Source organism: Columba livia, chromosome 4, assembly GCF_036013475.1.
Source record: "Columba livia isolate bColLiv1 breed racing homer chromosome 4, bColLiv1.pat.W.v2, whole genome shotgun sequence".
In the NCBI taxonomy this organism is placed as follows: Eukaryota; Metazoa; Chordata; class Aves; order Columbiformes; family Columbidae; genus Columba; species Columba livia.
The window spans coordinates 14,403,217-14,626,976 of NC_088605.1; the positions used below are offsets into that span (position 1 = coordinate 14,403,217).

The 223,760-nt window shown below is 41.1% G+C and overlaps 2 protein-coding genes and 1 long non-coding RNA gene across 12 annotated transcripts; all 3 read right to left on the reverse strand.

Moving 5' to 3' along the window:
• Positions 1-236: 236 nt before the first annotated feature.
• On the reverse strand, positions 237-123,489 carry SLC2A9 (solute carrier family 2 member 9). Of its 10 annotated transcripts, XM_065060530.1 has the most exons (16): positions 118,570-118,745; positions 116,369-116,442; positions 111,223-111,294; positions 104,364-104,426; positions 99,606-99,691; positions 93,179-93,277; positions 87,753-87,913; positions 85,252-85,376; positions 83,414-83,559; positions 69,985-70,117; positions 58,529-58,716; positions 52,742-52,852; positions 41,310-41,411; positions 39,385-39,460; positions 22,708-22,835; positions 237-3,594 (listed from the first exon to the last, which is right to left on the reverse strand). In XM_065060530.1, the coding sequence occupies exons 5-16, from the start codon at positions 99,666-99,668 to the stop codon at positions 3,337-3,339; spliced, it is 1,590 nt and encodes a 529-aa protein (XP_064916602.1). In that variant the 5' UTR covers positions 99,669-99,691; positions 104,364-104,426; positions 111,223-111,294; positions 116,369-116,442; positions 118,570-118,745; the 3' UTR covers positions 237-3,336. The 10 variants fall into 10 exon arrangements, with proteins under 10 accessions (XP_064916602.1, XP_064916600.1, XP_064916601.1 ...); XM_065060528.1 differs by lacking the exon at positions 111,223-111,294; XM_065060529.1 differs by lacking the exons at positions 111,223-111,294; positions 116,369-116,442; positions 118,570-118,745 and adding an exon at positions 123,410-123,489.
• Positions 123,490-144,559: 21,070 nt separating this feature from the next.
• Positions 144,560-147,290, reverse strand: LOC110357981 (uncharacterized). The gene is made up of 2 exons (XR_002412010.2): positions 147,190-147,290; positions 144,560-146,141 (listed from the first exon to the last, which is right to left on the reverse strand). It is a non-coding gene; the product is annotated as an uncharacterized LOC110357981 (long non-coding RNA).
• A 12,772-nt stretch (positions 147,291-160,062) lies between these two features.
• WDR1 (WD repeat domain 1) lies at positions 160,063-180,191 on the reverse strand. Its single transcript, XM_065060537.1, has 15 exons — positions 179,954-180,191; positions 179,604-179,725; positions 175,607-175,697; positions 172,476-172,623; positions 170,864-171,044; positions 168,405-168,482; positions 167,582-167,662; positions 167,231-167,464; positions 166,304-166,393; positions 165,280-165,434; positions 164,524-164,611; positions 163,318-163,428; positions 162,670-162,843; positions 161,751-161,895; positions 160,063-161,445 (listed from the first exon to the last, which is right to left on the reverse strand). The coding sequence occupies exons 1-15, from the start codon at positions 179,967-179,969 to the stop codon at positions 161,336-161,338; spliced, it is 1,824 nt and encodes a 607-aa protein (XP_064916609.1). The 5' UTR covers positions 179,970-180,191; the 3' UTR covers positions 160,063-161,335.
• Between the last annotated feature and the right edge of the window lie 43,569 nt (positions 180,192-223,760).

Here is a 223,760-nt window from a genome sequence, read left to right on the forward strand (position 1 = left end):
GATTTGAGAAGCAAAATGTAAACAATGCTCAAAAAAATATAGAGTTTCAGGGATTATTTTTTCCCCATAACTCTCAACCACCCAACTGCAGAGTCTAAAATGACTCAGATCATCCAGACATGGGACTGCACTTGTATTTGCATCTTGTACTGAGACATACGAAACCCCAGGGAATTGTACAATGAAACTTGCGCAGATATAGAGATTCAGATTTACCCAGAACAAAACCTACATAATTTTAGTTTAATTCCAAAGGTTTATTTTGCCACTGTGCACAGACATAATTTATCACACACACACAACCCACTTGCAGTACTCGTACAAACACTGTCTAGCACTATCTCATCCCCATGTCACAGACAGGTGAAGAGAATGTGGTACCACACAATACTCACTGACAAACACATGGGCTGCAGACAATTTGATACATTCAACATGAAAAAAACCACAAATGATAAACTGCTGATATTTTCACTTTTGTCCTCTCATTGCTGGAGAAGCTATAGCAGCATAACAATGGAAAAAAAAATACAGAACAACATCAAGAATAATGCAAAACTCTCATTAGGGTCAGAGATGAGAAAGCCAATGCAGTACTGGCACACGTGAAGTTTCCTCAAAAACTTCCACGACCCAAAGCAGAGGAGGCTGCAGCCACCTTCCCTGGCCAGCGAGCAGAGCACCTGCACACACACACATCTGGAGACTGGAACTGCCTTTCACCCGAACCATGAGCTGCAGCAAACTGCTGGTGGGACGTGCAGCCCCTGTCCCCTGGTGTACCTGCTCTGCAGCAGCACTTCGCAGCCGCACTGAGAGCGCGTATGTGGAGTGTGCCCGGCTCAGGTAGGGCACGGATGGGCAAAGGGGACAGTGGAAGAGAACATCACAACCCCCTGCTGTTAAATCTGTACAAGCCCCTGAGCTGTGACAGGAAACTCCATTGAACCATCTCTTTACCAACACGTGCAGAGCTGGGCTCCAAGTGCAACTGCAAGTAACTAAGATGATTTTTATCTTGTTGCACAATACAACTGCCGTGTATGCCCAACATGATGTTTTATTGAAGTTACCCAATGGCAACATTATCAACTTGTAATGCCTGTAATGTACATTAATGAACAGCACTAAGTGCTAAATAATAATAATAGTAATAATAATAATAACGGATTACAATCTTGCCACCTTGACTCAAATCGGATCATACCGTACCATGTTAGTAGCCCTAACTGCAAAGTAAAGTAATTCTCGAGGGAGTCTGAACTTGCCAGTCCTGGCCTGCAGGCAGAATAGGAAGAATTTATTCCTGAAATTGCCTGGAGGGGTGCCATTCAAGATAATTTTTTACATAGCCATTCACTTAGCAAGCCTAATGGAACACATGGAATAGGCAACTAAAGCCACTGAAAGATGACATGTTCATTTGCTATATTTATAATTTTATAAGCGGTTATTAGAAAACATTTTTCGGTTTGCTCTGTAGTATTTGATTGACTTCTATATACAATTATTAGTTGGTATAATCCTGATTCACTCTACGTTAGCACCAATATTGTAAATCTGATTGTGCATTCTTAATTTTCTTGTTCGAATTTATTTTCATTTCCTTACTTGCTGCTGTACCTCTATCCCAGTAAAATAGCATAAATTCTGGCATAAAGGCTCAGATTAAGATTTATTCTATTATCCAGTAGTGAAATTGCCCTGTTAAGTCAGCTTAAAATGTGTGCAGTAAATAGGCCACATATAAATAAATCACAGTATAAAACCATATAAATCATTTAGTAGTACTATTTGAACATTAGGATTTCTGACTTTAATCTACAGTGTAAAACAAAACAATAAATATAGCTTGTCACTTGGGGGAAGCTGGAAAAAAACCCCAAGTATTGGAAAGCAATTTTCCATTGTGTATATAGATATACATATTCATATATATGTCTATATTTGGAATATATATATATATATTTTTTTTTTTCCAAAATAGCCCCAAATTTTTGAAACTCTGGATTAGTAAATATAACTTGTGGAAGCAGCTGACTCTACCTAAATGCTTCACTTGCTTCTTGTGCCTTCCTCCTAACTGAGAGTAGCTCTAAGACTCAAGTGACTTTTCAAGTAAAACAGCTGACAATTGAATTTAAAAGTGCTCATTAGCCCTCCAGCATCCAGGTAATTAGAAGAGTCAAGACGACCTACTATCAAAATTACAAACTAGAAAGATGATATTTTAAAAAAAATCCCAAATGGAAGGGAATGGATCATCTAACCCCCGACAGCCTGCTGAGTCTTGCCATCACAAAAATAAGTGGACTCTGAAGACAGTTCTACAAAGCATCAAATAGCTTAGAAACTTACTAATGTGACCTAGGTCTGGAGCTTCAGAATCTAATGCCCAAATGAAAATTAGTGTTTAAATAAGAAGTAGGCACCCAAATTCCTTTGGAGAGAGCCGAGCATTAAGAAATGGCATTTACTGGCTCTCAAGGAAATTTTGACACCTAAGACTTGTTTTCAAAGGAGCTTGAAAAGAAAAAAACAAAACACCAAAACCAAGAAAACCCCCTCCAAAATCCCAACCCTTGGGAAATTTGGTGCTTGATTATTTTTTTTAATGCTACATCCTGCACATACCATCAGAATTCTTTCACTTCACCACGATGTTTAGTTTCCTCTTCATATTAAAGCTTCTATAGCCATTTTTTTAAAAAGATAAAATTAAACAAAAAATTTATATCCACAAAAATGCACTGCCTGCAAATGCAGAAACTAGAGGCAACTCTATTACTAGTTGGTCAGGATTTGCAAGAGAGACGGGGAAACCCATCAGGACCCAGAGCTCCCCATTTGTGGGAAGGTGGGAGATGTTCAGACAAAGCAACTGAAAGTCAAAATAGCAGGAAAATGAATGGGAGGCCAGGGGAGTGTGACAGGTCTCCTTTCAAGTCCTCAATTCTCACATGCAACTGGAATGACACATTGGGAAATGTGGAGAGCCATGAGCCGGTATAATTTCAGGTTCACCTACATCAGTTCTTAGTAGACCAGGATCTCTTCCTTTTCCCTGCCACCACCTCTTCTTCTTCTTCCTCTTCCTCACACCTATTTCACAGGTGCTGAAGAAAATTCTGGCTCTTACTAATTTAATCAGCTGCCGCTACTCATTTCCTCAACCATCACCCCAGCTGCTAACAAATTCACCTGTACTCACTTAAAACATATTTAAGGGGGAGGCAGTTCATGCTGTCACATAAAAAATACAACTTGCGCATTACTATAAACATACCAAATGAAAAGAGCATGTGTTTCCCCGCCCCTCAGAAGAGCATCCTGCGTTTACACAATCCCTTTTTTGGTTTCCCCGTTGTCCACTGAAGAAGTGAAGTTTGATTCTTGTTCTGCACTCGACTTCCTCTCCCCTGGGTAGTGGTTCATTTCTTGCATATCTAAAGATACTTTATTCCTTTTGGCAAATGCCTGGCTGATCTCGTTAAATGTCTTATTTTTTGTTTCAGGCAGGACAAAAAACAGGTAGGTAGCTCCTGCAAAGCAGATGGCAGCAAACACTAGGAAGCAGTAGGTCTGTAAACCACCCTGCGAACAGAAAACAAGGGAGGAGGTCATTATAAAAGGGACAAAAGTCAGAAGGAAAGCAACATCAGGAATGATTTGAAAGAAAAAATGGTTTGAAAGAAATGGAACATTTTTTAACTAAGTACAGTAAAGTACACATTGCTTAGAAGTTCATAAAAATGCATGGATCTTTAGTTCTTTCAGCACTGCCTGTGGTCCTCCGATGGAAGAGCAGGTTACTGGCTGAGACGCGCAGATCTGCAATCCGGGCGATGCTGGGAGACACCAGGCTGAGTCCAGGCACCGCGGGTGTGAGGAGCAGGCGGCTCCTGCTACGTTTCTGGAGATGAGGCAGGTGTTTCTCTGGGTCGTTCTGCACACTGCCTCCTAACTTCTAGGTACAAAACATGAGGCACACTTTTGCAGTGCTGTGCATCTGTACACAACACATGGGAAACCTGCCATAGCCAGGGGGATCTGCATCATGGGAGATGCAAGCCTTGAGATTTGCAAAGTAAACAAGGAAAAAAAAACCCAAATGGCAGACATATCATTTCTAAGGTTATGGGAGCTTTCAGCAGGAAAAGAATCCATAAAGTACACTGCTTACATGCTAGAGGCTAGTGTTGACTGAAAATGAAGTACAGGCCACAGTTGAATGTTTTGGATTTTGCTTTGCTGCAAAAATATAGACACTAATTGAAGCTAAATTAACCCAAAAGTGGCATCTCCAGCTTCAAAAATAAGGCAATGTTGCTGTGGTGCCTTGTGTGAGGTCATGAGCAGCAAATATGAGGAGAACCAGACCTCTTGCACATCACCCCAGGTGTTGCTATATACAGAGGTTACCCCAGGGAAAAAAATCACTCAGGACAAAAGCAGCAGATGTGGCTTCCTGTATATATATATTACAATTGCCATTAAATTTATGTATCTGAAACAATTAAGACAGGACTAGACAATGGTGTAACCATGACTTTCCACATTTTTCTAAGACCCTCCCATCGTTGTTAGTTAGAACAGTCTGACACTGCAGGCTGCTAAGCTCCCTTCTTTGGGGTCGCAGGGTGTACACAATTCCTAGGATTATTTTTGTTTCACTTGCTCAGGATACATCATGTATGTCACAAAAGAAGAACATAAACTCATGCGTGGAACAAGAAAAAAAAAAAAAAAGGAAAAAACCCTCTTTTTTTTTCTGCAGCTGTTTTTTAATACCATGTCTGGTTGCCAGCCTGCCTAGTCACAATGTTTTCTGTGGATAACTCATTACCTAGTTCAGCCCTTCAACTCCTGTCTGTAACAGGAAAAGCCAGAAAGTGCATCCTCTGAAATACTGACCATGGACTCTTGAGATCACCAGTTCATTTTTTTTTTCTTTAATAAATCCCAGAAACATGAACTCCTGAGCAACCTGACAATCACAACCAAAAAGCACAAGTGATGAGGGGGAAAAATATTCCGGCAGGGAAACAGATATGACTTTCAAGCTTAAACAGAGGCAGAAGCAAATGGATTTAGTAGAAGGGAAAAATAACTTCACGGTACTTCATAAATCATCCTGTCATGTTAAGAATTCAAATTTTCAATCTGGATCTTCTACGTTTGAAATTTTTTCAGCTGAATGGTAAAGCTCCAATCTGGAAAAATTTTTTCCCCTTTTCAAAATCTTCATTTAACTAAATCTTCTCTGTGATGAAAATAAACCATTAATGCCTAGTAGGAATAAGCCTGGCAATCAAATGCCTCAAGTTACCTGTGTCTCATGTGGTGCGGCCACAAGTTTGTCCCACCTTTCTCATTCCTGCTTATTTCTTTGTTGTCCATGACCTAAATTAGTGTTTACTATCTTCTTTGATTGTCTCCTTAAACCTTGTGTCATTAAACTGAACACTCTCATGAGTGCATATTTTATTTGCAATTATTTTACTTAATATATTTACATTTCTTGGTAATAAACTTGCTCTCCTTAATTTCTGCAGATCCCTTTAGAGGTGGCCCCCAAGGAACTCCAACTGAAGTTCCACAGAGAATAAGCTAAAAATTAAATTTTGTTATAAATCTTACAAATGAGGTCTGTGGGAAGAGATCAAGACTTCGCATTCCTTGTGTTCAGCAGGATTGGCACAACAGGGCCCTAATTCCCCTACAGCAATGCTGCAGGGCGATCACAAAATGCCCTTTCCTCAGCAGCTACTCTCCAGTCATAACATTTCTTTAAAGCTGGTTATTATTTTACACACACAGGAAAAACAAACACTCATATCCATAAGTTTTTGTAACTCATTCAGAGTCCAACTCATATCACCCAAACCTGGTTTTGGCATCATGTGTGAATTGATTTACTTGCTACAAGCATGAAACCTTCTACCTCCACCACACATGGATAAAAGATTTAGGACAGTAGTACGGGATAAAGCAGAAGGAAAATGTTAAATCCCAAATCCTAACTCAACAGAAACCTTTAGTGGGACACGGGTGAGATACAGTCCAGCATAGATTTTAAATTCATTTTTATCATTTTCTGATGTATTCTGAACTGCCTGGTGACAGAGGGAAGATGTGAGGGGTGGAACAATTAATAGATTGACCACAGCATATCTGATCAAGGGATTCAGAAGGTAGGATAACATGCTGGGAAAAGGGTAAATGCTGACTTACAGAATGATGACTACTACAGAAAAGGGATTGACAAACAGATCTGACAGGAAAATGGATCTGTTTCTTCGTTCCATGAAATTATTATACTTTCTTTCATTTATACTATACTATATTATATATTATTTATATTATGCCCATGAATCCTGTTATCACTCATTTACTCCATGACATCTTCAAATCCATAGTCTCTCTGTTGTTTTTCCAACTTGCTAGAGGCAAGACATCTATAGAGACTGTGCAGTTGCCACTCTAGAACTAAAATTACCAAAGTTTTGCTTATCTTGGGCTGTGGTGGGAGTAAAAAACTGAGGAGGAACTTAAAGTCTTTGGTGGCAAAACATAGAAAATATGCAACTCTGTGTATTTAGTCCAATGGACATGGTCTCAAGATCTTTTACTTACATGTGCATCCTCAATGATATAAGAATAATGACAACATACATGATAAAAATTGAAAAGGTAAATATTTTTCTATACTTTGTGACATTATTTCACTAAATACATGGGATAGAAGCCTCAGCGTTCAAAAACTGAATACTTGTACCCACCTGAAGAGTAGTTTGACTCAATAAAAAATACCATATCCAAACAGCTGGAGGAGAGAGTTAAAAGAGGAGAGGAAAGGCGAGGGAAGAAGAAAAAGTGAGCCAATTCTGTATTGAAATTCTAACTAAATACAGAATAAATGCAAGGAAAGTATGCAGTTTCTGTTACTTCTCATCTTTCCCACGTAAGAACAGGTTACTTCCTCACACTCAGCTCATAGCAGCAGCAGCAACTCTAGTCATGCAGGTGGCACCAACCCAGCCCCATCCATATACTCCTGCTATATCCATATCCCCCTGCCACATCCATACTGCCCTGCCACATCCATACTCCTGCTCCACATCCATACCGCCCTGCCACATCCACTCAGGCAAGTCTCTTCAGATCATCTCCATGTATTCTTTGGGTTCAGAACAAGCTGCCACCTTCACCAAGGTGCTTCTTCTTCTCTAACACTAGACGGGCTTGCCAGAGCTAGGAACGCTTTTCTTCAGCAATACTCGAAGCTAGGCTTTTACATACAAGGTTAGAAACCAAAAGGTTAGAATGAAGACAGAACAAAGCACTTCCCCTCACTTTTCTTCTGTGCGCTCTCCTGCCTGCACATCCAAGTTTCAAAGTTGCCCAAAGTTTCAGGTGGTTTCCTCTGTCTCTTAATAGGCTCATAAATATTAATTCAGAGTCTAGGTCAGATACACACTGTGATGCAATCTCCCAAGGAAAGCACCTTGGATATTGTGTCCAGCTGGGCCCCTCAGTTCCAGAAGGACAGGGAACTGCTGGAGAGAGTCCAGTGCAGGGCAACAAAGATGATCAAGGGAGTGGAGCATCTCCCTTATGAGGAAAGGCTGAGGGAGCTGGGGCTCTTTAGTTTGGAGGAGACTGAGGGGTGACCTTATTAATGTTTACAAATATATAAAGGGTGAGTGTCATGAGGATGGAGCCAGGCTCTTCTCGGTGACAACCAAGGGTAGGACAAAGGGTAATGGGTCCAAACTGGAACACAGGAGGTTCCATTTAAACTTGAGAAGAAACTTCTTCTCAGTGAGGGTGACAGACACTGAACAGGCTGCCCAGGGGGGTTGTGGAGTCTCCTGCTCTGGAGACATTCAAAACCCGCCTGGACACCTTCCTGTGTAACCTCATCTGGGTGTTCCTGCTCCAGCAGGGGGATTGGACTGGATGATCTTTCGAGGTCCCTTCCAATCCCTGACATTCCGTGATTCTGTGATACCTAGAACCTATTCCTAGTTAGTCAGCAGGCTAATAAAGCCTCTCCAAAGCAGGATTCACACTGGACTTTTCAAGGCTAGTAAGGGCTATTGCTGTACAAGACATTTAGAAGTATAAACTTTTGAACTCATCACCTTCTGTTTTCATACCAGCTTTCTAAGGAGGCTATTTAAAACACAGCATTTCTGAAAATGTCCTGACAACTGATTCTTGAATTACTCATTTTTATGTTATCTTCATTTTTCTGCAGCTGATCAAGGCTCTTTATTTGTTAAAGGAAAAAGAGAACCAGGAAATTAATCACCTAAGCCACACACACAGTTATCACAAAAAATAAAAAATCAAAGTTGAAGGATTCAGGCAGTTCCCCCAAATCAGATCCCAGGTGTGGCAAGCAATCAAACCTGACTTTGATGATGAGATGTAGCTGCATAAGTGAGGTGTATGAATAACTATGTGCAGCCCAGACCTATTTTCTTCAGCATAGAGGCTAACAAACACATTCCCAGCTTGTGTAGGGCTGCTATATTCATAAGAATGTACAAGCATTTCCTCCATCTACCTTTAAATAAGATGTTAAAGAATATTTAATTTTTACCATTATGAACAGACTTAAATTTCTCAGAATTAATGAGCAAAATAGCTCATTTTTACCAGGCTGAAAGATAAACTGAAACAAATAAAAACCCTGGAACTGAAATGATCAGATCTCTGGGTTTGACTAATAAAAAAATTAACAATTTGCCACTTCCAAAGTCTGCTAGCTCAGAACAGTCTTCCTGCTAATAGCTTACATGCTGTGAACACTGAAGTCTGGAAAAATATAAAAGCACTTGAGTAAAACATCATCATGTGCTATTTATTGATGGCTGCTTACTGACTTAACTCATTCTGTAGCAAGGTTAAATTCTAAGCAGAACTGTGATACTGAAAACAGGAAAATAGACATTCTAGGGTAGATACAGCAAAAATAAATGAGCAAATGAACAAATTCTGAAACTGATTTAACAAGCTTAACAAATTAGTATTTTTTAAAAAGAACTTTTATCTCTTCCCAGAAAATGATGAAATGTGACTGTGAATTCTCAACTTGCAATGTCACAGCCCCTTCGGCACTGGCAATGGGGTGCTTGGATTTGGAAGCTGCCATAAAGATTAGAGTTGTGAGATGGAGGTCAAACTGGATTTTGAAGTGACGAGGTCAAATGATAATGGTTAGATGTCTTACTAAAAGGATTTTAATAAGTTTTTCATGTAGACATTTGACTTTATTTACTTTGCTTCAAATTAATATAACCCACTGAAACAAATGGATGAAAGAGTTTGTGTCCTTTACCCCTTGTCCTTCAATTTCAGACATAATTTAAGGTTCTACTGAATGTGCAGGACAATGAAGAAGGACAGAGCACTAAAATACAATGTATGAAACATATTTCTTAAGTAAAAAAGAGAGATATTTTCAGACATGAACAGCAATTTCAACCTCAACCCTCACACATTCACTACCTCCTCATAAAAAAAGTTAACAGATCCTTGTATTCCATACTTGAAGTGGGTTGCTTCTAACTGAGAGCATTTTTTTCGTATCTAACCTTCTGATAGCCTACATTTCATTTTCTCATCTTCAAGGGGAACTTCAACCATTTCCCTTAATATAGGTGCATTGTGGTTACCTTAAGTATCGGATGTGTTTGCAACAGCTTAAAATAGCTTGGCTGAGGGAATCTATGTATAGGCTTCTGTGCACACCTCTGCTATTGAAATTTTTGTACTGCATAATAGAAAAAAGCCAAGGGGCATTATTACACTGTAAGGAAAAACGAAAGACAATCTTGTTCAGTAAATGAATCCTGATGCATGAGACGGAAAATCTTGAGTGTAAAAATAAGGAAGGAACAGGGCAGAAATGCAGCAGAACCTCCAGTAACAAGTATAATGGCTCAAACACATTACTTCACAGGCAGAAATAATTAGTTTCTGAACGAGAGAAAATAAACACACATCTAGGTCTTGCATCGTACTAGTAAGCAACCTGAACTAAGACTACAGGCCTTGTAGCACCTGTATCCCATGTGATACAGAGCTCCATCCGGATCACAGATCCAAGCACGTTCTTTTTCAAGACATTTTACTCTAAAAATAAAAGAAAACCAAAGTTTACCCAATTTCTAGCTAATAACAATTCGTACTTTACTTCTTTCAGATGCCTTCTACCCTAATGTAAGTAAAACACTTATATGAAGAAGACACGTGAAAATTCAAAGAGTACCGTCTTTGAGTTCCTCACTTCAAAAGCCAGCTACTAAAAACACTCACTATTTGGGGGACACAATGTCCACCCAACTATTTGTTCTCCTTTCCTGTCATCTCAGCATTTGCCTCTGCCTCTCAGCATCAGTGAGAATTAGACCTTCACCCACCAGCTCAGAAACTGGGCATGAGCTACGATGGGCTGCAATGAGCTGAACATCCACAGCTGTGTCCTCATTTTATTGCCCTTATGCAGAAAGGTTAGGCAAACATCAACACTCAACACCAAGGTTCTATTCACTGAAAAGGTGTTTCCCAGCCACAATTACAGAGGATGTAGGGAGCTCTTCATAATAAATATTTAGAAGTGATCTTTTATCATACATTTTCTATTTACGATATAATCTCCTTCACAACCTGCTTTGTTCATGCTCTTACACTGTTAATGGTTTTAATTTTCTGAGAACAAAGATATTAAATGTATTTTTTAGTTATTAAAGGTTTTCCTAATGTCTGCTATGGCTCATAATACACTCTCACACCGTTGGCTGAACCTTCCTGTGAAAACACACACTGTTATGGGAGAGACATTGACAGGGTGCGACAGCACAGCCCCAAAACCTTCCATCAATTTCTCAGGTATTATTGAAGCCTGCCCCAAATCTAATGACTTGTTCATTGATCGTGAAAAGCACATAATTTTCCATTGCCAGAGGTCATTTCTGTGAGTCACCAGGTTCCCCAGCCTGAAGAGCCAGGTACCTATGTGGTACCTATCAATAACGTACGTTTTTTACACAAGTCCTCACTAAGGTCTGAGTGTTCATTTCTGGAACTTATAGCACAATATACATACCTGCTTTATCAACATGCTCCAATTGCATTTGTAACAATGAAAAAGAAATAGATGATGGAGGAATAGATTTAAGTATTAAGACTTCGTAAAAATCAATCCTCTTTTTTTTTTTTTTTTTTACAACTGGACAAAACATTCAGACTGCACAGGGACATTTATTAGCCCTTGCAAAAATGAGATATTCCATGTTATTGCTCTGCCAGAGAGCTGCAAAACATCTTGCAGTTTATTAATATCTTTGCCTCAGTCTTGCTGCAAAAATGCTGTGAGAAAATGATGTCTTTGTATCCCATTTTGGGATAAGAAAAGTTTTTCCTGTGGCAGAAGTAAAAGATGGGAAATATCCCTGCAGCCCTCAGAGACTGTATGTAGGACTGGCAAGATGAAAAAGAGGTTCCTCTCATTTCTAAATGAACCTCATTTAAGTCCTTTCTTTTTCCTAGCAAACCATAGCAGCAAGTCAGTCCTCTGTCATTTCGATAGGGAGCTACATCATTTTGTAGTACAGTCATGCGGAGAGATCTGAAGACCTCCATCAATCATTTCCCCAACACTTCTAATGATTTCAAAACTTTCTCTTTCCCATGGTGCCAAAGGTAAAAGTCAAACCCCAGCCGGGAATAAACTGAGCTTTCCACTTAGTGGACCTGTAATCATAACTGGGTATTCTTTGCGATCCCTGGTTATTGGAAACATTTGTATTAGGAGGAGAGCCCAAACATGACTTGTTCTGGAAAATTACTGCTGGGATAGAGAGGAAACCAGAGGAGCAGTAAAGATGCAGCTGGTCTCTGAAGAAGGAGGGCTCTGGGCAGTCAGTTTTGGTTGCTGAGATGGAGCAGCCAGGCAGAGGTCTCCCCTGCAAAAGCACCCTCACCAGACTGAAGGCCAGTTGGATGAGGGTGGCACAGGAGGTAGCAGAGAAGGGTACAAACCAGAAGCAGACACAAGATCAGCTGCCATCACCATAACCCAGGGAGAGGCGGGATGCATGAGGGGCAATGCAGAAGATGTTCACAGAACCAGGGATGAATCCTTGAGAATATTCATGACAGGAAAAAAATTACTAACTTCCTTATGTCCTTCCTGGGTTATATCTGCTTCCAGTTCGCTACTGGGAAAGTGCATTATTCTACAATGTAGTTTAGTATATCCATGCCAAGATTCCAATTTCAATAAAATGCAGAGTAATTCAAGCATTTATTTAATATGCACTGAATATATACTGTGATTTTGACACCAAAAAAATACTCTGCAATCTTCTAGAAAAAGAAATTATTGTGACAGAAAACTTCTGGAGAAATCTGCTACATTGTCCTGCAGTATAATACTAATTTACTACATAGTCTGTAAGTGCCTCGTAACAACCTAGGGAAATAAAGGGAAACATGAAATAAGAATGCATCAGCATGTAATGAAAATAATGCCACAAAATTAATTGCTAGTTATTAATGCTTAGTAATATTTTGTATTTAGAGAATGCATTACAAAAAATAAACAGTACATTTTTTCTAGATAACACCTAATTTAAGGTCCTGCTACACCATCAGATTACAGAAGCCTGTCCCTGCAGACTTGCTGTTACTGAAGAGTAACAGCTTAACACATGCCTATTCTATTGCACCAAAGCTTTTCAAGCCTTTTAGATTGTGCTTTTCTTCTCCTCTAAGTTTGTCGTCCCCTCTGCTTGTTTCAGCCTGTTGCACCTATTTCCACATATACATACACACTAATTTCTGATTTAGCAAGTTTCCCTGTTCTCCACACTCCAGCATACCAATTTCTACCAGCTATCACTCACTCTCTATAACAGAGTTTTGAACAGCAAGCTCCAGCAAAGTCAGGCAAAGCCTCAGATTTTGTTTCCAGCAACATAAAACAGAAAATCATGGGAGGTGATGCCAAACAATATCGGCAAGTAACAATTTTGAGTCTGGCTAAATTAACAAGGGTGTGCCTGTACTTTATATGTTATTTAGCCATCCATTATCCTTCTGTTTAAGAAGTTCTTCATTTAATCAAGGACTGGAATAAATGGCCTGTGGGATAATGAACTCCTTATGGTTTGTGAGCGACTTCCAGAAACTCCACTGCTTGAAATACATCCACATGAACTCTTCAGCCAACAATTAAAAACATATCAACCCCCCCAGTCTGTTCTGTTCAACAGAAGATGAAATAAATAAAACTTGCAAGAAATAAAGTATCTGGTGGCTGAAGGGTGAAGTTAAATTCCAAGATACAATTTAGAATTAATCACTGAATACCCTACTGAGAAGTATGAAATACACCGGAAACTTTCAGTGGTAACTGAGAACTGTACATTGAGACACGTTCTAGTGCAATTAGAAAACACTAATGCAGAATTAAGTTATATTTGATGGCTTGTACCTTAAACTAGACAAAAATACATAGGTTCTTCTAGTCTTTTTTTTTTTTGGTAATGAGTCACTACCGCCAAAGGGAAAATGATCTGCTTCCTCTTATTATCCATAAAAGAAAGAATATATGAAATAGTAATAAGCTTACAGAAGGATGACTAATATAACCTTGAAGGCCTTCAGGTTACAGATTCCTCAAATTTCCATGGATGCTTGATTCTTGCCCAAGTTGTTCTGGAATTCACAAGGTTTTCTCTGATGTGTCAGAGAAGTTTAACACTTTCTGATCCTTTTGAACAGAAGAAAACAAATGATCTTTTCTCCCTCCCCAGTTGTTCAGTTAGCCTTTCTTTCCTCTAATCTTTTCACCAGATGGAGCATTTTTAGGTTTGCCTTCTTTCACACCAAGTTCATTGCAATTTTTGACATTTCTTCTTAATTTTTCTGCATTTGCCAATAATATTTAGCCCAAATCATCATTGCAGTATTCCTATTAAGCCATCATCACTTCCAAGGAGAGGAGTAATTGCAGTTGTCTTACAGTTTTTGTTCTGTTTGGATTCTCCTGCCACCGCAGCCTGCAGCAGCCCTTCTTGCAGTGGCACTGATATATCACAGTAACGCCACATGCTGTGTGTACACTTAATGAGACACTCCCTGCTCTGAAGGCTTCAAAATGTCAATAAACTCATAGAAAACCAGAAACACAGATACCAGCCAGTCCATTCCCATTACTAAGGCAGTTTCAGCTCTTGACAAACATCCGTCTGCCTGTCTTCTATAGATCTCCAGTAATGGACAAGCTATGACTTCTCCACACATCATTACACAGTTAGACTATTCTCATGAGTAAAAGGTTTCCTAGTTTCCTTCTTGATGCAGTTATCTGAAAATATAACACACATTCTCTCTGCTTCATCACCCTCATTGCTGGTGAAATCACTGAACACGACAGGCCTGGACCCAAGATAAATAGAGAACAGAGAAGGAAGTGCAAGTGGGTCTGGCATGCCTGGGAACTGTCTAAACTAAGTTGGGTACCAAAGCACCTCCCTGACAAACCTGTTGGCTGAAATAACTCCTTTGCGATATTCAGTTAGTGCAGAGGATCTTGTACTGGATCTCATTAAATGCAAACTTCACCGTAGTAATCAACAAAAGCATCAGTTATTTCAAACGGAATTTGATAAAAAGTTTTTATTATGCTTCATAAGGGTTGCAGAAGCCTGAAAAGCAAGGCTCTGCTCATCTGAGAGGCAGCAAAGCCACCTGGGACAAGGACACATGCAGCTGAGGCGCTGGAACCTCTGACTGCTGCCACCATTCAGCCCTGACCAAGCAGGCAGGCTGCTGGACATGGTGCAGAGAGCAAGAAAAGAGCATTCCCTTTTTAAAAAATACATATTGCCATCTCTTAAGGGCTTTACTCTTTCCGTATAACCACAACTAAAAGGAGTATCCCACCACTACTGCCATCACCTGAGTTTTTGAACGTGGTGGTCTACTTACCACTGAACAATTTGTGCTCGATCTTGCAGATTAAGGCATGACCTCAGCATCTGGCACCTCTGCCCTTGTTTACATTAACAGGATTCCTAAGGACATGCTACTGAACCAGTACACACTACTACCTGTGAAGCTGGTTCCAAGTGCCCTATTGGAAGTAAAACACGCTGTTTCCAGTTGAGCAGAGATGCAAATCCAAGTGTCTCACATTTCAAGACCCTCTTCAGAGAAGAGGTTTAGGTGCAAATGCAACCCCATTCTGGTTTGGGATGTGGGTAAGTAGGGAGAGATAAAGCATAACTGCTGGAGATTGTTCAGTGCAAATATAAAAAGGGAACAACAGGCACTAATATTGTTCCTAATGTACCCATATTTATTAATCAAGCAGCTCTGTGCATGAAAATAGCTCTGCATATTTTCCAGACAACACCCTTCCCACTGACAGTGATGAAGATGCTCTTACCTGACTTTGACCTTGAAATATACTTATGTCTACTATGCTAACATTCACACTTTCATAGCGTGGAGTCACTTTCCAGGAAATAATGTTAAGATTGGATATCTGACAGGCTCTACCTGTTGGAGCAACAGTCAGCAAACTTAAAACCACATAATCAATTACCTTGGGAAAAACAGAAGCCACATAACCACATCTTTGATTAGTCTAATTTTAAAAGGTCTCCAAGTGCAAGTCTAGATTAAAAACACATTGCTAGGAAGAAAGCACACAGAACACAAAAAAGAGACCTTCAAAATTCTCCTTTATGCTGCCTACAAACAAGTATGCTTTTGCTGCCTCTGTAAAAAGCTCACTTCTTTTTTTAAATCTCTTCGTGAATTCTAGTCAAAGACTAATTAATGTGTATTAAGCTTCTTAGCAACATGGAGGGTTTATAAAATACCTACAATGTAATTATTGAAAAGAATGCTTCAGTCTAACCACACAGATGAATGTGTTACACTTATTAAAATACCTGGAATTACTCACTAAAACTTACACTCTTATCAAAACAACAAAAATTTAAAAATATATATGTTCTTCTTCCCTCTAGAAGTTCCATTGGCTAAAATAAATTATGGAACTAAGTACTAATTATTCTGCCAGTGCTATCAATTCTAGTCAGTAGATTTAACCTGAAAATCAGACATACTCAGGTTTGTTGTCCAGATCTGTGATTTAGTTATATATCACTGTTCATGACATTAGAACAGAGGCATTTAAAGATGAAACCCCCAGGGATGTGAAGGATCTCCACATAAAGTACATTGTGGTGAAGGTGGGCTTCGTGCCCGCCTATTTGGGGACAGAGCTAGTTTTACCCACAGCATGAAAAGACCTTCACAATGGCTTACTCCTACGGGACAGAACAGTAGCGTCATTAACACCTGTGTTCTTATAAAAAAGAGCACTATTATTTTCCTCAAGAAGAAACTAAAGAAACTGGTTGCTTCACTTTCATTTCTGCAGACCAGGAATTTCACTGATCCGTAAAGAGTAAGGTGAGAAATGTCCCACATACACCTGCAGATCTGTGTATCATGAAAAGCCATTGGGTTACTGCTCAGTTGTACTGAAACGTTAGAGAGCTGGAAGGCAAACTTCTCTCCTTCACTGTCACAAATCTTTTACACTCTATCTCACATGTGCACAAAGTTCACAAAATTCACATGATACAGGAACTGAAAATGGTCCTATTTTGAGTTTGTCTTTCTTCTAAAGACAAAAATCTGTATCTCCCTTTTCTCTCAAGATAAACAGATACCCTCTGTCCCACAGACTCTTTCTGATTCTACAAATACAGTTTCACAAAGGGAGAATAGGCACATCGAGAAAGCATCAATTTATTAAGACAGGATGAAACATTTGTCATAATTTACCCTAAAAATACACTGAGGAGCAGCAGGAACTCTCAATGTCTATTCCAGAATTTTTAGTGGGTTTTATTTCAACTCAGGGCTGATAGTGAATAATATTCAATTCTTAAAACTGAGATTAAAATTATTCTCAGAAATGGCAAAACTCTGGCTGCATTTTAGCTACCATCAGTTTTGATTCCTGAGTCCTCTGAATTTATAAGCTAGTTAACATAGAAGTACCAAATCTTGGTCATTTTAAGACACAACTGGACAAGGTCCTACCAAACTTGGTCTGATTTCAAAGCTGATTTTCTCTGAGAAGGAGCCTGGACCAGAGACCCCCTGGTGTCCCTTCCAGCTGGAATGATTCTATAATTACAGCCACAATTGCTTCCACTCCAAAAAACTTTGTTGGTTTGTTATGTCTGCTCATTTGAGACATAAAATATCATCCCCATTCCCAAGGGATAATATGAATAAATGATGGACTTATTTGTTGTGGATAACCAGAGAAGCTCATTTTCAATACGCTTTCTGCACACAAAAAAAAATAAAGCCAAGTACTCACAGGTTTCCATACTGAGCATAAACTCTTAAAGTATGATTAAATAGTTGCAGTCTGTTTTATGACACTCAATTTGCTCCAGGTGTTACAACTAGCCTAGAATTTACTCAGAAATAAACTATAAAGAGAATCTGTGTCTTATATTCTCGTAAGCTAAACCACTAGGAAACAGAAGCTATACCATGAACACATGAAGGAGATGACTAATCCTCTGTGCTCGCCATGTGACATTCACACATTGAGATACTCTGTTGATATCATAAAGCAACCAGAAGCCCATTTCCATCCATGAGTAAATGAGTAAATGAATTTTCATAATAGGGACAACGCCTAGGACTCTTGGTCAAGAAGACAGACAACTAATTGTCTATGATGGAGCTTCAAACCAAATTCATGCTCCCACTGCGGAGCTCAACTGTGACACGGCTGATGGGCCACATGAGGATTAAATGCTGGGGTGATCTGTACACAAGATGTCCATGATGGAAGTGCTTATTTTGGATCTCTTAACGATTTGGAGGTATCAGGAGAACTGCTAGCAATGGAACATTTAGTTTAATCTCCTTTTCATTTTCTAAAACCATTCCATATATTCAAGAGTTATATTTTCAAAGACTGATTTGTTATGAGCACATCAAAAATGCAATATAGGGCTGAAGCAAGAATCGATATTATTTATTAGGATTGCGAGACAAGCCCTGCTGCTGCCCTGGATTATCTATAGCAACTGAGTTATCAAAAAGAGCAAACAAGGGAGAAAGCTTCGGTGTTTGAGGGGGTTTAGCTGAGCCAGGTCTTCACCCAGCCAGCTATTAAATGCTTTCTGTGAGATGCTGACCCCAGAACACTTCTGCTGAAATGCCAGCGATACAGCTGAAAATCAGATAGATTTACTAATTTGGATTAAGAAGTTACAAGAATTTATCTTTAAGAATTTTGGCCACATAGTGTGTTGTCTAGTACAGCAATTTCATTTGTGTGGAAGAACAGATGGCACAACTGCATATCTTTTTTTCTTTTCTTCTTTCTTTTTAAAAAAATCTTAGTCATTTACATATATATTTATATATTTATAAAAAAGGTTTCTAAAACTTTCCTAAAAGTGAAAAAACTAGACATGCCTAAGGAAAAATGGTATTATTTTCACCTCTACATATTGAACCAATGAAAAATATAACAAACAATGGAAAACAGACATTAATTGAATAATCGATACAGGATATTTTAGATTTAGATCTTTCAAAGACATATGAATGCATATCAATGGTTCCGTGAATGCAAGCCACCTTTAAATCAAATGCTGGAATTAAGTGTTTGCATAAGTCCCTAAGAACAAGGACACAACATACTTATTTAGATACGACAATATATTCAATAAGTTTTTCACCAGCTCACACAAATGTTGAACCTTTTTAAACGCCTATTTTGGGTAGCTCACAAAAATTTGAGATTCAGATCCAATTACAACACATTAGAAGCATAAAAGGATAGTATATAAGGTAAAGGCAAAATGAAAAGCATTGAAAGTTGTAATTATTTCAGATAAAGCACTTTAATTCCTTCAAGCTTACACAAGCATTCTTATATAATAACTTCAAGTATTCTTCCCCAAGTGGCCAAATAACTTTTTAAATACTACAAATATTCACTGGAGCTAATTTTGCAAGAATGAAAATTTGGAGATTTGGCATCTAAATAACTGAGCCTTATGACCCAGTTCTAGCACCTGTATGAGCACCGAAATGCTTTGAAAAGAGGGGTCACCATATCGTTATGAACCATTTCATGCGACTCTGGTCTACTGGCTGACCAAAGCTGTCTTTGCCTCTTCACAGCTCACTCTTCAGGAAAGCCTCATGCCTTTGTTCTGCAGTGACAGCAATGGGAAAGATTCTGCTGAGTGTCTATCAAGGTGACTTGTTTGACATTTCACAAGGTCAAGCTCTATGTTAAACACAAGTCTGAAATGCCTTCAGACCTAAAACCAGATCTTCTACAATTTCTCTGTGTATTCCAAGAACCCATGCAGTAATGCTTCTTCAATTGTTCTATTTTTGCAGTAAAAGATTTTTTAAAATGCACATTTTTGACACCTATCATATACCTCCTAGTAATCACAAAATATCAAATGTACTTGTGGATTCAATATAGTATCAGTTGTCATTTTAACCTCAGTTCTGATCCTTCACACAAACGAATTTCTCAAATACACAATGGAGAGGGCTGGACGAGTAGCTACAGTTTAATTGTTTTTACATTTGTCACAAACTGATTTGTGTACTAGCTTTTCAACCTTGTCCATACATTTTAACGTATGACTCAAGCCAGTGTTTTATTCTATTATATGTATCTACAGATGGTTGAGGGGAGAAAATCTAGGCATTCAAGCTAGTTAATTGGTGACATTTGGAGAACTAACTACGGCTTCATTTTTTGAGTAACTCTAAAGTTAACATATTTGTTTCCTGAACATTTGGGATAATTTTGTAGAAGTGCACCCCAACAATCAAAAAAGTAACTGTTGTTTCTCAAAAAATCAGGTCGGTATTTAAATACACAGAAGGGATTATGTATTTGTTGTGTGAAGGCATATTAAAGATTTTTTTTCCTGTTTTAGACTACAAAAATGAGCTAAGAAGAGGCTATTGCCTTTTGGTAAAGTGACTCACAAGCTGAATGTTGAGAATAAGGTTGACAGAAATAGGAAAGAAATGAAAGTCAGAGAATGAGGAGACACTATCGTTTGATCTTGTGAAAAACCTTTAAAAATCAAAGTCTGAGTAACACTGTTTTCATCCTTAGGTGCAAACTCTAAGCTTTTTTTCTATATTACTTTTTAAAGAAGAGAAAACTGAAAACCTTGCAAGCTGGAAATATGATTTATCTCTGTTTAAACTGGTAATTTTGTAATCACACAATGGGAAATTTTTATGACATAAAATGATAAATTCCCCAAAGCTACAACAAACTTCATATGGATGCATACTAAATCACTCAAAAGGCTTTAGTATGCATAGGAAAAGTTAGAGCATGTAGTTTACCTTTTATTTGAATTTACTGAGGGCCTTTTTTAACCATTCCCACCAGGTGATCTGTCAAGGTGGGATTAGGAGGACACAGAGGGAGAGCCCTGACTTGCATTAATTCAGATGTGACTGACAGCCAGAGCTCACATAACTGCTCGGTTTTATGCAGGAGGCAAAAACTGCAATTTTGGAGAAGTGTGATTATTCCTTAAACATCTCTGGATAGTTTAAAAACATGACAAATTAAAGTATTCTGACTATACGCCCCTAGATGCGAGACCTCTTTCACTGCCACCTGCCTGGCCACCATGGAGAAGGTGACAGGGCCACCAGGACAGGGCATGCCAGGATGGAAGGTGATCCCCAGCACTGCTTAAGTTTCATCAGTCCCTGTCTGCCTGCAGAAACTGCTGATAAACCACACAGAAGCATCCACTTGGCTGGATGAGCTGCCTGCTGGATCACACTGATGCTGATGGCCAAGGTCAGGTTTTCAAAAACATAAGGGAACTGACTAATTCTTTCTCTGCTGTGTTTGGTAGATTTTCTCATGACCTCAGTGAGAAAATAATTATGTCTCCAGCTGCTTTTGAAAATCTGACCTTAAATGTCTAAGATGGCAAGTCTTATTCTGTGCTGTGAAACTGATGAAAAACACTCATTGATTGCAGCAAGCATTAAAACAAGCTCTTAAGACTTACAGTTCTGAGCAGTCTAATTGAAGTCAATGTTAGTAGGAACTCAGCCTTTATACTCATGCTGACTTTTGAAGGTGATCCAGGTAATTAAAACACCTGGAGAACTTCCCTTTTACAAAGAATTTTAAATTAAGTGTCAAACTTAGATCAAGGGTCAGACTTCGTAAGACTTCTAAGTTCTCCCATAAATTCATGCAGATAATTTTAAACAGTACTACTTAGTAAAAGCAGTTTTACTTGTCAAATGAAAATGAATTATAGTCTTACATTGTGAGATAATTTCACAGTATCTGCAAATACTGTTACATAGTATTTGCATACATACATATTATAAAGTATCATATAATTTTCAGTTTTAAGAAGGCACAAACACCAGTAACACCTCCTTGCCTGTTATTCAACTCTCTTACTCAGAGATGATTCAAAGGGTAATCCGAAATCTCTCTCCTAAATGTGCGGACCTGCAAGTAGCCTGCAGGGCTTGCCCCTCTCTGTACCCTTCTCCTGCCCCTATTACCTTCCTCTGTGCATTACAAAAAAAAAAAAAAAATCAACTAGGACTTGTTGTAAGCTTCACTTTTATACTGTTATCTGTGGAGCAGGATGGCTCTTTAAAAGAGTTTGGACATGGTTGGTCAGGGGACTGATCACCTGTCCTTCAGCTCCTGAGACAGAGAATCAGCTCCCTTGTGAGCTCCAGAGCCTGTGGATGGTCACTGGGAAAGGTTCATGGTTGGCGAACTGCTCCCAGTGTAGTTTTGAATGAGAAGCTGCTTGAAGCCTCCTTTTCCAGACAATGACACATCAACAATGATGAAGTGTCCTTAGGAATCAGAGGGGAAAAATATCATTTTATGTTCAACCTCGAATTTTATTTTTTCATTAAAAAAAAAAAAACAGAAAATAAAGTTATCCTGTTAGAATACAAACATCAGTTGTCAGATAGCTCTAGATGACTGGCCTCTGTCCTCCATGCAACTAGTCCAGCCAATGAAATAAAGGAGTTAACTAAAAGTGAAGCTTATGCGAGCCTGGGGAAGCTGGGACAGGAACAAATTCATTCATACAGCAACTAGGCTATGGCAAGAAGGAACCAGCTAATGAAGATAAAAGCCTGACAGAAAAGATTTAAAAATACCGAGAGCTTAAATGGAGAGGAGATTCCTTAATGAGACTAAAAAGGATTCTCAAAGCCTAGGGTAAACCAGAAGATGGGTGGCCTAAAGGATGAAGAAAAAGACAGTGAAAATCACCATCAGTGATCGTGAACTCTTGACATAGCCATCGGACTGCTTTGGTAAAGAACTTCTGTGGCAATCTGTCATAAAGGGTTGCACATGGTTACAAAATTTTTCTTTTGCAGGACAATTTTCTCCACAACATTCAAACGAGGATGTGCAGGTAGCACAACTGAACTGTATCAGAAACATTGTGGCAATTTCATCCACCTCAATAAAAAGACATTTATTATTACCTGAAAATTACTATTCAAACATCATATGCTACACTACACCAGCTGTGTCATAGTATATGAGATATCAAGGCTGCTGAGTACCTGAATGAAAGGGAAGAGCAGTCCGACTGCGAAGTTGGAGAGCCAGTTGACTGTCCCAGCTATCATGAATGCGGCCGGCCTCTGTGACTGCTGGAAAAACTCTCCGGTGAGGACAAATGGAATCCCACCTGAAACAGGGTCCAAGTCAATGGTTTTAGTAAACTTCCTCTGCCAACAGCTGTTTCACTTAGAGAGATGAACACGTTCATGTCAGACTCCCCAGTGACCAGCACTGCTCCACAGTGCTATGCTCAGGTGTACACAGGGGCTGCTGAGCCAGTAAAATGGGATTTGTCAAAATCGCACTTTAGAGAATTGTGACACTTCCTTCTTTCACACCACTGCATCTCCTGTTCTACATTCTTCCCATGATAGCAAGCACTGAATCCACACATCAGCTTCCTGAGTACCGTGTGACAAGCCATTTACTAAACACAAGAATGATTGTTTCTACTAAAATGCTTGTAGACCTTAACAGTTGGAAAGATGGCTCCAAAGAGATTAAACAGGAGTTTTGGATAATTATTATCCACTTAATTTTAGCAATAAATAAGGCAAAACATCTACAAGCATACTGTTCTCTGATGCTTATTTAATACATTTCCTTACTAGATATACTGTTGGCACTTTTGGCACTTCTGGCAAGGTCTATTAATCCCATCAGTCAAGGACTCTGACCTCTGTAATAACAAGTTTAGTTGAATACCACATTTGTCACTCGTGTTTCCTTCTACTTACACAGTGGACTATTTTGTACAGCACTGGCATATTGCTGGCCTGACAATACCCTTGGGGAAGAGCTGTCTAGTAGCTGAAAGTCTCAATTTATGATCTTCAGCTTCTTTCATTCCAATAGGATATTTCAATAGAAGTATTTCTATTTTTATAGAATAGAACATGGATTGCATTTGCTGATGGGCTACATACTTCAGTTAAAGTTGCACATTAGACATGCATCTACTTGCAGAATTATTTCACTATAGCCTGGATAACAGTAAACCTAGTAATACCAGACAGGTTTTCAGTATTGTGGTACTATCAATTTCTATTTCTAGGTCCTCATGTCTTGCCAGTATTATCTGCCTCATCACTTAGCTTTGCAGGTTAGATGCATGTACACACATACTATGTAAGTCCTTTCTCTTTTAAGCATTTTGAGAAGTTACTGTAGACAATCAAAAACACATTAATAGACACACTCCCTCTCAAAAACCTCTATAACAATCCCAACTTCCAAGATATATACACATTAACATTAAAACAAAACAAAACAAAAATTTATCCATCCACTGGATCTTCTCCTTGCATGTTTTTCCTTGATCTACGTGCTTATCTTTTGCACTATCCTTACTGTTGGACAGTTGTGAAAAAATCTCCAAGTCCTTTATAGCAATGCATTGTCATGTAGCACTTAGTACTCAATGGCACTGCACTTAAACACAAGCCCCAGAAGCTGTCCTGTGATCAGTATGAGATAGGAACTTGTAAATGCCTAATGGGACATGCAGATGATACATGGCATCTGATATTCCTTCACTCCAGAGCTTTCAGATACAGAGATGATGAATATATGCAACAGAGAAAGGCAACATGATGCAGCAAAAGGCTACACACATTAGCAGACATCACCCTCTGTCATCAGCTGATGTGGCTTTCTGGGAGAACCTATCTGTAAAGGCTTCAACTGAACTTTCGGTCCCCCAGACTGCCAGTGTAAAATACAGACACTAGAGCACAGAGCAAATACATTTATTTACTCCTACTTTATATATAGGAAACTGAGATAAGGAGACTTCAGGTGATCCAAGCCCTAGTTTAGTGTTAATCTACAACTCATATGTAGCTTCTGAATTCTGTGACTAAAAGAAAAGTGATCTCTCAAAAGGGCACTTTGAACATGTAGAATAAGCAGCTGAACTGGCATAATTTATTGAAATTGAAGCAACATGTGGTCTATCAATCCTTAGTGGATTAGTGGTTATCACACACTTGGGATTTGGGTTCAAATCCTAAAATGGCAGGCAAAACAACAATCACATCTGTTCTGTCAGCGTATGTTTTAGGTCTCAAATGCCATGCAAGGCAGTGGTTTGCTAGGGCACTTGCCACTTGGAGAGAGGAACTGAAAGACTGGAAACACAGAAATCATGTAACATCATCTATTTATTATCATTTATTCTGTCATGCCTTTGCTGTAGGACAATCTACTGAGGTGTTGCTGTTCTTGTCAGTATAATGAAAAATGCTGTTCGAGACCCATTTGGGAAAATACACATTGTACAAAGAAGAAAAAAGCCAGAGGCAAAAAAGGACAAAAAAAAGTACAAAAGGACAGAAATGTATCAGAAAGCATAAATGTTACAGAAATAAAAATGCATCGACACTATCTCAGAAAAAGGTTCCTTGAAATTCAAATGTACTTTCTACATACATATTAATCATCACTAAAACTTATGATTAGTCACACTTGCATAAAACTCTTCAATGTAATTTGAAAATTAATCAATTAATCTAGTGATGGTAAAAATAGCATTTTGCAAGGTCTGGAAAAAAATAAAAGAAATTAGCAGCTGCTCTGAGTTCTTTCAAATGTTCTTTAGATGAATGGGAAAGGTGGCACAGACAGACCTCCAGACTTTCTTGAGGCATAGACAAGCATCTCCATAGCACAACAAAACAGAGAAAGTAATTTCTGTAGAGGCGTGACTTAAGACAAATTATATGGAGGAGCCACGGAGCCTAAAAATCAATTTACATGAAAGGCGAGGTCTAGAAACATGAGAAACTGAACGAAGGTAGGTCACTGCTATATATCACTATGTGACTGCAAGAGCAGAGACACATCTCACTAGGAAGCAGAGCAGGGGATGCAAATGCCTGCCGAGCGCCACACCACTGTGAAGAACACACTCCCCAACTACGTGAAGTCAAAAAGAGATTAGGGCAACCTGAAGGAAAAATGTAAAGCCTTAAGACATCAACAGTGAGGATACCTGAGATCAGCTGAACTGAAAAGTCCAGAACTCTATCCCCAGCCATTTCAAAGTGTCAGAGGGGTGTTCAAGGACTCCTTTTCTCCTGTAATTTAATTTGAGAAAGAAATCTGGGTGCATGAGACTGAAGGAAGCTGTAGCGTGCTTTGACTAGACCAGTTTGGATCCAGGCCGCAGTGTGCCACTACCCAGTCTGTGCATGCAGCCTTGCCCTCTTTACAAAATCCCAGGATTTTCCACTTTACTTTTGCAATAGTTGAGCCATGACAACAATACAGCACCTCACCAGCCATTCCTTACAGAGTCAGTCTCATTGCAAGGTTATCTACATCATCACTGGGCTAGATGGGCCCATACTGGCCTGTGTTGAAATACAGACACTTGGAAAGCACAGCCAGAGGCAATCCAACCAAGCCACTGTAATTTTTGAAACAGTCTTTTTGTCATGGGTTTTGCAACTTCAATATGTATTTGAACGTGGGTGAAATTTCACAAAAAAGCTAACTTATGTTCTTTCTTATGGAGGATGAACCTGGCATTAGCATTTCCCCTGGAAGGCTTTCCACACAGTTTTCAGTGAAACAGCATTATTTTAGCTCTGATAATAAAACCAAAAATATATATTAGGATTTCCTGTAGGAGTTTTTCAGCAAGGTAGCTTTTGAACATGAATTTAAAGAAGTAATGCATTGACCACAATAATTATAGTTATTCATTTCTGATACATCATTCTTTTCAGCATTGCAGTGAAACTAATGGAAGAAACTCTTCACCTATTGTAGTACAGTTAAAGAAAGATTGTTATACCTGTTAGCATGCTACATCTACTGGAAATTACAAATTTCCTATTGCAAGACTTGCATAACAATGAGCTGTTTAAAGAAACTAGATTAAGCTCACCTGAAACAATTAGACATGCAACAATACTTCTACATCTGTGTATTTTATTCATTTCACAGAATCACAGAATGTTAGCGATTGGAAGGGACCTCAAAAGATCATCTAGTCCAATCCCCCTGCTGGAGCAGGAACACCTAGATGAGGTTACACAGGAAGGTGTCCAGGCGGGTTTTGAATGTCTCCAGAGATAGAGACTCTACAACCTCCCTGGGAAGCCTGTTCCAGTGTCTGTCACCCTCACCGTGAAGAAGTTTCTTTTCATATTTAAGTGGAACCTCCTGTGTTCCAGTTTGAACCCACTGCCCCTTGCCCTATCATTGGTTGTCACTGAGAAGAGCCTGGCTCCATCCTCGTGACACTTACCCTTTACATATTTATCAACATTAGTGAGGCCACCCCTCAGTCTCCTCCAAGTTAAAGAGACCCAGCTCCCTCAGCCTTTCCTCATAAGGGACATGCTCCACTCCCTTAATCATCTTTGTTGCCCTGCGCTGGACTCTCTCCAGCAGTTCCCTGTCCTTCTTGAACTGAGGGGCCCAGAACTGGACACAATATTCCAGATGCCTCCCTACATCCTCTGACAACAGCCTTATATTCTTCCCAAGTGGCAAGCCCCTGCTTCCATGATCTGTAGACTCTCCTATTCGATTTAGTTTGCCCAGCAGTTCTCTGCTTAACCAAGCAGGTCTCCTGACTTCCCTCCTCGATTTCCTATGTGTTGGGATGCTCTGATCCTGAGCTTGAAAGAAGCAATCCCTGAATGCTAACCACTTATCTTGGGCCCTTTACCTTCAAGTACCCTGTCCCATGGGATTTCCCCTAGCAATTGCTTGAAAAGGCTGAAGTTGGCCTTACTGAAGTCCAGCGTTGCGATTCGGCTTGGTATTCCATTCCTGTCACATAAGATCCTGAACTCAGTAATTTCCCTCAGTAATTAGTCCAGTTACACTTTGAATCAATGTCATTTGCTGGTAAACATCCAGAATCAAAACCCAGTAGTCCTTTATGCATGAACAGAAACAATACTCTTTGTATACATGCTACAGATTTTCAAATATATATTTCAATTTGCACAACTATCAACATGTTTTCTTATGAAAAATTAAGTACACAAACTTATTGTTCTGTTCAGTGAGCACTTATAAATAAACATTGCTTAGCAGATGTTACTCAATTCAGTGCAAAAATCTGAATACAGAAAACATGAAAGAGTAAGGAAAATACTTAGATCCTCACTCTGTTTTTATCCAGTACCTAATTGGGAGTTGAAGTCATGGCTATATAAATCATTTATGAAATGTAACTGCTAAAAGAACAAATGCCTAACACAAATCGGGGATTTATTACACAGGGAAATCACCTCTGAAGGCGATGGAAACCTTGTGCCCTAAAAACCAGCAAAGAGAAAGGAACTCCCTGGGACAGCAGTTCACCTTTCAATGGACACTCAAGACAAAACTGTGTTGAGGCCATGGCTCCAGGGCCAGCTGTGGGGTTTCCAGCCCGCCCAGGAGGACCATCCGTGGCCATGCAGCCTAGTGGCCTCCTGCTCGACTCAGCACTCCAAATTCTGCCCGTAGGGGAGGGAGTCTGGAAATCCTGAGAGCCTGGATTAGGACAGGAGCTCCCAGACTTCCCAACCCCACACACTGAGAGATGAAGTCTCCCAAGCGAGACTTTTCGAGAAAACTGGCAAGTACTCTGCAACAATGTTCTGTTTTGGGAAAAAACAACAACAACAACAACAATAACAAGCTATTTCCTTGAAGCCTGAGTAATATCTTCAATTTTTACTAGCTTTTCCTTTTTGCCCCACTTTGGTTTTTTTTTTGGCAATAAAAACCAGCAGTCCAGACACAGGCCATTCTGCCAACTTCTATACAAATCCAGCACATCTTTTTTGGTGGTTTGTGACACTTTCAATCTGGCGGGGTATTTTTTTTCCTGGTTATTGTTGCTTGATTATTACATAGTTGTTTTTGTTTTGTAAACACTGAAACATCAAGATTCAATTTCTACTGTGGTACTTAGCAATATTTCTTTTCACTTCACCATTATAATTCTACATCTCTACTGAAGAATAAAATACATTCAACTTTTAACTACACACAGTGTTTTAACCATTTCTGCTATATTTTCAGACTCACTTTATCATATCAGAACCATAATTATAGCCTGAATTCCTGTTCTTCTACTTGAATGTTAAAAAAAATTCTTCACTGAGCTATGACTGAGTCTTTATGATATAATTAATTGTATAATTATTCTCAGCAACAATGATGATCACACACTGATTAACATCACTTCTCTTAATATTACGCAATTAAAAACTATGATCACAATTACAAGATCAATGATGAGAGAGTTTTTACTGTAATAAAAGCACACAAGTGTCCTTTACATTTTCATCCACTATACAGATGGCAGTATTGTGGAAATACCTGAATTAAAGGCTCACAAGGATCATCAGTCCTAGGTAAGTGAAATATTCATACAGTCCTATCACTATGACAGGATGAAAACAGAAAAAAACCAAGCCCTATCTCATATAGGCTTATTGCTTCTACAATAATCTACTGAAAGAAATATAAAGTCATCGGACATGATTTCCTCATCAGGAATTCAGGTTGACAACCCATTAGCACAAAATGCTGCTGGTTGTGAACCTGTGCAAGCTGAAACAGTCTTGAAAACTCAGTGTCAGGCTTTCCTCATGAAATATTTTAACAAATTAATCATAGTAGCAGTGCACAGCCATGTCATTCTATAGCTGCATTCATCCTGAAGGACCCAAAGAGTACAAACAGTGGACCAAATTTTCAGAGAAGCTGGGACAGAAGAGCCTCTCCCTGTTCTCCTCCTGTTTAAGATGGGTTAACAGACCATCTGTTTATTTCTGGAAACCGTTGAAATCTTTAAGACATGGGCCTCAAATGACAGTGATCAAAGAATATGGCTGCAGCTCCAGGATGGTAGGCAGGGTGAAGAGAGCAGTGGCTGTAGGACTAATGAATGTAGGACAACAAAAATATTTTATTTTCCTTACTATGGCCGATAACCAAAACAGATATAGGAAACAGCAATACCTGTTTGCTAGCAAACAGAAAAGAGAGCCAGAAGGTGCCCTTTGACTACAAGTACCGGCCTGAAGAAAGACAGTCTTGCTGTGATGAAAGATATAAACCTTCTTTCTGATGAAATTTAGAAAGAAGTTGCCAAAGGCATATAACTGAGTGTTCCCAAAATGTAAGGTTTCTGGAGTAGGACAGCATTTGGAGATTCAAAGGAAACTGCTTACTTGGTCAAACTGACACCATGAGACTACCCATGTTCATGCAATTGTCCTTCTGACCTGTTTTTCCCCCGAGAGTATTTTATTGCTGTTTATTTAGCTTTCTACATGGTAGGCTGGCTATCAAGAAACGCTGTCTAGACTCTAAAGCAACTTCCATTGCAACATAAAACTAGTAAACATTTGCATTACATGCTAGCCATGGAGCTTAGCACGAAATACATGGGATGAACTTAGAACTTTGCTGTGCATTGTGCCTGGAAACGAGGAAAATAAAGTACTTTTTCGTCTTACATTCATTAATTCTACATCTACTGTTCTATATATTTATTAGTTTGCACTTTTGTAAGTTTAAATATTTCACATTCATTCACTGACTAAACAGTATTTTTTTTACTAGGCTTTCTATGTTCAGTTCACATTACCCTGAGTAATGCACTTACACAACCTTTGAATAAATAAATTTTTCACAGTTACACAAAGCTCTAAAACACAGGGGTGCATTGTTCCAGCAGTAAATTTCTTAAGTGTTGGAGTTGTGAGCCATCAGCAAGTCATTAAGGATCATTCAGGAAAACATGTTAGTTCAGGTGAGAGGAGTGCTCTCAAGTGTCAAAACATTCACATTTTGAAAGCTTCAATTAAGATAATTTTAAAATCTATTGTTAAAGGGATAAAGTTCATAAGTTTTCCTGCTGCTAAGAACTCCATGTGTCATCTCTAGCAATGTCTTTATCCAACAGAGTCACCTTTAAAACACCAGGGCTTCATTTTTCAGTAGAACTTCCACTAATTGTAATGAATTGAAATCACTTCTGTAACAGAACTGTTAAAAGCTACACATTTACTCTATGCTGTTCTTTAAAGAGAGAAGTATTCAAACAAAACATAAACCAGGTATTAATCCCAAGATATATGTTGTATTCAATATATTCAAGGGGCATGTTATCATCCCCACAAAAAACAAACAAACAAACAAACAAACAAATCAACGAACATGTGGCCCAATTGTAATCAATTCTATTTCTTAACAGCCCCAAACCTCAGTTTGTCCACTGAAAAGTAACAAAAAGATAAATTCTCATGTGAAGCCCTTAAACTTCCCATACAGTCATCTCCTTGCCTCAGCAGAAGTAGCTGAAAGTGGTCCTGTCCCCAAGAGTGGGCAGAAGATTCTCCCACTGCCAGAGCAAACCAGGGGAGGAAGGGTGTTATAAATCACATTTCCTGCTGCTGTGCTTCACAGCCCACAGAAATTAAAGCAATGGCACTACCATGGCAGGTGGTGATGGGTTGCAGCTGGAGGCTGAAATGCCAACCCCAAAGCTCCTCATGTTGGATGGATGGGTGGCAGCGGCGTCTGCAGCAGTGCAGTGGCACAAAGGGGCAGGGGATGGGGCCAGAGACCCCTCAGCAAATCTTCAACTGAGACTGGTACCTATCGCACAATAACAATACATCTCCACATTATTACAAGTTCCTGAACAGAACTGCAACTCATGTCTGCAATATGCAACTGCTTTTAGTGAAGCACATTTTAAATCTACTGTTGTGCCCACAAAAGCCTTACAACTATAAACAAACCAAATGTTTTCTTATATAAATAAATATTTCTGCACAAATATCTTTCTTAGCTGATGTGGGAACTATTTGACATTATCAAAGGATGCTTATGTGCTAGAAAGACTGTAAAAGCTTCTAGTTTACGGAATAAAAGACTTTTTGAAAATTAACCTAAATGTTCAAATCCACCAATTTTAATTAAATATATAGCAACCTGGGTTTATTTGCTTGTTTTTAACATGGTACACTTTTCTAGTACAAAGAGAAGTTTTTTCCACTCAAGCAAGCTCCAAACTCTTTCTTGAAGTGAACTAAAAAGAAAGCGTATGAAAAGAATACCTCTGTGGGAGGCCACAAGCATTAGACATTCTTACATCCCACTCTAAGTGGGGAAGCTAACACATCACACAAAGCTTCTGTAAATGCCTATTTCAGGCAATCATACTGATGCTGCCTTTCATTTCAGTACTTTAATGTCTACGTGTGTCCTATCACACCTTTCTTTGTATTTCACAACCAAGACAGATTTTTCTTCTTCCCTGATGACATTTCAGATTGAACAAACCTCATGACTTTCAAAGTGACCCTTTTATCACAACTGCTCCGCTGTCAATACAGCTGCACATTGGCATTCAGAGTAACAGCATAGGCTGATGTAAGCTTTAAATATCAAAATATCTTTGATACACCTCAGGGCACAGCAATGATTTCCTTTGAGTTTTCTTTTGTTTACTTCATAATGTCAATTCAACACATGCTAAATATACCATTATCATGTTTCTATTGTGCCTGTATTCAGCTGTACTAGGAAAGACTTCACTCACACTCCATAAACCATGACAAGTATTATAAAACTCAATTATAAGACAAAACTCTCAAAAAAGAGACAAAAAGTGAAACATTTTTCTGAAATGATCTGGTTTGCTAAGATTTCTTAGCTGCATCTGAAAATGCAATTGCTATAAAAAGCAACATTCAGAAAATGAAGATCTCACTACCATAAAATAACTATTTTTTCAAATTCCATTATAGTGAGTTTTATTGACTTCATTTTTCTGTGATCAGAGTTTGACTGGAAACATATCACTGATCTGATTTTGTCATCCCTACTCATACTGAATAGGAACTTATTCTAAAAGTAGGAGTTGAAGCAAAATCACACTGGTTCACATTTGATCCTATTCACAATAAATGCAACCTTATGCAAACTCTACTGAAGTCAGCTGGACTTCTGAAGGGAAGCGCCACTCATCCATAGAAATACCTACAGCATTTAGGACCAGAGTAACTACCATCTAAGAGGTTACACAGCATAGGACAGTAAAGTCAGATTCCCTGTTGACACCGTCTAAGGATTAACCAGAGATTCCTGCTTTTTTCTCACTGAAGCGCCGCTGATTTAAAAATAGCAGCTATTGATGTACATTAAAGTCATGGGCTACATGCTCTATGTAATGACCAGTTAGAAAACCCTCTCTGCGAACATGCTCATCTTCACAGACACATGGGCTTTCTGACAAATGGAAAACAAAAAAAAAAGAAATACTTTATAACGAGGATCAAATATCTCACTTAGAGATAAAGCAAGAGCAAAGGACTTGGAGATAAAGGAATCAAGGATCAGATTGGATCATCTGGTTCAATTTCAATCCTCAGCCGTTTCAGGAAGAATTTCATACAGTCTTTTTAGAAATGTAAAACACTCATGTTTAGTTTCTCCCTTTGCTGTTGTTTCCATTGAGAAGTTAATAGAGAACTCTGCTCCTGCAGTGGCTATGAGTTTTCTTCCAGTTTCTATTCTAAATTTATTCATAGCTAAACACCACCTAGGTTTGGGTTTTTGTTGTGATTTTCTGCAGCAACATTAACCTTGAGCTTATTCTCTCTTCTCAGTGTTATTCTCCCTTCTGTCCATGTATGTGGAAACAGAAATTCTATTTGCAGTATTTTGTTAGGTACTACGAAGTTATTCTGTATCTTTTAATATAAATATCTATCTTCTTCACCTTCGCAGTAGCCCTTCTTTGCCACTTTCCTGGCAAACTGCTACATGAACAGTTTTGTGCTCCAAGTCTTCATCTCAGAAATGATGACATGACACATGACAACACAACAAGCATTTTTCACATTACAATACAGAGAGACGATGCACGACAATATGATGCATTAGGTCTCGAAGAAAATATGTAAAAGAATATGCATGTAGACTGTCAATGTAAAACAAACTTTCAAATGACTTGCATAAAATATAAACATCTATGGGGAAGTTTTCCACGTGATACTGACAGATATCATTCTTATATTCTCCCTTAGGTAACTGGCATATTCAGACATGCTTAAATCCTCTGTTACTAGAAATGGGTTAAACTGTGAAGGATGAAGTGAGATTTCAAATGAATCACTAATCTCAAATTTGGAAGTCACATGAATTTCCGGCAGAAAGATGGCTTGATTTATGTTAATCAAGCAATGGATATAAAAGCAACTCCTCAGATTTCTGGAACTTCCCCTGGTATTACTGCTTGTTGTAATAAAAGCTGATTTTTTTTCCTTCCAGAGGACTCCAAGGAACTCCCGGGGAATGTTCCCTGGAGGAGAGAAGGTTACTGCACGCCTGCCTGGGCACACGTGTGACTGACCTCTCACCCAGCTACAGCGGCCCAACGAAGGGCAACACAAACACCCTTTTCAGGTCTTACTGCAAAAACAGGGTCTTGCGTTATTTTCCCAATGATAAAATCAAGTCCAGTGCTCCAGTTCACTGCTTTTCCAGAGCCACCAAATATGCAAAAGTTTGATTCAAAAGAGACTTTTTCAATTTCTGAAAGAAGGTGATGAAGGAAGGATTACTTCAAAGCAGGTATATTATTAAAACAGTCTACCTCCTCCCACTCTTTCATTTAGTTAAAAGACAGGCATCATACCTAACCTCCCCCACCATGGTTTCCTTTCCCATCTCTGCAGCATTGCCTCCTCCATTTATCAACACTGGATAGAAGGACGTTAAACAGAGTATTCTTCTAAGGAAGCCACATTATTAAAATCTCTTCATACAAAGACAATGCATGGAAATGCTTTATGCAAGTTTCCAAAGTTCTCAAGGTCTCACTGTGTCTATGTCATGCTTATTTCTATTGGGAAGCCCATGCCAACATTGCTGTAATCCTCAATTAATCAGTTGCTTGATTTTTTTCCCCCATATGTTCTACCATGCGGGGTGAATCTCTTGACACATGGCAGAAGAGACATTCTCTGGTTCAGAGAATGGACATTTAGTTGTTATACACAAATTGGAACAGCATCAAACCCAAACACTGAAAGACCCTCATCCTAGAACACATGACAGCCTCCCTGGCAGGTGGGGTCACAATCCTGGTGATGAAGTACCAAATCACGTGCATGTCTGAACGTACCTGTTGGCATTACTGTTTCAGTCCCTAGCAATATGCCTGAAAAACATCTGCAAGCTGAAAAGCCAAGTTCAGAAAAATGAAACAAGTAAAAAAACCCCACAATTTATAGTAGCAGCTGATCCTAGCTGTAAAGGAGCATATGGGACTCATCCATATGCTATCAGAGAGTGGGAGACCACACAACATCTAAGCTATCAAGAAAGTATCAGATGTTCTAACACGAGAGAAAACACTGTGTTTTTAAAGGTAATTTTATGCTCTAGAAGGCTATGGCAGTATTTTTATATGCTCGATTCCTTATGTTATTTACTGTTTTCAGATGGGATAATTTTTTCCAAGTACCAATAGCTCAGTGCATGTAAACTGAATTAATCTTAGATGAAAATCTGTATCGCCAGAATCATTACAAACTATGTAGGAATCACTCTGAAGAATGCTGAAATACTCTAAATAGCTAAAGAAGGAATTAAATAAGACAATAAGTGTTAGTAATACCATAACAATAATACCTTTTTAACCAATACAAACAAATGATACTCAGCCTTCTACAAAAGGCTACAAACATTAACAATCTGCAACTTAATAAAAATAAAGAGCATACATTCATTTTCTTGGGGAAAACCTTTAACTGACCAGAAAGGTGGGAAAGCTATTCCTAAACTTCAACCCTGTCTTGTTAAACTACCAGACTGCTGCAAAAGAATACTAGATATTGGAGTGTGAAATTTTACTGCTAAAGGCTGTAATAAAATATCACTGACAAGAAAGCAATAAGAAATAGGCATTCAGTCTGGAGAAATCTGAGGTGATAAGGTAAAAGTCTACAAGGTCACAAGAAACTTGAAGAGGGAAGAAGGGGATCAATTGTTCTGCTTCTTCCAATGCAAGACATAAAGGGCATCACACCAAGCAAAACAAAGGATGTCTTCATGCACATGAAAGGTGGTAGACTTGTAGATTTCTTTGCTTAAAGAAGCTAAAATTTCACACAGTTTCAGACAGGGAACGAACAAATTCATGGAAGACTACAAAAATCTTGGAAATGCTGTCTCAGTAAGACCCTAAGCTGAAAAATATGTATGAGATACATATATGGATATGCTGTATCAGTCACATATCTTAGTATTAACTGTCACAGTGTAGTTTTCAACAAAACCCAGCCAATTTTAAATCAGTTGGTAACTGCTAGTCAGTAGCACTTACCTTCCCTATCCAGGAAGATCCAGAAACACAGATTTCCCAATGGACTACAGAGTTTTGAAATAAAAAAGCAGTACAAACCATTCAGTTTTGATCTTTGTGTAGTGATTAAGGACTCAAAATCCTTGGTAACCTGCTCTACTCTCTATAAGCTAAAACCTTTTCCTTACAGTAACAGTCCATCTTGATTCAACTTATGCCTTCTGTCTCTGAAGCGTTCCCAGGACACAAGAGGAGCCTGGCTCTGTCATCACAACACCCTCCTCAGAGGTACAGGGGCTGCTCTTTGGTGCCCCCAAAGCCACCTCCTCTCCAGGCTGAACATGTCCAGCTCACCCAGCCCCGTCCCTGACTTGGTGACTCCCCAGCGAACTTGCTGCAGTTGATTGATGTCTTTTCTGGACTGGGAGGTAAGGGCAAAACTTGTCACACCAACTGCACTCTAATATTGAAGTTATGCCTTGTGATACAAAACCCAGTGATATCTCACTTTTTAGCAATATGTTATTTGTTCAGAAAAAAATATATATGCTCTCTTCTCACATATCCATCTTAAAACATGGCTAATAATGGAAGTTGCTTTCATATTCTGAAAGATAACTGCCCCCAGCTAAGACATAACCAAGTAATTTAGATCTTCTAAGCCCCACTAAACAGAACAGAAAAGTTTCACTGAAGATAAATCTGGTCCCACTCAAGTCAGCTAAAATATTGCTATTGTTTTACAGAGGAACCAGAATATGATTCTTTGCAACTTCTTCTCAACAGCTAAAGTGTGAATCAACAAAATTTTAGTAAAACCCAAAGCACTGTTTACTGCTACCAAGATATTCACACTATTATCAAGTATTACAAATGTCTGAACATACACAGGAAACGTGGAGAGGCCAACTAGGTAGCTACTGGTACAGTATTAACGTTCTTTGGCTTTAAAAGCAATGAGCACAACAAAAAAACCCCACAGAAGATATAATTTTAAAGAATTTCTGTAGAAAGCAAGTAATATCAAACAAAAGCTGTTTGTCTTACATATATCTGCAGGCCCTGCTTCAAAGACAGTGCAAAGCACAACAGAAAATCCTGACTAGCGCTGGTAAGAGGAAAGAAGCTAAGTTAAGAAAAACAGAATCCATTCTGAAGAATGGTGAAGTGAAAGAGAAATGTAGAGGGTTACTCTTAATACACTAAAAATACAACATGTAAGAACATATTGATCTGCAAGTCATAAAGATCAGTGGAACATCTCTGTAAAATGGAAAAAAAATTACAATTTGTTTCAACAGATTTTTAGAAAAAACATTGGTAGATGTTGCAAGCAGCTGCACTTAAATTGTTTGAGCTATTTAAAACAGTGCAAAGGAAGTTTTCAAGAAGTTTTGAGCCAACATTTGATTTTACTTAGGTATCCAAGATGCAAAAGCAGCTCTATTCCACCAAATTATTCTTTTTAAAAAAATGTCTCAATCTAAGAAACATACGTCCGCAATACTAGGGACTTAGCTGAACCTAGATTTGTTATTAGAGAAGGACAAAGGGATTGCAAGATCGTTTGCACTATTTGCCTTGTAAGAAGTGCTAGAGGTGAAGAACAACAATCTTCATAGGCCATCTACAGTCCAACACTGGGTGTGTTAATGACCCTACCCAAGCCCACCCTCCAGTCAGCTCCCATATGTAAAGGAATAAGCACAGAGATTAGTGGCACACTATCTTCCCAGAAGCAAGGGGAAAAGGAATATTGTGGTCTCCCCATTTTCCTCAGCTTTTCCAAAAGAGGATCCCCAGCATTACAGCCGTGTTTCATTAGAATCACAGAAAACATCAGCAACTCTTTCCGTCCCCAAATGAACCACAATCAATTAATTAGATCACTTCAGTGGTGAAGATGTATAAACAGCTGATTAATGTTTAATGTCAAGATCTTCATAAAGAAAATGAGGTAATAAATGGTGCATGAAAAAAACTGAGAACTCAGTGGAACAGAAGTCTCGCTTTCAGGTTCACAGCAGAACATCTGTGAAAAACTCCTAAAAAGCAGCTAATTTTTCCCATTTTTGTGCAGAACAGTTTGTAAGAGAATCTCTGAAAATTTAAGCACTGTTTTGACATCTTATTCTGTACATGTATTGAATTTGGATTAAATTTCTCTTTATCTGTCTGCAGATAATTTTTGTTAACATTTCTTTATTTGAAAACTGCAGGATCCAATTCTGATCGAGTATCCGAAGGCTAGAACAACACTGCTTATACTACACTGAATTAAGTATTTGTGTATTATGCCTACCTACTAAAATGCATTTTCCAAAGACACGATGCAATTAGAATCACAGGATAAATTAGGTTTGAAGGGACTTCTGGAGTTCAGCCTCTGGTCAAAGCAGGGCCGGTTGTTCATGAACTCGTCCAGCTGAGCTTTGAATAGCTCCAAGGTTGGACACTTCATGGCCCCTGTGAGCCATGTCTTCCAGTACTTAACCGCTCTCGGTGTAACATTTTTTCTCTTTATCCAGTCACAATTGCCCTTGTTGACACTTGACTGTTGCTCTTGTCTCTTCATTCTACACTTCTGATAAAGGTCTGGCTTTATTACATTTTTATCCTTAAACATGTTATTTGTGAAAGCAAAAAAAAATTAAAAAATTACAGCTGGATTTTCTATGAAGTTGTATCCAACTCTAAGTAATCAAAACTCGGCTGGTGAAACAGATTTGATAAACTCATTACAAATCTACAGAAACAGTTACCCTGAGGGCATCAGATTTGAAATGTGTACAGTCAGCAGAGAACTGCCAGACCAGAAGCAGCTCCACCATCAGGACATCCACCTTTTCCATCATCTTCCTAAAGAGAGCATGTGGAAACACTCCTGCACAGCACTTCTCTGTCTTTGGAAAGGAAGAAAAGAACCACACACAACTGTCCCCTTCCACCACCAGTGTCCAATTTGCATCCTACCAGCACTGAAATGCTAAGACAAGCATTGATAAATAAAACACTCAGCTTCCAGTTTGAGTTTTTTTATAGAGTTACAAAATCATAGTAACCCCACAGTAATAGCCAACATTTTAATTTGGTACTGATTGCAATTTAGGCACTAGTTTTCAATCATGCTGACAGCTAAGTGGGAATGCGTGTGTACATGGGGTTTTATTGACAATACTATCATTTTGTGTTGCTATCACTTTTCAGTGTCTTAGATCCCTTGTGGTCATCAGACAAGGGTAAAGTGAAGTTCCCAACAATTTGTTAACATAATCCCAGTGCAAAAATACCTGGGCTTTGATGTACAAAAAACCATGAAAAAATATAGACATACCTGGTCCAATGCAGAATGATGCAATGATTGCAAGGATGCAAAATATGCTGAGGTAAGGAAGCCACTGCACAGTTTTCTGGGTAGATAAAAGACATTCACGGTAAGTGTGTTGTATATACCAATATTAAAAAAAATCACATATAGAGAATATTTTCCACAATTCTTTCTCCATTTCAGAATTTAGTCTAGAATTATTTTCGAAAATCATAGTATTTCTGTAGGAATTTATTAGATGATTTGTAGTAAAGGTCTTGGTCTCTGCAGAATCCCTGCAGAGAAACATTAGACAGGCTCTTGCACCACAGAAGTCACAACTCTGAGAGTTTACAACTTCTTGTGCTGAAGTTCAAGCCATCCTGGAAAAAACTTTTACTTTCCATTGAACAGACTCAGCACCTCCATCTTCCTCAGGTATTTCAGCCATGTTTAAAACGAGCAACTATGGTGGCCCAACAGAGCTTCAAAGTTCGCCATTTAAAGGCTGGGCATTGGCCTGTCTGGATGTGACAGGGTTCCTTTCAGTGAGACAGCTGTACCTGAACCTTAGCAAAGAACGTGAAAGCCACAGTTCAGGGATTTTAGCCATAATCTGATTTTGCAGACAAGGAGGGCCATGTGTGTGTGTCACGGTTTAAGGTACATGGAAAGAGAACAAACTATAAACAGTTCTTCAATGGAATTGTAAATAGAATAATTCTGGAGTTCTCGTGTGAGCTCAGATCCAAGGTCTCTAAGAGCACCGAAAGAGAGAAGGTGCAAAACCAGAGTAGCTACAAATTGCCCTGACATCAAGCCTATTTATTTGTTCCCCAGGTCCTTTGTTCAAAGCAATACCTAATCGCTCATACTTAACAGAATGAAACACTTGTGAAAGGAACTAAAACTGGAAGACACTCCAACTTCAGATATTTACAACAGTCGAAGGTCCTCACAGATCAGACTAGGTTTCAAAAGATTTTGAAGAGAATTTTTTTATTGTTCACTTCCAATAACATCTCTCTTCTGGAAAGCTCTCTTATAGTTGTCATGATGGGTATGTGAAATAAAGTTTTATTGTGCTGTAAGTACAGGTAAGTCAAATAAAACTTTGCAATGGTGTGGCACACATTTGATAGTCAAACTGTCTTACTCACTCTCTTCAACCAAGAAACAAGATTTGAAAGTCAAAAGAACAGCAAGACACAGGAATAAAAACCAGGGGAAAAATGACTTCATGAAAGACCACCCAAACCCACGCCCTTGCAGACTGTCAGTCTTACTTCCCAAAAGCTCTGCGGAACGGAAAGAAATGGCATCATTATGAAAATGGAAGCCAAGCAAGGAAAAGTGACTCAGGGTCAGTATCTAAATTTGTTTACTAGTCCTCCCCTGACTGTTTGAAATTTTTGGGGAACTGACTGCTAATAACATCTGAGAACTTAAGTGCAGATGTTCTGTAAAGGCTAAATCTTTATATTTTCAATACGAATATGAGAAATGCAACTTGAAAGAAGCAGCAAATATGGAAATTGTCCACTACTGGAAAAAAAAAACCAAACATCCAAGTCTAAGAATGACATACAAAGTAGGAAAGAAATCTCAAAAAGACTGCATTACAAATAAAGATAAAAACATATAATATAGGTAAACTATTTACCCAACTATGGGTTAAATTGTCTTCATAATAGTTCATGAATGCATGAATCCTTGAGTTAAGGAGATTGAATGTGACAAAGCCCATATGGCTTTTTAATGCAAAAGCTGCTATGGCTAACCATAGTACATTGAAACCAACAGATTCACAAAGAAACGTAAAAGGCCTTCAAATCCTTATGCCAAACTAATTAAAAGGACTGGCTTATATAGGAATGCCAAGGTAAACAGGTATCGAGCACCTGTTTTTTAAAACAGGCAAGAGTAAAAATATGTAGTGGCTGTAGTATTACCTGTAAAGTCAGAGAGACGGTCAGCACTGCGAAGAAGACAACCATCAACCCAAAGCCCCCGATAAGCAGAGGTCTGCGCCCAAGCCGCTCAATAACTAAGCCCTGGAAAACAAAAAGTGGCATTTGACTTTCTTGATAAAGCACTGAAGAACTCAGATAATGAATTACATTCTCCTTGCAAATATGAACACCAAAAACAAAACCAAGAGATCTGATTTTATACTATTTATCAGCTTTTATACTATTTATCAGCTATGATATGTTCATAACTGTGTTCACAATTATGTTTACATAATTCGACCTCTTTGAAAAAAACAGCCAGCACAGCATCCTTATTTAAAACACCTGAAAAAATGGGAAACGGTCAAAACCAGTATTTGGTAGTAGTCTTATGCTTGGATTTCCCCCTAAGGAACAAATATGACCATCTTGCTAAGAAGAATGTACAACTGGTAAATTCAACTTTAATACTGTTAGCATGGTAGGTTTCAAAGCTACTTCTACATTAAACTTCTTCCATAACAATTTAATAGTAAAACACGGACTGTACATCAGCTATATTAAAATAATCAATATAATGATAACTACAAGAGGTTTGGCTGGGGCTTTTTCGTTGTTGTTATTTATGGGTTTGTGGGTTTTTCAGGGGAGAAATAACTCTACACTGGTTGAACTGCTTACAGATTCACACCAAATCAGTATAAAGGTGTTCTCAAAATATGTAATTTTTAAATGTGAGAAGTTCGAACATTTTCCACATTTCTTAATTTCAAGTTCTTCCTGAATTTAAGCTTAAAAGGCTTAAAATTTAAGCATTAAAACTTTTTAGCACAGATTAAATATATTTTTATTAATCTGAAATTTATTTTATTTTTTGTCCAAACACAGAAAAAACATTTACTCATGATATAGGATGGTTAATGTAACTGGAATAGCAAGATAAAACAAATCCACCTATCAGAAAACTTTGCTCAGACAGGGGTTTGTAACACTGATACTTGCGCACTCACGCACATTTTGAATCTATATGTAACACCTGAAGATAAATCAACTTCCTTAAATGTAATCACAAAATCTGAATACTTATCTGCTAGAGAAGAACACAAAAGATTCTTAAAAAGATGTAACATGGAACTGTCTTGTCTTTGCTAGTGTGACTCACTAAAATGGGTTCATACATACATACATCAGGTCATAATATTTAGTAGTACTGTTCCTGTTGGTAACTACTGGAACTGCTAATTACAATTGGCTTGCTTATGAGAAAGATAAAACAATTTCATGAAGCCTGAAATGTATCAAATAACAAATAACCTGAAATCAGAATCACACAACTGTTTGCCACATCATTATTTACACGAGACTGAAGTCCTGCTTTCACACCTCCCTTGAGGAAAAGATAAAACGAGTAACTAAGATTAAATCCTGAGCAATACCCTTAATTCTGGGAGAGGATGCACACCGTTCCACTGTAAGCATCTAGAAGAGACGTGTAAAAGGAAAGTCACCCACAGAAGAAACGCCTGGTGTGGCAAGAGCTTCTCCTACACCATCAGGGTCACTGGCAGATTTTAGGACAGGCTGCAAATCCCGCCAACCCCACACCCCACTGAGCTGGACTTCCACACCAGAGATACGCACCGTGACACTGCAGAACTCGGAAAGCAGCTCTGGAGCAAGCTTTAGCGTTATTTCTTTAAATTAAGAAATATACTCATTTTGACAGCTTCCACAGCTTCCATAATAGAATTGATTTCAGACCCATGTTTAAAATAGACTCGCACTGATGTTATTAACATTTCACATTGTGCTCACGGGGTCCAAATGTTCCAAAATTACAAGTGCTGCACTGTCAAAACCTCTATAAGATGCCAAGTGTTTTCCAGGATGATTAATGAATCCATCTTGCAAACACATGCGGCCACACATACACTTAACCAAGAGACATTTTTTATGGCTATGAGTGATAAAAAGTTATCTGCAGTAGATGCTGCACATGTAATTTGACATACCAGGTAATTTCCCTTAGTTTTTTCAATTCTGGATTGGTGGCCATGATTAAACAATCTTGATGTTACACCAGCTGGCAGGTTTTGTATTAAAACAGGGTAAGGGATGCATCTTTCTTGTATGAGATGGCTCTCATACAAAGCAAAACATGGGGGAAAAAAGTCCTAGAGGAGTGTATGCACTTGTGCTTACATGCATTGAGAATAAGTAGTCTGGACATATTTGGGCAAAACTATGTGGGCTGGTAAGGAACTCCCAGTTTTAACTGAGAGCAGCCACATACAATACAGTTACAGCAGATCTGTGGGGTCCATATTCTTTTTACAGAAAAGAATAATAATTTCTAATACATTTGAATTATTTTTTATTCAGAGAAAATTCAAGATGAAATAAAGCAAATCCATGTGCAGTCATTCTTTTCCCTGAGCTGATGCCAGATTTCCCAAGCATTCATCATTGCTATTTATTTAATACAGTAGCAATGAGGAACTCAAATGCTTCAGCTTCTGGGCATTCTCTGCAGTTTCTGCCACAAAGAATTTACAATTACAATTACAATTCTTGTGATTTATGGAATGGACCAACTTTGTTCACTGGAAAAAATAAGCAGCGATTTTGTCCTTATTCACAGGGATACCATGATGCACCAGAATTGCTGGGAATTCTATAATCATTTTCAAATTTGATACAAAGCTAAGTACACTGACAACACTAACAAATCTAGGAAATACAGACTCAGAAGGTTTCTCAATTAGACATCATTAACTTGTACAGTTATGGGGAGAGAAATGCCCACTTCCATTTTAAAGCTAAGGACACCTCTAATTTGTTCAAATGTGTGACCTACCTCTCGGCCCACCAGTCCCTGCTGAAATAGGATACTACGCAGAATCAAGCTCAGGAAAAGCCAGGTGCAAGAGTCAAAAACATGGTCCCTACCTGACAATAAATTACAAAGCTGTGGTCTCATGAAAGGCAGCATTTGTGTTTGGAAAGACATGGGTCTGTGGCTTTGCTGGGCAGGAAGTAATGAAGAAACATCCCAGCACCCATTAGCAGATCCCACAAATAGAAAAGCCTCTCAGGAAGCACCATCTTTCATCAAGGCCAAAAAGGTTTTTTGAATCATTTAAGTCTACAGTATTTCTAACTAAAAATTATTTTATTTTTGAGGATTTCTTAAGAAAATTTATGATAATAAATCAGTACCTCAAACTTCTCTGAATTGTTCGTTCTTTTCTTGATGGGAATAAAAGCTCAGAAAAACTCTGAAGTTTCAGTAAATACTTGAAAAGAAAGGTCTAACGTCTTATGTAACAGCAAGTTTCCCTGGTGAAAAAATGCTGGTTTTGATGCTATAAACAGACAACAACTTCATTTTTAGTTATGATTATAAAGACCCAAAACTTGTTAACTTGAGAAATCACTAAGACGCTTATGACTCATAAGAAGTGGAAGATGATTCACCAATTTTTCAGGTATTTATAGTTCTGAATGCTTCACTGCTATGCACTGATAACTGTTACCTATTGAAGACCTAAAGTCAAAACACACTATATGGTAGAGTAAATGAAATAACAAGAAATCAGTATATGCACAAGTAGAGTCAAAAAAATAATCTTACAACTGTTTTCTGTTGCTGAGTTATTTGCCAAATTGTGTAGGCTAATACTTGTTTATGTGTGATCATAAACATACATTCATAGAAGCCTATACTCAGTCATGGTAATTAACACAGCTAAAATTACTGAAGATGCGTAAAAAACTATTGCAACCAAAATTCAACACAAGCGTTTGGTGATAACAAGGCAACTGATACACAAATTCAGTTAATAGTTCACACAACTTACTTTTGTCTTGCAGGAAACACTTGTGAATAAAGTTAAAAAGGCAAATGTCAACCTTTTCACTTGAGTCAGCTGCAGTTACCGAGGTTGACATAGTGAAAGCAGAGCGCATTAAAAAAGATCAGACCAGCTTTTCTGGATAAAATGAATTTGTGAGTTCCACAGCCCAGATGGGAGGTCACTGAATGCTATTCCCTGCTTATTTGCTGGCCCTAAATTATGCTAAGAAAACCTTATCAGATCTTTTTGACGTCTCAGATCTGTGAAGAAGCTTGATCTGTATGCTAACGTCAAGACTAGCCACACTTTTTTTCTCCTGTGTTTTGGATATACGTCTGAGTAACACCGTACATCTAGATTCAGGCTTAGTGTAACAAGCTTACTCTACGTTATTTCCATTTTAAATAGCAGGATTAAAATGGATAATCACATTTATATCACTGTCATATCTATTTATGACACAATGTGTAGTATCTTGCATCCAGGAAAAGAAGAGGAAAGGAACACCGAGGGTTATAGATAGGGTTTTTGATTCATATTGTTAAATATGAATTTGTTAAATATTTGTTAAATATGAATTTGTCTACTGTATGAATTATACTGTTGTAAAACAAATAAAGAAGTTATTTTATTTAAGTACCTAAACTGGAATTTAGAGGCCTAGCGCCAAGTTTGACCACATAAGCATAAACCTTAAATAACTCTCTGGCTACCCTGGCTCTCACATCAGTTTGCCTGTATCTGTGTTAAAGTCACAACAGCGTGAGATCCTACAAATTTTCTGTAAGTACCAGGCTAGAGATTACTATCAGCAAAGGGTGGAATTGATTGTTAAATTTCTAAGCTCAATCTGAACTATTTTACAGTAAAGCATCCTTAATCAGCTTCACTTGGCAGTAAAATTTTCCATTCATGACAAAGGGTCTCCACACTCAATGCCTGCCAGACCAGCATGACGAAGACGCAGCCCAGTTTCCAGGAGGATCTCTGCCATGATCTTGCTGGGCACAGAGGTGAGACTGACTGGCCCATAGTTCCCCAGGTCTTCCTTTTTTTGAAAGTGGAGGTTATATTTTCCCTTTTCCAGTCAGTGTGAACTTCACTAGACTGCCACAACTTCTCAAATATGATGGATAGTGGCTTGACAACTTCATCCACCCTCAGGACCCACGGATGCATCACATTAGGTCCCATGGACTTGTGCACCTTCAGGTGCCTTAGATGGTCTCAAACCTGATCTTCTCTTACAGTGGATGGTTCTCCATAGTCCCAGTCCCTGCCTTTGCCTTCTACAACTTGGGCAGTGTGGCTAGAGCACTTGCTGGTGAAGAATGAGGCAAAAAAAGAAATTGAGTACCTCAGCCTTCTCCATATCTTGAGTAACTAGGTCTCCCATTTCCTCCTGGAGAGGGCCAACATTTTCCCTAGTCTTCCTTTTTTCACCAGCATACCTCTAGAAGTTTTTCTTGTTGCCATTGATGTCCCTGGCCAGGTTTAATTTTATCAGGGCTTTAGCTTTCCTAAATCCCTGGCTGCTCACACAATATCTCTGTATTCCTCCCATGCTACTTGTCCTTGCTTCCACCCTCTGTAGGCTTTTTTTTTCTGTTTGGGTTTGTCCAGGACCTTCTTGTTCACCCATGCAGGCCTCCTGGCCTTTTTGCCTGACTTCCTTCTTGTTGGAATGCATCACTCCTGAGCTTGGATGAGGTGATCCCTGAATATTAACCAGCTCTCTTGGACCCCTCTTCCCCCCATGGGCTTTATCCCATGTTACTTTACCAAGCAGACCCCTGACGTGGCCGAAGTCTGCTCTCTTGAAATCCAGGGTAGTGAGCTTGCTGTGCACCCTCCTCCCTGCTATAAGGATCTTGAACTACATCATTTCATGGTCACTGCAGCCAAGGCTGCCCTTGAGCTCTACATTGTCCACCAGCCTCTCCTTGGTAGTGAGAACAAGGTCCAGCATAGCACCCCTCCTCGTTGGTTCCTCTATCATTTGAAGAAAGAAGTTATCATCAACACATTCCAGGAACCTCTTGGATTGCTTCTGCCTTTAATAGCACAGCCTGGGAAGCTGCTTGGTCAGTATCACCTTTTTGTACTGGTGATTCTTTCTGTTCACATTTTGCCCAGTACAGTGACGTAAATCTGAGTATTTTTCCACTCACAAATTTGCTCCACAAAGATTGCACACACATTTGAGATATGAAATGAGTATGAATTTGGGACTAGGGAGTAATGAGTGACATGCTGTATCTAAAAGAATTCAGTATCTTATATTCCAAATGAATCACCAAGTATTTTTTTTTTTATTCCAATTATTATACACACTTGGCAGTGCTTTAGTAATACTGAGCAAAGTGTACGTAAATCATCTAAAAATTCACGCAAGTGAAAATTTTGTATCGGCAAAACAAATCATTGTGGCAGGCAATTTTGGAAGCCAACTGTTTGCTCATGTAGGCAACTATTTATGGCCTCTTAAAATTAAAAATTATGAACTGCATAAATACTTCTCTTGGATAAAATTAATGGTCTTCGGTGCCAGGTAACTTTTTCCCCAAAATCAATATGCAGTAGCATATTCACTAAGGACTGTTTTTTCATCTCGCAATTTATTAGTTAAAATGAGACTTTCATTTAATGAAAATCCCATAAATCTTCTGAGTAGATGGCAATGTCTGAGAGTACTGGAGCTGTGCAGGTGGAGCACTTGCCTTCTGTTATGCAGGGAGAAGGAAAACAGGGTCTGGATTTCATTCACCCCAAAATACTAGGACAAATTATTAACTGATCAAACAGTGTGACAGCAGCTAGAGGAGACTAAGGTGATAAGAACAGTCAAAACAGATCTGCTCCATGCAGACTGGTGCAACTTCTTTCACTGTCAGGAAGGAAGCTGAGTTGATAGAAAGAAAATTAAAAACAAGATAGATTTTGACTTCATTAAGCCTTTTGTCACAGTTCCACACGACATTTTGTATTTGTGCATATGATTTTTTCCTTCCCAAAGTGCAGTACTGGGTACCTTTCCTTACTGAATTTCATCTTACTGATTTCAGACCACCTGTCCAATTTCTTACGATCTTCCATAGTTCTTGCAAATATTTTTGAGTTTCTCCCTTTGCATAGTTCAGACGATACAGTTAATTATGAAAGGCTCTTTGTTACCTCTCCCGTATTATTAATGGATATTTTTATGATTAATTGACCCATGGCAAACCATCACAGAATCTGACTTGATATTTCTTTGTACAACAGTGAAGGATTGATTGCTGCTTTCCAATTATAGTTTTACAGTTAGCTGAGCATCTACACTGTTAGCATTTCATCCAGCCCACACCTACTATATCTTTTTCATATAATGTGTAGTTAAACTGTGAAATTCACTGCTTTAGGATGCTGTGCATTCTGAAAACATACAGGAGTTGAAAAGTAACTAGACAAATTCAAAGAAAATATCATATATACTGAAGACCAAGATATTACTTTCTAATTCATGTATTCCTTCATCAACAGCTTGTCAGGATGAAGGGAGCAAAAGGGGAAAATGCCATGTTTGCTCCCCTCTTCACACTCCTCTACTTACAGCCTAATGTGGATTATGGGTGGGTGAAGGCTGATTCTGACCTAATGTGAACAAAGTCACATGGGACTGTACTAAAAGTCTTACTAAAAATCTTATAGCAAAACCTCTTATGAACCCTCAAGATTAAAGTATTCATCACCCCATTTTTTCCATGTGCTATGATTGGGTGTCACTGGAATGTATTTCTTCTTATTCTGACCCCAGTGTAGCCTCAGAGTTTCAACGAAGATATCTTGGATTATGCTTTGGGTACCATGGAGGAAATGTGTTAGGGATGAGAACACCTGTTGAAGTGTCTGGAGTCCCCTTAAGATGTGCCATGCCCTAAGCAAGGAATCCCTTCTTGTATGTTAAGATCCATTAACTGACATTAAAAGAAACACAGAACAAGTCTCAGAGCCCTTTCTCGTGACATCCCAAACCGGAATCATCTCACCTAAGAAAGTTGGCTTCCTTGACTTCTGTGTGATACTGCAAAAGATTTTCTACAGTCTTTTGTGGTCTACTACTGAATTGTGTTTTAACTCATTGTCACAGGCTTTGGAAGGCACATTAGTAACACACTGATGCATCACCTTTTGGGAAATGCTTAAGGCATAATCTTCTCAATATAGTCATAGCTAGTCTCCTGTGAACATTATATAAAGACCAAATGTGGTGCCACAGATGGCAAAATTGGATGTGGGATGTTTAATTTGAATAACATTCAATTTTATTCTATGCTAGTTTCATTGGGGCGGGGGGTTGGGGGGGAAACTTTTCACACATTTACTTTTGTCTCCCTTTCCATTCAGCCTGTTGCCTTGTCAAAGAAATGCACTGGCAAATTGTTCTTTCTGTCCACTAAGAGTAACACAACAATTAAATTAACCTCAATTACTACAAATTACAGAAAAGCCACAGTAACCAGTCTTACTAATGAAAAACTAAGTTTGTGGAGTCCTCTTACTGTAAAATTTAAAGAATAGACTTCTAATAAACACATATTTGCCAGGGAATTATTTAGGTATATTCCATCCTTATTCAAAGCACAGCATCAGGTTAGATGACTTACTGCTGCAACATGCCTATGAATAGGAAATCTATGCAGTATTTCATTCCAGAGGATACCAAACTTCTTTGAGAGCAAACTGAGATTGATGGTTCTCTCATTAAAAAGCAACTTGTCTAGCCAGTCCTCTGAACAGAACCTGTGTTCAGTACAGTGGGTGGAGAAGTCTACAAGTGACCCCAAACCATACAGAACATGTATATTGTCACCCCAGGGAGAAGCCAGGGCACCAAGTATGCAATGCTACAACACAGGTATTCCATGAAGTAAATTAGGAAGTGATTGTGTAAGCAGGAGTTGCAGCCAAATTATATAGATGACAGGAAAATGATGATGCACATTTCATTTTTCAATGTCTTGTTTACGCAGCTTTCGCTCAAGAGGATGAGGGATGGAGCTGTAGGCAAAGCAGGCTACTAGCAGGCATATCAAGTGATCTGAGAAAATGCACAGCTATAAAAGGGATAGGATGTTGTTTGCCTTTCCTCAAGGACCACATCAACATTATTACTGTTACGCTGCTACTCCCAGAAGACGTGTTAAAGGTTCACTTTCAATTTTTTTCCACACTTTGAATGGTATTTTATCTCCTAAATACTATTTTCCTTCTCTGTGAACTATATCCATTTCAATCGTTTCCTTTAGCATTCATATGGGGCTCATCAGTGGATGAACCCCCAAGTATTCTCACTGAGGCACAAAGTTTCATGATCACCTAACATATGCGTAATGATCGGAGATGGAACATGATTTTATTGTGGACTCTCCAATAGCTGTTTCATTTAGTATACAAGAAAAAAACCTCTACTTCTATTGCTGATAGGAGTATCTACTAAAATCCTGGCATATATTGCTAGTAAAATCTGGTTTCTGCTAGCAAGTACAATATATAAAAAAGTACCAGGAAATTTAAGTTCTCCTCTCACTTTCTCCTGCTTCTTCCATTCTTCCCTCTAAGTAGTAGGTAAGACATGCACTTGAGTTAATATTTAATGCTGTCAAATACATTAAAAAAGGGGGGCAAAAAGAGCAGCTGAGAGGCTGGGAGTGGGAGGAACTCCCCCTCCTTAGTTCTAGGCATGAAAAAAATTCAGAGGTATTTACTTGTAAAAATGAGAAGCCACAAAACTTCAATTGAAAAAAACAAATTCGTATTGTTATTCTTTTAAACAGCAGCAATGAAGATCACTGAAATAAAATTAAGGCTACAAAGCAGCATTTGTCTTGAATGGGAAGAGCAAGTCTGAAGGGAGCAAAGATATCAATACATGAGCGTTACCAGAGGAACAGCAAGTGGCTTAAAGAGAAAAAGTATTAAAAACTCTCCTCTTGGGCATAAAAAAGTTACCACACATGCCAGGAACCAAAGCAGACACATGCACCTCGTTATGTATGAACACTGTGCTCTGAATAAGCCCCACGATCTGAGAGCAGAGAAGGAACTGAAAAGATGACAGACCCTATTTAGAGAATGGCTTTAATATTATAGAATCATCTCCATATAATTTTCATCTTTTTCCACAAAAAAAGAGGTGTATTCTTCACCTAAATAACTTGCAGAATTATCACCATTATTTTTAGATATATCTTGAACAAAGAAGCATTCCTGCAGTATCACGAAGAAGAAATTGTAAAAGGTAGAGATTTCCATACTTTACTGTTTCCACCTATTAAAAGAATGTCCCTTCAATTAAAGAACAAAAATAAGATGGTTTACCCAAAAATAGATTTGTGGAAATTTACAAAGATCAGAAGAAGAACTTTATGACCTACGAGAGCCCTTATGTCCTAGACTATAAGAAAATATACTTGATAGCTGGATTTAGTTTAACATTTCATAGGTCACAAGCAGTTCCTCTGCCACTGGAAAGGATTTTTTTGCCAAAACGATTCTTCTGACATTTAAAAATGCTTGTCTGGTGTGTATTGTGCAAATACAGTTGGTATAGAATATTATGAAGATAAGGAAAAATTCTAACAAAGAAAGAAGAGAGTGTTTGCTTATTTGCAACCTTCCATTCCAAAGACCTCTATCATTATTTCTTATTTATTGCAGTGCAAAAAAAAAGAAAATATTTCCTTTAGCAATTCATTGTATATTAACCTAATAAAACTCTCAGGTTTAGTTTGCTTATTTAGGGTATATATTTTACTAGTCAGCTTTTCCATTTTGAAATAGGAAAGAAAAAAAATGTGGATGGATCATTTTTTCTATTAACATCTTCCTCTACATTTAGAGTACATTTAGTACACAGCAAAGATACACGACCTACTCAGGAGCTCTCGTGTTACAAAGGGATGCCCATGTGCCCTCAGTGAATGAGACAGCAGAATTTAACACAACATGGGAGAATCTTGTTCTAGCGAGCTGCCTTACTTCTCCAGCAAGCTGGGTTACAAACATTTACTCCCATATTTTTAAATGGCTGAAGAACTTTCTGTTCATAAGCTGCTATAGAAAATGTGTTATTAAACCATACCATTAAGACATATGGCTAGTTCTGTGACCCACACTGAACACACCCAGCTGTGTGATGTCTGAGCCTTCTCCAGCAACACTGCCTGCTGAGATGTGAATAAACTGCTACCAGGTAAAGTCACTCTACCAGGTGAAATCATTTATGAGTTATCACTCAGTATACCTTGGGCCTTGCTGTTCCTGCCTTCTTCCTCTTCACTCATAGAAAGCACCTCAGGATGTATCAACTTTTTATGCTTCTTTCATAAAACTAAAACTAGACAGCATCTTAAAAAAAACCCCCAAGCTACAAAACTGTTTTAGGATTAAACATAGAAATGTTTGCAATTGCTTTAGCAATCATTACACTGAATCATCAATATATTATTCTGTTGATATTTTAATCTGTATAAGGAAATAAAATCAGTAATTAATACACCAAGCATGTTAATGAATTTTTATAACCATACTTACAGAAAAAACAGCAGCCAGAGTCTCAACAGCACCAGTACTTAGAGTAACATAGGGGATTGTTTCATGATTGATCCCAGCTTCACTGAAAATGTTGTTTGTGTAGTACCAGATCTGTATCAGAGAGAAGAAAACAAGCCATTAATCATTATGGCTTGAACTACAATATATCAGTATTCAGTTCAAACATCTGATCTGCCAGAGACCAGACTTGTTAAAACACTGAGCACTCCTGAATGACCGAGAGCTGGGCAGGACAACAAATGAAGGGAAGGTGCGAATTTCATGTGGATTAGTTACACAGCCCCGCTATACTTCTGCTTGCAGACCCAGGCAGAATTACAAGCAGCTTTAACTCAATTTAGCTTAATTCACTTTAGGAGTAAATCAAAGAAACTCACTTTAAGCTTGAACAAGAGGATACAAATAGGTTTCATGTGGCTGAGCCACACTGCTAGAAAAGCAGGTTTGGGTGGCTTTACGGAATACTTCAGTGGCATGTGACAACAGGAGAGAACAGGAAAGAGATGCTGAGAGGCACTGCAGAAACTGGTTCTCTTGGGACAGAACGTGTGAGACTTATCTCACTTGAACTGCACTGCAGTGTGGACATCTGCAGTCAAGCCATCACCCTCATCTCTCTATAATCAACAGAAAGAAAAGATGCTTTTAGAGTGAGAGTTGCTTGGTGAAAAGTGAAAAGCTGCTTTTAGGATGAAATTAATTATAGGCTATAAGGAGCTGTCATTAACGGACAGAAAGCCAAGGTGCACAGGGTTACTAGCTTAGAAAAAGTCATTCATGTTTGGTCAGCAAAACCATATCCAGTGGTGGCAACATCCAGACAGAGAATATGTATCAGTAATACTCTAAAATAGCAAGTCTGGTAAGTATCAGAGCACCATGCACATCATAAATAAAGTTTGAAAAATCACATAAACTTTATGTTGGACTCAGGTGACAGCAAAGAACTAGCCAAATATTTTGGTTGCCAAAAGCATACAAGGAGAGACTACCTTGGAGAGAGAAAAGATAACTGATTTACTAGAGAAGGGAAAAATAATAGAACCAACTGATTATCAGAAGACAAAAAAGAGTTCTGAATGATAGCTGATCAGCTGGGATGACAAAACTGAAAGCCATAAATAATGATGGCACCAAACAAAAAAGCAGCAATGATATTTTTTTTCCCATATGCTGTCCATGTCACAAGCCCTAACAGGGCAAGCACTGCTAAAGACAAGGCTTGTCTGATGAATGGAAGTGTTTGATAGCGTGAGGAAAGCCCTGCTGCCCGTCAGCATGCTGTGCACATGCTGCATCTGTTCATCAAGCTACTAACCCAGGAGCTTTGTAAAAACAAAAAAGTAATTCTAAATTCCCAACTAGCCCTTCAGCAAAGCTGCTTGTCCCAGACCAAAGAAGAAAATCCAGCTCATCTCAAATAAAGTACCAAGGACTAAAACGTCATCTATATCGCCTTACAGATAAACAGAAGCTGACTGAAGGCTTTTATGCCTACTGCTGGCACATCAGCTCTCACCAGAATAGATGCAGTGACAATAAGGGATAGCAGCAAACTTCTCTATACGAAGCCATCTGCCTTGATGTGGCGTGCACTGGTGTTAACCGTGCATTTCATTGGCCTCCTGATACAGAGCACACACTGAAACAAAACCAAGGATCAGCTCCCAATTCCCTTTGAAATGTCTATGCCCACTCATAAATATTTTGGGACCCAGTACCCTGACAACCTATTCACCTCCCATACCCCTGGCACAGTATGTAAGGAAAACAAGGTAGCACAAAACTGTGACAAAAGTAATTTTTTTCTCCATATTATAGGTTACAAGATTGAAAAATTCAATGTAATAATGCAGGTATGTAGGCCTTTAAAGAGAAGAAAGAGGTCAAAGATTCACTTAAGCAGGCAACTGCTGAATGCAATTTGCCAAAATGTAACAACTAGAACACAAGATGCGTTTTTACAGAGGAGCATGACCGACCATTGATGGTGAGAGTGGTAGTAACTCAGCTAGATTAGTGGTAGTAACATAGCTAGATTAAAAACTGGTAGAGCAAAGACAGGATGAGGTTCACTGACTTATTAGTCTCTGTAGCAGCACAAATATATACTAGGGTAAAAATTAACATGATATACACATTTCAAAACAATAGAAGTGCATATTTTCCGGCCTGTGTATCATTAAACAAGGAAATATATTGCTCTAGGATATTACTAGGACAAACTTACTAGGCTAATGATGACTACTTAAGTTATTTTTATAACATGGGTTTTGTTAGCTAGTGATTTCTGTAGCTAACAAAATTAGCTGATGATTGGGCTAAAAGTTTTGGAATGTGAGAGCTGTGGAAAAAGGGTCAGAAGGTCCAAAACCCCAAAACCAACTGCTGTCAGGTCCAAATCAACACATGGACACCTGACTTCCAACGTCCATGGCGGCTTGCTGTTGCTTCACAGATTGAAGTAAAACTTCCCCACTTCGGTCCCTTTGTTTAACTCTATCTCTGCAGTCCGATCTCTGCGAGTTTGGAGGCAACACTTTAGCATTTTTGTCTGTAGATTACAGTCAGCTTCATGAAAGTTGTTTACTTATCCTAAGTGTTTACTCCTACAAGGTCTTGGCTTAAAGTGGCATGCAGTGTATGTTATCACTGGTGTTCCCAAACCTACTCATGCCATTGACCCTTCTAAAACTGACTCAATTTTCCAGTTCTTTTATTTCTCAGCCAGCTCCCTACATGCATGTCTTCCCAAGAAATTTAACTCTTCAACAGCAAAAGCAAGCAACAAAAACAATGATGGGCAACAACGCGGACATATAGTGTCTTGCACATAGCGTACTCATTCACCCCTTTCTACACTGCCTGATGCCAGGTCTTCTCCATAACAAGTGTGAAAAGCAAAGTATGTTTTTTTGCACACTGAAAACATACATTGCTGCATGGACTCCCCATCCCCAGCACGATTCCTTGGCATTTCTTTGCCATTTGAAATACAGCCTTCTGCCTTAACGACAGACCCCACAGAAGCCAAGGGATCCCACTTTGGGAACGACCTTCTTAAAGCAGTATGCAGTATAGTATATTTCCTGACATAAAAAAGCATAAAGTTCATCAATGAGAACTTCACTGTAGTGTCATCTCTTCTTTAGAACTGAGATACAATGGTGGCAGGTAAAGAAATTTATTATGGATGATATGTATCATGGATAAATTTTATCAGATGAAAAGATACTAATATATTTCCATTTATTTATGTCAATTTAGGTCAGACTGTCTGGTATTTTATTATAATTGAATACATTAATATTATCAGGGTTTCACCATGATTTCTGTTCTATGTGGAAACCAACAAATGTACTGCTTTTAAGCAAAATAGGGGGTTTTTGTGTGAAGCAAGAGCCTTAAAAGGAAGCAAGCGTTCTTAGATACCAGCAGAATGATTACAGAAGTCTGCCAGTTGGTAATTTCCCCAGAGAGCGACCTGAGACTTTCAGCTGAAAGAAGTCCAGCTTTCCCATATGCCCTGCCCAGATGGTAATTGTGGAAAAGACCACACCAACTAATAGGGCGCTACAGACAAAGCAAATGACGGGAGCTGTGAGTTAAAAGGAAGCGTCTGCAGCCAGTCAACCCTTGCTGATGCAGGCCCACACCCAGCAGGGTGGACCAGATACAGCCAGGCAAAACAAGACCTGCGTTCAGCAGTATCTGTCACACCTGTACCCATCTTCTAATCTCTGAGCTTCAGGTGACTTGGGCAAGATCAGCCAGGAAAGCCACACAAGAGACAAGGAATTGAAACCTGGTCTCTTAATCAAGTGGTCCATCTGTTTCCCTTGACCTCTCTTACAATTTGCTTATTTTTACTATTAACTATTGATATTAACTATTTAAGTAATCAACTTCAGAATGCAAATTTTGTGGGAATTTTTTTTTTCATGTTTAGTGGCCTTGCATTGGAGGAGAAACAAAGTAATAGCAAAAAAAAAAGCTAAGGCCGGAAACAGCCAACCTGACACACAGGTTTCCTGACAAAGACAGTTTTTCTGAGGCATATTTTCAGAAAGTGCCCCCCCAGTGGCACTTTAAAACAACTCTAGCATCCATTTTGGACTGGACATCTCTCACTTTCCCCCACTGCCCCCACTCAAGCTATGTGTGGTTTTGCTCTCCCAGAGAATACTAAACAATTTCTGTCATTTTAATAAATATCCTCAAAGCCACAAAACTCTCCTCTTTCCCTTGAAAATTTAGCTGTGACCTTTTTCTTTCTTTAGGTGTTGTGCTTCATTATTTGAGCAGTCTGTTTCTTACTATAAGTGTCATGTTATTTCACTTAAGACATTGATAAATCTTAGAAAGACAGGATGACAAGATAATTCCATTTCTTTTCTTAAAAAAGTATCCACAGCGAGGAACAAAATAGCCTGTCATTAGCACTGAAATCCTACAATTAGAAGAAAATACCACCTATACAAATGTTTTTATAGTTTACCCCACAGTACGAAAAATATTCCAGCTCCCTCCTAGTTTTTTGTTAAAAACTTTACAATATCAGAGTTATAATCACATTGATCTTTCAAGTGGTCTTGGACAAATTACTTTGTATTAGGAGTTTTAAAGCTATAGAGATACCTGGAATAAGTCTGAACTAGTTAGCTGTCACTGATTAGACCTCTGGGGAAAAAACTACCTGAAGTATTCTGTAATGCAAAAGGCTGCAGTGAGAAGCTGCATTTGTTGAGCTCCTTTCAGCAGTGATAATATTGCCTTTCATATGTATAAGCAATTAACATCTTTGAACTATAATGAAAACCCCTTTCACTTTGAGGCACTTCATGAAACATTTGTGTTGTCAACATAAAGCATCTAACCCAGATGTCATAAGCTGCAGCAAGGAAAGTTCTGGATGCATATATAGAAAAGACTTTTCACAGTGTAAGTAGTGAGAACACCTGGCACAGGCTGCTCAGGGAGGATGCAGATTCTTCAGCCTTGGAGATACTTAAAACTCAAGTGCACAAAGCTCTGAGTAGCCTGAGTCATCCCTGAAGTCAGTCGTGCTCTGGCCAGGGTGTTGCACCCGATGACCTCCAAAGATCCCTTCCAATCTAAATTGACCTGTGACCTTCTCCTTGCTGATGCAATAGGCTCAGACAGATAGAAAAGGAGACTTCAATATCCATTAGCCTCAGATACATTAATGGTCAACAGGACCCCTCGCTATTGACTGTTTAGTGTCCTTTTTCCTATTTTGCTCCACTTTCCAAGAAAGGTATATTGAAGCACAGCTTATTCTTCAAATTGTATGAAACAACAGCAAAAATTCAAACATCCAGTGCAATCTCTTAAAATCGCTTACAGGAACTTTTGCTGACTTGAATTAATCCAAGCAGAAATGTCAAGAGACCAAGTTTACCCAACATGAACAAATATGGGGCACATAAGATCAGATCTTAACTGACCAGAAACAGAGAATGAGTATCAGCAACTGCACACTCTTTTTTTGCTGATCTGTGCTACCGTTTCATGTATTCCTTCAAAACATAACAAGGCTTCCCTCTCTTTTCTGTTTAAAAAAACCCAACGGATACAGCTCTTCATGGACCTCGCCACATGCTGGCATAACTAAATCATTACTAAAAAGAAACAGTCAAAAACAGAAAGTCACAGAGGTTGCTGAAGGGTATAGTAGAAGCCTTGTGTTACAAACAAAGAAAGGAGGAGACCAGGAGACGCCATGGCCTGAAGAAGGACACTTACAGCATTCAGCCCACAGAGCTGGTAGCAGCCCATGGTGACAACCACAGTAATGACCTGCCATCGCACAGCGCGGGTTCTCAGGAGCTGAAGTATCGACACTAACTTGGTGTTTCTTTGGACTCGGGACTCTGCCAAAACTTCTTCTACTTCACGAGACACATCATCTTTCCCAAGGAAGGTCTGAAATGCTATAAAGAGAGGAGATGTACTTTAGGTCAGACACTTGGCACTATGTGCATTTATAACAGACTTTGATAGAAATGGAAATGTGTGATACAAACAGGGGACACACATGGGCTACAACTTCAATTATTCTTCTGCCAACAATATCATTCTGCGCTGGGTATGATCTGGCTCATCCCTGCAACTGGTCTCAGAAACTGCAACAAGAATATAAATTATCTGGAACCCCACCAGATCTCTCCTTATATTATTTCACATACACTCCAGCCTAAGGTCCAGTACAGAGTCAAAACCCTGTGCAATCTGAAAAAAAAAAAAAGTTTAATAGCAAAGCAGCTCTGAACATTATTTGACCTGCCTACTTTTGTACCTAACAATACAGCAGACTTCATTGCCGGAGATAAACTGGATAAGAGAAGTAATAGCATTTAAGAATGTACATAAGTCTGGTAAACCAAGAAAAGGCAGACATTTAAAAGGAATAGCTATTACTGTTTGTATCACCTCTTGTTTTTACTAGCAAATAGACAAGAATTCACTTTGTCAAGATTATTAATATTAGCAAGAATTACCCAGAGCAGTTCAAGACTTTCTATTTGTCAATGCTGGAGACATGGGAGTAAATTTACCTGGCAAATATAAACAAACAACCTTGTGGCCCTAGAAAAACATACGATTTAGTATTATATTATTGGACATGAATGACTTACTGAGACATCCTTTTATTGTGAATAATAAAAACTTTCCATCTCACAGCTCCTCCAAGAGGTACTACAAACAAATATCTCCTAATGGAGGTGGTGTATCTCCACCAACGTTGTTCTACAGATAACGTATATGCTGATGATACTTTCCTCACAATCCCATACCCCAGGGGCTGGCTTTTTGAGAGGTGTTTAAAATGCTCATAATCTTGGAATGACTGCAGAGGAACAATTACATTACACATACCCATGCATCAAGGCTTTACAACTCAGTGGGATGCTAACTCTAAAAACAAACCTTCACACAGTAGGTCACTTAAAATTGCTATTTTTACTAAGTGAGTAAGTTGATTTAGTTCTCCTATGAGCCAAATCCATTTTTCTTTTATCCACAGCTTTGCACAGTACTGCCTATAAATAAATGACCTTCACATTTTTCAGTAAGTATATGTTCTTTTGAATCATGGAAAGTACTTGGATAGTTAAGAAAGCCAGAGACACTGACTAGTCATGACTAGAACACCTGGATTGCATTTAGGTTTTGAAGTTATAAAATTTAATATTACCGAGGCGGTGAAAAGGCTGAGTAGCACCATTTCAGTGTTGTGAGGGGCAGGTCACACCAATGAACCAGTGGCCTCCCAGGGACATCCTTGTCCATCCCTTTGGCAAGTGCACAACACCGTGCACTCTGCCTGGCTCCCAGTCTGGCGGAACTGTGAACTAACTTGAGCTCTGGGCCAGGATTTTCAGATGCAGTTAGCACTTCCATTGCATTTTAATGGGCTCTACGTGACTCTGCTCAACATGAAGGATGATTTTTTTAAGGGTGAACACTGACCACCTCTGGGTGTTGAGTCAATTTGTAACATTAATTTATTCTGATATCCAGTTTCTCCCTTGGGAGAAGAGAGGTCAGAATTGTTAAAGCCTTCAGAAACAGCATGAGATTTATCTTTTCACACAGGCCTTACAATCAGAAATGAGTTAACAAATTTGGACCTCAAACCCCATAATTTAGGCTGCTGAGTTCTGCCCTTGTGCCACTGCCCACTTGTTATTAAATGACATGCTAAATGCTTGTTAAAATGAGTGTGTTGTATTTAAAGGCTACGATAGGAAACATAAAATTAGAACAACGTGTGCCTATGGCATGTCACAGCCAATGTCTCGTTTAAATTATACTTTCTCCTGTATTATTAGAGCACTGATAAAGAAAAATTCAGATAAAGATGAGAATAACCAGATAAATATCACTGTACTCTTCCTTGAAGAGATTCTCTCAGATTTTTAAGCATCTGGTTTATCAGTGTGAATTAGGTCAGTGCACAATTTTATTTATTTTTCCTGTCCTTAGAATCCTCAGCATTCCTGTAGGGCACGCAAGTCAAAAATACAGGTGCAGTCAAATAAAAAGAAAGCAATCTGTCTTTTCTGCATAAGGGAGCTTGCTATATTTCTAGAGGCACCAGGAAGTGAAAAACTGCAATTACCAAAATTACCGAGTACAAGGCAAGAAAAATATATAGACACCTGCCTTCTCTTTCTTCGCTCCTTGGTATTAGGACCAGAGATTTAGATGCCACTAGGAAACTTTGACAGATACTTAAAATTACCAACAAGTCAAGAAATGCTAGGAAAATGCCATGCTACATATGCATAGTTTTCAGTAGACAACACTCGGTCTTCTTGTAAAAACACATTTTTCCTGCTACTCAACACATCCTCAATTTTCTTCCATTAACAGTTTGTCAGTACTGTAAGAGCCACAATTTTATACATAATTAATGTGGAAATAAATTCTGCATTAGCAGGGAGATGGGAAAACTCAAAGGTCTTTCAACATGTGATGCTCAATTCTATCCATTTTATATTTTAAACCCCTGCATTATTGGCACTGAGAAGCACAGCAGTCGTTCCTCTCCCTGCTGCAATGACTCATTTCCCTCCGTGACTGGCTGCTTCTCTCTATAGGGAAGTTTTATTTCCATGTCACGCTTAAAAACACCTAAGGAGTCACAGTTCCAGCAACTTTTAGATTTTTCTTTTTAATTCCTTTCGATCTGAAGGTCCTAGAGGCTCAGCTTTCAAAAGCTGTTGCACTGCCCTTATAAAAGGCAAAAGAAGTGGATGGTTCCATCCAAGGGGCACAGAGATAGGAAATCCTTCCATTCACACCAGCAGCTTTTATTCTTCTTAACTAAGCGAAGGTGAAATATTTAAAAGTGGTTCAAATGTCTCGAAGAAATCAAGTTGGTACTGTCTTTAAAGCCAATTAGGCCTTTAAAGTAACTGAAGATGGGGATTCAAGAATCCAGCTACACAGGGAATTACTAATTCTTCCTCCACTGTAGTACTTCCACGACTGTGCAAAGAAATCAGCTCTTATTGTAAAGACTGAATTAGCATATAAATTTTGTGAAGACTTTTAAAAGGATCAAAATGCTATTGTGTGGTTTATAGAACAGAACCAGCCCTGGGCAAGAAGAGGCAGGAAGAGACAAGTGGTCACAGGTAGTAGATTGGGCAATAGGACCTATGCCTTTAAAAAAGAAAAAAAATTAAGATGCGTGAGTATTATCGTCATCTGTTTCCCACAGAGACATTCACTTTCATTCCACTGATGTTAAAGTATATTAAATACAGTGTCTTTAACACAAAGATTTGTGTAAGCTCTGCTTCAACAGCATCTCCTTTGGCTACTGTGGGAGGTAGAAAACTGGGCTGTACAGATGCAGTCAAGCATCTCCTGTTAATGCTGGCTGCTGTTCCAGATGGCAGCAGACATACGGGGTGCTTCACTGTTTGCATCTGCACTTGCAAAAAGTTCACCCAACTTCAATGCTTTTGAATGGGATCTGTAATAATTTCCCTGTAGTAACTTCACACCAATAAAAAAATATTTCACAAAATGAAAAAAGTTATTTTTATATACCACTAATTCTATTAGAGTACTGAATAGCCCAAAGAATAATTTAAATCTACCTTGCCATTAATAGAAGAGATTTAAATAGCTATTTAAATCTAGCAAAATGTTAATTAACTACTAGCATGTGGCATAGCAGAGTTTAAGATTAAATCTCAAATTTGCAATTCCAATTCAGTAAATATAATGGCAAGCAAAAGGCTTTAGGCTTTTCTCATGTGTCACCTCATTCTTCTAAGGAAAGGAACATGCAGATCTTCTGTGAGTTATCACCTTCTATGAGTTTGGGATTACATCTTTAGCAGTTCTTATGTCTGGTTTCACAGATATTAAATACAAAATAGGCCTGTTCAGGTTCATTTGAAGCTAGTCAAGAGATAGAGACAAAACAAAATATCCACATGCCAGCCTAAAATAACACAAGAATTGGTAAACTGAGTTGTATCAAAGGTTCAGTGAACAAAGTATCATTTGTAAAAGATGAGAGGTTTAAGAAAAGCTCAAAAATAAAACAGAAACATCACAATCACTCCAGCTTTTGGCAGTCAGCAACTATCTGAGATGGAGCCTCTATCATAAGCTGGAAGAACAGTAGTCACGGCTGTCTCTTTCTTTCCCATAAGCACAGCTTATAATGCTTAGACACATAAAAGCAGAGATAAGCAAAAATAAATCATGTATGTTCTTGTTGTCAGTCATAAAAACTTCATTTAAATCACTGGATTTGCAGCAATTTGTTCCTGCTATGACTTCGGCTTTAATCTGTCTCCTTTTCATGTGGATCCCAGAAGGGGCTTCATAAAAAATTAGCTACCTGCTTTCTGAAAATCAGGAACAGCCTTGCTCTTTTACCACATCAAAAGGTATCCACTCTGATCCATTTTCCTAAGTACTTAAATCTACACTTCTTGTCATACCTGGCGCAGTGCTTCTTTCATAACCATGGGAGTTTTAATGTATGACTGAACATACTAGATGAACAGATTTTGTTCGTCACCAACAGATGTTACTGTGACATTATATCTAAGTTATTTGACCTTTAAGACATAACAATATTCTTGTTCTCTGGCAAGCTGGGATGCCAGCTGAATTCCAGTATTGATTTACATGACAAACTACTACAGCTGCATTGAAAATTCAGGTGTCCTCCTTGTAACAGCATTCTTCAAGAGAGACCCCTCAACTCTCCATCTGAGAGTGTTTATAACCCACGTAGTTAGTCAAAAAAATGGTCTGGTTTATTACACCACTACTGTTTTTATTTATATTGTATCACAGCCACAGACATAGATCAGTGGTCCACTCAGCATGCAACTATTTGACAATTAATGTAAAATTCCTGCCTTATCATTCTAGAACTTGGATGGTAAATCAGCTGACGTACTTATAGCAGCAAGTTTTTCTTCCTGTTTCTGTTCTTGTTACTCTTCACTCTCACTGCTCTCTAGTAACCGAATAACAATCTCCTTCCAAAGTTCCTTTCCTCAGCCACTTGAATACCCATTTCTCCTCTACTGTCTGGTGAGCTTTATGAAGAAGGATTATACCAGTAAAATGCCAGGCATTTTTCTCCCTTATTTTCTTACCAAAAAAGAATAATATTAGTTATAGGACCTGTGAGAGGAGCTGGGATGGTTCCTCCAGACTTTTAGCATCTGAGCAGAGCAGGTTTACAGACTATGCTGCTGATCCAGTCCATCGTTCTCCCCTCACAACACATAAATCAGTTCTCCCATATTCAGCAGCAAGACGGGAATATGGGAGATAGTTCAGCTCAGGAAGTCACAGTATCACAGTATGTTTGGGATTGGAAGGGACCTCAAAAGATCATCTAGTCCAATCCCCCTGCTAGAGCAGGAACACCTAGGTGAGGTCGCACAGGAACATGTCCAGGCGGGTTTTGAATGTCTCCAGGGAAGGAGACTCCACAACCTCCCTGGGCAGCCTGTTCCAGTGTCTGTCACTCTCACTGAGAAGAAGTTTTTTCTCAAATTTAAGCGGAACCTCTTGTGTTCCAGTTTGATCCCATTACCCCTTGTCCTATCATTGTTGGCCACCGAGAAGAGCCTGGCTCCATCCTCATGGCACTCACCCTTTACATATATATAAACATTAACGAGGTCCCCCCTTAGTCTCCTCTTCTCCAAACTAAAGAGACCCAGCTCCCTCAGCCTTTCTTCATAAGGGAGGTGCTCCACTCCCTTAATCATCTTCGCTGCCCTACGCTGGACCCTCTCCAGCAGTTCCCTGTCCTTCTTGAACTGAGGGGCCCAGAACTGGACACGATATTCCAGATGTGGTCTCATCAGGGCGGAGTAGAGGGGAAGGAGGACCTTTCTCGATCTACTAGCCACCCCCCTTCTAATACACCCCAGGATGCCATTGGCCTTCCTGGCCACAAGGGCACAGTGCTGGCTCATGGTCATCCTGTTGTCCACCAGGACCCCCAGGTCCCTTTCCCCTACACTGCTCTCTAATATGTAATTTCCCAACCTATACTGGAACCTGGGGTTGTTCCTGCCCAGATGCAGGACTCTACACTTTCCCTTGCTAAATTTCATTAGGTTATTCCCCGCCCAACTCTCCAGCCTGTCCAGGTCCCGCTGGATGGCAGCACAGCCTTCTGGTGTGTCAGCCATTCCTCCCAGCTTGGTGTCATCAGCAAACTTGCTGATAGTACACTCTATTCCCTCGTCTAAATCGTTAATGAATATATTGAATAATATTGGCCCCAGTACTGACCCCTGAGGCACTCCACTAGATACTGGCCTCCAACTAGACTCCGCACCATTGACTACCACTCTCTGGCTTCTCTCCTTAAGCCAGTTTGCAACCCACCTCACTACTCTATTGTCTAGACCACACCTCCTCAACTTAGCTGTGAGGATGCTGTGGGAGACTGTGTCAAAGGCTTTACTGAAGTCAAGGTAGACCACATCCACCGCTCTGCCATCATCCATCCACCTTGTTACATTCTCATAAAAGGCTATGAGGTTGATCAAGCACAACTTACCCTTGGTAAAGCCATGCTGACTGCCCCTAATAACCCTCTTATCCTTGATATGCCTTGAGATGGCACCAAGGATAAGCTGTTCCATTACTTTCCCAGGGACAGAGGTGAGGCTGACCGGTCTATAATTACCCGGGTCCTCCTTCTTGCCCTTTTTGAAGACTGGAGTGACATTTGCTTTCCTCCAATCCTCGGGCACCTCCCCCGTTTCCCAAGACTTGGCAAAGATGATGGAGAGCGGTCCAGAAATGACTTCAGCCAGCTCCCTCAGCACCCGCGGATGCATCCCATCTGGACCCATGGATTTATGGATGTCCAGACTATTTAATTGCTCCCTAACCCAGTCCTCATCGACTAAAGCAAACTCCTCCATTGACCTGGCTTCATCCGGGGTCTCAGGGGTACAGGGCTCCCCAGGACAGCCTCCAGCAGAGTAGACAGAGACAAAGAACGCATTCAGTAATTCTGCCTTCTCTGTATCTTCTGCCACCAGGGCACCCACCCCGTTCATCAGTGGGCCTGCATTGCCTCTGGTATTAGTTTTATCTGCTATGTATTTGAAAAAGTTCTTTTTGCTGTCCTTGACCCCTCTCACCAGCTGTAATTCTAAGGAGGCCTTGGCTATCCTAGCTGCCTTCCTACATCCTCTAACAGCAGCCTTATATTCTTCCCAAGTGGCCAGCCCCTGCTTCCACGACCTGTAAACTCTCCTTTTCTGCTTGAGCATACCCAACAGATCCCTATTCAACCACGCAGGCCTCCTGGCTCCCTTCCTTGACTTTCTTCGTGTGGGGATGCTCTGATCCTGAGCGTGGAAGAAGCAATCTCTGAATGCAATCCAGCTATCTTGGGCCCCTTTTCCTTCAAGCAGTCTTGCCCATGGGATTTCCCCCAGCAATTGCTTGAAAAGGCCAAAGTTAGCCCTGCTAAAGTCCAGGGTTGCAATTCTACTTGCTATTCTGTTCCTGCCACCCAAGATGCTGAACTCAACCATCTCGTGGTCACTGCAACCCAGGCAGCCCTCAACCCTTACTGCTTCGACCAGACCCTCCTTGTTAGTGAGGATGAGATCCAGCAGTCAGACACAGGATGGTGATCTCCAGGAGGACAAGCAGAGCTTGGCTGCTAGACTTGCTTTTGGCAGCAGACACACGGCACATCAGCCATGGTGTCCCAATGGCTAATCAGCCACACATCGGTGCACCAGCGTGCACCATTTGCACTGTGAGAAAGGGGAAAGCAGGGAACCGGGTAGAACCTGGTTAGTGGAGCTCAGGAGACATCACTCATCTGAGGCCTCGCTATTCCTGTGCTCATGGAGTAGCTGCTCTTGCGGTGGTGTGGCTTACGTTTGCACGTGAGGCCCGCCTGCTCTAAAATCATAGCTTCTCTTTTCTCCATCACTTACACATTTTGGTCCTTCTCCCTCTTTCAGTCTCTTATTTGACATTTAATGCATTATGCTGTTTTACACCTCTGCCAAAAAGAGAATGGGGCCGCTAGTATTTCAGTAGTTAGAGTCTGGTTTTCTCCTGAGGACAGAAGAAAAGGAAGGGATGAAAGCAGAAGCAGAACTCTGTGGAAACTCAATGACCTACATTATCCCACCAGATTTTTATTGCTCTAAAACAATTAAGAAGATTAATGTTGTCATCTCCATTTTAGAAGCTTTGACATGCACGTACATTTTAGAGTATTTTATAAAGACTAATGTAGTCATCTGCTTTAAATACAGCAGACCTTTTACAAATAACAGTTTTATATTTCTCCAACAAGATATAATCCACCGTGAAATGTATATTTGCATGAATAGCCTTGATCCATTGGGGGAAAGAAAAAGGATTTAGTCAGAAGACAGACTTCGACATTTCTGATATTAATATGCAGATTTAACCTAGGAGGCAAATAATTCAAAAGCATTATCATTAAAATGGAGAATACCACTTCGTCATTATACGGCTCACAAGCAGTACGTTTTTTTAATAACCCACAAACTCATCTGGTCTCCCAGAGAAGGTCTCTCAGACTCTCCCTCCTCCATTTTTGTAGATAATGCTAACATCCAGATGATTTTTTATGATTATTGATTCACAGTTATTCACCCTCTTATTTTTGTGAATTCCCCTCTACTCGCATTCATTATTCCACTGCATTACTCCAGATATCCGAGGCTTGGCTCATGCCTAACCTGGATTTCTCCAAGTGCTCTGGAGCAGGGCAAAGGGTTCCAAACCCCTGCACTTGGCTAACATCACTGGTGTCCTCTGCCCAGTCCTTGCATGGATCAGCCAAATTCCTTCCCCACCTGTACCCATGCTGAACAGAGATCCAAAGATACTAACACTTGCAAATCTACATTAGAAGAGGGGGGATTACAAAGCATGTGCAATGGTAAGAAATTTTCTTGTGTTCCTAACATGCTTCGTAATAAGGCATGTAGATACTTTACAGCACAGAAGTACAAGATGATGTGATATGCTGCCCCACAGGTAGATTTTATGGATCATTAAAAATGATGTTTAAAAACCATCCCTACCTATTTTGCAGCTGATACGCTACAGGCTACTTTGTTTGTGCAACAGGGTGGCCAGTTCTGGAAGCAGGGGTGCTTGATAGGCAAGGGCTGAGAGGGAAATTCAGGGGATGTTTACACCTCACTGCCCTACAGTCCTTTGCAAATCTCAGTCTACAAACAGCAGTCCCTGTTTTGAAAGCTCTGTTGACTACACTCAAAATTAGTTTCCCTCCGTACTACAACGTATATCAGTATTAATTTTTTATTTTAGAAGTGATCAAGTCCAAAAGGTTCTATCGACAAGCAGTTACTTTGAGAAGTTTTTTATTTCGGTCTCTTGTTTTTTTCTCAGAGTGCCTGAATTAATAGTCTTTAGGGCGGTTCCTGAAAGCTACTTTCTTGTAATCAGCAAGCCAGTTGCTACAGCTCATTTCCATTCAATTACCAAATAAGGTGTAACTTTGCTCTCCTGATGTCTTCTACTGCAAAATCCAACTCTAATGCTTCTAGATCAGCTTTCATATATTTCAGAACATGTACACTAAAGCATCCCAGACTTCAGCTGGCCCACCACCAGCAACAGTAAATGGTGTGAATTTCAAGGCAGGTGGTGTTATTTTACTGCCAATTTTTTACAATTTTTAAATTCTACTTATGTGAGGCCCAGCTTCACTGTCAGTGGGGAAGTTTCCAGGTTCTGTGGCAGTATTTCCAAGAGGTCCCTACAACAAGTGTGCCGTTACACAACAGCATTGCAGATACAGACTTTTTGCCAGCCATAGCTCCGGAAATACATTTATAATTTTCTCAGGTAAAAATGAGCCAGTTTAAACCTGGCACCCAAAGGTGTTTCTTCCCAGCCCAGCTGTGTTGCTGCAGAAGTTCCTACCTAAGGGCCAGCCCCAAGGTGCTTGGACCACAGCTGGCAAGCAAGCCCCTTCCTTTGCCACCCCTGGAAAAGCTGTTCTCTATCTCACCAAATCTCTGCTGATTCTGTAAAGCTAAAGTACTCTCCCCAAAGCCTATTTCTGTTTGCTCTCTCTCTTTTTTTTTAAACACTCTACTGGAGCTTTAAACACTTGACTCCAACATTAAACTGAGACAACATGAGAGTCTCTTCATTAGCGTGCCATTTCTATTTCAGGGTACTGATCAGAATAAAAAAGGACAGTTTTTCATTTCACAGTAGAAGAAACAGGATAGACTAAGTTGCATTAATTTAATGCTAAAAGATTATTAAATTTAAGTTTGACAATTTGCAGGTAATTTTGTAAGCAACTAGTTAGTGACTAAAAACATTAAGGGTTATATTCAAATAAAGTTTTCAGGAATAATTTTTAAAGCAGTTATGTTCTGAAAACAGTTTGGTATTATAATCAGGCTCTTTCCATCTTTGTACACCTCTATTTTCAGCATGTCCCTATAATTAGTAAAATCAAATTTTCAACATTCTCTCAGCCTTAACATTATGATATATTGGAACTTACAACTGACCATAGCAATATTACTGGGGCAGAGTATACAGCAGCTATCATCACACAAGCAAATTATTTTATACATACAACCTAAAGTAAGAACAAATTATTCTGGTCTGTGTCTGTGAAACTGCAGCAAGCAATATGGGAAGCACTGAAAATTTTCAGTTAAATAAGTGTATGGTGCTTTTATTGGATATACAAAGCTTATTGAGTTACAGAAACACATGGTCAAATGCAGAGACTACTGAACAAAACCCAGCAACAGAATCAGTGTTTTTACTAATCAGACTGCAAAGACTGTCGATAAGGGAGAGTCATGAAGATTGAAACCACCTTTCCCTCTCAAATGAACCCTGCGGATAGTGGCTGATGCACAACAGCAGAATGATTTGGTCAGATTTGTATTACCATGCACAATGCTATATAGGTTTGTTAGTTGGAGAATTTAATTTATTAAAAAAAAAAAAAAAATCTAAGCAAGAGTTACATTTAGACACACACAGACAAAAATATGAAAGAAAAATAATTGCAAAGAGAATCTTGCCGACTGGAATATTCTGGTTTCACTGATACCACAATTACTTCCAGCCTGCATCCCTACAATACACATCCTTTGTTGCAAGAAAGTAACACACCATACCTTTTTCTGCCTTGCTCTTGTTATGTTTTTCAAGTAGGAGGTAACGAGGACTTTCAGGAAGAAAAGGCAGAATCACGACTTGTATCAATGAAGGAACAATGATCGCTCCAAACAAGTAAGGCCATCGAGACTCCTGCAAAGTAATGCAAACATAAGTCAGTAATATTCTCTCATAGATACCTGGAAGAAAAATAGCTTTGATGGGAATTGCTGTAACTTTTCATTGTTCAACGTGTTGTGTCAGTGAGCAGAGTGATGTCTTCTGCCTGAGTTTAGTACGCAGTCTGAATACTTCCCTCTCCGATCACCTTACTCAATGGCCCAGGAAGACAACACAAGCCATCAGCTGACTGAGCATGGAAAGAGAGAGGCAGGAAAGCTGGAAAACAGCAATATATAGCATGTTTTTCCTCTCCTTCAGTGTCAACAACTATGCATGTAAAAATGTTATATATACTCAAATATATATTCTACAAGTCATCCCCACTCACGATAGTATCACTCATTAGTTTTAAACAGTACAACACTATTTTCATATAGTTACCTATACCAGCATGTTGTCTCTTAGTCTAATCTAACTGATCTCAAAAGAACAAGAACAAAAAACCCCATTTGGCTCAAGCCTCTAATCGTCATAGTATGGGTAAAATCCTGATAACTGTTCAGCTAATCCAGAGTTCAGCACAGTTTTGTGGTTCTTGGGGAAATGCAGACAGTGACCATTCAGCATTTCACAGCTGCTGGGAATGAACCAGCTCGGGCTGAGGTCTCACCAAAAGCCTCTTCTACTTGGAAAAACACAGTATTTGCCTTACAGGTACAAGTAACACACAGTCATGCAGTTTTCATTTCCATTGAGAACAGAGGACATATACAGTTCAACACAATTTAAGACAGTGATATAATTTAACAACATACAAGATACCTGGCTAACCAGAGGGAGGTTATCTTTATGAACATTTTCTCTTGCAACCATTGATTTCACCACTTAATCTGGTTTCCATGCTAATTTAAGTATAAAAAAGGTGTTTCACCTGTCCTCTTGCCCAAAATTATAGAATATCTCAAATCAGAAGGGACCCATAAGGATCATCAAGCCCAACTCCCTGCTCCTCGTAGGACTACCTGAAACTAAACCATATGAGTAAGAGCATTGTCCAGATGCTCCTTGAGCTCTGACAGGCTTGGTGCTGTGACCACTGGGGAAAATGTTCCAGTGACCAATCACCCTATCAGTGAATCACAGGACCTTAAAGACATCCTTTGGTTCTATGGTAGCATAACTAAGAATTATACATTACACTGTTTCCCACTCTGAATTAGCTAACCAAGCTCAGATGTTCAAATGGAACACTGATTGTCTTGTTCCCAAGTCCATGAAACAGAAAATACATTTTCTATTGCATTGCAAGTAATCTGCTGGAAGTCTCCAGCAAGCACCTGAAACACAAGAGCCATCTGCAGTATCTCCGCCAATGCAAAGCACGGATGGCTCCTCTCTGGTAAGTCCCCTATACGGAAGCCAGGCAGTTTTAACCTGCCAGAGCCCAGTTGTGGCACAGGTGAAGAGCACAAGGTGCTGCACTATCCAACACAATTTATAGGAATCTCTTCAACTACTAACAGGTTTCAACTTGACTTTGACAAGATACAACCTGACTTTGATAATTTTCTTTAAAATCAACTGAAACTAAGTTGTCAACATCCTCAAACATTCATTATTTAAAACCAGCTACAGAGGGTGACCTGAGCAAAGGTCTTTCAGGATAAGGCTTGGAAAGGCAGTATGGAGAGTTCTTGCCCTCTGGGCTTACTCTATGTACAGGACACTTTCAAGTAGCTGAGGGAGAAAGGTGTTGGCAGTATTATTTTCCCCTGCAAAATGGCCCTCACTCTGTTCCTGTTCTTAAGATGCCTTCTGTTCCAACTGAATGCCAAGATGAAATTTTTAGTAGTTTTCTCCAAGTTCAGCATTCATCTATTTAATTCAATGTTTTCTAATTTGAGATTTGGTTCTTAATTGAAAAGCCTGCTAAGACTTCAGTAGGCCTGCTGTTCAGGCATCATGTCTAGCACATTTTCAAAAGCTTGGCTAGATCAAAGACAGGTTGTGCTGCATCTGGCTGACTGAGCTCCAAGAGAAACTGGGGGGTTGGATCCTGTCCCTTCATCAGAATGAATCCACCCATTCAGAGCTCACATTTCGCTAAACGGAGCTGGATAAATTTCATTTCAACATCATTTTACACAGTAAAATCAAAGGTCAAAAGCACCCAAACTACTTCCTGCTGATAGTTTGTATTTCACATTCTCCCACTTCAGCAATGCCATTGCTAAAGCACAATGTACTGCACAGTACATGATGTAATCCAAGCCCGGAACCCAAACTGGAGCCTGAGATAACTCAGTAACTCTCAGGCATGTGCCCTTTAAGTGACAGGGGTTTTTGTTTGGTTGGCTGTTGTTGTTTGTGTTTTATTTGGTTGCTTTTGTTTGTTTGTTCTTTTCTAAATCTCCTGGGATGGGAAAACAACTTGAAAAAGGGGTTTTTCAACCAATTCAAAAACTCAAGGTTATGAGTCTTACTTATGAGTCTTACTAAGAGCCTCAATTACCATGGGGACTTCTAGATCCTATTTCTTAATTTCATTTTTTTTTAAATGGAGTAGAGTGGAGAACTTTACGTATCATAGGAGAATCGAGAGCAGTTAACAATCTGCAAAAAAATTAGCTTCAGTCTTATTTTAAAAATTAGAAAATTAAACATAGATTAAGACTTTTAGAAAAATTAATAAATCACATGAACAAAATAGGTACCTGCTTTTAAAGAATAACTTAAGAAAACAGGTGGTATAGCTGATCAGTTTTATCCTACGGAAGCAGACATTTCTTTCACACAAAGTCATCAAAAAATCCATTGTCTTATTTAACCTCTATCATTATATCCCATAATATAAATACACTTGCTGTGTACCATATAAAAAGGTTTATAGGACGTTAGGATGTTAGAACTTTTCACAACACTTCTAGATAAAAATCTTACACTCTTGATCAGCACATTGTATTTCCTGTAGGTATTTTCCACAATGCCAAAAACACCTTTTCAAGGAAAAAAAAAAAAGCCACTTCTCTATATTGTTGTTATTAACGTTCTGCCAATCCATGGAGAAATACTTGGAATAAGCTTCCACCCCTTTTAAAGCCTCGCATAGCATATCGTTTTTCAGTCGGTCACATTTCTCTCAAATAACTCTTCTGAAGGTGTTATTTTGAAACAGCTATGAACCAGACTGAACTTCTGAACTTATTCTTCATGATAAAAAACAGACCTTGACAGTATAATAAAAAGCCCTCTATTTTCACTGCATAAGACACCGAGCTTCCTCTATGAAAAATTCTGGTTTACTTTTTATTACACTAACTTTTAAAACTTCAAGGTAAAAAAATAATAAATATGTTCCAACTTGCTATTTCTGGCATGAGTGGATCAGTAAGTCATTGAAATCAAAGGCAACATCTCCATTCATTTCAAAAGGTTTCAGATGATCTCTATTCAATGCTATAGAACAAGTGTTCTATTTGCTTTTCTCTTCATTTACATTATCCATGTTCAAATTCTTCATCCCACTACAGAAAAGAAACAGGAGGACTAGAATTAGTTTAAAAGGTCCATTAAAAGAAAAGAAAAGAAAAAGCTACATTTGTTGGTCTGAAAGTATAAAATACAAATTGCTGAAAATCAAGTTGAATTAGACCCTACGAAGAGAAGGAAAGGATACAGAGAAAAGAGGGGTTCCTCAACTTCTTTAGGAGGACATAGGACAGGATACAAACTTGGACTATGCTCAGAAGCCATAACAAGGTAAAGGCAGAAGACAGCGTAGGCTTGACTTAGAAGACACATCAGCATTTTACCTCAGCTGTCATCAGTAAGGAGAAGCACACAGGCGCTACTGAGAGAATGAAAGCAGCCACATCCCATTTTATCTAAGGAAAAACTTAAAAGAGCATTAAATATTTTAATTACAGGGGACTTGACTCATCACCTGCTCAGAATCACTACAAATAACATGTCAAGATGGTAAGATTTTAATTTTGAACTGTCACATTATGGATATTTGCTTAGGCTGGAGCATGAAAAACCCAACCTTGATCTATTTACAAAAGACAGTTAAACAGTAGAGTGATTTTGACAGCTACAGACTCATTCAAAGGTTGATGTAATAAAGTGCAAAGCTGCAAAAATACAAGGCGGGGGGTGCAAGAAATGTATAAAGCATGACATGGATTTACCAACTCTAAATTAGACAAGATCAAGTTCTGCTGGAATACAGTAAAGCAAAGGTTACCATGTCAGCGAATAATCAGCTAAAATGCAGAAAATTGAACTTACTTTAACAATTAAAAGGTGGAAAAGAAACTGGCATGGGCAAATGTCAACAGGCACTGCTGAGAGCTGAACTACACGTCCGTATTAAGTCCAGTGACTTCTTTAAGCATGGTTACATGTAATATTTTCACTAATTAGGAAGATTTTGGTAAAATTTGAAAACACTTTCAACACAGAAAAGGCTAAGACTATGCATATATATATATATATATAAATTAAAAAGGGAGAACTGAATCCTCGACGGTATGATACAGAGATGTAGGAAGAAGTGCTGTACTGCCCTATACATAGGCACTCTTTTTTGGAAAGATCTACTGAGAACCATTAACTATTTCAGTACGAGATGAATAACAGCATCAAAAAGATCAAGTAAGGAAATACATGGCTTCCATGAGCTCTACTCTCTCTCTAAGTAATTTTATTTATTTACAAAGCATAACCTGGAGATGCATCCCAGTGTCCCATTCCCAACTGAGTATCAACCAGTACACCACAGTCAGGCTCCTTGTTTGTTCTCTGCCCTGAGTTTGCTTTTCTCTGCTGTGGAGACCCCCATGTTCCGCTGAGCATCCCTGACCCCAGCTGCCCCAGGGCATGTTTCCCACATCTCTGCCTCCTGCCTCTTCCAGAGCCACAGGGGAAATTCCTGCACCCAAACACCTCCTGGGAAGCCGCCTGCACACGGGGTGACACAGGGCACTGCCCAGAGGATAAAAATACTCTCCCTTTTTCTCATTCAGTGCACAGGATAAACTGTGATCTCTCAGTGACTGTTTTATTTTACCTGTCACTATCACAAACTCCTTTAAATATGAAATCTGGAATTAATTCCTTAGGGGTGTGGAGTTATGATATGTTTACTACAGCACGGAACGCCTTACAAACAGTAATTAGGTTTTTTGTATAGAGCCCTTCTCATGTAGAGCACCATATTTTACCCCTTTTATATGTGGTGAACAAAGAGACAAAGGCCTATTGCACCCAATGCAAGACACTAAAGAAGTCCAGGAACTGGTGATTTGGCAGTCTCTTCAAGTTCCTATAAAGAAGCAAGAACACATTTAAAACTTTAGTCTGGCAAAAAAGCGCACAGCCAAAAAGAATTACACCTAGTATAATTGCTAAATGTCCTGAAGTATCTTGCCTTGCCTCCAACTGCAGGCCCAGGAGTATATGGGTCTCTGGGGCTTTCTGTGTCTCATCTGTCAGTCCCACAGAGATAACCAAGGTACCCTAGAGCATCAAAATGATACTATATACTTCTGTTCAAGTAATTGTATCTTATCCTCTTTAGTAGAGGTTTGACACAAAAATTTCATATCAGAAATATTCCATTTGCCCCACAAAATAATCAAATCCCTGCTCAAAACAGACTGAGTAGGCTCACGTGGGTGTGTGAAGATGAGAAGACTGCAGAAGTCAAGCATTTCTCTCTTAATCTGTTACTGTGTCACAGAAAACACTCCTAAATGTAAAGAACAACCTCACAGGCTTGGGGCCAATGACGGAAAAAGCATTGAGATAGAACTGATTTATTTGCATTATTGCATTCTCTTTTTCTTCCTTGAGGCAAGGGTAGGCCACAGTGGAGATGATCATGAGGCAGCTGAGAAATTAGTATTTCTCCTGTATCTCAGGCTTCATACCAGCTACTCACCTAAAGTACAGACAGTTACCTTCCTCTTACCTTCCTCATGCCCCATCAAACCCCGCTCTGCCACCTCCTCTGCTGCAGAGCAGGACACTAACCTCCCTGTCTAACAGCTGCATCTCTTTTGGATACGATTTTCTCATTACATGACCATTCCTGCAACCCACTTCTGTCAAAATATATTTTAATAACAGAGTTATGAATTGCTTGCCTTCTTATTTAAAACAAAGGCAACCCAGATAGTACATATATTTCAACTCTGTTCTGTACCCACATGGGTATTTATTTGTATAGGTCACTACTGCAGACACAGCTCTGACAACAAGATTACTCAAGTCTCAGTGTCTTCCCAGGTATTAAACAGTACCTGAAGTTACCAGACTTAAGGCTGTACAATCCTAATCTAAAATTCACAGAAGTGACTGGAAGATTTTTGTTACTGAGTAAACCACCTTTAGATCAGGACTTAAAACAGCCTTGAAAGTGGTTGGTGTCCAAATCCCATGACATTCTGCCCATTGAATTGCACGTTAGATCATGTTGTACATATTGAGAGGGAGAATTAAAGTGTCTTTTAGAAGTTCCCAAGATGCCTTTTGGTCCAACATTTTACTGGAGTAGTAACTAGCTTTTTACTGAATACCTGAATGGCATAATTTGTCTTCATTGCTTATTCACTTCTGAGAAATGTAAACACTTCTGTGAAAATCAACATGAAATGGTGAGCTTTCAAATGGGATTATTATTAGCAGCCACCATATATACTTGAGCTTCTTTAGAAATATCAGAGGTATACTGGAGCTATGCAAAATTTCTGACAAAACTTCCTTTCAGCTATGCATGTAGACTCAGGTTAATTTCCACAAACAATAAAATACAAAACAGTACACTAAAATAATTGAAGTGGATAAGATTCAGTTCCTCAAACACAGGCATATAGTATTGTTCTGATGCCCTAGAGTACCTCAGATGTCCCTGTGGGACTGGGAGATGTGACACACACAACTCCAGAGACCTGCATCCTCCTGGGGCTGCAGTGGAAGGTGAAGCATGAAAATGTTTTGAATCATCACAAACAGGACACTTTGAGAATTAGAGTGATTCTGGAAAACACTAAACTAGTGGATGCTTTTGTCCTACTCTAACAGAAGCTGCAAACACTTTTTTGTATTCTGTAAAGAGCACGCACCCATGAGGCACAAGCTGCTTTCATTTCCAAGATGCTTCATGCAGTGACAAGAGTTCACCTGTGTTAAGTTCTCCCTTGTCTCTTATTGCCACAAGAGCTCTTGGTTCTATATTCTGAAATAAATTCTCAGTCGTATGTTGCAACATGAATATATTTAACTATAGTCACTATCATGGCTCAAGGGGAAGATAAACATATAGAACAAAAGAGCCCACAGAAAAATATGAGGAAACGGGTTGATTCACACTTTGTGTTACCATGCCGATGTGTAAGATTCAAGAGCATCTCCAACGGATCATTTTGTCTTTGGTGTCCACCTGCAGGCTGCAGGTCCCCAGAACAATTCTGAATTGATTTATTTTCTCATCTATAATTTACTGACAGCTTTTAAGGAATCCTTGAATCTCAGTCAAGAGTCTTAGGAAGAAGGATCAGTAAAAAAAAAAGATAGAGAGAAACAAGGGAAAAAAGACAATAAAAAAATGAAGATTTGACAAGTAAAATCAAAGCTTAGTTTTCAGAACAGCCTTCAGCTGCACAAGCTGTACAACTACCTGTTCCATCACTGTCTATTTCAGTGCAAGTGAGAGAGTCCTTCTAAAAAGAAGTTGGTAAAGTAAAATGAAAAATTCCTGTATAAACTTTCCTAAATGCACAACTATCTATCACTTCAAGTATATGATTTTAAGAGGTCTTCCAAAAAAATATTAGAATTTGATGTTGCATCTACAGAAGTTCTTAGTTTGATTTAAAGTAAAAATAAAAATTAAAAAAATAATCACAACTATTCCTTAGCAAGGTCCACTTGGATAAAGAAGAGCTAACTTGAAAGGGACTCATCACATCAATTTTGTACCTTACTGGAGATATAGTACAGCATCTATGAAGTTCATTAGTCCTTTCCCAAATTTAGTTCATTTTGCTGTAGAAATTGGTATTTGTATCAACAGCAGAATAGCTTTGCTAAAATAATCAGTTCTAGGAGAAGGACAGCTTGGCCAGTATCAACATGTGTCACAGACTTCTTTTGCAGCTAACTAGTTTTTTTTAAACAGGTAATATCCAGCCAGATATACATTAAAACTTCTCAAATTCCTCAAAAAAGTGGAATGTAAAAGTGGAATGTAATTCATGTTGCTTCAATGACAAAGACAACACCCAATAAATAAATTTTGTAACCATAACCACTTACACAACAGTTCTGCAACGGGGCAGATTCCAAAGGTGTTTACCAAAAAAAAAGGAAAAAAAGGAAATCTAGACAATGTGTATCATTTAAAAGATAAATTCTGAGTCCTCTCTGGTGTACTTTGTTTTGTATTACTTTAAGTATTAACCCAGCACAGGGTTGTCCATAAGAGCTGCTGAGCCTTAACTCAGCCTCCTCTCCTCAAGAAGCCACTTCCTATCTCTGATCATTGATGTTTCCTCCTGTATCTTGTATTGCTCGATTACACGCTTTTTAAAGCAGGATGACCAAAACCACCTGCAACCCTCGAGAGATGGACACATCAGGAATTTTACAGTTTTTCTGTTTCCTCTACTGTTGTTTGTTTTTTGGTTTGGTTTGTTTTTTTTGGGGGGGAGGTGTTTGTTTTGTTTGCTCATTTCTTGTTTGTTTGTTTTGTTTTCTAAAAACACCTACAGCAGCAATAGGGATTATTCAGAAAGTGTGGCACTAAGAAGTCTTAGGACACAAGTATAGCAAGGGGTTTAGGATGACGTACTATCCACTATGGAATAGTGCAATATAGTTAGATCAGCTTGTGGGCAACATGACATAGAAACACTTGAAATGGATAAATAGCAGTTTTCAAAGTAAACAAAATCTATTTATCCACTGGCCTACCTATGGTAAACAGCCGTTCTGGTCAGAGAAGCAGCTGGAGCAGCTACTGGGGCCAACTCTGGGTGCATCAACTACAGCTTGACAAAACCTGACACACCATGGGAAAAGGGGCTCAAAGCACAAGTCTGATGAAAAAATGGCAAAAGGCACCAATTCCAGTTTTATGTGTGCTGAATACACATGCATGCTGTGAAACTTTTTTTTCTCCCCTTTCTCATATCTGTACACATACAAAGAAGATACTGAGGCTCAATGTATAAAAAAAAAGTGATTAATTTAATAACTGTGGCAAATGTATTCATAAACTAAATCCTCTGTCATTTAAGGAAAGAATAAGTCCCTCTTCAGTACACAAGCTGAAGCAATAGAAGAGATGGCCCTGTGGTCTACAACACTTACAAGTTACTACTCTAAGTAGTAACAGAGGACAGGACATTACAAAGTAGTACCTAAAGTAGTAACCTAAAGTGGTAACATGGAGCAGGACACCACATGCAGGAGGAACTGGGTGAGTCAGAGAGATACCTCAGATACAAGGAATATGCCAGAATCAGGCCAGACAATATTCCCCTAAGAGAGTAAGCGTAAATTTGAACTTTCAAAACTGAAGTTGACAATGCCTTTGCTTTGCAGGGTGCAACCTGTCAGGAAAATGGGCTGGGTGATTAAATTGCAGAATCACAGAAACAGAGAGAAAGGAAACACCTGAAGGGCTGTGTCTGAAGAAGTAGCAGGTCTGAAACAGTTCTTCCTTATGTTAATATCGGGATTTTTCCTTCAGTCAGATGTATGGAAAGCTGCACATGCTATACAATCAAAAACACCCTAAATTAAATAATCTTATAGGCAGTAGCAATGACTCGGTGCCCACATTACGGCAGATAACATGACTGCACTCCTGTGGGCCAGCACTAAGTTGTCATCTACAGTTGCCATGGCTTCCCGAAGGATTCAGGGCTCTGGCTTATAGAAGGCTAAAACAAGACATCAGTACATGGAGACAAGCACAAATCTCTCAGCAGTCAGGGTGGTGGAGAGGAGGACACCAGCACATAAAGTGGTCTTCATAAATAAAAGATCACTGAAAAATCACTTTGGGGCTGCTTAACCTGCTTGACACAAAAAGCAGGACTTTCTGAATTGCCTCAAGTAACATTCAGTGCTTCAGAGGCATTTCTATCACACATCCACATTCAAAGGAACACTGTTGTGTTCCATAACAGAGGACACTATCAATTAGGTTGTTAATAAAGGCTTGTAATGCTATGTCCAACAGCCTACAGAAATACCTTCCTTTCCCGTGGAAAGATGTCTACCGAACCACTGAAAGCAACAACCTCATATAATCCAGATAAAGGCATCGAGCTCCAATTTAAATTTTCTGCTCACGCTACTTCAGCTGGGAATCTGTTTGAAAAATCACTATGCTGAATTTCAGCATGCAATTACTCATGGAGGATTTATAAAAAGTTATTCTTGTTGTAATATTGTCCTAGAGATTAAGCCACTCTGCCCCCTCTGTAGTAGTTTGATCTCATGTTAACACAGTTTCGTCAGTTCCTCTCCTTTCCCTTTATTTACCTGGCCACACGAGCAATGGTGCTGTCATCTGCACTTAAAAGACAGACCCTTGGCCATGCCTGCAGCCCTCCCCATGTCCACTCCTGTTCCAGTCTCCTCCAGCGAGATGCCCACCTCAATCTTTGTCCGTCCGTTCTTCAAAACCATCACTGCTTAGATACTACGGTTAATAACGTCTTTGATATTTGCTCAATTTACAAGTTACAGAAACATGACAGAGCTCTGGGGGAAATTGTTATGAAACCATAACAGATGTATTTGTAACTAGTATTATTTACAACCAATTCTGATAGAAACAAGCGACCAACCACAGAGCAACAAAAAAAATACACCCACAAGGTTTTAAGGCACAATCATTAAAAAGCTGGACATAGTTAGACAGACCCCACAAAGGTGTTTGTCTATATGCCATTGCAAGCAGTTGCACAGAATGGTGACTGCTGGCGACAAGCTCCTACTGATCAAAACTTTCCTGTCTATTTGCTTTAAACAATTTATGAATTTTACAAAGGTAGAATTATACTACAAATTGGCATATTACAGAATGGCTGAAGTGTAACACAAATGACCTCAGCCTTCTGAGGAAAGCAAGGGTTTGCTTTCCAGTTACAGATGAAATCAATGAGACACCATGAATGCACAGCTGTCTCCAAAACAGGGTAGCTGTGAATCTGGAATACTGGCCGCACTTCAAATGCAAACCAGCTTTCTCCAACAGAATAAAAGGGACCAAAAAAAATAATATGGGAATTATTTGATAAGCAGCTCCTACATCATTAATGAACATGACATAGAGAGAAGCCCACAACGAGAAAATAGACTGCAAATGTCTTGAACCTACGTTTTAACTTGATCAAACAAAGTGAGATAAATTTGAGCAACGTGTTCGCTGGGGAGAGGAGAGAGGAAAGTGTTGCAAGCACTAAAGAACTCAGGATAAGGACACCATGTTTGCTGCCTCCCAGCTTCAACAGGAGTGACCTCATCACATGTACCTGCTGCAGAAATGTCCTCTGGCAGCGACTGCTGTTCTCCGCAAAAGTCCCACTGATTTCAATGGGAACCACAGGAAGCTAGGGAAGAAAACCCTGGCCTGACTGAAGCCAACAGAAATTTTGATAAAGCCTTCGAAGAAAGATAAGGCTGCACTAGGGAATCATATTTCAAACAGCCTGAGGTTTCCCCTCAGTGCTAAATTTTATTAATATATTAAACAGAAAATACACCCATGTATTTGATCGGAAAATACAAGCGGGCTCCAATACCTCTACTAGAAATATGCTAATTCACACCAGCCAAAACTTTGCTACTTCTACATGCTGATGTTACCCCTCTTGAAAATAACTAATGCTACAGATAAAGCATATTTCTTCTTACATAAATTAATGGCTATCTTTAATAGTGTAATATTAATTAACCACATACTAAAGTAGGTTGTAAAAGCAGAAACGCAACCTCCATAATTTGGAGTGACAACACTTGGGAAGGAGGGAAGGGAAGAAGAAAAAAAGGAGCAAGAATGTGTTGAAACCAAGGAAAAAGTATTTCCTATTCAAAATATCTGAAAGACTTAACAGGGAAATAATAATTTTCAAGACACCTCACCTTCAAAATATACATGTTTCAAAAAAAACAAACACCCCTACTACATAATGGCTGACATATATTCTAAGCAGTTGAATGAGCCTCTTGACATTTAACACACTCGTTTGTAACAGACCAACTTTCAAAGCAAGAGAAGAGATATCTGTAGAAGCCACAATGACAGTCAGTGAAAGCCATTTTAAGCTTTTGCCTAAAATCTGTTGCTTGTGGGGGCAGGCATAGTATTGTGTCCTTCAATAAAGGATAAGTTTAATCAAACCATTGCCTTTAGGAGAGCTGGACAGGGTAAGTGAGCCCAAGGATAAAAGGACAGAATAGGAGAGCTGGTCAGACAAAAATAAAAAGTGTCAGGGAGGATGGTACCATATATTTACAAAGTACTTGAATTTGGATAGACACAGGGGGACAAGCTCTCCTCACTTATCAACTGTTTACTACTTTTGCTTGGCTGTCAGAAGGGATTCTTAGTTCAGGTTTCACTGTGAGAGGATTGCCACAGATTATTCCTCCACACTGCTTTTAAGATTCATCTCCAGACAAAAAGTATTTCCAAGTGCCAGCCTGAATAAACCTAGACTTCATTTATTCAGAGTAATGCCGACATCCAGTGGCCACCAAGTTAATCTCAGTCTACGACAGCAAGATAACCTTTTTTATGGGAACAAATAATCTCTTTCCATAAAGGTATAAATTAACTCTGTTATTTCACCTCCTAGTCTAAAAGTAGGATTGCATTACAAGCAGCATTAAAAATACTGGACAACATTCTTTGTATTCAGGTTCTCAAACAAACTCTAACTTCTATCTCACTTTGAAAAATTATAAATGAAATATGCATAAACTCTTAAGCACTTCCATGATACTCAAGGAAACTGGAAACCAGCAAAAGTAAATGTACATCAAGAAAGGGAGGGCGTGGGAAAACCTGCATATGCACACACACAAACTGCTCAAGCTGTTAAAGCTGCTTGCCACGTCTACCAAACTCAGTCACACATACACGCTTTTAAAAGATATGGAAGAAACCACTTTTCAAAGTGCTTCAAAACAAAAAAAGGAATGTTTCGCTTTTCCACTTTTGTAAGGAACTCAGTCAAAACATGAAAACAGCCATTTTTAAGCATGCTTGTGTTCTTTCACAGAAAACATCTGTTAAATACTTACTTGCCCAAATATTTCTGGCAGCCCCAAAACTTGACCAGTAAAAACACCAACACAGATGAAAATTGCTGTGACCTGACCCAATGAACCACGGATTTCCTTAGGAGATATTTCACTTAAATACATGGGAAGGGCACTCAGAGAAATGCCTGTGAAGGAAGGAAAACGTCACAGGTTAAGTCAGATCGCCTTTTCATTATATCAGGTATGAAACAAATACCTATTGAAAGGAGTCTGAGTGCTAATCTGCTCACAAGATCAGCATAAAAACAAGCAGAGAACAGATCTGTATCTATCCACAGATAATATGAGTTATGTTCTCTGTATGTCTAATTACTCTTGCACCATTTAATAACCATGGGACTGATTATCTGTTACAGATCTACAGTGATGTGTGTAGGCTGCTATTTGATGGAAGCACAAAGGTTACTCAAAGATGAGAATCATCAGGAGGATGGATTTTATGATCTATATTTGCACATCCCAAAGCAAGCACAGTGTTAGCACTGGGCCAGGTAAGGAAAAACAAAATAACCATGTGTCAGGCAGAGAAAGCAGACACTGTCAGATGAAATATTTTTACTGTAAATGGTATTAGCAGATGCTCCTCTCAATACAGGCTTATAGCTGCAAAGAACACTTAAAAGCAGGCATAAAATAAGGGTGAGAATGCTGCTCAAAGCCAGGAGAAAACAAATGCTTGACCCTGGTTACTATATTGACAATATTTACACAGCTCAAGAAGTTGGGTCATTGAGTGGTAATCTGAGACCAAAATTAGCAGTCAGCACCAAAACTACCCATGAACTTTACATCGCAAGTGACAGACACAACCACTGTCAAACAACCAAAATTTATGCTTACTAACAACACCACCAAAGCTTGCCAGAAAGGGAGCATGGTGACTGGAAAAGTCAAAGCACTTTCCATTGTTCAGTGACATAATTACACTCAGAGTGTAAACCCATCTTAATTCATCAAGTCTGTCTCCACAATAGGTAAGTATTTATCACCATCTAGTGATCTGTAAAGTTGTTTAGAGCCTCACTGCTAGGTGCAAGACTAGGGAAGGGACTGAAGGGAAGTTCTAGCCAGGTGGGGATTGGTCTCTTCTCCCAGGCAGTCAGCAATAGGACAAGGGGGCATGGGCTTAAACTCTGCCAGGGGAAATTTAGGCTGGATATTAGAAAGAAATTCTTTGCAGAGGGAGTGGTCAGGCATTGGAATGGCTGCCCAGGGAGGCGATGGACTCGCCGTCCCTGGAGGTTTTTAAACTGAGATTGGACATGGCACTTAGGGCCATGATCTAGTAAACGGGCTAGAGTTGGACCAAGGGTTGGACTCGATGATCTCTGAGGTCTTTTCCAACCCAGTCGATTCTGTGATTCTGGTGCAGCAGCTCCTCTCTGATTTACTTTTAAACCATGAAGACTATGTTGCTAGAAGCAAATGGTGATGTACCAAAACTTCCACTTCATCCTACTGGTATTAGCATGGGATCCAACAACTTCTAAACACACAGCAGCAAGCAGCTGAAATAAATAGACTACACCCTCCTAGCCAAAGGATCTTCATGGCACGAAGACAGATATGTTCTATCAGGGCTGGAGTAGGAAAGGAGGAGGAACAACCAGAGTGGACAGCAGCGGCTAGCGTCCATTCCAGTGTTGTCTCCAAATATCACATCTCCCAATGCTTATTCTGCTGTTTTGTCCCAGCAAAATCAGTGTGGCTAGTCCTTGAAATGCCTCTTTAATGTAAAGAGTGATGTAATTGGGGCAGAGGAGAAAGATTATGCATGGCACAAGCATTTCAGAAACGTATGGCATGATAAAGCTTACCTGCATCAACACCCATTATCACACGGCCCAGTATGAGCATTTCAAATGACCCCGCCAGCAAGGAGAGGGACATCAACAAAGCAGCTGTCACTGCAAACACGTTATTGAGCAGCAATGTACATTTCCTAAAAGGAAAATATATTTTTTGTACATACCAGCAACACAACAGTTAAATCTAGTCATTTTCAAAGCACACTAGGCTATTATTCTTAAATATCCATAAATAAAACCAAAAAGTGCCTAGCAAACTCTGCCTCTTATGCGTTGTGCAGAGTTCCAAAATACAATACTATACCCAAATGGACACAGTTCCAAATCTATACCACAGCTTTAAAATAAAACATATCACAGTTAACTAAAGAGTTGTACTTCAAAGGCACAGCATTTAGCCATCCTGAACATCCTAAGAACCCAAGTTCCCTGCCAGAGACTCTGTATATGAATATAAACAAGCATACTCTGGGTAAATGTATGTATGTAGGAACCAGAGAATATATTTCAAATAGCAATAAGCTGATATAACTACAGGCATTTTTATGCTACATGCAGTTTTGGCCATTTTGAGAACTTCCCAGCACTGACATATTTATGTCATTGTAATTCATCCTTAAACACATGATATTAAAAACATGCATTGAGGAAAATTACTTACTACTTGTAGAGCTAGAAAAAACACTTGAGCTCACTGGCAGGATAAAAATCTACCCTTTTCCAAAAATTATTAAAATTAATCAAAATACAGATTTACATTTTTTCTCCAATTTTTAAATTATTTCATTCTATAGCAGTCAAATACAACGTGAAAAAATACTTCTTTCAAAAAAAAATATATTATTTATGGAAAATTATTACTTCATTAAATAAACATAAATAAAATAACAAAAATGTATTTTAAAATTTAAAAAAATCTCAATTTCTCATTTGCACTATAATAACAGCTGTATTTCTTATAGTTTTCATCTTTCAGAACTTTCTGCTCACGTTTGAGGGACTCATTTATTCAAAAGTGAGTCGTAAGTCTCATAACTTCTACAGAAGGAAACACTTTACAAAAGAAATTATATGTAGGATTTCACGGGCCTTTGACAGTCAGATTCAAACACTGACATACAAGGTCTCATTTCCTGAACACATGGAAGAAGAGTGTTTAAAGATATAAGATCAATAGCTCTGCTGCAATGGTTCTTGTTGAAAGATGAAGGTCTTGTCCCTCTCCTGCAAATGCCCCGTGGCAGTGGCCTAAGCAATCCCCTGAGCACAACGCTCTGGGTGTTCAAGTTACTCAACAGCACCGGCTCTTTGGTAGAAGAGAATTTAAATTATGAAGTGTCAAAGCCACATCTGAACATGGGATTTGTGTGGATGAAGGTTCTCTTTGAAAAAATTACATCTCTCAAAGTAAGTAGGATCTAGGACTCTAGTAATTTGGAAGTTATATTATTAACCTTGCAGCAACATGATTCAAGACTGCTCTTTTTAAGTCATACATTATTTCTGCCTAATGCTTTTGATCCCCCTTAGCTCATTATTTTGCATCACTGTAAATGGAGCTCCACTTCATCATGCACACATCTCTTCAACCTACCCTTGAACAATTTAACAGCAAAGTATTTTATTGTTCTGCTCCTCAATTACAGTACCGATATATCAGTCTGGCGGCCCAGACAAGTAAGAACAGTTGAGTTGGATGGTTACATACTCATGCTTCTGTTATTACCTTCTCCAGTGACTCAATTGAGCAAAAAATATCAAATTATATAGAATTTATAATTAAGGAAAAGCCAAATGAGCAGTTAAGATGAATTTCATAATGACTTTTTTTCCATGCCTTTCTAAACAGAGGTAAATTACAAATCACTTTTAAAATTCTCTTTGGAAGACTGTATGAAACAAAAGTTTGGCAGAAATATCTAGTTAGCACCTGCAGCAAAAATGCAAATACACACTAGCATGAACATTCCTAAAATACCCACGTTCCCTATGGTGAAGACTTGGTCAGATACTGCATTGCATAGAGCAGGGAAGGCATCCCCAAGCTTAGGGAAGACCAAACACAAACTTCACCCTAGTTTAGTTCTTCAAACTGTATTTTAAGTTGACACAAGGAAGGTATGCCAACAAATGCTGTTGAGAAGCAAATGAGATGTGGATAGCTTTATTTGTAAAATACTCATCAGACTCTTGAAACAAGTCTACTGATCCTTTGTGAAATCTTTCCTTTTATATGGTATTTTCCTGTTGCATTCTTGACTATTCAGCCTCTTTGACATCTCAACCCATTGCCCATTCAGAACAAATGGCTTCTATGACTCAAATGATGCACATTAAGGCCAGAGAGAACGGTACTAGTTTTACTCTTGGAAATTCGGAACTCTTAGAATTGAGCTTTCATAATTTGAAGATGTTTAAATTTGCATTCTGGTGAAGAGGTGTTGTTGTTTCTCTTTCTAGAGAGACAAAGTGAGAAACTGATTTAGAAACTAGTCTTTCAATACACTTACCGTCCGAAGAACTTCACAATTGGGGTAACAATAATGGCACCCACAAGGCCACCAATGGCAAAAATAGAAACAGTTATAGACCAGAGAAGAGTCAGCGTGCTTTCATCCACTGAGAAGCCATATCTTCTTTCCCAAGTTTCATTGTAAAACTTCTTGATAAACTGAAATAATAATAATAATAATAATAATAATAATAATAATAATGTAGAATTACTCTTCAAGAACACAACTGACAGAATAATGATTAAAAAAACCACCACCAAAACAAAACAGCAGCTCATTTGCAGGAATCACCCTTGTTCTTCTATCTTCCTTCTCCAAAAAATGAGGTCTCACTCGCTTCTAGATGAAACTACAATACAGACTAACTGAACCAGTCAAAGCACACATACATTTAACTACATGCCAGTCAAAAACAGGTGGGGAAAAAAAAATCAGGCAGACATGGGTGTAGAAGAGGCTTATAAAAGAGAAACTCCTACAAAGCACGGATGTTACCATTTTAGTTATCAGTACAACATTAACAACAGTTTGCATTAGCCTCACTGTGTACACATACATAACATTTCAGCCCAAAGTGCTGTTAAGGGCTCAGACACAGAATCACAGAGTGGTTGAGGTTGGAAGGGACCTCTGAAGGCCAATCTTGTCCAACCCCACTGCTCAAATAGGGTCACATACTGTCGAGTGCCCAGAGCTTTTTTAATACCTCTAAAGAGGGAGACTCCACAAATCACATCACCTGAGCTTGGAAAGTTACTGCACATCAGCTGAGTTCCGCTCACTGCTCACATACATACACCTTCAATGTGCCAGAGATTATTTTTCTGCTTTCCTCACATGAGCCCAACTGCAAGTTTTTGAAGAATGCCTTCTAACAACTTCCCTTCCCTGATGTCTAATTACACCAAAGTTTCTTCATCTTTCTAAAAGGTAAAGTTGTCGTCGCTCCAGGATGACATTTTTTAAGTCTCTGTATCACCTGCAGAGACATCACCTATTTACCTTCTCTTTCGTCAGGCATCCTCATTTTTATGCCTTTCCCACTTTGAACTCAAGCAAAGCTCTGATGCCACCATGGTGTCTGATGCTCTGGCCAGGATACAGTACAGGTCACTGCTGCAGAAGGGCACAGCACACTTGTGTAACGCTCTCATGTGTTCTGTGTCACTGCTGCCTGACAAGCTCTACTGTATCACAAAGCTTCATCTTGGCAGTTTTCCCCAGTTCCTTCTCAGATTTCCTCCAGCATGTCATAGGTACTAAATTATCCTGGAGCAGGACTCAGCAGGATAAACCTAACACCACGCTTTCCCTGCTCAAAGTAGGAATTTCAGACTTGGGTATTCCAGCCTTTGATACATGGACTATTCAATTTGAGGACTTCATTTAGTTTGAAACTCTACCTCTCCACCTGCAAAGTACCTAAAAAAGGTGGAGGTAGTATTTAAGGAGGATAGGGATATTTATCCTTCCTGTCTTACATGTTACTATATAAACAGACAGAAGAAAAAAAAAAAAAAAAAGGAAGAAAAAAAGAAAAAAAAAAGTAAATTGGGTGCTTGGTCCATTTAGAAGAATCTCACAGTAAACTTCCAAATGAATCTCCATTAAATCAAGCAAGACATCTTATCTCTTTAACACCAATACTCAGATTATATTTAGAATCAGATATCTTGTTTATTTGAAGTTCATTTCTGACAGTAATGAATACTGAAAGAAAACATTTTTGGAACACTATTAGCATTTCTTGCTAATGATAATGGCTAAAAATAGTATGCAAATTATCTCCCCTTGTATTATGACTGATATTCTCAGCATAGCTTTGTTATTACCAAGGAGATGTCAAATAACTGCAAACATTCAAGAACAGAAAGTACAAACTGCAACACTCAAAAGTAACAGACAAATGGGCTGGTATGTACATCACCTGTGTCTGGATTCCTGTTGGCAGTAAATGACATGCTAATAACACATACAGGTTTTGAGGAGCTGCACATGAAAATGAAAACTCAAAGAACAAAGCAAATCTGATCCAACAAATTCACTGGATTTGAATCCACTGAATTCGGTGGAAATGCTCCTTTGGGATTTTACACAGTTGTCTCAACAACGCTAATGGTGAAAACCTGTATACAAAATTTTTAGCCCCTACCCAAAGCCTACAAGGAATGGCAACTGACTGATATCAGTATCTCACATTCTGCTGCCTCAGTTCATTAATGCAGTAGTTCTAGGATGGGAAATATCAGGGAAATACAAGTGATATATATTTTTTTGTATCTCTAAATACAAGGAATATATTTTACCTTCTCTCTAGCTGTAAGTAACTTTTATCAAGGGAAGAGATGAGCTGATCTTTAGAGAAGAAAAATGACCTCACCCATCATTACAAGGGTCACTCACACCCAGTGACAACTATTGAACTGGCTGACACAGCACACTACACGTTTCTGCAATAGTCTCACTTTTCCCATATCAGCTCCAGAAGGAATGCAGGGCTGCAGCCGCCCGCGGGAAGGGGCAAGAGCTGCATGGCAGTACACAGAGAGACTTTGCTTCCCGCACAGAGCACAAAGCACATCATTGTTCTACAGACCATGCCCACAACCAATCCACAAAAAGAACTGTAGAAATTCAGCTAACAAACAGACAGCTTTGACTTGCATTCAGTTAAAGCATTTGTCTCCTGATTGGCAAATGCTTCCATACATTTTTAATAAATTCTGGTAACTCTTTGAACAAGCCCTTGGAGACTTCTATTAATAATTCTGGGTTTCTTGTGTGGTCAAGTGCTATGTGCAGGGGGAAGAGACCCGCAATGGGCCACTGCTCTTTCCCACAGAGAAGTGAGGGACTAAGTGGGAAGTGACCTCTGCTCTGAGCAGAGCTGGTGCTATTACCCCCTTGCAACAAAAATGAAGTTGGACTGACACTACCTTACGAGATTACCCATAGTAAAGTTCACTGGTGAGAAGTGCAGGGCTATTTCCTCGAGCCTTGATAAGCTGGTGTAACTTTCAGCATTGAAAGGACACGTATACAAGAACTTATGAACAGTTCAATACTTAAATGAACCTTCCCCCCAGCTCAGTCATCGTACTGATGTGTTCAGTTTCAGGATCCCAGAAACATCCCATGTTTTAGTCAACAGTCATTATCAAACATTTTTTCATACAGTCCCTTTCTAAAGTTGGAGGACTTTAGGCATCAAAAGGAATTGTACTGAAGTCAGCAGAGGCAGAAGATACCCACAGAGAGATGCTCATACAATGCAGACTGTAAGCTGCACATCACCAGAACAATTTATTTGTCCTACCAAGTTTGTAAATTAAACTTGGCTTACAACATTTAGGAACTACTGCACTCCCAATACAACCTTTTACAAGACTGCTGTTTATCTACAGCTAAAAGCTGTTCCCCTCCAGTTTTCCTCAGTCACCTCACAGCTGTATTCCAAAGGGTCACCTTGAAGCAGACTGATTTGGTAACACATGGGGGAAAACAGATGTGGCAAAGGTTCCTTTTCTTGTGAAGAACCACAGGTTTGGTGTGGCTCACTCCTCCCTACAAGCAGAGCCCAGACTCTTCCCTTCAACCTGGTCACTGCAGCTCCAGGGACAGGAAGGTGGCCTGTCCTAGGTAAATGGACAACACATTAATCCTGGGGCTAGAGAGAACCAGAGGCCACACTAGTATTTTATTCTTGAACTACACCATTATGCATTCCTTGTCCATAGGACTACTCCTTAGCCCTAGCTAATGTATGGCTTAACATGAATAAGAAAGACACAAAGTTCTCAATCAAACACTGAAACACCATGCTAGAAAAAGGGAAACTTCATGCATACCTATCAACAAGATGACCAAAGCAATCAGCCAGGCATCCAGTTTCAGTCCAAAAACAACCATACAGATTTCAAACAAAAATGGACAATCCTGCAAGTGCTACTAACCATGACATCTGGAATTTAGCATCCGTCACAGTACAGCTGCACCTTCAGCCTCCCCACTCATAGTCTGGTCACCACTATAATCTAACACCTCATTCAAACCTAAGTGTCTAAGTGTTGCCACAGAGCACATCCTGTCATCCTTTCTTTCCTTTACACCTGCACAAAGCGACAGAAGAGCTCTGATTACCACGACAGCCCATTTTTTAAATGGTGCTTAAAAGTTCAGAAATCAGATCACTCTCACTGCTCTGCTGACAGTACCAAGGCAGCACAGGATGTCTACCATCAGGAAAATCAATACCATCGCTCACAGAATTTCAGCTTCATGCTGATTTCTTCTAAGCCATGTTTATCTTCTGATGACTGCAAGGTGAAGTGATGCCTAGACATGTCATCCTAGAATAAACATCCAATCTGTCTCACCCTGTGTTACTGGTACAAAAAGTACCAGGAACTTGAAGAAAATTCCCAGAAGTTACAAAGGTAGCAATTAAAACTTCCCATAGGATAAGTCTCTTCCTAGCCCTTTGGGCTGTCAGTTTACCAAATAAAATACACATGTGAAACATAAATTTAAAAAAAAATATTCTACCATTATTTGCATAAATACTGTATTCATCTTTAATGTCACCAGCCTGTTTAGGTGGAAAGCTAGCCACACATTGTAATAAGAGATTTGTATAGAAGAAGGAGCTTAGCTTTGGAAAGGAACTATTTTGAAATGGAATTTCCACAGTTCCCAAAGTTACTTTTTCAAAATGGTGTTGCCTGCAACTCCACTAAGTTGCTTACTGCTGTGCTTGACTGAATTAAGAGGATTTCTAGACAGCCAGCATAAAAACAAAATGTTCAGATTTTCATTTGTGATAACTGGTATTTTAATGAAATCACCCCCCAAATATTGTACACTGATTCCACAGTACTCTATTCATCAAATCTATTCCATATGTTGCAGCCAACAGATGGTCAGCACAGCAGTTTTGAGTTCAGAAACAAACATAGCATCGCCATGAAATGCAGAAGAAGAGGCCCATTATTTAGGAGGGAGCCAGAGGCATTATTTATAATATCAGTACTGTGGGAATGAAATGTTGTGCAACCCTCTAAAACTGACTGATATGAAGAGAAGCTGCTGAACATGTGCATACAGCTACCAATACTCGGACTATTAAAAATACCTTATCATGCAAAAGTGAGCAAGAAGATTTAGTATTATCCTGGGCTTGGGGAGAATGAGAAACAAACCACGTGCACCCACCCACCTCAACAGCGATGTTTAGTTTCCTGACAGCTACTGAATTTATGCGAAAACCACACGGACAGCATAAAGAAACTTTCAGGCAAAGTTACCATATGAGATTTTATCTACTACCTCAGGAGGAGTATAAAAGCAGGATGTTGGGCAGCACACACTAAATGGACAAGGCTGCCCTCTACTGATACTCAGTTCCAGTTTTGTCAGTCACTTACCACGGCAGGAGCGTTCACCACTGAGAGATTGTAACCATAAAGAAAAGACGACCCAAAAGCACCAGTTAAAGAGGCTACAATTAGACTCCCAGACCAGCTCTGAAAAACAAAGAAAAGATGCGGCCTTTGTTAGTATACCTTAAATTAACGTACCTCATGTTTTAAACTCTCCTTACACTATCTTGCATAACTTCTGCAGGTGGATCTCCCTGCTGTAGAATAATGGCCTGAAACACTTTCCCTTACTGCAATTTGAGGCACAGTAAATTTGAAGTGGTAGTATCTCAGTTACCAAAGCATAAGTAACCATCTGAACTTCTACCATCCTCACAGATTTTTGCTGTACGTATCCCATCAGCAACCCCACCAAAAAGTAAAACACTGGAGAAGTACATTCTCAGCAAGGGAAACTGTTGGCAACATACCATTAATGCAACAACGCAAGTAGAAGTGTGTATTTGATGATCCCAACCTAGGTGAAAGTCTGTGAGATCGTGTGCCCCCCATTTCCATGCATATAAGGATTAGTGAAACTGTGACCAAACAAATAAAAATGATGCTTACAAACTAGGTTTTGTAGTCCACATGCAAGTCTCCAACAGTAATTTGATGACACACACACTCCAGTGGAGACACCATTTGCCCTTTTTCCCCAGTGACACACCTGTACCTCTCCCTTTTCAGCTCTCTTCCTTCCCTCCCTCCCTCTCAGCCTGTTTTTAGCTCACCTCTACTAACAATTTCTTCTTCCACATCAGCTGTTGAATAAAAGGTAGGACTGCTTAGATACTGGAGTTTCAGACAGTTGATTTAAGAGATTCTGCATTTTAGGGTTGTTTCTACCTTCCCCAGTATTACGCTCTGCTACTCAGTTCTGCAGCATTACAGAGAGCGGCAGAAGTGACCACTGCCATTCCCAAGAGGTGTTATAGTTAGTGTTTTGGTGGCTTGTTGGTTGTGAACACTGTTTTGTAGATCACGGAAGACAGCTCACCTTTCTTGACCTCTGAGTACGTTAGAGTAGGCAGCTTTTTAACGTGTCTTGAATTGAAAACAAAACCACAATCAAACAAAACCAAACAAACCCCAAATGAACAACAACAAAAAAAACAAAAAAAAAAAAAAAACCCAACACAAAAAAAAAACCCAACCCTCTGCTAAGAATCCAGAATTTCGGGCACAGCTCACTGTCGTTTTATGTCCAGCCTCATCACTCATTGAAGCCTCAATCCTTTCAAAGGGAAAAAGATGTGCTTAAGGCAGCCTAATAAACCCAGCTTCAGTTATATCCCTTACAGCAAACAGAACAGGTTAATGAGTCAGCACATTCTGTTAACTGCACAAAGCTGTATGTTTGCCTTGGAAAATGAAGATTTGGAGCACGAACTAGGTTTGCGCAGCTAGCACAGGGCATAGCCACAGCAACAATGCAGCAGAGCGAGCTCCAGCAGCCTCAGGTCAAGCACAGCAGGGCAAGTAAACGCACCGTGGCTGTTAATGCATGTCAGAGCCCACGTTTCACCACTGTCATTGCGGACTCGCTATGGTCCACGAAGAAGGGATGAGACACTCAGGTGCCAGGGCAAGGGACTGCAGCGCACAGCCCAGCATGTGTGGGGTCTGCCATGCTCTGCAGTGCCACTCCTGAGGGCTCAAAACGCCCTGTGGGACAGCTGAGCGTTTCTGACTTCTTCCACAAGATGTGGGAACTTCTAAGAGATTACACAGTTCATTAACCACCCTGTTTTCAGTCAGGTCAGAAGGAAGAGTACAGGAGGAAAAAAGCCTCATGTAACAAATACACCTCATTGAGTTAATTACATAAGCCAAATACAACTTCTTATTATTAGCCAGCTTCTTAAAATGAACCTGCCACACACATAAACAAGCTTTGCACCATTACCTCAGTAGCAAAAAGTAGAAATTCACATAATTTCTTTCACAGAATTGTTGGGGTGGGAAGGGACCACTGAAGATCATCTAGTTCAACCCACCTGCTAAAGCAGTTACACTCAAAGTAGACTGCACAGGAACGTGTCCAGGTGGGTCTTGAACGTCTCCAGAGAAGGAGACTCCAAAACCTCTCTGGGCAGCCTGTTCCAGGGCTCTGGCACCCTGAAAGCAAAGAAGTTTCTCCTCATATTCAGATGGAACCTCCTCTGTTTCAGTCTATGCCCATTGCCCCTCATCCTATCGCTGGGCACCACTGAAAGGAGTCTGGTCCCATCCTATTGACATCCACTCTTGAGATATTTATAAACATTGATGAGATCCCCTCTCAGCCTTCTCTTCTCCAGGCTGAACAAACCCAGCTCTCTCAGTCTCTCCTCATAAGAAAGGTGCTCTAGGACCCTAATCATCTTCATAGCCCACTGCTGGACTCCCTCCAGTAATTCCTTGTCCTTCTTAAACTGGGGAGCCCAGAACTGGACACAGTGCTCCAGATGCAGCCTCACCAGGGCAGAGTAGAGGGGGAGAAGAACCTCCCTTGACTTGCTGGTCACACTCAATGCACCCAGCATACTGTTGCCTTCTTGGCCACAAGGGCACATTGTTGACTCATGGTCAACCACTTCTCTACTACACACAAGTGTTCCTACAATTAGGAGGAACTTCTGCTCTCAACTGAAGACGCCAAGGACAATATTCCTGGATGTCTAACAGATTGTTCCCAATGGGCTCACAAATTACAAATGCAAGTTCACAAGTGCTATGCGGTAATCTTGATGCAATATTGCTAAAGGGCTCTGCTCCAACAATGTTAGATCAATCAGAAAAATCCTGCAAACAAAATTATTTGGATCATATAACCTAGTGCTATTAAAAACTCCAGCAAAAGCTTAAACCTTTCAGCACAGGCAAATTATATGCACAGGAGGCTAAGTGAAAGATAATGCAGGACAACTCACAGAAGTGCTGCCAAATTAGAAAAGCCCACATCCACTTCATTTTCAAGTGTTGCAAATAGGTGTGTTTATAGCCCACTTCAATATCAAGAATTTTTCAAGTATACAGCCTGCTGCAGAAAGCCTCAGACTTACTCAATTCAGAGTTTTACAGTTCTTGGAATATGAATGTTAACTTCTCTATAACCTGCCTCCTCACACGCTATTATAAATATTTGCTCAGGCTTCAGCCATGCCAGATAAAAGACGGTAGCACAATGAAGCAAGAACATATATATATATATATATATATATATATTTAAAACCAACCTGTTGCTCAGAAAAATATTAACCCTGTGACAACACTAAGAGAGAGAAAGGGAAAAAAATAGTGTGTTTTACAGTGAACAGTTAACAAGGAGGCAACCACACCTCCCTCACAGGTGTTCCTTTACCTCACTGCCAACCGTCTGCTCATGCGTTGCTGCCACCAGCACAAGGGCAGGTAGGTGTGACCATCACCCCAGCAATCAGCGCGCAGTCAGGGAAGTTGCATGTCAGCTCACAGCAAAGACCTCCAGATACCTGAGTACTGTTTACTTGTGAAAGTCCACATTTTTAGTCTTACCACAGATCCCAGGGCATCATGCTCTCAAAGCTGCTTTGGCCAACTCCCATCCTTGTTCAGTACCGCATTTGTGTCAGCTACGAGCCCTAAATTACCTTTTTTTAAATGCACACCAGTTTGCATTTTGGTTTTCAAAACACACTTTAGAATACTGCATTTTGGTCAGTTGTAATACCCTTTGCAGATTAAAAGACACTTGTTAGTCTACATAATGAAGTTTAAATAAAGTGATACCACTAAGACTTTTTATTGATATTGGGAACTTGGGTTGTGGAGCACCCTACCCGATACCCTGAGCGAGATCCAGTTTTAGTAGAGCACCAAGCACCCTGGAGCTCAGAGCAGGGCTGTGCCCGCTGGGCTCCGCCGCAGGCCGGGCGCTGCCGGCAGGTGCGCCCGCTCACACCCTGGTCCGCAGGTCGCTCACGGAGGGACACCTCCAGCCCTCTCCCCCCGAGCTTTCCCTTGCCCTGAGGACTTCCCGGTACGGGCGGTGTCGGGAAGAAGCGGTAAAGCACCGTGCGCCCTCGCCTTGTTGTGTTCCCACTGCCAGCGGCTCCAACCGCGGGGCGGCTGCTCTCCCCGTGCGGGCGCTCGGCGGCTGCCGGCGCTGCCCTCCGCCCGTCCTCTGGGTCCCGGCTCGGCTGCCGCGGTATTTTTAGCTCTGCCCGCCGCCGGCCTCTTGCACCGGCACCAACAACTTTCCGAGCGGGGAAGGACTCGGCGCCGCCGCTGTGCAGCCCGAGCTCCGCCTCACTCCGGAGGAGCAGCGGGGAGTTACTCCGGCTCCCACAGCCACCGTGCACCAGTCTCGCTTTTCCTCCCTCCCCACCACGCCGGGAAAGAACAGAAATCCCCCCCTCTCCGGTTAATCGCCCTCGAGGAGCGGGCAGCGCAGGCCGGGCTCCCCGCCCGCGCCGCCGGGCTCGCTCCCGCCCCGCCGATTACCCACAGCGATCGCCACAAAACAACCCTCGGGGAGACACCGCGCCGCTGCGCGCTACTTACGCTCCTGCCCGCGCGGCGGCGGCCGCTCCCCGCTTCCCGCGCCACCAGCGTGGCCGCCTCGGGCCCCGCCGCACGGTCCATGCCGCTGCCGCACGGGCGCAGCGGCCGCACATCTCCGCCGGGCAGCGCGGGGCGCCGCGGGGGCGCGGCCGCGGGAGGAGGTGGCGGCCGCGCAGGGGGGGGCGCGTCTGGCGCTCGGGGGTGCCCGGGCGGGCGGCGGCGGAGGACGCGGCTCCCGGGAGCGGGGACAGTGGGTGCCTGGCGCAGGGCGGGCTCAAGGCATGGAACGGCCCTGGGTCGTTTATCTGCGTACTTGGACAGAACTGAAGCAAACGTGCGTTGCGTTCCCGGCGCTTTGCGTGTGGGTTCGCGGCAAGCCTGTTCCCTCGGTGGGGATTTACCCAGCCATGCAGCGAAATGTCACGACGGGGTGTTCATCACGGCACCCCGCCGAGTGGCGCAGGGGCTGGGGGACCGCGGGTGCTGTGTAGAAGCCCGGGCTGCCCTTCTGTGAGGCAGAGGCTAGAGGAGGGAGGGGGAGACTTTTCCCGTGTTGCCGAAGCTGGAAAGTGAAAACACCACAAGACTTGTAGCCAATTAAGATGTTAACCACGCGGCATGTGGATATTTCCACTGCCTTAGAAGGTTTAGATCAGATATGCAGCCATACTGCTGTATAGCAGATGGTGATTAGACATGCTACCTGAGCAGAAAAAAAGCTTTCAGCTATTATTTTTGAGGGTACCTATTTGCAAACACAGGGATTTTTGAACTGCTTAGAGTTAACTACCCCTTCTAGTTGGCAATGGATGAGTATTAAGTGCATCTGGGAACTATTCCCAGATGACTGCAGTTCATATTAGTCTAAATCTGTGCTGTTCTGACATGATACATACCTCACAACTAGTATAGAGCTCTCCAAGACACAGTAATAATGCCATGAAGCATGGCAGATTTGAAAGTAGTTTATGACACAGCAACTTTGAAGTGTCTTTGGCTCAGATCAAGCTAAGCAGTGTTTGAATAGAAAGCCAGATGCTACTCATTAACATGTAAAATTATCATACATGTTGAGAAACACCAGCATAGACAGATCATCCAGACATTTATAATCTCATCGAATGTCCACATAAGCAGTAAAAATATCAAGTTTGGAGAATCGAGCCTCTAAAAATACATGGAGTGTATTTGAGATTTATCAGACAATCGTGTTTTATTTACTTTCAAATTGCATAGTGCAAGTAGTTCTGTTCATACTCATATACTAATAATACAGCTGCATGTGATTAATGTGTACGTAATTTCTCACCTTAACACACATTTTTTACCTTTTACAATCACCATTAGTAAGTTACAGAAACTAAACACAACTCTCTATACCCCTCAAACTGCCATCCTGGCAGCTTCCCCTTGATCAAACCTCTGTGTTCCCCTGGAAAGAAGCATCATTTTGTGTTTCTCCTACATGTCAGAGAAGAAGTGGAAAAAGGGTAAGAATATCCCACAAAGCTGTGTAAGAAAGGCATAGAGACAAAATTTTATTTCAAAGGCACATAAACTCCAAAATATTACCACTGTCCCCAATGACACAGTCATTCCCATAAAAGACAGGTTTTAATCTTGCCTAAACTCAAGTGATCCCAGAATGGTTTGCCTAAACAGCTTTTTGGCTTGTTCAAATCCAGCATATGTATACAGAGAAACACAGGAAAAAATGAGGCCCCCAATGCAGTCTCTCAGTAAGCCCATTAGCAGTCCAGGTACCAAAGGCAGAAAGGAAATAGAAACATTCCTGTGTTTAGGACACTGAGCCTGTATTCATGTAGGTTCCAATTAGTTATTTTCTGCCTCCGGTCTCCACATAGCAAACAAATGTGTTAACAGAAGATTTGGGGAATTCACTCACCACTTTTTTCTTCACCACCTTGCTTTCTTTCATCTCACCATTGCTTTGCTGTTTGTTCTCCATTCTGTTACCTTGTTAGGTAATAACTGAGGAAGAAAAGAAGGAAAGTTGTGGTACCATTCAGCTGAGGCAAGGTTTTTTTGTTTGTTTGTCTGGGGTTTGTTTGTTTGTATTATGGGGTTTTGTTGGTTTTTTTTTTTTTTTTTTTTTTGTTGTTGTTGTTGTTGTTTTATATTTGTTTGTTTTAATGAAATCATAAATCTGATCCAGGAAGGACTTGAAAAACCCAATAAGCAGTCTAACTATTCCCTTCAAAAGTCAGATCTTCGTTCAAGAAGGCATGGGAGCACCAAACTGAATGCAGTTAAAAGCAACCGAAACATACTTGCTAACTGTGTTTAAGTGGTCTACTCAGAAGGTGGCATGTTCCTTGGAGAAGGCATAGTAGTTCTTAGCACAACTGAAGTGTGAAGGGGAAAACAATAGAGCATCGGGCCCTTCAGCAGATTCTCTGTCTCTACTAGAATAGGAACATCAGACCCACTGCAACTACAAAAGCAGTTTAGACAGGTGGAACTGCACTACTATGGCTGGGTTGCAGCCAGGACATTTGGATTAATTGGTGGTGTGATTCTAATGATTATTAGACCTTATATTAGCAAGGGCATTGCCTGAATGCATTTGCAAAGGAGAGGTCAATTTATTTACCTCTCTGTCAAGAAAGCTCTTTCCTGAACATCACCATATGTGCTTTAATAATGTTACAGGACACTTTAGTCATAATTTATTAAGAAACTAAGCTTATTTCTGGCGTTCCAGAGTGGATGGATTATCTGTTATTTACACTGTGCTTCATTGCATGATCTTGAGCAGTCAGTCTTTTTAGTTAATTTAGAATATGGATTACTGGGCCTTTCCACCTCAACATCTTGAGATGACAGCACATTTCAAGATCTTTGATTACCTGGTCATTATGGTAATGATAGATCCAGTCTTGAATGCAAGTTGTCTTGTAGACAGGAGTCTACAAGATAATGAACTATGATACATAGGGAGTAACAGTCATTTTAGTGAAACAGCACATTGGAGCGGAAATTGTGTTGAGGCTATCACACATACAAGAGGTTTTCTAAGAAGTCCTGTGTGACAGAAGTACTGCCATTGGCAGTGCTGATGCCATTATATCAAATGATTCCAAGAAATCAAACAGCTTTTCAGTAAGAGAAGCTAGAGAGATGACAGCATCCTATAAGCTCTAAACCCAGAAAAATTACTTTCTTCCCTCTCTACCTCCCTCTCTACCTTCCCTCTCTACCAAGAACCTGCAAACAATTCGCTTCTGTATGCTGCAATGGGCCTTGTTCAACTCCTGCTAAGTTACTCTTCAAAAAGGGCTTTCAAGGCAAAGGTAGTTCACTTGATAAGAGATGCTTAGTCTCAAACAGCTCACCTGTCTATGCCACATTTAACAAGCATACCAAAAATAATGTCAGCCTTGCTCACTGCAGCACCCACATGCCATACAGTATTTGATATATAGATAATATAGATAATTAAATTAATGAGTGTTCTGACAAAGCACAAACAAAGCATCATCAAGCTGGAATTTAAGAGCTTACAATACAAAGAGTATATGGGGCATAGCACTGAAACAGGGATAATCAGAAACTGTCTGCTAAGCATCTAAATAGACATAACCTCACAGCTAAACCACTAGCAAGGGTAACTTGTGTCTGTCTTTCCTCACCACAGTTTGTTTTTTTTTTTTATATGGCAGAATATTCTTTTTCTTTAAGCAGTCTTTAAATGCTTTTATGATATGTCTGTTGTGTCTGGAAAGTGTAATTGCTAGCGGCGCACCATCTGAGGGAGTGTTAGAACTGAACTGTCCCTCCTATATTTCAGGTAACCCTGGTCTCACAACTTTTTAAGCATATCCACTTGACTGTGGAAAAAGAAACAATACCATACCCAGGACAGATATCCAGTGTGATTAAAAAAAAAAAAAAAAAAAAAAAAAAAAAAATTTGGACTAGGGAAGGAGCAGAAATCACTGAAGCCCTGCATGGATTTTTCAGCATTACTTTTGCAGCCTTATTGACTTGTGTGCAGACAGAGTAATGATTACAACAAGCAGAAACCCAAGTGGCATTCCACTCAGGGAACTGAAAGTGTGAGATTGGCGCTGCTGCTGCTGGCCATTCACTGAAAAGTTTAGCAGGCAAGGTGGAAAAGCGCATTCCTCCCCCCTGAAGTTTGTGTTGGTAGTACTAGGTAAGTGCATAAGTTGTGAACTCAGAAATATTCACTCATTATTCATTTTTTATCAAGGAAGATTAGATCTGTCTACTCCTTAGCTTGTACAGTTTGTCAGGAGGTGACCCACAAATCAGGAAAGACCCATTTGTGTTAGGCCAGGGTCCACCTTGCATTTCAGTGTTGCAATCAGAGCTACAGTTTGCTTACCTACTTATCCAGCAGTTTATTTAGCTATGTATATGTTGAGTTCGTTAGACAGACATGCCATCCAACTGACTCCTACACATTGTTAGCCTTGGCAATGGTGTCTCAGCATTATGACTGGCCCAGCAAACTGACTTGAAAGGTATCCATAAACCTGCTGTAATCTAGTTTTGGGTTTGAACTTCTATTGAACACTCAAGCATTCATTAACTGACTGCAAGTTAGGAAAAACAAAAGCTATCAGAAAGCTGTTGTGTTCACAAAAAATAAAGGCAAAAGGACCAGTTCCAGATAAACTCAGATTTTAAATAGCCGTGTTTGTTATGTTAAGTGACAAAAATCACCAAGGAGATGACCACATCAGAAAAGCTGAGTTATAAGACAGTTATTAAGAAGAAACCTGAACTAAGTGTAAGACCTGAAAGAGATCAATTGTTGTTGTCCAGTTGGTGTTGTTTGGGCCTGTACCCACTCAGGGCCTGTTTGCCATGTTGTTCAGATGGGCCTCAAATTACAACACACCACTGGTCACTCCACCCAAGGTACAATACAAGAAAACTTTATAAAGTTTATTTACCGTATAAAAGGTTTCGCTGACACAAATTCTTCCTAATGAGCGTACATGGCTTCCATGTCCGTTTCCAAAGTGCAAAATATGTTACCTCTATAGAAAGATTGTGTCAACAGTGCACTACTATGGACAGGGACAATGTGCAAGTCAGAAAAGCAGCCTCCAGCTGACGAAATTCACTTTAATTACAAACCCGCACAGCCTCTTAGGGATGAAAAGGGCTTGTTTTGCACTCTTCAGAATAAATGTCTTTCAGGTGTAGCACAGAATGGTTTGCTTTCTTTTAAAAATAGGAAGAAAGAAGCACTAAGAGAGATAACACTGCAGTAGGGTGTGAATCACAAAGCTTTGGAAAACATGTTGATGTAAAAATAACCTAAACAAACTCATTAAGTCTTATTGGGCCATGGTAGACTGACACCTAATAATTTTTGCTTTTGGGAAGGCAAAATTGTCCAACTTGAGTACTTTGGTTTGCTGTGCATTGTGCTGGTAATAGGTAGGTACTTCAGAAGATTTTGTTTTTCATTATTCAACACCAGAACTTCAGTAAAAGAGGATGGATAAGTCTTAAATCTCACTCCTATCCTGTAGCTTGTGAGCTACTACCTTTTTTTTCCATTCAACTACAGCTGAAATTCTCTATGGCTGAGCACTTGTGCCTCCCAAAAAAAGGAACCATCCTTGCAATGAAGCAGACTTAAACTGAGGACATCCCTGTGCTTCAAGTAGATACGTCTGTCACTATTCTGTGGTGTGCACTTCAAAGAATGTGCTCCTATCCCTGGTACTGTAAGTCACACCTATACACTCACACAAAAGAAATCCACTATCAATTAGTGAAAAGATTTAGTTAGTTTAATTAGAGCATCCAATGTGAAAAACATGTTTCAAGTTTCTATGTCCCCCAAATCAGGAACAATTTATGTATTAGATCCTGATGAGTGACATGATGACCTGGTTAAAATAGGTTTTCTAGAACTCCATTAAAAACTGAAGGGATTATTATCTTCTTAGGTAGGCCTTTTTTTTTTTTTTTTTCTTTTTAAGCTAAGTCTACTCTAGTGCAAGTGAGACTGTACAAGTCCATGCTTCTTATACTGTTAATGGAAAAAGTCAAACAGTCCCAATACTAAAATAACATTGCTGAAGTCAGGTGTGGCATTACTTTAATTTGGCACAGGGCATTCCTATGGTACTGAACCATTTGGCAAGAGTTAATCTCAAATACTGTAGACATCCCCAGTTTCCAGAAATATCTGTTCTCTTAAGTAATCAGTTGACAGTGTTAAAACTGTCTGTCTTTGTACCTGTATTTGTAGTACCACTCCTAAAATGTCTTTGCAAGATAACAAATTATTGTATCTGGATTTCAATATCTCATTCATACAAGTCACAATCTGATCTCTTATATTGAGAAGGGGAAATAATTAATTTCTATTACAAAATTGTTTTCTTTTTAATATGTAAATTGTTGTGAAAATTAAAGCTATTTTTCATAGAAGTCTGTTAACCAGGAGAGGAAGACAGATTTCAGAGTTAATGACTGCTTATGCAGAAGCTCAGCGCTTGACTAATACTGGGAATTATTTATTTACAAACTTCACAAAATTGGTTTATATGAAGATAAATCTATTCCTCCCTCCTGGAGTCAAACCCTTGAGAACAATGCCAAATATGAGAAGCTGCTCCAAAGTAAAGTCTATCTCCTAGGTACTACTCACCACTTATCCAAAGTGTTCTTCACTTCCAGTGATTTCAGTGCAGTTCAGAAGCAGTCCTCTACTCTGAAACAGGGACAGTTAAAACACTGAATTAAATTCAGAGCCAGCTTTAACTCTTTTATACCTTTTCAGAAGTTATAAATATGTAACAGTAAAACCAAAGAACAGTATGACGCTTCAGCTGGAATTCATGCAATAAATCTTTCCTGCCCAATAGAAAGCCAACTGCCTTGTATGACTGCAATACCATACAAGAGTTCTTTGTTTCAGCTGTCACACAACATGAAAAAGCTTTGCTTTCAACATTTAAACCAAAAGACATTTGAAGTGCAAGCGCCTAAGGCTAGGACTCACATTCATATACTCTTACCTGATTAAAAGTGACCAGGTGAAGGAACACCCACAGCATTCCATGTGCTGTAAATGGCTTTTCACAGTGATGTGTTGGGCCGGTACTCGCATGTGATACTGTGTGGCACTTGTCAGAAGTCACCCCTTTACAAGGTTTTAAAAGGCTGGGACAAACATACTGTACAGTCACAGAAACCACAGTAATTTGTAAAAATATTTAACTTGTCTGCCACTCTGGCTCTGTGCCATGGAGAGGAACTCCATATCAGTGTTAGTTTACATGCCAAACAAAACACAACTAAGACAAGGGTGTAGCAGTTCTGACTTTGCTTTTTCTATCAGTTCCTTATATCCCAAAGCCAAGCAGAGATAAGAATACTCTTTAGTGTGAAAACATGCTCTCTGTTTTGGGTTTTCCCTGCTGATACACATAATGCTTTCTCTGAAAATCCATTGTATGTTAGATTAGGCTCATCAGCATTTTCTCAAATACTTTAATAGTTAATTTAGTTGGATTATCTGTAAACTTGCAGATGCTAAGGTATCCAAGGTGTGTTATGTAGGGAGGCAGCTGTACAGAGTTGGCTGAAACTGTAAATCCTGGCCAGGATTTAAGTAGCCTTGTTCTTATAAGGAAGGTGGTATTATTGAGCATGTGGTGCTTGGTTTGTGTTTCAGGCTATGATTGTTCTGGCAGCTCCTACAGATCACTTTTGACCCAGTTACATAAACCTCAGTGAAGTTCTCAAAATAAATTACCATCAAATTTGCTTCTGCTAAACATAGGCCTCTTTCTATGGCTACAAGATGCTAATCAATGAAAACACCACTTTAGGGGACAGGAAAGAAGTTCTCCATAAGATTCCCTAGCATATTTCATCTTAAACTTGGCACATAATATCTTAAAATTAACAGGAAAAATGTATTGTACTTTAGTCCTTTGTAATACAGGTGTTAGAGTGGTTATAAGGAAATAGGAGATTCTCTCCTCACTCTCTGGGGTACAAACATCTTAGATGCAAGTGACAGATTATACCTTCCAGACCTATATACATTTATTTTACATAATCTACATTTTAACTGAATCTTCAAAATTTAAATTAATCCAAAGTGATTAGGTTTGTGACATCTAAAAGCAAGATGTACTACTTTTTAGTAGCCTCCATTTGTGGAAAGGATTCATTGCTCAGCATGTCCCATGATTACCACAAGGACAAGAAAATAAGCCAAGAAAAGGCTGTAAAGCTAGCACTGCTACATTATAAAACCAGTTATATGTTATTAGGTTAGCTTTGGGAAGACAAGCCTGTTCAAAAAGCATGAATTCAATGATTACTGAAGAGCAGCACACCCTGTGCTAGAACTAATCCTTTCAGACTAAACAAAGCTACCTCTTTGATCCAAGTTTTCAGTTCAAGTTTATAAATTTGGCCGGTATCAACTGGACCAAGAATACAAAGAAACCATCTCAAGGGCAACTTACACAGTCATGACCAAGAAAAAGGGCAGACAGGAATTGCTTTGTTAGATACCACACAAGAAAGAAACAAAGATTTTATTTTTTTATTATTATTTTAATTTAAACACAAACATAATGGGCAGGGGGGTGGAAGAGAATCATTACAAGGAAGCCTAAGTTGAAATCTCACCAACTGAATATTCAGACAGAAGTCTGAACTTTTAATTTCTGGTTCAAGATTAATTTCGTCAGTGTTAGGAAGTTAGAAACAGAAATGCAGAAGTACATGTGATAATTAGAGAGTGCACAGTGTTCACACATAAAGAGGTACCTGGTTTCTATGAAGATTTTCCTTCGGAAATTCAGTTTCAAATTGATAAGCCAAACTGATCCTTCCATTTTAGTTCTAAATGCCCTGAAATGGCTAAGCAGTAGTATACAATTTATTTTTAAACATGATTTCATAGGAAAATAAAGCATACACATACACTTCACTAGTGAAAGTGAGAAGATCCAGCTTCTTACTTGGTCAACCCCACCAAACTGGAATTTGGTGTCTTTCATGGCTGCATGTCCTTGACAGAAATGTATTGTGTTCCTGCACTGCAAAAAACATGGTTTTGAGAGAAAATCCAGAACACTGGCCACTTTTTTAGTAGCCTTTTCAGCTTAGAAACAAAGTTCCCAATACATAGGCATCAGTACAAGAAGATGTAACAAACTGGGAGCAAAACCAGAACAATAATGTTGAATATCTGAGAATACTTTTGGCTGATTATTACATAACAGTGCCTTGGATCAGCTACAGCAGAGTATTTCCCAGTTCTTTGGAAGAAAAAGTGGTTAATAATTACCCCTTTGTTTTGTTGGCCATTAGTGTTGTTTTAACCACTTTCTCTCATCTACACATGCAAGTCAGGTATGCCATCATTTAGGACAAAATCTTACGAGCTATGACTTCAATGTTGTCATTATGTTAGGGTTATTTCCAACATTACCTTCCATGTAGATTAAAGCTCATTAAATCTTTGCCAAGCTATTTCCAGGGAAGTCAGTCTAGCATCCACCTACTATTTAGTAAATGTTGAATTAAATATTGACAAGTAAAAGCTTTTATGTTGTAAGGTCATGCCCTGAGTTAAGACCAGAGCTGCTCCTGGGTACAGGTTCATTCCAGGTGGAAAGGAAACACGCTCAGAATAACTCTTGTTATAAAGAAGGATTATGACCCAAAATGAAGGCCTTCTGCAGTGGGAATTATGGGCTCAATCCTGAAGAAGGCAGAGTACCCAGTATCTAAGGGGTTTTTGGTAGAACATTAGATAAAACTTTCAAAATGCCCGAGACAGATATGTTTGAGCAGCTTCTGTTGTCTTTATTAATGCTGTGAGCAAGGAAACTTCTTCTCACCAGGGTACTAAAAGCTGGAGCCTTCCTCTCTTCATGTTTCAGAAAAAAACTGCTTCCAGAAGGTAGATATACCCTGACAGGTGAATTCTTTACACATCTTTCCTTAAAATCTCGCTATAGACATCAAGAACAGACAGGCAATTTCTACAGAAACGGTTTTTCCAAGCAGCGGTCCTATTACACTTAGGAATTGTTTACTACTCCTTGTGAAATCTTCAGAGTAGAACCAGTGATCTTTTTGAAAGATCACTCTGACACATCAGGCTCTAACATAAGGTCCCCCCAAGATGAAGCTCCATGTTCTGACTCAGTGTCATCCTTGAGCATATAATTACTCCTCCTAGGCCTAGACATCATTCTTGACCTCTGTGGAGGGGGAAAATTAATCAAAATGCCCTTGCATGTGTAGCACTCCCAGCCAGCCTCCAGCTTACTCAAAACTTGAGTTTCAGGCCTTGAGCTCCAGCCCGCTGGGAGCAGCAAGTGCTGCTTGAGCCTGGAGTCCACACATTCCTCACAATGCTGAATGTGCCTAAAAAGGAGGCAGAGCAAGCTTAGAGTAGATATATATACTCATGTTGCTTTCTTGTGAAAGTTGGTCCTGGAAAACAAGCTAGGAAAATAAACTTGGCCAAACTTTGCCCTATCCACCCCCCCCCAGTTATTTTAAGTAGCCCAAATCTCAGCTTCACTTAAGCTGCCAGACCCTTTTAGCTTGTCTAACTGTAGTTTTAGGTCTGATATCTCATTCTTCTTGATCTAGAGACTAAAAATAATGCAGAGATATTTGAGTAACAAATTATTCTTTCCACAGATTCATGAAACAAGCAAACAGCAGCTCACCATTTATTCTCTTGAAGGCTAAGAAAAGTTACCAAAATATTACCCTCTAAAAGTAGGGAAAGATAATGTAATATAAGAATTGGCTTTAAAGTATCACTACATTCATTTGTGTAAGTAAAGCTTCCTGTGTAAATATGGTAAAGTTCAGTGTGTTGCCAACATAGGCATCTTTTTCATGCTTTGAGGAACTGGAGAATGGAAAACAACCTAGTAAGATAGATACTCCCGCCGTCTCCCAACTTTAGCTGTGATTTCCAGGGGCATTTAAATGTCTTTTGTTTTAGCTTTGAAAACATTTCTGTAATGTTTCGTCACACTCAGTAGGTTTCAATTACACAAACGTAAAGATGCAAAACTCCCTTACGTTTCCACAGGTTAGGAAATACTGGGAGAGCTGATAGCTGTCGTGCCTGCTTTGCATTTCAAAAGCTGTTGAGGTCAAAGTCTGTTAGTTATTACCATTTCCAGCAGTCCTTGGTGTCAGGGCCCTGAGCACATAGCCCGTCCTGGGCTCAGGGCCAGCTTAGAGGATGGGTGAAGGCACCTGGCCATGAGGAGAGCCTCTAACAGCAGGGACTCCCTTCCACCTTTGCTCAGGAGAGCATGGTTAGGGGATGGTCTGAGCCATTGTCCTCAGCCCAGGTTAAGCTGATCCAGACCTTTACCCTGACCAGAAAGCCTGTCTTTGTAGCTCAAACTCAGACCTGCGTCATCACCATGGATGTGCCTGTCAACCAAACAAGGCTGCGCCCCATCCTGCATGCTGGGGTCATGGGTTTAGTGTAGTATCGTTATTTGTCAAAAGCTGAACTCATTTGGCTGGTTAACACTATTAACAGCAAACGGAATTGTCCATGAAAGAAAGATTGTATTTGCTTCAGTTGTAGTCAAATTGTAAAACAATTTTTCTGCAATAAACTTAATTGTCAGTCTTGGCTCATGGTGGTAATACTTCTTAACCACCTAATTATTTGTAATAGGTGGTCTAATAATTTAATTAGAAATTATTACATAAGCAGAACAGCATATTCCAGGAAGACATTAGAAATGAAATTAACTTCACCAATCCCAAGTGAATAAGGTATCTTTGTTTATGGACTAAAAGGGCATTGACAGAAATCCATTATTTTGCATCCAAACTTTTCCTTTGGAGAAAAGGAATAACTTGATACAGGTGAACTGATATTGCTCCTCTTCACACAAGGTTTACTACCTTTAAAGCCCATTTCTACAAGGAGCTGAGCATGTCTCCTGCAGTGCGACTGAAGGCTGAGAATGACATTTTCAAGAATAACTGCTCAAAATTCTACATCATCTTATAAAGTAGCTCTATGGAACTTATTTCTTAAGCTCTCCCTGTGGTGTTGATTGTAATGTAATGGGCAGAACACAACTTTGTAATAAAGGGCACGGGGTAAGAGCGGCCTACCCAAGGACCATTGAAGTGTTTCCCGCTGCACAGTTCCAGGCACTGATTACTGATGTTGAAGAACATAACCTGAGCCTTCAAAGAAGTCTAAACCTCACAGGAAGGTACTATGTATTTAGTGAAGGGCTCTTAGTGAGACTGCTCTTCCAGAGAGAAGAAGGCCTACCTGGTAACTGCACAAGCTTCCAGACAGATGTCTGAACAGCCTCTCAGGTAACATAAGAGCACCAAGTCATAGATCTGTATAACACCTTCTGATAGCCCCATATCCTCTGTTTAGATTGCTACTGTATAAGGCTTCTTTCCACCTTTGCCACTTCACTCATACTCAAGCATTTCCCATTGTAGCAACCTTTTGGTCTGTTGAGTCTTAAGTATGGACTTTTAAGTTCAGTCCAAGCTGACCTCTGCCCTCTCTTGCTGCTCAAGGTTTGCAAGTTGAGCAAGCTACTGTAATTTAATGGTCAGAGCTAGCACATGAAGGAAACACTGATATGAGGCAAGTAACTAACAGTAAAATTGTCACTAGATTATCAGAACTACTTAGGACGTTGCACGAGACTCAAGTTTTATTGCCAATTATGCCAACAGGATGTGATACTTACTGAATTATATGCAAGTGCATGACTCATGCCACATATTTTGAAAAATCCTGGAACACCACAATGTTACTGCATTCCACTTTGCTTTTGGTTCAAGGTACATTACTTTCATGTTAAGACTTATGTTGTTAGTTAATGAAACATTAACCTGAGAACAGAAACAGGAATCTATAGGTAGTACACACTAAGACATCAGGAAGAATATGCGAATTCATGAGCTTATTCCCCAAGTAAATATTGAAATAATTGGCAATTGCATAGCAGTGGTTTGGATCTAGATCACTTTACCTCCCATTTATGGTTGTAATAATTTTTTTTTTTTAAAATGGTTTTATGTACTTTGCATAACTTGATCTGTGAAAGGCAATTCATTACTCCAGACCAGCATAGGATGCAAGAACATGCTATCTAAGCACACAAGCAAGTTATGGAAGCACTAAAACACCATGCTAAACTGGATACTGGTCATAATGCTGAATTTAACTACTTCTGCATAAAATTAATTAAATCAAATTTTAGAGTAATGTACAGTATGACCATCATCTGGGGATCGTATTACTCAACCCGTCACTGAATTGTTTTGAAAAGGAGGCCAGATACGAGAATGTTTGTGCAACACTGTACTGGGGACAGTCAAATCTAAAGCTGATTGCCAACTGTTGTAGAAAGTAACTCTGTTTTAAGTGCCAGATAAAACTAATCACTCATACATACATATCAATCAATGTAGCAAAAGCCTTAATACACACAAGGTAATGGACTCACAGGTAACTATTTTAATTTGGGGAGATCTTGAAACCACTGTGGAGAGTCCTATGAAGCTGTCAGTTCAGTTCACTGAGGAAGACAGAAGAAAAATATTAAAGTCTTAATAAAAGAGTCCTTATGTTGCTACCAATCCAAACCTCAGATAGCAGTGCATTTTGTGAGAGGAAAGGTTCATAACAGAAGACACAGAGAGGAGCAGATATGATGAATGCTGCTGTATGAGACTAAGTATATTAAGGACTCCTTAGCTTAGGAAGGAGATATGCCCTTCCCCTTGAGTTGTCCTTTCCTTGTAGAACCTTTGCAAGTTACAAATAGCTACACAGTCTCGTTTTAATAAAACTAGCCAGTGCTGTATTTGGTCTTATAATGGCCAGTAGTAGATATTCAAGGATGCAATAAGAAACAAAGCAAGTATAGAAAAAGCCTTCCCCAGTTCACCTATGCAGCTTCTGGTTATTGGTTTCTTAGGAACTTCCTAACATTGAGTGTTTGGATCCACTTTCCATGTTCCTGTTTCATTATTCCAATTTATATATTTTCTTCTAACATCCTATGGCAATGAGTACCACAGGATCAACACATGAGGTTGTCAATTTTAGCTTATTTTCTGATGACTTTTTTGGAAGCTCTTTAATTCTTGTGAGGCTCATCAGCTATACCCTTCTTAAGCTAAGTCATGCTGGTTAATATGCACATTTGTGCATCAACTGTTTGGTTCTCTGGGCACGCTCCTGTTGTGCCACATTAAGCAATTATGTCTCACAGACTGTATCTAAATTAGTCACTAAAACAGTTTTTGTTTTCCTAAACTTGACAAGACATCCAGTTCACACGGTCCAAAATTTCTCTGCCTCACAAGCCAAAACATGTCTTGATTTATCGCGACTGAAACAAAAACACTGTGGTTGCACCATAACCTGCCCAGTGTGCCCTAGGAATCTCCACTCATCTAAAGCTGTAACAAGCAGCCTCAGCCTTAGGTTTCTCCTCTACCAATGGTGGTTTGGTGTGTTTATTTTAAAGAGGAATTGCTCTGCACAGAAAATGTGTGATTTGGTTAACTTCACTTTTCCCAAGGTGCTGCAGTACTGCCAGGAACTGGTGCAAGACATCACTCCGCAAAACCAAGCTGGAGCCGGACTCTCCAGGGCAGAGAGAAGCCGGGCACCACAGCCATCACTGCTTGCTGGGGAAGCCAGGAAAGGGGAGTTCTCAACAAAATGGGGCAGTACAGCCTACAGAAGCAGCCTGTTGCTAGAATAGTCCTACTGTTTAAATAGCCTTTGTTAGATCAAGAGGCTGACAGTGGGAAGCAAAGAGCAGAGAAGTTGATCCCATCCTGAGGAATACTAGACTACTATCAGACTATTCCAAGTTATTAGTTTGGCTTCAGGGCAATAGTTAATTCATGTATTTTTTTTTCCTTCATTTTCTCCATCCTCTCAAGCTTCCTACAATAAATTCCCCTGTTCATTTGTTTACTTCCATTTCAGAATATGTTTTAAGTTCTCTCCTCTTCACTCCCATCTTATTTGATCATTGCTAGCATTGTTTCTACCTCGGTTGTGGGACAGCAGATTTTTAGTGTCTCTGGGGAAAAGGAGTCTGACAGCTCCTGACCCTCTACACCTAAAGATCTAGAACAAGAAATATTGTTATTTTGTAAAAATCTAGAGATTCTTGTGCTTGCCTTCCTCTTGTGGCTAGGAATACAACCCATCAGAATGCTAAATATCAAAGTGTCTGTCATACCTGCTCCCCTTTCCTCCCCAGCCCAACCCCTCTGATGCACATCAGGCTGTCAGAGTGTTTGTTGTCCATGGACATTGCACAACAGAAGGTCGTACACATCAGATGTGTAGGGTGTGCTCCTGAACCCCAGAAACTGCTGCAATCCCATTACTCTCAAGTCTCACTCTGGAGAGACACAGGGAAAAACAGGCCTATTAGCAAACCCATTAACTTTTTTCCATTCATTTATTTCACAAAATAGAGTGAAATCTGTATTAGTGAGACTGGGTCTGGTCTACAAATCAGGGCTCAGCCAGGCAGGTAACTGTAGTAGCAGAAACAGATGTCTTATAGGAAATTCTGAGGGCTTTTAGCAATATATACTGTAAAATACTTCTATGCACATTGTCTCCTCTCCACCTCCCTGATAATTAAATTCTGAACGTAAAACTCACAAGTCTGATATACAAGATTAAGAGGTCTGCTCAACTGATGGTTAAGTCTGAAACTGCTCATTGATCTTCCATAACATATCATGTGTCAATTATTAAGATGAAAACAACTTAGTAACCCTGTACCTGAAAGAAACTTTTGTGTGATGTTTAAGCTTCAGAGTAATCAGTGTGAAAAGCATCACATGGCCTTCTGAAGAAACACTGACAAGAAGTATCCACCCTGCAGTTTGATAACTGATTATCAACAAATAGTATATTAATAGAATGAAATACTCTTATCAGCTGCACCAGAACAAGCTGATAATCTGCAAACAAACATGATAATAATGCCACTGCAGTTATTTCAACTTTGTACTCAAGATCTTAACTGACGTAGAGAGAAGATCCATCAAGATTTTAATTGACACAGAGAGAAGAGACATTAAGATCCTAACTGACATAGAGAAAAGAGATACCACAGAAGAGGGAAACACCATTAATTTGTCTAAACTGAAATTCATGACGTTTCGCTGATTAGTACAGACTTTGCTGTTCCCCCTTCTTCCCTAACAGGGAACAGATAAATATTCAAGCTCTTAATAACACCTGGAAACTTGCTAGCTTGTTTCCTTAGGCTGCAAAAGCATAACCCAAGGAAGCAGGAACAGTAAATAACTTGTGTAATTACTGTTGCAAAAGGGGTATGCACCTTCTAGCCAGCATGTAAAAAACAGCTATCTAATGTGCCAGAAAAAAGACAAACTTCTAATGTGGCCACTGTTACTCCTGTATGAATTCCTACTGTCTCAAAGGAAGCAGAATGATGACATACTGTACAGACATTACCTCTCTCTCTACAGCACCTGCCATCATAACTGCATTGGGTGGGCACGTAAGCCCACAATATAGACATTTTCCTGGAATACCCCGAATATGTAACTCCTTGAAACAGTTCTATGCTGGTGCCAACTCTAGTTTGATACCCTCTCAACAATGCTCAAAGCATCAAGGTAGCATAAATGCTATATTCTGCAGACCTGAAAGAATTTGTATTTCTCTCGAAAGAGAAATTTGGAAAATTTCCTCCATTCTGTCTCCTACGGCTTGAAAAAAAAAAAAAAAACAAAAAAACAAAAAAACAAAAAAAAACAACAAAAACAAAACAAAAAACACAAACAAAATCAACCACAAGCCTATGATTTCCCATTCTGCTTCTCACAGAATTTGATCAAGGCACAAAACTCATTCCGGAAGCTCCTTAAGCTGCTGTCACAGTCTTGCTTTTCCTTTATTTCTGCAAGACCAGACCATGATGTTATCCAAGGCTCAGTTCTGCCCCATGCCCAACATCCTCATGGCTTGGTTTTTCACTTAATCATTTTGATTATTTGTTTCCCTCTAGGTGCAAAGCACTACCACAGCATCCTGCTGTCTGCAATTATCCCAGCCTCAATTTTGCCTGAAACCCTAGCTTTAACTCTTCATCTCCTTTTTCTGTGTTTAAGTAATCTAGACCTAATTCCAGTTGGAATGAATACATTATGTGCTGCTCGTTATCTGTTTCTGGGGACATTACTTTATGCTCATATTTCACCCCCAAGTCCACAAGAGTAGATATCAATGCCAAAGATTGTTTACCACACCAGACCCTATGCCATTCATACCTCATTAAGTGACCTCTGTCCTGACCTACATCTGTTGATTAAAGCCTGTTATCCTTCGTGGGATAGGATATACCAGGGACAAGATAATCTCTCAAATCAAAGGTTAGGTTGCAGCATATTTACATGCACATCTTTGCTGTGACTCATGCCCATACACATAGTTCCACCGAAGCCACAGCCCTCTCTGGCCAAATCAAGACTTGTTAGTGTTATGCAAGTCTCTGACTGACCGCAGATTTGAGACAGCAGATTACAGATGAAGTTTTTCCTCAGATTTATGCTTCTCTGTTGTGGTGGGCTGTATGTGAAAACGAATATGGAGAAGAGTCCAACTGCATTTGGACACCGACCATATGAACCTGTCCTAATTCAGCCCCCTCTAACCTGAAGTGGTCTTAACTACTGAAATGGATTGTTGTTCTACACAGGTTGCTTGGAGATCAAAGCAAGGGAACTTGCAGATATGAGTAGGGAAAGGGATAATGTGACAGCTTCAAATAACTGCAGAGATTGAGAACAAGAACTCACGACTTTTGATCATGTTCTGGTTAACTTTTTTTCCAAAACCCAGGGTGGGAGGAATCTGGCTGTGACTTTCTTTTAAGCTGCCCTCTTCTCTACAACATGTTCTTTCATGTTTGCAGGAGTTGCCTTGAAATACTGACAGCTCGGCAGACAAAACATTTTTTTAACTATAGTTGCTCCTCCTCAAAGTTACTGTTAGATGTTTTTGCATAAAATGGAACTACTCAGTTTCTGTAGCAGTGTAGGACAAATCCAAACCCTTTGTTCAAGTGTGAGAGTTAATACCACTCTCTTCAAAGCGTTCTGGCAATACACATTCTGTGTTATGATCTCATTCTATCTGCTTCACTTGCTCAAGAGCTTCAATAGTTATTTTTTAATCCTTTTGCAAAACAGTTTGGAATCTAAAAAATGTGTACTGGAATAGCTTCCTATTATGGAAACTGAAGGGTTTTTTTTTCAGCTGGAAATCCAGGTATCTTTCAATATTACCTATTTCAAATTTAAATTAAAAATGTATAGTTATCGTATTACCACAAAACCCCTTGCCAATTTGTAAACCAAGAAGCAGTAATAAAGTGATAGAAGAATAATAAACATTTCTTTCCCAAACTCTGTGGCGCAACTCAAAATCCTTCTGCAATTATAGCATGCTGATTTGACAACTCCCTAGTTAAACAAGCCTCTACTATTTTTCCTTCAACTGTCTGATGTTTGTTCGTAAAATTTCTTCCTGGTAAGTGTCTAAGATGAGTCAAAAGCTTTATTACCCCCTTCGTATAATACCTGGGTTAGGAATGAGGAACAACTTCTGGCTGCTAAGACAGTTATCCTTGTTAAGATTCTTCTGTTTCAGTGCACTGTGGAAGAAAAAGAAAATCCCTTGCTCCGTTACTTGTCCGTTTTCATCTTTCTTACTCATGGACTAGTTTTGTCTGACTTGAAAGGCAGAAGTAGAGGTAAACTCTTTTCAAGCACTTTGGGTTATAGCCTAGCACCAGAAATGAGGAGTTCACTTCTATTTCTTATCTGCTGCTGTTTTGACTACAAAGGAGGAATGAAGATTAATCCTCAGCGATTTGCTGTACATTTTTAGAACCTATAATTTACCATTCTCTACTGTAACATGAGACCACTCCGTACTTCAGCACAGTGCTAATTGAAAGGTTTTGTTTCGGAAAACAAACCCCAAAACAAACAAACAAACAAAAAGCACCAAAAACCAAAACCCACACAGATTACCAGAACTGAGAAGTGGATTTTTTGCATCCTTTGATTTTCTCCCTATAGCCACCTTCTTCCTCCTCTTCTCCCCTTGCGCTCTCATGAGCTGTGGCTGAACAGCAACATTTTCAGGCTGAGGACCAGAAGTGTTCCGCAGTGTGAGGAGGAAAGGAAGCGGTGAATGGTGAACATTAAGTTGACAAGATGAGGACAGGAGCTCATAGGGAGAGAGCCAATGCTGTCTGGACCAGGAGCCTGGGAGGTGTCAGGTCTTGTTCCTTAAGGAGCAAACAGGGCTGCCTGCAGACACGAGTATCAGCTGCCTCTCCTGCTCCCTGCCAGTGGTACCAACTGAGGCGGGTCAGCCATTGCAGGCATCTGAGACTAATGGAATCGTTTAGATTTTATACACATTCTGACTCATCCTCTTATATTACAGTTAAATACATTCACTATGATTGTCTACCAATACAAGAGAGAAGTGCTTACTGCCAAACTACAGCTCTCAGCCAGACCAACTTCCAGCTTTGCTGCCTTACAGCTTTGAAATCTATCACTTAGTGCAAGTGGACTTTTTTTTGCTCTTCCACATAAATTATTTTGGGGATCAAGCAGTTGTGTGGCACTCCAAAACATGGGCATCAACTGATGAGATTATTTCTGAACAAATACAGAGAAATAAGGTTCAAAGTAAGTCAGTAAGCAAGCCTGCAGACTCCTCCTGCCTCTGAGGACAGATGCCCCAAAAAGCACTTGCAGGAGGAAGGTATTTTATAGGCCTCGGATATTGTTCCTCTTAAAAATCTTGAAGTAAAAGTTTACTCCAAAGCAATTAACACCAAAGGTTATTAAAAAGAGATGGGTTTGTTTTTCTGACATACTTGACAGACTACAAGTAGTCTGGTCTTTTCTTGCCTTTCACACTGTGTGTGTTTAAACAAAGGGAACTTTGTGGTTTGCTTTCTTCTTTCTTAGGACTCAAAGATGATGGAGAAAGATATACAAGATCAGAACCTCAACTTAAACCTACAGTACTTTACAGTGTTTTTTGGGAGAACAGCTTAAATCTTTCTTTCCTGAATTGCCTCACCATAAATAACATACGTAAAATAGAATCAGGACCCTTGACTAAGCAATGTCTTTATTAAGAAGGAAATGGTGCAAGGATTTCCCCACCCCATTTTCCTGCTTTCCACTTAAGAAAATATCCTTCAGTTTTAAAAATGTATTTAGACGTAAACCAGATCCCATAAGATCAAATGGAGAAATTCCCATTAACTTACATAAATATTTGATCAGCCCTATTAAATACAAACAAGCAAGGATACAAGAGCCTCCATCTATCTGTTAGAAGTTTCTACATACATTACTACACTTTAAAAAAGCACCATATCTCTCCCCTTTTTTTTTTTTCCCCCCGCAATATTACTGTTGTAAGAAAATTTCCTCATGTATTGGTTAGGACACTTATGCTAGACCCCAAGTTTACAACTCAGAATTTGTGCCAAGGAGCTGAAGCTTCCCATTTTTATTTTTAAATAAGCATTATACTGTGCTTGAAGACAGAAGCAATTTGCAATAAAGCCACTTGCCAAGTTAGCATATGATCAATCTATACTTACATCAATTAAAGAAAGCATTAGAGAATTTGTTGCCTCCTAGGAACACCATGGTTACAGAGTAGTGCCTTCAGAAGATAAAAGCTGTTGCATTACATGCACAGACTTCTCTCAGAATCAGAAGCTTTCCCTTAAAAAACAAACCTTTTGTGAATCAGTAAACAGATGAGTGATTGCTGGGGATCCTTGGCCGTGCTGGCACTCCAGAGAAATGGGAAGCTGGAGAGCCTCTTCCTTCCCTCCCAGGGCTCCAGACAGCATTAGGAAAGACAGCCAAGCCCTGTGTTTTCAGGCAACGCAGGGCTGATGGAGGGGGAGGTGTGCCTGCCCTCCCAACCAGCCAGAAACTGCTGTGGTCTCACTCCGTCCCTCTTCAGTACAGTAACCAAATACATTCCAAAACCTACCTCTCCAAGAAAACTCTTTGCATGTCCTGAACATTCATTCCCTGCATTGGGATGAGAGGTACTTAGCCTTAGGCTCCTCAGGAGGGAAGAAGCTGAATGGTGTGTAAGGAACAAAGTCAGCTGGCAGGTGAAGAAATGCACAGCAACTAAGCTTATCCGACTTAATATTAAGCAATTAAGTGCAATAGAATAAAGACAAAAGAGCAAAGATCAGTGTAATAGGTCTTCAGATAAGGCATGCATTTATTTTCTTTATTTATTTTGTTAGTTTTCCTGTTAGTCAATCTGTTTTACTGCAACAAAACATTTAAAGGACAGTAACATACAGAATTAGTATTAATGGAAATATCCAATTCTCTGCTTGCTATTTTTTGTCTGATCTTACCTTACAGGGAGTTCTGAGGAACACACAAGCCGAGTATTTAAGAATAGGCACACATCAGAAATCCTGCATTTCATAGCTTCAACCATGTGGATGCTAATAAATTAACTGAATTTGAAGTTGACTCAGGAATCTAGTTGGTTCTTTCAGAATAATTTTCAAATCAGTATCTTCCCCTTCCTGAGCTTTACTGGAACTCAGCCTTGGGCTCACAACTATCACAGAGATTAGCAGCTTCCACAGACTCAGCACTATTCAGCCGAGGTGAATAGGCACTGACAGAGAACAAACTGTTGTATTTCTGTTAGTCCCTCACTTAAGGGTCTAAGTGTCCCTGCTCTAACATCTGCCAGATCTTCTGGCTTGGATCCAGGAGACTGTAATAGCCGTGCCAGTAACACTTATTGGTGATAAACCCTTTTTCCCAAAGAGCCATTATCACTGATATTAAATATTTACACAGTAGTGACTAGAAGACCCTGGGTTAGCCTTCTGCTTCACTATGCAATAGGAAGTTTCTTGGGAATGAACAGCACTTTGGATTAAGAAATAAGATGAGAACAACAAACAAAAGAAAGGACAAGTCCCAGTTAGTCATGCAAGACACTTGCATCTCATCCTGCTGGAAATTCCTGACCACCACAGAACAGAATTATTCTGAAACTTCAGTGAGGTTTCTCAGGAAGTACTGACCAGTTTTCAAGACTAAGGCTGAGTTTGTGTCTCAGGACTGTGTAAAGACTTAAAAAAAAAAAAAAAAAAAAAAAGCATATGCTGTGGACAGCAAGTCAGAACGTGCTGCTGAGTTTGTCTCTTATAATCATAGAATGGTTGGGGTGGGAAGGGACCTCTGGAGATCATCTAGTCCAGCCCACCTGCTAAAGCAGGTTCACCAGAGCAGATCACACAGGAATGTGTCCAGTTGGGTCTTGAACATCTCCAGAGAAGGAGACTCCAAAACCTCTCTGGGTCGCCTGTTCCAGGGCTCTGGCACCCTGAAAGCAAAGAAGTTTCTCCTCATATTCAGATAGAACCTCCTGTGCTTCATTCTGTGTCTATTGCGCCTCTTCCTGTGATTGGGCACCACTGAAAGGAGTCTGGTCCCATCCTCTTGATGTCCACCCTGGAGATACTTATAGTCTTTTATGAGATCCCCTCTCAGCTTCCCTTCTCCAGGCTGAACAGACCCAGCTCTCTCAGTCCCTCTTCATAAGAAAGGTGTTCTAGCTCCCTAATCATCTTCGTAGCCAGAAACCTGCTGTGAGGACAATGCCAGCAGCCATCCTTTGTGAGAACAGACTAACACCCACTCTGTTTTTCTCCTGAAAACCCAGGGCACTTACGATTCCACTACCACCACCCATAACAGCCTAGGAAGTAGGAAACTTGGCTGTAGTCTCTTCCACAGCGTAACAAAATTTGTCCCTGTTCCTCTAGCTCCTGCATAGGCTCAGACTATGGCAGACTTAGAAAGGTGATGCTCCAACCCATCCTGATGAAGAGGCAGCCAGTGTGCAGCAAGGAAGATGAGATTCACTAGGGGGAAAAAAACATAGCCAAGGGAAAGCTGGAGGCTGGACATAAGTGTGTATGGCACTCCAGTACAGAGCCAGGTTCACAGCCCAGAAGACACTCTTACCAAACAGGCACAAGTAGTAGTGTTGTTGGTGTGATATTTTGCAGTTACACAGTCCTAATCCCTTCAGCTACTCAGGAACAGCCAACAGCCTGTGACTTGGGTGAGCAAGCCTTTGAAAGTCACTGGAATGAAGAGGGAATCAAAGCTGCTCCTCCAACGATATATCTATGGATGCCTCTTTCTGTCGGGTCTGGTCCTAACTGCTGCATCAGGGCATGCAGTAAGTGCCCCTGCTCAGAGAGCTTCTCAGCATGCTCAAAGGAGGCTCCTGGTTGAGACCATTTATCTCACTTTAGCCCAAACTGAGCACTAGGGCTACTGCCAAAGCAGCAGATGCCTAAATAGTTACCTACTCTGCTTAGGACTATCAGCTTCACACAACTGAGTTTAAAATGAAAGTCGGCTGGGCTTTTGTAAGGTCAGATTTGAATGTTCCAACTCCATCTAAATCCTGTGTTGAACTAAACCTAATAGGCCAAATAAACCCCCATATAATCCTGTTAATCTGCAGTCACTAACTGATCATCATTCCAGCCTGGAGCTGGATTTACAGGAGATTAGGATGGAGATGATCCAAGATGGCTTAGAGACAAGAACCAGTGTGAGGCACAGCAGCCCACAGCAGCCCAGAGCTGCACGCTGGGAAGGGAACAGCACAGAACCAGAACCCAAGACATCACCTTTCATGCCAGGCTGAAGGGTTGTACCAGCTCCCTGTGCCACTGTGGGAGTCTCAGCACTGTGCTCCTATAGTCACTGTAGAAGGAGCTTCGGATGGGGGAAAACAGACTCTGTACAGACCAAAATAAAACCGGTCTTCAGGAGTTTTCCTGCAAGCTCAGATACATTAACAAGACAAGATGCTGAAAATGTTGAACTAGCAGGGTAAGTATCAAAGGCTCTTAACTCTGCATTGGTCAAGTTAAACTGAGCTTAGGTACATTGTGGAAGGACACAAGCCACAGCTGAAAACAATATACAAGTAGTCAACTCAGTGATTAATCTCTGATCTCAACAGACAGCATGATGGTGTTTCCTGTACCAGAATGGCTTCTCTGTGGAGCTGCATGAGAATTTAATCCAGAGACAAAAACTTTGACAAAATAATGGAAAAAAACCTGTTCAAATAATGGAAGAAATTTCATGCATTTCAGTATTCACTTGATTATATAGTCAGTCCAGCCATATTTCCTTGTTTTCCACAGAGAGTCTTTTTCTATATGCATCTAACCTTATGCTGAACCAGGACAAGCCATGTTTAATCTTAGAACACGGAACGAGCAGTACAATTTACAGAACTGTGTGGATTAATTCATGTAAGGCTTTGTGTGAGCACAGTACCAGGAAAACAAACAAATACACAAAAACCCCAAAATCCTGTATCTATTTAGAAAGTAATTCTTCATGCATACAAATAAATAGAAATCGTAAAAGTAAAAACTCAAACTTGGTTTCAGTGTATAACATTTGTGTTTTAAACAATTGAATACCTGGCCTTTACAATTAACCTCTTTTAATAAGTTAGCCATACAGAAATGTTTTCTTGAATTTGTAAAAAACACAAGCTATGTTTATTATTTCATAGCACAATGTTTATGTAACAGGTATTTCTGCTCCATTCTACTAGTATTTGCATTGATTGTCACTTAATTCTACTTCTGTGTCTAAAAAGAGTTTAGTCTTGCTTGAGAACTTACTGTTCTGACACCCCTCTCTGATCCTACTAAATACATGTGAGAAGTGGCATTACTAGACTAGATTACACTAATAAATACGCTCCATTATGGATAATGTGATGAACTAAGACTTCGGTGGAATAAAAATATGCTTTTGGGATTTTCTGACAAACACTAAGTTTTATTAAAGAATAAAATGTGGTTAATTGTGTGCCTCAAAGGATGGGACTTCTGGGGTTCTTATTGCTAATGCAAACAACCACAGTGTCAGTTATTTAGTAGCAACTAGAAAGTTATTCAAAGGAAAAGACCTGTCCTGGAAGTTATGTAAATGCTGTAGGCAGGTCAGGAATATAAATAGTTTGTAGTTTTAATATCTGTTATAAATTAATTTTTTTATAAAGTTGCTTAGCAATGTTTCATTTTTGACCTAAAATCCATATCCCAAGTAACTGAAACAGAATAACAGATATGAGATGTACAAATGGAAGAAAAAAATGGAATCTGAAGTGTGCCAAGACAATTGTAGTAGATATGTTTAAAAAAAATATGTGCACATTCCGTAAATTGCACCCTTGCCTGATGTACAAGACAAAAAAAAAATATGGAAATATAAGTGATCATAAGAAGACAGCATCAGTCAGCATGTAAAAGTCTGGTCATACATGCTTTAAACAGAACACAACCTATATCAGCATGCTATATTTATATACAGTTGAAATGGGCACAAAGTAAACCCCCATCTCCCCCTCCACATACCCACTCTTCTCTTAACATGCCAGCTCAGTATGCCCCAATCCAACATCCCTGCTTGTAAGGAACTACATAAATATATGGGGAAAAAACCCACCCATTTTACTAGATATAGCCTTTTACTTACTATGTCCTTAATTCAGGCTGAAATTCATTCTCTCACACATTCTTCCAACAAGCCTTCAGTTTTTCCTCTTCAGCACTGCCAACCCTTTTTATACTGCTTGTCGCAGGAGTGTGAGTCCATCCTTCATTCAGATAAACTAACTAATTAGGCAAAGCAGTTCATCTGCATTCCCTTTGCTCAGGTGTTCCTGGAAGGGGAGGAACTCTTAACTCCACTTAGAGAGGAAGTTTCATATGTAGTAACTGTTGAGAAAAATGGACCAATTTCCTTGAGCGTTTTTCTATGGAGATTACTCTTGAAAGAAAAAAATTAGAATATAACATGAATTATATTCTATTCAAAGCAAGATCAACAGATAAATTTGCTGTTCAGTCAGTATTTTCAGAAGTTATCTGATTTCAAACAAAGCAAATTAGGCAAAAGTAAACATTAAAAAAATGGTTGATGATTTCTGTAGAAACATGATAAATTAATCTTGAATTCTTTCATAATTTTTACTTCTTATATTTAATCATTAGTCTGTGGTAGGAATTCAACTACCCTGAGATACAAATACACATCTTTAAACTCACACAACCTAGAGAAATTCACAAAGCAGGTTCTCAAAGAGAAATAATAGCTCTGAGGTATTTTCAGTAATTTGTTAGTTTATTTCTTTAATATTCTAAGATATATCTATATGAGTAAGCAATGGTCTTAAAATGAGATTACAGCAGGAAGACTAATGGCACCCTAGGCTGTAAGTCAAGGAAAGTGATAATGGATGATGACTTGGCATTAGCAATGCTGCCTCTGCAATACCCTGTCCAGCCCTGGGTCCCTGAGGACAGGAGAGATGTGCGGACGGGTGGGAGCTCAGCTGAGGGCTACAGAGCTGCTCAGGGGTTTGGAGCATCCAACACAGAGGCAGAGGCTGAGTGAGCTCCAGGCTGGTTCAGTCTGGAGAAGAGGAGGCTTAGGGGTGAATTTAATTGCTGTTTTCCACTTCCTGAGGCAGGGGGAGCTGAGAGAGGACATAGCCAAACTGTTCTCAGAGGCAATGATCACCAGGTGCAGAAAGGGAAGTTTTGGTTGTATATGCAAAAAGATGATGTTCACATTTGTTGGCAATGCACTGGGAGGGGTACCCAGAGAACTGCTGCCTTCTGAGCAGCCTGATTTAGTGTTGAAGGTAGCCCCACACCGCCAGTCCAGGACGCTGGCCTAGGTGAAGTCCAGAGGTCCCTTCCAACCTAAATTATTTCATGACTGTATGACAAAAAGAAAAATAATAGACATAGCTTTTTGACAACATAAATTATGCAAATTCCCTTAAGGAAACAAGTTATACTCCACTAAACTTTAAACTACTGGACTTTTAACTAATACCAACAAAAAAAGCTCATTGTAATAAATATTTCTCATGTTTACAGGAAATGGTTAGTTTGTTGTCTGTCCACATATTTCACTCTTCCCCAAAATATTCCCCCATTATACTTTGTGGTTTTGTTTCTGTTATACATGATATGCCTAAAACAAATGGCCTGCCACTCATGTTTTCTTTACATCTTGAAGTTTGCCAAGGGCAAGTGAAAATTTGAGAACTCTTTTTAGCAGCTCCATAACCACGGGCAAGTTAGTAGTCCGAGATGTTAGTTCCAGGAAATTCACAAAATCATCGTAGAATAAATTGATTCATTGCTAGATTTAAAATAGGAATCTCTTTAAAACATGGGAGCTGAAGAATCAGAATCTATATCCTCAGTTATTACTTACGTTACTTTGTACATCTTTTACTTATTTAAAAAACAGAAATATCTGTTCACCAGGCAAACCTCAAAAATGTAATTCCCTGTCAATAGATTTCACCTCAATTAGGTTTCGGCAAAAGAAGGTTGAAGAGTAAACAGCTCATATAGATTTTACCGTGCTTGAGGTCTCTGTGCCAAATTATAAATGTGACGTGGATTCCATGACCTTAAGTAATGTTTTGTTTCTACTTTGTTTCGTAGCCTGGCTGCACTGCAGATAAAGCCAGTTATTGGTATAGTCTGTAAACATGGCCTGTAATAAGGGTTTAGAAATGATCTGAATGTTGGAGTTGGACAATAATTATGAATTGCTTTCATCTCAGAGGTTATTTTGGCTACATAGCTGATGAGCTGGAGCAGTTCACAGAAAGTAAGTCAAGATCTGTTCCCACCCTAACATTAACCTATTTCTGTTTTACCAGCTTATGATTATATAGCTTACTCCATTAGATAATTATTTGTCATTATCTCTTCCTTCTTGCTATTTGTGGTTTTAGTCTTCTCTCTTTCTAGTGTACATTTAACACTGCTTTCATATCCTCTTCCCCATCTTTTCCTGGAGCTGGGCACCAACATGTTACACATGAGCAGGAAGAGCCCTTGTCCACTCAAATTGGGACCTTTCTCACACAATGTTGCCCAGCTGCTCCTGGCCCTGTTGATCTTGAGGCTCTTGTCCAATCTAAATGATACTATGATAGGCAAGAAGCTGGGATGATGGTCTCTTGGCCACCCAATGAGAGACTTCTGGCTCCCTAATCTTTCCTAACTGGTTCTTAATTACCCATCTCCTCTTTCCTTCTCTTTTTTGGCCCTCTGGGAGTTTTGTTCTGCCCATTGGCAGCTTGCTGGCCTTCAGAGATTCAGTCCCTTCTATTGCCATCCCTGATCTGTGCTGGCAGGCAAATGCTCATTTCTACCCTACACTCAATAGGAGGTGTCTACATTCCAGCATTATGCTTTTCAGCCAGCAGTTTGCCAGCAGGAATATTTTGGTTTTGTGTATAACAGTGTAGAATTGAGGGGTCACTTCGCCCTCTGATAGAAATGAACCAATGGTGAATCTTCAAGTACCTTTTAAATTCAATAAATCTTCAGGTTGAGAGATTATACATGTATTAGATGCTTGATTTACACATCATTTAAGTACATGAATAACTTAACCTTTATCATCAACCCTTGTTTAGAGATGAGGAAATGGAGGTACAGGGATAGTAGAGTCCACAATTCTGATATTCACTGTCACGCCATACTACATAAAGACCTAACTAGAGGTCTTAAGGCTGTGACCTCTCCCACCTGACTAGCTTAAAGTGTCTCTTGTGGGCACAAAGAGAAAACAGATTTAAGTCCAAACTCAAAATCAGAATGTCTCAAATTAAAAAATGTAAAACATAATATGGGGAAAGAAAAGCAAAATGGAAACTAAGTGTGGAAATATGACCCTCAGATGAAGAAATAGCTTATTGCTTAATTTGGAAGCCTAGGCCAGAATAAACCCCTACTATTTATTAAAGACCACCTCAACACCTCCCTCATGGGAAGACAGTCACCTGGCACTGCAACAGCACAGCACGAGCTCTTAAAATGTCACTGAATAAACAACAGAGATTCTGAGTCCACATCTGGGGTCCTTTCAAGTCCTGCTCCTCTGGTTTGTGTATATTGGATTTCTCCTGGTTCATCTGAAAATGATAGCTTGGGAGGTTCACTTGAAGGTTTGAAGCCTTGGTGTCTGCACAAACCAGGGCTTCTAGAGAAATCCTTGGCATTCTTTCTCAGGCTCTTGTGAACCTACTTTGTTTTGCTGTAGTGCTGTCAGTGCCCATATGCCAATTTCTTCCTTTATTTTCCTCTCCAAATGGGATGTCTTTTACTCATGAAGGACTGTTTTCTGCACCAGGGAGGGATTTCCCAGGATACTGTCCCTTCTTACAGCGCGTGCAGAGTAACCCAGCATGTCTGTTTTTTCCCTTAAGGATAGAGGAGGAGTAGGAAAACTTTGGAAGGTGATCTCAGGAAATATCTGCTAGACTCCAACAATGCCTTCACTTCTGTTTTCAGGCTATGCAGGTGGCTTCCATCTGAGAAACTCATAGTCATCCTTCCATTTATCTCAGCTTCCTGCTTTGTGTATGGAGTTTGTTCATTCTTTAACTGTACTTCTCATCCATACCATCCACGTGGTCTGTCTTTTTTACTTAACAGCCCCGACTGAGAAGTGATTATTTCCTCTGCTTTATCTGTAAACGTGACTCATTGGGAATTAGGGCACTTCCAAGCACATCGTTCATGATATCCACTTCCCACTGGCACTTGAACTGGTTAGTCACACTTGGCATTTGTAAAGACATAAGGAAACATTTACTAGAAATGTAACTGTTCTTAATTGTCAGTGATTGTATTGTGGATAATTGCACATCATTCTCAGATTTGGCTGAGCAAATGTTAGCACAAGGTAATGTGGTTATCAGGCTGGGAACACCTGCGGTTCCGTAAAACCAATATGTTATTGCTATGGGCTGATTGGGCTACTTGCTTGACTGAACTCAGAGCTGGCAGTATTAGTGGTGTACTCCCTGGCTTTAGTGTCCAAAAACCACCGAAGGACAAGGACCCAACGACCCCTCTGTCTCTTTTCCCTTCACTATAAGGTAAATGTGAGGATTTGGAAGAAATTCCCCATAATGAAGAGCCTTTGTTGTGCAAGAGTAAGGAATGACCACCCACTCCCTCACCTTACCTGTACCTTATGGTTGCAAGGTGAAATACCCAGCTACTCAGACGCGGAAGTTAGTGCTGAATGTTCCACTTACATTCTTGAGGGTGTATTTTTGTATATGTACTACTGTATAGTCTCTAACTATAAAATTATATACTCTTTTACAATTCTACAACACAGACACTCAGCCCTCCCATCACCACCACCAGTCTCGACCTTCTCTTAGTGGTCTTAATATGTCTTAATTCACAGTGCCTTATCAATTCCTATTCTATTTAACATGCTACATATAATGAATGACAAATTTGAAAATAAAAACACCTGTAGACATGTATCATTCTGTCCTATTGCCCAGGAACTTCCAAACATATTTAAAAGTGAAATTTGTGAACACTAGGAGATTTTTTTTAAAGGTCATTTTTGGGAATCATAGAACATCCCAGGTTAGAAGGGACCTCAGAGGACCATCTGGTACAACCTTTCACAGGAAGGGAACCCAGATGAGATTATCTAGCATCCTGTCCAGTTGCACCTTGAAAACCCCCAGTGATGGAGACTCTGCCACATCCCTGCTGAGGTTGTTCCAGTGATTGATCTTGCTGTGAAGAATGTCCTTCTTACATAAAAATGAAACCTCCCTGGTGCAACCGGTACCCATCGCCCCTTGTCTTCTCCATGTGGCTCCTTGTGAAGAGAGAGATTTTGCTCTCTTTGTAGTTGCCCTTTAAATACTGGAATACTGTGGTGAGGTCCCTCCTGAGTCTTTTCTAAGGAGAAAAGAATAAACTCCTTCAGTCTTTCCTCGTAGGGTAGTATCTCCAGATACTCTCAGATATATCACTTCAGAATTACAGCCACCATGCAAAAGAAACACAACCCATTTTGACCCAATGCTGTCTTTGCATAATAAGAAATAGACATAGCCATTTTGTATAAAGCTGGACTCTTATTCTATCCATTGTTTTCTAGCACACTGGTAACAGCTTTCCAAACACGGCTATTGTGTATAGATGGAAAATCTAGATTACAGGTTAAGATACGAGGTGTATGGCAAATTGTTGCATGTTGTGGGATCAACAGATATTGCCAAAGACTTTGCCATAACATAAAAATACTTTATGTTGGCTATTGCCTGATAAAACATTCATGTAACAGAGCTCACAGAGAGAAAAGAAAAAGGACAACATTTACACAATTGAAACACATACAAAAAGAGGGTTTTTTTAATAGCTAGGCCACAGTTTATAGGCAATAAACACATAAACTTTGCTCTCATTGTCATGACTTTCTTTTATGTGCACTTTTTCCCTTTGACATCAACAACCACACACTCAAATTACACACGAGCTTCTACTTTATAAAAAGTGGTTACTCATTTGTACTTAACCATGAGCGTAACAGATGTAGATTGTAGCTGACCTCCATCTCTTATTTCTAGGCTAAAAAGTAAGTATTTCCCTTCAGCTTTAGTGGAATATATGAGGACTTCTGCTGAGAGTGTTTTGAGACTGGAAGTTCATGGAGAATGGAAAGATGATCTGCCTGTAAGGACAGAAACTCCCAGGACTCGGGTCTTTGGCTTGTCCTGTATGAAGTCTCACAGTGTCCCTGTTTTCACACTACAATGGTGCAATCTGAGCAGCTTCCAGCCCTACTCTGGCTGGTTTTAGGCCACAGTTATTGTCAAGGTCATGTTAAATACTGGATAGTAGACTTTCCATCTAGGTTCTCGAAAATATGGATTAATAAAGCATTAATTCTCATTGAGTTCTTCTCAATCAAGGTCTGAAAAGATTACCTTGTGGAATAGCCTGTAGTATAGGGAAGTCGGGTACAGCACTTAGCATGTCAGTCTTTAGCCTCATAATTTCCTATGGCTTACTACACAATTATGTTTTGTACATGACAATAAATTATATCCATTATATATTTTAATATATAATTGCAACCATGTATTGGAAGTCCAATTGATATTAAAGTATATCAGTCACCTCTATATTACATTACATGATGAATTTTATATATTGCATTATATAAATCTTATCATTTATTCCAGGAATTTTAACTTCTGTTTACATCTGCAGAACTCAAACTATTGGTTGAGTCCTACAATTTCCTGCCTGTTACCTCAAGTCCGTTCTGTTCCAAGAAGATCAAGACAGAAATGAAAAGGATTTAGCAACAAAGTTAACTATACTTTTCAGCATTTCTCTGACTCATCAAAAACAATACAAGGAGATTAGTGCTGTGTTGGATCTCCAGGTTACCATTTCAGTTTTCTGTATGAGCTCCCCTGCTGAATACTCCTCAAGAAGATACTTCCACCAACACCTCTTCTTCATCGGGCTGCTGTAGGCAACACTTAGTTCCTCTGCTGAACTTTTGTCTGGCTGAGGACCAAGCCCTCTTTGTTATTTTATTCTCTCTCCTGCCAAAGTTTTCCCGTGCAAGATGTACTCCTTTCTCTCTAACATTTAGTTTCTTTGTTCAGATCCTGATAATGTTGTATTGCTTCAAGACCCCTTCCAAGGGGAAAAATAGTTTATTTTGTGGTTTATGCCAACTCCTGACAGTTCGGATACTTTGCTGATACTTTGCTGGTCACAGTGCAATTGTTAATAAATCTTTTATTTTCTTTTCCTGCATGAGGAGTACTGCCCCATCATGACTGAGGTAGCATCCCTGAATGGGGCTGTTACACGGTTTGTAACTGAAGAAGAACCTAAGGAGCAGGACAAAAATAAAAAAGTAAACAGATATTGCTGTAAATCAAATGGCAACAGTAGACTGCTTTAAGGACCAATACAACAGTAGTGTGTGGGATTCTTGCCTGGCTCTATATTCTGGCTTCTGTTTAGGAATTTCCTTCCTGAGAGCTCCTGTTCTTTTTCCCCAACTCCAGCTTCTGGGCAAAGGAAAGGAAAAATGCTTTGCTGGTACAGTCAGTTCTCAGCTAGTGGAAAGGGCCATGGGAGTAATCAAGGACCAGCAAGAACTGGAGTAGCCATTTCTATCACTTTTAACTGGATTCAGATCCATGGATTCTTGGGTAAGAGCTGCCATCAACTCAGAACACAGACTTTTAAAAGCAGATTTAGAAATGCGATACTTCAACACTATGCAAAGAATATAATTTGGTGTAGACTCTCACAGTCCATCATAAAAAATGTATATGTGTAAAATTAAAGACTTCTTAGTTGTAGAACAACCCCTTGTAAATGACAGGACTTGGCCATAATTTCTAGGGCAAAAGCTACACTATAAATGGTGAGGAAACCACTCACATTGCTACTTGTTGAGCTTTTAATAGGTTTCGATGTTCAAATGAGAACAGTATATTCTTGAAGATATGTAGCAATAAACTACCAAATTAATGATTGAGAAAGAAAGAACACTTCCTTTTGCTCTCTGTCTGCATTTAAAATGCACTTTGAGAAACACTGCAGTCAGCAAAAGGCCCGTGCACACCTGATAGAGAACAGAATATGATCAAGGCGTGAAAGTCTGTCTACAGAAATAACAAAATTCTTCACCCTCTATTTCAGCTTTTGAGTCTATTACTTAGAATAATAATGTCAAGAATTCTTTACTGCAACATTTATGGAAGAAAGCCCAGGTTAAGATATTAGAGCATTGTATAAGCCTTAGCCATAGGATTTCTCCCTGAAATGAAATTTTCTCCATTAATATGCCTTCCTGTTTTTCCTATACTAACAAGAAACCACTTAAGTGGTTTCCCACATCCTGGAGAGCGCCCCAGTCACCGTGCTGCAGTCTGTCTTCTGGAAGCAAGGAAAAGAGAGTTACCATCATCATTCTCTCCTGATTCTCAACAAAAGTTCAGTCCAAATGAACATACTTTCTGAAATTTTCAGTTGAAAGACAAAGTATCAGAGTGTTCCTAATGAATCCTGCTAAGCAGATGAAATAATCTGGAAAGTTAAAACATGTCACATTTTAAGATAAATATGACATTTTGGTGCTAATAAAAGAGACCTATGGTGAGAAAGCAGAGCATGACTCATGTCTATACCCATCTCTGCTGCTTTCCTAAGGGCTTTTCTACCACAGTACATCTTGAATTTCCTTCCTTTTACACAGAGTAAATGACACAAAGAGCAAACACAAACATCAAAGAGACAAAAAGAAACCACTCCTTTTTTCCAGGATTAGTGTAAAGACTGCTTATTAGTTGCAGGAAACAACTGCCTGGGGAAAAGTTTTCTACCTCGCACAACCCTGAACCTCCTGCAACCATAGATCAATGACGCCAAAACCCTCTGACTCGCTTTGACCTATGAATCCTAATCCTACCAGCAAGCAGATCACATTTTGTTTCTCTTCCTTTTCTTCCAGGATATTGTTAATTAGTTAATAGTTCCTGGATTGTTAGTAATATATACTTATCCCTGTTTGTAGACATTTGCTTCAAAAGATAAACTGTGAGGCAGGAAATGTAAAGTCCCTCTGGGAGAAGAAATGGGGAGAAGAATAAGCAAGGGTGAGAACAAGAAACAGGACAGTCTATACAGAACGTATTAAGTAGAGATGGTTTGAAACAGCTTCTCTCCTGGTTCATTTTAACTGTCTCTTTTTGAACACCAAATTAGTTGTTGCTTTAGTGACATCTTTCCATACATGGACCTAAGTTGTTGCAAATGAGATGGATATCAATTGCATTTTAACTGCTGTAACAGTGTGAGGTCTTTTAAATTCGGTAAGAGGTGTTCTAATGTGTTTTCTTTATCATTAGCTCCTGAATGTGATAGCAGATGTGAAAACGACCTGCTGAAACCAGGAATGATTAAGTTGTGAATCTTTTTGTTAATTATTAAACTTTTAGCTTGAAGATCTCAGCGTCTTTTTCCTTCTGGGACAGACATAAGTGTGAATGAACAACCATACTTGAAGAACTCCTTCATAACTGGCTCAGAAGTATCAGAAGACATTGCAAGGAACTTTTCTTTCCAGAAGCAGAAAAAACAAAGAAAATGTTCAAAAGTTTTCTGTAAAAGCCAGAGACAATGAACAATCAGAGTCTGTAAGCAATCAGGCCAGTGGTCACCTCTATATTGATTCATGTCTGAAGTGATTGATCTCTCTGATATATAAAAAGGATTTCAGCAATGGGAAGGAGAAATTTGCTGATGCCAAATGGCTGTGACAGTCGAGTGTACGTTTCACAGCTTTCCAGAGGCAGAGGTGGCAAGTGACTTCCTGCCTAATATATTTTTGTCTGTTTGTTGGCTCAGTTATATGTGACACACACAGGCTTCTTAGCGATCTGACACATCTCCTGCCAACCTAACGGAGTTTGCATCGTCTTAAACTTTCAGTATGGACTCCCTTCCTTTTTAACACCAGAATATCGCAAAACTTCAAGAAAATGCAGGAGAACATTGGAAACAAAATAAATTAGTGATATTCGCTTAATTTAGTCTGAATCAGGTGGTCAGCTAATTTGCATATATCAAAGTTAAAATCCACTACAAGCTCTTGTGTAAGGATAAACATTTTGAATTAAAGAGAACACAGAATTAAAATAAAAAGACAAGACCACATAAAATTAGTTTCTTCTGTGAAGATGAAGTACAAATCCGTGGTGCTCAAATGGTGCTGCTTAACAAGGAAAAATTTCCATGAGTTCACTTTTAGTTGAAGCTTGCATGCTTCACTAGGTTCTCATCTGTATTAAATCAAAATTGTACTTTAAATATTAAAAGCCATATTAAAAGAGGACAAACATTAACATATTAACATGTTAGTATAGGGCTGTCCATATTCTGTGTCGGATGCAGAATATTTTCTCTCTAACTGTACCAGACCGCTGTTCTGACCGGCAACACATGGAAGAGGCTGAGCAATAAACACAAGTAGGCAATTTCCATAGTATCAGCGGGTCAAATTTAATCACAAGACTTCAAAATGGAGTGCTGTTGGCCAGGAAGCATGGATAGTGAAGCTGGGAATATGTTAATGCAATGTATTATATATGTACAGTCTTCTAGTGAAACCTCTCTTGACTCATTAGTGAAGATTAAATTACCCTCACATCAAATACTGCATGACAGCACTTCCTTAATGCACGAAGGCTCAGCTCTACAAGGAAATGTCCTTGCCACAGCTTTCAGAACTTCAAAGGCTGAGTTTGGCCTTATATCTATTGTCATTAATTTGAACAGTTGTCTAGAAAATGAAGGCCTTTGTCTTGTTTTAAATTTCAAATTTACCTCTTAGAACAGGCCTTCTGTGGAGTATCGTGATGCAGCTTTCCTTCTATGAGAGAGAACATGGCCAGACAAGATGGTTGCACACCCTGTGGCACTGATGTCCCCTGGGGACAGGGTGCAGGAGGCCTGTCCACCTGCTTCTCCACCTCAGGGGAGCCAACATGGCCCTTCTCTCTGCACCTGGGGCAGCTCAGTCCTCTCTATTTGGCGCTGCAGCGCTCTGGGCAGATCCACAGCAAGACTCGTGGAATACAGCACTTTTCTTCTGTTACACACAGATGCCAAAATAATTTGAACTGGACCCCAGTTTTCACCTCAAATGTACATGTGGAGCTTGTTAAATACAATGTGAGCTTCCTAACAGCCAAGAATTTACCTGGGTGTAAACACGGGCCCGGCTGTCTCTTACAGCTCCGAGTCATGCAAGGTGGTGTTCTCTTCTAAGGAGATTCATAACTTACACATAATTATAAAGTGCACTTGTGGAGAGAGAAGGACAGAAAGTTAAGAGATCTTTTGCATTTGTACAGCTTCTAAAGCATCAGGAACTTGGGTTTATGATTCCATGATTTGCAATGGAAAATGAAATACAAATGAATGAAAATCAGATTACTTCATGTGAAACCTGAACCCATTTAAATCAGTGGACATTTTGTTCCTGGCATCAATACATAAAGAATTCTGCATCTTTTGTTACATTTCAGATAAAATGCAGTCTTTCAGCTCCAATAGAAAACTAGCGGGAAAGAAACACAACCAACTGTAAGTTTGGAGTTTTCTTTATCTGCTTCTTTGTTAAACTCAGTTAATTGAAACCTTTAAAATTCAGGATGAAAATGTAATAAAATCATGAGCCCATTTGAGCTTAACAATTAGTTGGATACAAATTATTGAGTTTTACATCTGCCTAGCTATCATAAAAGCATATACATTTACGTGTTTCTTAATGCTGCGGAATACAGGTTTATTTCTACAGACACCTGGCTTTCTCCGTGAGCTTCCAGAAACACCTCCTCTCCCTCCCTAAAGAGTTCACCAGCTCAGATAGAAGGGGAGAAGGTAGGTTTCAGAATTATTCCACCACCACCAATTTTTCATTTATTAAAAAAACCAAAACAAAACAAAGCAAAAAAAAAACCCAACATCCAACCCCTATTCAAAGAAAATCCATCTTTAGCCAACAAAAAACTTGGAAATGTCTTCCAAGAAGGTGTGCAACTTCTTTATGGGTTCGTGAGTCCAGAGTGATAAAACATGCCAAATCTTACTGTGTTCAGGACTCCAGGTCCCATTCATATACTGGTTCTTAACCTCAGCTGAAGTCACCTTCTCCCTAAATCAGAGCTGCCACTTGACACAGTTACAGGCCATGGGTGTGCTGCTAAATAACAGGGAGAGGCAGCAACCTAAACTATGTCGTGACTGTCAGTATGTGACATGGTTTTGGTCTGTCCCAGTTAGCCCACTATGAGATGATAACTGGCCCCAGTCTGGGAGACAGTAGGCTGCAAAGATCATTCCGAACAAGCATTATGGACAGAACTGTGCCAGGTTTGGCTCCTCCACCCCACGCAAATCCTCCAATATTTTCCCAGCAGACTTCGTACCCTCAGGTGGCTCCTGGCGGCACGACACACACCCAGGTCATGTCACGTTATTAAACTGTGCCCCTGATGGGTTGCAACACAGCATTTCTATTATTTCAGGCACGTTCAACTAAAAACCATGTCTTAGGAGCCCAGAAACTGTAGTGCTCAGGAGAGGTGCAAATCCAAGCACTACGTGGTGTGGAAATGAATAATCTATTCTATTTTGACCCTGCTTTCTCTTGCAGTTCGTAGCTGGCTCTGCTTTATTCTGCAGTACGTATGCAGCCATAGGGTCTCTGACCTCCAGACTTCTTGTGCCTGGTGAGAGCAAGAACTACACTTTCTGCTGGAGGTAGAAGGAGAGGACAATCTACTTAAGCACCAGACAATAGTGTAGAATTATCACTGGAAAACTTAATATGTAACAATTCAGACATTCCTGAGTGAAATTTAGATGCCTTTGATACGCATCAGGCCAAATTCGATGATCTAATAGTTCCTTCTGACCTCAGCTTTGCTGAGATATGCTATGCAGGGAGCTGCCTCACCGGGGGCCACTGGGAAGCAAACTACAGCCCACACAAGAATGGCCTGAATTGTTTCCTTCAGCAATTTTTTTAGCATGACACGTTACCGTCATCTCAGGTAATAAATGACAGGGGAAGTCTTTTCTTACCTAAGAAATGAGACAATTTATGACCAAAAAAAAGTATTAAGACATACTCTGTTAAATAAGGTAACAGCAATGTAACATCAAGTACAATTCTCCCATAAAAGCTACTGGTGTGTAGCAATGTTTGTAATGTGGGTGTTATCTTAGGTGTATCATAATGGTACAGTTCGTAAAAGAGATGTGGAAACTGTGTGATCATGATGAGTAGCAAACAGGAAACTGTTCCACTTAAAGCACGCAAAGAAAAAACTCTTATCTATGGTCAAATAAACCTGTTTAACTCATCAGAATATAATAAATTTCTCTTGACAAATAGCCACTTATACTGTGCAGAACACAATTTTGGCACAGTGTCGTGCTGGCACGGGACCAGTCCTGCCACGCTCGTGAGACAGGCATGTGTGACTCAGCAGGGACAGACACGGTGCTGGGTGACTCCAGGCTCCTCTTCTACCAAAACCACGTGAAGTGAGACCTTCCACGCTGCGAACGGAGACAGGCACGCTGCCAGCACATCTCCAAAGGGCAATGCCCCCCCAAATACTCGTGATGTGGTTGCTGGAGGACATTTGGGCTCTTTCTGTATTGAAAGGGCGAGTACTAAAAACGAACCAGACAGACAACAGTGCAAAACAGTGAGTTAGATAAATAGTGCAAACCAGTTCTGCATATTTTCAATAATATGTGCTGCACTAGCATCCTGCTGCTGGGCATGGGAACACATCACCTATGTATTTGATACGTCATGCATTAGCCAATAACGGACAAACCCACATAAAACCAAGATTTTTAGATATAGAATTTCCATTCTAGAGACGTCCTCTTGCTGTACACGTACCAGTAAGTATGTTGTTGTTACAGGGCTTGCCTAGGTCATGGTAAAGAGGAAGGATTTTACAGCTGAAGAATCTTAAGCTATTGACTTGCAAGCCAGAAAAAAGAAAAAAAAAGCCAAAATGCAACTTGGTTTATCTCTTTAAGAGACTATTTCTCTAAGATCCTAGTTTATATGGGGAAGTCAAACCATTGTGAGTTGAATTAGGACAATTATGATTTATCTATTAGTCTCTCTTAGAAGTTTAGCATTTTTATGCTGCCATCATAACCTAATAATCTGAAGTTTAATTTTTTTTGTGAACTTCACAACCAAATGCCAAAACAAACAGACATATTTATATTAAAAAATAGCATCTCTCTTATTTATCAGAATCTGGCATCATGTAGAAAAACACTCCTAGGAGATATTATCTTTTACACTAAGGTTCCTGTTATCCAAACTTGTTTTTCTTCTCCTTGAAAATATCCAGAAAGTTAAAAATAATTGGCAGACCTTAATTTTGGTAATTGGCACATTATATCCTAGAACTCAATATGGCAGAATTGCTATTTAATGTATAATGCAGGTGTCCCAGAGGTTAATACTTCTATGAGTTTAATGCCAAGGTGATACAGTGGCTTCAAAACAACAATACCAAGGAAAGCAAACTCACTGATTGCTCAAAGCCAGTCTTACATTTCCGCATATCAGGCAGAAAGAAAAGATGTCAAATAAAGGATTAGCCCATAAATGTGATATCTGTAAACTGTCCAGCAGTGCCAGGAGGGTGCTGCACTCCACTAAACTCTCCTTGCATCTTGGATTTACTGCCGTAGTTAGGAAACAGCAGACCTGCTTCTGAGTGCATAAACCCTCCTTCAGGTTCCTGCAAATGTTCTCACTCAGAGACTGGCATTTTTAAAAATAGTATGTTTTTCCCAATGATGTCTCCTGACCTAGTAAAATATATTGCCTTTCCCCACAGCCCATGCCTTGTTTATAGCAATAACTTGGCTCAACCGTGGCTGAGCCGCAGCCGGGCAGGCATCGCAACTCTGGAAACTCTGCATCCTTCAGAAATTGCTCTCAAATAGCCCTGCACAAAGAGCTTCCGAAACTGGACAGAACGTGACAGCGGCACAAGGACCACAGATGCCAGGTACACGGCCAGTGCTCGTGTTTCAGCAATTGCCGTGTAAGTTTGTGAATACTGAGCGTGCGTTGCCACGAGCCTGTAACCAACCTCTTGACCTGATCCAAACCTGCCTTTTTTCACCAGCTTTCCACAGGGCCCTCAGCTAATTAGACTGAGGCAATATAGCATTTTTCTTTAAGTGGCACCATACAACTGGGCTTACCTGTGTAATTATGGGGATATCCCCTCACAGGCTCACAGGAAAACGGACATCACATCAGTGGCTTTGTTTGGTTTTTTTTACCTTTTTGTTAGTAAGCTTATTTGTTTTTTAAACTGCTTCTCTGTATAGCTAACCTATGGTGCTTATAAAGTATGAATAAATCTACCCCGCTTCTTCTTCACATGAGATGACAATTTTGCTTTACAAGTGATTTAATCTGCTATAAAAAAGTTCAACCACCTTCTGTACAGCAAAGGATAAAAGTATGGATTTTTTTTTTCAATCTAAATCATCCAAATAACTATAAATACATGAGCAGTAGGTTCCTTCAAATATTCACTGTGAAGTTAGTTCCTGGCATGATCATTACGTTATTATCTTTCTAACTATATTACAGGAGAAATAGAAAGCACACCTCATTTTGCCATCAATGTGTAGTGCAATGCTCACACGATATACATGTGGTGAGCTCAGGTAGAAGGCCCACATAACAGAATACTGGGCTGCCTCTGCAGAGCCAAAATAAAAGTCCTTTTCAAACAATCCAATTTCTAAAAGCTACCAATAAAGCAGAAAAAAACGATGAGTGAACGTGTATAATGACACAATTAGATGGCTCTTCAGTTTCACATGCACTTTTCCTACAACAAAGCATCCAATGGAGCAGATATCCTAGATAGCAAACAGGTTATGCAGCAAGTGTGGCTCTTGTTTAAGTGCAACATTAGATTCATCCGCTGTGGCAGTGAATGTCAGGCCTTAATACACACAGTACACTGGGAAGGAATTAATCAGAGTAAAATACTCAAGGATAAGGACATGGCAGATTTGATTTAATCTTTATTAAGAAGTACACATGGTTGTTGCCTTTTTTCCAGTTTAGCTAGAACAAGCTTCAATACCTCTATTAATTCTATTAACGCAATAAGAATCAAGGGGGTAGAAGCTTTATTTTGATAATGTGAAATACAGCCTAAAACATAATTTGGAAAAGAGACAAAGTGGCACATTTAACCCAATCTTCCTGGCCAGAGGAGAATTCACCATCCCTGCATGAGACATCATCACCCACCTTGTTTACTGCAAGGATTTACATATCTTTAGGTTAGCAATTGCCAACAGGACTCATAAGTGGTAATGACTACAATTCCCCACTTTAGGACTTCTTTTTATACATACATATATCAAATAAGTCCCACCTTTTCTAAACTCATTTAGTGACTGCAACATCAGACTTCACACATTACAACATAACATACAACAATTGCTAATACAATAAACTTCTTAATCCACATGTGTAAATCAGGAATCTAGGACATCAATCATGTCCAAACTTCTTGAAATCCACAAGGGATATTGTTTTTCTATACTTCACATAAGCCTGCAGTTATGCTTCCAAATCTCCTCTAATTCAATCATGATTCTTTTAGATTGATCAACATTCAAATGAAGTGTTTTCCCAAAAGTGATCCCAAAATATACTAATAGGAAGGGGTATTCCCAATACCTTTAATTGAATTTTCTGGGAAATGCATGCATACCCAGCAATCGGTCATGTTAGCTATCTGCACTGTCTTCTGGATTATCATAAATGGTACATTTTGGGTCCATGGATTTTCCTGATTTAACAGTCTGTGAACTTACTATATGATATAAGAGGCAAATACTTATGTTCAATGTAATGCATGTTTAAACAGGTATCTACAGAGCAAACAGGCTATTATTAATGCTACAATCAATACTAATAAACCTCCTCAATACAATCCAATTCTCTGTTTCAGTCCAGGTGCAGTCCACTAAATTTTCTTGAACGTTAAGGGAGTGATCGCTTCTGATTTCTACCCAGTCTCCATACTTTTCTTTATTCTAGTGCAGTGAATCCAGAGACTGAGGTTTCACAGCTGTGTTCTTTCTAACAATACCATACAGTCCCTTCCACCACTCTTTCAAAAGTTTGTCCTTCCAGGTCCAAAGATAGACTTGATCTACAGGTCAGAAGGGAGGTATGGGCACCTCCAATGGCACAGGTGCTTTCTGCTGGATAGAACTACGTAATGATGCAGAAGTTTTTCCCCAAAACAATGTGTATTCAGTGAGTATTTGGTTTCCGGAAATACACATTTTATCAGCTTTTCCTATCTGTATTACTTCTGCTATAAAATGTGGGTCTCTATCTGATGAGATCCCACCTGGAACCCCAAACCCTGGTATGATTTCATTCAATAATTTCTTTGCTACTTCCCTAGCTTTGTTAGTCCAACATGGGAAAGCTTCAGGTCATCCAGAAAAGGCATCTACTAGTAGCAAAAGATACCTATAATTATTACACTTTGGTAATTCAGAAAAATCAATTTGACATTATTATCCTGGAAAATTCCCTCTTTTTACCTCTCTGGGTGGAGGCTTTAACACTATCTTAGGATTATTTTTACAATATATCACACATTGTTTCACTATTTGATTAGCACAACTTTGCATTTTAAGTCCAATTGCATATCTTTTAACATCTGCTATCATAGCATATGCTCTCATACGGGTTTTGTGGAATCAGGGTGCCCATTATCGCTCCACTGGCCACTTTCTTTGTGTTTTTTGTCAGCTTTACAATTACCTCGTATAATCACAGAATCACAATTTCAGATCGTCCAAATTGGTGAGCCTTACAGTGCCTTACTGACACCTCTTCAGGTTTTAGAACAGCTTCAATTTTTCAGGGTGCCCCCCTACCCCATCCTCTTCCTACTTACTGGGAGCCCCTCTCAACCCACCACTGCACTCCCCTCCACTGTCCTCTTCCTACTTTTTCAGGGTATGTCCCCCCCTGATTCTGACTTTTTTGGTGTGCTTCCCCTGCTCTACTTTTTCAGGGTGCTCCCCCCTCTTCTTACTTTTTTGGGGTGCCTCTTGACCCACTGGTGTGCTCCACTCCACCATCGTCTTTCTTTCTCAGCACTCTCCATCCTGCCAACCTCTTCCTACCTTTTCAGGGCATCTCCCCTTGCTGCCCTCTTCTCCCTTTTTTGGGGCGCTCCCTCCCACCATCCTCTTGTTGCTTTTTCAAGGCACCTCTTGACCCGCTGGTGTGCTCCCCCCACCATCCCCTTCCTACATTTTCAGTGTACCTCTTAGCATGCCAGTGCACTCCCCCCACCATCCTCTTCTCACTTTTTCTGAGACTCCTCTTGACCCACTGGTGCGCTCCGCCCCCCCCAACCTGCTCCCTATATCTCCTATATCTCCTCTTTTCACTTTCTCAGAGCAGTCCCCACCACCGTCCTCTTCCTACTTTTTGAAGGGGTCTCTTGACCTTCCAGTGCACTCCCTCCTGCTGTCCTCTTCCAACTTTTTTTGGCTATCCGCCCCCCCCCCCCCGCTCTCATTAGACTTTTTTGGGGTGCTCCCCCCCCACCATCCTCTTCTTTTCTGGGGTGACTCTTGACCTGCTGCTGTGCTCCCCTCCACCACCACCTTCTTTCTTTTTCAGGGCTCTCCCCCACACCATCATCTTCCTACTTCAGGGTGCTGCTTGACAGGCTGGTGCACTCCCTCCCCCCCCCTCCCCCTTCCTATTCTCCCTTTTTAAAGCACTCCCGCCTGCTATCTTCTCCCTTTTTCTGGGTGCTTCCCTGCACTGTCCTTTTTACTTTTTCAGGGCATGCCTGTTGACCTGCTGTTGTGCTGCCCCCTTCTTTTTTGAGGTGCTCCCCCCCACTGTCCTCCCTTTTTTGGGGTGTTCACCTCCCTGCCAACCCCCCTTCCCTTCCCCCTGTCATCCTTCTCCTTTTTCAGCACACTCCCCTCCCGCCATCCTCTTCTCACATTCTCTAGATGCTCTCCCCCTGCTGTCCTCTTCCTAATTTTTCAGGGTATTCCCCCCACTCTCCTCTTCATGCTTTTCTGGGAAGCTCCCCCACATTGTCCTCTTCTCTCAAGGCACTCTACACCACTATCCTCTTCTTACTTTTTTGGGGCACCTCTAGACCCACTGGTGTTCTCCCACCCACAGTCCTCTTACTTTTTCTGGTTGCACCTGCTGGCCATCCTCTTCACGCTTTTTCAGGGCACTCCCCCTGCTGTCCTCTGCTCACATTTTTGTGGTTTTTCGGGCCACTCCCCCTCACAGTCATCATCTTGTTTTTTTAGAGCACCTCTTGACCTCATGTGCTCCCCCAAGCATCCTTTCTTTCTTCAGGCACACCCTTTGCCATCATCATCTCCCTTTTACAGGGCACTCTCCCCCACCATCCTCTTATCACATTTTCAAGGCACTCCTTGCCCCCCATCCGTTTCTCTCTTTTCCGCTGTGCTCCCCCCAACATCCTCTTCTCGCTTTCTTGGAGCACTACTCTCCATCATCTTCTTTTTCAGGCCATCCCCTCCCATGGTCCTCTTCTCCCTTTTTCAGGGCTCATCTTGACCTGTCCGATTTTCTGGGGTGCTCCTCCTGCCATCTTCTTACTTTTTCAAGGTGCTCCCCTGCCATGGTCCTCTTCTTACTTTTTTTCAGGGTGCCTCTTGATCTGCCACTGCACTCCCCCCTGCCATCCTCTTCTTACTTGTTAATGTCATTCCTACCTGCTGTCCTTTTTTGGGGCACTCCTCCCACCATCCTCTTCTCCGTTTTGGGCTGCTCCCTCCCACCATCCTTTTCTCCCTTCTTAGGGGTGCCTCTTGACCCAGCAGTGCACTCCCCACACCATGCTCTTCTTGTTTTTCCTGGGTGCTCCCCCTGCTGTCCTCTTCTTACTTTTTTGGTGTGCTCCCCACTGCCATCCTCTTCTCACTTTTTTGAGGTGCTGCCCCCTGTGGTCCTCTTCTTACTTTTATCAGGGTGCCTCTTGATCTGCAGCTGCACCCCCTCCGCCATCCTCTTCCTACTTGTTCATGTCATTCGTCCCTGCTGTCCTTTTCTTTTTCAGAGCATTTCCCCCCACTGTCCTGTTCTTACTATTTTTGGAGTGCATCTTGATCCACTGGTGCACTTTCCCACATCAACTTCTTCTTGCTTTTTCTGGGTGCTTCCCTCCACCATCCTGTTCTTATATTTTCATGGCGCTCCCCCTTCCACCCTCTTCTCACATTTTCAGGGTGCTTCTCCCCCACCAGCCTCTTCTTACTTTTTCAGAGTGCCTCTTGACCCACCAGGGCTCTCCTCCCTGCCATCCTATTCTTTTGGGAGCACCTCTTGGACTATCACATTGCTCTCCTATCTTTTTTCAGGTGCTTATTGACTTGCCTGGGATTCCACACCCTCCTCTCCACAGTCCTGATTTCTGTTTTCCCAGCAGCTCCACTGCCATCCTTTTTAATTGCTCTTCACTAGCATGCCCTCCATCATAGTCTTCTTTCTTGATTAGTCTTGCCTCACCACTTCACTCTTTTTTTTTTTTTGCTTTCTGATTTGCAAGCTGCTCAACCCCGACCAAGACACATAAGGATAAAACTACTCCAGCCCCAGGTCTGTACAGCCACATGGGGGCAGAGTCCAGCTGCTGACACATCCCCACACCCCACAGCAAGGCCACCTTGACTTGGCTCCTGCCCCAGCACAAGCCTTTCTCCCAGGCAGCCCCCCAACAGCAGCAGAGCTTCCCTGCATGCCCCCCACAAAGACTTTGTTTACCAGTCACCTCAGCACTTACAGTGACACACCACATGATCAAGACCCCTGTGGGACCAGCCACTGGCCAGGCTCTCACCCAGATGAGATCCTCTTTCCCCATCTTTCCAAGGGCTAAGAGAGATGGACAACTCCCAAAAGATGACCACTCCCCTCCCTCAACCACTCTGGAGCCCAAAATCCCAGCCCCCCTGCTCACCTACCCCACCTCCCAAAATCCCAGCCAACAGCCCAACCCCAGCTTGACAGCAGCTGATGCTGAAGTCCCAACTTGGGCTGTCAAACTCAGTGTTTCTCCTCACTCTTGACTCACAGGTCCATCACCTTCCTTCTCTTCTCTCTTGATCCCTCTTGACTTGCAGGTGCACTCCAATCCTCTTTCTTGATCGCTCTTACTTGTAGGTTCACCATCTTCCTCTTCTTTCTTGCTTTCTCCTTTGCAAGCTGCTCTACCCCAGGGGAGACCCACGATGCACTGAGCTACACCAACCTGAGGCCCATACAGTCATATAGGGGCTCAGTCCAGGAGCTGACACCTCCCCACACCCCACAGCAAGGCCACCTTGCTTTGGCCCTTGCCTCCCACACAGGCCTTCCCCAAAACTCAGCCCCTCCACAGCAGCAGAGCTTCCCCGCATGTCCCTCACGAAGACTTTGTTTGCCAGTCACCCCTGGCACTTGCTGAAACACACCACATCAAGACTCCTGTGAGACCAGCATTAGCCAGGCACTCACTCAGGCAGGATCTTCTTTCCCTTCATCCTTCCATGTGCCTAGGGTGACATTCCCCTCCTCCCCAGCTTGGGATGCCTGTCTTCCTCCTTACTCTTGACTTGCAGGCCCTTTACTTCCCTCTTCTTTCTTGTTTTCTCCTTTGCGAGATATTCTACTGCAAGAGACACACAGAGGACTGAACTACACCAACCCCAAGACCCTGCATTCAGATGGGGGCTGAGCCTGGGGGCTGAGCCTGGGGGCTGAGCCTGGGGGCTGAGCCTGGGGGCTGACACTTGCCCACACCAAGGGCACCTTGCCTTGGGTCTGCCCATCTGCTGGAGTAGTTTCCCCACCTGCCATTCTCAGGCTGAACCCCAATTTAATGTTATAGATGTCATAACTGAATACAAATTTCCATGGTCCTTAACTGTTGTTTTTTACAGAGGTTCAAGCTTGCCCTGCCTCACTGCACTAGCCATGCATGGCCCTCCCAGCCCTGCCAGGCAGGGAGAAATGTCGAGAGCTGCCAGATGAATCTTCAGGTTTTGGGGTCACTTGCAGAAGCCCATTTCTCATCAGCTTTCCACACCCATCCAATTGCACCACCCAGGCCAACTTCACCTTCTACCCTACACTTATCGTGTAAACCTCCAACTCTTAAGCTGACAACCATCCAAAACCTACCTACAAACTGCCCAAATCTCCAGTCCTTCCTCTCTAAACTGCTCTCTTTACTGCATCTCATAGACAAACCTCACAAATCCACTCATTCTGCAATAATACTCCAACACCAAAAACCTCCATGAAATCTTCCACAACAACACATCACCATCAACGACTTCTAGAATGGAAAACTGCATTTTCTCCTGAAGATTCCACCCTGCACTAACTGCTGACAAACACACGCTGTCCTCACCAAAGCCAAACACACACTGCAACAGACAGTGCAAGTCAAAGTTGCATGTGCAGCACAATATTGCAGGGGTGAGCTAACACAGAACTGGGCTTGAAAGCTGCAGAGTGTACGTACAGCCTGTGGTTTGATCTGGCATTTTACTGGCAACCTGTGTTTCCCCTGGAAAAAGTGTATAGGCAGAGGCTGCTTAAAGGCAGGGCTGAAATGGTTCTCCAGGTCTCTGAAGCTGAGAGTAATAAATATTATCTGTGTTGTGGCACAGGAACTTCTTGTCCACTTGCTTCTCCATTCAATTGGGTGCTGCAAGAGAGAGAGAGAGAAATAAATATTCAGGACAGCATTAAGAACCTGAACACCCCTGTCCCCAAGCCTGAAGAAATTCTAGGAGGCCTGATCTAAGTTTTGCCATTCTCCCCCACCTTACTGAGATGCATCACTGCAGAAATTTCTGTCATAAACACATACCCGACCCACCTGATGTGCTTCGAGGTTCCGACCCCAGCATCTCTTTCCCAAGGTACCTTAGAACTTCCCTTTGGAGCCACACCTCATGGCCATCCACTCCTGAAGTACCTCAGCATTTACCATTGAAACCTTTCTTGATGACACCCTCTCCTTGAGGTTCCTCAGTGTGTCCTGCTGAAGCCCCCAATGTCACCCCTGCCGTGAGGTACCTCAGCCCTTCCCGCCGAAGTCCATTCGGGGCCATCCCTGCCCCAAGGCACTGCAGTATTTCCCGCCAAAACTCCTTCGGCATCGCCCCCTCCCCGTGGTACCTCAGCCCTTCCCGCCCAAGGGCCCCCGCCTGGCGCCGCTCCCTCCCCTGAGGTAGCTCAGCCTCTCCTGCCGAAGCTACTTATGCGCCACCACCGCCCCCCCGCGGTAGCTCAGCGTTTCCCGCTGAACCCCCGCCCGGTGCCGTCCCCTCCCTCCCTGAGGAACCGCAGCCCCTCGCCTCGCGCGCTGTAACGCCCCCACGGCGGCTCCGTCCTCGCCCTGCGCCGCTCCAGCGCTCCCCTTCCCGGCCCGGCGCCGTCCTTACACACCCGCTTTCCTCCCTGTGCCCTGGAGTCACTGCGGGCTTCACCCTCAGCAGCACTGCCCGCACCTGAGCCCGCCCAGAGCTCAGCCCGGGGCTCACGTCCCTCAGAGCCACCCGCGTGTTTCCCGCCCCGCGCCGCTCTCTCCCCCGCCCGGGGTCTCGACATCTCCTCGTGCCGCCCGGGGGCTGGCTGCACCTCACCCTCCTCCTTCCCAAACCACATCGTCCTTCTCCCTCCAGCCTCCCCCACAACAGCCGGTGTCAGGGTGGCCCCATCAGGGTGGTCACCGCCAGCCCCTCGCTCACCGTTTGTCGCTCCGCACTTCACACCGGCAGCTCCCACGTGGCGCCGCCGCCTCACCCGAGAGCACGCGCTACCAAACGCGCGCAGCGCGCACCGGAGGCGTTTACGTGCCCGCCCATCCCGCGTACGAGCCAATCCCGTCCGAGCCCGGCAGCAGGCCCCGCCTCCCCCCTCCCGCCACGGGACGGCTGCAGGGCGGGCCAATCCCGACCGGAGCACGTCCGGGCTGACCCCGGCGGGACAGTGACCCGGCTGGGCAGCGACACAGCTGGACACCAACACGGCTGGACAGTGACCCCGCGGGACAGTGACCCGGCTGGACAGTGACCCGGCTGGGCAGCGACACAGCTGGACACCAACACGGCTGGACAGTGACCCCGCGGGACAGTGACCCGGCTGGGCAGCGACACAGCTGGACACCAACACGGCTGGACAGTGACCCCGCGGGACAGTGACCCGGCTGGACAGCGACACAGCTGGACACCAACACGGCTGGACAGTGACCCCGCGGGACAGTGACCCGGCTGGACAGTGACTCGGCTGGACAGTGACTCGGCTGGACAGTGACTCGGCTGGACAGCGACTCGACTGGACAGCGACACGGCTGGACAGCGACATGGCTGGGCACGGACACACGGTCCGGGCCGCCTCGGGTTGGCGCCTGCCCGGGGACAGCCTGAGCTTGGAGGCTCCACCGTCAGCATCACTGTGGGAGGGAAGGGGTCGCGGGACAACACGGGACAGCAGGTTTTGTGTCATTTCCACTTCCCAAGTTACAGGGCTGCATGTTTTATTTTAGTGTAGCTCAAGTACCTTTCGACTCCTAATTGCATAGCAGTTAACACTTGCAAAGAATCCCTTCCGATGAGCTTTCCGCATCAATCCAATTGCACTACACAAAGTCAGCGTTCACCTCTGTGGTGTCCCTAATAGGTACCTACAAACTGTTACAGACTAGGTCTCTGCACTGAGCAGGACTGGAAGTTCAGCGCTGAATGTTCTCACTTCCCTATCAAGATAAATCTATCAGAGGAGGAGGAGAAGTTGAAGAAGAAGTGCATCCTAGACAGGTCGGATTGAAACTGAGCTTGTTAGGAGAAACTTGTTACTGTGTTGTAGAACTTAACAATAAGTATCCATAAGCATTTGTAAGTGTATAAATACATATTTCCTAACACGCTGGAAAGCTCTCTTGTATTCATGTACCTGTGCAGTGGCCCTCAGTGAGGATTTCACTGGCTCACTGAGTGGCATGTGCAACTCCAGATGAGCAGAAAGAAGCAGGTGTAGGAGAACCTTACGAGGCCCTTTACAAGACAATGGTCATTTTCCCTCTTTTCAATAACTAAATATTCTTGATCTGTTAGTCTTACTTTGATGATGAATAACCTTTGCTATTGCTCTGCAGGGTGCTGTTTTCTTAAACCTCCATTGCAATACATGCAGATGTGCGCGTGTGTGTGGGTGCATATTCACCCACACATCTGCTACAGAATTTTCTGTTGTGTTCCACATCAGCTATAAAGCATTAAATCCCACACTTCCAGTCACCATTCCCTATCTTACCTTGAGGGCCTGCAGGCGTCTTTCCCCTTGGTGTTACCCAGGATGTTCAGCATGGCGATCTCAGCTTGCTGAATAAAATGGGGTCTAGGATGGGACCCCCGCATGCCCCATGGCTCCAACTGGCTGCTCAGGGTCTTAAGCACTTCTGCACCAATGACTTTCCAGCAACCATACAGCTCTTGTAGCCCCAATTCCAGTAGGGTGGGCACAGCCTTGGTGAATCCTGATGTGACACAATGGCAGTGAAAGAACAACCAAAAGCTGGCTAATAGATCTGAGACAGCATCTCTGCAGCAAGCATGTGCTCTCAGGAGCTGTCTGAGCCAAACTTGTACTGGCAGGAAAAGGAAAGTCCATCTTTAAATCGCCATGGGTGGGAATGAACACCCAGGTGGGCATCACACCTGAAAAAGCACAAGTGCTCTAAGGGCCTATCTTGAAACCAAAAGGTGCTTTCTCCCTTGCAACGCAACTGGCTCTGGGGTGACAACCAACTAGCAGTTCACTCCCAGAGGTGACCCAAGCTTAGGGAGTCAAGCAGCTTCCTTCAAGGTGCTCAAAGAGCAGCTTCCCATAAGCTGAGCTGCGGTCTGTGCCCTTGTCAAGGTGTTTGATTGCAGGCTGTTCCTTTGACCCAGGTTTTGCACAGCCAGCAGACAGGACACACATAACCTGTGTTCTGTGGCATATCACAAGCGGACACCTGCCAGCATCACTGCAAAGATAAAGCAGGACTCAGAGATCAAAGATTTATTCTCCAACCCAGCTATCTGCCAGATGCAGGTGGGTCCCTGCATAATACCCCTGAGAATACAGCAGGCTGCAAGCTCATGTTGAATAAGTGTGGTGAGAGGAAGGAATGCTGAGCACTCTTCTTTGGTTTGCTCTTGAGAGGGTATAGGCTGGTTTTTAAATGCCTGTTTGGAAGGCCTGTTCCCTTGAACCCTTCACCCTGGCCACTGACTATTCAGATAGATTGCTTGCTGCTTTTCCTCAGTATCTCTGTGCACAATGAGAAGAACCAGCCAGCACATGGTGTGTTACACAACTAAAGAAAGTAATTACACCATAAAGGCCTTTCCAGTAATCAGGAATTCCTAGCCTCTGCATAGCCCATTGCCTTACAGGACTCACAGGTTACTTGAAGTGAAAAGAAAATAAAAGCAGACACAGAGGTGAAGAAACTGGCTGAACCTTTATTGGAGGCAAAGAGCTGAGGAAGGAAGAACTCCAGACTCCCACCCCACCAAGTTCCTGACAGACACAGCCCACGTTTCTATAGCTCAGCCCCAACAGGGACACATTCACATCCAAGACTTCAATACATTGTCTGTTTAGTCCCAAAAAGGCCTTCCCTAATAGCACACACTATGCTTCTTTGATAAGGTAGCATAAGGAGCAGCTTAAATCTACAGAAGCAGGAAAAGCAGGTTGAAGAGGAGAAGAGGAGACTGAGGGGTGACCTTATTGATGTTTACAAATATATAAAGGGTGAGTGTCACAAGGATTGAGCCAGGCTCTTCTCGGTGACAACCAATGACAAGACAAAGGGTAATGGGTTCAAACTGGAACACAGGAGGTTCCACTTAAATTTGAGAAGAAACTTCTTCACAGTGAGGGTGACAGACACTGGAACAGGCTGCCCAGGGGGGTTGTGGAGTCTCCTTCTCTGGAGACATTCAAACCCACCTGGATGCCTTCCTGTGTAACCTCATCTGGGTGTTCCTGCTCCAGGAGGGGGATTGGACTGAATGATCTTTCGAGGTCCCTTCCAATCCCTGACATTCTGTGATTCTGTGAGAAGCTTACAAGACAGTACAGACCTAAACTGGTGAAAGCTGCACTACAGTGTAGGCCAATGCATAGGAAATATAACAGGAAGCATTACAAGTGAGAGAAGAGATGGGACTTCCCATCAGCTTTGTTACCAGAAGCAAGTATGATAGAAAACACCACTATGTCCACCTTCCTGATGGAGCACCATAATGCATATAATGGGAGACCAGTAAAAGAAGGTGTCTATTGGGAAGTTGTTTCCCTCTTACTGAAGTTACGTTCCTGCTGGTGTTCCCACCTTCAGAGGCATCAGAAATTTTAAAGCATTTAGTCTCTGAAGCATCAGTAAGGTCTATGCTCTTTTCAGTTTGTTCACACTAAATCCTGCAACAAAATATTGTGTTTTCTTTAGTTATTACTTGTACTTCACTGCTTTTCATCTACTCACTGATTACAGGCTTATGAGTTTAGTAAAGCTCTGAAACTCACTGTTGTGACCACTTAGTTCTGCTGCGCAGCTCCTGGGTATTTTATAGCACGTGGCTCTTGGCTACAAACTGCCACAGGGCTGCCCCGTTTGGGAGAGCTCACTGGGAGCACCACTGACTTTTTCTGACTTTCTGGATGCATCCCATAAGGATGGTGTTCAAATCTCTCAGCAATCTGTGTCCAGCCTAGCTCAGACACTTGCCCTCCCGACTGGAGTGCAATTCAGCAGCTGAGATCTGTGGGGTGCTTGGAGGGTTGCAGTCCTTGCAGTCCTATACATCCAGTTTTTGCTGGACTTGGGCAACCCTGCAGATGTCAAGGGACCAGATCTGTCTCTCAACTTTTCCTCTTCGGGGGTAAACAGCCAAAATGTAGAATTCTCTATGAACACGTGAACTGTGGCTGTGTGGCAGCCCCGGCCCGCACTGAACAGGAAAGCGGCAGCGTGACAGGCAGGACGAGGGCAGAGCACCAGCGGAGCCCGCGCCACCGCGCCAGGCGGCAGCGGGTCCTCCCCTCTCCCACCCCCGCTCCCGCTCCCCTGCCGGTCACCGCCGGGAGAGCCGGTGGCCCCGCTGGGCGGGCGGGTGGGCTCGCACCTTCCCGGGCTCTCTGCCCCGGCTCCTCCGCGGTGCCCCCGGCCCGGCCACCGGGCGGCAGCAGCGCTCCGTCCTCCATCCTCCCGCCGCCCTGCAGAGCCCCCCCAGCCCCGCACCGCGGAGACCTGGCTGGGCGCAGTGCCCCCAGGAGAGTCCACCTGCGCTGCCGTGTGCTCTTCACCCCGGCTGGGTAACGCCATTTTCCCAACGAGACCACCTCTTCGGATGATCCGCAGGAGCAGAGGTGGCCCAGACCTCTGATGCCCATGCAGCAAAACCCGTGTGTGAGGACAAGCCTTTACTGCTGTCCCCAAGAGTCCCCCCGTAACATGGCTTTGGGGCTGCTGCCTTTTCCACAAGGGTTCCCCTGGTACCAGGCAGGTTATGGGTGCAGAGAGAGATGGCACTTCTGCGTGACAGCAAACCATCATCTCATCTGCTGACTTCCCCAGACATCTGCCCACGTCAGGCCAGAGGACAGCAGGAGGGGGGCACGGGCCAGACCACTGTCCCAGCAGGCTAACCGCAATTTGTGAGTCAGAGTTAGGCCTGATATAAAACTCATTTACTGCAATATAACCCCTTTACCTCTTGTTGAGTGCAGATAGGAAGCAGATAATTGCCTCCTTCTAGCCTTGTCCTTGACTCCCTTCGTTTCTCCTATGGCCACCACCTACCAGCTCTTTCAGGCTGAGCACACACCTTGTATTCCTTCCTCTTTTCCTCACTCCCTTCTGCATTGTCTCCAAATTTGCTCCCTCTCTGAGGGCACAGTTCTGAGTGCTACGCACGTTTCTCCACCTGGTGGCTTTCTGGTGCCGAGGTGACATCACATAGTGACATCTGCTGCTTCTGCTGCCACGGCCTAGGTTTTGTCAGCTTATTTAGCAAACCTCTGGCACTGCTGACTTGGGTTCAGCTGCAGCTGCACAGGGACTCCTGGGCCAGGTAGCACAGGATGGCTACCTGGGCACTTGCTGCCTTGTCCCCTTTATGCTGCCTCATGGCCTCCTCCTCCATTGGCTCCTGCTGCCTGGGACCACATCCTCCAGCAGCCACGAGCACTGGGAACCCCAGTCCCACCAGCACTCACCTCCCACAGCAGACTGGTGTTGTCTTCTGCCAAACTCAATTACTGGCTACTTGGTCACCCTGGTTAAATAAAGACAACATGGACAGAGCCGGCACAGCCCCAACTAAACCCATCCTGTCACTGGTAGGACAGACTGCATTGGAACAAGCTGCCCAGGGGAGTGGTTGAATTACCATCCCTAGAGGTGTTTAAAAGACACGTAGATGGGGTTCTTAGGGACATTGTTTAGTGGCAGTGTTATGTTAACTGTTGGACTTGATGATCTTGAGGGTTTCTTCCAACTAAAATTATTCTATGATTTGGCAACTGTTGTGCTTCTGATTTTTTCAGGCATACCTGCATAATGAAGAAACGTGGAGACAACTGTGCTACCAAGAGAGACCTAGGTCAGTTCAAGTGCTGTCTCCTGGGCTAGGTGCTATCCCTGTGTCTCTCATCTGCTGATGGCACAACCCTCACTGCTCTGGAGGCCCTGCCTGCATTGCCACCGCAGGACTGGCTCTGCAGCGTGACCAAACCAGTCAGCAAAACCAAGTAGCACTCATCTGACAAGAGCTGTAATCTAACCACCTTGAAAGACCTTTCCTTCATATCAGTTCTTTGTTGGCTCAGCTGGTCGTTGACTCTTGCACAGTCCAGCTGTGACGTTCTCTGCGCATTCATGGTTATCATGGTAGGGTCAGCAACTCTCTCCAGTTCCAGCTCTTTGTACAATTTATTTTGCTGCCTTGTTATACACTGCAGGTTTTACTTCTGCTCTCACCGACTCTGTTAACCTAAATATTTATAAATCAAGTTATGCTGACCATAATAAAGGAGAATTGGTTTAACTTGTTTTGTTGGTTAAGTCATATATGATCTGGTCCTGGGAACAAATAAAGGCTCATTTGTTCATATTGTGTGTTAGTATCAAAGCCACTGTACAAACCTCCACTGTTTTCAGCTTTAGTATTTCTTAACTGATGAGCCCCTCATTGATTCTCTTAGCACTTTTCAACCCCTTCAGTGATCACAGATGCCAAAGCTCCAGTGCACGCATCTTCTCCCATCTGCTCCTCTCTCCTGCCTTGCAAACTGCAGACTCATCATCTTGTTTTTGATTCAAGTTTCATGAGGCATCACATTCTCTGCTCTTATAAGAAAAGCTTTTTACACACTTGCTATTAAACACAGGCATATAAATATAGTAAAAATGTATGACTGCATATTTCTGACTACCTTTTAATATCTGTTTCTTAGTGGCCCTGTTATTTTCTATATAGCACATAACAGAAAGAACTGGCGATATGCTGATCTAACATGACGTACTGCCTATCAACTCCTTGTCAAACAGTCTTCTTCCCCATTAGACACACTGCCTTGTTCTGTGGGACCTCGCTCACCTGCAGCGCTGAGTAAATGAACAGCACCAGAAGAGCTGGGTAGCACATATGGACCTGAGACATGAGCTGTGTTTGACCCAGGCTTTAAACTATGCTTGTGACTGTGTGTGCTGCAGGTTGCAATCAGACATGGGCACAGGGAAATCATTTATGAAACAGAAATAATTTTGAAGTGTCAGCCGGGATGGAACAATCAGCTGAGAATAGTGGGAAGAGCAGAGGTGGGAGACGCAATGGGCAGTGCTGCTCTGCCACCTGGTGCTGGAGCCCCAGCCTGACAGGTCACCACGGCCACCAGCCATCCCAGTGTGTCCCGTATCCCTGGGTCAAACCTGGCACTGAGCGCCTCTCATCCAGCAATCTAAGATTACTACATGTAACTATAAAAATGTTCTTTAACCCTTTGTCACTTCTGATACTAATAAATATCATTCTCTTTTGTACAGGGCAATGCTGGTGACTAAATCTTGTCCCAGAACATGGTGACTACTGGTTGCAAGGTGCAACTACTAGTCAGCCATTTTTTGCCATTTATAGGTATTATTTTCATCCTTACTGTCAAGGCCTAAAAAGTGTCAAATATGTACATGTATGATATGTTTAGGTGTGTTCTTAACCCCCTCCTTACCTTGATGTTTCTATTTATATTTTTATATGTTGCCGGTGTTTCTGTAGTTGTAAACCGAGCCATGGTTTAGTCTGCTGCATGCACTAAAGATTTGGGTTTTTTAACTGTTTGGCAGTGGATTCTCTATGAAGATTATCAAAAATACTCAGTACAAGGGAACCTTTTCCACCTCCAAATAGATACTGTTGAGAAATCTGTAGAAAGACTTTGTCTAAGCACCTTACGCTTTAAGTTATTAGGTCACAGCTACTTCCCTGCACAATTTCCCCACCCCAAAACCACCACTCCTGCCTTGTGGGGTCATACCTGGGTGCAGACGTCACCTCTGGAGTCTCTACAATAGAGATGCTGAGACCCCAGCGGAGCAGCACCAAGCCACTGCTGCCCTCTGCGGGTCAGTGGACATAAAATGGACAGAAAATATACACAGCAAGCCACTAAATTGCAGTATGGACCATGCACAGGTTGCGTTCTGAGTATAGACAACAGAGTACATGAAACAAAGATTAACTATGCCAACCCAGAAATCTGGCCTGTCTTCAGGGCATGTGAATCACAGCATAAAAACCTATTAATATTTTTTTTAGCCTAAATATTCACACCTGGCTACCCTGAGAAGACTCACCACTTCCCATTTCAATGCTACCCGAGCTTTACAGAGTAAAGCGAATCAACAGGTGGGAACTGAGACCTGGCTGACACACGAAGCAACTCTCAGATAGTCAGATCCTCTGACAACCCAGCCTGAATAATGTTGATAAGCCATGATTTCAGGGGTTGCTAAATACGGATGACTCATTTGTTCATGTGGAATAGACTTGCTGCAATCATGCAGACCAGGCAATCGGGAATGACAAGCATTTCTGGGTAACCAAGAAGAAATCCCTTTTGGTGTCGCAGATAAACTGCACTTCAAACTTTTATCTTTCTCCAAGGGGAATCGGAACCAACCGGTCTAACTCACAGACAAATAAGGGCTGACTGCCCACAGCACAGGCTGGCTGGTCTGACCAACAGTAAATAACCCCACTGCAGATGCTGACAGCTCCATATGCAGAATACTTGGCTCCCAGCAAACATATAGAACAGGAAAAGAAAACAGCTGAGCCTGGCTTGTGTTTAGTGTGCATGTCTTTCAGTTTGGCTTATGGAGAGTTAGTGTGAACCATGAACTGTAGAACTTCATGAAGCTACAGCCATCTGCAAATCTCCTCTCATTGGGATGTAAATGCTATTACAGCTACGTAGTTGAATATTTCAGAAATAAAGACCATCATTTCAGAACGTGTTTGAAAGTGAGGAATATTCTTTAAACTCAATATACTCCCTGTAAGTCCCAGACAACTAGGCCATAAAAATAAACTTTCTTCTACTGTCCTTGATTTAGGAGAGAAACATGGCAGTGGTTCAGATACTTAGTGCACATTACAGCTGTACCTCATGATTTTTTAAAGGAAAAATTGGGGCCTGTTGTTAAATGGGGGAAATAACTTGGCACCAGATGACAGAAAAACTCAAGTACTCAACACTTCTGACCTAGCTCTTCAGAGACAGGCTCGCTCCCAGAGCTCTGTGTGTGTCAGTGTGCTGTGGAGGGGGCAGTCGTCAGGAGGAAGCAATTTTAGGGACTACCTAAAAACTGGATGCATTGGAGTCCATAGGGCTGTTTGCGATGGGACCCACCCAGAGCTGGTGAAATAGTTGGCCAGTGTGATTATGAGATTGTTATCTATCATCCATGAAAAAATCACATCTAACATCAGAGGGCCCTGCTGGCTGGAAAAAGGCTGATGTATGCTACTCACTGCTGCAGCTTTGAATAAAAGGAAGACCCGGGCATGGGGGCTAGTTCACTTCCACTGCAGTCCCTGCAGGGATGAAGGAGCACTTCCCATTGGAATTCAAACTTAAATACTTGCAGGACAAAAGAATAGCCAACATGGACTTGTCACATGCCAGTCACACCTGACCACTTGATAGCTATGCATTTCACACTGATAGCAATGCAGATGAGAGAAAGGACAGACAGAATGCTGCACTTCAGACACCTCCTCCCACAGCAGTCTCCATTAGAAGCTGAGGTATGTGGGCTGGAGGAATGGACCACCGCTGAGAGAGCAGCAATCAACAACTCAGCATCCAACTGGTGGCCAGCAGGTAGTAACAGAGAAGTTATTCCAGGGGGATAATACCAAGGCCATAGTGTTCAACTTCCTCCTGCTAGGAGCAGAAAAGTCAACAAGTGACAATGGCCACACAATACAGCTTGGAAGTCTCAGGTTGGACGTTAGGAAAAACTTGACTGGAACAGATTACTCAAGAGGCTGCCTCCTTTTAAGTTTTCTAAGGCTTGGCTAGAAAATTAACCACAGCAGACCTGGTGTAGTATTGCACATAGCCCTATTCCATACATGAGATTAGACTAGATGGAGGGATGAAGGAGGTCTTCAGGGTCTTGTCCACCAACACGTCAGTGAATTGGTGTAACTGATTTCATTCCTGCCAGTAATAGTATTGGTATCTCAAAGGAACTTCCTGTAGTATGCTAAAGACATCCATTTATTCCTTCACTGATTAGCTTCATTCCCAAGCCTCTCCAGCGAGCTTGGCCCTCTTAGCACAAGCATCCATTGTATATGTGAGAACTTGTGAGTTGTTCTCAGCCCAGCCAGTTGACTGCATCATTCTGCTCCTGGGCACAAGAAAGGCAGCTTTTTCTCCTCAGTATATTTTCCTCACAGAGAGAGTCATGGCTAAATTTATTGTAGTGAAAAGGATTTATCAGCAAATCCTTGTGCTGCAATCATTAAACAATATCTGCAGTGACATACTAGCATGTGTAGTAGGAGAGATTCTTGGATTCTCTGATTAGAAATGTAGCTTTAAAAAATTTAGTTCCTGCTTGAAGGATTCCACAGTTTTGGCATTTCACTTCAGAAAAATATTCATGTAAATAAGATCGTCAGGCAGTTATCCTCACTCTGAGAAGCTCTAAAGCATTTAGCAGAGGAACAGAGGTGCCAGAACATCTGTTGTGGGTCTATCCATAATTCTATCAGGTGTCTAACTTTCCACAAAACAAACAACTTCCATCTCCAAATGGATTTCTGATGTCCCTCACCTTTCCATTTAAAGATCTCATTTAGGATTTGCTGATGATATTCCACAGAACAGCTGCTGTTAAGTTTCTGGCTGACGGTATAGACCAGCTTCTTGGAAGGCCAATGTTCTCTACAAGCATGGCAGAAATGAAGCAGGCAACCAGGATTAAATCACACGGTTAAATGGGGAGAGAAGCCCTGCAACACAGCCTTGTGAGGAATCACCGGTCACATTAGTTCTCCAAATCTATCCCTGACCTAATTAAGCTGCATTTTCACTGCAACGCAGGCAAGCTGCCAGTCATGGTGAAGTGAAACCTGCTTTCCAGTAACTGCCAGCTAGAGGTAAAAGCACATTCATGCTTAAAACAGAAACCTTTAAGAGTAAGGGGACTTGAGGAGCTTTGTTTAGGCAGGGCTTGAACTGTCATTGAAATGGTCACAACTATTACAATAGCAACACTTTCTTTTTAATTTGCAACCCCATTTAGACCCTCAATTTCATATTCACATTAAGTATCTCACATATTTCCTTTTGAGGTCACTACAAAGCATACACTACTGCTGAAGAACATAACTCCGGTACCATGGGAGTGGGGACCTCCCAACAGTCCATCACCCGGTCTCTTCCTGCTGTTTCTCTGTTACACCGCAGGTCAAGGGGTTGATAACTTGCCACAGGAGCAGCTGCCCCCAGCTGCTCTCCACACTGTCTCTCAGCACAGGCAGAACACGGCTCACAGAGACTAGGGAAGAAAATTGACAGCTGAAACAATCAGAGTTTGTCTAACAGCAAGAACAGCTTCCATTCCTTCACATACATTTTATAGTCACCCCACCAGTGGATGGCTGTCCCCATTGTTTTGCAGAGGCTGACAATCTACTGTTTTCACACCAAACAGGGTTGTTGAGGAGAAAGCTTAAACTCAGCAATGGCCTGCTTCCACGTAGCTACCTCCAGAAAGGTCTGCATCCTTTTGCTTTATACAGCCAAAGCCAGAGTTTGGTATTAATTTCCCCTTTAGAAAAAAAAATAGAACAATTAAAACATGATTATACCTGGCATTTTAAGTTATCAGTGGATGGTTCAGTGAAAGAAAAGCCCATTTTGGCATTGTTTGTGCAACCAAGATTAGAAAGCAAGAGTCACACTGTAGCTAGGGGCTCCTGCCACATCACTATTTCTTGACTTTTGAGTCTACTGCAAGACTTTAAGCCTGGTGCAAACATCAGTAATTCAGAACTGTACAACTGGCTCCTTTATCTGCCTATGCTGGATCAGCAAGCAGCCTGCATTATGGCATCTGGTCCAACAGAAGAATGTATTTTCAATTTTGTAGTCAGGTTTTGCTATCCAGCTACAAGGACCATATTAGTCCTTGAGGAATTAGAAGCTCAGGCCACATGCCAATAAATAAATCCAATGGAAGCTGAAGCACGAGCAACCACCCCACAGGCAGGCATCCAAGCACAAGTCTTAATACAGGGTTTCTAGCTAGCAGGCATTCCACACGAGCGCTATGATAGTCTTCCAGGAATCAAAAAAATACTTTGTCCTACACATCACTTTTCAAACATGGTGCACGGGCTCTGACGTACAGGACAGAATCCACTTGTTGAGGGAGGAGACTCCAGGAAATACAGCCTTTCCCTCAAAAAACACATTTCACTAGCAGGCCCATCTCTTATAAAAAGCAGGATATGCCAGTGAATTCTTCGCCCACAGACATCTGCATAACTTTTCTCCTCCCACCCCCTTATCATTCTCTCATAAATGACAAGGATTCAACTACAATAGGAACTCACTGGGCAGATTCAATAGCAACTCTTGCAGATCAGTCTAGGGAAACAATGGATGAATGGCACAGGAACTAGCACAACAATAGCAGAACAAGCTTTAGGGGCTGGACACTGAGAAATCTTGTTCATTTCGATCTTACGCCTAATTTCAAACATGCCCTTTTCCAAAACTTCTCTTGTCCTTGCATTGTTAATAAGCAAACATGCAAAATCGCTAAGGGAGAGATGCAGTAAGCACAAAAAAACCATGATGCAAAATATTCTGCTTCTTGGATACAACCTATGTTAACTGTTCTAATGTATGTGTTGGTTTACATGCCAGAAGACAACTGATCACCACTTCCAAAAAGGAATCAACATTTTCCCTTTTAAAAAGACATTTCACCAAATCGTTTTTGACAGGCAATATTTTTTTCAGCAACTGAGCAATAGTCCACAGTATGAGAAGCAGCAAAAGCATTTTATTTGCTGTATGATTAGTGTCAATAGAAATATGATTGGTAAAAAAACAACACAGAAGTCCACACAGAAAGGAAAGCTTAATAAAAACCAAGGAGCACTGGAGGAGTAGTGGTAGACTGAACAGAGTTTTTTTTTTTTAAACGGTCTTCCAAAGTTCTGGACAGCAACAACTTCTTTTGGCCACTAGAGATGGTAATGAATCTTCCTACTACTTTGCATCAGAGCGTCCTCCTCCACCCTTGCTGGGCCACTCACTTCAAAGCACTTAAAGGTGTTGTGGAGTGTGAGAAGGGAACTAAACACAAGATCATGATCTGTTCGCATTAGATAACAGCTTCCATGCAACTGTTCTGCACATGCAAAGGCATAAAACTTACTCAGCAAACACTATCTTCTCAAAAAATCACTTCAAGTCATAACAATGCTTCACTGTTTAATTTCTGTATTTTTCGAAGAGGTGATAGAGTACTCATTTTTTTTTTTTTTTTAAACAATAACATGCTTCTCCTCCTTCAAACAGAAAATATCTTTAATCCGTGAAACAGAACCATTTTTTTCTGACATTGAAATGACCAGACATTCTTAATTCATGAAAGTAACAAATGTGTTTCTGAAGCAAGAAATTGCCACAATGATTATTTGTAAACATTATACCCACAACAGTAAGTACATCAAAACCCCACACTTCCACCTTAAAATAAACCACAAAGCTTTGACATGAAATACATAAAAAGTTTATTATGTATGTACCCCATTTTGTTATCTGGAGGAGAAAATCTGAGGCAACAGTTCGGTGCAGTACAGAGAAGCAAAGCAATATACAGTAGCTGCACACAGCTGGATTGATTTCAGATCACAACTAAATACTCTTACTATGACCGTTAGTACAGAAATGTTCTGTAATTAGAAAAAATGAGAAGTATTACTCTCATGCTGTACAGTCTCATATTTCTTGGTTAGAAAAGAACAAGTGATTGGGTTTGAATCTTTCACATCAACTTGCTTGGCTGTTGCCTCTGGAATGTTCAGCACAAAGATTAAGCTCCAGACATAATTTAAGTGCTTTTCATGTGCAAACTGTTACTGGCTAAAGCTTTCAAAGTACATTTAATTACAGATATGAACACCCTGTAAAGATATGAGGATATGATAGCAGACCCAGAGGCCAATACAGATTCTTTAAGAGAAATGCTATGTTCCACTGCAGTAGTTCTAGTCCCTGATTAGGTCCTTCCAAAGAGAGGGCTTTTTTTCAGTTGTAGGAGATAGACCACTCTTTGACAGAAGCATCATGGGATGTTGTTACCAGAGTATGTTCATCCAGCCACGCCAAGCCGCTTACATGATGTAGCCTGTGAGCATCTGTAAGGCAGTGCAAAATAACAGAAAAAAATTAGGAGGGCTATGCGGACAAAATGACTCCAGCACATATTCCAAATCTGATTTTCAGCTGCATTAAATACAAGTAGTGTATTTTAAAAGTGACTACAAAAAATAACATAACAGAAGAGTTCTGGCCATTGTAGCAAGATAGAGATTAACACAGTGGCTAAATTAGTTTGGGAACATTCAAAGCCTGCTTACCACTAGTTCTAGAAAACAGATACAGTGCTGGATTTCAATAACTACTTGCAACTTTCAAAAGCAAAATTTTGAAGGAAACATACCTGGTATCTTGACTCTGGTCTCTGGATCACTTACAGTCCAAACATATACCATCATGTCCATGCCTCCAGAAGCAAAGTGTTCATTGTCTGGTGACCAGGCAATACAAACAACTTTTGCATGGTGTCCATAAAAGACGTTATGTTCCTATTTGAAAGATAGAGATATGGTGTTATTGACTTTTAACGTGTAGCATCACAATAAGTTACTGCAAGACTCCAGACAATGTACAGCTCAGGTGCACATGGATGCCCTAAACCAAGTGGTGACTTCATTTTATGCTATTTAAACACTCATCAGGCCAATAAACCCCAAATCTTTTGTAAACATTAAGACTTTTCCTATGAAAGCTGGACCTGTAAAGTGCATATTCAACAACTCCCTTCTTGCTTAGAGGCTTTTAAAATAACCCCACAGATGCTTCTACAAGTAAAACTCCTTCAACTTTCATTTAGAAAATGAAATGTTTTTGTGGAATAGCATCCTATTTTTTTACTTCAGTGTAGTTTCAGCCAAAGCTTAGTGACTTTACAGGCTGATACAGCTGAAGAGGGGAAATTGCCCATTTTTTGGTTCTTGGTTAAAACACACTAGACTGAAAGATAAAGCAAGATTCCCTACTCTAATGTATCCCTTCCTTTGCTCCCTTCTTACCATGGAACTGCGTGCCACAGCCCACAGAATTTTACTGTCAAGTCTGCTTTATTTACTTTGTTAAATTTTATTGTACTGCATGATTCTTATCAAGTTGACCCTGCATTGTTGTCCACTTTAAAAAATGCACACGAATTCTCTAACAGATGCATCAATGATTTAACAATTAAGTCTCAGAAGCCACACTGTATTTCACTACAACATATTTATTCATGAGATGCCAATTTGTTTTTAAACAAATGAAACTCCTGTTACAACAGTTCTTACCGCGTAGCCATCAGTGACACTAAAGACAGTGACAACTTTGTTTGCATCACAGACTGCAAGGAAGGCACCATCGTGAGAATACGCCAGGTCAGTAACAGGACCTTTAGCTTCCAAAGACTTCTCATCATTTTTCAAAGAGGTTCCTTGGATTGAATACAAACGGACATTCCCATCCTGCAAATTAATAATGAAGAAGGGAGGAAGGTACAAAAATCACTTTACAATAGAAAGAGGAAGGCTTACTCAATTTCTGGAACTTTTTGCATCAATTCTATTTGGTAGTGCTTATATTAAGAATTGGTTAAAGAACCTACCATTTATGCTGGCTACAATCCACAAAGTCTATAATATAGACCCAGTTTCTAGAATTTGCCTACTTCGAAGCATACACCAGGTAAAAACAACGACCATTTGAAAAGAGCAAATACAAGATTAAAAAAAATGAAATAAACCTTAGGTAACAATGGTGGGAGAACCTGGGGGATGAAAGTCCAGAGACACCAATTGCACACAGTTTGCTTTTTACAATTCTGTTGTTGTTACCAACTGCCCCCTACTACCTCTCAATACAACACACCTATTATTAAATGCTTCTGTTACTAGTTCCAGCGTTAAAAGTAGTGCAAGTTTTAGGACGTGCAACCTTACCGTTCCTCCCACTGCTGCTGTACCTCCTCCAGGGTGAATAGCTACAGCTTCTGGCTCATAGCCAAGGTCATCAATTGCAAAACATTTTTTCTTATCTTTCATCAAGACAATCTGTAAATGGAAAACCAGAAACTAAGAATCCTTCTTCAAAATGCCTAATACAAAACTATGACTAAGTCACACTGCTTAATCATAAATACAAATGCATTCTGATTGCTTAGAAGTTAACTATACTCCGATCTTAAGGGAATGCATGGTGAGTGACTAATCGGCTGTACTGGAGTAAAATCACAGAACAGTTCGGGTTGGAAGGGACCTTCAAAGGTCATCTAGTCCAAGCCCCTGCAATGAGCAGGAACATCTTCAACATGCACTGCTGATGTGCTCTAAATTAGGCAGTTGAAGGCATGCTCGACTGCCTTCAGCTTCATCTCATTTGGTTTGAACATGGAAGAAACGCGGACAAAACAGCATTTTTAGCAACGCTTACTCCCTTCCTGTTAAACGGAGGCAGAACTAAATTAGTAGCAAGTTAATACCACAATGTTAAGTTTTAAGAGCTATTTTCTATGCAGTCCCATACTATGGACATCTGCAACTATAACTCACATGGAAAACAGGTTTGGATAACACTACTGAAAATCCCAGGCATAAAATAAGCATCCATACAGAAAGCATAAATCATTAGAAGTTAAGCCTGCTTTGATACAAGGTAGCCACGATTCAATCTCTCTGATTTTGCATGACCTGAATACTACTGGCAAGAATGCTAGAGCTACCTATGCTGCTTAACAGCATTAGTTAACTGGTTAATTGGATTAATTGCCAAAAAAACCCAAAGAAAAATGCAGAAGCAAGACATTCTTTCCTACAAATCATGTCACTGAACAGATCATGCAAGAGCATGATTCAGAGTGGCATAGCCTTCCAGTACAGAGCTGTATTAACAACAAATTTAGATGTATCCACACAAGGGACCACGTGAAATTTAAATCTATAGATAAGACTATCAAATTGATACAGGATACAAAAAGGCAAGCCTGTCAAGTATCCTGCTCAATTATGTTCCCCCTAGCTCTTACTGGGAAATTCTGCAGACATGCAAGGTGATCCCACACTTAACAGGTTTGTCAGAAGCCATCATGTCACCATGCATGGCATTATTAACAGAACAATTGAGTAGATAATCTGCAAGTTTATACTTACTTGTCCAATGCATAGAACTACAGTATAACCACCAGGACCCACAGCTAAACATTTTGGTTGAACATCCATTTTCACAGCATCCTGGCCACTGGAGGAAGATGTGCCGAGGTGAAGAAGCAGGAAGGACAAAGAACAAAAATTATTCCATGCCTACCATTATTTAAAACTGTCTATTCAAATAATCACCCACTAATGATCAAGAACATGCATAATATTTTTTTTTTTGTTTTAAATAATCTGCAAAGTTTCCTTCTGTTTACTGTTTATAGCACTAATATCTTGATCAGGCAGTATACCTTCAAATTGAAAGCCAATGTTACTACACTAGAGCCTAAATTTTTTAAACTAAGTAGGTAATCTTAAAGCAAAATACTTCAAGGCATCATATTAACTAGTTTCCATGAAGAAACAGCTGTGTCCCACCCCTCCTAACCACATTTATTACCAATATTACTGGGTATTTATGAATATGTAACAAATGCCCTTCCCACAGCCCCAAAACTAAGCCACCCAATAGAAGTCAGATCTCTATCTAACCTGTGGAAGGGATGAGACAAACTGAAAAGTCTGGGATGCATTTCTTGTTGTCACAGAAAAAAGCAAGGTTGGTACAGCAATCATTTCTACAGTTTCCATGGTAACTTAAAACCTGAATAAACTGCAGCATAAAATCCTTTACCATGTAAATCAAGAAAACTCTTGCTGCAGAACAATTAGGGCTGCAATACTACAATAAAATGCAACATTTTAACTAACCTGTAGTCCCTCTTGCTAAGGTTGGTATAGCGCACAGTATCATCCATGCTGCAGGTGACCAGCTGATCCATTTCATCCACTGCCATTCTAGAAACTTGGTTTGTATGGCCTTTCCCAGAAAAGCCATCATTCTCTCCGGTTTCAGAATCCCAATAATGTGCACAACAGAATTAAGGAACATCTGAAGATACTGGTGCAGTCAGATACAGCATCATAAAAACTTAAATAATTGACAGAATAGCTAAGGTTAGAAGGGACCTCCTGAGATTGCTTGGTCCAATCCACTGTTCAAATCAGTGTCAGCTACAACAGGCTGCCCACTCCACTGGGTTTTGAGTATCTCTATAAGGACTCTACAAGCTCTGTGGGCAACCTGTTTCAGGGTTCAACCAACCTTACAATCTCAAAATACTAATTAAAAACGAACCTCTGATATTCTGTAATGAGCTAAATGACCTATCCCAGCAGATAGTGGAACAATTAGCATTAGGTCCAAGAATGGGAAATACTTTTAAAAGAATTAAAGTTAGAAGTCCTGTAAGATTTGCTTTCCCTGATGTTTTAGGTTAACATCAATTTGAACTATTAATGCTATACTACATGTTTATAAAGAAACGAGTCTTATATTTATAATGGTTTATGCCAAAGTGACACCATTTTAACGCATCACAGCAAGCAGGATGAAGGACTGCAGTTTCACTTCTAAGCCTCAGAACACTGAAAAAAAGCCAACAATCTTCTAGCTGAACACACCCCAGCCTCAGTCCTTAACATGCCCTTTGAGAACCAGGCAGCATTCCCAGTGTTTTGCTCCAGAAACCAACAGGACTAAAATAGAGTCTCAAAAGTATAAGTTTTTTTCAGTGGTGAGACAGCCCAGTAACATTTGGGATACCAAATAAAGGAAACAATCCATGTGCCACACAAGTACAAAAACACACCTCAGTACAAGCGGGAAAAACACAACTGTAAAGAGAGATGCATGTCAATGGGTCAGAACAAATATCACTATTATTCAAAGGATATTAATATGACCATCATTACTTCCAGAATAAATATAGGACTTTCCACCATTTTTATGCACTGTAAGACACTGAATTGATTTACTATGACCCTGTGAATGAGACACAAGTAACAGTTATTGATAGGCGATTTCTCATCTTATCACATACATAAATCAACTTATATGAGAAGAACTATAGGTTATTCAGAAAATAACATTACTTTATTCACAAGCATTAAAAACCATACAGAATACACCACTAATTAATGGTGCAGTCAGTTAACTGTTGCAGGATTGCTATTTCCATATACTACTCCTTAAAGAGAAGGAATAGGCACTGAGAATATCCTTATTAGACTGGGCCAAAATATTTTCATGGCCTTTTCACTTACAAAGTTTGCTTTTCATGCACTTTATGATTCAGGGAAGAGGACTAAATATGGCCATGTACTCACACCAACTGCCAGCATTATGGCATCGATAGCAAGAATCTGGGACGCCTTTTCTAGTTCATGTAAAAATGTAAAGTCCCATGAGAGTGCTGTGTCAGGGAACTCTTTAATTCCTAAAATTAAAGCTCAACTGCACAGTACCCCTAGTCATCTTGTTCACAATACACTAGCTCTGGTAGAATGAGGCATCACTGGTAGCTTTTTATCTATGCTACATTTCTTTTCTCATTTCAACAATGCTTAAAACCTACTATGAAACTGACTGATAACCTTAAGTGAAACCAAAACCAGTCTGTATACTTGCACAAAGCACAGTATTACAGATGTAACATTTTAACATCTTGATTTATGTGACTTGCAAGAGTCAGTCACACATAGCTTGGCTGGCAATGCTAATTTAACAAAACCGTTTTTCAAGTTCTTATTTCATCTGAACAACTTCAACCACTGCGTCATTTATTGCAGAAACCAGTGCAACAACAGAAGTTTAACCTACCTTTATGACACGTAAAGGCTTATTTGGATTGTTCTTGTCCAAATAATTGATGTAGCCGGACAGGGAGAGAGTCAGTAAGTGGTCCTTCTGCCACAAACAACCCAGCTGCTGATCCAATACATTTGATCCCATGTTAAAAGTACTGACAACAGAATTAGCACCAACATCCCAGATTTTAGCAGTTTTATCTCCAGAAGCAGAAAGCAACTGACTGCTGTCAGGGCTCCAACTAATCTGTAAAACAAATGTCACCACAAGATAGTAAATGCATTTATTATTGCAAGACTTCACGGTCCATGAACTTGGTAATGAAATACTATGGACCATTTGTACAAATGAAGCGATACTTACAGCATAAATACCTCCATCATGAGCTTTGCCTCCACCAAGAGCACACACTTTCTCTCCAGTCTTCCCATCATAGACAAAAATCTTAAAGAGAGCACACAGACATGTAGCTTAAAGAGAAAAGCAGTAACAGAAAAAGTATAAGAACTGAAACACTGGTACTTGCACTGTACAGATCATTCTTTTGTTATATGGTATGCTTGTATGTTTATTAAACACTAGCTTTTTGAACAAGAGGCATAAGTGTTCCTGCATTTAATATTTAAGACTAAATAAATGAGATGACAATTGTAAATAATCACAGAAAGCCACTCTGTACATCGGATCCTCACATTTGAAATTGTGGATGATGTTATGTTTTTGACTTCTGCTGTGATAGCAGCTGCTTAGCACCGCAGTCACGGGAGTCTGCCTTCTTCAATGGAGGAGCTACCTACGGCAACAGGTCGTTATCAAGCCTGCCCTTATCAGTGGGGAGCCTACATGGAGCTGGGTTGCTATCTGCGAGTTCAGTATTTTCAGCTGGACTTCAGTATCATAACAGGGACATACATATTCCAAAATTCTAGTATGTTCCTGCCAAAAGAACATGTAAGAGAAGCAATATGCTAGGGAGATGGAGTGGGGGGAAAAGCAGAGTGAGAATACTCTGGTGGATGACAGTTGCTACAGCTTATATAGCAATACACTTCAAAGTTAAAGCCAGTTATTTCTTGGCGTGAAAAAAGAAGCAGCATGGATTTTACAATACTAATCCTATTTCCAAAATGCACATGAAAATCTTCTCATGCTAAAATCACTACAAAAAGAGTCCCTTGTTTTTTACCTGGCCATCTGCACTAGCTGTAGCAAGTCTGTTCCCATCAGGAGAAAACCTCACACAGTTCACAAATCGTGTATGGTCCTGTATGAAAAAAAAAAAAAGTAAAAATCAGTACAAAAAAGAAGAACAGACCTTTTTACATAAAAGATAATCCAGTAACAATCAAGTTCTCTTACATGTGAGCCACAAATTAGCTGTGTAGGAGATGCCTGCTGTAGAGAATTGCTAGAGAAGAAGTCTAGCCTTTGTCTAAAGAGGATCATGGGGATCAAGAACAGTCCAGGGAACAAACTGTGACATCAATACTGGTGTATTTCAGACAACTTAGGAGGCCACCAGGTGAGCGAGTACCCAGTTTCAGGGACAGGCAGGAAAAAACCCTCAGCTGCAGCCTAGATGCAAACACAGGATTCTTGCCCACTGGTCACTAAGTTCTTCTGCAACACTGTACAGATTTTGACTCTTGCTTCATTGCACAAGTAAGTTTTATACACAGAAGAGTACTGTATCCTTCTTATTGTAAAAAACACAGGCATGAAGAATAAATTATTATTTTACTGGATTTCCATTTCTGGGAGACTCTATTAGTGGTGAAGTAATCAGGCAAGACTGATACATGCTCCCCAAATAGACCATTTACAAGTAGGAGACTATTCAAACCATGTTAACTAGAAAACACACGTTAAATAGGGAAGCACCACAATGAGGCCAAAGCTCCCATGCAAAGAGATTTGGGAGGCTATTTTTAGTATTACGAAAGGCAGGTTCTAACCTACTTTCTTTAACTACAGATTTATTTTTTCCTGATGATACCTCAAGCTCTAATCTAAACCATATATCAGCCTGTAGCAGAATCCCATATATCAACTCAAATATCACTTTAAAAGGAAGACTGTATCACATACTAGTCTAAGGAGCACTGGTAAGCAATTCAGACTTCAGAATTCCAAAAGAACCAGCTTAGCAAAATGCACGTATCAGCTTAAGTTCAAAAATATATTGGGCAACCACATCATTTCATTGGATTGCAGAGCTCAAAACAATTCCTTTTCTAGAACAGGAACGGAATCCTTACTAAAGTCAGTGCACAAAGACTACCCAAGGCACACACTTAAGAAAAACAACAAAATGCCTACTACTGTGTTTTTAAAAAGAAAATACGAACTAAACATTTTCAATTTCCTACTGTAATAACATCCTGTATCTCTGCAATAGGTTTGTGGGGCTTTTTTTGTCTGTGGGGTTTGTTTGTTTGTTTCATTTGGGTTTTTTTTGGTGTGCTTTTTTGTTTTTGTGTGTTTGTTGTTGTTGTTTGTTTGTTTTGGGTTTTTAGGCATGTCTTCTGCCATCAGAAACAGCTGCAGCAGCTTCTGGGTTTTTATTTTCTTTGGCCTCAAGTAACAATGAATGTCTTCAACATGGTAATTCCAGGCTTTGTTTCATTTACATTAGAGATTTTAACTAGCAGAATAATAAACAGGAAGTGAAAAAGTGAAAAGGAACATAGAAACAAAAAATTGACCACACAAGTTACATACTCATTCCTTGTAGAAATCAGTTACGTTTTCAAACATCTACACTCAGCCCTTCTAAGCTGCCCTGGGATTTCAGATTTGAGCACTCTTTAGCAGATTGGAAAACTCCATTTGTATCACCACATTTCTTGAATCAAGCACCTTAGAACCTTGGAGAATATTAAGAACTTCTACATGTCTGCACTGGAAGGCAGAGCTCAGAAAGCACCAACAGGGCCAATGAAACACCCTACTTCTTAAGTTATCAAAGAGAATGAATTGCCAAAAAAACAGAGATCTGAAGTACTTGAGGTTTTGTTTTTAACCAATCATTTCATTCAGGTTTCTTGGCCTGACACAAGCCTCCAGTTGTATAGGTTTAGGAAAGCTACTTGACACCAATTATGTCTCAAAAGTTTGTTCTAACAGCTCACAGTATCACAGTATGTTTGGGATTGGAAGGGACCTCAAAAGATCATCTAGTCCAATCCCCCTGCTGGAGCAGGAACGCCTAGGTGAGGTCGCACAAGAACATGTCCAGGCGGGTTTTGAATGCCTCCAGAGTAGGAGACTCCACAACCTCCCTGGGCAGCCTGTTCCAGTGTCTGTCACCCTCACTGAGAAGAAGTTTCTTCTCAAATTTAAGTGGAACCTCTTGTGTTCCAGCTTGATCCCATTACCCCTTGTCCTATCATTGTTTGCCACCGAGAAGAGCCTGGCTCCATCCTCATGGCACTCACCCTTTATATATTTATAAGCATTAATAAGGTCCCCCCTTAGTCTCCTCTTCTCCAAACTAAAGAGACCCAGCTCCCTCAGCCTTTCTTCATAAGGGTGGTGCTCCACTCCCTTAATCAGCTACTTGTGACAAGAACTGCAACCTGGTTAGAAAGCTTTTGGTCAACTTGTCGCACAGTTCAACAGAGCCACATCGAAACTTAAACTCACACTCATGGTAAACTTGAACTTGAATGGTGGTCCCTCAAAGAAAGCAGCACAGTTGTCATCACTGCCAGTTGCCAGACGATACGGTCTTGTTTGTTTAATGTCCACACTGTTGATCACTTTGTTGTGCCCAGTAATCTCACCAACAGAAGAACCACTGTCCCACAAGAACACTGCTCCAAATCTAGTTAGAAAAGCACATAATAACTACAATTCATAAAAATTATGCATAGGTTAACTCCTTAAGAATCTGCAAACAGTAGATTTGAGTGCACTCAAAGAAAAGAAATTAGGTCATCTTGTTAATCTCATGCAAGCGCATCATAGTTCCCTGAAGGCTATTTGAGATCTTGCCACAGAGAGAAACTAATCTTCAATAGGAGAGATTTGCTGAAGGGGACAGACAAGCAAGTTTGATGTATAAAGCTTCTAAAATTCCAAGATCCTAAAGATATTCTCCAAGAAGTCTGCTGGTTTATAAAAGAAAGCAGTAAGTTATTCCATCTGCCTAGCCACTACACAGAATGCAGAAAGCTAGGCTAACAATGACATCTGATTATTTAGCCTAGATTGGGTACCATCACTCTTACAACTATTACTACTTAAAGGTTTAAGGAAGAATAGTTTTAACAGCATTTGTCAGTTCTTACTTAAAATCAACTTAAAATAAAAACAAAACAAAACCACAACAGTATAATCAGTACAGTGACAATAAACCGTCAGAGCATTGCTATTAAAACTCTACAGAATCACATCAGCAAAATTCTAGACTGAAAGTGCATCCACCTAACAGGAAACTACCAGAGTTTTTGAAGTAGGAGAGCAAATTTACACAGCATTTACCCAGGGGCACACAGGGGTGGAGAGGGCAATGGAGGACAAAGAATGTCTCTCAAAATTCAAAACACACTACATGATGGGAATTTAAAAAATGGTGCAGGGGATCAGGGAATAGGACCACAGTATGTTTTTCAGGCCTTTCAGCGTAAGACTACCTGGTCTGGACTCTCTCTCTCTCTCTGTCAGTATTTAAACGTTAAAGAAAGGACACAAACCTGACTGTAACGGGCATCTCTGTCAGGTAAGGACCACTGATTGTGATTTTCTCTTAACTACCATAATAGGGCCTAAAAATATGGGTGTGCTGCTGAGGGAAAAAAATCAGATATCCTTTTTTTCTTGGATTTTTTTTTACTCTTACTCAATCATGTCCTCTCAATTTGGGAGGGGTGAAATAAGAGGTAGAATTGTCTTGTGGTTCTCCCTTCCTAGTCTATCAGAATTAGACCAAAAAAAAAAAAAATCCATGAAAAGGCAGACTGAAGATTTAGCATTGAATGCAACACCCACCTCTAAAAAGCAAACAAGACCCACAAAATTTCTAAATTGAGCAGGTTCCAACAAAACTGTATTTTCCAAGTAGTTTTACAGCTGTCAAGTACTGCACAAAGAATTCTGCCACAGAACAGCACAACTTGAAGTCTAAACAGGGAACAAGCCACGACTTTCTTCCCTTGAAGAATTAAAAGCTTTCTGCAAAGAACTTGCTTTGTTAGAATACAAAGGTTTACAGTATATGTATATACATATACACACACAGAAAAGAATTACTCACTTTTCCCTTCCTTCTCCAACCACAGCAATTCTCTTGCTGTCTTCAGTCCAGGCAAGGTCCTTTATTTTTCCAGCGAACGGCTGATACTCATACTTCAGTAGGTGTTCCTTCTGTGTAGTATCCCAGATTCTCAGCTTTCCAGAGACATCTGCCATAATAAAATAGAATATAACTATTGTTTCTACAGCATGGCTCAGTCACATGATTCAGCAATCTGCCAGGATACAGATTTTCAGCTACACTGAACACTTGTACTAGGGACCTATTCTCTTACCCTACCACAACTACTACAAATCGCTTGATTTAGGAATGCTGAAAACTACAGCTGTTTCACCAGACTATGTTTTTTACCAGGTATTGCCATTCAAGACATGCAGTGATAAATACAACAGAGAGACAACTTCTGCAAACAGACGTGAAAAAATTGCAGAGTAAGAGGGTAGGAACTCTAATGTTTTCAGCTATTATGTACTAAGTATAAAAAACAAACAACCCCCTCCACCCCAACAGCTACAGGATCACTTACTCACACTTCACTGGGAAGCCACCCTGTGTCTACAATAAGAGAGTAATCCGGTAGACAGTAGCTAATGCACTAAAATTCATACCTCAGCTTTTTTGTACCTTCAAAGCAAACCCATTTTGCATACAAATACTACGTATATGTAAACATAAAGAGATTTCTGCCCATAGAATGCAATTCATGCACACTCATCAGCATACATGCTTTTGTACAGAAGCATGCACACACTTAATGTTGTGTGTGGATACTGGCACTATCTAGATTTCTACAAAGGAATCCAACAGACTATTCAAAAATGGTAACGTCAGAAGCAGCAGATATAATACAGGTCATAACAATTTAAGACTTAACATAATGAAAGCTTTCTTGGACACTGTTTCCTTTCAGTATTACTAAGACCTAGAGCTTGCTTCTATTCAGAGCAATTACTGTGGTGCAGCACCACAACCAGAGGAATTGTTCTATACACAGACAGGTTTATGCATCTCTAATGAAACCCACACAGCAAATTCTGTGTGTACTGGACCCTTCATAAAAGCCATTGTTTTAGAATAAACCACGTGCTAAAATATATACCTTTCACCTCAGCAGAACGTTTTTGAGTTTAGCTTGCTAATTATTGGTGCATCTTTACAGTTCAATTTAAACATACAGCAACCCTGTATCTTTGGGACCTGATCTTGAACTCATCTTCTCCACTTCTCCTGAAAGGACAGACGCAGAATCCTCCATTATACAGAGGGAATTTGTTATTGAAGCAGATTTTAATGTGAACTTCAAAATCTATCTATTAATAGATGGAGCAAACACTTAGGACACATATAGCTTTAACTTTGTGGTGGTATCTCCCATTACTACATCTGTTATGACTGCAGTAAGAGAAATTACCATAAAAGCCCTGAAGCATATTGCCAAAGGTCTGTCTCATCAAGCACATGAAGTATTAATGCAGGCTGCATGGCTAATGCAGATTTATAGATAGAGAAATTAATCATACGTGTTATACTTAGGAACAGCCTAAACAGCCTGATACTATCTTCAGACCCCATGCTCAGCAGTATCACAAAACTATTTTTAAATGACAGAGAGGAGACACTTTTTAAGGGAAATACTGCAGCCTAAATTCATTTAGTCAGGTATGACAGAGAGCTGAAAAAAGTCAGCTGAATACAGCCCTAGGAACAAGGAGCTTCCTTAAGCTGATCATTAATGAAAAGCTTCTTCACAGATCAGCCTACTTGTATATTATATATTTTAGAGAGGACTGAAAATCTACAAGGCTAAAAGAAAAAAACAGGCTGTTATTCTGAGGGTTAAGTACAGCACAAACCTAGAGCACCACGTCTGTAGAATAAAGAATGCAAACTGGATTTTAAGAAGGTATTAAATTTGACATATGGTCCACACACAAGACTGAGCCAAAAAAATCCTGGCTCTCATTCCTTTCAGACAGGGAAGGGTGAAAAACAAAAAAACTTCAACAACAACAACAAAAAACCCACTCCAAAACAGTTGTGCCAGTATTCTTAAAGGTTCCCCAGTGCTCAAAAGGTACATATTGTAGTACGGTTTTCTCATATACAGGAAGCTAAGGAGGACAGAATATTTTACATTTAAAAAAATATTGTTCCCTTAAAATTGCTATGAAACTTCCACTCTAAGACCTGTGCATGAGTCTGGACTCAGTTTCTAAGCAGCTCATAATCACAATGTTTTATTTTCAGATACATTACTTAGAAAGTATTTCTGTATTTGGGCACACTACTCATGAAGCATTTCTAATTGACAATGGCAAGCAGATTTAAAAAAATTCTGTAGATTAACTGCAAATATTTTTAAGAAATGGAAGTTATAGTATCTATTAGTATTCAACTGTATACCAGTCCTCCTGAAAAATATCAATTATTTGAAGCAAGCTTCTATTAAAAAGGGTTTGTTTAATTCTTTGTAAGTCATTAAAAACTGCAGCCATTTCCACTAACAATCCAGGAAATTCCTACTGTAGAAATCCATGTTACCCATTCTCAGACTATTGATTCATATGCATTACATGGAAACTGAGAATCAGCCTCTTCCCCTGCTAACTTACAGAAGAAAGCTTTTTTAGTTCAGGTTACAAATGTTAAGGAAAGTCATGCCAAGTCTTGCCAAGTTCAGTCAGGAAGAAAGGAGGAGGAAAATGAAAGCAGTATGAACTCTTCTAGAATACCTGCCTGGCTCCCAAAGTACCAAAGTTTATTAGCAAACAGAAACAATGGTCCTGTATTTCAGAAATAACTTCATTCTGCTGCACAAGTCTTCACTACACTAAGATTTGTTTTCTTTAACACTTCTCACCGAGTATTTAAAGTTCATTTCTGGATTCTTTCTGATTTAAATAATAAATTTTAAAAGGACCAAGCGTGTCACTAAACTCACTGCTTCAGAAAGATATTAGAGGAACAAATACAGAAATCATTCCTCCCTCAGGCATGTATACATAATCCCATTGAAGCATGTCACATTGACCATGTATATTCTACACATAAATGTGAAGTGTTACTACTCCATCAAGCACTTCAACAGCTCTGTCCACATATCTCACACAGCATGCGCACTGATACTTTACCTCCAGATGCTATGTAGAATCCACTGGGAGCGTACTTGGCAACTACAACCTGATGGGCATGCTCAGTGTAGATGTCAGCTATTGCAGGATTCTAGTTTAAAGGAAAAAAAAAAAAGTTACTAAGTTGTATTTCCTGGTTTTCAAAGGAGTAAAACCAGACATTCAAAAATAAAATTCGGAATTTCTCCTTGCACGCCTCCTCTCTCACTCTTCCTTCCAGCTTAAATTGAGCCATTGTCTAAAACTGAGCAGTGCAGTACACATTGTTGAACACTGCTCTCCAGTACCACTAAAACACACTAATTTCTAACAACTGACACAAAGTATTTCCTCTAATAGCCAGAACTGCTGTGACCCTTTCTTCTTCAAAACCTGCTGAAAGGTAGAGAAACACTCTCCAAAATAACAGGCCAGGCATCAGGCTTCCTTTTTACGGGGCAGGCCCAGGTAAGGTAGTTACCCAAACAGAACATTAAACATTAGCTGTGCTTTGCAGCACACATCCAAAAGTTCTATTATAGTTGAGTATGAAAATTAAGCATACCATTAACAAGATTGCATGGCCATTAAACATCACCATATACTCAATATGACCAGTGAGGTGCACGAGGCTTGCTCTTCCTTGCCGATTGCCATCTGGTTAAAAAGCTAGTAGACTAGCACCAGAAAATATGTTTTCCCTCCTATCAAGGAATGTACTGGAGTTCAGGAAGAAATTCACTGCCACTCCATCATAATTTTCTCTCTTCAGTCTTAAACATGTTTTCAGATGCTTCAGGTTGGACAAAACTGACTCTGTCTCAGCAGATCAGTAATGTTACACTACAAAGGTACCATACAAATCAAAAAAGGATGAAACCAAGGCAAAAATCTGCTCTCAAATGAACTGTGTAAAAAAGATGTTCTACATGTTTTCCAAATATACTGCATGTATGCTACAACAGTAATACACTATACCTTAAAAGAATTTTTCTACTGGTTAACAGATATCTCCCAGCACCAGAAATCTGGCTCATATGGTCAAAACAAAAGTTTATTTTAACTGCTATAATTAATACAGATTTATTCAACCACACCAGACAACCACTTGATGTTATGGTATGACTCAGACATCCAATCAGGAAAAACTAAAACACCCGCTCTGTGTTAGAAAGCAGACAGTCTCCTGCTTGCAAGAGATCTTGCTGTTGCACTACTGCTACATCTCAGGAGACAGAATACAGCTTACTCATGCAAGAAGCAGCTCTTTTTCATTCCTGCTTTTTATACATTGCTTGAGTGCATTATAGCCCTACTTAAGTCACAATCATCTGCATTTACAGCATGCAAGTCACTCTCCATTTTGTGTGCAACTCAATTTTATCTATGCAAGACAAGACAATGTTTTCCCCATTCTGTAACTGCATCATCTACAAGTTTAGTGAGCTTAAAAATCACCATACTTTGTTAGCAGTGGCATTCATTAGCAGCTGCTATTTTACAGCAAGGATCTTGAAGAGGCCAGAAAGCTAAGATGATGAGAGACTGGACTTAACAGACTGACTTAAGGGGTTAAACGCTAGATTCCCAAATTTATTATACTGTAAACACATTCAGAAAACCAGGTAATAAGTCTAAGCTGCCAATTTAAATGCTGTTTATTTGATAACATTATTTCTGCTTGTACAGTCTGTTTTTAAACTTGTATGTCTTTCAGAACAAAACCCCAAAAAAAGTCACTTCTAAAGAGATTTTAGGATAAGTTTATATTGTTAGCTGGGACAAACACATTACCTAATACCAGACTCAACAAGAGTGAGCTTATGTGGCTTATTTCAAACACTGAAACCAGAGCCACATATGAAAGTGAGCAGTTGAAGTCCCAAGCTTCAAAGTAGACTCAGACCCATGAAGACAATAAAATATTAACAAGGTATGAAACCTTACAAATATCATTAGTTCTTCTGACTCACAGTGCTTTTCCAGCACTGTTCCAGGACTTTTTATTCTTACGCTCAAAGATCAAGCATTAACCCTGAGCAGCATATTCATCACCACTGATTAGCTAACACTAGATAGCTTCAGACTTAAGAGAAAGGTGATCACTGCATTTTAATGTTATTCAATTAGAGTACAACCACCCCACTGGAGAACTGTTCATGGAGGAATTACACGCAGACCTCACAGTATTTAATTTGGATGTTGCAAACTATTACAGGCTTCCGTATTTTTCAGAGAAGCCACAGCTCTCAGCTAAGAGCGGACACACTTCCACACTGGTTTGTGAACAAACTACAGCATGCTCCAACACACAAGCCACAGCACAGGCTTGGGTCAATCTCTGTGTCACTGCTACAGTACGTTCCATAGCTGTCTGCAGAGCGTCACCTGTCAATTATTAACAACAGCAGACTCTCCTTAACAGTCAGGTAAGTCTGCGTATTGGCACAAATTACACCATAAAACTAGAAGGATTTATGCCTTCCATTCTCAGCTTCCCTTGAGAGTTTAAACAGCCTAAATTTGAATTCCCACAATCCCACCTCGCCTGTACTCAGACCTTGCCACGTGCACTACATTCTGGCTCATGCTGGGACCAACATTTGCACTGGGCAAATCTTCAATTAATTGATTCAGGAAGATAAAAGCAAATTGTTTTCTTCCAATTTAACCCCCAAAATAGGGTCATATGAGCACTAATAACAGTATGAGGGAGCAAGTCATAATCCATTAACTTGGGCAAAAAGTGTAATGTAAGCAGAGTGGCTTTTCACTCTTCTCTCATCATACTGCGTGCCATTACAGTCTTTAATTGGGGCTTCTGGTTTCAGAAAATTGAACTTTTCTTAACACCAAGAGTGAAACACTAAGACAACATTACACTGAGACACTGACACCAGAGCACAAGCTCATTTTTAAGTGGATGAATTTAAACTGATACCAAACATGAAACCTGCAAAGAATTAAGTTATTAGTAGCACTTCTGTATTACAGCATGACAATGAAAAAATGTCTGAATATAGTAGGGGTCATGAGATACATCAGGAAAATAGGTAATTAAAAAAATCAGTTTACAAGGGTGATTTACAGAAGCAGCCATAAACAAATCCATTGTTGTGGAGACCTAAAAATTCCAGAGAGGTATGACCTGCCCCCCTGCAGGCCACATCTGCAGTAACAGGGGAACTAAATCTAGGGGAGGATTTGGTTTTCTAAAGAACAAACATTTACTGTGAAGAAAAGTATTTTTTGAAAACCAGTAGCAAGACAATAGCCTAGACATGTAACGCTTCCTCCCTACTTCTCAAAGGGATGCCATCTTTGAACAGAAATCATTTAAATGACTCACTTAACATTCCTCTAGTTACCAGCAGAAAAGTTAAAAAAAATAAACAAAACAAAACAACAAGCCCCAAACCTCCACACCACTGAAAACAGTAACTGGGGCATTCTAATATTCAATCGATTAGAAAAGTTCCCTGTAACCAGGGCTGAGAACTCAACACATAAACAGTTTGCCAGAGAGTCAAGCAACTGACAAATGTTTTGATTCCCCAAGGGCAGGACGGGAAAAAATAAGCTATGGACTAATGCATTTAAAGATAGGTGTTTGCAAACATTTGCTTCTCTTAGAAGCTAAAGCCTCAACACAGCAAATAGGGAAGTTCATTTATTAGGCAAACACAACACTCAACTTCATAACAGCAATACTTCAGAAGATACACAGGGCCAAAAAGAACACACCAGTCTTGTCTACAAATTCTATGCAAAGAAAGGGAGAGAACCGCACATTTTACTGAGATTTACTACAGGTTTTAGGCGTCGTTGCCCATGGTTTTATGCCTGAGTCATGCACCCTGCTTATTCCCCTGCTGCTGATCACAGATTTGTGACCTCAATTGAAATTACTAACTGTGAATGAAGGAAGCACAGGCTATTAAAGGAGAGGCGCTGGGAAACAAAATAAAACTTATCTAAAGCTCTACACTACGGAACAAAATAAAACAGGATACATTACATCAATGTTTCTGATGACGACACATTTTCCGTTGGTATAAAGAAAATTGTTGCCCTTAGGATCACCTCCGATAATTTTGGAAACGCCTCGTTCAACCTGCGGGAGGCTGGCGAACACTTTTTCTACAGGAAAAGGAGAAAGCGGGGAGGAAAAATAAAATAAAAACGAGGTTTTATCTCTCGCCGCTCCCGGACGCCAGCCCAGCAGCCAGACCGCCGCCGGCAGCCGCGGTCACTTGTTGCTGACAGGAGGAACCGCCCGCCTCCGGACCCCGGCGGGGGAGTCCCCACCGCCGCCACCCCGCGTCCCTCGGCAGCCCGCGCCCCGCCGCTCCGGCCCCCGGTGCTTACTGATCTCGTACGGCATCCTCGCCCACTTGTTCCTGCGCGGGCGCCGGCACTAGCACGGGCGGGCTGGAAGGGCGGTGGGCGCAGCCCCGCAGGCGGACCGGCCTCTGGCTCCGGCGGCCTCCGGCTGGGTTGGGTCCGGACCGGCCTGTGGCGCTCGCGCCGCCGCCTCAGCCCCGCGCGCCCAGCGGCACGAACCAGGAAGCGCCCGCGCGGCCCGCCGCTCTCCCCTGCCTTTGACCATATATAGTCAACTCTGCTCGCGCCGCGCCGCGCCGCTCCCCGCCAGCCCGCGCCCCGCTCCCTCCCCCGGAAATGCCGTCGGCTCGGACGGGCCCAGCGGGGGCTGCGCTGGGGCGGCCGCAGGAGCCGGCCCCGCCCCGGCAGGAGCTGCGCGCAGGCCGCGGCGGGGGAGAGAGAGAGGGCGGGCGGGCGAGCCGCGGCGGGCGCCACACGGCGGCTCTGCCCGGCCTCGCGGTGGGCGCCGCCGGGGGCGCTGCGCATGCGCGGGGCACCACCCCCGTGTGTATTTCCCCGGCGCACGCGCGGGGCTGGCGCATGCGCAGAATTGGCGGTGAAGCCGCGCTGGCAGCGGGCGGTGGGGCTGGTGGGGACGGTCAGCGGCGTTGTTGTGGGGGCGGGGGGGTCTGCGAGCGGAGAGAATCCGCGCTGCTCCCAAGGGAAGGAGAGTGTGGGGAGAGAGGGAGGACCACGGGAGCTGCTGGTGTGCGGAGAAACCGGCTGGAGGGAGCCGCCCTGCTTGGGCTGTCACCTCCCCCCTGCCATCCCGCCGTGTGCTGGTGGCTGCGGGGCGGTTTCTGCCCGCCAGGGCGCCACCGAACTGGCTGCTGTGCGAACACGGGGGACACACCTTTAGTTTTGCTTGGGAACCAACATACTTGTAAGGAGGCTTTGAAGGAGGAATGTTGTTTTTACACCTGGTCTGGCACCTGAGCCCAGCGGGGGTTGAAGGACTGAGAGACATGAGACTGAATCCTCAATGTAAAACAAAGTCTCTTCCAACTAATCCCAGAATGCATACTGTTCCCTGCATTTAAAAAAGTTAATCTAGGGGGAAGGGTCCAGGAATCTGTATTTTAAATGATAAGGGGAAGGGGGCTGTTAGATGAATGAGATATGTAAACAGGCAGGCGTCGGGTTGTCTGTAAGCCCTGCAGTGCCCAAACAATGGGGAACAGGGGAGTGAACTTCGCCGCTGGGATTAGGGTGGTATAAGCAGGGGCTTTTTGCCCTATTCTGTGTGCCTACCATTAGGTAGAACGCGTGGTCTAGCAAAATCATTAAAGTGTTTTGCTCAGAGATCTTGCCTGGGCCTATTATATCGGCAAGGTGATAATTTCTTACAAGCTTGGGGGCTCTCCCAAATTGAAGTCGTCATCTTGGGGGTCCCTATTGCTGAAGGATGGGAAGGCACACCCTGTTGATTTCAATGGTCCTGTGGATCGTTGGTGGGGACCCCAGGTTAGCAGGGCTTGCGTCTGCTATAGCAACCTCTTCAAGAGGCTATGCAAGTTTCTGGTCCTGTATTTCCTCCTTTTACAGAGCTGTTGGGAAGGCCCTTTGTGTCTGCAGTCAGTATTTCCCTGAAGATCAGTCTTAACCTCATCCCTTAAACATTTATGATTATGGTATAATTATTAATGTCTGGGGCATATTTTCATAGTTTCATACCATTCAACTCCAGATATTGCTGAGGTGCTTTACAAACTGCAAGTTTATCTCAGAATTGTACCCCTGAGGCCAAGTTAGATGTCTGCTTAAATTAACATGGCCAGCAAGCTGTAAGGAGAACCACACACTATCCTTCATGTCTCCTATATAACTGGATAAATTGTATTTTTCTCTCCTTCTAATGCTACAAATATAAATAATGAGTATACCATCAGTTCTGCATGATACAGCAAGGAAAAGCATTTATATCTAATTGGCAGAAACTCCTAAAATGGGTGCTGGTTTGTCTCTTTAACTTGCCTGATTATTTTTTTTTCATATCAAAGGGGAAAACAGGCGTCAGGATAGATGGGTATGACAGAAATGCCTTGCACAGCATGTGAATAATAGCATATAATAATACCAATGCTCTTGGCAGGTTCTTGGCCAGTTGACTTGTAAAACGGGTGTGGGGAAGCCCTGTAGGATTATCCTTTGGGGGCTGGGTGAATGGGTTGGGTGGGTGGGAAGAGAAATAAAGCTTTAGATTCTCAAATGCAAAAGAAATCAGCATTGCAGCACAGGGCTATAGAGTTTCATGCAGGCAGGTATGAGCTTTTCAGGATGAAAGGATGCCAGAACTTTCCCAAGAACTGTGTTGAGTTGGCTTGTATATATAGCTATATATATATATATATATATATATATATATATATATATATATATATATATAAAATTTCTGATTCTGAACTATTTAAGTAGCCTTCAGAGATCTTCCTTTTCCATGCTTCCCTGAGCCTGATTTTTAAGTAGAGTCTGCCAAGATGACCCCACTGAAAGGGGAATCAGAGCTTCTTAACTGAGAAGCTCCTTAAGTGAGATTAGATTAATTCCATTTTTAACTGATTTCTTAAAAGACTATACTCAGGGATCCAGTGTGTTAAATGTCAGGAAACATTTCCTGTTGAATAGGAAGTAGTTCTAATGTAGTACTAATCCAAAGCCCAGTATATTCAGTAAGAGTCTTTCCAATAACTTCAGGTCTATAAAGTTCAAAGCTCTACAAATATAATAGTTGCTAGACAGAAGAGAAAGAAAACATTTTTTCTGTTTCAAAGGGCTTTAATGTACATGCAAAGAATGCAATGCTAAGTGGCAGAACAAAAATTAAATACAGCAGCGAAGTTTCATGTGGGCTTCTTAGGCCCTCAGTCTACTACCCACTAATAATTTTTCAGGTAGGCAATGATGAAACTGAAAAGGGAAAACTAAAGATGATCAAGAGAGACTTCAAGGCCTTGGGATGACTGGTCAAGGGATGAGGAGCACCAGCAGCGTTCTCCTCTATCCCCACAGTTGCAGGGTATCACTAGGAAAGATACAGGAAGAACTAGCAGATCAATACCTGGCTGTGAGACTGGTGTCACCGTCAGAATTTTGGGGTTTTTGATCATGGGTCGGCTTACATGGCACCTGGTCTGCTAGCCACAAATGGGATGTACCTGTCTCAAAAGGAGAAGAAGATCCTGGTGGCAGAGGCAAACCCAAGGGCGACATGCCGGCATCTGAGGGTAGTGCTAATGAGACCCTTCAGTGTGCCGACCCAGTGGAATCAATGGCTCAGCTGAAGTGCATCTATATGAATGCACACAGCATGGGCAACAAACAGGAGGAGCTGGAAGCCCTTGTGAGACAGACAAACTAGGATTTAATTGCCATCTCAGAAACATGGTGGGATGACTCTCATAACTGGAGTGCTGCAGTGGATGACTATAAACTCCTGGGAAGGGACAGGTGAGGAAGGAGAGGAGGTGGGGTAGCCATGTATGTTAGAGAGGGTTTTGATTGTCTGGAACTTGAGGAGGGTGATGATAGGGTTGAGTGTCTCTAGGTGAGAATCAAGGGGAAGGGCAACAAGGTGGACATCCTGATGGGGGTCTGTTACAGACCACCCAACCAGGATGAAGAGGCAGACAAAATATTTTGCAGGCAGATGAGAGAAGTCTCCAAATCGCTAGCCCTTGTTCTTATGGGGAACTTTAATCTACCAGATGTCTGCTGGAAGTACAACACAGCATAGAGGAAGCAGTCTAGGAGGCTCCTGCAGTGCATGGAAGACAGCTTCCTGACACAGCTGGTTAGTGAGCCTACCAGGGAAGAAGCCCCACTGGATCTGTTGTTTGTAAACAGAGAAGGGCTCGTGGGCAACATGTTGGTTGGAGGTTGCCTTGGGTATAGTGATCACAAAATGATTCTTCTGTCCCCGTGTGCCGGAAGGCCAGCCAGCGGGGAAGAAGGCCAGCCTGGCTGGATAGAGAGCTGCAGCTGGAACTTAGGAATAAAAAGAGAATTTATAACCTTTGAAAGGAGGGTCAGGCCACTCAAGAGGAATACAAGAATTCTCTGAGGTTATGCAGGGAGAAAATTAGAAGCGCCAACGCCCAACTAGAGCTGAGCCTGGCCACTGCTGTGAAAGGCAACAGGAAATGTTTCTATAAATATCTTAGCAACAAGAGGAGGGCTAAGGAGAGTCTCCATCCCCTGATGGAGACAGAGGGAAATATAGTGACAGAAGATGAGGGAAAGGCCAAGGTACTAACTGCCTTCTTCGCCTCAGTCTTTAACAGTCAGAACAGTTGTGCTCCAGGTACCCAGCCCCCTGAGCCAGAAGACAGGGATGGGGAGCAGAATGAAGCCCCAATAAAACAAGGAGAAATGGTTAGTGACCTGCTACACCACTTGGGATACCCACAAGTCTATGGGGCCAGAAGGGATACACCCAAGCGTGCTGGCGGCGGTGATCATTGAGCCACTTTCCATTATCTACCAGCAATCTTTGCTAACTGGGGAGGTCCTAGTTGACTAGAAGTTGGCTAATGTGACACCCATCTACAAGAAGGGCCAGAAGGATGATCCGGGGAACTACAGACCTGTCAGTCTAACCTCGGTGCTGGGCAAAGTCATGGGGCAGATGATCTTGAATAACATCACATGGCTCATGCAAGAGAACCATATGACCAGGCCCAGTCAACATGGGTTTATGAAAGGCAGGTCCTGTGTGACCAACCTGATCTCCTTCTACAACAAGGTAATCCACCTAACAGATGAGGGAAAAGTTGTGGATGTTGTGTAGATAGACTTCAGTAAGGCCTTTAAGACCATATCCCACAGCATTTTCCTGGAGAAACCGGCAGCTCATGGCCTGGATGTGTGTACTCTGTGATGTATAAAGAACTGGCTGGAGGGCCAGGCCCAAAGAGTTGTGGTGAACAGAGCCAAATCCAGTTGGCGACTGGTCACAAGTGGTGTTCCTTGGGGCTCAGTATTGGGGCCAGTTCTGTTTAATCTCTTTAACAATGATCTGGATGAGGGGATTGAGCACGCCCTCAGTATGTCTGCAGATGACATCAAATTGGGTGGGAGTGGAGGCTGGGAAGGTCACACAGGGGGATCTGGAGTGGCTGGATCGCTGGGCTGAGGCCAGTTGTATGAGGTTGAACAAGGCCAAATGCTGGATCCTGCACTTGGGTCACAACAACCCCAGGTAGCACTACAGGCTCGGGGAAGAGTGGCTGGAAAGCTTCCTGGCAGAGAGGGATCTGGGGCTGTTGATCGACAGCTGGCTGAACATGAGCCATCATGTGCCCAGGGGGCCAAAAAGGCCAGCAGCATCCTGGCTTGTATCAGGAATAGTGTGGCCAGCAGGACTAGAGGAGTGATGTTGCCACTGTACTCAGCACTGGAGAGGCCCCACCTTGAATCCTGTGTTCAGCTTTGGGTCCCTCATCATAAGAAGGACACTGAGGGTACTACAGAGAGTTCAGAGGAGGCGATGAAGTGTTGCACAGACACTCACAACCAGAGGGTTCATTCAGACAAGCTAATTGCCATCTTTATGTCACCTAAAAGTCCCAGAGGGGATCAGCTCTTTCTGACAGGATGGGTGGCCCCATCCTGTTACAGGTGGTAACAGGAGCCTCAGTTGCAGTGGCATCTTCAGCTGGACCGGAGGAGATTCCACAAGCGCTGGTGATGCTGAGCTCCTCTTGAGCAGTATCACCTCCATGCCTAATTTGCTCAGATCTGCGGCACAGACTCCCCAGGTAGTCTCTGGGATGAGCAAATTCTCTGTCCCAGTGTCCAAAATTGTCATCGGGGCTCAAGCAGTGTGAGAGCAAAGCACTGGGCATGGTGCACTACTGGTGAAGCTGGTCTCTGCCTACTCAAGGCTCAGGTAGACGATGGAGCTGCCTTGCTGCACTGCAAAAGTCATTTCAGTGTAGATGCTCATCTGGGAGGTGCTTGTCAGCTGGAACCTGCAGGACTGGTGGGAGGGCAGCACCGTTAGCTGGCAGTGGTGCGACTGAGGCAAAAACAGCCAGGCTGTTTTCACCAGCTCTTGGACCCAGCAGGCTAATTTCTCCACATCTAAGCAAGAGCTCGTGCAGAGGGTATGTAGGAGGTACGAGCTCTGATCCCTTGCCAGGTTGTCATTGAGGTGGTGGAGGAAGCACAAACTATCCGCCAGCAGCTGCTCGCTCGAGCACACGCAGTCCAGCGCCACGCGGATGCTGGAGTGCCTTGGTGGCAGCTGCCCCATGGTGTCCAGCTCCAGGCTGAAAGAGTGTCCGGGGGGTGGCCTCAGGAACACGAGCAGGCAGTAGGAGATGTTGTTCTTGTGGACTCGCCAAGATTCACAGACACCGTCCATCCCAATGGCTGGGTGCATCTGTGGCATGAAAGTCTTCTTGGAAAGCATTCGGCAGACACCAAGCAGGTCACCCACCAGGTGCTGCAGCGCCTTGCACGTGTCAGGCAAGACCTGCATTAGCAATGGGGTGGACACATTGTGTGCGCCGTTGAGGTCTTTCACCTCCTCGTTGTCCTCCTCCTTGCGGCTGGAGCTGTCCTGCTCACTCCGGTTCTCAAAGGCAAGCTTCCTTCTCCTGATCAGCCGAGAGGCCACAGCAAGCAGGACCAGGACTAGTGCAATGCCCAGAAGCAGACAGTGCTGCATCGCAGAGAGGAGCGCGGTCTCTTCTGCGCTCCTGCGCCACTCCATCTCCCGCAGCAGCTGATCCATCTCCTGACGCAGATACTCCTCACGCTGCCGCATCCGCTCAGCCGTAGCCACATCTATCTGCGGCTCGGGCTTCAGGATGTGCTCGACAGCCAGCACAGCCAGGGCGAAGGCGATTGCCGCAGCCATGGCCTGGAGGAGATGGGAGAAAAGGGGCTGAGCAGGGCTGGGTGGGAGGGAGCACGGGGCTGGGGGAGAGGGGCAGGAGGTGCCTGGAGCGGGGGTGAGGGAGGTGGAAGGGAGCAAGAGCGGGGTCTATGAGCACTGCACGGATGGAACACGGGCTGCCCCAGGAAAGCGTTTGGGCACTGGTGTCGACAGGCTTGAAGTGGCTGCGGGCCCTGGCTGGAGACAGCGTGGGGCCCATCCTGCCCAAGCCGCCCCCATGGCCAGCCCCTGGCTGGGCTGTGCCCCATGAAGGGACATGGGACACCTGAGCAGAGGCTCCCGAGGCCCCATCCCTGCCACACAACCATGTCCCATGGAACCAGGAGCAGCCGGCACAATCCCCAGAGCCTCCCTTGGGCAGCTGCCACCACTGGGAGCCCCGAGCACGTGTGCGCTCAGCCCCAAGGACGGTCCCATGCCCTGTCCTGTGGGGCTCTCGCTCTGGGTTAGAGACCCCCCAGCCATCTGCCCCGTCCCCCATCCAGCCCAGCCTTCCCCCTGCATGCTGCACTCACCAGTGGCACAAGCCGAACTGCAGTGGGGCTGCCTGGTGATGGCCCTGGGGACAGCTCCCATTGTGACCTGTCCTCTGTGCTGTCACAGCCACCAGAGCAGCACCACCCAGCCAGCACCCCCAGCCTTCGTCCCCACCACCCAGCAGCTCCTGGGCATCACACCGAGTACAAACCCGCCTGGCAGGAGCGAGCACCCAGGGGCTCTCTTGACAAAGCAGGCAGACACCCCGAAACCATAACTGAAATGAAAATGGGGAGGGTAGGTGGGTGTCCCTGACTTGAGTTGAAAGGTACAAAGTTTCCTGGGCCACGTGGTCTGACTCCAAGTTGTCTAGAAAAGATGAGCTATGGGCCCTTGGGCAGAGACACATCTCCTCTTGTCCTCTTGGATTTGTTCTGCTGGGGCAGGTCTTAGGCCTGCAAACCCTGAAAGTATATAATAAAGGCAAGGTACTAGTGTGTTCCTCTATTCATGAAGTTGATGACTGCCTCTGAGTTGTAAAGACCTGTTTTTTAATATCTATGTCTTTTTGCATCCAGCCTATGTTTTAATACATCTGTAACCTGAACGGTCAAAGCCTAGTTCTGCTGAACTCACTTAAAAGAAGGAAGGTCAGAGGGCACTTACTTCAGAGCCTTGTGAGACAGGATCACACCACAGGCATTTAAGGAACTTAGTTCAAATTTACTGTTGTTTTAATATCAACACTAACTTGTTCAAAAGATAGACTTTCTTCTGTCTTTGCATCAACATCTGGCTTTGCTGGGAAACATCCATTGTTGCATCATTATACTGTACATTCTCTCCACTTCAATCCAAGTCACACAGACGGCACATTCAAATTTAATGTAACATACATAATGTAGGGCAGCCAGTTTTGATTTTAAACAGCTTTTTAAATCACACAGTTTATGAGTCCCGATATACGAAGTAAATTCTGTGCTAAAAGCTTTGACTTTTAATTTTTTTTTTTTTTTTTTGGCTCTTGCTATTTTAGGATCACTGAGGTTTTCTGGTCTAGAAACATTTCTGGCAGATGGAATTGTTAAATCATTCAGATGCTGGTTCTCTTGATGTACAACAGTGAGTTTACAGTTATGAACCTGAGTGCCTAAAAGCCATTATTTAACACATCGGGCTTTGCAGGACTCAGCACTGGGAAGACAGTGACCACTCTGACACAGCCAAGTACACTGCAGTATTGAGGATGTAGAGAATCAGGTACCTTCACAGGGGAGCAGGAGTGTGCTTAATAGAGGGGGCTTTGCTAGTCATCGTTTTTACACATGTTCTGTGAACTTCTAGAGTCACAATAACCAATATTTTTGAATCATAATTTGCAAAGAGTGAAGCTGTAGAACATATGGCTTTTGAGCAAACAGTTGCATGAGCGTCCATATGCTCCCTTCAGGACATTCAGCTCATTAATTTCTCATTACTATTTGAAAATAGTTTTCATTTCACTAGCCAGTAGATTTCCTGTCTTCTTTCTCATACATATTATTTACCTGAATAACATGGACCAAAATAACCATGCCAGGTGAGGAGTACCAAGAGTCCTCTACAGTTCATGGTTGTACAGTTCCAGTGGCATGAATGAACTGCACCGAGGAAGGTTTGCTGATGATAATGGGCCTTACAGAGAGGCTGTGCTAAAACTGGCATGGCATCATTTGAGCTGTCGAGAAATTTATTGACAGATCACCAAGTGTTGATACTTTAATGTCTAGAGGTGGATTTAGAGTTAAGTCAACAGAAGATGATCACTCCTCTGCAACAAGGAAGTCTGTGTCCTCGAGGTGTAGTCTAATGACTGTGCCTGGCACTGACAAATGCCTGCCAGATGTCTCTCTCATTTGAGTGACTCATTCTGAAATCAGAAAATAGGACTTTGGGCACCATTTTTTTGCCTGCTTTTCTTCTAAGGTGTCTGATCAAGCTGCTAGTGAGTCTTCTCCATTGATTTAGGGAAAAATTGACCCTAGGAGTATTTTTTCTGCCCCATTTCTTCATACCGAATAAGAATATAGGACTGGAAATGACACTGTGTGTATCAGTTACTGTCCTTTACTATTACAGAGAAGGTATACTTAACGACTTTCAAACAACAACAACAAAACAAAAACCGAAAACCAACAAAAAAAACCCCATCTAGGATGTAACTTTTTTTTTTGTTAGGGCACTGAGGTCACCAAGAGGCCGAATAGTCCCTTTTCAGCCCCCCTGACCCTGCCTGTGGCCCAGGACCCCATTTCAGCCCCTACCTGGGGCTTCCAGTCCCTGCCCCTGTGATGCTGTAGGATGCTGATCTCCAGCTCTGTTGCCCTGCCAAGGACCCCTGAGCTGGTGCCCTGGCCTGGCTGGCCTGACCCATGGCCTGGTGCCCTGGCCTGGCCTTGGGCTGTCCCCATCCCCAGGGAGATGCTTGACGCCGGGGGCTGCCCTGCTGCCCCCAGCAAGGCCCTGCCCGGACAGCTCCTGTGAGGATCTCTCACTGTACCTTGACATCTTTTTTACATCCTCTACTGCAGCTGGAATGCTGTTTTCAGAAGCTCTGTTTACTTCTTATTCAGAGTTTATTTTTTCTAATTTTCTACTCTAAAGATGTTTATTATGAGCCTAAAATTATTAGTGACAAATTGTTCTCTCACTTAAGACATAATTTTCCTTTCCTAACCATGCAATGATGTATTTGTAATCAACGATCACATCAGTTCTCAGTGCTGCTTTGCTGGATTAAATAAGCCAAGCCACCCTTATGTGAGAGAATCTCAAAATTCAGGGTCACCCTGGCCATCTTTCAGTTTGTGTTCCTCTTGAGTATGAATGATTGGAATGATATGCGTTACCCCAGAGAAGACAGTAAAAATGCTTCAAACAATAACATCGATATTTTCCTGTCTCTGCTTGAAATACTGTAATTAATACATCCAAGGATTGCCTTTGCCTTTTTCAGAGTTGCCCTTCATTGGCAACTGTTATTTGGTACATCCAGATTCTCTTGCCTCCAAAACATGAGATTCCAGCTTATAACAGCAGTTTGTGTTATAAGTGCTCCAGGACACAATGATCCATTGTGTACCTGTGGTCTCCTCTTTATTCTCTTACACTGACAAGAAATAGTAGAATGAAGAAAGTGAAGAGTATAGACAGCACATTCCAAAAGAGTGATGAGTTCAGGAAAATGACACAACACCCCAGGGAAAGCTAAGCTATAATTTCAAACTGTTCATTGTAAAAAAAAGTCAACCTAAAGATAATATTTTCTGATCTCAGGGGAAGACTCTGTCTGGAGACCACCTGTGGGTTTCCAGTGCTGCAGGCTGTGGAGAGACATTCGGTTCTCTACAAGTGACATCTCACATTAGTCAGTGCATGAATAAGCACTGACTAATAAACTCATCTTCCTGAGCATTGCAAGTCTCCTTGTTTTCCTTTTTTCTTTTGCATAATTATTGTTTCATAACCGACATCTTAGTAATTTCAAAGAGCATGCTAATGGTTCTTAGCCGAACCCTGGTTATGGGATTGTTGCTGTTCATTCACACCAGTGCAGAAGCAGTAACCTGTAAGTAATCATGAACCAGCACACAATTTTTATTTTAGTACAGGATGCTTTTTGTGCACACATAAGAAACACTTGAGATAAATTCAAATTACTATTTTTTTGTGTGTACCAAAGACCTTTGAAATTCGGGTTAACATTTGTTTGCCAGAAGTTCTACTGCAACACACCTGTGCACATTAGTAACTTCATTAAGAGAGTCAGTATTTGAAGACTACAAGCAATGAAGCAAGGCACACTTTAGGCAAGCTTGTTCACCCAAAGTACTTTTTTTCTGCCTTTACGTGAGACTTCCCAGCTTGGACAGCACAAGTACAGAGCCCTTTTTGCATACTGAAGTGGAAATTCAGACATTAGAATTTTCCTCAAACGGCAAGATTGAGGTCCTACTCTCTTTAGGAAAAAAAAAGAGATACATTCTACACTAAAGTCTCAGAAGAACAACTTATTACATTAATGTTGGAACTGATAATGTCTGATTTCTAAGGCTTTGTGTACTCTTTCTACGCTCCTCTCACTATATGATACCAGGATTCTCCTGTTGTGTCCGCTGTGACATTATTTGCACCCATAATGCCACTAGTGACCCTCACTTAACAGCTAACCTTCATTTCCAGACAAAGTCTCTCTTATACATCACCTAAGTACAGCTGTGTCCAGTATGGAGCTGTGTTGAATCTGCTTTGAGTCTTGGCAGGGCAAAAAGAAGACTCTTGAGTTTATACTGGGGTCTTTTCTTGAGGGACACTAATTCAGGTTACTTTCCTCTCCCTCAAAGACAATGATGCTCCTACAGATTTCATGAAAACTGGTGAAACTTGTAGGAACCTAATTATCTTTGAGACTACAATTCTCTGTCAAACCTGATTGATATTTAGACAACAGCTCACAAGTTATGAGTGGGACTGGATGGATGGATGCACACTACAGTCACAAAAGCTGCGTTTTTGAGGAAATCAGAGTGCAGTGATGGCTTGCTTCAGCGATACATTCGAGGTCTAAAAATGTGGCATGACTTGTCTCTTCTGAAACCAAAAAATAGGGAAATGCTTTATTTATTGGTTGTTTACATTAAGTAATTTAAAACAAGTGTCTGCACCAATGTATCATTAATAAAAATAAATTGTGAAGCAGCATTGATCATTTTAGCGTAAACAGGGGTAGTAAAATGTAACTCCTTTTGACATTTAGTGGGAACAGATATTACAGTTTTCCTGGTTTGGGGAAAAGAATTGTGCACAAACAGTTGGTGTGTGAAAGTTACCAGTGCTGTGGTTTGCCAGTGGAGAAAGAACCTGGGAAAAGAGGCAGAGTCTTGAAGATAAGTGGGAAAGAAAGGCAGGTTTCCTGTGGGTTCTCAGCGGTTGTGTGAGTGCCATGTGTCTGTGATCTGTGTGTCTGGGCATGTATATACACAATATGTATGTGCTCCATGTGCATGTTTCCTATTAGGAACACATTTTCAGCCTCACTACTGGTTGGACTTGGTGACATGGAGCTGCTGCAGCCTCGCCTCTCCTGGGCTGTTAGATCCAGCATGATAAATTGTCTTCTGACAGTGATATTTAGACTACAGATGCTAATACTTTCAAGTAATAGAGCTGGTCTGTACCCAGTGAAATATACTGAAGGCTAGATACGCTGCAGCACCCTGAAAGACTTCTAAGCATAGACAAGCTCTATTTAGATAGATGTTTAATTTCCAAAGTGATGGAAAACAGTAGGGCGTTATGTTTTCCCAAAGAAAGACTAGCCATTATTAAAGGAAAATTTATAAAAGGTGTATTCTGACAGTGAAGGCATTATTTTCTAGGAAGAATTATTGAAAAGGACCAAACCACAACACCTCTACATTCCGTGTAACTGCATTATTTGGTCTTTGATGTAGACAGACACCATCTGATTTGCCTCCCACGTTCCAGAAGGCCCGACTTCTCCAGGAGAGTGGGCAGAGGTGATGCTGACAGGCGAGCAAGCGCCAGGGGCTTGGGCTTGAGCTTCCTCCCAGGGCCTTTCTGCCAGAGAGAGGGGATTTTAAAAATTTTTAGAGCTGTTTTCTTTACAGATCTGTGAGGTTAATGTCAAGTGTCAGTCGATGTGGGAATGAGTCCAGGATCATCTGAAACTGTGTCATAGTCTAAAAATAAAAGAAGGTTTTGTTGTTTGTTTTTCGTTTGTTTGTTTTTCTTCAGAAAGCAGTCATGCAAGGGTAATTTCAGGCCAGCAGGACTGTCTGTATGAGAGTGAGGGGACAGAGAAATGCAGACAACGCAAGAACAAGAAGTGTGTCTGATCCATGCAGGTGCCAAGAACACAGAAGCGAGTGAGCGTGCGTGGGATACAGCAGCTCTGACACGAGCCCAGCGTGAATCTGAGGGAACTGGATTCCCCTCTGTGTATTGGGCTGGGGCCTTTCTGCAGGAACCGCGACTTCTGTAGACACTCCTGGCTGCAAAGCACAGTGAGCGGAACACACAGGATTTCTTTCCTGTGTTGGTCAGGTCAGTCATGTTCCCCACAGCCATACAGCAGCATTGCATGGGCTGGTGTGTGACACTCTCAGGAACCGCACAGGAAAACGCAGCCTTTTGGATCTGTCCTGGAGGCACCCCAAAACAGCTTCAAGCAAATGGGAGCTTAAACCAACTTTAATTCGGAAGCACAACCCAACGACAGAAACCAATCCAAGCCTCAGGGAGTGGGGTGTGTGTGGTGTAATCCAAAAACTGGCACTCTGGCAACATTCAATAAACTACAGGTTCAATGTACCAGCTGGGGATATTATTGCCATACGACCACAGAAGAATAATGATCCACAGTGTGCACACACTCGCTCACACAAGTCTCACCCAAGGGTACCCAGAAGAAAGAATCGCTTGCTGTGGGAGGCAAGAGCTCACCAAGAAGGGGAGGGGAGCGCTCTTAACCCTGGGAAGTCTCCTTAAGACAGCCACCCTGATCTAAGGGGAGGGGTCTGTTCACCACTCCAAGGAAGTCATTGGCAGGGACCCCAGTTTGTAGGCTGGTCGGATCGGTCTGTGGTCACTTATGGACATAGTCCAGAAGCTTCTCTGGACCTGGGCACCTCCTTGGCTGAGGACCCTGTCTGTTGACCAGGAGTCCCGCCCCACCTGCTTCCCCAGGCACGGGGAGGGGAGGTGAGCGGGCTGGAGTCACCCTGCGCAAGAGGTGCTGGAGAGCCATCAGCTGCCCTTTGAAAGCTCTGGGCCTCATGGCGGGGGGCTGGGGGTGCAACTGCCCCAGGATGGCATTGGGGGTTGCAGATGTGTGCAGGAGAAAGCCCCATAATGACCCCACTGGTTCTTGTTTAGGGATGAGAGAAGCACGAGTGTTTCTTTAATTCCGTTACTACGACATTTTGTTCTGGCAAACCAGAATCTCTACAGCAAATTAAACAGAGTTTAACGAAACAAATGCTGTTGGTTCAGCTGATCCATTTCTGAAAAGAAAGGTGTCCCCATGATGACTGTTTTGCATTTTTCTGGAAACAAGCTGCAGGCTGCATGGCTGGACTGGAGATGTTTACTAAATCCCTTCCCTTAGCTGCAGAAATGAGTGAAGACGACTGCCAGTACTTCAGATCTGGCAAAGATAATGTACTGCATCCCTAGATGGACCAACATCAAGCCACGTAGCATCATAGAACCAAAAGGAAAAAAAATCCTTTTTAGGAATCATTTAATGTTGCACAGAAATGTACACTATGGCACAAGGATTATTTTAAGAATAAAAATAAACATCGTGAAACTAAATATACAGTTTGAAGTGCTGCCAAAATGCTGTTCTGCTAGTGCTGTCTGTAAATCAATGAACATTAATAAATTACTGAAAGAAAGAGTCCTTCTGAAAAATTAACAAGAGCATAATGGGGTTGTCACAGTTTTAAGAAAAGCTTTCCAAAGCTGAAATTAAGAAATCCACTGTTAAAGAATGACGGCTTTATGTCTTGAAACACTTTATGTGAAAATGGAGATGTCGGATAGACTATGCCTGTTATACAGATGATAAATAACTTTGAATTTTCCTTACAAGTGGTGCAGCAGCCTCTGGGAACAATAGCTTCTGGTGACATCTGATTTATGAAAATCCTAATCCTTGAAAACATGGCTAAAAACTGCAGATGGCAGCCCTCAACCTCTGAAAACACTTCTGGGGATTTAACTGAGCACTCCAATGATTTTGGCTATCTATCTGTGTCATCATTGTGATGAGAAACCCTAACTGAGATCAGCCGCTTCAGATACCGCCCACATTGATAGTGAAAGGCAAAGAATTTGCAGCTCATATAGACAAAGGTGAAGAAAAGGAGTCTCATTATTCCTGTTTCACAGAGGGATGAAAGCACGGGGGAAGTACGGAGCTCTGGCACTGTTTCTGTGCCAGCAGCAGGGGACTTGCTCCCTGTGCTGTGCCAGGCCATCCCCACGCCAGGGCAGCTGCACCAACGTGGAGCTGAATCTCAGCCCAGCTTGTGAATTTGAAAGCTGCTATTAGGCCCCCAGCTTGAAGCTGTTTCTTCTTTAGGCTGAACAAGCCCAGCTCCCTCAGCCTTTCCTCTTAGGGCAGGGGCTCCAGCCCCACACCTCCTTGGTGACCCTCCTTTGGGATGCCTCATCTGTTTTTCTGGTAGTAGGTCTTTCAGATTCTTCGGATTCAGAAATGCACCGCTTTCAGTTAAAGAAATTCCTTCTACTGAGAACTGCAGTATGAAACAGTGGGTTTCAATGATCTGCAGGGTACAAAAGTCTAGTTAATCAAAGCTTAGAATTACTTGTTTTTAAGAATCATTAAATGCCTCAAGAGAGTTTTACAGTTTGTTAGACCAGAGTTTCGAAATAGATAAACTGTCTGTATCGGAACAAACTCCAGCCTCTAATTCTTGAGAATTTAATGGAAATACGTCCTGGAGATCAGTATTTCTCTAATCATCAAGAACATGACTTTTTCCTACATTCTTAGGAAAATTTTGTTAGTGACCAGATACTGGATGCTGCACTAATTTAATGTGGCATTTTTTCCTCTCCTAAACACAATGTTCCACCTCCCATCTACGTAGGATGTTTTCCTATTTTTAATTCAGTAGCGTTTTTCATGGTGCAACCTTAATACACCATTTCCAACCCCCTCCCCCTGCCTCCGGCTACATCTGGGTCAATGTGAGAGAGAACAGGGGAATCTTCTTTGTACCAGGCTGAAGGACAATAAATCTTTAACTCTGCATGTAAACGAAGCAGGGACCAATGAAACGTTGATGTGACCAAAGAAGGTCCTTCATCACTCTCACAGAAAAATGCACAGCGTGCAGAGTGTGGAGGGGACGCTGCCCCGTGGCTCCCCACCAACAGCAATGGGAAACTGCAACAGCGGGGGGGCCCGTCCAGCCCTCCTGCCAGCAACATGCACAGAGGTATCAGTTGACGACTGTGTTAATATAGACAGACACAGCGCTGGGGCAGAGTTGTAGGCGTGTGACATCCCTGCTGGGTCTTGGGGACTTTCCCAAGGACTTGAGGGTTCTCCATAGCCACTGTTCCTGACTGATCTTCTCTCTTCAGGCATCAGTCTGCGTCTGAAACGGTAGTAATAAGAACAGGCTGAAGAAAAGGGCAAGGGAATTTACAGCCACGAGAACAAAAGGTTTATGTTCCTAAATCTTGCAAATGCCGGCAAGGCCCTGCAGCGGCCCTGCAGCGGCCCTGCAGCAGGAGCCGGCTGTCCCCACAGAGACGCGGTGGTGACGACACCTAGTGTTGAGAGCTCAGATAGGAGGATTCAAACCAGGATCTGCATGAAACCTATTTTATTTAGTCCCGTTTTCTTTCCAGTACCACACTTTCCCCCTGCTCTGCTCCCTGTAATCTTTATAAAATTCATCCTTCAAACGGGTACTGGATTTGAGGTTGTAGCCTGCACAGTATGTGGCAAGAGCCCTAACTTGTGATGCAGTTAATTGCGCTAGCAGCCTGCATGGCTGTGCTTGGTAGGTAGATGGGACACACAGGGCATCCCAACAGAAGTTACAATGAAAATAATTAGCCAGGTTCAGGAGCCATTTTGTCAATCACACATTTTCACTTGGTTATAGAAATTACAACCAGCTGCCAGTCCTGCTGGTCTCTGCCAGCTAGTTGGTTCTTGGTGGTCTTAAGTGTTTTTATACTTTTAAACTGTCACAAGCTTGGGAGGCAAAACTAAAAATATTCATCTATCAAGATTGTTCCTCATGTTCCCAAACATTTACTGTGTCAGGGTTGACTGCATCCAAGGAGGGAGAGCTTTGTCTTTAGAAGTAGAGAAAGGGATTTTCCAGTGGCAGAACTACCACACAAGGTAAGAATGTGCTGGGAAGCTATAACCTCTGTAGTCTGATGTATCTACGTCATAATGTCTAAACAATAAAGTCTTTTCACTGTGTGCTCAGCAGAAACTTAATGTTTTCTATGCGATTCTATGAACTATTTCCTTTGCACACCAGGGAAAGAAGCATTCCTGGCACTGGATTTTCTGCTTGCAATATCATACCTCTTCTTCCTGCTGTCTGGAGATGGGCAGACCGTCCAGACAGATTTACGTGGTCCAGTGACGTAAAAGTACGTGGATTTCCTGGGAGTTTTACGTTTTAGGGATTATGCCCAAAAAAGAGTAAAAATGAAAATGTTAATTTAAAAAGTGAAAACAGCAGTTAGACAACTGAGGTTATTACACTCCTGCTTATATCTACTTGCCACAAACTTAAAGGAAATAGCTTAGACCCGTAAACAGTAGTGGCAGAGACATACAGTTCTGCAGCATGCATGGATTTTTCTTCATGTATGATCAGAGAGACCACTGCCTTATAAAATTTCCTGCTCAAAAGTACAACTTTTTTTGACTGTTATGTCAATGTGCGATGAGAAAACATGAAAAATATCAGCCAGTTATGGTCTAGAGTCTTCTTTGTAAGAAAATGTGACACAACAAAGCTGTGTGTTCAGTGAACTGGGAAGGGCACATAAATTCAGTGTAAAATGTTCTCGTAGTCTGAAGGACTGTGTGGCTCAGATTTCAGAGAATGGTATCATTAATCAGTGCCTGTCTGCAGGGACAGTCCTTGTTCAGAATGACAAGATTCAGAATTTCCTCTTCCCCACTGCAATCACTCTTAAATGTAGAGCCAATTACATATAAAATATTTATAGCCTCTGTCTGCATGCCTTTTTACTGAGACATGGAGATACTCCAGTAGGTTTGATATTTTTGAACTGGTGCTCATTCACTGGCCAATCTCATCCCTGCTTATGTTGTCTCCTGGATCTTAGGCTGAATTTTAGGAGTTTCTGCTCTTCTTACCAGGCAAAACTGGTGAATTCATACGTTTTGTGACACTGTTCCCAGGGCTATTCCTGGTACCCCCGGGGAGCATAGACCTGCCTTCCTAGAAGCTAGAAGTAGCAGAGATTTCCTCTCTGTTAACTCCTGTTAATTGTTATTCCTTACAGACCATACCAACAATACAGACACTTTTTGCCCTGTCTCTAAATAGTTAGCCTTCTCTAAGATGACTCCATCTTTTCACTTCTATTATTAGGATGACACTATATTCTGTTATTGGTCAGTGGGCTTTCTGCAGCCTTTGTGGAAACGGCAGCTTCAGGTTTGCTTGAAGGGCTTTTTGTTGCAGCTGCTAATCTAAATGCAAAGTGTGAGGCTGCCTGCTCCCTGTTGGGCAGGGGACGCTGCCTGGTAGTTGGTATTCCACTCCTTCTAGTAAGGCAGAAAAGATACGGGTATTCTTCTGACTCTGTTCTCCTTGTCTGACATTATCTTCACTTTCAACCCATCTGTCTTCCTGGTACAGAAATTAAAATCAGCTATACTTTTATACAAGTTGCCAACATAAACTTTTTTGTTCCTATTGCAATCAGAATATGATGAGAACCGTTGTGTTGGTTGCTGTTGGTGGGTAGGTATGAGCTTTCTCCCCTGAACTGTGCTACAGCTTTCAGCTGTAACTTTCTGGGTGGTTGATACTTGGATAATTGAAAGAGAGAAGTGTCTGTTTAGCCTTGGTCCATAGTGAAGAGATTAATGACAGCTTTGTCAAATGTATTCCCCTATGTAATATTCCTTGTTAATTCTAAATTAATTCAGGTTTCCAAGTTATCCTGAAAAGAATGGGGCAGTGGTATCTTTTAAGTTTCTATTGTAGGGACAAATGTCAGGATTACATTCACTAATGCCTAGTTTTATGCTGCATGTTTTAAAAGCACCCCTCCAGAAGGCAGATTAAGACATGGAAATATTACTAATCATATTTCACTGAATGAGAAACAAGTTTGCTTAATTCTCTTTCTGAGTATTTGCTTCTATTCTTTTATTATTTTTTTTATAAATTATTTTTCTCTTAAAAATTAGGCAGCAATAGTTATTAGCAAATGAAACCTGCCTTATGGGAATATGCTAAAAAACAGTTTCTTACTATATATACATGCATTCATTTTTCTTTTTTTTAATATGTTCATGAATTTTCTTGTAACTGACACTTTTTATTATTTCATATATAAGATATGGTACAAGCAACTATTGAGTGTCTGATCCATTTTCAATTATAAGGCAAAATAAAAGACTCACGTTAGGAAACAAAACCAATCTTCCTTATATCAGACAGTCTAAGTGAAAATAAACCAGAAAAACACTGGACTTGGATCACAGCAGAATTATTAATATTATTATTGGTATATTTTTTTTTGAAAAAAGTTTTTATTTTTTTAGACTGAAATTGTAGGAATACAAAAACTCGGGTCCATAAAGTAAAGGCTTAAGGTGAAAAGAGTCCTTCTAATCTTGCAAAATAAACAAAAGTGAGAGAAGAAACTGGTAGATACTGAAGCTCTAAGAAGTAACAAGGCCTGAAAGACTCTAGAAGCTGAGGTACAGGAGTTTAACATGAAGCAAGCACTACTGGTCAGTAGTGAAGACCTTGCAGACATGTACAGGCTTGAAATATAAACCACAGACACTGTTTGACCCTATAGAAAAGGATGCTTGCAAGAGGCAATGGAAACTGAGGGTACCCAGGAATGCAGGGAGCAGGGATGCAGGCAGCCCACAGGGCTGGTACACGGCTCAGGCCAAAGAGAGCAAATATTCTGGAGGAAAGAGGGGAGTTTGCGGTGTGGTGCTCCGCACACTGATTTATGCGTCAACCCTGACAGCCTCTTGAACTATTTCATTTATTAGTTTTTCACTGGTGAATCATGAATCCACAGCTCTCCTTGCATCATGGGCCCTGTGCTGTGCTGCTGACTGGCCCTGGTGTGGCAGCACGTGACTCCCTGGCAGCTCAGGCTTCACGCTGGTGACACCGAGCGTCTTATTTCCTGTCCTCAATCCTCTTGCTGCTGCCTTTCTCCATTGCTGCTGACAACAGCTCCATCCTGTCACTCAGGCTCATAACACGAAGTAAGGATTCCTCCCTTCTCTACATTCCGACTTGGCTGTGAACATCGTTCTGCTCCTTCCTTACACTCAATTAAATACAGGTTAACCATACCTGCTGTCCTTCAGGTGTCTTTCCCCCCTTGCTATAACTTCTTTCTTTGCAGCCTCACTGGGAACTGTCTCTCTCCACTCCCCATCACTCAAAACACAACACTCCACTACACCTGCCACTGCTTCTCCTTTTTACTCATTTCCGCTGGCTGGTTTAAATGTCTCATCTTTGTCTTGAAGGCTCTCATGGCTCCATCCCATTTAGCAGTTTGATCTTCTCTCATACCTTTCTCCCCTTGCTCCAGTCATGGCTCCAGTCTTTTCTCTGGTTTGTTTTCTTCCTTTATTCCTCTCTGCAGGGCTTCTTCCACATTGTATTTTTAGAGCTAGACTTGCCATCAGAGGTTCAAAGCTTTCATAAAGAGTATTACACTTCCATCTAGTATTTCTGGGAAGCTGACAGGCACTGTATAGAACTTCACACGCTACCAGTTCTTTAACAAGGTGCTAGTATAAAGGCTTGAATCTCTGATTGGCACCCCCATGTCTTAACCTGTGTCCATCTGTAGGACTGGAAGCTTTTCAGACAAGGGTTGCTCTGACTCTTGTCACTCTCTTTTATGTGCCTAACTGCCATGCCTTGCAAGTAACTTTGTAAGAAATCGGGTAACATATATTTTAAGATACAATCTGTATTTTTTATTACATGTCATGTATGAGCAACCTTTTTTGTAATAGTGGGGGACATATCTTGCTGTGTTGAGAATAAATGTCTTACTGCCCACTTACGGCTTTGGCAATATCTTTTAATCCTAGGGCTTTTTTTTCTGTACATGTTCCAGAAAAGGAGTTGAGTGATCTTTCTCTCCCCTGTATTTAAAATAACTTTAAATTTGGGTGAAATCCTCTGATATTTTTTTCCCCACTGATTTCATTGTACACGGGTATCATAGCCGATGATAGCTGCTCATAAAGGAAGATGCTGCTGCTCATTCGCAGCATGAGTGCTGTAATTTTAACTTATTAAAATATTACCTTTCATGACTTTGCCTAGCAGCTGAATGTGAGATGACACGTGCATGGCAGAGCCTGGTGGCAATTGAAGTACAATATCCAGTTGTGTTCTGCAGTCTAGGAAAGCATTAATGTTCTCCCATCTGTTCTCACTTCTATTGTAGTGTTTTGCCTGCCACCTAATATTGAAATGCTGACAACCTCAAGCAAAACGTGGACTGAATGTTTGTTCTTATTCTTATCATGCTCAAACAGACTTGCATGTGGTTCTTATTTCACCATCACAAATTGAAATAGTACATGCTGATTAAGCTGCAACATTCCCATGTTACTGTGCTTGTACCTGTAATGTACCTAGTAACCCAGCATTTAATGAAAATTAAACTGGATGAGAAGGATTTTATTTATATGTTTTATTTAGAAACAAATAAGGATTTTATCAATAGCAATGAAAGGCAACTTTGTGCACAGCTATGGATGGAGACTAATCTGAATCCAGTGTGTGCATACATATAACATCATATAAATAGAGAGGTTTCTAATATCTAGTAGTATTATGACTATTAAAGCATTAAAGCATCAATTAAATATTTTCTTTACTAGCTGCGGTAATTTAATTACAAAATCCTGGCTTTCTCAGCCTGGTGAATTGCATTCCTAGAGCGGTATGTGCTGTTTACTAGAGGTCAGTCAGTAATTGTGACAATAGGTCCATCCTTTCCAGTGCATCAATTATGTAGCTCACTCTCAGTTAAGAACAGGTAGTTTCAATTTGAAACAGTTTTGTGGATCTGGATGTGTTTCATGTCCTCACTTTTCTCTAGTTTTGGAGTTGTTCTTTTAAACTTCGCATTTCTTAACATAAAAATGCAGAAAGCATAAGGTACTTGGTGTATGTTGTTACTGCGGTGAAAAATCAATCTGAAAACGTAGAGTTAAACTCTGTGAGAATATATGTGTGTTATGCTTATCATACCAGCCCTGTGTGTCATTATGCTGGCCTGATCAGACAGTCTTACATGTGGGATTATAGTCCTGGCTTGTGAGTAAATGTGGGACAGAAGGACAGAGTCATATAATCAGTACGAACTCATTTATTATACAAACAAGCATCTCTGCTTGGTCCAGATGGATTTTCCTTATGGACAGGTGGCAGCATGGCCTTCTTTTTGTGCAGATGGGGTGATTGGGCTGATCTGGTTTTAGAAAAGATGAGAACTGGGTTTGTAATCACATCCTTTTGGCTGGGTCTGGCTCTCTGTCCTTAAGGGAGTGTGCATGTTGGGGAGTGATGAGCCCCAGCAGCCACACAGGGTCTGTGTCTACTGTTGGGAAGCGAAGAGGCAGGTTTGGGCATGGTTAAAGGGGCGAAGATACTCGAATGCCTGCCTTACTGCCTGCTAATGCTCTGAGCCGCACAGTGGAACTTCTTGTTTCCTTTTTTTTTTATGTCACATTCGATATTGCTTTCCCTCAGAACTGGCGGGTGGTGTGCACTGGCCACGATGAATGTGAATCAAAAGAAATTCTTTCAATCCTAATCAGTTTTATTCTTTAATTCACCTGAAGTGTGCTAACACACACACACACACACACACACAAATGTAGCTGATACTTTTTGTTTGCCTTCTCTGTGTTGAGGGGATTTTTCTTGAAACACTTTAAAGTCTCCAAATTTAGAAAACCATCCTCACTTTGAAGCCTGACAAAACATGTGAATTAGGGCAATTACAGCAATGAGAGTAGTGCATGAATTTTGAAGCACATAGATAATATAAATTTTTGTACAGATTTTAAAGAATAACTAGACATTAAGCTATCTGGAAAGTGGGGTAAAGTGCAATATAGATATACCAGGATAGGTGGCATCAGGCTGTCTTGATAGCTCTTGCTAGTTTTCTAGAGAAAGGAAATTATATGGATCTCATGTGGCTTTCCGTAAACACTGTGTTATTGACTTATTTCTTTTGTGAAATGTGCTTGACATTTCTGTTCAAGTTGTTAAATTTTAAATGGATGGATTCTGTCAGGGTTTATTAATCAAGAACTCTCCTAGTAGCCTATATAACCCTATATATAACCCACCTATAGCTCAAAGGCACTATGTGGGAAACTACTAAGATATAGAAGATGGGAATTAGTATGAGAATGAATAGGGAACAGTGGGCTGTGCTGCAAAGGAACATATCAGGTCACAGAGCAATGATCAGGACAGCTCCTTGAGCATCAGTCCTATGATTGCTCTTGTTTGAAGTCTTCTCTGATGACTGTGACTTATCAAGTGCTTAAAAATGAAAAATTCTGATTGCATTGGACTTGTCAAAACAGAAGAGGGCCAGAATTTTATAAAAGAAGAAATAAACAAACTTTGCTACTGTCGAGTTAAAGCTGGCATGAAATTCAGAACGAAAAACAAAAGTGCAAGTTCTTGTACTCAAGTTCTGATAGATACAAGTACTCCTAGAAGCTCAGTGTTCCATTAGAAACCCCTGGGAAGAAGTTGGAGCTGGATACATAACTGATAACAAGATAGCTATCGCTCACTCGTTTTGTGTTGCCACGAAAAGGGCAAATGTAATTCCAGAATGTCCCAGGAAAAGCATTTCCAGCAGTGCTGGTACAAATGGCAGTGTGAAAGGGAAGATTCCACTGGCAGCTCACTGCTCCTCCAAAAGGACTGGAAGACAGGGAGGCTGCTGAGATAGCTGGAAAAGGGAAGGCTTAAAGGAGATGTGTTTTCTGCCTATGAATTCATGTTGTAAAAACTTCACAGGCGAAGGGAGGAGCTATTTAAGGTAAGAATAAAGTTGGCACAAAAGTGGAGTTATATACCCTTGTCCTGAAGATGCTCAAGAACAAATTTCTTTAGCTTCTGTGCTGGGTCCTTCTCTGCCTTGCCTGCAAGGAGACCCCAACGGAGCAGGTTCTCAGCTGTTAGACAGGATGCTTTGGCCAAGGGAGTCTACCCAGAGTAAACAGTGGCTTCTGAAGGAATTCCTCTGTTACCCTGGCATTAACCAGTTAGGCTGGATAAGAAGATTCAACCATTAGGCTTTTGAAATGTCTTAATTCTTATTTTTGAAAATGCTCTCAATTACAGAAGGACGGCCAGATGGAAAAGAAAACAAACCAACTCTTTGTATTGAATGTAGATTCCCAATCACAATTACATCATTTATTTTAGAGATATGACTGCTATTTTTGATCACTGGACACACAACTGTAATTATTTATCTCCTTAAAGTAATACAAAGCATTAAAAGAATAGGGTCTGGCCAGTTATACAAGAATTAATGCAATGAAATGCCTGAATCACATGTTAACACACCTTCCAACGTTCCCTTGTTCTTGCAGCAGATTATTATCTTTTTCTGCCAGTGCAATTACAAGTTCTCTGAATCGTGCATACCGTCACTGGCTATTCGGAAGAAGAAAAATGATATGTTTTGTGAAAAAAGACAGACAAATGGTCTCCCAGTGGAAAACCTTCTCAGAACTAAGCGAGGAAAAAAGATGTGGCCTTCCCTTCCTCACCCTTTCTGACCATTTTTCTTTATTGACATTGAAGATTTGCCAGACTATATAAACTGGTACATTTTTTGAAATCAAAAATAGTCTGTGGCTTTGAAACTATCATTTGTATCTTGCTTATGGGTGGCGAAAAATAGTGGAGAGGTGGAAAAAACCTGTCCACAAAATTGTCAGGTAATAGACCTTTCCTCAGATATAATTGTGTGCCCTAGTTCATTAGTCACAATATTTGCTGATGGGCTTACATTGAAACAACAGAACTCTGCAATCACTTGATAGAAATATTTCTGGCAGAGATGTCTTTGCTCTGTAGGCAAATCAAGCCTGCCTTCTGTTATACAGCAATTAGTTTTTGAAGCCCTGTATTATTTGGAGAAAAAAGATCCACCTTTGAATTCCAGTCACTAGAACTTCTTATACCCTATACTATAAGCTTTCTTGATAAAGCTATTTGGCCTAAGAAACATTTTTTCACTTAATTTTTCCTGTGTCATATTCTTAGTTTTGTATCAGAGTTTTCTAAGAACACTGATTTCTCTACAATTTTATGTATGTTAAACAGTGACCATTTTGGCATGGTGGTTTATTTAAATACATTTATATGCATATATACATACATCTCTCCATATATCAATGTATCTGCATATCTGTATCTATACCTTGCTATATTATACCTGTTGAAGGTTTTGATCTTTTTATGCAATTGATTAAATATTCTCCCCATTTACTTGTTTATTTATGTTTCTTAGACTATAGAGAGTGTTTAAGTAAGCTTGTCAGACGTGTTACTCTTGCCTGCTTGAACAGGAACAGTAGGTAACTGCAAGACTGGTTTCATTGCCAGCTGAAACAAGTGGTTATAATTACTTTCTAAGCATGTATTTACTGTTTCTTTCCATGAGCGACATCCTTGATCATCAGAAAATTTATTATTGAATTTCATGAGTAGATTGGGAAGATTTTAATCCATGTCTGTACTTACCTATGTATTGGGGTGTGATGAGTAATTACAAAACACCATGCGTGCTTAATTTTTGAATGATACCCTAAAGAAATTTGGAGGAGTTCAGTCTTTTTATCCCCATTTGACACTTGGTGATAAAGTATGTTTCTGTCACACAGAGAATAGAAATAGTACAAGTTTTGCTACGGAGCATTTTCTTTGTTTTAATGGGATTTTGTCTTCTGTATTTGTCTTGTTTGTCAAATCTCCACCATATGCAGAATAATTATTACTCCTGTGAGTTATTTTTGAAACTTTCAACTTAAGGTTCAGGGATAGGTATCAATGTACAGGATTATCTGGCTCTCTGGGGAGCTGAGGAACTCTAACAAGGTACATTTGTCATTTCTAGAAGTATATGTGATTTCTCAGCGAAGTGTCTTCTGCATTAAGATACCTGTAACCTTCTTACACACTGCTCCCTCTTCTGTCAGTATCTGACTTAGTATTTCAGGCCTTCTTGTGGGTGACGTAGGACAAGCAATGAGGTGATTTGCTCAAGTTAACCAACACGTCCAGAAGAGAGAAAAATAGGCCTCGGGATTTGTGTGCATAGAATCCCAGTGACTAGCTTGCAAAGTATGCTTTGTATTTCTGTGTTAGTATTAGATGGTGTTTTAAACACTGAATCAAGCCAAATTCCTTTTTCAAAAATAATCAGCACTTATTTTAGCATAGATTTTGAGGTCGCTTCCGTAGATCCAGTATTATGTGTTTCCAGAGTACTTGAGTTCCTGTGAGTTAAGGGATTGTTTTGTAAAATTAACAATTCAGACACTCAAGACTCCAAGGTAGTTCACTGCATAACTGAAGTAGTTGACAGTGTAATGGCAAAGAACAACTCCTGAATGTATAATTTTTTAAAAACACACTAAAATGCAGGCTCACAGCTGTCTACATTAAATGTTGCTGTATTTCTTCTTTTGTTTTAGCCTTAAGCCTCCTAGGAGAGAAACTGAATAATAATCCTGTACATACATGAGCCCTGCTTCAGGGCTTGTCATTGCTGCACCAAGCAGCAGCAATCGCTGTGCCCAGATGCCCCTGGACAAGGCTGGATTAAAAGAGCCCTATTGTGGGACCAGGTGTCCAGGCCATTATCCAGACACCACTTTCACAGTGTTGCCACTGATGTGTGTGAGCCACCTGTGCGGCTCTGAGCTGCTCACTGCCACTGTTGCAGTATACCTGGGGGAAACAGTCCCCTGTGTTCTCCATGCACGTAACCATAAAATCAGGAATTTTCGCAGCAGTGCTATTTAAATGGTGAGTCCTGTTGCTTGGAGGCTCACAGAGGGACTGACAGAGACTTGTGAAGTTTCAAAAGGCTATAAAAACACAGACACATCATTTTAAGAAATTGCATTCAGTGTTCAGGGGTCTCACAAGGACAGAGAATCAGCAAAAAATGTGACTCTTCTCTCAAAAAGCTTGAGTAACTTGACAGCTTATTGTTCCTTCTTGTGCTTTTTCACTGCACATTTTTGGGAAGCTTTGAATTCTGCTCTGAACCACATCTTTCATGCAGTGTTGACACTCATACAACTGCCATTTTGAACGCTGGCACAAGATGCAGTCAGATGGCTTTCCAGCAGCTGATAGTTGCCCTCACAAGACAGCAACATCCCCTGATCAGTTTACCGTCCAAGCCAAAGCAATATGTGATCAAACTGTGGGACGTACTGCAGCTCAGTCTGGATGTACAGGTGGCTGCAGCCAAGGAGTGTGAGCACTGAACCAGAGGGCAGGATTGCGGGCCTTGAAGGAGCAGCTTTGCACCTGCATGTTTCATCTCTGAGGTGAGATGAGATGAGATGAGATGAGATGAGATGAGATGAGATGAGATGAGATGAGATGAGATGATGAGATGAGATGATGAGGAGATGATGAGGAGATGAGACTGCCTCACCAGGGTGGTCTGCACTCAAGTATTCATGTAATTTCGATGTTCTTCCCGTATACCACATCATCTGCACAGTCAAGATCTGTGAAAGTCATCCTGCCAATTACTCTTTGTTGAGCTTGTGTCACCTACCTGAGGTGGGTCAGTTCCCTGCCCTGGCATGGCAAAATCATGAAGAAGGGTGTAGGAGAAGTCTTCAGGTGCCCGCGGTTCTCTTCACTTCTCCTGCCTCTCTGTTTTTGCCCTGTGGGGCAAGATAATGACATTTAGCAAGAAACAGGCTTTCTGTGCCTTGTAGCAGCATGTGTGAGCTCTCCACAAATACTACACATGCGGTTTTTGAAACATGCTCTGCCTGTGTCATATTGAAGCCACAGCATATGCTCATTCCCCTTCTGCTAAAGGGAAAGTAAGTAAACAACCACACAAATATGAGAACTGAGATGCTGAGAAATCAACCCATGGCACACAAGGATAATTTAAGCAGAGATATTGTCCCAAGAGTGATTATTATTCAGGCCATTTACAAGAAATCTGCTACAAGTGCAGCATGTAAGTTAATTTCATTTATAGGAATGGCAGGATGAGCTTTTACAAAAATAGCTCTGAACTCGACTGCATTGTCATTCTGTGAAAAAAGCAGCTGGTGGATCTCAAATTTGGTGTTTTACTTTCTCACAACTTCAGCATTTATGATTCTTCCTGTTACTAGCACATGCGATTCTGTGTTTCAGTGCTGTGCTGGAAGCACAGTGACATCCCGGAGACATTGGTTCATTGCCTTGAGACTTGCAAGGAAATTATTTAAAAAGGAGTCTAGCAAGGGATCTAGCTTTCACATCACTCACATTATCTGAATGAAATTTCCCTTAACTGATGAAATATTTGAATAAAACACATTGTTGGCAGAGCTAATAGTAGTTAAAAAATCCTGTCTGTCAAATGGTGATCCGTAAGAGAAGTAATATGAGGCAGAAAATTTTAGTGTGTTTTCAGAATGAGATTATACTACAACAATATCTGTCATCCAGAAGTTTTCCAGCCAAATCCACCCACAGTCGTATGAAAAGACAGAGACTAGATGTCAAAGGCCACGGAAAATCTCTGCCTAGTCTGCGCTTGAAAACATGCTCTAAGTCAGGTAAAAGGAAAGACTTCAATCATAGTAATAACTTCTACTATTCTGAAATTATTTAGGACAGAAAGAGAGTTTATCGTCTCTCCCTATTAAGAAGCAAGTAAATCTCACCATTTGATGTATTGATAATGTCAGATTCAAAGATACAATTATGATCTAAAATACTGTGCTTGAATAAATTGAAATCCTGGACCATTTTATGGCATTTCAGCTGAATGTTGCCGTGTAACAAACCCTTTGAGTATTGTTGATTCCAGAAGATTTAGAGTTTTATAGCTAAACAGTCAAGCTAACAATCAAACCCAAGAAAATAATGACAAATCCATCCTGCATAACTCTGCAAACTCAGTTCATGCAGATGTCTAACCTTATGTGAAAGGGGTTACTTATTGCTGTCTTGTAAACGGTGCTGTTTTAAGAAATGGCTAATTGGCAACTGTCTTACATGTTCCAGCACACGGAACCAGAATGGGCTCCAGATGGGCAGGGGGTAGGAGGTCTGCGAAAAGGCATCTTTAATTCCAGCTTGGAGGAACTATTCTTGTTTGCTAACTGGATTAAATGCTATAAATGTTTATTTATTGGTAAAGAATGATGTTGAAAGATTTGTTCTGATGGCACTTCTCCAAACAAGCTTTTAAAGAAGGGAAACTGTCTTCTCAAAGCTCAGAAAAAACAGCCCCTTTTAATTTTCTGTTATCCACTAAGGTTAAAAATGTACCTCTGCTAAGATATCTGCTTCTTTCCACACAATATCTCCATTTCACTGAAGTTCAAACTTGCCAAAAATAGAAGGATTTCAACATTTATCAAACAAAAAAATAAACTATAGTGTAGAAACATTCATGAGGGAGTTCATCTGCAAAATGTGAAGGCCATATAGTTCTAATTTCTGCCTTGACTTTGACCTCTTTCGGTAGCAGAAGTTGATATTTGGGTGTATATATGAGCTAAAAATACCCATTCATAATTTTTTTTTCTTGCTGTGTTCATTGAAGCTGGTCAGGTTTTGGCAGCTGAAGGGATGGCTGATGTTTTCAGCTAGCATTTTAACAGTGACCCAAGCTCAGCTATTCCATCTGAAAATCTTCGCTGCTATAGAGAAGTGATTGTGCCACTGTACTCAGCACTGGAGAGGCCCCACATTGAATCCTGTGTTCAGCTTTGGGCCCCTCATCATAAGAAGGACACTGAGGCACTAGAGAGAGTGCAGAGGAGGCGATGAAGCTGGTGAGGGGCCTGGAGCATAAGTGTGATGAGGAGCGGCTGAGGGAGCTGGGGCTGTTTGGCCTGGAGAAAAGGAGGCTGAGGGGAGACCTTATCGCTGTCTGCAACTACCTGAAAGGAGGTTGTACCATGGGGGGCGTTGGTCTCTTCTCCCAGGTAGCAAGTGACAGGACAAGAGGAAATGGCCACAAGTTGCACTAGGGGAGGTTTAGATTGGATATTAGGAAAAAATTCTTCACAGAAAGGGTTGTCAGGCATTGGAACAGGCTGCCCGGGGAAGTGGCTTTTAGACGAGGAGATTAGGGACATGGTTTAATGCTGGAGTTAGGTTGGGTTATGGTTGTACTCTATGATCCTGAGGGTCTCTTCCAACTGAAATGATTCTATGATTCTATTTCAGCAGGCCCCAGTACAGCTGGTACCACATCGCATCCTGCTGCTGTCGGAGCAAGGCATTCCCTACCGGGAGTCCTGGAGTTTCAGAAGTAGCTCAGGCATGTTATAAATCATCTGTCATCCAGTAAAATAATCTAACATCAGGCTCTATAATTGTCATTTTCTAATTACTATAAATATCATTTGGTGTCTCTTAAAAGTTGTGTTGCTTTGTCAGGAGCTCTATCAATAAGAAGTCTGTATCTGCAACTCTCCAAGCAAAGGAACCATCTTCCTCCAGTGTTCCATCCCTGGCCTCTGCAGATCGACTGGCTGCTGCTACAGCTGCCATTTGAGTTAGTCATTGTGATGCTAATCTGTATCTTCTTGACCATCTTCCCCAAACAGTGTATTCTCTGTTTCTGCTGCGTTTTGAGTTAGTTTTAGATTTGTTTTTCACTTTTTCAGTCGTTGGTCATTAACTGCTGATTTTGGCTCATGCTTGAGCCATGATTTCTTGTTTGGGGTTGTTGGGGAGTAGACAAAAGACTTCAGATATACTGACTTCTCTTTCCAGTCTTCTCTTTGGAGAAGTAATTGAATTCTCCGTTTTTCTTCCCACACCTCAGTTGATGAGTTAAACTGTGGCAACTTTCCACAGCTGCATCGTGATTGCAAATGTACACTTATTTGACATTTTGTCCTCATCGCGAAGGTTTTCAATATTCGGTCTGTATTTAATAGCATTCCTAATTTATTTTTCAAATGCACTGTAGCTTCAGTTTAATCATTTAGACAGAATTATGGTTAAGGCTTGGTTCTATTCCAAACAAAAATAGATTCCTCAAGTTCTATTCTCACACTTGTCTGACTCATTGAATGCAACTGGTTGTTATTTACAGCTGGCTGACAGTTGTTGTACATTTGAAGCCTTCACTGTTGTAGACTATCACTGGCAGGAAGCTTTTAGCAAATATCGTAGTTGGAGCCACAACAAAATAGTTCAGTGATTCTGTTAATACGCAGCGCACTGCATCTCACATCACGGGTCTGTTGGGTCCTGCGCTCAGGGAACTCTGCTCGGCTGAGGTGGTAGGGCTGAGCAGCATCCATCAGAGCACGGCAACGAGACCAGAAAAGAGATGGGAAGACAGGGAACAAAGAGGATGGGTTCAGCCTCCCACTGTCCTCCACAGAGCCTGCAGTGGAAACAGGACAGGGCAGCACAGCGGCAGAGGTGCAGGCTGCCGCACAACCACTCTGTGCTATTTCTTCTGCCCTTTTTCAACAGGGTGTGAGCTTGGACATGTTTGTAAAATTGTATTTACTTTATTCAAAATATAAGGTGAAACTCAGAAGGATTTGGCTATGTGTTAACTAGACATGACCTTTATCCTTTCAAATATTTTTTTCCTATTGATTAGCATGAAGTTTATAATGTATTACTGTATTCTTCTTATGAACTACTGGAACTTAGGTTCTTTTTTTCTTCAATATGAAGCATATGAAATGATTTTGTCCTATTTAACTGCATCTTTTCCAAAAAGTCTTTTCTTTCACTCAAATGAAAAGTACCTGAACAATGAAAGTACCTGAACAGTGGTGTTTCTTAGACTCTTTCTGTTCTAAGTTAGTTTGTTCACCATTAGAAATATGTGACAACTTCCATTTAAATTCACGTCTTTCTTGACCCGTGTGATCCCAGATCTCAAACTGGCCTGAGCAGCTTCTGTGAAAAAACATCCTATTACCATTTGAATATCCCAAACCAGTCTGTTGGGAAATTACATCCTCATTGAAAATTCCTGTTTCTACTGTTAAGGAATATAACCACCCCAGGGCTGAAGTTGTGTAATATTATCCATGGCTGACATCACATTTCACTTGATTTAGGTTAAGATAAGTGGAATGGAAAGTATTTATTTACAACATGTCAAACAGCCAAGGCAGCTACACAGTTACAAGCGTTTGTAAAAGGCATCAGCAAAAGAATGAAAGAAAACTGCGTTTTAATAGTTTTGCACAAAAAATTAAGTCTAAAGTCTGGCTGCAATTAGCCAACATATTGCAGGCTCTTCGCTGGCCCACATAGTCAGGAACTTCTTTCTTGATTTATGTCAAGGGTTGCATTTATCAGAACAAGTCTCCTTTATCAGTCCCTTATTCATCTCTAACATACTTGGAGATTGCTCTGACACTCCTCCCCTAAACCAAGAACTGTCTCATCTTTTTCAACAAACAGAGGTCATTTTGGCAGATATATCCTCCACTTGGTTGACCTATTATGTTGGTTTTTAATGAAGAAGGAAACATTCCCCAACTGGCACTCCAGTGCAAAGTGTGTGCACCTGATGAGCTATAAAGTTTGCGCATTTGGCAAGCATCCTTAATGCAAACATGCAAACGAGATTAATCTGTGCAGAGAATAACACCCCTGCCTCTTGGACTGTAAAACTGAATTGTCCTCTATTTATTCTCTGTGTTGCTAATTGCTGCAGAGGCCTCTACTGTATTCCCTCCTCAGTGGTTTCTTTCTCACGCTGGTCCAGACCCTGATCATCTCCGTTGCCCTTCTCTGAACCCACCCTAGTCCCTGGGGTGGGAGAGTCATAACATCCCAGAATACCCAAGGTGCAGGCACACAAGTTTCATACATTCTCTTTTCCCTTCCTTGTCATTTCTAGCATTTGATTTGTTTGTCTGACCCAAGCACCTGAGCACTTAGTTGGCATTTTCATAAAATTCTCAGTTCTAACAAAAGATCTTTTCCTTGAATGGCAGCAGCAGTCAGAGAGGCTATTATTTCATATATGAAGTTTTCCTGTGCAAGTCATCTGATCTTTAATACTTTTCTCACTCTTGGTTTTGTTCCTAATACTCCTGGCTTTTGTTACCAATAATTCAGTGATGATTTAAAAAATCTTCTTTTGCTTCAGATCGTTTTCAGCTGCTGCCTGCTTTGCATGTTGGAACTACATATCCAATTATTTGATGTAAATTAAAGCTTCCAGGCTACTACTCAATTTAAATTCTGCTTCAAAGCCATGCCTTATTTGAATAGAAAAGGTTAATATCTCCTCTTTCTATTCAGAGACATTTTTTAATTCAACAAGATTTTAATCACATAAGACAATCCTAAGATTTCTACCTTAGATCATGTGCGGCTCTTTAAAAAAAAATAATATCTCCTTTTACTTTTTCTCACCAATAAATTTTCATCATGTTTTTTTGTGTGTGTGTGTTTGTTTGTTTGTTTTCCATATCAGATCTATCACTATTTATTCTGATCGCACATTGCTTTTCTCATTCCTTGGAAGTGCTTCATAACTATCAATTTGTCCTTCAATAGTGTGTATATTCCATGTGGAATGTGCTAGATATGAAATTTCCTGAATATCTGGATTCATGTGTTTTTGCTTTTGTTTTTTTTTTTACAAAACTTATGTTGTTGTTTGACAAACTGCACTTGGTCATGCTGCAATACTGTTTGAGATTCAGGCCTCTGTGAAGCAATTCAGAGTTCACAGACCTGTACAGAATTCTACGCTGTCACTAATTCTCCTGCCATTACTTATCTTGTGAATATGTGTCCTCTCACAAGACAATGTGCTTTCCCTGTCGTCTTCTTGCATGACAAACACCTTCTGTTCTGACCAAAATTTGTTATTAACTACTTGCTGATCATATTAAACATTCATTAAAGAAACCTCTTTGGGAAAAAAGGCTATTGGCAATTTTGAAGACACAACACATGGTGTTTGGTTAGGGAGACTAGAGGGAAAAAAGGAAATATTTCTTGTCCTGGTGGTGATGGATAATTCAGTGCACTCCTGGGCCATTAGGAGAAGGGAGTGCCAGGCACACTGAGCTGCGCCCAGTGTGGGGGATGTTTGGAGGCTTCAGGGGCACCCACACTCAGTGTGGGGGTGCAGAGAAGCTTCTAGAATGCCTACGGTCAGATCTGATCAGATAAAAATGGGATTCTCGTCGAGACTCCGCCCATTTCGTGTGGGTCTCTCGGAGCACGAGCAAGATGCTGCCGCCGAGAGCCCCCCTCCCCGGGATGGGGACTCCGCTTGCCTTGCTGCCACGTGTGTAAGTAAAACTGCTCGCAGGATTGCGAGTATATTTATACTTTTCATGCACATATGCACGTATAACTTTCCGTGCTCCATATGAGCGTGTGTATAAATTAATCCTCGCAGAATCGCGGGTGTATTTTCCTCCCGTGCACATATGCACGTGTAACTTTCCGTGCACATTTGCACGCGTACTTTAAATTATTTCCTCGCACAATCGCGAGTGTATTTTCCTTCCGTGCACACTTGCACGCGTAACTTTCCGTGCCCAATACGAGCACATGTATAAATTATTTCCTCGCACAATCGCGAGTGGCCGCCGAGAGCCCCTCGCACAATCGCGAGTGTATTTTCCTCCCGTGCTTCCACATAAGCACGTGTAGGATTCCGTGCACACTTGCACGTGTAAGTAAATTAACCCTTGCAGGATTGCGAGTGTACACTTTCCGTACTCACTACGAGTACGTGTATCTCTTTAAAAATAATCCTGCACCGTGTTTAGGCAAGTGTGTATTTCTCCGGGACTCAGGGACGGCTCCGGCATTATTTTGGGTGAAGCCACATGCATGCACACTGTGGACCGCCTGTTGTATTAGTTGCTGCCCCTTAAATAATCTTCCTCAACTGATATCCGAACCTGTATTTAAGTCACCTTTGGAGTGCTAAAACCCTGTTTCTCACCGGTTTAATAAAAGTTGTTTTGGACTCTGTTGTCCCTTAAATTAACCTCGGGGTGCCTCCGTGACAAACATTATACCTGATTCAGATTATATATGCAGTTACATGCTAAAGAGAAAGAGGTAGCAAAAAGGTTTTTTAATGAATGTAAATTTCTTTATGAAAGCATATAATTTCTCCACCTGCAGAAACATATTTAGTAACTGATATTGAAATAATTATTATCTCCTTTTGTGTTAACAGATGTGACATTTGCAGAAGAATTTTTGTGTATGTGTGCTGCAAGGAGGCCTTAATAATGTGTGTGGTGGAGGCCTTAATAATTTTTGGGTTTTCTTATGAGAGATAGTGTAAATTGAAGATGATGCTGGGATCATGAATAGACCACCAAACATACTCACTTAGTTGCAAATGTTGACAATAACCTTCCTAGAGATGAACAGCAACCAGAATCACGTGAGGATTCCGTATTGACTGCCAGAGGAGTTTACTGTCATTAGTTTTGGGCTACCTTTCTGACTAAGAGACAATGTAAATGGCCCAAGCTCCAGAGACAACAAAGCTGTCATGGTTTATCACAGGTGGGTTTTCACCTGAAGTCTCCTCTAGGTTTATGATTGCATGAGAATGATGGTTTCTTTTAGAAATGGTGTACAAATGTAATAATTTGACTTTTCATCCTGTGTTATTTTGTGTTTCAGAACCGGTTTGCCCGCCATGCAATGCCGACTTCATGTTCAGCTTTGTTTTGCTCTTGCTCTGGCTGTCTGTGGTGCTTGTCCTGCAGTTTGGGGTCTCTGTCTCTGCCTAGAGAGGCTTAGACTCACCCCGCAAACAGAGTCATAAAACCGATACAGCCGCTAGCACAGCGAACATCGGTGGTGTCTTTTTAAAGGCACTTGGTTTTACATACCTATGTAATAACTCAACTGATTGTCCACTTTTAAGAAATACGTGTGTATATGTTAGAGTGGTAAGAAAAAACACGAGACAGCTCAATTCTTGCTGATTTTAGACCTAGAAAGGCGCATGTGGGAGGAAAGTGCAACACAGACATTGGGCTGTTGGGCAGAGAGGAGCAGCTGGAGGCAAGAACATCCCTAGGCGGTCTGAGAGAACAACACGGTCTTACTGATGGGCTAAAACTGCCTACAGGTCTTTGCACTGTACTCTACAGCATTGTGTGCATGCATCCATTTTGCCAGTACCAAAAATAAATGAAAGCAAAGACAGGGAACAGAAACGGCATTCTTAAATTAACTTTGAAATGTGCAGTGCGTAGCAGGTTGTATCAAGAAAAATTAAGACCAGAGAAGGTAATTAAATGACCCTTGTACAGCAGGTTGTTTCAAGTCTGTCTCTTTAAGATCTGCCTTTACTAGTGTGCTGTTTCATCAGTGGTCTACCCAGTATAGTGAGATTAATGAGAATTTTGACCTGCTTCATCGCTTCTGTAAACAAGCAGATTCGATAAATTTCAGCTTGCTCATTGACATAATTATCTGTGTCATCTGGAGCTTGACCAAAGCCCAGTGAAAATCAATGGAAAGACTTCCGTCAGCTTTAGTGGATTTTTGAATCCTGCCTTTGGAGCTTGGAATAAAGATGACAGCGAGGAAGAAATTCACTTCTGACAATAAAAATAATAGATCATACTGCCATATTTTGTTTTGATCAGTTAATGACTGACTTGTAAACACGGGATTGGATATAGACCTCATGGTGTTTCTAGTTGTGTTATGAAGTGTCTTGATGGACATTTGTTATATAGAAAATAGGAATAAAAATGAAATAAATATAATATTGCTAAAATTAGGTGAGACAGAATGTAAAAGGGGGATCCATTTGCATTTCTTAATTTTAGTTCTGAAGAAATGTAGTGAAAGGTCCTAGCAAACAATATAGCATTTTGTGTTATTAAATGTCAACGATGTGTGCTGGGTAAGGGCTTTCAAGTTCTGTTGGTAGCTAAAGAGGTAGCTGTGGTCTCAGGGTCATTCAGATATATAAGCATGGAAAGCCCTTAAATAAACCTTTTTTGGAGCACTTAATAGCCAAAACCAGCAGTAATTTAAATAAATCCTTGGTCGTTGAATATCGTTCTACAGTTTTAGGGAGGTGTGGGTTTTATTTTTAATTTATTTTTTTTAGATGGGACTCTCAGAAACTCCCAGTAATAACAGCAAACCAGACTAGTGTTTTCCTTCTAGAGTACAACCGCTGTTTAAAGTTACAAGTCTAAATTCCAGATCTTATTGCAGAAGAGTAGTTCACTTTGAGGACCAGCACTGTGCCCTTGTGGCCAGGAAGGCCAATGGCATCCTGGGGTGTATTAGAAGGGGGGTGGCTAGTAGATCGAGAGAGGTTCTCCTTCCCCTCTACTCTGCCCTGGTGAGACCACACCTGGAATATTGTGTCCAGTTCTGGGCCCCTCAGTTCAAGAAGGACAGGGAACGGCTGGAGAGGGTCCAGCGCAGGGCAACAAAGATGATTAAGGGAGTGGAGCATCTCCCTTATGAAGAAAGGCTGAGGGAGCTGGGTCTCTTTAGTTTGGAGAAGAGGAGACTAAGGGGGGACCTCATTAATGTTTATAAATATATAAAGGGTGAGTGCCATGAGGATGGAGCCAGGCTCTTCTCGGTGGCAAACAATGATAGGACAAGGGGTAATGGGATCAAACTGGAACACAAGAGGTTCTGCTTAAATTTGAGAAGAAACTTCTTCTCAGTAAGGGTGCCAGAGCACAGGAACAGGCTGCCCAGGGAGGTTGTGGAGTCTCCTTCCCTGGAGACATTCAAAACCCGCCTGGACATGTTCCTGTGCGACCTCACCCAGGCGTTCCTGCTCCAGCAGGGGATTGGACTAGATGATCTTTTGAGGTCCCTTCCAATCCCAAACATACTGTGATACTGTGTGATACTGTAATAAGTTTTAACTCAGGGCCATGTTTTAGCAATATCAGTGCAGAATAAAATGCACAGTGAAGTAACAACATAAAGAGTGTCTCCATTGGAATCTTCCTGTTGTTGGTTCCCCATATGTCGAAAAGTTTCCAGGAACAGAGATGGAAGACTATTTTTCTTGAAAAAAAACGAATTTGCAGCCACTAGCAAATATGTTCTAGTCTTAGAATCCTAATTTGACTACAGATTTCCATGTTGCAAGCCTAATTATTTTATGAAAATATTTACTGCAACTAAAAATATTACTAAGGATGCCTGTTGAGACATCAAATTGACTTCAAAAAGCTAAGTAAGCTCATTAGGTGTATTCAGAAGATTAGCTGCATCCAGTATCTGTTCAACGTCAATTAACTGACTTTTACTTAAAACCAGAAATCCTATCTACAACTGTGCCATTTTTTTTTTTCCAGTGATTACAAGACTAAACATATGTAAAAAAGTAATAAAGTTTCACAATACATTTATATCTAGGTCTCACCCCATCATAAGCTGCTCAAATCTATCTCTTTCCAATGCAGCATGTAAAATCTGCAAAAGAAATGAGGTATTTCAGGCCTCAGACAGGAGTCTCCAGGAATCCAATATTCTGTCTGCATGGTTCTCCTCCCAATGTTTCCTCTCACTATGCTCGGGACTATGTCTGAAGATCAAGGAATTTGGTAAGATTTCTTTTGTGCCTCTACTAATCTGAAACATTACTTTTTTTCCCTTAATATTAGATTGGAGAGAGTAAATGACTACTATAAGCAATGAGACTCTTTGAACAGAAATGGTAGTTCACCACAGGGAGAGTTTAAGCAACACTTGTGACTCATCAAAGGGGTATTTGAAATGCATTTATTGCTGAAGTTGCCATAGCAGCAGGAAACTTTAAAACCCCATGGGTCTCGAGTATAAAAAATCTGCGATTCTGCAATGTTTTCTAGAATTCAGGCTCTTTTACATCAAAAGATTAACGGGTAATAAGTTCTATAGTAGTAGGCTTGCTGGAAGACTGTCCAAAGAACTACAATCTTCTTCTCTCTTAAATGGTACGGCTGCTGCTCCCTTCCTGGGGGCTGCCCCTGGAGATGCCAGCAGCAGCTGTCCCCGTGTCCCTTTTCTCAGCTCAGCCACCGGCAGGGAGCACAGTGCTGGAAGGGGCTCTGGTTCAGCTTTGGTCTCTCTCACAGGTAATAATCACCTGCTGCCCTTCACCCCCAAATTAGTGATTGCTCACAGTCTGTCTGTTGAAAAGCTGTTGCAGGTGATCCCATCTCTGGTAGTTCAGAACCTTGTTCCAGTTTTCTGCCCTGACCATACTCTCAGCTGGCTTCTTTATTCTTCACCTTAACTTTCATCTGATAACCTGAACAAGGGTTATATGATTGCACAGCCCACAACCTTCACCCTCATGCTTATGTCTGTTTCCCATATCAAACAATTAAATAAATGAGTAGAGGTCTACGTGAGAATGAGTTCCCTGTAAGACTGTAAAACCTGGTCATTCGCTGGAGGAGCGACAACTAAATTTATCAGTAGCTGTTCTGCCTTGCTTGCTGCTGGCCCATCAAAACGTGTTCTGCTTGCAGAGGCAGAATGAGGCACTGCCATGGTGCTCAGCAGCAGGGGAGAGAGGCTTTCTCTGTGTATGGAGAAAAGAGATACTATCTGTGAGCTGGTGAACCCACTGACAAAGAGGGGTGCAGGTAGAAATATTAGAAATATTGGGGCAAGAGAAGATAGGAAAATGCAAGAGACTTGTATTTTTAATCTCTCAAGACTCAAAGTGTAAATTTCTGTAAACCGAAGGTGAATGTCTGCTGAAGAATTTATAATGTTACAGTAATATACTCTGATAACAAATCATGAAGGCGATCTTTACATAGCAGCAAGACTACATGTTGGCCACTAGAGAGCAATAGATAACCAGTAGTGGTGTGCTTGGTACAGCAAAACCTGAGCACCCTGTAGCCACGTAACGCTTCTAAAAATACAGATGCAGAAATTAACACCATAATGTGAAATTACCCTCTTGACACTTCTTTATAGTCCTAATGCCCTGCAATCAAACAAAATAGCAGGAGAGAGCACTCTGCTAATTAGCAGCAACCTCTAGAATACATTGGATAATGTATGCGCTTTGCTTACCCACCTGAAGCAGGAATGTATCATCCAGCATTAAGATCAGCTGCAGAAATACAAAGCAACAATGAAGCTGGTTCCGTCAGTCTCAGAGTCCAAGCCCCCATTATGAGGGGCTGTGAAACTTTCAGAATTTAAACTTCTTTTGCTGCTATTTTAAATCCTGAATATTGTAACTGTATGCAGTTTGTGCTTGCACATTTCGGAAAACAAAGATTGTGTTTTTCTTTTCTAAGTGTTCCGAACACTTACAAAGTAGGGTATTTCCACCCTGGAAGCCAAGATGTTCCACTCAATGTAATTCAGATCTACAAAGTACATTCATAGAATACATCCCCAAAAGCAGCTCTTTCCTCTCTATTCCCACAGTTAAACAGACTGTGCTGTTCCATTATTGCAGCCTATAGAGTGACAAACCATATCCACTTGGCTATAGTTACGATAGTGTCCTGAAGGGGGACAGGAGCAGCTGGTATGTGAGGGTATTGCAGTGGCTCAGGGAGAAATTCTGTGTGTCTCCAGAAAGTGTCCTTTTTCATTTTCAACTTGGGTTATCACTGCTGGTTTTCTCGGGTTTTCCAGTACATTATTTTTTTACTTTTCCTTTTTTTTTTTGGGGGGTGGGGGGGGTGGGGGGGCTTGTGAATTCAGTAACACACAAAGCAAAACTGTTCCGAGAAAAGCTTCTAGGCCACCTGATTAGTCTTGTAGAACATATACTCACCCTCTTTATTCTCTTCCTTCCTTAGTCTTCTCCAACTACAGCTGTTTCAGTTTTGCAGTTGAGCTGCAAAGCTGGAGCTCTACAGCAGCACCAGTCTACCCGCGGCTCTCGTGGCTCTACAAGCCACTATCAGCATTTCACATCAGATAATCTTGTCAGAGCGTGGAAAGGAGCACAAGCTGACAGCAAGACAAGCAGCAGCAGAGGTCCCCCAGCACATGACAGAAGCAGTCTCACAGGGGATAACGATGGTGCAAGGATGCAGGAAGGCCATCTGCTGTAGAAACTAAGACCCACTATGAAGTAAAATAGGCTGCCTGCTTGGATGCTGCTTCTATTTGCCAACTAGTAGCATCTCTTACCTAGGTAACAACCCTTACCATTACTAAGTGATGACCCTCCCTTTAGGGTCCTCAGCAGGGATGCTCATAAGTACCTAACTAGCATTGTGGGGTGGTGGGTCACAGGACAAATTAAGAAGGTACAGAAAGCCTTGCAAGAGCTTGGAATTCAGGGGTCACGAAAGGCAACTGGCAAATGAAAGGGGAGTGCTAAGGTGGTAATTGCAGCAGAATCACTCCTCGGTAGTCTAAATAGTTCAGGGCTGGAGACTAAGAAAGAGGGGCTATGATCAGATCTGATGAGGTCTGATTCATCTGCGCAGACAGCATTCACGTGGCAGGGAAAGGAAAGGGAGTGGCTTTGTGCACAAGGTTAGAAAATGCAAGGAAGGGACTGAATTTATGTAGCTGGAAAACATGCTTTCCATAACAAAGGCTCTTTGGCATGACATTGTTTAGTCTGGCCTTATTTAAACTCTGAATACTCTATTTGCATTTGTTAGAGGCAATTGCCTTTCTAACTTCAGAGCAGGCTAACTACACATATCTACAGAAAAATGGTAAAAGTGCTGATTCCATTTTACCGATATGAAGCATATTAATTGCACTCTGGACAGTTTCACATACAGATAGATGAGCTGAAAAAAATATTTTTACTAGCAGACTACTTCTTGAATTATTACTTGTGTTACAGAATATCATCTTTTACTTTAGGAGTGTTTCTAATTTTTCTGGTTTTGAAGAAAACGATCTGCTAAAAGCAGCCCACTGTTAGGCAAATTTGCAACTGGTCAGTGCTGACTGAGAGAGGCTAGGAAACAAAGTATAGAATTACAAGGGTAAATATTTATTCATGCGCATAAAGTGTGCCAGCCAAACTGGGTCACCCTGAATGTGGTTTTACACAGGGTCCTTATACCCTGCAACCATTCAGGTACAACACTATTTGACTAAGACACATACTACCTGTTACTAATCCTGGTAAAATTTTGCAAATCAACTGTATTTCTGCAACCTTCTTGCTGCTTGTGTATTGATCCAGACGTCCCTGGACTCAGTCTTGCTAGAGTTACTTATCTGTCATGCCAGATGACACTGGGAGGGTTTCAAAGAGGTATTAGAGGTGCTGGGATGCTGGCTTTACTGGGGTTGTCCATGGGTATGTTTATCCTTTGTGGACAGCTCTGTTCTACCAAGAAGCAAAGTCCTTATTTCCAGGGCTGAGCTGTCCCTTAGCTTGTTTTACTTGACCATGAACAATACCAAAGTTGCCAGTAAAATTCCACTACCCCATTACATCACAGAGTATAATGTGAACTAATACATATTAACAAAATTAATACTTTCATATTGCAAAAACTGATTGATATAATAGTTAGGGACATGAATTTTCTTAACACCACATAATCGCCTTTGCAGAGTAGCTGACACAAGTCAGCAAGTGCAAATTAGTGGCTTTTATGGGGCCCGCACGACACTATCCCTACCTATAACTGTTTACATTACAACGTACACTCATGATTTTTAGTGCTCTGTTATATCATTAGGCATCTTTTTTTCAGACAGAAGCTTACTTAGTTGTTCCTTACATGAAAGTTGAGAACAAAGTACCTTTGATCATCCTTTTTACCTTTCATTGAACCTTTTCCACTACTATTGTCTTTCCTGAGCTGAGGAAACTCAGAACCACAAACAGCTTTCAAGATGTGGTCAAATAATGAATTTACGCAACAGCAGCAGCAGCATAAGGATCCTTTGTTCTCTGTTCCCTTTAAAATCTCAGCATGCAGCTTGTTTTCCTGAACTCCGTTAAGCATCGAAGTGAGGCTTTCATAGAAGCATATTTTAATTCCAAGATTTTGCTCCTGCACAATACTAGTCAGCTTGGAGCTCATTGGTTTCTGTTTGAAGTTAGGATGTTCTTCCCACCGTGCATCACTTTTATCTATCCAGAATGTAACCTGCCATTTTCCTGCCTAGTTATTCACTCTTGTAAGGTTCTCCAATGGGCTTTTGTCCTCAAGACCCTGAATAGGTTGATATCCTCAGAAGGCTGTCACCTGACTGTCCAGGTCCTTTTGCAAGTCACTTGTGAGCATGTTAAGCAAGATCCAAGACAAGATTGCTACAGCAGTGCATCCGTGACCTCTGTGTTAGAAGTCCTGCACACTCACTCCCACCCCCTGTGCTGCTTCTTTAACCAGTTATTCATTCCAAG

Coding starts and splice junctions, on each gene's coding strand:
- SLC2A9 (XM_065060526.1), bottom strand. CDS start 97,780: ATGGACCGTGCGGCGGGGCCCGAGGCGGCCACGCTGGTGGCGCGGGAA. Junction 85,377..87,752: donor ATTGTGAAGTTCTTCGGACG/GTAAGTGTATTG, acceptor TTTTCCTTTTAG/GAAATGTACATTGCTGCTCA. Junction 3,595..22,707: donor TGCTCTTCCCTTTCATTCAG/GTACTCAGCAGC, acceptor TTCTGTTCGCAG/GGTGGTTTACAGACCTACTG.
- WDR1 (XM_065060537.1), bottom strand. Junction 164,612..165,279: donor CTTAGCAAGAGGGACTACAG/GTTAGTTAAAAT, acceptor ATCTTCCTCCAG/TGGCCAGGATGCTGTGAAAA. Junction 163,429..164,523: donor TAGTTCTATGCATTGGACAA/GTAAGTATAAAC, acceptor TTCCATTTACAG/ATTGTCTTGATGAAAGATAA.